This window comes from Gopherus evgoodei, chromosome 1 (genome assembly GCF_007399415.2).
Source record: "Gopherus evgoodei ecotype Sinaloan lineage chromosome 1, rGopEvg1_v1.p, whole genome shotgun sequence".
Taxonomy (NCBI): Eukaryota; Metazoa; Chordata; order Testudines; family Testudinidae; genus Gopherus; species Gopherus evgoodei.
In genome coordinates, this window is record NC_044322.1 from 201,322,948 (window position 1) to 201,535,930 (window position 212,983).

The 212,983-nt window shown below is 40.5% G+C and overlaps 8 protein-coding genes and 1 long non-coding RNA gene across 23 annotated transcripts; 4 read left to right on the forward strand and 5 right to left on the reverse strand.

Annotated features, from left to right (window-relative positions):
* Nucleotides 1-12,141: 12,141 nt before the first annotated feature.
* Nucleotides 12,142-30,966, reverse strand: CEP97 (centrosomal protein 97). 2 transcript variants are annotated; one of them, XM_030582444.1, is made up of 11 exons: nucleotides 30,776-30,966; nucleotides 27,523-27,665; nucleotides 24,804-24,962; nucleotides 24,246-24,347; nucleotides 23,169-23,282; nucleotides 21,923-22,089; nucleotides 20,994-21,158; nucleotides 20,547-20,680; nucleotides 19,197-19,986; nucleotides 17,594-17,669; nucleotides 12,142-16,699 (listed from the first exon to the last, which is right to left on the reverse strand). In XM_030582444.1, the coding sequence occupies exons 1-11, from the start codon at nucleotides 30,825-30,827 to the stop codon at nucleotides 15,974-15,976; spliced, it is 2,628 nt and encodes an 875-aa protein (XP_030438304.1). In that variant the 5' UTR covers nucleotides 30,828-30,966; the 3' UTR covers nucleotides 12,142-15,973. The 2 variants fall into 2 exon arrangements, with proteins under 2 accessions (XP_030438304.1, XP_030438295.1); XM_030582435.1 differs by having other exon boundaries at nucleotides 30,749-30,966.
* A 107-nt stretch (nucleotides 30,967-31,073) lies between these two features.
* On the forward strand, nucleotides 31,074-36,360 carry RPL24 (ribosomal protein L24). The gene is made up of 6 exons (XM_030582493.1): nucleotides 31,074-31,160; nucleotides 31,279-31,354; nucleotides 32,666-32,776; nucleotides 34,781-34,917; nucleotides 35,555-35,618; nucleotides 36,230-36,360. The coding sequence occupies exons 1-6, from the start codon at nucleotides 31,156-31,158 to the stop codon at nucleotides 36,308-36,310; spliced, it is 474 nt and encodes a 157-aa protein (XP_030438353.1). The 5' UTR covers nucleotides 31,074-31,155; the 3' UTR covers nucleotides 36,311-36,360.
* An 8,625-nt stretch (nucleotides 36,361-44,985) lies between these two features.
* On the reverse strand, nucleotides 44,986-53,964 carry LOC115660796. Its single transcript, XR_004002941.1, has 4 exons — nucleotides 53,883-53,964; nucleotides 51,419-51,586; nucleotides 46,777-47,051; nucleotides 44,986-46,179 (listed from the first exon to the last, which is right to left on the reverse strand). It is a non-coding gene; the product is annotated as an uncharacterized LOC115660796 (long non-coding RNA).
* Nucleotides 53,365-97,203, forward strand: ZBTB11 (zinc finger and BTB domain containing 11). Its single transcript, XM_030582427.1, has 11 exons — nucleotides 53,365-54,171; nucleotides 60,843-61,078; nucleotides 65,609-65,840; nucleotides 67,014-67,846; nucleotides 72,890-73,069; nucleotides 73,474-73,710; nucleotides 74,735-74,879; nucleotides 81,330-81,447; nucleotides 86,462-86,620; nucleotides 90,604-90,779; nucleotides 93,387-97,203. Exons 1-11 carry the CDS (start codon nucleotides 53,862-53,864, stop codon nucleotides 93,902-93,904), a joined length of 3,144 nt encoding a protein of 1,047 aa, XP_030438287.1. The 5' UTR covers nucleotides 53,365-53,861; the 3' UTR covers nucleotides 93,905-97,203.
* Nucleotides 97,204-103,633: 6,430 nt separating this feature from the next.
* PCNP (PEST proteolytic signal containing nuclear protein) lies at nucleotides 103,634-120,908 on the reverse strand. Of its 4 annotated transcripts, none has more exons than XM_030582472.1 (6): nucleotides 120,595-120,649; nucleotides 114,105-114,164; nucleotides 111,234-111,454; nucleotides 108,950-109,024; nucleotides 106,383-106,438; nucleotides 103,634-105,117 (listed from the first exon to the last, which is right to left on the reverse strand). In XM_030582472.1, exons 1-6 carry the CDS (start codon nucleotides 120,647-120,649, stop codon nucleotides 104,991-104,993), a joined length of 594 nt encoding a protein of 197 aa, XP_030438332.1. In that variant the 3' UTR covers nucleotides 103,634-104,990. The 4 variants fall into 4 exon arrangements, with proteins under 4 accessions (XP_030438332.1, XP_030438341.1, XP_030438313.1 ...); XM_030582453.1 differs by having other exon boundaries at nucleotides 103,905-105,117; nucleotides 111,234-111,402; nucleotides 120,595-120,908; XM_030582481.1 differs by lacking the exon at nucleotides 114,105-114,164 and having other exon boundaries at nucleotides 120,595-120,676.
* Nucleotides 120,909-122,773: 1,865 nt separating this feature from the next.
* On the reverse strand, nucleotides 122,774-127,100 carry TRMT10C (tRNA methyltransferase 10C, mitochondrial RNase P subunit). Of its 3 annotated transcripts, none has more exons than XM_030582528.1 (2): nucleotides 127,008-127,100; nucleotides 122,774-124,907 (listed from the first exon to the last, which is right to left on the reverse strand). In XM_030582528.1, the coding sequence occupies exon 2, from the start codon at nucleotides 124,874-124,876 to the stop codon at nucleotides 123,599-123,601; it is 1,278 nt and encodes a 425-aa protein (XP_030438388.1). In that variant the 5' UTR covers nucleotides 124,877-124,907; nucleotides 127,008-127,100; the 3' UTR covers nucleotides 122,774-123,598. The 3 variants fall into 3 exon arrangements, with proteins under 3 accessions (XP_030438388.1, XP_030438407.1, XP_030438398.1); XM_030582547.1 differs by having other exon boundaries at nucleotides 122,774-124,912; nucleotides 127,014-127,046; XM_030582538.1 differs by lacking the exon at nucleotides 127,008-127,100 and adding an exon at nucleotides 126,718-126,986.
* Nucleotides 127,101-127,214: 114 nt separating this feature from the next.
* Nucleotides 127,215-132,861, forward strand: TXNL4B (thioredoxin like 4B). 8 transcript variants are annotated; one of them, XR_004002958.1, is made up of 5 exons: nucleotides 127,215-127,317; nucleotides 129,566-129,728; nucleotides 131,249-131,400; nucleotides 131,909-132,173; nucleotides 132,771-132,861. XR_004002958.1 is itself a non-coding variant. In XM_030582590.1 (4 exons), exons 2-4 carry the CDS (start codon nucleotides 129,597-129,599, stop codon nucleotides 132,072-132,074), a joined length of 450 nt encoding a protein of 149 aa, XP_030438450.1. In that variant the 5' UTR covers nucleotides 127,215-127,317; nucleotides 129,566-129,596; the 3' UTR covers nucleotides 132,075-132,190. The 8 variants fall into 8 exon arrangements, 7 of the variants coding, with proteins under 7 accessions (XP_030438450.1, XP_030438459.1, XP_030438481.1 ...); XM_030582590.1 differs by lacking the exon at nucleotides 132,771-132,861 and having other exon boundaries at nucleotides 131,909-132,190; XM_030582599.1 differs by lacking the exon at nucleotides 132,771-132,861 and having other exon boundaries at nucleotides 127,272-127,365; nucleotides 131,909-132,190.
* Nucleotides 132,862-132,899: 38 nt separating this feature from the next.
* Nucleotides 132,900-138,316, reverse strand: LOC115660818 (putative protein FAM172B). 2 transcript variants are annotated; one of them, XM_030582560.1, is made up of 4 exons: nucleotides 138,256-138,316; nucleotides 137,730-137,828; nucleotides 137,034-137,102; nucleotides 132,900-134,823 (listed from the first exon to the last, which is right to left on the reverse strand). In XM_030582560.1, the coding sequence occupies exons 2-4, from the start codon at nucleotides 137,733-137,735 to the stop codon at nucleotides 133,762-133,764; spliced, it is 1,137 nt and encodes a 378-aa protein (XP_030438420.1). In that variant the 5' UTR covers nucleotides 137,736-137,828; nucleotides 138,256-138,316; the 3' UTR covers nucleotides 132,900-133,761. The 2 variants fall into 2 exon arrangements, with proteins under 2 accessions (XP_030438420.1, XP_030438428.1); XM_030582568.1 differs by lacking the exon at nucleotides 138,256-138,316 and having other exon boundaries at nucleotides 137,034-137,099; nucleotides 137,730-137,818.
* Nucleotides 138,317-139,255: 939 nt separating this feature from the next.
* Nucleotides 139,256-176,913, forward strand: SENP7 (SUMO specific peptidase 7). Its single transcript, XM_030582577.1, has 8 exons — nucleotides 139,256-139,496; nucleotides 144,553-144,605; nucleotides 145,475-145,582; nucleotides 150,698-150,795; nucleotides 163,428-163,625; nucleotides 165,163-165,360; nucleotides 175,620-175,738; nucleotides 176,796-176,913. The coding sequence occupies exons 1-8, from the start codon at nucleotides 139,277-139,279 to the stop codon at nucleotides 176,819-176,821; spliced, it is 1,020 nt and encodes a 339-aa protein (XP_030438437.1). The 5' UTR covers nucleotides 139,256-139,276; the 3' UTR covers nucleotides 176,822-176,913.
* The last annotated feature ends 36,070 nt before the right edge of the window (nucleotides 176,914-212,983 follow it).

The following is a 212,983-nucleotide window of genomic DNA, read 5'->3' on the forward strand; positions in this document are numbered from 1 at the left end:
AATCAAGTATTAACACGCAAGGGTCTTTGTCTGAATGTGTATAAAAGGTTTGTGAAATTTGTGTAAGACAGAGTCTTTTGTACCAAGGTACAGGCTCTCCTTTTTCTGCAGAATAAAGCATTTTTCCTTATCCATGTCAGGCTGTTAATTGGCTCTCAGCTAGGCAGACCCGATATTTCGGTAACAATTTGGTAAATGGGAATTCCTACATTCTAGAATAGAAAATAAATAACACAGATACATAACAGGAGAGGAATGAAATAGCTAAAACCACCCTCTTAAGGCAAAAACAACAGAGAGTCCAGTGGCACCTTAAAGACTAACAGATTTATTTGGGCATAAGCTTTCGTGGGTAAAAAAAACTCACTTCTTCAGGTTTTTTACCCACGAAAGCTTATGCTCAAATAAATCTGTTAGTCTTTAAGGTGCCACCAGCCACCTTGTTGTTTCTGTGGATACAGAGTAACACGGCTACACCCTGATACTTGACCTCTTAAGGCAAGTATATTTTAACTTTTCTATCTTCCTAGTAGTCACATTCAATTACCCCCCACCCCATTTAATAACCAAGCAGGAGCTGAAGTCTCTGGGTCAGATTCTCAAAAGAGCTCAAAGCCACGGTTTCAGGTTCTCAGCATTCACAATTCAGGCCAGATTCTCCAAAACTGTTCAGCACTCAGTAGCTGGCATTCTGACACTTCAAAACTTGGCCATAAGAATCAATGTGAGCAATTATTTTAAAAGCAGCCATTTATGTAGGTGCCTAAATGGGAGCTAAACTCTTCTGAAAATCTGACTGCAACTGACAGTGAACACTTTTTGAAAATGTCACCTTGTGAGAGACTTATAAAAGAGAACCCTAGTGTGAGAACATTTAAGAGCCACCACCCTATTGTGCAGTCCTCAGTATCCATTTCCTGTTGAAGTGACATTGTTAACAAGCACTTCTTTCTCCTCCCCAAAAAATAATTTTTATTATCAATTTCCACACATCCAGTTTTTTTCCCCTGTAATAAGCATGTTCAGCTTACAATATGAAACCACACCAGAATAAACTGAGGGAAGCATTAACATTTGTTTTGTTGATAGTGCAGCACAACTTTGGAACACATTCTGACTGAAATGGAATACCCTTAATAAAGTTAAACCATACAAAAAAAAGAAAGAGAGAGAGAGAGAGACAATAGAGAATAGAGATTTTGAAAGAAGAGTTGGCAAGATGTAGCGATACCAGGAGGCTGATGGCTACACTCGAAACTTCAAAGCACTGCTGCGGGAGCGCTGCCGCGGCAGCGCTTTGAAGTGTGAGTGTAGTCACAGCGCCAGCACTGGGAGAGAGCTCTCCCCGCGCTGCACGTACTCCACATCCTCAGGGTATGGCTATGCTTACAGTTGTACAGCGCTGGGAGTTACAGCTGTCTTAGTACAGCTGTGTAGGGAAAGCGCTGCAGTGTGGCCACATTTGCAGCATTTGCAGTGCTGTTGGCAGTGGTGCATTGTGGGCAGCTATCCCAGTGTTCAAGTGGCTGCAACGTGCTTTTCAAAAGAGGAGGGTGAGGGGGAACGTGGGGGAGAGAGAGAGACTGGATTTTGGGATCTGTCAGCTCCCTGCCTTGCAAGTTCTAAGGACTAGAACATACACATCACCAACCTGCAATCAATTTAAAAATTTCGAGCCCTTCCCCCACCCCTCGCTTATTCACTAAATACAAATTATGCACTCCTAAATAGCCTTCAGCCCAGGGCCGTAGCAACAAAGAACGTGGCCCCCTCCGAACATATGGCCGGGGCCCCTTATAATGCAGAAACTGGAATGCGGTATTTATTTTATACAATATACAGGGTTTATTATGTATACATAAATAAAATTATTCAATTCCATTATGAGTTCGTTGGCATCAATGTCTCCCATTTTTCTTTCAAAATTTTTGCTGTTATTCTCCAGTTCATTTTCTCTGTGACACTGCTTCAGGCTATTAGCGTTGTACAGAAATCCAAACAACTTATACCGCTCCACTAGTTGGTCAAATCGCGATGAAACAGAAGATATGGCCTGATCAGTGAGAACAAGAAAGAACTGCGTTTTGAACTTTTCTTCGGCAGAAAGATGACTCGAATCATCAGCACATTCGTAATCAAACATTCTCTTCTTACGTCGCACCCTGGTTTCTGGAAACACCTGCTCAATACCCATATGCTCTGCTATTTCATGTGCATTTGTGACCACAGAGTTATATCCTGTATTTCAACAGTCTTCCAAAAACTTCATTGTAGCACCGACTTCTGCCTGCAGTACGTCAATTGACACATCTGGTGACTGAATTAATTTGCTGGTTTTATTGACGTGAAATTGTATATTGTACCACGTGTACACAGTCAGAACAAAAGGCCACGTAGTAACATGGTCTAAAAGCATACCAGCTTCTGTTGCTGTATTGCCATCTTTCTTTTCGAGCGCATATTCTCGCAAAGATGACAAAGCATTGCACAATTTTTCAAGGTGATAACGCAATGGCTTCACGGCATCAATTCTCCACTCCCAACGAGTGTCCGATAACCCTTTAACAGATATTGGCATATGTTCTTGAAATATATCCCAACGTGAAGGTGAAGAAGAAAAGATAACGTATATTCTGTTAATCAGACCGAAAAAGTCAAAGGCATATTTCGATGACTTTGCCGCGTCTGAGATCACAAGATTCCAAGTGTGAACTCCACATGGTACATACAAGGCACGGTCATTTATTTCTAGCATGCGGGCTTGAACTCCTTTATTATTTCCTCTCATATTTGCGCCATTATCATAAGCTTGGCCTCTCATGTCAGCAATGTCTATTCCTAAGTTGTTTGCCTTTTCAAGAAACGCTTCCAATAAGCCCTCGCCAGTTGTATCATGAACATTAAGAAAACCAACAAACGCTTCACGAATATTGACCCTATCTTCACTGTTGCATTCAACAAAGCGTAACACCACAGACATCTGTTCTTCATGTGACACGTCGGGAGTACAGTCCAAAATAACTGAATAATATTTTGCTTTTTTAAGCTGTGCTATGTTGGCCTCTTGAATGTTACTGGCAACAAGTTGAATCAGCTCATTTTGGATCTGTGGACTGAGGTACTGAACATGTGTCTCTGCCTTCTTAATCCTCTGTAAAAGTTCGTTGAGGACAGTATCATACTTTGCAAGCAATTCAAACAGTTCCAAAAAGTTGCCATTCGAAGGATCGCCAAGCTTTTCATTACTTCCTCGAAATGCCAAGTTTCTTTCGGACAAGAAAATAACGACATCAACCATGCGTTTGACAACATTTCTCCAGAAATCTCTTTCTTTCAGAAAAGCCTGCAATTCGAGTTGGTCAATAGATGTACGGTTTACTATGCCTGACCGAAGTCAAACCATTTCACCATACAGTCTTGATGACCTTTGCCTGTTTCATGCTGCTGAAGTCTTTTTGACAGTGCTTTCCAAGCAGATGTTCCACGACGTAGAACAGTGTCAAATAATTTACAACAAAAACAAAAAATGACATCTTTCTGAACTGAGTACATTAACCATGAACGTCTTATTTTCTCGCCATTTGCCAGGGTTCGATAGAAATGAGTACTTGTGAACCTCCGTCTTTCCTCGTTAAATGGAAATTCGTAACTTTCATTCTGCTGCGGTGGGCAACGTGCAACAATGTCACACACTTGCCTGTTCAATATTATAGATGGCCAATCTCCTGGATCATTAGTCAGTGGTTCAGATTCAGATACTTCTTTCCCGGCAGCAGCTGGAATATCTGTCACAGTTTGTTTGGTAGAACAACTGGCTTCACCTTCGACCTCACTTGAAGCACTTCTGGATACTTCTGGATACGATTCATCGCTGCTAGCGCTGTCCGTTTCATGTGCCTGTACTTGTACGTTGGATTGCAGTGCAAAATACGTTGACAACTTTGGAATTTTCTCAAGTTCCTTCTCGGCATCTTTTGCTGCCTTTCGTTTACTAGCTCCGCTCTTATACATTCTCTTAGACATCACAAAGCAGCACGCTTCTGCGTTGGAAACGATAAAAAACTAAACAGCTAAATTAATAACATTTATCCGCCGACCGCCATTATGAACGCAAATACACATTCTTTGAATGGGTCCAACTAAAATTCGAAACTGACCGACAGACAACTGATGTAGCCAATAGCATTATGATGTATCATAATGACTTCACGGTTTTGTCAGTAAAACCGACATGGATTGTGCAATAGCTTCAATAAATGTCACTTACCTAGTTATACCTTACATTTTTTTTGCCACTTTTAGGGGCCCCCTTCCTTGCGGGGCCCCCTTCCGGTCAGAGGGTACGGAGGGTGCTCGCTACACCTCTGCTTCAGACCACATAAGCAGCTGCTCAACACCGCTCGATCGAGCAAACAGGAGCTGTGTTTGTTTTTTAGATAAGCAGCTCGGGGGAGCTCGGAGTTCAACCATTCTTCCGGTTTGTTGTGAGCAGGCATTCTGGGATACCTCCTAATACCCTGGAGGCCAATAACAGTGCTTTTGGTGGCCACACTTGATGAGCAGCGCTGCATCACCAGTGCTGCAATCATTACACCCCAAGCAGACCAGGTGTACAGTCAGTGCTGCAGCCAGGGAGTTGCAGCGCTGGATGTGCCTTGCAGGTGTGGACAGTTACTAAGTTGCAGCGCTGTAAACCCACCACCAGCACTGCAACTCTCCAGCATAGCCAAGCCCTCATGGGGTTTAGCTTGCAGCGCTGTTTATGCTGGCGTTTTACAGCGCTGTATCTTGCAGCACTCAGGAGGGTATTTTTTTCACACCCCTGAGCAAGAAAGTTGCAGCAAAGATGCAGAAAAGAAAGCTCTCACACCAACAAAGAGGAAATGTGGAATGGGGTGTAGAACAGGATACACATGTTAATTTAATCTGAAAAGAGGTCTATATTTGTTCTCTATTTTAAGATCTAATTATTATTATATAGCAATGGAGTTGTACATAGAACTTTACACAAAATTAGAGATCTTTATTGTTATGGTTAAATCTTGTTAGATTCTCTTTAGGTTTGGTGTTAGAGATTTAGCTAAGAGAGTCTAGGGAAAGATTTGACACGGATTTCACAGCAGATGAGGTGAGGAAGGATAAATCAGGGATAGGGGCTAATGTGATAAGTCATTGATGATTCAACATGGAGAGACACGAAGGATCAATATTAAGCATCTTTCAAGCCCTGCAGCTTTAGTAAGTTGTTTTACCCATTCAGCCTTTGAATACTAGACTGCCACTGTCAGAAGACTAGATACTGAGCTAGATGGACCTCTCGTTTGACCCAGTATGGCCATTCTTATGACTTATTAAAGTCTATTATAACACTAAAGCATGATGCTTGCTATCACTATTACATCTCACTACCCAATGATCATTCCTATAGCATTTATCAATTTATTCTAAACTGTCTACAATATTGGATTTATAGGAATGTATTTTTATGTGTGTTTTTCCCCAAAAAATGTAATATAAAGAGGCTGTCTTGGTACCTAGTGAGGACGTAAGGTTGGAGAGCACAAACCTGCAACTATTATTCATGCAACTAGTCACTAGATTGTGAACATGTTAGGACAAGGCCTGTATTTTATGTGTTTGTACAGATATGCTCAACAGAGCCTTGATCATAATTAGGGCTTTTTGATGCTACCTCATTACAAATAAATGAGTAATTGGGACAACTCATGTATGTAAGGATGTTAACCTCCCCACCTCACACACATGTACACGCTCTCCTATCTTTCCTTGCATAGATCCTGGCTTTGTGCAGGGCACCCATGGAAGTACTGACTCCCTCTCCCTGAATGCTTTTTCATGAACAGAGGCTGATCCATGTAAAGGATCATGATAGCAGGCTGGACTTACCGCTGGTGTCCATTCCAGAGTGCAGTTCTGATTTTTTTTTAAGTACAGGTTTTCCTGCCCCTGCCAGCTTGCCCCCACACCTGCTGGTATGACCTTGCAATCATGGGGCACAGAATCCTGCATTGTCATTTTCTTTACAAAGTGTTATCCTTCATGCAGCTCGACCTGACACACACCATACTTGTGAGGTCATGCCATGTGAAGGATGCCATGTTGTTTCTATATGAAATGGCAGTAAACCACATTCAGGCCCCACTTCACCAGGTGAACTTCTCCGATAATGTGACAACTAGCCTTTGGGTGCATGACAAATCAGCCCTTGGGCCAGATCACCAATTTGGTTCACCCCCTTCCAGGATAACAAAGTCCCAAGTGATACGAAGAATCCCACATCCTCACAAAAGAAAGGGTCTGCAGCCCACCTCTGGACCCTGATGGGGGGGTTCACCCTTAGCTGGGGCTCTTGATGTCTCTATCCTTTCCTCACTCCTGAGAGGAAGGGTGGAAAAGACAGCCATTGTTCAGGAGCTCTGAGGAGATGTCTATCCTCCTATGCTGTCTGCACCTTTTTGAGTTACAGGCAAGTCGCACCTTAGGAGCATTTAACATGCGCTAATTCAGCTTTGCATGGTCGGCAAAAACAGGGAAAAAAAGAAAAACAACAATATAAAAACTGCATCTGTTGTGGGGGTGATTCCGCCCGCCATTCAACTCAATGAGTGCTTCACTACACGCTGTTTTTGCTTTATGCGCTAACCGTAGAATGGAACCGCCGCGTAAGGTGAGACTTGCCTGTATCTGGCTCCTTCCTCCACCTGGAGCGTGTGTGTGTGTGTGGGGGGGGTCACATGGTCTCACAGCTGCTCCTTAGCCCCTTCATACACCGCATCACAGGACACTTTACAGAATGCAGAGGTGGGAAGTAAGGAATGGAAAGAGAAGGATTTAATCTATTTATTAGAAATAGCACAAAATTTGCTATATTTTATTAACCGAGTCTTCTTGTTCCTTGGCAGATTCATGGTTTTTCCTTACAGCAACAAAACTGCTACCTATCAATGTTACACACTGAGCTCTTGATAATCACAACATTCTGTGTCTCCCAACCACACAAAAGAAGTACTGTCCTTATACTCAAAGTCATTCAGAGCCCTACAGAGTGCAGACTCTATTGCTACTAAATCAATGTAGCAAATCTCTAATGTAGATACACCTTCAGATCAATAACATATGTAAACTAAGGACCATTAGGGATGTGCACTGTTCCAACTACATAGGAGTACTTACATCTGTGTAGTTACACCAATGTGAGCTTCCCTATAGAGCAGTGGTTCTCAAACTCGGGTTCGTGAATCACTGGGGCAGGGGTGGCCAACCTATGGCTCCGGAGCCACATGCAGCTCTTCAGAACCTTGTATAGGCACCAACTCCGAGGATGGAGCTACAGGCACCAACTTTCCAATATGCCAGGGGGTGCTCACTGCTCAACCTCTGGCTCTGCCCCCACTCCACACCTTCCCACCCACTCCCCTGAGCCTGCCGTGCCCTCATTCCTCCCTCAGAGCCTCCTGCATGCCACAAAACAGCTGATCAGGAGGTGTGGGGCGGGAGGGAGAGGCACAAATCAGCGGGGCTGCCGATGCGGGGAGCTGATGGCAGGCTGCTGACATATTACTGTGGCTCTTTGGCAATGTACATTGGTAAATTCTGACTCCTTCTCAGGCTCAGGTTGGCCACCCCTGCCCTGGCGGTTCACAAAATGTTACAGGGAGTTGTCAGCGAAAAATTCCCTAATGGCGGACAGAGCTGTCCATAGGGACCCCAGGCAGCATGGCACCAGCATCCCGGAGCCTTGGGAACTTCCAAGAGCTAAGCAGTTCAAAGCAAGCATATCTATCATACTGAAGATTTACACTTCAAGCCTCATTTTATGAAAGAGAAAGGGAGGTGGATATTTTTTGCTGTTTTTAAAATTAAATAGGCTGCTAGTGTTTGTTTTTAAATTATGAACAAGTTTAAGCTTTGTTGTAATGTGCATTGTTTGCCTGGACTGCTCAAGACCCAAATGCTCGTGTAGGAGGAACTCTGTTGTGATTTGGCTTCTTAAATACCTTCATGGTGTTTCACATCTGATATTCCTTGATGAAACATAGGAGCCAGAGGTGCCAGTATGGGGGAGGGGGCACAAGGGTCATGTGCCAGTGGCGTGCCCCCGCACAGGTCCCTCCCTTTTTTTCTGTGCCCCTCCCCACACTTTTCTGACAGGGCCCACCAGGCCCCAGGGCCTTTGCCCCTGCTACTCTTTTTTCTACTGGCACCTCTGATAGGAGTCTTGTCTTATAACAGGCTTAATCAAAAATGATACAAGCTATAAAAGTGAGATCTCGGAAGAATGTTGGTATTTTCATAATGTAATAAAAATACTGTAATGATAAATAATAATGAATAGTGTGTAATAAGCATGTCATAAAAACAAATTTTATATTGCCAAGATCACTGCTTTTATAATTTATGCTGCGGTAAGGGAGAAAATCCATGCAATATTTTAGTGAAAGGGCTTTGCAGGTTGTTAAAGTTTGGGAACCACTGCTATAGAGGAAGGCCTGCGAGAAGGGAATTTGCAATCTAGCTCAGGTTTCTATTGATTTACCAGATATTTAGAAAGCAGAAAAGAGAGACTTTTAAAAAGAAAAATCTACTGCTCTCAGCAAGTTTGAACAGTTGATTGCTATCCACAACAATTACAGCAGCTACTTTCTGCATGCAGTTAGTCATAGAATTGTCTCTCTGAAATAGCCACACCTATGTTTTCCTGCTGTGGCTGAAGATTAAAATGTCACTTTTATAAACATGAAAGTCAAAATATAGACATGACTGATACTGGAACTGAGCAGCTGCAGTATTAAAGCCACATTACTTATATTAAATATGGCATTCAAACTCACCCCATACACATTCTAAGAATCCAACAGGGGCTCCCAGCCAAGGCTTTAGGAATACCGAAAAAATGAGTATCAGGATTGACAAAAGGGCCAGGTCTTTGGCTGGTGTAAATTAGCAAAGCTGCATTGAAGCCCATTATGATTTAAAGAGTTTTGAACCCAGTGGAACTATGCCTATTTAGACCTGATAAGGATCTGGCCTAATTCCCTTGACTTCTCTCTCGTACCCCAAAATAATTTGGTTAGGACGCTTTCTGCATAATCTTATTTTAAAAATGAAAACTAATTTCCTTACAAATGTTAATGTAAAATTCTCTCACTTTAATCTAAAGATCTGAATGTTTACCACTCAATGCTCTTTATTTTGTGAATCTCAGGCAGAACGGACAATAGAAATTAAACCAATCAGTGTAACTTTTAGTTTCTACTCCCTTTCACCTTCTGGCTCTCATGTGCTAAGAAAAGGGCTGTAATGTCAGGACTGAATCATTTTTCCTACAGGGTCTGCAAACAAAACAAAAACCTCACATTTTTACAAATATTTTGAATGACTTTTTTTTTTTTAATTTAACTGAGGTTTTGTAACAACCTGCAATTCTATATGGCTCTGCACAGTACTGAGCTGCTAGAATATTTTGAAGGAGGGGAGTTGGCTGGTTTGGTAAAATCCAAATGACCTTTAGACATTTTTTTTTTTAAATTGCATGGCAGCCACCTGACAGTCCTATAGTATTAGAGGGAGATTAAGTTACCCTGTAATTCTGTAGCTCTTGATGATTTCCTGGCACGATTCTCATTCCTGGACCTTGTGTTCCCTAGCTCAAGGAAGACTGAAATCCCCATCTCTGAAGGTTCTTGGTCACTAAAGGCTGCAGTACTGCATCAAGAGACACTTCTCTGCTAATGCTCCTGTGCCATCTAGAGTACAGCATTCTTAGAGCTTAGAAATGGTTCCTTAACTGCACTAAGAGAAAACTCCACACTGGAATTATTTTGCAACTGCCAGTCTGGCTCTTAACCTAGTCAGAGTTGATCTTGCTCCTTTTCATTAAATTTATTTCTAGAATGGTGGTAGGATGGACTTCAAAGAAATCTTGGCTATGTTCCACAGGACTTTGGTTGGGCACTAACCACCCCAGTGCCTTTTGCCCCTGTGCAATGGCCGTTTCACACCTTATATTCACTTTGCTTTTTTCAAAGCCTCGTGTCGCTTCAACTCTTTGGTTCTCTGCACTTCTAAGTTAATTCAGCTCAGCAGCTACTTGCTTTAAGCTCTCTGTTCTTTTTTTCCCCAGGATGTCATCCATTGCCTTAGTCCTTTGGGAGGAAAGAAGACTGTACAGGGGCATCAAACAATGTGAGGCAAAAGAAGATCTAAAAACAGAGCAGCAAATGTGTTGTATCCTCTGCCCAAAGTCATGGTTTTGTGCAGAACACCTCCAAGCCCTCTTAATCTGATCATAAGACAACCTGAAAAACAGAGTTTGAATCAGGGGACTGGGAGTCAGGACCTCAAAAATCATGACTCTATCAACAACTTGATACATAACTTTAGGCAAGTCACTTAAAACCCAGTCCTGCTCCAATTTTCATCAGTGGTAAGGTGGTCCCTTAACCTCTTTATCTCTCTGCATCCAAGCATAAAATCCAATACCTACCTTACTGACTATTATGACTTACTGATTTTCATATTTGTAAATCACTTAAAGAGCTTCAGATTAAAGGCACTACAGAAAACTCATAACTGAAAGAAAGTGGCTATCAGACATATTTCTATAAACTTAGCAACAAGCTCAAACATACCCAATAAATGTACAAATAATTTATTTAAAAATCAAAAAACTCAGAGGTACAAACTAAGTATCAGAACCAATACATTCGTAAGTGTAAACAATCATAGAAAATATATGAATTGTACCAATTTAACCACTCAACATTATTCATAGAAAATAGTGAGAAGTATAAAGGCAAATCAAGGCCTAATTGTTGTTTTTTAAGACTCTAGTTTAGAGATAGACTATTACTGTGAAAGATTCAAACTTAACAAAACTGACTTCAGTGGAGTTACACTAAGGGTGAATTTAGCCCACTGTATTTATAATGTAATGAAGCCATAAAATGGTCTCCTATATCATTATTTACACCTATTAGTTCTGTAAGTTAAGATTTGGTATGGCACTTATTCATAGTTAAAGCACCACTCGTAAATACTATTAAATAGTTTATAAGAGTTAAGTGTCTTGGGTTTTACTTTTTGCTGAAGTGATGTGAACATTTAAGATAGCACAAGTCATGGCCACCAAGACAAACCATGGGACCAGAAAAAATATGTTGTGTGAAACACTTCCTAGAAAGTTACAGTAGGAAAATGGTCTATTATTAAAAGAAGGAGACTTTTGAAAGGCTTCACTATACTTTAAGTTTACTTAATTGAGTGGCACAAACTTCAAGAAAAAAAATAGAAAATAGAAATAAGTCTCCTTTCCACTGATCAAAAGCAAAGGAACTAATCAGCTATATACTGCATTTTCATTCAAGGCATCTCCATTTCAAATTAGATATACATTCAACTCAAATAAAATGAACCAAAATAGACTCAGAGGAATACATCTTCCATTTTTTGAGTTTGGCCAGTTCTCCAAACAATCTACCACAAGTGGAAATAAGTCTTGGAGTTCTATAGACATTATGTACAAAAAGGTCATAACAATGTCAATATACTTTTAAAATAATATAATCATGAACAATTTGCAAGCTCAATGGCATTCTACATTATTTATAAAAATGATTTTATTTACACACACACACACACACACACACACACACACACACACACACACACACACACACACACACACACACACACTGGCTGATAAGTACATTTTCTTATTAGGTGTAGCATGAATGTTAGAGGTCTCCTAGAAATAAATCTATAAAAGTTGTTACACTTGCACCATTTAATCTATCAAGGGCTTCCACAGCCATTTGTTCAGTGATACTTGTGTTTTAGAATGATCAAACCAAATCTGTAATTTTAACATTTTACCTGCACTGTGGGAAAAGCATTTCTATAAAGATGAGATTTGCTAGAGCACTCAGTGTAAGCAGAGGCGGCTTCAGGCACCAGCACGCCAAGTGCGTACTTGGGGCGGCAAGCCACAGAGAGCGCTCTGCCCGTCTCTGAGAGAGCGGCAGGCAGGCTGCCTTCGGCGGCATGCCTGTGGAGAGTCTGCTGGTCCCGCGGCTTCGGCGGACCTCCCATATGCTGCCGCCAAATTCACGGGACCAGGGACCTCCCGTAGGCAAGCTGCCGAAGGCAGCCTGCCTGCAATGCTTGGTGCGGCAAAATGCCTAGAGCCCCCCCTGAATGTAAGCCTAACTCTGCTTCCTTTGAAGTGAATGGGAGCAGTATTAGACCACTGCTTCATGCTTTTGAAAAGCTCTCCCTCTTAGAGCACTCATTCATTTTGTTTACCAAACAACATAAAGCGGGGAGGGAGGCAGGGAGGATGTAGAGGACGGATTAGTCACCACCAAAGTATCTAGAGCAACAGATTCTAAATTCCTTATATACTCACAACTCCCATTGACTTCAATGACTATTCTAGATACCTGAGGAATGCACTACAGGAATCATTACATAGGTTTCATACAAGAAAACCGAAATAGTGATCTGTCTGTCTTCTCTGATGGAGAATTTCCCCACCTTTTTCTTTCCAAGGATTAATAAATAAATCCATTGTTCTCTAAATAGATTTTTAATGGTCTGCATTTTAAGATTATCTTTCAATTCCATTTATCCAAATTCTACCCTGTGAACATTCACAGTCTATCACTTATTACATGAAGTGGAAATTAAAATAAACTGCCTTCTTCAATTATAAAAATGTAGAAATAGTGTAAGGAAACCAAAACAACATAGACCACAGCTAAGACTGGAGGTACACATAGCCCAGAACTGACCAAATTACTCTTTAAAATTTTATTCCAAGAAAAAGTAATTATTGAGCCATAAATTAAAGTATGACACCACTACAAAAAATGGCTTATCTGAGAATATGTGAGCTCAGATAAGCCTATTTTAGCATACATTATGTTTTTATTTCCTATTTTTCTACTTTATCTTTCGTTATCTCTTTTCCTTTCCATATTTATGATATTATTTAGCCTTTTATTTCATGCTGCTCAACACAATACTTTTTTGCTTATGTACAACTAATTACTTTTAATCCTGCAAAAGCTATTAATCCAAATCTCTCTCATATATATAAATATGTTTATATATGGTAAATTTAGGCAATTTGTTTTCTATACATGCAAGATATACCGCACAATAACAGAAGAGATATTTTGTGCTTCAAAGCTTTTGAAAAAGTAACAAGATACAGCTGAATATTATAAGTTGGTATATATTTTGCTATATCTTCACAAAACGAAAGATTTTTGGATGTTATATAGAGAGTTGGATGTACAGGTTACAAGTAAAAGTTGATACAGACATCAGGTAAAATAAAAGTCTTCATGCATTTGTGTTTGCAAGTCCCACTACTACAGGGAATACTATGAACTTCTATGGCTTCCATGGAAAATTAGTTTTACGGCGGTATTACCTTTTGGCACTTACACAACATATGTTGACTCTTCTTAGCTTAGTTCCTGGCAGCAAATGAGGCACTTTTATATAAAATAGCAAAATTAAAGTCTTCAATAATTGATACTGTTCTTATCCAAAGAAACTAAGAGAGCTCTAACTATTTTTCAACATATGATCTATTACACTGACATTCTGTCACTAGAGAGAGAACCTGTCACTTCCACCCAATCACCACTTAGGGATTCCTTTCAAGATTTGGCAACTGTTTCGTGTACCGCAGAGAAATCTTCTCACACTTAACGTACGCTCCAAGTCCCTTTAAAGAGAGACATGAGAGTTCCACACCAGCCTGATACAAAATCACCAACCCCCCTAAGGGCCCGATCCTGAAAGATGCAGAGCTCCCCAACAGCCATTGATTTCATTGAAAGTAAAGATCTCACACCTCCTTAGATCAACTAAATGCCAACCCAATTACACTACAGATGTGTTTTAACTAGCATGAGGTGGCAAGATGTATATTTAATATACTTCAACCTCAATTATCTAATTATTCTCATTATTCAAAATAGAGTCAAGTGCCCTAGCTTCTTAATTACAACAAGCATTCCTGGATTACTCAATACTTATATAACATCCCCTATGACTTTTGGAAAAATAAAAAGGTTGTACTATATATAAAGATAAGATTTATTCTTTCAAGGTGAACTTCACGCCTGTGCACAGGGCTGGTAAAAGGTCCATACACTACTTGAGTTCCACTTCAGCTCTATTTTGGGGCCTCAACTGGTTCACTGGCCTTCTGCCAGCTGTCTGCACAGGGGTGAATTCCATCCTCAGGACCAAATAGGGACCGGGAATCAAGGCTTTTAAAAAATAATGATCTCCAGAATTTAACAAGGTGACATGTTTGGAAAAATCACTTTACATTTAAAGAAGCAATAGCTGACCTTGTGAAAACTACCTTTGTTCACTTGATTAGCTGCATTGACCTCAGAGAAATTCACACAAATAATTCAAAAAGCATCGATCTCTCATGTTGCAAAATGCAATACTAGTGATCTGGAGGTTCTGCCTTACAGTGCATTTGAGGATTTTTTTTATTTTACTGATGACCGTTCCCGATTACACGGCACAAAATTTTCTATTGCTACTTTTGAGCCATACTGAAGATTATTTTATTTCCCTGAACGATGTATAACAGGATAAAGTGGGGTTTGCATTACGCATAACTGCCATTTATAATTTATCTGCTGTCACTGCTTCCCCAGAGTTTAAAAGGAAGGTGTAGCAAAACTAAATCAGCACATTCAGACACACATAGGTTTACAATTAATATTTAAAACCAATTAGTATCAAATGTTTAATGCTCCTTTACATGGGGAAAAAAACCCAAAAAACACAGGGGGCAGAAAACAGCTTCAACTCACGGAATTTCCTCCTAATATTTACACCGGAGATACCAGCAGATAACAGGGCCATCCTTGTGAAAGTTCAATACTTCTAATTAGGTCATCAGGCCTCCCATTTTAACCACATCAGTACGGCTCCCTTCAGCACTATGTTTTCATCTTGTTCCTACACACATTGCTGTGGTTCACTTGGCAGAGAGGGACACTGTATATGCTTATGTCACTAGGTCCTTTTGGAGCCCTTGCTCATGAAATACTGCCACTGACTCTAGCATGAGTCTTACCTGAGAAAGGACAGCATGACTGGGCCGTATGGGAGACAAGGGTCAAGACTTGTTTTAAAAATGCCTCCCTAAAGTTTGACTCTCTTAAGTCCATACTTAAGCTTCTAAATAAATGGCCTATTTTCAAAGGTGCAGAGAACTCAGAAGCTTCAATTGTCTTAAAAAAAGAAGACATAAAAGAATCTTGTTTTTCTGCTGATGCAGCTGTCTCTGGCCTACCGCCCCATCACTTGCAACTTGTCCTGTCAGTAACTTAGGATTCTAGTTTTAGAGCACTTACTTTTGAAAATCTTGACAGATACTCAAGTTTGGGTCCACAGAAACTCTATTAAGTGATTTCTGTTGTCCTTTTTCCTGTCAGTTTATACCGATACATGCACAGATAGTCTTCATTCTTCCTCTATTTCTATCTTTCCCCATGCTGTTTCCTTGTTTTTATTTAATTAATTTATTTATTTACAGAACATGAACTCAAACTCTGACTTTTAGGAAAAATAAAAACTTACTGAAACTTATCTACTTTAGCTGAATTGAGCCAACAGGAAAAAATTATAATCCTTTGAATTATATTGTATGAAAACCAGTTAAGATACACGAGTTATTAAGAAATAAAGTGCACAATGTCCACCACAGAGAACTTCGCTCATTTCAGTTTAGCATAGTTAGCATCAACATTCAGTTAGAAGATTTAGCAAGATGCTATTAAAAGTTAAGTCTTTCTGGTAACATGGGTCTAGGAATCCAGAACAGAATATACGAAAAGAATACAAATTCTGTATAAATGGCAAAAAAAAAGTTAAATGTATTCTCTAATTTTCCATGGAGCTAAGCCTATTACACAGCTATGCCAACATGCAGCCCCTGAAATGAAGCATCACATTCTGTTTGCTTCTCTTCCACTACTCCTGAATTCAATTTGTAACTTTCTGGTGTCTGATTAATTTCATTTTGTGCAGCTGAAGGTACGTCTTGAGAGACATTTATAGAAACAGCATCAGACAAAGAATACGGTTTTTCTGCTGATGCAGCTGTCTGTGGCCCACTTCTTTCTGTCCCATCACTGCAACTTGTCCTGTCATCAGCCTCTTCTAGCTGCTGAACTGACATTAAGTATTGTTGGAGAAGACTACTGTCCTGCTCACTATTTGAGCTCGCTTTACTCCATTCCTCATGGTCTGCCTGGATATCCTCTGTATCTGAAATACATTCTGAGACAGGATTGCCACACTGTTTGACTGTTTCTATAGAATTCCCAACCAGAGAGTTCTCACTTCCTTCTGTGAAACTCTTTTCAGAGCTATGAGAGTCATTAACGTGAGTTTGGTCAGTTATGGAGGAGTGAAAGCCAGAGTCTGGGAACTCAGGTAAAGTTTTCTCATGAAGAGCTTCAGTAGCTGAAACCAACCAGCTAGAACTACCAACAGGAGAGGTTTCTTGATTGAGCCCGGATGACGGGACAGATAGTTTGGATGGACACAAAGTACTTGATGCAGAAACACCACACTGCAAAGTGCTAAGGTTTTGGTTCACTGAAAGTTGCCACTGCTGAAGGGATCTAACCTGTAAACCATAGAAAAAAAATTCATGATTAAATAAGGGAAATAAAGGCACTTTGTTTCTTAGGAATGTTTTGTAAATTGGAAGGTCAATCTAATATTCAATGTAAGATACAAGGACTACATAAAAAGTAACTGCACTTCGCCTCAAAGAAGGGAAAGATTCATTTCCCACGGTTAAATAGAGGAGAGGAGGGAAGGGGAGGCGAAAAAAGGGAAAGGAAAAAGAAAAAAGAAACAAAACCAAACCATTGAGGAAAATTATAAGACAGGACAACACATTTTAAAAAGAATATAAATGTTTCATTATCTTGGTACTACAACTACAGAAGTACTCAACTCTTTCAAAGGGGTCCACCTATAAGATGTAGCATCAATCTTTTAGCTTTAGAATTTAGTTAAAGAACAATGTGTAGCCTTCAGAACTAGTATGGTTTCATAATCTTCTCAAGTCATTCAGAGAATACTGTGGCAATAGCCAGTTATTCTTTCACTAAACCCACTGTGGTTTTCAAACTGCTAGTGGCAGACAATATAGCCATTAACAGAACTTTCTGGTAAGTGATCCGCCATGCCAAGTCAGTTTTGCTTCCCATTTGCTCTCACTTGACTCATTTACCTTCTCCTGTATTTTCTCCTTACTTTTATTCCAAACTGATTTTATTTTTAGTTAATGAAACATTTAAGTTTCTAATTTTGCAGACGGTTCTGCATATTTTTTCTAGCGTGCTAATGTCAGACATTATGGCCAATTAGCAGATAACCTTCTAGTAATGCATCTAGAGTGCAAGGTCAGTTTTGCAGGAATGAGCAACACTTTGCATAGTTTAAAAGAATATGTATTTAGTGGCATGCTTTTTAATTAACCTGTAAATAGGAAAATAAGAAAGAGGCTTACCTGGTTCCAAAGGTATCTGAGAGCCTCCTCTTGTACAAGTTTTTGAATCTTTTCTTCTTCTCTTTCTTTTTTTAATCTACACACACACCCAAGATACTTCGTTTTAAATATTGAAATAAAGCAGTTGTTTTTCTGGTTGACAATACTAGTACATTTGTATAAAAGCATAATTTTATATTAGGCTATTCTTGAAAGATACTACAGAGCAAACATTTAAATATTGCGGTTTGACTTATCAGCATCTTTTAGCTGTTGAATAGACTTCAAATACTATTGGAGAAAACTACTAACCTGCTCACTGTTAAAGCTTTTCATACTCCATTCTCCATGGTCTACTGAACATCCTCTGTATCTGAAGGACATAGGGTCCTCATGCTGTTTTAACTGTTTACCTGTTTCTATAGAACTCCCCATCAGAGAGCTCTCATTTCCTTCTGTGGAACTCTTTTCACAGATACATCCATCACTTTGGTCAATCATGGAAAAAAGTGAGACCACTGTGGGTTTTTACATACATTTTTAAACTGCTAGTGACAGACAATACAGCTATTAGCCGACAACTTTCTAGTAAGGGATCCAACAGGCCAGGAAAGGTCAATTTTGCTTCCTGTCAGCTTTAAGATGTGGGTAATTACAAACAAACAACTGTGAAGTGTAGTTCTCTTCTGTAAAGTAATACTATGAAAGTGGCATTATGAGGTTCTATTTTATTGTGACTCATTGGTTATGTATAAAATTTGCTCACTTTAGCCAATGCTTTTCTAGTTCCATTACTCAAACTGAGCTCTAAGAGCCAAGCTGAGATGTTTCCCTTTTCATGCATCAACATCAGTAATAAAGGTTCTGCATGCGCCTGTTCAAACCCAACCATAAGTTAATGGATTACACATATGTAACCAAAGGCATCATCCAAAAGCAATAGGATTTCACAGGTATCACTGAGGGCTTAATTTGACTCACAGAACCTTTATTACTTGTGATGAGATGGAATGATCCTAGAGCCTCACTCAGATCCCAGGTTGAGTTTACAGGGCTGACTGAAAATAATCTTGTAAACTGAGCAACTTTGAGATGAAATCATAGACTCCTATGATGCCTTGTTACAGTCACTTTTCAGAGAAGACCATCATATTAAAAATGAAAAAAACAAATACCCTCAACACTGATTTACTGTGATCTCAGCAAGGATCCTGGAAAACCACCTTTCACATTCAGAACCATTCATGCTCTCGGTGAACTCTAAGAGAATATTTTATATTGCTTATATATTAGACTATATTGCCCTGAGAGTGTGAGGATGAAGAAGAGAGAAAATTGCCCTTTAACTAAACACGTGCAGATAGAGCTATGGTGAAGAGAGGGGAGTTGCATACATGCTGATAAGGGAGACAGAAGAGAAAGCTGACTCCTGCTGTGATCATAGTAGCTCTGTGTTAGCATACCAAGAGCTACTGTGCATAGAGTTACAGTCATACAACTAGTTCCATAAGCCAAGAGAAGCTTACACTCATTCTAAAATGCATTAGAACAAGTTATTTTTTCTGTTCTGATTACATTAATTCAGTTTTGCGAATAAGAACATAAAATAAGACTTTTGACTTACTTTCTTATTTCATCAGTTAAGAAAACAATATGCTCTTGCATTCTGCTTAGCCGAATTTCATAACGCACTTCCTTGGCTCTGGGATGGTAGTTTCTTGCGTGGAATCCCCTCCAGCAGGCCTGAAGCTTGGTGGCCGCTTTGTTCATTCTTTGAAGTTCAGCATCTTGATCAGCAGCAGCTGATGCATCAGTAGAATTTCTCTCTATAGTTTGGTCAATATAAAGATGTTTAATTAATGGTTCATCATCCATTAGTGGTGGCTTGAGGTGGCTGCATAGAACTTGGTCAACAGAAGATGCTAAACAGTCATTAATACTAGCAGCTGAGTTAGCAGTGACTGTTGTTGGACTAGGGGAAGGCAATATTCCATCCTCATTATCTTCCTCTTGAGTTTCCACAGTTTCTGCTGCTTTGATGGAACACTCCTTTGTAACCCAAGAAGTCTTTTCCTCCTTGTTATCATCCTCATCTTTATTGACCTCTTTCACAAATACAATCACTGTATTATCATCATCATCATCATCTTCTAGGTTCAAATTGATTCCATGTAGCCTTAATTCTGTGGTGGGAGATACTGGAGACAGTCCTGAAGCAACTGGCATAAAAGTAGATTCTGAGGACAGAAGGCTAGAGTTCAGTTTGTCCTCATCAGTCTGTATGTCCTCCAGGTACAGCTCCTTGCGACAGCTTCTTTCAGCTTGCACTGAAGCTGGAAAGACATTCTTAACTGCATAGGAATGGTCATCACTGGAGCCTGGCCCAACCCAAGAATTCCTTTGGATAACAGGTTCTAGATGAACAGAAAGCCAAATTTAGACTACACAGTATTTAAATATATAAGTTATTTATTTAAATCGACTGGTATTTATTTATTTAAATCAACCCAAATATTTACTGAGTAGTAATAGGATCTGAAGGGCTAACAATGGCAATCATATGATTATTTAGCATAGATATTGCAGTAGCACCCAGGGAACCCCACTATATACCAGGGTGCTGTATACTATACAAAAACAGTGAGAAATTGTCCCTCCCAAGAAGAAATGTCTAACTAGCCAGAAGAGTCAAAAAGTACTAGGCACATAACAGAATTAATTATTATTAGTTACTTATGATGATGAAAGTGGTATTAGAAAACAAAGTACACCAATACCTGTATTACTTAAGTTAAAAACAATCCAAACAAATACAATAAAAATCTGAAGGATCTGTTCCAGAGTAGGACTACATTGCTAATTTTCCCTTCACAAAGTTATTTGTGTGCAAACAGCTATTTTGTTCAATTCCACAGTGAACAGTAGCTCCCATCACCAACTCAGATTAGATCACAGTGGCAGATTTGGATCTTACCGCTTTCAAGAACTATCTGGGGCCCTTGGGTTGGACTGTTGTGTTCATACGTAGCAGGCACCACTTTGTTGGGAGTAGAGGATGTAGGTTGCGCTTCATTTTGGCTTTGGTACATCAACTGCTTCTGGTGGAGCCTAAACAGAAACAAAATCCAAGTAATTTTAAAAACTCTCTTTTAAAATAAGAATTAAACTAGTGGTGCAGAAGGGAACTGTCACTACCAGCGAAAAAAACAATTGGTTAAAACCATTCTAAAACAAGGGGCTAATTGTACAAATCCATACGCACACAAGAAGTTTCACTGAAGCCACTTTACTTACAACAGTTAGGGCTTCCAGGACCTGGTCCTAAATTGTCAAAATTAATTAGGTTATCCTTAAAACCCCTCAGCTGAATAGAATAGCACTTACTAAGTGCCATCGAAAGATCAAGCTAAAATGTTCTCACCTCTGCTTACTCAGTATTTTTTCCAGTTTGGCATCCTCTTCAGTCTGGAGACCAAATGTAGAGATAAGAGGACAAACAGTGGCTAGATACTGGACTAACTGTACATGCTGGCCAGGTCGATATGATCGTCCTTTACCTTGACTGTAAAGCCATTCTGCTTTCAAACTATGGGGAGAAAATGCACAGACATTGTCTTGGCATAAAATCATAGTTGTATACAAGTCATTTTCTTATTGCTAAGCTCTCTTTGTAACTTTTCTTTTACTGTGTGCCTTTGTTATATAAATGCAAAGCATGGTCCCCTGCACTAAGGCCAGAGAAACTGGGATCTTCAGAGGAACTGATGGATGAAGAATCCCTCACAAAAAGAGGCTGTGAAACAGAAGATCTATTCTGCAACTGAGATTCTAGCCCGTAGGCTGGCAATGGTCTTCACTCATCCATTCTCTATTCAATTTTTTTTAATGAATTTGCTTCACCTGCGTTCATACTCCTTTTTGTATTCTATAAACATACAAATGAATGAGTTTATTAGCAGAAACATTCACTGAAACAAACTTTATAAGCATATATTGCAGAATCTGCACAGAAAGTACACAGTGAATTTTAAATTGTGAGTATTCACACAGTAAACCTTATAGGAGTTATGCTCATCCGGTTAGGGAGCAGCAATATACTGAGTAGAAACATACCATGTCCAGAACAACCTGTATTTTGTGCACTATCTATTCACAATGAAATGAATCATGACAAGCAGAGACTCAGTATTTTTTCCTCTACACTGAAACATATAGTAGCAAACAGAGACAGAATGGGTAAGTGCAGTTGATCTGGAGATACATTTCCACTCACACAAAAATAAAATACTACTTCACTTTATTCAAACATATTAACCAATTTAAAAAGAGCAATTAAAAAAATTATTTTACCTCTCTTTCTGAGAAATCACATATCCATCCAGAACTTTAAGATTCAGACACCAGCTGACAATATATGGCCGATAGTCAAATCCAGGAATAGAAGGTGTGGCCATCACACAAGGGTTGTTCATAATTGACAACTGCTCCAACTCAGGAAAGGAAGCCAAGAAAGAAATCTGTAACAAAGAATGTCTTTGTTACAGAAGAGAACTACTCTATGTTTAGAAAATGTAATGTATTTCCATTGGTTAGCTATCTTGGGCGGAGTACCAGCATTATAGATGTGATAACTTTTGCTTGCAACACATACACTACTTCAAAAAAGAAAGAAGTATTAACAATACCGTAAACACCGCTGCCATCTAACCATCTACTTTCCTGTAACTCAGCAACCCCCATGGCCTTTGGAAAGAATCACCTCCTTTCAGTGCCTGGGTATGTATGGCGTGATTAGATATTTGTGTTATTCTGTATCAGCACAGGACAGAAGAGTGTCTTACCATTGTCAGGCTAATCAGTAGAAAAGATGGACTGTGACCATGGGATTCTAAGGAAAAGGATGGAGGAATGTACATCTGACCAAATTAATGGGTTCCTCCAACACGAAGGCTGCGCTGACAATTTGACAGGAGCAACTACTTATTTTAAAATTAAAAAATAAATAAATAAACAAACAACAACTATAGCCAGAATATTTGCCATCTGTTTCATGGTAAAAGAACAGAACAGAGATGGGCCCAAACCAAAACTACGAATACAAACTTAAGGAAAGTTTGGGTCCAGAGTGAGCACTTCAAACCTATCCTTTGAGAACAGAAATTGTTTGTTGGATTTCTCTCTGTCAAAGCCAGCAATTGATCAGATTTGTTCTCACTCTGCAGATACAGGAAGAAAAGCCAGAAGTATTTTATCAATTTGTAGGCAACATCTGGCCCTTGGACTCGATTTTGGGTATCTTTGAGCAATTAAACAAGGAAGGGGAAAAATGACAGCTGAAAGTTAAAACTTCCATCCCAACACATTTCTTTTTGGTTTTAAGGAAAACATCCAAACCAGAGGATCAGCTGGTTTGTGTAGTTGTTCACTGCATGACTCTTTACTACAGAAACAAATTAGTACAAATAAACCCCAGCAGACTAGCATATCTTGAGAAAGCAAAGCCGGTTTTACTTACATTTCTGATACTTTGCTCTCAAAAGAGCTATCTTTTTTACTGTAAGTAAAATTTTGAGGATAAATATTTCACATTTCTTACCTCATTTAAGTCTCTGATTTCATTTTCTGCCAAAGAGAGAATAATCAGACTCTGAGGAAGGCAAACAGGTGCCATACGAAGTGAGGCTATAATATTTCCATGCAGCAGCAGAGTCTATGAAACAAAAATATTGTAATGAAATGCATGCTTTTTTGGTCAAAACATGAATTTTGTGAACAGTGATAGCTGCAGAACACACACACAGTGAAATGACAATGTAAAGATTTGCCAGTGTTTGCAAACAGATTATTGGTTGTTATAGTCAGGGAAAATAGTAATACCTTGAAATAACCTCATATTTAAAAGCAAAATTTTCCTTTATAAAATGTATGGTTTTAAGGTTTCTAACTACCGATATTTTTAAAAGTAAATTTGGAAACATATCTTTTTCCTATGCAGATAGTTCAGTGCAAAAGAGGTAGCAGAAATTGCTTTGTCCTGATCCAGTACTTAGGAGGAGGAGGAGTTTATTCTGAGGGCAGGTCTCTACTATAGTGGGGAATCGACGCTCTGAGATCGATCCACTGATAGTCAATTTAGTGAGTCTAGTAAAGACCTGCCAAATTTACTGCAGATCACTCTCCAGTCGACCCCTGTACGCTACCCCCGACAAGAAGAGTAAGGTAAGTTGATGGGAGATTTTCTCCTGTCGACACCTCACGGTGTAGACCCCACAGTAACTCGACCTGAGGTACATTGACTCCAGCTACGTTATTTATGTAGCTGGAGTTGCATAGCATAGGTCGACTTACTGTGGTAGTGTAGACATAGCTTGAGAAGAAAACTGGGAGCCAGGAACTTAAGTTCTCATCACTACACTCATACCAATTCACTGTGTGGCCTGGGGCAAAATTACAGATTGATCACAAGTGAATCACAAATTCTCTGCCTCCATCTCCTCATCTTTAAAATGGGATAATAATTTTGTACATACCTCCGTAGTACAGCGATTATAGTGATTAATTAAAATGCTTTTAAAAGGGAATGGATAATGAAAAATGCTATCTGCTTAGAGTTACTATCATAACTGGTTTTTGCAAGAATATTCCAAAGACAGAAAGGTTAGGAAGCATTTACCTTTAGAGACAAAAGCTTGGAGAGATCTCCTATTTGAGGTATATTGTTGTCTGACAAATCAAGATGTTGAAGAGATGAGCAGCTATTGATCTGATCTATGGTCTACAACAAGAGAAATCATCATATAAGTTACTCTAAGACTTTCTTTTTCTGTTAAATAAAAGTTGATATCAACATTCTGCAATATTTTCTGAAGCTAATGAGACTGGACAAACTGTACCATTTCAAAACTATATTATTAATATAACTATATTAAAAACAAGATTATTAAGTTTAGTATATGACCTGCATTTCAAAAAATTACCCAAATCCCTTTATATTTTGGGATTCAGTTATTTATGTCAGTTTTCCTAGGAGATCCCTTACATAAATACTGACTTTCTCCACTTCAGAGACTGGAAAGACACAAATGATCCATTTTTGCTCCCATTAAATTCCCATTCACTTTAATGGGAACAGAATCAGAGTATGTAGTGATGTTTTTTCAGTATTTCCCAATTTACCCACTACATTCTGAACTACAGATTTCAGAAAACTTACAAAGAATAAATATTTCACCTTAAGGTTATTTCCTGCCAGGTTTAGCCATTCCAAGTGCACCAGATCCTTCAGCCCCTCCACATAACCAATACTGTTGTGAGGCAAGTTTAGTACCCGGAGCTGAGTCAGTTTTGCCACACCCATCATCCTTACAAGTCGATTGTTGGCTACTGAAAGCTGTAGGTTGAACATAAGAAATGTTTTATTTTTACTATCAAAATGTATGAACAACACAGCCTATCAGAGACCTTGCACTGATTTAACAGCTAAATATCCAACCCAACAAAAATCTAGATTTTCCATTTTCACACAAAGAATAACGTGGACAAGACCAACTGCAGATCCATACAAACTCTTTCTTCATCAAACTCTTAAAATCTCATATAACAAACTGGGATAAATTCTCATGGGCTATTACCTGCTGAAACCAAAGGAACTGAAACTTGGAATGAATTTAGAAACTGGTAATCAGTATTTTAAATCAGCTTTGCAAAGTCACCATGAAAATGTACTATTTCAGGATCAAAATCTACTTGCTCATCCTCACCATAGTGGAGGATAAAAAAAAATTTTACATAATTGTCAAAAAATAGTTTTTATCCCCAGAAAAAGAGTAAATGTAATTACGTTTTAAATATGGACCCCTTACAATAGCTACTTTCTACTCTAAGAATTTGTCAGCAAGGGTTAAGACCTAGGCAAATGTTAATCCTACAATCAAGAACTCACAGAAAACGTGAATCCATATTGGAGATGCACTTACTGCCCTTTAACCATGGTGAAGCTACCACGTACTGATACCAATATATGTTTTAATATGAAGCGTCATGAGAAGCTGACCCCATCATCTGCACATATTTTTGATATGTCAACACCAAGTAGTAAAACTGATAATGTCTTAGTTATAGTTACTCTGATACAATAGGACCTGTAGTTCAGCTGTGAAAAGGATTAACTACTCTGTTTTTCATCTATAATTTTAGCCTGAATTCAAATTTGCTTGTGTGAACTCACAGTGCATTTGTAGCTCCAAGCAGGTATAATAAATCTAAATACTAGTCCATCCCAAATGTAATGTATGGGCTTTAGGAATGATAAATTCCTACATAAATGGTCAAAGCACAAATTAAAATAATGTTGTCCTAAGCCAATATTGTGAGCACTGGGCTTGAAAGACTCCTTTCATATATTAGTTTAGATTCTCCTCTGGAAGATAATAATGGGACTCAAAAAGACTGTTATTCATGTCTGGCTGGAGATACTTCCAATGATAGTTAATGATGGACTTGGACTTGTTAGAGATATCCTGTGGAGACCAATGCGCTGATCCTACAAATACGTCTGCATGTGTTTAACTTTACTACCATGAATAGCCCTATTCATTTCAATAGACTCCTGGGACTAAAGTTAAGCATGGACATTAGTATTTGCACAATCAGGGCCTAAGTGACTCACAGAATCATAGAATATGGAACGGACCTCAGGAGGTCATCTAGTCCAACCCTCTGCTCAAAGCAGGACCAATCCCCAGACAGATTTTTGCTCCATATCCCTAAGTAGCCTCCTCAAGGATTGAACTCACAACCCTAGGTTTAGCAGGCCAATGCTCAAACTACTGAGCTATCCCTCCCTCAAGGCATTAGTATCAGAATGTAAAACCATTTAATTTTACAGTTAGCACTTTTGCTTCTTGTATTTTATCCTGTTTTACCTCTATTTTTTTCCTTCACCTCTCCTTGTGTTAATAATTTTTTATATCCTATTCCAGGGGTTATTTGCCAGTCAATTCATTTTAGCAGTTGTATATTTTGTAACTTGGAAGTTTACATATATTAGCACAGGACTCACTTATGACTGCGGTCTTACATTTTATGTTGCAAAGGCCTGGCTATTAGATGGATTGCCCTAAAAGTGATATTGGAATTTGTGATTGTTTATTTTCATGCCTTTATAACTACTGGTACGTATTTTTCTTTTTAAGCACCAATAAAACGTTTTTTGACAAAACAGAACAACGTAGATGAACAATAGGTCAAACTGAGAAGGGTCCTGTTTAAGAGCGTGCAAATGAAAGGAGGACAGCATGGTCTGGTGACAGGGCATAGCACTAACAGTCATGAGATAGGCATCTACATCTAGCTGTACCACTGTGTGTGACCTTTTGAGTCACTTAACCTCCTACCACCTCAGTTATACCCAATGTAAAATAAGGATAACGATGTACTCTCTTTGTAAACAGCTCTCAAATCTGAGGAAGAAAAGTGCTATATACATACTTATTTATTACACATGGAAAATCTATGTTAAAAGAACGTTATTATGGTTGAGGCAAGCACTCAAAAGTAAGGAAATACCAGAATTAAGATTACTTTTGACTTCATTAGGAACTGAGTTCACTCAATATCCGAGTACCAGGCACCAGCACACACACACACACACACACACACACACACACTTTTAAAGACAATTAAGTAAATTTTCTCTGAATTGTATAGGTAACCAGGGAAACAATTTGTGCTACTATCACCTGCAGACCTGCATGAGACTGCACTGAAAAAAAGTCTCTAATTTTTAGTTATCACTTCTTCCATTCAGAAATATAGGAAGTAGCGTAGTCAGTTTACCATGAAAAAGGAACATTTAGAACTCATGTAATTAATTGTTGTGATAGAAATATTTCAACAAGCAGAGTGTGGTTAAGTTATTTCATGACCAACTTGAATCATATAATACTGACCTGCATTAAGTTCCTGCATTTCTCCAGGTGTTCCAGTTTAATTATTTGGTTTTTATCCAGAATTAGAGTATGAATGTCAGCATCACAGGGTAATGTTGGATCCAACTTTTGCAACCCCTGGCCTGACCAATTAACTACCGAACCTTGGAGAAAGGGGGAAAAAAGAAGTATGAGCATGTGCACTGCCAATTGACAAGGAATATAAAGAGAGACATTCATGATGAGAGAGAAATAACTGAATTCTATCATTTGCATCTCTGAGGCTATGCAAATGAGTATTTCAGACTGAATAAATGAGGATAACCCAGTGATTAGGACACTACCTTGAGAGTTGGGAGTCCATATTCCACCACAGACTTTCCTGTGTGACTTTTGGCAAGTCACTTAGGTTCTATGCATCCCAGTTACCCTTCTAAAGCAGCAATAATTCTCTACCTCACAGGTATGAGAGGTAGGTAAAACATTCAAGATTGTGATAATAAAGTAATGGGTGCCATATAAGTAGCTCAGACTGACAGGTAGACATAACGGCTCTACAAACAATATTATAATGCTTCAGCCTTGAAAAATGGGTATTCTAAGGGAATGCAGCCCAATTTCAGTCCTTACCGGCTGATGTACTTGCTTACCTGATCCAGCCAGGGGATTGGATCTATGTAAAAGAGTGGAAAATCGAGCCTCTCCAACCCCGGTAGGCTGGCCCTTTTCAAGTCCTTCTTACCTCCCACACTGCAATTTGAGTAAGGGAATGGGATACCTGGATCCACCACACCCGAATCAAGCTAGCCCCTAGGCTGGGGCCAGAAGCAGATGACATCGGACTTCAAGGGAGCACTGCCAGCACTTCCCACCGCGACCCGGAAGAGCCAGAAGCAGACGATACCTGGAAAACTGAACCTCTCAAGGGACTAAAGCTTTTGTTCCGACGAACAAAATCCTGAGACTTTGTGACTATGGGTTCTCAGATGGTGCTGCGGTGGCTATTATTTCTGAGCCTGCCCCTTGTACAAGCTAACCCGCGCCCAGCGGCTAAACCTCTTCAGTGACTGGACACGTTGGGACACTTGTCTGACTGTTGGTTGTGTCACCAAACTCGTTCTGAGAAAGGAATAGGACTGTGGGCTGTACCTTTAAACCTTTCTGAAACTCTCTCCCTACAAGTGGTGTGGAAAGCCGAGTGGTGGTGGAAAGGAGAATACCAGTTTGATAAGTATGGGAAAACGTCTGAGGTTTGGCATCATAGTTGGGAGGCCCAAGGGGTCCCTCTCTTTGATATCCTTGGGTTTGGGTATAAGCTGGCCCTATGTTTTGAGGCTGTTGATGGGATCGGGAAGGAACTGGGTTACATTCCCTTAGAAGCCTGCGATCAAACCCTTAGGTTTGGTGTTAGAACCTTTTACCCCTTAAAAATTGGTGTAGACACCCAGAGACCTCCCTACCAGTTTCAAATAGCCTATATTCCGAAATTGACAGGCGAACATTATCAAGGGGAGTGGTTTCCTTCATTCTTTCCCTTGGGTCCCATAAATGATACCCATGCATATTATATGGACGTCTCCTCTGGCATTTTATCACCTCACTCATCCCTTGTAAAAATTTCTGAATGCCAGGGTGCACTAGTAAGCTTTACATCACACTTGTTTGCTGTTACATACTGTGGGGGTATCTTAAACAACACCCATGCCATGGGACATTTGAATGCATCTCATTGGTGGTGCCGGGGCTGGGTATTTGGCAACTCCAAACATCAAGATGTTACGGTAGATTGACGCCACCGAGTAGCAAGAAGCTCCCTCACCCTTTATTTACAGAGCCCTGGTCTGTATTTTATTCATGGCCATAATGCTTATAAAGCTCTCTTGCCGGGTTGGCATGGCCAGTGTGGTGTGGCCAGAGTACTACCAGATGTTCAAGTAAACACTACACTGGACTCATGCCAAATTCTCAACCTGGGGACTTATTCTCACAAGCTCTTCACACCCTTGAAAGGGGCTCAGGTTAAACATACCGAAACCCCCCTAGTTATCAGGCAAATGGGATTTCATTCCTTTATTTGTGGACTTATTCCTGGACTGAGGGTAGCAGAGCTGGAAAGGGCAGTGGTAAACATTTCTGCAGAATTTGAAAAAGCAGCTAATGCCTCTTTGGATGCTTTCCAAAAGTTAGAGCGAGAAATCGATGACATAGCAGAAGTAACACTGCAAAATAGGCGCGTGCTAGATGCCATGAATGCTGACGTGGGAGGGCCTGTGCTCGCACTGGGGAAAGATGCTGTTTTTATATTAATAGCTCTGGTTTAATTGAGGAGGATTTGCAGGCCATCAAGGATGCAGCTGTTGTTTTCCACACTGTATCTCTTGATCATACCCTTAATATTGAGGACCTCCTCTCAGACCTTGGGTCATGGTTTACTGGCCTTTTCCGAAAAATTGTCAAATCGATTATTTTCTTTCTATGTGTTGTTTGGATAATCTTGCAATGTGCAAAACGTTTGTGTAGTGCTGTTACTAAGGGCTCTACTGTCCCTAGGAGAACACAATATCTCTCCCTCCAGCTTGATCGCAAATTGCATATCGGGCCTGACAATTTGGATTATCAGGCCCGAAGGGCGGGACTGTGACAGTCAGCAGCAACCCCCGAACAGCTAATAACCTTATAATAGCTGGCAATCATTAAGGGAAATTGGACACCTCACGGACACAGTAGCCTGAACTTTAGAACTGTCTTTCCTTATCGGTCTTGAGGCAGTTGAAGCTGGTCCTAAGCCAATTTTTGCTGAGCAGATTGCAGAAGTGCAGGGTTTGCTAACCACCAGTCAAATGCTAACACGACCGAAGCCTGTGTGTGAGTGTGTATAAAAGATTCTTGGTTTTTCTATGGACTAGAGTCTTTGAACCAAGGTACAGAACTCTCCTTTCTTCTGCAGAATAAAGCAACTTTTCCTTGTCTCTGTCTGGCTGTCACTGGCTCTCAGCTAGGCGACCCGACATTCCGATAACAAGCTGATCCTTCTGCACCCCTTTCAGGAGCAGAGTTGAGTTGAGAGCGCAAAGCCCTCTGGGATTTTTAGTCCACTCCCTGATTTAACAGCCAAGTTGTGCTGAGGGAAAAAACTACATATCCCATGATGCACAACGTGACCAACCTACTAAACGCAGGGAGAAAAAGACACGAAATGAACCCCTGAGCCCCACTACCACGATTGCCTAGGATCCCGGTAACCCACCCGGCCAGTCCCCAGTGCCCCCGATACCTTCTCTGGCTCCCAGAGCCAACGTAGCCGCCTCATTCCTTGCTGCCGCCATACTTCCCGCTTGCTAACGACACCAGGCAACCGGGCGCCGCGCGCGCTGATTGGCTCCTTTAAGCCGCGGGAAAAAAATAATTTCTGGGTATTTTAGCTACGAACCCCCTGGACCAGAGGCCCCGCATCGCCCCCAACGGCCATTTTTAAACGATTTTTTTTTTTGGGGGGGGGGAAGTCCCTCTCGGACGGAAACCGGGTCGCTTCCTCCCGTGATGCACTGCGCGGCACGCGTTTCCCAGCGTGCTCTGCGCCGGGTATAGAAGGCAGTTTCCCGTGATCCTCTCGTTCCCTCACCCTCTGGACTCGTCGGAGCTGCCGGCGCCATCATGAAGTAAGTGCCGCCGACCGGCGGGGGCATCCGGCCCCATCCTCCAGGCCGAGCCCCCCGCGGGGCCGGGCTCCCGCGCGGCGCTAACCCGCTCTGCTTTCTCTCCCCCCTCCCCGCGCAGGGTCGAGCTGTGCAGCTTCAGCGGCTACAAGATCTACCCGGGTCACGGCCGCCGCTACGCCCGCACGGACGGCAAGGTGAGGGGCCGGGCTCGGAGCGGGGCCCCCGGGCTTGGGGGCGGGGTCGTGGCACCGGCAGAGCCGGGCTGTCAGGGCTCGAACCCCGCCTGGTTGTTGAATGGAAGCGACGGGTGGCCCCGGCTCCCCTGTCGGGTGAGGCTGCGCGCTGGGGCCTTGCACCCCGGCCGCCCTGGCGAGGGGTCTGGCGGGCTGCGGGAGCCTGAGGTTCCGAGGGCAAAGGGGAGTTCACGCGTGGTTGGGAAAGCGGTGGCTTTAAGCATCAGGTCTGAAATCATTAGGCCCTGTAGACAGTTTTGAATCTCAGGTACGTTAATTCACCCCTTTGTGCAGCCAAAGCCAATACGCTGAGTGGAATGGAGTTCGCTGTGTCTCGGTCACTAAGATTAAAGTTCAGACAGATGCTCCTTCTTTGGAGACAGCTCTTTTGTTCCCTTGTAACCAGTAAGATTTGACTCACCTGGAGTACTGCAGTACTGTAGTGAACCTCATAGCAGACATTGGCCTAAACAGTAGATATTTTTTATCTTGGCATTCTCTCTCCCAGGTGGGGATGGCTTTTTTAAAAGCATAGCTTGTACTACACAACTAGTACCATATTGGCTTGTCTACTGTTGAAAGCATAGCTTGACATGTGACCATTATGAGAGGAGGGATTTTAGTGAAATTTTAATGTTAGGCACTCATTGTGTGGTCAGGGATCAGTATTCAAGTATTAATCATTAGTTTTATCAAAGAACTGCCTGCTTCCAGTTCCTGTGTACTGGAAAATTGTTTGTACTTAGTGGAGTAGTTGGGCATTTACACAGTATAACTACTGACTAAGTCTTGACATTTGTGTTTAATGTTCGCTTTCATTGGTTACCCAGATGGTTAGATGGAAAGCAGGGTTATAAGTTGGAGTTTGAGTTTCTTTACTTTCAAATATCGTATAGCATTTTCTTGTTGTTTTTGCCATGAGAAGACTAGCATGCAGATTATCAAACACAAATCTAGAAATTAGTCTTAATTTTCACTAGGATGCTACGGTCCATAGAAGAATATCTTTCTGTACTGTACCAGACCATTTTTCTTATTAACAATGTTTATTTTAGTTTATTTTAATCTCAAAAGATGCTTTAAATATGATGTAGTGGTACATGTATTTGAATTTTTCTTTAGAAGAGGCTGTACTTTAAATAAATTTAAAAAAAAAAGTTGAAGGCTTAATGCATCTGAGGTGGAAAGGATACTTAACAGAAGATATAATTGTAGTTGTTGGTATTTTACTAGCAACAAAGTTGCCTTAAAAATACATGTTCTACTTCCCAGGTTTTCCAGTTCTTGAATGCAAAATGCGAATCTGCATTTCTTTCCAAGAGAAACCCCCGTCAGATCAACTGGACTGTTCTGTACAGGCGCAAACACAAGAAAGGGCAGTCTGTAAGTATACTTCATGTGTTGTGACTAGCATTGCTTTAAACTTTAAAGTGAAGAATGGTTTCTTGTCAATCTAGCTGCCACTGGCAAGCAGGTAAGTGAAGGTTTCTCTGGACATCGTAGGGAGCCTAAACCATTGAGTTCTGTAGAATGTAAACCTTCCTGTTTGTAAAGACGCTTTTCAAGCCCTCATGACTGTGAAGACATTCTGTCTCACACACAAACACTATCTCCATGTAGTTCCAATGCTTAAACTCATGGCTTTGCTAATGACAAGCACATTGAAATGAAGACTGGTTAATCTGACACCATGGCTGCAGTCTTGGGGAAATAGTATTAGGTTGGTTCACATTTGAAAGGTGGCTATTTGTTGAGCACAAACTACTAATGTATGTTTCACTAGTACCTTGAGGCCTCAGTCAGGGCCATGCTGGGCTAGGGAATGACTAACAGTTCATGACTTAAAAATTGATCTGTAAACAGTGGGGTGCTGGTTAACATAATCAACATACCACCTATGGATTGTTTTGGTTTTCTAAAAGTGGAGTTTTATAAATGCACTGCTTGTGGTACGCTAAACGAGTTTTAAAATGTTACCTTTGCAAACAGCTGGTGTCAAAAATGCTCCCATCTGTCTGTAAATTTTACTGTGAAGTTGAAATCTTTGAAGATACAAATGTATATTAGTCAGGGCTACAGTGTGGCATTTTTTCTGTTTGTATTTCCAGTGGCCTTATTTATGTTCCAGATACATGAGCTTTTAAAGATCTTAATCATATAATGGAAAGTGTTTCTGTAAAATCCTTGTAAGTCAGGAGGGTGTCTAGCATTTGGTTTGATTTGGCTCAGAGAACTATGGCTGGAGTATATCTACAACAGTGGTTCTCGAACTTTTGTACTGGTGACCCCTTTCACTTAGCAAGCCTATGAGTGTGACCACCCCCCCCTTATAAATTAAAACCACTTTTTTTATATATATTTTAACACTCTTTTATAAATGCTGGAGGTGAAGTGGGGTTTAGGGTGGAGGCTGGCAGCTCACCCCCCCCCCCCCCCAAGTAATAACCTTGTGATCCCCTGAGGGGTCATGACCCCCAGTTTGAGAATCCCTGGTTATCAACCTCTTTCTTTCTGAGGCTCCTCTCCCTTCCCCCACCCCCCAGCTTTAAAAAAAAAAAAAAGTCCATGGTCTATCTGCCCCAACTATTTTTCTGCATATAAAGGCCAGGGCCAGCAAGCAGGGCAATTGCCTGAGGCCCCAGTTAACCTGTAACAAGACACACTTTTTATTTCAGTTTTTTTCACTGAATGTCAGGCAAGGAGGAAGAACAAAACTGTTATTTTATGGTTTTGTACAGCTGCTCTTCACTGTGATACCTGAGCATCTGCCACTTAAAATAGGCTGGCAGCATTGAAGTCCCTTGTGGAGTCCGAGCAGCCTCTCTGATTCTTCTTCCTTTTGCGGTTATAGAAAGTTGTTCTGAAATATAGGATTTTGGAAAGAAGTCTGGAGGAGCAGTGTAGCCGATACTCTGGTTACGCAGGGAAAGCTTGTCAAAGAGGAAGGTTTTGTAGTGCTTCTTAAAGATTCATCTTATGTTTGGAAGTTCATTCCATGACCATTAGAATGAATAAGCTGGATATGGCTAATTGGCATTCTGTTTCTAGTCAGCTATAAGGAATTTCTGATTAAAAAGCTTAAATTCTAGCTAGCTATTTTCTATACATTGTAATGGTCTGTGAATTCAGTGACTGTTATACTGTTGGATTCATTTGTCTGCACATAAAGTGGAGATAGTTGTTACCATTAGTCATTATTTGCCAAGACAGAGTAATTTCCTGTTTTAAGTATCTGAGGTACCACAATAATTCTGTATACTACTGTTTGGTAGCTGGCGATTTAAATTTGGACTTCACAGCAACCACTTTGCTAATTTCCCCTTTGGGTTTTTTGTTTTTGTTTAATTTTTTGTAGCACTAATCTGTTTTAAACCTCTCCCATTTTAGGAAGAAATACAAAAGAAGCGCACGCGCCGTGCAGTCAAGTTCCAGAGGGCTATCACTGGTGCATCTTTGGCTGAAATAATGGCCAAGAGAAATCAGAAGCCTGAAGTGCGAAAGGCCCAGCGGGAACAAGCCATTAGGTGAGAATCTCTAGTCAGTTTTAGCAATCTCCTTAGTATTTCCAAAATTATGGATTATGATTTCCTTTACAAATCCCTAAGCTGTGGAAGAGCTCTGTGCTTTGCATGCTGCAGTCTGTTGAAAACAAACGTAGAGAGATTATCTACTAACTGATTGGGACTATAAAATACTAAATCACACAAAATTTGTTAATATTGCTGAGCTTTTAAAAATTTACCATTATCCCAATACTTGGGTATGATGTCAGGGTATCTTAATGAGACTTGCCATTTTACTAATGTTTAATTAGAATTTGTGTGGAAATATAGAGAGACGAGGTGGGTGAGGAAATAATTTCTGAAATACTGAGGAAATACAATTCAGGACATGGGAACTGTAGTTTGTCATGATACTCAAGCGTCTTGTTCTATAACTAATCTAAGGACCTTGGTGAACCTTTTGGGACGATTCATGTGGCTGAAGACAGAAGAGCCAACATATCTTAATTTCAAGTTTTTAAGTCTCCTGGGGACTTTTAAATTATTTTACCTATTTTAATAGAATTTGCTTCACTTTTAAAAGGGAGTGATCCTGGTTGAGTGGGAGAAATAAGTAGCTGTTAATTTGTTCATTATAGTTCTTGCTATAAATTAACAGGGCTGCCAAAGAAGCCAAGAAGGCTAAGCAGGCAACCAAGAAGTCTACACCCTCTACAACAAAGGTAACATTCATTCGGCAATGAATAGGTGCTGTCTAATTGCATCCTGAAATACGGTCATATATGGTAGTTTCCTATATATTGGGATTTCCTTTGGCAGAATTCTGAGCTTCAGCATTCTGTGATATCGAAAACCACATTGCCTTGGCTTTGTGTTAAAGCTCAACACAGATTATTCAGGGTAAACAATATCTGAAAGAATAATCTTATGCTTAAAATACCGCTATGTTATCAGGATTGCATCAGTTGTGAACTGCCTGTGAGAGAAGACTTTGGTTAGATAATTATTTCAATAGCTCCAAAAGTGACTGTGTATTAATGTATGCCTATATTGGGAAGGAATTGCATCTACTTTGTTCTCCACGTAATTAGCAGCATGAATACTTGAGCTTAAATTGTGACAATGCCATGCTGAAGTGAGTAATGGTAATGCAGCATATATATAGTGTTGACAATGCAGTGCCAGTCAGTTCTTTGGTGTCTTATCTCTATTAGACTTAACATAAATATCCTAATTAAATGATTTGGCAGAGCTTTTCAAAGCCAAAAATGGAAAAATTTGTTTGGAGAACTAAATTTCATCCCCCTCAATCATGTTTAATGTCTCTTTACAGGCTCCCACAAAGGCTGCACCTAAACAAAAGATTATGAAGCCAGTGAAAGTTTCTGCTCCTCGTGTTGGTGGAAAGCGCTAACTTGTCAAACAGTAGTTGGTTGCATTAAATAAACATCTGACTGACTTTCATAACTTGTGCAGTGTTTTATTAGGTTTAAATATATGGGCTCATTTAAAGAGTGATAAAGTCTGCTTCGGCTGACTAGGTAATGAAAATATGCCCACTCCCTGTACAAAAATGTACTTTAGCTATGGAAGGCAACAGGATCAAATGTAACCACAATTACATACAGTAGTAACTGGTTCAGTTCAGTGTGTAACTGTTAAACGTACAGGATTCCAATAAGGCACTTTTAGGATGTGTCTACACAGCAACTTGCCAACCCCAGCTGACCCGTGCCAGCTGACTCAGGCTGCAGAGCTGTTTCATTGCTATGTAGACATCTGGGCTCAAGCTGGAGCCCATGCAATAGGACCCTGCAAGGCAATGAAACAGCCCCGCAGCTGGAGCCTCCTGAGCCTGAGAGAGCTGGCATGGCCAGCCCAGGGTCTGTCTTTGCTGTGTGGACATAATCTTAGAAATTATACTTTGCTTTCTGTATTGGTGGTGATTGCAGTTGCTGGAGGGATCTGCCCTACAGTACAAGCAGGGGCCTCTAGATTTTGAAATAGGATGCTATGTCCGCACTGTGCAGTGGTATGAGTAAAGCTGATTTCTTTCAGGAGACTGTCTGCTGGAGGGTCAAAATAGCACCACACTAAGTATAAATCCCACTCAAATGGTGTGAGGTGAGTGGCATAAGAGAGACCTTTGAGAACCACTGCCCTAGATCCTTCTTAAACTTTTGTACTGGTGACCCCTTTCAGATAGAAAGCCTCTGAATGTGAGCCCTTAAATTTAAAAACACTTTTTATATATTTAACACCATTATAAATACTGGAGGCAAAGCAGGGTTTGGGGTGGAGGCTGAAAGCTTGTGACCCCCTGAGAAACCCTGGTCTAGGGTTTAAAATAGGGATGTCAAGTGATTTAAAAAAATTGTGATTAATTGCACTGTTAATAATAGAATACCATTTATTTAAAAATGTTTGGATGTTTTCTACATTTTCAAATATATTGATTTCAGTTATAATACAAAGTATACAGTGCTCACTTTATTTTTTATTACAAATATTTGCACTGTAAAAAAAAAGTGCGATATCTTTATAATGAAAGTTGAACTTAAAAAAATGTAGAATTATGTACAAAAAATAACTGCACTCAAAAACAAAACAATGTAAAACTTTAGAACTTACAAATCCACTCAGTCCTACTTCAGCCAATCGCTCAGACAAACAAGTTTGGTTACAAGTTGCAGGAGATAATGCTGTCCATGTCTTGTTTACAATGTCACCTGAAATTGAGAACAGGCATTCGCATGTCACTTTCGTAGCCGGCATTGGAAGATATTTATGTGCCAGATGTGCTAAAGATTCATATATCCCTTTATGCTTCACCCACCATTCCAGAATACATTCATCCACGCTGTTGACTGGTTCTGCTCTACAACAATCCAAAGCAGTGCGGACTGATGCATGTTCATTTTCATCATGTGATTCAGATGCCACCAGCAGAAGGTTGATCTTTCTTTCTTTTTTGGTGGTTCGGGTTCTGCATCGGAGTGTTGCACTTTTAAGACATCTGAAAGCATTCTCCATGCCTTGTCCCTCTCAGATTTTGGAAGGCACTCCAGATTCTTAAACTTTGGGTCAAGGGCTGTAGCTATGCTTAGAAATCTCACATTGGTACCTTTGTGTTTCACAGCAGATTTGACAAAAGTGTTCTTAAAACGAACATGTGCTGGGTCCTCATCCGAGATTGCTGTAACAAATATATGAAGAATGCGGGTAAAACAGAACAGGAGACACAATTCTTCCCCAAGGAATTCAGTCACAAATTTAATTAACACTTTTTTTTATTGAGCATGTCCTCTGGAATGGTGCCCAAAACATGAAGGGGCATACAAATGTTTAGTGTATATATGGCACGTAAATACCTTGCAACGCTCGCTAACCATGCTAGGTACAAAAGTGCCATGTGAACGCCTGTTCTCACTTCCAGGTGACATTGTAAATAAGTCAGCAGTATCTCCCATAAATGCAAACAAACTTGTTTGTCTTAGCGATTGAGTAGACTTGTAGGCTCTAAAGATTTTTATATTTTGTTTTTGAGTACAGTTATGTAACAAAAAAAGACATTTTAAGTTACACTTTCACGATAAAGAGATTGCACTAAGTACTTATGAGGTGAATTGAAAAATACTAATTTTATTTTTACAGTGCAAATATTTGTAAGCAAAAATAATATAAAGTGAGCATTGTACACTTTGTATTCTGTTGTATTATAAATCAATATTTTTTAAAATGTAGAAAAACATCCAAACATATTTAATAAATTTCAGTTGTATTCTATTGTTTAACAGTGCGATTCTGCTTCATTTTCTTAATATCAGGGTTTTTTTGAGTTAATCACATGAGTTAACTGTGATTAATTAACAGCCTTAGTTTAAAACTGAAGACCTTCAGTCTCTATTTCTACCAATTACAAGATGTTTCCTGCATGTATACAGAAAGGAAGATCAAAACACATGCCAACTAAATTTTAAGTATTCAATCCCAATAGCAACTTCAATTGCTAACTGTTTCCAAACCAAAAGCTATATTAAGCTGTTTTAAGGCTATGAATTCTCATTAGAATGTTGTTGTATTAAAAATACAAAAGCCAGAAGTTATTTGTACTTAAAATAGAGAGTATGGAAATGCAGGTTTAAGGTCATAATTTGTATTTAAAAATAAACAGGGAAACATCACCACAATAGCTGATGGGTAACACAAAGATGGTATTTAGTTCACTGTCTGCCCTGTTTCCCATCATTTCAAACTCTGCACAGAGCACTTCTAATTACAGCACTGAATGGATTGAACTAATAAGAGCTTTGGGTACAACAGCTTGTCGGGCATAGATTACTTCAAGTCTCACTGTGTAATTTCAATGACTACCTCACCTTTATTTCAACATAATGATTACATTAGTTGCTGAACTCTTGTGGATGATCAACATCTTTCTTTTTTTCCCCTTTCTCCAAAGTACACTGTCTCCATCCTGCCATTGTTGCATGTAACTGAATCAGCATCTCTCCAAATCTGTGTAGTCATGGAATGATTTCCTTACCAATGGTAAAGCAGATATGCATTGTTGCCTAGAATCAATGGCTTGACACCCTTAATGTCATTTACTGAGAATAGTTATGAGAAATCCAGCATTCTTAATGTGGTACTGTGAACTTTTCTAGATTCTATGTATAAGTCTATGTGCCACAATGATCCAGCGAGGCTTGCACCATGACAGCTTCAGTAGCTAATTATTACTTCCCGTCAATGTACGACCAGGCTTGTTTTGAAGGGAGGGAGGAAAAAGCTGGAACCCATGTGTCAATTCAATAACTCTAGCAGCAGCGGAGTTCCCATTTTTTAAATCCCTCGGTTACATACCTCTTCATTTAGTATGTACTGCCGTGCGCTCTTTTCATAGCAACGCTGTCCATCATGAACTTTCCAAATTGCTCCCTGACTTTTACAGTGAGTAGATATCTCCAGAACACCAGCTGAGTGGCAAAAGTCAGCACGAATATATGGGACCTGATTATGCAGCCTCCTGTTAAGCCTAGGCGGCAAGATGTCATCCCAGTAGTCTCTGGCTTGACTGGGGTAAGGCCAAAAATAGTACTCCAATTAGTAACAGCCCACCTCAAGTTCTATGGGTTCTGCTGCTTTGGGGTGCATGGCCTTGCATCAAAAATTCAGTGAATTATTGGTTTGGCTCTCAGCATATTGCCACTTAAGTGCAGTCATGTCAAGAAAACACTAGCAGACCCCTTCCTTTCTGACTAGAGTGAGAGTTGAGTGTTTATCTTAGCCTCCATTTTCAGGCAAGGATCCTTCACCAAAGTTTCACCATTTTCCATAGTTCTTTTGGGCTTTCAGAAACCACTCTATCAAGGAAACTTTGAGATAGGTACCCAAATAACACTGCAATTTTACGTAGTCAATGCAAGTGTGAACAGGGGACAAAACTGCAACTGAAACAACATAATTAGGGTGGACATGCTGCATTATTAGAATTAGAATTTTACACCAGTGCTATTCTACTACTCAGAAATAACTCAGGTGTGCAGCAATTCGAATTTAATATATACACACATCATTCAAAAGCTTATTTTATGTACATTTAGATGAGGTATGGGAAACTGCCAAGTGGGCAAGATGGTAAGCCAGGTGAAACAATGGTACCCAAAATAAGGATCATTTTTTTATACTGCAGCAAACACTTTTTACTGTTTAAGTTTATTTCAACACCTTAATGTGGTGTGTTTTGGTCAAAGCTACCAAAAGACAACGTATTAAAAGATTTTTACTGGTTTTGCAAAGGCAAGTATACTAACATTAAATCTTTTCAAATCGCATATTCTTAATTGTCAAAGTATCTCACACATTACAACAGTCTTCTATATTTTCAACTGCATTTTGCTGACCAGATTAATCTCTCACTGAAAGCTGTACACCAGTAGCAGTAGATTGCATGCCCATAGTTTGTACTGGATAGCGGATAGATATAAATGCACATGAATTCCTAATGTATGCTTCTCCATTTGTAAGCTTTTGTATTTATAATGTAGCATATAGTCTGCCTGGTAGAAGGTTTTATTTTGTAATTGCCTGTATACATGTAGTACTAGCCTTTGAAATATTTAGAGAAACTAGTTTTTTAACAGTGATACTTATGCAATGTTAGAAATGACAGTACATGGCTTCATATTATAAATATGCAAAAGCTATGAGAGAAAAGTGCCTAACAAGTAGTAGTGAAGACAAATGGGCCCCGAGCCTAGGGAGAGGTCTGTTTTGGTGGCTCCTGTGATGGGAGATGACAGGACAAGTTAGGTTCAACAAGATTTTCAGCTCCTACAGTGCTTCCAGGGTAAGCATGAGGGCTTGTGGGATTTGTCACAAGGTTTTGTGCCATATCGTCTCTTGGGATTTGGCATGAGACTTGGAGCCACGATAGGTGCACTGTGCCACTTCCTGTTTTCTCGTTTCCAGAAGTCAACCCTCCCTCCTTCCTTTATCTAGGTTGCTGCAAGCTATGCTAGTTGCCACTTTGAGGCTGGGAAGGAATTTTTTCCCGTACCACCAGATTGGCGGTGGCTAGTTAGGTTTTTTTTATTTTTTTTCCTTCCTTGCAGCAAAACCTAGGGGTCGGCTTTTGGTCAACTGGACAGCTGGGATTCTCCCTGTACAAGAGGGCACAGCTGGACCTATGAGAGAATCATTTAGTTGTTGGAACTTTTGGCAGGTACCTAGTACAAGAACTCTGATTTAGGCTCCAGATCCAAAAAGGTAACATAATGAGCATCCCAAGGGCACTCTCCTTAAGAGATGGGGGCATCGTGACTAACCCACTATTGGCAAATGTGAGCCAGAACGCTACCACAAGGGCACTACCTCACCAATGCACTTGATGGCAGTGCTGGCTGGGGGTTGAGGTCCCCTCTCATCTCAACTCCTGAAAGGGGAAGCGATGCTAGCAGGCAAATGGAGGCGGCCTGGGACCCTCCTAGTTTGATGATTGGCTCCCCCTGCAGTGAGAGCCCCCAAGAATTGACACAGGAACAATGGGGTGCAAGTTAATGCGCGGGGCTGTCCCCTGTCAGGAACTTTGGATGTAATTTGACTAATAGTAGTTATAGCCTGGCCTGTACCACATGTCTTTGCCACCTTCCACACAATGCGCATAGCAAAGTTCATAAATAAGTCCTTGTCTTTCCACTGAAGAGGGATGAAGAGCACATTACAGTTCTTACTAAACATGTCTTTAACAATATCACAAACACATTTGACCCTGAATCAGGCCCAGGGTACTTATCAATATATCTACTGGACTGCATGCAACGTCAGATGTACAAGAATCTCTACTGAAAATAGCAGATATTGGTGAAGAACAAATGGAGAGATTTGTGAAAGGTGTATGCAATCCTGATGAGACAGCCAGCTTTTTCAGCCCACTCAAGAAATCTGATATTAAAACATTTTGTGACATGACCAAGAAGACCAAGTTTAAGTCTGGCAAGGGCGGTCACAGCAGTTACCAGTCCAGAAACTATTTTCTGTAGAGCCCTGTCCTTAGCAAGATGCTGAGATTATGTTTAAATAGAACCTGTGCCTATGCCCCCTTCTGTGCTGACAGAACAATGAGAACAGACAAAGCTGAATTGGGCATCAGCTGGAAACTCAAGCTGAAAGATCCCATGCAACAAAGAAACTACAATTCATACAAATGATGGCTGGAGACAAATTCCACACATTTGATGAACTGGCTGCTGAGAACTTGAGACAGATCCTAAAAGGATTTGACAAAGCTAATTCTGTAACTACAATCTTTGACAGATATGAAAACAGTAACTATGAAAATTACAGAAAGATTGCACCAGATAGGATCTAAGGTTGGATTAAAAAAATTCCAGATGATTGGTGGATGCCCTGTGCCTCCAAAGGAAAAAGTTTCCAAATGTGACATCCAATGAGCAGTCACTTGTAAAACTTCTCTTTGAATATATGGTTTAAAATACTACACAAGCACTCCATGATGGAGGCTTTTCCCAGTGCTTAATTTGTAATGAAAGAGGTGCCAGGGCTCAAACTTTTTTTTTTACTTTCATAACTGAAGCAGCAAGTCCAGAGGTGCTAGGGCTACAAACCGCCAAGCACAGAGGTTCCAGGACTCAACCCCGGCACAGATTAAGCACTGACTTTTCCAAATGTGCAGCAGTAAAGTCCATCACCAGCAGATGTGTGGAAGAAGCCCAAAACTTGTATAGTATTGAGAAGCGGACACAAAGATGCTTCTGGATGCTGTATGGGTCAATATGGCTTTTGGGTCTATTGGGTGTCAAAAGACACATAATGTCACCTAATACAAATGTTTTGGTCCTTGCTGTTCACTCTTTTCCAGAAGTGGAACACATAGATAACATGTGGATTGAAACAGGCACCATTACTAGCATAACTGACAAGCTTTGCTTCACACCTGTGTGTGAAATTTGTGGTGTACTCACTCCTGACTTCTGCAGCGTGCTTCCTGCTATATACATGATGTGACTCTGTGTTTAATTTCAAAGCAAAGGGAGCTTACCACTTCAGAGATCTTGTCAAATTGAGGGAGAGTGAGGAGCAAGCCACAATAGCTGCAGCAAGGAAGTTGGTAGCAGTGTTGTATGACCACAGCAAGAAAGAAAAGGTGACCCACTGCATATGCCTCAATCAGGCCCTCAAAAAGGGCAAGTCACTAGCCAAATTTCCTCCATGTGAGGATAGTTTCGAACAGCATCTTGGCAAACAGAGATTTGGATGTTTTCACACATAGGCAAACCAGATATTGGATCATAATTCCAACATGGATAGGAAAATGTGGATGATGAACTACTTCCTGTATTCTTCAAGGGCCCAATGGCATCTAAGCTTCTATAAGACCTTATATGTGCCTGTACTGGTAGGGATCACTGCACAATCAACTGTGGCTGTAGTTTATAGTCAGAATAATCTTCCCTAAACAGAAATGGAGCAATATACAGACTTTCCTTCCTACTGCAGTAATTTGTTTATTAGATAGACGTGCAACTCAAGAGTATATTTGTGAAGTTTATGCTGGGATGCCAGAATTTTCCTAGGAGAGGTCCTGCCATCATCACAAGGAAGGATATAGAGAACAGATGTTCCTTGAATGATTAATAATTACATGACGATATGAAAATGATTTACATTATCTGTGATACTTTGTCTAAGGATCCAAAGATAGGCAAAGTCAGAGTTCCTCTCCCTAAGAATAGAAACTAAAATGAATAAATGAGAATAGTGTTAATCAACTGGGAAAGAATCTCTCATAATCTGCATACGAATTAAACCTCTTTCTCCCTCTGTCTAGCTAAAAAAAAAATTTCAAGTTACCAAGCAAAGGTAATATCCTGCTGCCTACACAGATCTTGAACATAAGAACAGCCATACTGGGTCAGACCCAAGGCCCATCTAGCCCAGTATCCTGTCTTCTGATAGTGGCCAATGCCAGGTGCCCCAGAGGGAATGAACAGAACAGGTAATCAAGCGATCCATCCCGTCGCTCATTCTCAGCTTCTGGCAAACAGAGGCTAGGGACACCATCCCTGCCCATCCTGGCTAATAGCCAATGACGGACCTATCCTCCCTGAATTTATCTAGTTATTTTTTGAACCCTGTTATAGTCTTGGCCTTCATAACATCCTCTGGCAAGGAGTTCCACAGGTTGACTGTGCATTGTGCGAAGAAATACTTCCTTTTGTTTTAAACCTGCTGCCTATTAATTTCATTTGGTGACCCCTAGTCCTTCTGTTATGAGAAGTAAACACTTCTTTATTTACTTTCTCCATACCAGTCATGATTTTATAGACCTCAATCATATCCCCCCTTAGTTGTCCCTTTTCCAAGCTGAAAAGTCCCAGTCTTATTAATCTCTCTTCATATAGAAGCCATTCTATACCCCTAATAATTTTGTTGCCCTTTTCTGAACCTTTTCCAATTCCAATATATCTTTTTTTGAGATGGGGCGACCACATCTGCATGCAGAATTCAAAAGGTGGGCATACCATGGATTTATATAGAGGCTATATAATATTTTCTGTCTTATTATCTATCCCTTTCTTAATGATTCCTTTCTTGACTGCCGCTGCACATTGAGTGGATGATTTGTTATTTGATGGACATGATATTTTATGGGAAGCATTGTAGAGAACAGAGGATAGGCATGATACACTCATGGTAGCCCGTGTTGCAGAGGAGACGTACGGCAGCATTTTGTACTAGCTGGAGTTTCCTAAGTGCAGAAGATTTCATGTACAGGTACATCACATTGCTCTAGTACAGCAAAGAGATGATGAAAACATGAATAACTGAGTCCAGGTCTTGCATTACCTGCAACTGTTTCAATGTGAGAGCTCAGCATCATTGAGGAATCCAAGAGTTCCCCTAGACTATGGACTGAATTGACCAATTGTGGGTGTGAACCTTGAATCAAAGAAGACTGCATCATGGCTGCAAATGCCTCAAAATACTTTCCTCTGCCCACCAGCAACACCTCTGTTTTGTTCAGTTTCAGCCAGTTGTTCTTCATCCATGAGCTGATCTCATCCAAAGACTGATCATCCTCATCGTAGTGATGTGGTGAAGGATAGGTAGAACTGTGTGTCATCTGCATATTGCTGGCACTTGAGTATTTGTTGTATGACCGGTTAATCTAGTGTTTACATATAGATGTTGAAAAGAATGAGAGAGAGAATTGATCCTTATGGACTGTGGTACTGGAATTAGGGATGTTGGGGGTGCTGCTGCACCCCCTGACTTGAAGTAGAAAACTATTCCAGCACCCCTGCTTGTGGAACCCCACAAGTGAGGGATCTAGTGGTAGAGGTGCAATTTCCCATCATTACTATTTTTGTACACCCTCCAGGAAGGACTCAAATAACTGTGGCACATTACCCTTGATTCCTGTCACCGCTCTTAGGCAAGACAATAGTATCTCATTGTCAACAGTGTCAAAGATTACAGACTGGTCCAAGAGGATGAGAATGGTTGTCTTTCCTCTACCCATAGATGGGCAATCATCCGTCAGTGCCACTAAAGCAGTTTCAGTTCTGTATCCTGGCCTAAATCCAGATTGTGCCAGCTCTAGAATGTTGGCTTTAGTTAGATGATCTTGTAGTCAACCTTTGACTAGCTTCTCTATGAGCTTGCTCAGGAATGATGGGTTTGACACTGGGAGATAGTTGGCTAGGACTGAAGTGCCCAGAGTGGGTTTCTTCAATGTAGATTGGACTACTGCATATTCTGTGGCAGAAACACATTCAGTAAGATTCAGGCTTTAATTTCAGTACTGAAATTATAATGGTACTTTAAGACCCATAAAACTCCTTGGCTCCAGTGTGAATGCTGGAACCTGAGAAATATGGATATGTAAATTGGTCCTAAAATGATTTTCCCAACATTTGGCTCATGAATTGTGATCAGTGCAATTAGACTGGATAACAGCAGAACAAGAATGAATGTTAGCCAATCAGATTCCACTTCAAAACCTGTATTTTAAACAGAGGAGATCTGCTGTCCAGAGCATACTGTCACACTCAGGACAGAGTCAGAAGCACACTTTTCATTTGGAGGATGGGTTAGCTTGAAACTGAACAAGTTTAATGAGGAAATAGATTTTAAGATATTATACTTGGACCTATTATGTTACCTGCAGCAATTTTAAGTTAAAAAGTCCATGCTTCCAATGTTGTCATTGTACAGAGGTCCACAGTTCACATATTTCTATTGATACTGATCAGAACAATACTAATAGTTAAAGTGATTTTCTACATGTTTTAACACAAATATTACTTGACATTAAAGGATCCTTAAAGAGTTAGCATATATTTCTTTACATACACATGAAAATTGTTATCGAAATGCTGGGTCCGCCTAGCTGAGAGCCAATGAAAACCCAGACAGGGATAAGGAAAGGTTGCTTTATTCTGCAGAAGAAAGGAGAGTTCTGTACCTTGGTACAAAAAATTCTACTCCATACAAAGACCAAGAATCTTTTATGCATACTCACACAGAGGCTTTAGTCATGTTAGCATTTGATTGGTGGTTAGCAAACCCTGCACTTCTGCAATCTGCTTGCAAAAAACAGCTTAGGACCAGCTCCAACTGCCTCAAGACTGATAAGGAAAGACAGTTCAAAAGTTCAGGCTACTGTGTCCGTGAGATATCCAATTTCTCCTAATGGTTGCCAACTATTATAAGGCTACTAACTGGTAGGGGGTCGCTGCTAATTGCCACAGTCCCCCCTTCGGGCCTGATAATCCAAATTGTCAGGCCCGATACGCAATTTGCGATCAAGCTGGAGGGAGAAATATTGTGTTTTCCTACAGACAGCAGAGCTTTAAGTAACAGCACTACACAAACATTTTGCACATTGCAACATTACTCAAACAACACAGAAAAAAAAGAAAGAAAATAATCTATTTGACAGTTGTATAGATTCATAGACTCTAGGACTGGAAGGGACCTCGAGAGGTCATCGAGTCCAGTCCCCTGCCCTCATGGCAGGGCCAAATACTGTCTAGACCATCCCTGATAGACATATATCTAACCTACTCTTAAATATCTCCAGAGATGGAGATTCCACAACCTCCCTAGGCAATTAATTCAGTATGGAAAAGGCTAGTAAACTACAACTCAAGGTCTGGGAGGAGGTCCTCAAAATTAAGGGTATGATCAAGAAATACAGTGTGGAAAACAACAGCTGCATTTTGTTTATACATAGGTTATTTTGATATTGTGGTTTTTTTTTTACTTTTGAGAGACGCCAGTCTATCTACACATTATTTACACAAGGTTAAAACAACTTTTTACAAAGTTTTTTTTTGCTCGCCTCACACAATCCTTGCTTCTACAAATTTTGCGTTATTAGGGTTATAGCTAGCTTAACTTTTGCTAACAGAGACTGTCATGCATTAAGATCCCCCTACAAATCCGTTAGTTTTTTTTTTATTTTTATACTTTTTTTTTTGTATTTTTAGTACAACAGATATTTTAAAATTTTTATTTGTATTAAGTTATGGATTTTTTATTTTATATCAGATGTTTTAATTTTAGGGGTTATTATTGGATATAATGACAAAGTATGATTAGCATGGATATGAAAAGTATTATTTTTAACACATTTTTTACAACAACAACATAATTTTAAGCTAATTAATAGCAATATAAATAATATTTTTATACTAATATGATGGAGTTGTACAGTTTTGGTTATAAAGTATAATATATTATATTTAGTACATAAAGTAGATATTTTATAAGTTGTATGAAAGGCATTTTTTTTAGTTTGATATATATTTTGAAGTATGTGAATTTGTTGTTATATTTTAGAGATTTTTTGAACTTTTGGTAACAATGAAAGCAAATTTTGAAACTATTTAGATACTAAACTAGTTTAGTTAAAGAGTATTTGGAACTTAAGGTTACTTGCAAAATTTTATTTGCAGGCCAGTAAGTAATACGATTACCTGCAGTGGTAACGAGATTAAAATGTATATTTTGTATTGTGGTGATTTTTACACACATATAGTTATTATTAGTTTGAAAAAGTAGGTGTTTTGTTAGGATAGTTTTTTGTTTTTTTAGTAAATGTTGTTATGAACAGTGACAACTTTTTTTGGCTTCAGTTTATGGATACATTGAAGCTGTAGGGGTTTTAACAGCTAAAATGTCTATTGACTCCCTATTCCTATTTAAAATGTCAGGTGTTATTCTAGGGGCACTGACTATAAATTAGTTAGGTATACTAGGTGTTTTAATTTTTTAGATGTTACGGTGAATTTAGTTTTATATTTTTTTTATGGACTTGTTACTATTCGGTATGTGGGAGCTCACACCCCCCTAACCGGTTTAAATGCTTGGAAGGAGCACTGTGAATGTCTACACTTCCACCCAGAAAGTGTTTAAGTATGTTTTTATGACTACAAATTAGATGGTACTCTTGATGTGTCTGTAAGGGCAGTGGGCCAAGTCTGGTACTCAAGATCACTCCGAATGGCTATCAGCTGGTCATTCAGGAAATCCTGAATTTTTAAACATATTAGATCTTACTGCAGTGCTTTCCCAGCCTCAGTGATATTTAATACTATTTTTGTTAGTAACTTTTGGGTCATTGGTATATAGCGTTATTTGTATTTGGATGTATTACACGGGTAATAGTGTAATGGAGGAGATGGCAGAGGCAGTGGCAACAAGGTGCCTTTGGTATTTGTTATTTAAAATGTAATTAGGGAGGGCTATACATGCTGGAAGATTTATCCAAAACACAGGGCGCAGCCTGTAGAATAAACCCCAAAATTCAATTAATATCACATTCCCAAGCATGGGTCCCACAAATTTCTTCCTGCCAGTGTATAATTCTTTGTTTCTTTACCAGAGTTAGTTCTTAATGTTTTTTCTAGTCAGGAATTCCTGGACTTTGGCAATTTCAGTAGAGTGAGTGTTCCTTCTTCTTTCCTGAAACAGTCGTGGTTCAGCATCCTACAGGGGAGAGGTTACCAGCACATCACCCTGTAATGGTTTTGCTTCTTCTAGAAAAATTCAAAGCACAGTAGGTCTGTTAGTGGACAAGGGAGAGGTTACTAGCACTTTTCCTTGTCCTTTTTCCCTGCTGTCCAGAAGGCACAGCATAGCTAGAAGGAGAAATAGGCTAATTATTAGTAGGAGAATTTTCTTGAGGTGGAGGGGTCTTTTTGCAGTGAGAATCATGGGTCCAAGCAGTCAGTCTTTGGCACTTCACAGTGGTGTTGGTAGTCAGCAGGACTTAAGGGCCTTTCCAGCATGGAGCCAAAGCAGTCTTTCATTGGTGGACCTTTACATAGATCTAGTCTCCTGGGTTCAAAGAGTGGCAGGGCTGCTAGGGTCTTTGGGTAGCGCTTTTTTATTTGTGAGAAAAGAAACCTAACACATTTCATTAGTGCCTGGCAGTGTTTTGCAGATCTCATAGCTGTTTGGGCACATTCAAGCCCTCCCTTTTCTTGACTGTCAGCCAAGTCTTAGCTGTGAGCAGTGTCCTTGAATGGGGGCAGTGTCTTATTTTTAGACTGAGCATACTAGCTATTTTTTTTAGTTAATTTATTTTGGGTGGTTTTTTTGGCTTTTTTTAACTTACAAAGGAAACTTTTACTTTTTACTTATATACTTTTTTCCAACAACGAACACACAAACATTGCTATTATACAGTATATTATTTTTATTATTTAATGTATGCCACATATACCCTTCTACTAAAATAACCTTATTACAGAGCTTTGGAGCAACAAGCCAGGACAAGCACACCCAATTTGAGGAGTTCACTCAATACAACCTCTAGTCCAATAGTTTCCCACCATCCCTAGCCCTTTGGCTAGAAATCTGAGGTAGCCAGAAGGATCCCATGTACAATATGGGGAGTGGGTTAACTTTTCATGTCCTTGCTTCCAAAGACTGTTGGTATGCAAATTTTAATAACAATTTTTATTTAAAAGGTTTGGCCAATGAAGTTTCTTTTTCTTACTTAAGGAAATGTATTAAACTTTAGTATATCACATTTTCTTGATTTATCCAAACACTTTGTATTCCAAGTTGAATAAAAAAGGTATCTGCATTTTAATTTAACCTTTTTGTTTGAGTTTAAACTAGACTATTCTATGAAAATATTAAACACAACAATTTTGGTCACGAGACAAACACCACAAGACAGGACATAGAACACAAAACATAATTCCTATTGTGCCAGTAAAAGCATGATACGTTGAATGCTGTTCAGCTGGCATCAGTTTTCTCTGATTATCTGAAAGACAAAAAAACCAGAGATCTACCCCTTCTGGGCAGTCAATCATCACTTAAAATATACAAATACCCTTGTTGATTTCAGGCAAAACAGAGGAATTACCCCATATTTTCTTGTATTTGTTTCATAGGCAGCCCAGGTTTCAGTGGCTTCTACCTTATCAGTTAGATCATTTGCATTAATACAGATGCTTTCTGGCTTGCTTCTGGATCCAAAGCTATTCACAGCTTAAAGATTCTTACCTTAAAAAGGGACATAATTAACTTTACCAGAATTTATTTACAAACATTTTAAAGACACCAAGAACTTTCCTCTTTAGCATTCCTTTCTGAACACCAGGTAAAGGCCATTTATTTAACATGTAATCCAAAGGGCTATCCTTAGAGGGTTTCTGCTGAGACCCACCCATCCCCTTTTCTGGCACTAAACAGAGAATGAAACAGAAAGGAGGGAATAATGGTCTAATCCAAAAAATCCAAGCCAGCAATCTCTGCTTACACTGACTACTACAGGGGATGGAACAGAAGAATCTTAATACAACCTCAGGGCTTCCTCACACGCTATGGCTTCCACTCTGAGGAATTACGAACAAGAAGCTCAGTTCCACCCACACACCTAACACCCAAAGGTTTTAAGACAGAAATACAGTAACCAAGTAACCAGAATATAACCAGAACCCAGGAAATGCTTCCTTATCCTATTAAGGCTCACCTTATCAGAGCATGAACCCCAGGGGCCACGGTGAAGTGAGGAAGAGGGGCTACACACCTCAGTGGCGCCGCTCCTAGTTCGCCGCAGCCATCCGGAGTCCGATGTCCAAGCTAGGAGGGTCCCATCTGGGTCGCCAGAAACTGTTACCGAAATGTCGGGTCCGCCTAGCTGAGAGCCAATGATAGCCAGACAGGAATAAGGAAAGGTTGCTTTATTCTGCAGAAGAAAGGAGAGTTCTGTACCTTGGTACAAAAAACTCTACTCCATACAAAAACCAAGAATCTTTTATACACACTCACACACAGGCTTTGGTCGTGTTAGCATTTGATTGGTGGTTAGCAAACCCTGCACTTCTGCAATCTGCTCAGCAAAAACCAGCTTAGGGCCAGTTCCAACTGCCTCAGGACTGATAAGGAAAGACAGTTCAAAAGTTCAGGCTACTGTGTCCGTGACATATCCAATTTCTCCTAATGGTTGCCAGCTCTTATAAGGCTACTAACTGTTAGGGGGTCACTGCTAATTGTCACAAAATGATGGATATTTCAGAAATGCAGATAATAGTTTGATTGTAGCCTCCACTCAGCAAATAATTTCTCTTTCAAATCAATTTTTGGACATGCAGAAAGGATTTATATTTGAATTAGTATCCCACCTGAATGAGTTTCTTACAAAGATCTTGATTCTTTAGTTTGCATCCAGACTGCAGAAAAGATCAATTAATGCAGATCCAATTGAAAGATCAGGACCGTATATAGTGGCTATATATTCTGCTTTCATAGATACAAATGATTTTAAGAAACTGGGCATTTTCCTTGTCTCCCTTGTTTTAATTTGCAGACTTTATTTTAGAATAGATAACCTCAGATAACATGAAAATAGTTGGTCTGCTAGTTACCAAGGCTACTGGTTCTCCTGCTGAAATCAACAAAAACCCACAATTATGGAGTCCACTGGACTTCCCACTACCAGTAATATAATTTGTAATATAATTTGATCATATAAATCCCTTCATCCTGGTCAAGGATTGTAACTAATCCTTAATTCCGCTGGGATTATATTAACCGAGTGATCCTACATTTTACAATTGCTCCTTTGTGGGATAGTTATAGGTCCTGAAATCACTTTCAGAACTAAAAAAAAAAAAAAAAAGGTTGTGGTGTGATGGTGAGCAATGGGACACAATGATGTGTTGGGATGGTATACACGTTCGGCATCATGCAATATTGCCAACTGCTATTACTTTAATATTTGGTGCTTTTAAGCTCCTGCTTCTCGAATCAAGAGATTGCATGAAAATTGTAGCTCTCTTTAAAAGTTTCTAACCCTTGCAGTTGCAAAGGCTCAGCAGCCACAAGACAAATATAAAGAACACAATATGTACGTCTAAAGTCTCATGATTTCAAAGTCCGTTTTTCTGGGGCCCCTGACTCATGCTCTTGATTGCTTGGGGCTGGCTGGCAACACTTATTTAAGATTAGTGCTGGCTGAACACAATGCGAGGTCAGCCGCTCTGACGATAATCAAGCAAACTGCACGCCTGTGTGGGAAGGAATTGTGCACAGCGATCAGCGACGCGGATCCACGCCCCTTACAGCCGGAAAATCAGTGATGGACTCCGCGAGCCTATAAAAGGGAGTTTAGTGTTTTGGCGGAACTAGCTTTGCCCTATTTCAAGATGGCGGCTCCCTTAATTTAAACCTCAGGCAAAGGGGAACTTTTGCCCTAGTTCAAGATGGCGACGGACCGACCTCAATTCGGTGTTTAGCTGTGTTCCAAAACAGTAGCAACCGAAACTCATCCGCTGATTCCTTGCCCTGTTCTAAAATGGCGACGTCCCCACCTCAGTCCTTTATGCTGTCGACCGATTCCAAGATGGCGTCCCGCAACCCCCGCCCCAGCTACCTCCCTGAGCCCCTCCCCCGCGCTCGGGCTTCTGACCTCACTTCCGCTTGTGCAGCAGCCATTTTGTCTTTCCGTTGCGGCTGCCCGAGCTTCTCCCTCCCTCCTACCGCCGCTGGCTGGGAAACTCCAGTTCCCCCCCGGGCCCAGCTCCCTCCGGACCCGCTGCCCAGGGGGGCCGCTACCTTCCGCCTCCCTCCTCCTGCCCAACCGCTGGCCAGGTTGCCTCGTACCCGCGGATCGGCATCTCTCGCCCCCTCCCCCCAGCGGCGCATGCTCTGCCGGGCCCCCGGCCGCGCGGACACCCGGTAGTCCCCCCTCAGTGGCTGGCCACGGGTCCCCCAGCTCCTCGGGCGACGCCCCAGGGACCTCCTCCCCGCTGAGCGCCCGAGACGCCCCACAGCTCCCTAGGGGCTGGGTGCTGAGGGGCAGCCGGGTGCGCGCTGCCCCTACCAGGGGCAGCGACTGAGACGCCCGGCGGAGGCAAGGGGGGGACTGGCTCGGCAGGGGCCGCGGAGCCGGTCCCGCCCAGCCCGGCGGCGCCATGTCCAGCGAGGAGAGCTACCTGGCCATCCTGCGCTACCTGACCAACGAGCGGGAGCCCTACGCGCCCGGCACTGAGGGTAACGCCAAGCGCAAGATCCGCAAGGCGGCCGCCTGCTACGTGGTGCGCGACGGGACCCTCTACTACCAGCGGCGGCAGCGGGACCAGCAGCGCTTCGCCGAGCTCGAGGTGGTGCTGCAGGCGGAGCGCCGCGCCCGCCTCATCCGCGCCGCCCACCTCGGCCCGGACGGCGCCCACCGCACCCGCCTGCAGACCTGGCAGGGGCTCTCGCAGCGCTACTGGTGGCGAGGTGAGGCGGGGCCCTGGCCGGGGGAGCGGCGGGGCTCAGCCCCAGCAGCAGGTGGGGAGCGGGGCCGCGTGGTGGGAGGCGCCCGGACTGGGCCGAGCTCTCGCAACGGCGCGCTGAGCCCGCTCGGGATAACGGGCAGGGGAGACGAGCACCTGCGGACTGGCCTGAGCGGCTGTCTCGCTGCCGCCGCACGTGGAGCCCGCCCAGCGACATGCAGCTGCCTGCGGGAGCCAGCCAGTGTGTCTGGGCGGGGCTCCGGTCGGGAGCTCGCCAATCCCTGGAGGGTGTGCGGACCCCAGTGGTGCTCCCCAGCCCAAGTAGCTCAGCGCCCTGGTGAGCTGTGTGTCACAGAGCCCGGGGCATCTGTCAGGCAGCGGGCCCGGGAACTGGCTACACCTTTACCAGCGTGTTAAGTACATTAGAAGCAGGATTCTTGTCAGACAGTCTGTGGGGCCAATGGATCATGAGGTATTAAAGGGATACTCAAGAAAGACAAGGCCATAGCTGAGAAGCAACACACATTTTTGCATTGGATTTCACTGCAGTGGTTGAGAGGGAGATTTCCATGCCTGAGTCATTCTTTTTAGGTGACTGATCTGAGGAATTGACCTAGATTGAGATGTCCATAAAGAAGGCTTTGGACCAAATTGGTAAATAGTAATAGGTCCTGAACCCAATAGTCTTCCACAAAGAGTTCTGAAGGAACTCACATAAGAAATTTCAGAACAATTAACTGTGGTATATAAGCTGTTACTTAAATCAGCCTCTGCACCAGATGACCTGAGAGTAGGTAATGTAACACCAATTTATTTTGAATGTCTTAGAGGTCATCCTGGCAATTACAGGCCAGTAAGCTTAACTTCAGTACAGGGCTAATTGGTTAAAACTATAATGAAGAATAGATTATCAGACATATAGATGTATATGATATGTTGGGAAAGAGTCAAAAAAGCTTCTGTGAAGGGAAATGATAACTCACCAATCTCTTAGAATTCTTTGAGGGGGGTCAGCAAATGTGAACAAGGGGGAATCCACTGGATATAGTGTACCTGGACTTTCTGAAGGCTTTTGATAAAGTCCCTCATCAAAGGCTCCTAAGCAAAGCAGACAGTGATGGGTAAGAGGGAAGGAAGAAAGGAAACAAAGGATAGGAATAAGTTATTAATTTTCACAGTGGAGAGAAGTAATGAGCAGGGTCGTGCAAGGAGCTGCACTGGGGCCTGTAGTGCTCAACATATTCATAAATCTGGAAAAAAGGGTAAATCGTGCTGGTGGCAAAGTTGATAGACCAAGGGGTTGGCAACCTTTCAGCAGTTGTGTGCTAAGTCTTCATGTATACACTCTAATTTAAGGCTTCGCGTGCTGGTAATACATTTTAATGGTTTTTAGGTCTCTCTAAGTCGATAATATATAACAAAACTACTGTTTATATGTAAAGTAAACAAGGTTTTCAAAATGTTTCAGAAGCTTTATTTAAAATTAAATTAAAATGTAGATCTTATTAGTTTAGTGTGATCCTTGCCGAGTTTTCCAGTGTCTGGTGGCACATATTTAGATACTTTAAGCTGCACACAGGCTTCTGAGTTATAAGTTGATAACTGGCTGGCAGGAGGTCAGTGGCTGGAACCCCAGAGTGGCAGATGAGGTGAGTGGAGCTGGTGGCTGGTAGGGCTGAGCAGGGCCGGAAGCCTGGACCCTGTCTGGCAGGGGGCCTTTGCTGGAAGCAAGGTGAGTAGGGCTGCGGTGGGGACCCCAGCTGATAAGGGGCCAGCAGCTGGAACCCGAGAGCGGCAGCAGGCTGAGCGGGTCAGCCCGCCCAGTTCTGGGGTTTCAGGCTTGGGCTGAGCCTCTCCACCAGCCCCCCTCTGGGGTTTCAGCCGCCGGCTCCTGCCAGCTGATGTCTCAGTCCACTGCCAGCCTGGGGTTCCTTCACCCAGGTCAGCAGCGGACGCTGAGTGGGACCGGCGGCGGGACCCCAGCTGGCAAGGGGCCAGCAGCAGGAACCCCAAAGTGGCAGCAGGCTGAGCAGCTCAGCTTGCCGCCATTCTGGGGTTTCCACCACTAGCTCCTGCTAGCTGGGGTCTGAGCCTGCTGCCAGCCTGGGTTTCCTTTCCCCAGGCCAGCAGCGGGTGTTGAGTGAGACCCCAGCTGGCAAGGGGCCAGCAGCAGGAACCCCAGAGCGGCAGTGGGCTGCTCTGGGGTTTTGACTGCCGGCTGCTGTCAGGTGGGCTCACAGCCTGTTGCCAGCCTAGGGGAAGGAACCCCAGGCCAGCAGCGGGCACTGAGTGGGACCCGTGGTTGGAGCCCGGCTGGCAGGAGCTGGCGGTGGAAATCCCAGAGCGGTGGCAGGCTAAGTGGCTCAGCCCACCCTATGTGCCGTCAAAAATTGGCTTGCGTGCCACCTTTGGCACGCATGCCGTAGGTTGCCGACCTCTGTTGTAGACAATACCAAATTATTCAAGATAGTTAAGTCCAAAGCTGACAGTGAAGAGTTACAAAGGGATCTCATAAAACCAGGTGACTAGGCAACAGAACAGCAAATGAAATTCAATATGGATAAATGCAGAATAATGCACATTAGAAAACATAATCCCAACTGTACATACAAAATGTTCGAGTCTACATTAGCTGTTACCACTCGAGAAACAGATCTTGGAGTAGGAGCGCCAGAGCGTGACCGAGCCATGTTGTGCAGCCCCAATCTTGCTCCCCAATGGGAACTGACTTGCCATCTTAAAATAGCTTGTGAGCCATAGTTTGCCTACCCTTGGGTTAGAGAGGAGCATAGTCATCCACCCCTAATATGTATTTCTTTCTCATCTGGATCACCCAAGGTCTCACAATGTCCATGGACACCCTCTTACAGATTTCTTCATTTATAGGTAGCAGCATGGGGGTGGTTTCTAATCCTTCCCTCAAGACTAAATTTGCACGTTTTTTTAACCTTTCCTCATAGGTCAGGTTTTCTAAATCTTCTCTCATATTTGTTGCTCTTCTCTGGACTTTCTCCAGTTTGTCCACATCTTTCCTGAGGTGTGACACCCAGAACCAGACACAGTATTCCAAATTGAGACCTCACCAATGCTGAGGAGATCAACACAGTTCCTTGCCCTATCTTACATACAGCAGTTCTCTAAATACACCTAAGAATATTAGCCTTTTTGCAACTGCAGCACATTGACTTGTATTCAATTTGTGATCCACTGTAATACCCCAATTCTTTTTAGCAGTACCACCACCTAGCTATTTATTCCCCATTCTGTATTTATGCATTTGATTTTTCCTTCTTAAGTAAACTACTTTGCACTTGTCTTATTGAATTTCCTCTTGTTGAATTCAGACTAATTCTCCAGTTTGTCAAGGTTGTTTTGAATTCTAATCCTGTCCTCCAAAGTGGTTGTAACCTCTCTGAATTTGGTATCATCCACAGATTTTATAGGCATACTCTCCACTCCATTATCCACATCATTAAAGAAAACATCGAATAGTACCAGATCCAGAACTGACCACCGTGGAACCCCGCTATATATGCCTATCCAGTTTGACAGTGAACCATTGATAAATACTGTTTGAGTACAGTCTTTCAATTAGACAGCATTTCCCTAGTTTGCTTATGAGAGTTTCATATGTGTTTAAAACATTAGTAAAATTAAGATAAGTCATGTCTACTGCTTCCCTCCCCTTCTCTTGCCTCTCACCCCCTTTCATTAGGCCAGAAAGGAAAGACCTAGAAAGAAATTAGTTTGGTTGGCATGATTTGTTCTTCCTTATAACTCTATTTATTGTCTAGATACTTACAAAGTGGTTGTATAAGAACTTGTTCCAGTATCTTTCCAGGTACGAAAAGATAGGCTGACTCATCTATAATTCCTCAGGTCCTCTTTTATCCCCCTTTTAAAGACGGATATTATATTTGTGTAGTGGTTCCTGCTCTCGGCCCCATCACAGATACAGTCAGAGACCAACTGATGTGCAGCACCTGTGTCCTTTTATTGTTTGTGTCCATTCCTACCACCTATCATTTACAGAAACCAACACTCTGGGAGACTACTAACTCCAGCAGGGATCCAGAACCCACACTCCTCTATTTTCTGTCTCCCCCTGCTTCCTGTTTCTTAGCCAGCTTTATAGGGCAGGCTTACTATGCAGGCTTGCAGGTGGATCCACTCTGGTAATTAGGGCATGGCCCCTCAGCCAGCCCAACTAATACCCTTCTTTCTCTGGAATAGAGCTAACAGGGGCCTGGCTTGTTTCTCCTAGCCTGTACCCTGTTACAGTTTGCCTTTGGGACCTCACCTGTCTTCCATGAGTTCTTGAAGATAATTGCTGACTGTTCCAAGATTGCTTCAACTACTTCCTTAAGTACTCTGGGATTAATTTCATCTAGCCCTTCTGGCTTAAATATATCCAACTTCTCTAAATAGTTTTTAACCTGTTCTTTCCCAATGTTGGCTTACACCCCTTGTTATTAATATTAATTGTGTTGACTATCTGGTCACTGTTAACCCTTGGTCCATCTATTTTTGTGTGTTTGTACAGTACCTAGCACAATGGGGTTTTGGTCCATGACTAGGTCTCCTAGGTAGTACTACCATAGAAATAATAATGTTTAGTCACTCCTTGTATCTGTTTATTATGTGACAGCTTTGAATGAAGCATTCTTACAGTCAATTTTCAGCGGCTATTTCTGGCTCTGGAGGGGCAGGGCTGGGATGTGCCTGAAATGTGTGTTTCCTGGTTCACAGGCTTAAGTGTACATATATTTGACATTCTAGAAGGGTATGAGGGATTGCTCATCAACCCTAACTCTGAGTTACCTAAGTTTTGGGCCTGTGATAAACAATTGGGTTTAGTATCATGATCTTCTGAAGGTCAGCAGGCACAGGTTCTCTTTTTGCACTAGCAGGATAAATTAATTTGAATTGAAGACTGTGTGAGTATGTTTACACTACGAGTGCCACAGTGGTGCAACTGTATAGTAGGTCCATCCCCTCTAAAGGCAGTGGCTAGATCGACAAGAGAGTCCATCTGTCAACCTAGCTGCATCTGGGGGGGCTAAGTCAACCTAACTGTGTCGCACAGGGCACAACATTTTTCAGAGCCTTGAGTGATGTAGCTAGGTCAGCTTAAGTAATCAGAGTGCCTTGGGGGAGCTGCCCTAAAATATTTAAATTTAAGTACATACTGTTAATTCAGGTGCCTAATCTCACCTGCAGGTGTTGAAGTATTGGGAATATCTTTACACCCAGACCCCCCAAACTCACATGGAGCCCCATTAATTTCAACAAGTTTCCATGTGGACATGGGTCCACATCCATAGAGGCAGTTGCAGGATCAGTGTCATAGTTTGTAAAGCTAGGTTCCTTTGGAATTAAATGCTACATGAATGTAAGATTGGAAGAAGCAATCATGCACAAGTCCTTCTGGAATGATGTTTGACCTAATAAGTCTAACAATCTTCAGTACTTCCACCAAGAATGAGCTGTTGTTAATCAGTTGATTCAATGGTAAGAACATCCACTCATTCGAGCCCTTAAAAGCAATGAAAAATGGCCACTTACATAGTTATCCTCTTTTAACATACCTTGAACCTCACACTTCACATTCATCATTTCACTGACCATCTCCACTTCTAAATAAATCCTGTATACCTTCAGCATTTCGACAGGTATACAATTCAGGCTATGTTCTTTATCCTCACACTGTAATAAAACCTGAACTTTGACATCAGCAACATAGATGTCTGTGAGGCATTTGCATACTTGTGAACTGTCTAATGTGGTGTTTTATCATTGGGCTGTATAATGAACAGTGAGTTGCAGACAGGTGAAAGTATAATCCAGGAATCTTTGAATGCTAGTGTACTGTTCTAACCAGTGGACATTCTTTAAATTAATCTGACGTAAAAGCTACAAAAGCTAGGAGTCTGAAGAAGTATCTAAGACTGTTCTTGTTCCAGTGAAAACTGTGTGAGGTAGGGAGTAAACGTCTTTACATATGGTTTGTGATATTTTATTACAGCTAGCTGAAATTTTGCAATTTCAGTTTTGATGTAAATTTGCAACAAAAAAAACCTGACAACATTTTCATGAATTCTCATCCCCACCTCTTTCAATTTTTGGGCCAGCTCTATATATTTTCCCTTACATAAAGTTGAATTTAATGACTTGTAGATTAAAAAAAAACAATTATTTTTGTATTCTTGGTTTATTTCTGGCTTTACAAACTGAGTTGAGCTAGCCTAGTAGTGTGACAACAGAATAGAGGATTGGTGGAGATAATGGTTTAGGAATGACTTGGTGATTGATTCATCTTCCTGGTTTAATGGAATTTGGCTATGTGAAAAGAGGTAATGAGGTATGTTTATAAGCTATGAATCTATTGAGTAACTAGTAATGCAGGCAATCCTGGAGAGTGTTGTACATCTCAGTCTCTTGATAACAGCTGGGATACAATAATGGTAGTGATGTATATTTAGTTAAATAGGGAAAACCTAGGCAAGTGGGAGAATGAAAGTGTAGAAAAACAATTGGCCCTATTTCTCCCAATAAATACACAATACTATGGATGTAATATATCAGTAAAATGACAGATTGCCCTTTCTCTTGTGTGTTATGTAAAATAGATGACTAACATAAGCTAATGATACTTGCATTAATACTTTTCCTTAGGTATTCTTAAGCAAGTTAAAGATTACATTAAAGAATGTAGCAAGTGCCAGGAAAAGCTGGATCGTTCTAGATCCCTGTCAGATCCTTCTGAAATGCTGGAGGAGCTAGGACTGGACACAAGATCTCATGAAGACAGTAATGAAACAGATGATGAATTAAGTAACACTGCATCCGTCCCAGCTGCATCACCAAAACCTGTGAAAAAGAAACCAATAGCAAAACATGAGCTTGTATTTGTAAGTAGCATTTTATCTACTTGTAAAATTATAAGATGTTAATTTAACAGTCTTAGGGTATGTCTACACTACGGGATTATTCCAATTTTACAGAAATCAATTTTTGGAAACAGATTATATAAAGTCGAGCACATGTAGTCACACTAAGCACATTAATTCGGCAGTGTGCGTCCATGTACTGAGGCTGGCATCGACTTCCAGAGTGTTTCACTGTGGGTAGCTATCCCATAGTTCCTGCAGTCTCCCCCGCCCATTGGAATTCTGGGTTGAGATCCCAATGTCTGATGGGGCCAAAAATTTGTCACGGGTGGTTATGGGTAAATGTCGTCAGTCAATCTTCACTCCGTGAAAGCAACGGCAGACAATCATTTTGCACCCTTTTCCCTGGATTGCCTGAGCAGACACCATAGCATGGGAACCATGGAGTCCATTCAGCCTTTTTTCACTGTCACCGTATGTCTACTGGATGCTGCTGAAGATGCGGTACTGCAGTGCTACACAGCAGCATCCCCTCACATTTGCAAGTTGGCAAAGATGGTTACCAGCCGTACTGTACCATCTACTGCTTTGCAAGTTGACAAAGATGGTTACCAGTCATACTGTACTGTCTGCTGCTGTCATGGGTGCTCCTGGCCGGCCTCGGTGAGATTGGTTGGGGGCGCCTGGACAAAAATGGGAATGACTCCCCAGGTCATTCTCTTCTTTAAGTTTTGTCTAATGTCAATCCTGCCTAGAATTTCAGGCAAGCCTACTAAAGAACCAAAGAGGCAAACGGCCACTCCTGATCAGAGCCGCAGACATCCCGCAGAAATGATGAGCTGCATGCCCCTGCAACAACCCTACCCGTTGCTTCCCTTCTCCCCCACACCTCCTGGGCTACCGTGGCAGTTATCCCCCCATTTGTGTGATGAAGTAATAAAGAATGCATGAATAAGAAACAGTGCTGACTTTGTTGCCTGTGCAAGCTGAGATCAAAGGGGGGAGGGGAGGGTGGTTGGCTTATGGCGAAGTAGAGTGAACCACCATTCTACACTTGCTCAGCCTATAGCTGAAAATGAGAATCTGTGATAAGCACTAGGATGGAAGCACAGGCAGGGCTGAATCTCCATTTGTGTGTGGGCCTTTGGTTGACACTGGTAAAATACAAAATGTCCCAGGATATGTATGTTGGGGGACAGTTCTAAACGGCAGCTTAATTTTTTTTATTTGCAGCAAAATGTAGAGGTCTAAGTATCTGATTGTGAGTCCTGGTAGCAGGGAGTAGGCTGGGGTAGGAGAGCAGCCTGAGGCAGAAGCCTCCAGCTGCCATGATATTCCAGGCAGGACTGAATCTCCGTTAGACAAAACTTAAAGAAGAAAAGGACCTGGAGTCATTCCCATTTTTGCCTAGCTGCCCTGGCCGACCTCACCAAGGCCAGCCAGGAGCACTCACAGGACGATGATGATGGATATGAGTCCTACTGTGCCGTCTGCAAGGGAAGGGAAGGGGATGCTGCTGTGTAGCGTTGCAGCACTGCGTCTGCTAGCAGCATCCAGTAGACATACAGTGACATGGAAAAAAGGCAAGAAACGATTTTTTTCGCTTTGCTTTCACGATGGGGGGGGGGGGGCATGACATATATCCTGAACCACTCACTACAATGTTTTTGACCCTTCAGGCTTCGGGAGCTCAGCCCAGAATTCAAATGGTTTTCAGAGAGGGCGGGAACTGAGGGATAGCTACAGTCGTCAGTCTCCCCTCCCTCCCTGAGCATCCATTTGATTCTTTGGCTTTCTGGTACACTTGTCTCCGCTCCTTAAGTTTCACGCAGCACTGTGTTTAGTCCCTGTTGTGGCCTCTGTCCATCATGGCCTTGGAGATTTTTTCAAATAATTTGGTATTTTGTCTTTTGGAACAGAGTTCTGATAGAACAGATTCATCTCCCCATACACAGATCAGCTTCACTATCTCCCGTCCATGCTGGAGCTCTTTTTTGATTCTGGGACTGCATGGTCACCTGTGCTGATTGGCGCTCCACGCTGGGCAAACAGGAAATGAAATTCAAACGTTCGTGGGGCTTTTCCTGTCTACCTGGCCAGTGCATCTGAGTTCAGATTGCTGTCCAAAGCGGTCACAATGGTGCACTGTGGGATAGCGCCCCGAGGCCAATACCGTCGAATTGCAGTCACACTAACCCTAATCTGAAATGGCAATACCGATTTCAGCGCTATTCCCTTCGTCAGGGAGGAGTACAGATATCAGTATTAAGAGCCCTTTATATCAATATAAAGGGCTTCGTTGTGTGGATGGGTGCAGGGTTAATTTGATTTAATGTTGCTAAATTCAAGATAAACTCATAGTGTAGACCAAGCCTTGGTCAAATTATTATTTATCATAGCCCTTACTAGTGCAATATGATCTGATACTAAATTTCACTGAATGTTCAAGTAGAATAGAGCATATTGCAATGTTTAGAACTGGATCTAAATGAGTGTCCAAATATCTATCTTTCTGTCACTCTTACTCTCCATTTTTGTTTCACAAATGATTGTGTTTGTAGGAATTAAAAAAAACAAGTCCACAGGTTTTTGATTTCTATGTATTTTTCTTTTTCTCTCGTTTTGTCTGGTTTTGCATTGTGCGAGTATAATTTTAAATAAATGTCTAAAAGAGACTGTTAGAAAATTGAAACAATTCATTAAACGTCTTACTTTTTCAGGCAAGCTGATCTTTTTTCGGGGTGGACTCGATTTTTATCTTGGGTTTTCTATATAAAAGTGCATTCTTAATACAGTAACTCCTCACTTAACGTAATTATGTTCCTGAAAAATAAAACTTTAAGTGAAACGGTGTTAAATCTAGTTTTCCCATAAGATTTAATGTAAATGCAGGGGGTTAGGTTCCAATGAAATTTTTTGGGGGCAGTTATATACTGTACAGTTATATACTGTACTGTAGTTGGGACGTACCCCTGGCTTACCACACACAGGCACAGCACACTACAGGCAAGGATGCTAGGAAGCACGTTGCTTAGCAGCAGCTTCCCCCTCAGAAAAACAGGCCCCGACTTTGCTGGGGGATGCTCCAGGCCCGCCTCTTCCCATCCCCATTCCACTCCAGGCCCACCTCCTCCCACCCTTACTCCACCTCCTCTCCAGAGCACACCGCATCCCTGCTCTTCCCCCTCCCTCCGAGAAAGTCCTGAGCGCTGCCAAACAGCTGTTGGCAAGGTGGAGAGGGCGAGGAGGTGGAGAAAAGGAACTTGTGCAGTGCTCCCTTGTAAAGTCACTACTCTTCCAAGCACTGGACAGAGCACGCAGTCAGACAACGTTATGAGGGAGCATTACACAACTTCAAACAGGCATGTTTCCTACTGGAGCAGCGACGTAACTTTGAAACAACATTCAATGGGAGGACGTTAAGTGAGGAGTTACTGTACATATTCTTCGCAACTCAGAGATAGATGTAGATTTCATTTTTAGAAAGTACACACTATACATTTTTAAACAATGTTTTATTCTGAAAACTTTTCAGATTAGTTTTACAGCTGTATCAACCAAACAATCATTCGTTTTCTATTTCATTTACCAAAGGTAATTGAATCAGATATTTATGAAGTCATTGGGAGGTGAACTATCTCCAGTTCAACAGGTTAATCATTAATATTTGGAGGATTTTCTTGCCATGCTGTATTAAGAGGAGAACATCATGAGAAAGACATTTAAATTGTTTTATTTAACTAAAACAGTGTTAAGTATTCTGGATTTTTTTTCTTCAGCAGCAAACATACGCTTGTTTTATTAAAATATTGTATGTCCCTTGCTTCTCACACTTATATCCAGACTTCTTCTCCTTGTCCAGATCTATTTCACTCCCAACAATCTTCTCTTCTATTAACTGAAGTTTTTGAAACTTTGCACTTTTAGAGAGAGGTAAGGCATTGTCTCTGTGTACACAAATTTGTAGAGGGACAGTAGAGCTGAGGGCTGTTATTTCTCACCTCTATATACTGAATATTTATTTAAAAATATTTTTGCTGTTAACAAGCATGTTATCTCTGGAGAGACAAATCCAGAGTTTGAGAACTGCAAAACTAAGCATCTCTGATGGTATCTTCTGGACTGATCACTGAGTCCCATTGGGTAGGTAAGATAGAAAGCTTAACCTAAATAATCTGTACAGAAGCCAGTGGAACCCCATAAGATTAGGCCCCTAACCCATGAACTATTGGAACTCATTTACAAAACTTTTCTTAAATGTTACATGACTATATTGTCTCATACTATAGAATTAGAATTTATAATCCCTATTCCATGATACCTTTTAGCTATAATGTATCATAATTAAAACTATCTTTAGATAAGTTTTTTCCTCAAAAAACATTTTATCAAAAAATCTGATTTAAATTAAAAAATCTGATTTTATTTTAAAAAAAAAGCATTGATTTTATCCACGCTGTCTTTTTTCCAGAAAAGAACTGTCTAGTTCTCAGTAAGAATGCTTAAAAAGATAAATGTAAGCAGCTCTTTGTAATGGATTGTTTATGGCAGGTTGATAGTAAAGGCCTTGTGAAGCAGTCTTCTTCGAAACATTCTCTGTCAGTTTTAAACCAACTGAACCAGCAGAGGCTTTCCAATCAGTTCTGTGATGTTACTCTGTTGATTGAAGGAGAAGAGTACAAAGCGCACAAATCTGTCTTGGCAGCCAACAGTGAGTACTTCCGGGAGCTTTTCATCGAAAAGGGAGCTGTCTCCAGTCATGAAGCAGTAGTGGATCTTTCAGGTAAATAGGCTCCCATTTCAAAAGTTTTTAAGCAGAAAATGTTAAGTAAGGCTTAGTGAATGGGGTGTAGTAGCTTCTGAATATGTAAGGAGACTGAGCATTTGAGCTCACTTCTTGATTTAGAAATGTTGTGTGGTTTTTGGACTTTATGCTAGACAAAACCATTGTGATCATATAGTCTGACTTTATGCATAACACAGGCCATAGAATATCAGCCAGTAATTCTTGTGTAGCCTTTGAATAACTATTTTTAATCTGCTTAGTTGTGTTCGTGCTTCGTATTGGTTTATTGACTTTAAAAGCAGGCAAATGCCTGAAAATATAAAGGAATGTTCATTATCTTCTGGAAGAGTTCTTTTGCCCGAGCAAACTCCTTTGGTCAAGTGGCATGTTATAGGCAGCAGAAAACTTGACCCTTCAAGTCTCTTGAAGTCAGGAGAATATTAATAAAGCTTCAAAAACAGTGTTTCCGTGGCAAAAGTTATTGTACATAGCACATGGGTGAATGCTTGGTATGTTGGTCTACTAGTACTGGCCTTTCTTCTTGTTTCCTCTTCAATTCCTATCCTTCTGTAGTTTAGATGGATGAACAAATTGACTTTTAGCATGATAGTCCAGAAGCTGCCCAAAGGTAAGTTTCAGTGGTTCTCATAATTGTGAGTGGAAAAATATACATTTTAAATTAAGCTATTCAGTATAAGTCTCTTGAAACCCTGTCACTTTTTCTTCTCTTTTCTCTCCTCTTTCTCCCATCCTCTGCTATATTGATTTTAATCTTACTCCTCCTACACTTTTTCTTAATGCAAGAGAAGCAAAAGATACCAATTAATTTAGGGCCAGGATTTCTGTTTCAGAAAGCATAGCAGTACCAGGCTTTATTTAGAAGCAGTTTAATAAAAAACTTAGTTGAGAAACTGCCTCAAGTTGTATTTAATATTGTGATCCTAGTGTGTTTGAATCTGCAGACTTCCATACTGGAAGAACACGTCTGCTCACGAGTGAGATTCTAATTGAAGCCATATGGAGTTGCTGCATCAGCTAGCTGATAGACATTATTCTAAAGCAGAGACCCATCCAAATTGGGACATAGGGGGGCATTATGGATTAGTTTGGAACAATTTGGTGATCGCTATTTATTTTCTGTAATCTCACTTCTTGTATTACTCCATACAGGTTTTTGCAAGACAAGTTTCCTCCCTTTACTGGAATTTGCTTATACCTCAGTGTTAACTTTTGACTTCTGTAGCATGGCAGAAGTTGCCATGCTAGCCCGGCATCTTTTCATGTCAGAGGTCTTGGAAATCTGTGAAAACGTGCACAAACAGATGGAAGACAAACAAATCACAGTGTACCAAAAGGGAGATATTCACACTGTAGAGTCTACACAGAGTTTACCGGAGCAGAATGCAGTTGAAATGCAGCCTGTGGATAGTGTTGAACAGCCTTTATCTACGGAAGTGGTAAACAGTGAAGTAGTAGCAACTATGAATGGAGCATCTCCCAGTACTGGACAAGAGGAGGCAATAGCACTGCAGTCTGACTCTCAGACTTCAGAGCCTACAGGGGATATAACTGATAGTCTGTCAGAGCCTACAGTACAGTCTGTTTATAGTGAAACAACTGGAAATGAAATAAAAATAGAACTGGTACAGAGCATTGCAAATAACATTGTTTCTGTCATGCGATCTGAGCCTCCAGTGGCAGAGGACATGGAAACATGCTCTCCAACAGAAGTTGAGACCGCTCAAAATGAGAGCAGCACAGCAAATGCAGAAATCACTTCTGAAGAATCTTTAGAAGCACTTACTCAAAAATGTGGCAGGCCATGTAATGCAGAGGGCACTCCAGTATCACAACCTGAGAGCATCATTTGCAGCCAAGATGATACTTATAAAAGCAAACTTCGTCAGCGTTCAGTTAGTGAGGGTGGATATATCAGATTGCACAGGGGAATTGAGAAAAAGCTACAGAATAGGAAGACAAACCCCAAATCAGCAATACAGCAGGTATGAGAAATATCTTTGCTTAGTACCGTAATCTAGTTTTCAGTGGAAGAAAATCTCCTTTGTTTTCAAAATAATGTAAAAAGACCACTTTCATTTCACTTCTAAGCAACACCTTGGACAGATAAATATTAATGTTAATACAACATTAGTACAGATAAAAATAATTGCTAATACATGTGACAAATATTTGTGTGAAAACAACCAATATCCAAATTTCTTGCAGTCTAGTGATCTTAGTGTTCCTCAAATGCGGCCACCATTACTTTTTTTTTTTTGCCGCCACAGCCTTCTGGGCAGTGATTGAGGGGGAGGAGGGCAAAGCATTCACCCCTTCCCTGGGGCCACCAGCAAGGATTGGGCCCTGCCCCCCTCTGGAGCCACGAACACCAGAGGAGCAGGCAGCCAGTGTGAGTTTCCCCCCTTTCCAAGAATAGTGGAGCTTGGGCTTTTGGCTTTAGCCCTGGGGCATTGGGTGGCAGGCTCTGGCCATGGGGCTTCAGATTCCAGTCACAGGGCTTTGGGCTCCATCTCCAAGCCATGGGGCTTCAGGCTCTGGCCCTGACTCACCCTCCACCCCCTATCGCCTATGGTCCCCTGTTGTATCCCAACGCACCTCTCCAGTCAGAGCTTAATTTGTCCCCAGGCTTGCCAGGGCTGAGTAAGTCTGCTGTGAAAAGCGATATTAACAAACCTACAAATACCAGTTTTCACAGGAGCAGACTTACTAGCTAGCAAGACTAAAAACAAAAGAAACAACAACAAAAAGGAGAGAAATGTTCAAAGCACCTTTTGTTTCTATTCTGTTTATGTCCAGTAAAGAACAGAGACAATTGTACATTATTATTTTTTTTAATTGAGTCTGAAAAAAACCCTACATAAATAAATTACAATGATTTGGACATGGATATATGTATATTTATTTGTTTTTCCTAAAGTTAATTACGCGTTTTAGGAAAAATTGTCAGAGCGGCCCCCAGCAGGAGTGGGTGGCTGCACTCTAAGGCCACCAAAAATTTTCTTGTGAGAATCCCCATCTTAGATTTACTGTTGCTCCAGCAAATAGATATTTTATATGCTCAAAATATTCAGCTCAGTTTGAGTAATTTTTGATGTCTTTTTATGTCATAATTGAATGTGTGAGTGCTCCCCTAAAAGTTTCAAAACTGAGATTATTTTTAGATGGGGTGTGTATGTGTGGGGAAACCCAGCTATTTAAATATATCTGACCATTTTACCAACAAGTCTCCAAATTTTTGGAGGCTTGAAAATAAAGTATATTTCACGGGAGGGGAAGTATAAGACTGTTAGTCAGCTCACTGTATATAGTTCCTTTAACGTGGTCCTAAGTCAGCGCATTGCCAACCTCGCTATTAAGCTTGCAGATTGAGACAGTTCTACTTATAGATTACATAAGAAATTGAGTGAAGAACATCTAAGGTTGCAAAATTGAGCACTCATATTAGGAAATGACAAAGTTAAGGTTGTTGGGGCAACCTTAATTCAGCCCCTTTGTGTGTGTGTATTTTGATAATTACATAGTCACATGCATTTTTTTTTCCGAAAGGACACTTGAAGAGCACAGGATGGACGGCTTTCACTGAATTCAATATTTCTTTTAACAAAATTTGCATCCCAAGATCTTATTTACCACACACTATCTAAATGCTGTATTGGAGACAGAATTAATAATTTCCCTTGGGGCTCCTTTATAGAAGCTTTCACTCTAGTATCTAAGTGTTTCACAAACACTAATGAATTTATCTTCACATCTCTGTGAAGTGGTGGTATTATTCCCATATAACAGTTGAGGAACTAAGGCACAGAGGTTAAAGCCTACATAATCAAAAGTGTCCCCTAATTTTGAATGCCTTGAAACATTTGGGGACTGATTTTTTTGGTCCAGACTTTTCAGTTTTCAAGCATAGTTCCCACTTCTTTCAGTTGTAATTGTGAGTGCTAAGCTCTTTTGCAAATCTGGTCCCATTTGTGTCAAGTTAAGCAACCAGAAAATGAGACCGTGAACACCTGACTCATTTGGTTTAAGTGACTTACCTAGCATCACATAGAAACTGTGGTAGAAGCAGGGATAGATTCCAGTTCTCCTGGGCAACATTCAGTTGCCTTAATCATAAGACCATCCTCTCTTCCTTCATTCCCATGCCACGTTCACTGTTCAACACTTCCAACTTCTGCAACAAATGGGGAGTCATACAGACAACAGTTTCGTTCATTACACAGCTCTGATTCTTTCTGACTAGTCTGTCCTGTGACTGAATGAGACAAGTCTTGTGAAGAAAACAGTATGTGATCATGTTATTAATTAAATACTATCAAAAATGCATATGCACAAGGGGGCCAAATTAAGATTGTCTGTACAAGCTTAATTCTTGTGTTTCCTAATTTGAGTGTTTTAATTTGCAGCTTTTTAAGTATACTTTTAATATAGACTTTTTTGTACGTGAGTGCCTAAGTGTTTAAGAAGAGCAGACTGAAAAAAAAATTCCATCAGACGGAACCATAGTCCACCCCCACATGAGTCAGCAGTAGGATTGAAACCTTGAGATTCACAACTCAGTCCTCTGCCACTTGAGCTAGTAGAATAACTGTGGTGGTAGCAGTTAGAGGTTGTTAAACAACTAAAGTGTTCTTAAAATGAACATGTGCTGGGTGATCATCCAAGACTGCTGTAACGTGAAATATATGTCAGAATGGGGGCAAAATAGAATAGGAGACACAATTCAGGAGTTCAGGATCCAAATTTAATTAATGCATTATATTTTTAACGAGCGTCATCAGCATGGAAGTGTCCTCTGGAATGGTGGCCAAAGCATGAAGGGATACACAAATGTTTAGTGTACCCGGCACGTAAATACCTTGCAACGCCGGCTACAAGAGTGCAATGTGAACACCTGTTCTCACTTTCAGGTGACATTGAAAATAAGAAATGGGCAGCATTATCTCCTGTAAATATAAATAAACTTGTTTGTCTTAGTGATTGGCTGAACAGGAAGTAGGACTGAGTGGACTTGTAGGCTCTAAAATTTTTCATTGTTTTTGAGTTATGTAACAAGAAAAAATCTACATTTGTAAGTTCCACTTTCATGATAAAGAGATCTCATACAGGTACTGTAGTGCAGTGAATTGAAAAATACTATTGCATTTTTACAGTGCAAATATTTGTAATAAAAATAATATAAAGTGAGCACTGTACACTTTTTACACTTTTTATTCTGTGTTGTAATTGAAATCAATGTATTTGAAAATGTAGAAAAACTCCAAAATATTTAATAAATTTTAATTGCTATTCTGTTGTCTAACAATGGGATTAAAACTGCGATTAATTGCAATTAATTTTTTTTGTTAATCACATGAGTTAACGGTGATTAATTGACAGTATTAGTTTTTCCACCCACCTTGCTCCAATTTGCTCTATCCTCACTACTCAAAATACATTTGTCATGGACTACAGACTATCTTTGTACACCTGACCTACTGACCTGTGAACCATCGCACAGCAGGCATAGACTCAACTTCTTCCATTCCACATGTCTCTTGCTGTCTGAAGATTATCAGCATATTGCCTTGCCATATTTTTAATTCATTCTGACCCTCTGACAGTCCATCCATCCACCTTGGTCCAGCAGTTTATGCATTTGATTTTTTTAAAGTGCCTGTTCTATTATACTAGGCATTCTTAATAAGTATTAAATATATATTTCATGTAACTATTTATTTGTGAATCAAGCAATCTATCCTCATCCAAAAACTAACCAGGTGAAAAATTTGTTGAGGTTCTACCTTTGCCGCACTACTGTTCTTCTCAAAAGCCAGAGGCAATACATAGACTTGAATCACACTTTTTCTCAAGACACAGCCTGTGCAGGGGTTTCATTCCTGAGACTTGTCTACAGAATGTAATAGCCCCTGTTTAGCAATTGGTTGCTAGTATTTAGTGTAGCTGCACTGGGCTGACTCCTAAAGTAGAGACATGGACATGACGGGGTTTGCACCATTGAGATAACTGAGCTAATCTGTTTCAGGCTGAAATTGAACTGGGAGGATAGATGCTCTCAGCCATGGAATGTGCCCCATATTTAGGTAGGGATGTGGATTTGCACAAACAGCAAAGAGTTCAGGAAAAGAAACCAGAGCACAGTTTGTCCTGAAAGAGTCTATCAGCTAGTTTATTTGTTATACTTACCTAGACTTGATACTATATGACTACTGGGAGGGTGAGAGTAAGAATAATTTCAGGAGCTGTCCTGTATATCTTACTATCTCTCAAACTGAGAGTTTTTCTTTAAGTGAATGATAAAAGTATACTAGCCCATCTGGTTTAACTGGCTGTACACTTCTAGCCCATTAGAACGCTGCCCATTATAACGCCACCCGATATAGCATGAATTTGGATATAACATGGTAAAGCGGTACTCTGAGGGGGCGGGGTTGTGCACTCCGGCGGATCAAATTTAGCTTCAATATAACATGGTTTCACCTGTAATGCGGTAAGATTTTTTGGCTCCCGAGGACAGAGTTCTATCGAGGTAGAGGTGTATTTTTAGAAAAGGAAACAAAAAACTCTGAGAAGGGAACTTGAGTGAAGAACATAATTTAGATGACTCAATCTGAAACAGAGGAGATGGTGGTCACTTGAAGAAGTGGAGGAAGTGTGTTCACTGTCACTTAGTTTTCCTAAAACCAAAGGTCTGCGATTTGTAATAATCACTGCTTCAAAACAGGCATATGCTCTTAAAACTCAGAAATTGATCTTTCAATCTAGATGTTACTAAGGTGGCATCCAGTTTATGGTAAAACATTGTTCTGAACATATGATCTGGAGTATCGTAGGTTCAGTTTTATTAAACGGTTACTAGACACTTAGTGCAATTTGTTAACACTAAAGTAATTACTGACAGTGTAATAATATCTAGCTCTTATATAGTAATATTAAAAGTAATATAGTAATGAAGGTTGATGCTTAAAAGCAAGTATAAGACAGAACATAGTACTTTTTATTAGAAACGATCATTGTATTCAAATTAGGTTGCCATGAAGTTAGTGCAAAGGGGGAAGAAGATGAAGCAGCCCAAAAGAGATACCACAGAGAACAATGAGGTGGAAGCTCAGATCAAATGCACTGAATGTGGGATGGTTTTTCAGAGGCGTTATTCGCTTATAATGCATACACTGAAACATGAAAGAACTAAAGATTACAAATGCCCGGTAAGTCTGTCTTTTTACATTTTTCAAAAATTCCTCTGACTTGATAATTGCTCTTAAGGTTGCACATACATTTATTTTTGTCTTATGGATTTAGAAAAGTCTGGAAGTGAATGTTATTGGGAACTGATCCAATGCAAAGCTGTTTCTGCCAGTAGTTGCCTCTGCCACTATTTTAATATTTATAACTAATAAATTAAGAACCTTATCTGAAAGTTGAGATGTAATGCATATTTATAGTTTTAATAGCTGGATTTATAGAGTAGCTAATCATATTACATTGATGTCATGTTTATTTACAAATTTGAAGCTTTTATGCAACGGTTTCTTAAACAAGATCATTCAACTGTTTTGAAATAAGTTAAGAAAATAATGCACATTATAGCTCTATGTATTTTCTTTCCTAGCTATGTAAAAAAGAGTTCCAGTATGGTGCCTCTCTACGTGCTCACCTTGTTCGACATACCCGAAAAAATGAAGTAAGCGCTGCAGCTGCTAGTATAGAAGAGACGGGAGCATCAACAATGAAAGGCAGAACTAAGCGGGAGTTTATATGTGATATATGTGGAAGAACTCTACCCAAGCTCTATGCTCTCAGAATACATATGCTCAAACATACAGGTGTAAAGCCACATGCATGCAAGGTAAAGAAAATACATCCTTTCCTGATGTCTTAGACATTTGTAATGACTTCTTGATTCACTAGTAACTACCCTGTACCTTACAACCTAGGTTAATCTTAATCACTTCACAGTGCTTTTGTGAAAAATAACTAATGTAAGAACTTTGATTTAAATATAATTTGGGATTCAAGGGGAATTAAAGGGAATGTTATTTCCCAAATTGGAATTTGGCTGAAACACTAGAGTTAATGCCCCTTCTCCCAAGATGTCTTGGGGTTTTTCATTACAGATGGTCAGGATGTCTGTTTTTGTGATGTATACAAAGATATCTCCAGCAGCACAATGCCCTGCAACCCCAGGCTCAGAAGTTGGTTCTGTGTTGGTTCAAATGGAGGAGTGCCCATCCAGTGATTTGCTAGCACTAGTCTTTGGTTTTTCCTTTTTTCTCCCTTTGATATGCTAACCCAGCCTGACTGCTTAGATGGAACAGGATGCCATGTTACAAACATGTCATATGGTGTGATGGTGGTTTGAATGACAACTACAACTCTGCCCCGATATAACACAAAGTCGGATATAACGCAGTAAAGCAGCGCTCCGGGGTGGGGGGCGGGGCTGCACACTCAGGAGGATCAAAGCAAGTTCGATATAACGTGGTAAGATTTTTTGGCTCATGAGGACAGCGTTATATCGAGGTAGAGATGTACCTCAATGTTCCATGCTTATCTGGGAAAGTGGCCTTTGTCCAAATATGGTTTGGCCTATGGTGATCTCTGCAACAAGAAATAAGACCAAATAACCAGAATGTTAAGGACAGAAATTTTTTTTGCAGTTTGTACAGTGTATTCCTGCCGACATGAAGCCACAGACATAATCAGCTAGGTTTCCCAAGTAGCATACTTTTTTTTACATTACATTTAAAGAGAAGGTAACATTTATGCTTTGAAAAATCTGTGATGAGATGCAGTACTGTCTTTATCTCAATGCCTTGTAAATTTTAAGATTTATATAATCTTGTATACTTTATCCAATTTTTTGTTCATAGGTCTGTGGAAAGGCATTTACTTACAAGCATGGATTAAAAATGCACTTGGCTCTCCATGAGACACAGAAACAGTTCAAATGTGACTTGTGTGAAAAGTCTTTTGTCACAAAACGGAGTCTTCAGGAACACATGAGCATTCACACAGGTAAACAGTGGGCAAGTGTGGGAGTAGTGAGAACCATGGTATGTTTATAAATACTTCGGGGAATATAAAAATTAATCCATTAATTCTGTTGACCCCTGTATATAGGGTCAGAAGAACATAAGAATGGCCATAATGGGTCAGACCAAGGGTCCATCCAGCTGGCATCCTGGCTGCTGACAGTGGCCAATGCCAGGTGCCCCAGAGGGAGTGAACTTAAAAGGTGATCAAGTGATCTCTCTCCTGCCATCCATCTCCACCCTCTGACAAACAGAGGCTAGGGACACTATTCCTTACCTATCCTGGCTAGTAGCCATTAATGGACTTAATCTCCATGAATTTATCTAGTTCTCTTTTAAACTGTGTTATAATCCTAGCCTTCACAACCTCCTCAGGCACGGAGTTCCACAGGTTGACTGTGTGCTGTGTCATAAACAGATAGCTAAGGGTTAATGTTCTTTTACCTGTAAAGGGTTAACACAGAGAACCAAACACCTGACCAGAGGACCAATCAGGAAACAAGACTTTTTCAAATCTGGGTGGAGGGAAGTTTTGGGTGTGAGTTCTTTGTTCTTTGTCTTGGGTCTGATCCTCTCGGCTCTGAGAGTGATCTTTCTATCTCCTGGCTTTCTAATCTTCTGTTTCCAAGTTGTAAGTTCAAGGATAGTAAGACAATAGGTTTATATTGTTTTCTTTTATATTTACATGTGTGTAGTTGCTGGAATATGTTAAATTGTATTCTTTTTGGATAAGGCTGTTTATTCATTTTTTTCCTTTAAGCAATTGACCCTGTATATTGTCACCTTAATACAGAGACTATTTTTAATGTCTTTTCCTTTCTTTTTATATAAAGCTTTCTTTTTAAGACCTGTTGGAGTTTTTCTTTAGTGGGGACTCCAGGGAATTGAGTCTGCAGCTCACCAGGGAATTGGTGGGAGGAAGACGTCAGGGGGAAAATCTCTTTGTGTTAGATTTACTAAGCCTGACTTTGCATACCCTCTGGGTGAGGGGGAAGAGAGATTCGGTACTTGTGTTTCCAGGACTGGAAGCAGGGAATCTCCCAGGGTCGTCAAGGGAGGGGAGCCTGGGAGGAAGTAACAAGGAAACAAGGGGAGAGGGTTATTTCCCTTTGTTGTGAGACTCAAGGCATCTGAGTCTGGGGGTCCCCCAGGGAAGGTTTTGGTGAGACCACAGTGAGCTAGGCACTGTATAATTCCTAGCTGGTGGCAGTGATACCAGGTCCAAGCTGGTAACTAAGCTTGGAGGTTTTCATGCTAACCACCATATTTTGGACGCTAAGGTCCAGATCTGGGAAGAAATGTTATGACATGGTGTGCAGCTAGATAGAATCCAGAAGCCAGTAGGAATATTATATTTTTCTTTTCTCTGCTAGGGGCTTGAGAGGGTTTGGTTTTAAAAGGATCCAGAGAGAATTTTTTTTTTCTGTTCTCTCCTGGCAGTAGCTTGCATATTAAGCAAGGAACCATTAAGGATTGACAAAGGGTCTTTTGTTATACAATAGCACTCCGATTGAGAGTCAAGTACCCAGCACAATACACATGCAAATAAAGTGGTTTTTCTGGTTTACTTTACATTTAAAAGATTAGGTAGAGGAAGAAAGGGAAAAAGGCACTGTTGCTAGGCGGACCCCAGGAGACAACAGAGAGCCTGCAGTTCAGACAATAAACACCGGAGGGCACCCCAACACAAGAAAACAAGAGCCATGACTTCCAAGGCAAAAATGGAGGCGGGGCAACAAATCAAAGAAGCAGACCACAGGCGACAAATGGAAAAAAAGAGAAAAAGAGGTAGAGCTGAAAGAAAGAGAAGAACAGATCAAACAGGCAGCCTATAAAAGAGAACAAGACGCCAAAAATGCAGCCCACCACAGAAAACTACAAGAAGAAGAGGTGGCCCACAAAATAAAACAAGCAGAAGAAGAGGCAGCCTACTGCCGAGAAATGGAAAAACAACAAAAAGAAAGTGAAGAGAGGGAAAAACAGAGAAAACATGAACTGGAGTTAGCGCAGGCTGGGCAGCATGCTCCAGCCAATCTTAACAACCCTTCGCCAATTATGGTTCCACATCCCAAGAAATTTCCCACCTACAAGGCAGGTGATGACACTGAGGCCTTCTTAGAAAATTTTGAAAGAGCCTGTCTTGGGTACAGCATCTCTGAAGACCAGTACATGGTAGAATTGAGGCCACAGCTCAGTGGACCTTTAGCAGAGGTGGTGTCTGAAATGCCAAAGGACAGAATGAACGATTATAAACTGTTTCAAAACAAGGCCAGATTAAGAATGGGGATAACCCCGGATCATGCTCGTCGGCGTTTCAGAACCCAAAAGTGGAAACCAGATGTGTCATTTCCCAGACACACCTACTACGTTGAGAAAAATTATGAGGCCTGGATATCAGGAAACAATGTTAAATCCATAGACGAACTGCACCTTCTCATACAAATGGAGCAGTACTTGGATGGTGTTCCGAATGACATAACACGGTAAATACAAGATGGAAAACCCAAAAATCTCACCGAGGTGGGGGAGATTGGAGCCAGATGGATGGAAATGGCAGAAAGCATGAAAGCTACTGTCAAGGGGAACGAGGGCACACCGACAATAAACCCTACAACCGAGGGCAGCCAAAGACCCCACCTACAACCCAAGGAAAGCCACAGACACCCTATTCTTCCACCTCACCAGTCTCCAGTAACTCACCTCAACCCAGTGACCAGTCAGCTGGAAGATGCTTTAAGTATAATGAACTGGGACATATAAAGGCCAACTGCCCAAAGAACGCCAGCCGAATGCAGTTCATTACACCACCATCACACCAAAAATCGTGGCTAGTAACCATTAATGGACTTAATCTCCATGAATTTATCTAGTTCTCTTTTAAACCGTATTATAATCCTAGCCTTCACAACCTCCTCAGGCACAGAGTTCCACAGGTTGACTGTGTGCTGTGTGAAGAACAACTTCCTTGTATTTGTTTTAAACTGCTGCCCATTAATTTCATTTGGTGGACCCTAGTCTTATAGGAACAAGTAAATAACTTTTCCTTATTCACTTTCTCTACCCCATGCATGATTTTATATACTGCTATCATATCCCCCCTTAGTCTCCTCTTTTCCAAGCTGAAAAGTCCTAGCCTCTTTAATCTCTCCTCATATGGGACCGGTTCCAAACCCCTAATCATTTTCGTTGCCCTTCTCTGAATTTTTCTAATGCCAGTATATCTTTTTTGAGATGAGACAACATCTGTACTCAATATTCAAGATGTGGGCATACCATGGATTTATATAAAGGCAATAAGATATTCTCCATCTTATTCTCTGCCCTTTTTTAATGATTCCTAACATCCTGTTTGCTTTTTTGACCGCCGCTGCACATTGCATGTACGTCTTCAGAGAACTATACACGACGACTCCAAGATCTCTTTCCTGATCTGTTGTAGCTAAATTATCCCCCATCATATTGTATGTATAGTTGGGATTGTTTTTTCCAGTGTGAATTACTTTACATTTATCCACATTAAATTTCATTTGCCCAGTCACTTAGTTTTGTGAGATCTTTTTGAAGTTCTTCACATTCTGCTTTGGTCTTAACTATCTTGAGCAGTTTAGTATTGTCTGCAAGCTTTGCCACTTCACTATTTATCCCTTTCTCCAAATCATTTATGAATAAGTTGAATAGGATTGGTCCTAGGACTGACCCTTGGGGAACACCACTAGTTACCCCTCTCCATTCTGAAAATTTACCATTTATTCCTACTCTTTGTTCCCTGTCTTTTAACCAGTTCTCAGTCCATGAAAGGATCTTCCCTCTTATCCCATGACAGCTTAATTTATGTAAGAGCCTTTGGTGAGGGACCTTGTCAAAGGCTTTCCAGAAATCTAAGTACACTGGGTCCACTGGATCCCCCTTGTCCACATGTTTGTTGGACCCTTCAAAGAACTCTAATAGATTAGCAAGACATGATTTCCTTTTACAGAAACCATGTTGACTTTTGCCCAACAATTTATATTCTTCTATATGTCTGACAATTTTATTCTTTACTATTGTTTCAACTAATTTGCCCAGTACTGACGTTAGTCTTACCAGTCTGTAATTGCCGGGATCACCTCTAGAGCCCTTTTTAAATATTGGCATTACTTTAGCTGTCTTCCAGTCATTGGGTACAGAAGCTGATTTAAAGGACAGGTTACAAACCATAGTTAATAGTTCTGCAATTTCACATTTGAGTTCTTTCAGAACTCCTTGGGTGAATGCCATCTGGTCCCAGTAACTTGTTAATGTTGAGTTTATCAATTAATTCCATAACCTCTTCTAATTACACTTCAATCTGTGACAATGCCTCAGATTTGTCACCTACAAAGAGCGGCTCAGGTTTGGGAATCTCCCTAACGTCCTCAGCTGTGAAGACTGAAGCAAAGAATCGATTTAGTTTCTCTGCAATTACTTTGTTGTCTTTAAGAGCTCCTTTTGTGTATCAATCATCCAGGGGCCTCACTGGTTGTTTAGCAGGCTTCCTGCTTCTGAGTTTTGAGTTTTTGACTAGCTCTTCTTCAAACTCCTTTTTGGCTTTTCTTATTATATTTTTACACTTAATTTGGCAGTGTTTATGCTCCTTTCTATTGACCTCACTAGGATTTGACTTCCACTTTTTAAAAGATGACTTTTTATCTCTCACTGCTTCTTTTACATGATTGTTGAGCCACGGTGGCTCTTTTTAGTTCCTTTTACTGTGTTTTTTAATTTGGGGTATACATTGAAGTTGGGCCTCTATTGTGGTGTCTTTGAAAAGTGTCCATGCAACTTGCAGGGATTTCACTCAAAGGAATTTGTAAAATGTTTTTTTCTTCATTGGACACCCATTCAAGAAAGACGTTTACATCCATTTTGAATTTCTGTTTGGACTCTAAGACAGAATAATAAATATACAGATTTATTATTTTATTTTTGATGCCCTCTTTACAAATATAGAATAAAACAGGTCTTTGCCTTGAACTATGCATCTAAATATAGGGAGACATGGTCAGTCCACTTTTTGTATTTATACCTGTAGCTTTTGCATATCAGAAATGAGGAAGTTTCTGGAAAGCCTGAGGAAGAGGATGGAATAGGCTTTACACTTACTATTTATCCTTTTGAGGGAGAAAACTAAGTTGAATCTCCTGCCTCTTGGATTTCAAGCATCCTCTTTGATTTAATATTTTCCTAGATGTGTTGTAACTGTAAAAATGCTAAGATAACTAGCATTTACTATTTGTAGCTCCACTAATTAGGTTGGTATTTGTGTAGAAAGATGTTCTGTTTTTCTTAAATGCATTCATTTGATGTGATTCAGTGGCTTAATTGAAATGTAAATTACTTTCTAGCACTTCACTCTAATCATTGTGATTTACACTAGTTTCCCCAATGTTCCGACAGTGTTTGTCTGCATGTGACTTTATACTTATGATCTAGGAGTTGCATGGCTTTTCAGAAAAGCCATCTTCATTCCACTGGAGTTCTGAGGCTTTTGCCCCAATGTAAATGTTCTCTCCAACCTCACTTCACAGGGAGCCACGATGTTGCAATAGCCATCCCCTTAACTGAGGAATAGAGGACTTGTGTAAGAACTTGTGAAATTAATGCGTTCTCAGATATAAGGAACTGATAGGAAAGCTTGAGGGTGAAAAGAGAATGAGATATGACAGTCTAATAGTTTAATGTGAACTTTAGGTATTTTAAAGTAGCTTAATATATTGAAGTCCTGTGTGTTTTTATTTCCTGGAGTGTGATGTATCAAGAATTGGGTACAAAAGATTGTTTTTCTTTACAATGCAGTTTTAAGTTCCAGAAAATAGAAGAGTTTCTACATAGCCTCTTACAAATATCCTTCTGGTAGTCTAGTATTCAAGAACAGCCTTATAGGATCTGGGAATTTCCTGTTAAGGTAGCCTCCCATAGATCCAAGGTCTGATTTCTCTTCCCATGCCCCCTATTCATGTCTGATGAACTATTACTAAAGTTGATGCAGATGCTGTGCTCTGACTGTTTGCAATCTATTTCTTCCGCAGTAAATTGTTGTGGTTTTTTTTGTTTTTTAAGATTGCTCAGGGTTAAGATAAGAACAAATTATAGTTAAAGGGTATGAGATTTTTGTCTGAACTTTTTAAAGTAACTTATGATACAGTAGTTTAAAGTTTGCTACTCAGCTTCTTCTTCAAATATATACAGCAATATTATCCAAGATTATACCAGCATGTACAGAATATTCTTGAAAATCCCAACTGGATTCCAAGTGTATATAATTAAACTTCCCTCTTCCTGTAGTAATAAAGCTCTGAGTACTTCAGATGAATTCTGTAAAAATTATATACTATCTTTAACGCACTACAGGGAGTTGGGGCTCAGATGGGAGACTTGGCCTTGTAAAGTATTTTTGTTGTTGTTCTGTTTATAGGAGAATCCAAGTATCTTTGCTCCATTTGTGGGAAGTCTTTTCATAGAGCCTCAGGACTTAGTAAGCACATAAAGAAACATCAGCCAAAGCCTGAAATTCGTGGATATCAGTGTACTCAGTGAGTATAAATTGACCTTTAAGTCCCTAGGATTATTAAAGACAGTTTCATTTGTCTCATGCTATAGTTGATCACATGAAATTATTTAGAATAAAGTATGTTAAGCACTGGCGTGGAAAATGCACTTGTGAAGTTCATATAAGGACAAATGCAAAGTATTCCTCTTAGGAAGGAATAATCAGTTTGCACACATGCAAAATGGGAAATGACTGTCTAGGAAGGAGTACTGCAGAAAGGTGTCTGAGGTCATAGTAGATCACAAGCTAAATATGAGTGAACAGTGTAACACTGTTGCAAAAAAAGCAAACATCCTTCTGGGATGTAGTAACAGGAGTGTTGTAAGTAAGGCATGAGAAGTAATTCTTCCGCTTTACTCTGCATTGATGATGCCTCTACTGGAGTATTGTGCCCATGGCCGGGAGCGGGGGACAGGGAGCACGCAGTTGGGGCCCAAGCTGGGGGCAGGGCTGGGGCAGAGCGGGGCTGGATGGTGCTCCCTCTCTGCTCTGTGCTGGGGCTGGCCTGGGCCTTGTTGCAATCCCCTAGTGGAGTGCCACCCACAGTTTGGGAACCCTGACCTAAAAGTTAAAAGGGAGAGAGAGAAAAAATGTTCTCTTTGTCCTCTGAGGATAGGACAAGAAGCAATGAGCTAAAATTGCAGAAAGGGCAGTTTAGATTGGACATTAGGAAAAATTTCCTAACTCTCATACTGGTTAAGCACTGGAATAAATTGTCTAGGGGTATTGTGGAATCTACAGTACTGGAAATTTTTAAGAACAGGTTAGACAAATGATTGCCAGGGGTGGTCTAGATAATGCCTAGTCCTGCCACAAGGTTTTTTCCAGTCCTATGATTCTATATATTGGAGGTGAAAGGCTTGATTAATATTACCTTGATCATGCTTGTCCTCACCCCAGATTTGATTTAGATAAGGTTGTTTGGGGTTTTTGTTTTTCCCCTCCCTCCCCCATGAGTGTGTTACTCTTTTCTCTAACAATTTTAAAACTGTATTGGGTAGAGCTGGGAGAGTGGTAAGCTCTTCAGCAGTGAAGGGTCTTCTGCCTGCTCCTGGTCTTATTTACTATGTAACTTATCTCAGTTAAATTGGCACATGACTTTACATAATGTACAATAATAGGCAATAGCCTCATATGGTACAGAGCACATTGTGCTTAGCATATAGTCAATTAACAATTATAATGATTAAATGGAAAAACATTTCATTAACTCAAATTTAAGGCTGCCTGGTGATAGCTTTTGCCCTTCCTAAACATTGAGTTCAGCAAAACAGAAATTTCCAAGAGAGTTAAGGTAGACACCCATGTAACCTTAACTCTTCCTCCTTGAACTTGCAATAGCTACTGGGTATGATTTGTATGCATTCCAACTTCATTCTCTGTGTTACGTGTAGGTGTATTGAATGGTGGAGGAATAAGCTGGAATGGTTTGCAAGATCTGTGATTGTGCTATGAGGAGATCTTGGGATTAGATTGAGGAGCATTCTAGAGCTGTGACTGTGATCTGAGTAGATATGGGTCTGAGTCCCCTCAACGTGCCCTCACCATGTGTGTTGTCAAAGGAAGGAGGTGCATGTGTATCTTAAGGTTCCAATGTGCATAATTTCAATACAGAATTGTGTAGACTATGTCAATAGTAGAGCACTGAAGTCTTCTTGCCATGGGTATTGTCAGTAGTGAGGTGGGATCTGAGAGTAGTCTGTAGATTTAATGATGTGTAGGGAAAAGTGTATGTTTAGATATTTTGTGTACAAGTTTGAAGGAGTTATAAAGGGATATGAAGTGGTTATTAAATTTTATAAGCATGGTATTCTCTCGGGGGGGGCGAGGGGGGTGAGCTCAGTGTTTGAGCGTACAGCAGGTGCAGGTAATGCCTGTCCATTACAGTGAAAAGGCATGGTGGGAGTGTGTGTGTTATGAGTGTTTACCTTAACTCTGAATTTCCTGGGTTTCCGATGTTTCAGTTTTACTGAGCTCAATATTCTGGCAGGACACGAGCTATCACTGAGCAACCATAACTCTGGGTTAACAGTTTTTTGCCATTTAATTTTCTAGGTATTTAGACGAAGACAAATGTTAGTTAGTAGAAGTTAGTGATCATTTAGACTGTTCTAGTTCTCACTAGATTTGATATGCTACTGTGGCTCGATAATAGTCAAAAGACTTAGCTTGTATATAGTGCTTTTCATCAGTTCAAATAACTTTTACATGAGTAGCTCCATTTTACAGATAGGAAACTGAGTCTCAGAGGGGTGAAATTATTTACCCAAGATCACCCAGGAGGCAAGTGGCAGAGCTAGGAATAGTCCTAGTGGTCTTTCCATTAAGTCTCAAGGTTGCTGTGAGATTTGTCAGTGCTTCTCCTCTCTTTGTACACTTTGTTATAGTGGAGTGGGGATAGTTGTCACTTTGAAATGTTTGCAGTGAAGAAGAGCTTGTATAACCCCAAAAGCTTGTGTGTCTCACAAACAGAAGTATGTCTAATGAAAGATATTTCCTCACACACCTTGTGTCTCTAGCTGCTAGCAAGGCTCATGAGAGAAATCTCATCCATGGTCTGTGACCCAGATCCTTGACAGTTTTATTACATGGTAGCAACAGTAACTTTAAGCATGTGAAAGAAAACTGGGGAGGAGGGGTGTCCTTGTCCACCCTGTTTCCATCCCATTAAGCTATTAGTTGGCACTGTAGAAGCCATAAACATGTAAGAAGTTGTTCTTTATTATATCCTGCCCTATGCTGCTGTGTATACATATCACAGGCATCAGTTTATTAGAGGACCATATGCGACCTTGGTTATGTATTCCGAGCTGCACACTGAACTGGGCTCTTCACTACCACTATTCACTCCCAGCTGATGTTTAAATTTGTTACCTTCATTCCCTTCATGCCAGATCTCTGCAGAGGTCCCAGCACATACACAGAAGGGGATAATTCAGAGCTGACAGCCCTTGCAGCCACAACTTCCTTTGCTACCCTTGCATAGCTGAAAGTTGCATTGACCTAACTTGGAAATAGTCAAATGCAATCAGTTGAAAAATATCGTTCCCTTAATACATTTAGGTTCACAGGTATATTTAAATTCCCGGTGCGTTAGAACAAACTATTGAAAATCTCCCCCAAACAAGAAGATTTTGTTTTGAGGAGATTCTTTCACATTTATTTTCAAAAGCACAAATGACAGTTGGCACCTAATTGCAGTTTATGCCTTTTGAAAATCTTCCCTTTATTATATACACATGCCAAATTATTTACTACCTACATTGTAGACCTGGTTTTAATGAAAATTAATATATATTTGTTACACTTTTTGAAAAGTATATATTTATAAGCATATAAGTTTTTCCTAATGGTAGACAAGAACTCACTTTAACTCCATGGCATTTTATTGTTGTTTTTTTTTAATAGCTTGTAACATTGACCAAAATTGATTTTTTTTCTTTGGGTTTCCAAAGGGGAACTTTAAATTGGCTAATTAAATATACTGGAGGGGAGAAAAATATGTATTTTTGGAGGGAAAATAATTGAAACCAGTTTACATTCTCTCATCCATGACTATACTGCACTATCTAGATTAGGTGATTGAGAAACATGTACATATCCTAAGTCCTTCAGAATTGGTACAACGCTTCATCTTCCACAATGAAGACCTCTACTAAGTGTGTACGAGGGGATGGTATAATCCATGTTTGTCATAAAAGAATTGATCTTGACCAACTAAAGCTGACAGTCATCAGCATTTTGTTACAAACTTCTGTTCTTCGCTGGCTCTGTAGCTCAGCTCAGTAGGTCAGATAGCTCTCCATCCAGCCTCTCTTCTGAGCTTTTGTCTTAGTCAGGCAAACCTTTACACATCTGGGGATCCTCTCATACACCCTAGGAGGTTTGCCAGATGAAGAGGGCACCTTCTCCCTAAAAGGTCGTCTTCTCTGACAACTTTGCCCAAGAGCTTCTCTCTTTTCTATATATTCCCTGTTGTTAAGTGACTTGGATAATGGAGCATTAAGTCTGAGAGAGGAGGCGGCTTTCGGGCAAAGATGCCTGAGAAGCAGAGTTTATTGGTCCACTATAGAAGAAGCACCTTCTTGATCATGCATATTCCTGTGGCTTGCTAAAGAGGAGCTGGTGAACTGTGGCCTCCCATGGAGCTGTTGTTGGGGTGGCAAGGATGTGGGGAGGCATTAGGGAAATTTGGGTTGAGGGATTGGCGAGGGGAGTATCTTTGAGAAGCAGAAATAGCAGTTCTTGCTTGAGCAATCTGAACAGTAAAGCAATTTAATGTCTGCTTTCCGAGTTAATCCTCCATGGTTCCAGAAGAAGAGATACCAGATTCTTCATAAGCGTAGCTTTCTAGCTTATAGAACAACACTTTGTGTACTGTAACTTATGATGTCTTAACTCTCCATAACTCTCTCTTTTTGGGTACTGGATAGGAATTACACAAACTTTTTTTCCCTATAACAGAGCAATTAAAGGAAATCAGCTTTCCATAACTGATAAAGGGAAAATCTGCCTGAAGCCCATCATATAAATTTCAGATCTTTAAATTAGCTGCTATTCTTTTTAATTTCCCTTAGTGTAGAAGAGGATTACATAGTTAATATAATTGTTGATACTGTAAACCATGTGTACTTCATGCAGTCTTCCAGTCTTTTAAAATTACCAATATATACACCTCTACCTCGATATAACGCTGTCCTCAGGAGCCAAAAAATCTTACTGCATTATATTGAACTTGCTTTGATTCACCAGAGAGTGCGGCCTGGCCCCCGCCCCCTCCCCGAGCACTGCTTTACTGCTTTATATCCGAATTCGTGTTATATCGAAGTAGAGGTGTACTGGGCTTTAGGCAACATGTAAATGATAAAGTACAGTGTTTTTGTGCCATTGAAATCGTGGTCTAGGAGCCTCATTTTTGAACAATGCTCCCTCCATAGTTATCTTCATCTCATTATGATCCTGTCTTATGTGGGAGTCGGAAACCTTTATTGTTACAGATGTGAAAAAAGTTTCTATGAAGCTCGGGATCTCCGGCAGCACATGAACAAGCATCTTGGTGTGAAGCCATTCCAGTGTGAGTTCTGTGGGAAGTGTTACAGTTGGAAGAAAGATTGGTATTCCCATGTGAAGTCCCATTCTGTCACAGATCCGTACAGGTGAGTGAGGGTCGGTTCACAACTGATGTAAGCTGAGCACACTAAGGTGTTGCAGACCAGTGAGGATCTGTTTCTGAATGACATTGCCAAGAGCTATCCATAGTTACAGGGATGTAGCTTTCAGCAGCAGATATAAAAGAATAACTACATATGATCTCAGTTGGAGAAGAGGATCTTAAATGTTTATGGATCAGTGTCCTAGCAGATAAAGCACAAAATAGGATGCTAGTTGGTGTCTACTACAGTCCACCAGATCACACTAGAGAAAAGGATAACTGGCTCCTTAATATATAGGGGAGGAAAAAGCTGTGTGATCTTTGGGGACTTCAGTCTGAGTGACATGCTAGAGCTCCTAGGCTGCCAGTAGTAAAATGTCTTTGGAGTTTTTAAAACTGGTAAAGGACAATTTCCCAATTCAGCAAATATTGCTTCCAACATGGGGGGGAATTCTGTATTAGACCTCATCTTGATAGATAAAGGTATTGATCACGCAACTGAAAATTAATGGTTGCTGCGTGATACAGGTGATCATGACTTGATTACATTTGTTGTGTGCAAACAGAATAAAGTGCAAGCCAGTAATATACACAAACGTACACTTGGTGCTTTAAAAGAGCTAATTTAATAAAGCTGAAAACAATTATGAGTCAAATTAGCCAGGAGAGAGGGTTTTTGCCCCGAAAACAACAATCCTGGAATTCACAGAGAGAGGTTAGTTGGCTTAAATAAACCAGAGTGGCTTAGAAGGGAAGTGAAAGCAGCTCACGCTGTCTCACTCTCTCTCGTGTAAGAAAGCTAGCTTTCTCTCTCAGTTGTGGAATTTTCTTTTTGAGCAGAATTCCTTTCCCCAGCTGATTTGACTTATTGTTTATCAGCTTTGTGAAAATGTACTTTAAAGCACTGTGTGTGTGTTACTGGCTTGAACTTTATTCTGTTTGCATACAACAAATGTAGTCAAGTCATGATCTTTTGTGTCACTAAGCAACCATTAAATTTCAGATGTGTGATCAATATATATAGGTGGGGGATGGGGAGGCTTGGAAAGATTAAATGTAATGACACACATCTGGTTTCACTTCCCCCAAGACATTTAGTGATTTAAAAAAATTAATCCTTCCAACCTTAAATATAAATTAGAAGTGATCAACTTCCCCTTTTTTCTGTTGGTTTTGTGTGTTGTCTCTCTCGTTGAATGATTAAATTTTCATCAGTATATGTTGGTAAATGTTAATGTCGCTATACACACAAACTGACAAAAATATTTCTGTTGATGGTAATAAAAATGTACAGATAGGCAAAATAATAAAAATGCTGCTTGAAATCTTACTAGAGTCAAAATTCAGTGATTTAGACTTTTGAATTAGACTTGTGACAGACTAGTGAATTAATAGTATAAACAGGTGTGGTTTGGATTTTAAGGATATTTACATTGTCAACATGACAGGTCAAAATATACAGTTTGTGTTTTAATCGTTTGTAAAGCTTTAATTATCTGACCCACACTCCAATAAGTTCCCACAACTGTGAACATTTAAATAGATAAAAATCTAAAATAATGCTTAAAAATAAACATCAGTATCTGTTGAAATTCTGGGGAAAAAGTCAACTTCTGCAAAACCTATTTATGTTAATTGCTATAAATTGTAGAAAATTGATAAGAGAAGCAAAAAGTCACAAGGAAAACTCAATAGCCAGCAAAATTAAGGAAAATAAGGAGTTTTTTAAATATATGAGGAACAAAAGGAATCCTAATAATGGTATTGGTCCATTGCTAGATAAAATAGTACAATTTTCAATAATAATGCAGAAAAGGCAGTGTTCAATAAATATCTTCTGTGTTTAGGAAAAGGTCAGATGATTTCATAATCAAAAATTACAGAAGAGTGGTATAACGTCAATCAAAATGGATTTATGGAAAATAGATCCTGTCTAACTTCATCTTTTTCTGATGGGATTAGATTCTAAGGCCAGAAGAGACCATTGTGATAATCTAGTCTGACCTGCATAACACAGGCCATAGAACTACCCTGGAATAATTCATGTCCTTGAAAAAATCCACTTTTGATTTAGAAATCCACCACAACCTTTGGCAAATTGTTCCAATTGTTGATTACCCTCACTGTTAAAAATGTATGCCTTATTTCCGTGAGAAATTGTCTAGCTTCAGCTTCCAACCACTGGACCTTGTTATACCTTGAAGAGCTTATCAAATATTTACTCCCATGTCAAGAACTTGTAGACTGTGTTCAAGTCACCCCTTAATCTTCACTTTGTTAAGCTAAATAGATCAAGCTCCTTGAGTCTGTGGCCTACTACATTTAAATAGTAGATCGATGAAGTTGTGTTTCTCAGGGCTGTCAAAAAAAAAAAATAAATTTGCTCCTTGAGCACAGTAGTTAGGTTGACCTAACCCCCACTGTCAACCTAGCTACCACATCTTGGTATTAACTAAATTGATGGAAACACCCCTTTTGTCAGTATGGAAGTTTCTGCAGTACAGCGGCATAGCTGCAGCTGTTCTGCTGTAGCGCTTGTAGTATAAATGTAGCCTATCACTATAAGGCATGCTGTCTAATCCTTTAATCGTTCTCGTGGCTCTTCCAATCCCTTTCCAATTTATCAACATCCTTCTTGAATTGTGGACAACACAACTGGAGACAGTATTCCAGCAGCGGTCATACCAGTAACAAATACAGAGGTAAAATAACCTCTTTATTCCTACAAATTTTGATTTATGAAGATACTAATATTGATGTAATATACTTAAACATCTGTAAGGAATTTGGCATAGTGCTGCACAATATTTTGATTAAGAAACTAGAACTATACAAAATTAACATGGCACACATTAAATGTGCTAACTGATATGTCTCAAAATGTAATTGTAAATGGGAAATGATCATCGAGGAGATGTTTGCAAACAACACAGATTCAGAGAGCAGTAAGTAATGAAGAGGATGGATCACTGACACAGATGTATCTGGAACTACATCCAGTTCCCGTCAGTATCTTCAGGGAAAACTGAAGGCTGATAAAGTTCCCTGTGGAATGCTTTCAGGAAGCAAAATGGGGATACATCAGAATTACGGGGCATCACTAGCATACTCTTCAGGATCCTGAGCTCCATCTGTTCATCAGTAAACTTTGTTTAGGTTTTTATAAAAGATGCACCACATGGTTAGCATTTTAGACCATGTCCGTTAGGCCTTGCCTGTGGGTGGCAAATTAATAATTGTACATGGAGGAGTTATGGTTATGTTCATTGGTTGAATACTTGCATTTCTTAAAACATATTTTCCCCTAATGTGCAAATAGCACAAACTAGGTCACTAAGGCCAGAAGCAAACTTATTAGTACAGAGAATATATGCCATACTATGTCAAAACATTGTCTTTGCATTAATATTGTACAAATAAAAGTGTTTGGCATAGCCAGTACTTCCAAATTCAGATATCATCAAGAAAATAGCATTGAGAGGATTCTGTAGACTATTCCCTAAAGTGTATGAGGGAAGATGGGTAATACAACAAACTTGGTTACTTGGGGTACTTTACCTCTGCCCTCACACCTCCATCATTCTCCACATAAGCCTGCATAGGATGCATCCTTGAAGATAACAATATGAGCTACAGGTATTAATGCATGTGAAACTTTAGGGGGATTAGTATATCTTGGGCAAAGTTAGAAATTTTTGATTATTAATCTGTGTGATTTTGCTAATGTGGAATGGTGAGTGGAAGCTTGTGTCAAGGATTAAGAAAACGTGGGTGTAGTCTCACGGCACAATAATATTTTAAAATCTGAAACCATTTCTCTTACACTGGAGCATCAAAATCTAACATTTTTAATTATAAAACTGGCATTCCTTTAAACTTTCCCTATTTGAGTTGAAAGGCATTTTAAAAGCTTAACCTAAAGTAGGCATGGGATAATGGTTTCAAGCATGTTTTCTGTATCTAACAGGTATTCATTTCACATTTTAGATGTAATGTGTGTGGCAAAGAATTTTACGAGAAAGCTTTGTATAGAAGACATGTAAAGAAAGCCACTCATGGGAAGAAAGGGAGAGCAAAGCAAAATCTGGAACGTGTGTGTGAGCACTGTGGAAGAAAATTCACCCAACTGCGAGAATACAGACGACACATGAATAATCATGAGGGTACACAGAAAATAAGTGATTGTGTCTTTTCTGTAAAAATACTAATATTTTAACAATAATATGTTTAGGGTGTCCATGAGTGGGGAGCCACAGGGAAGTTGTTATGGATCATTAAGTCAACAGAAAGTAGGTTTACACTCATCCTGTTGTTTAACATGTTTCTAGAGACTTCCAAAAGTAGACATTAGAATCCTTCTAAAACCTTATAGCACTGGTCATGCAAATAGACACAAAAGGTGTATTTTCAGTACTCTGTGAAGGATTTTAATAAAAACACATTTTTCAGGAGTTTCTGAGAGACTTGGTTAAAGTTTTTTGTGTGGGGCAAGGAATTAATATTGTGTAAAAAATTATAAAAATATTCAACTTCTAAATAAGTGTGCCTCTCAAAAAAAAAAAAAAAAAGCAAGAGTGTAAGTGTCTGAAACCAACCACTCTCAAATTCTTAAAAATAGTGTTTCCTTTTTTTAGACTGAAATTTGTCAGTTCATTAGTTTACAGTGGAAACTAAAACCTTTAAGCATTTTGGGGACAATATGAACAGAACGGTTGTAATTAAAAAGTTTCCAACATATGCATAAGCATTTCATAAGGAAACTCAGCAAATGACTTGGAATAATGGAATAGTCTGACTATGTACTTCTTCACACAGTTTGCTATATTGTGGCAAAAATCACTTTTTCTAAACATCTTACCCATAAAGGACTGTTAATAATAAGTCTAAAATCTCATTCAGTGCTGGGGTAGAAATTTAAGTGTTTACATTTAAAAAAAGAAGCACTTATAATGTTCCATAATAATTTTCTGCCGTAAATCTGTAGCAGCGGTAATATAGGAAGTCAGTGCTGAGATTGTTTGTTTCTTTTGTACGTCAGTGGAAATAGTAGGTTTATATATATATATATATATATATATATATATATATATATATATGTGTGTGTATATATATATATATATATATATATATATATGTGTGTGTGTGTGTATATATATAAATAAATTTTTTATATATACACACACAAATTTTTTATATATACACACACAATATTATTATATATAATTTATAATTGTGTATATATAATATAATATTATACATAATAATTTTGATACACGCTGTCTGGAGGAAGAAATAATTTGTGGCCAATATCAAACTAGGGATTTCAGGCTCAGTGGAAGATGGACACACAACTTTGCGGAAATTAACAAAAATCAGTGGAGTAGGATTTGGTTTAGCAAGGTGCCAGGCAGTACCTTTGGGGGAGAGATGGTACCAAACAGAAGGGCAGAACAGGAGACATGGGTGTAACAGTGAGATTCTGTGCCTCAGGCACTCCTAAGGCCATACACACAATATGGAGATACGCTCCATATAAGTGCCTATGTAAAGTTTCAGGGCTTTTTCTGTGCCTGCACAGATCCCCATTAACTGTCTGTTGCATCTCTATGAATGGAGATTGTAGCCTTTCCTTACCTTTGATACCTCTCTACTAGTTAACCCAACCTGTTACTTCTACCTCACAGATTTAAATGAAAATGTATAGTTAGACAAAATATGGTTTTAAGAAACAGAAGCACCATAAACACAGAGAGAAGCTTTAAAACCTAATCTCCTGGTGGCATTTCAGAATGATATATAATGGAATAGAATGAAATAAAAAGAAACTTTAACTATATCATAAAACATTTTCTGAAATCAAATAACTTGTTTAGGAGATGGTTTGTTGGAGATGTTCAAAAGCAGACTAGAAGTAAGATCCTTTTAAGGGAAAATTCTGTCCAGCAATGGAATAGTTTAGATGGGCCACAAGATTTTTGTCAGCCTCTCCTCTTCTGACGTTCTGTAACTTACAGGCAAAGCACAATTTAGTAATGATTGTGTTGTAACTCTTGACCTCTATATATGAGGTTCAGCTATATTTCTAGGATGAGATTTCCTAACCCACTCAGCATTGGCCTTCAAAGAACAAGGCCATGCTGAGTACTTGTGAAAATAGCCCCTGTAATATATTATTCATTTGTATTACAACAGGACCCAAAGGCCCCAGTGCAATACAAATGTATAGTAGGAGGCTCTTCCCTCCAAAAGCTCAATCTGGATTAACATATCTGATATAGTTGTGTATCCTTCCCTCTAGTAGACTCTTGCTCTGGGAGAGGGGTTTTGCAGCGCTCTTCAAATATTATATAATGCACTCAAAATTTGTAAATAAGATTTTCTCTCTGATATGTGACTAGCAATTGTACCTCATGGTTATCTATGAGAACAGTGGTTTTCAACCCTTTTTTTCATTGGCGGATGCCTGAAAAATTTCAGATGGAGATACAGACCCCTTTGGAAATCTTAGACATAGTCTAAGGGGTCCGTATCGCCATCTGAAACTTTTCAGGCATCCACCAATGAAAAAAGGGATTGAAGACCACTGTTCTGTGGTAACAACAACCTTTCGCTGACTCCTTAGACATAGTCTGTGGACTGCCAGAGGTCTGCGGACCGCAGGTTGAAAACCACTGTATTACAACGTTGTCTTTTGTGCCTGGAATTTGTTGTTCTCATTTACACAGATTTACATAAACTAATAATCTTCCTTCTCTTGTTTTGGTGATCAGGTGTTAAGCCTTTTGAATGTCTGACTTGTGGAGTAGCCTGGGCTGATGCACGTTCCTTGAAGCGTCATGTGAGGACACATACTGGAGAACGACCATATGTCTGTCCAGTATGCAATGAAGCTTACATAGATGCCCGGACACTACGGAAGCATATGACCAAGTTCCACAGGGATTATGTACCTTGCAAAATTATGTTGGAAAAGGACACCCTTCAGTTTCATAACCAGGGGACGCAAGTGGAACATGCCATCAGTATTTTAACAGCAGACATGCAAGAACAAGAAACCGAGATTAGCATTGGCAGTGAGGAGATTGAGACTGTGGTAGTGGCAGGAGAAACAATTGAAGCTGTTGCAGCTACTGAGGAATGTACATCAGTATCCACTCTTTCTGACCAAAGCATCATGCAAGTGGTGAATTACGTATTGGCACAACAGCAGGGACAGAAAATAGCTGAAGTTACACAAGCCATTGAAACTGTAAAAGTAGAAGTGGCCCACATTTCAGAAACAGAGTGAACACCATCCCTAACAGAGAGCAAGAAGAGTGCAGTATTGTCATGTAACAAGCTAAATATTAACTGTATTTGAGGCTTACAGTAATACTGACTTTCAGATACTTAATTTCCTATATTGAGTTTCTTGGGTGCAGAATGATATTGCACAATGCACTGATTTAAAAAAAAAAGGTAAAAATGTGGATACTTCATTACTGAGCAAGAGTTTGGAAGACCGATTTCTGCATCAGTCATAATCAGTTATTACAGAAAGGTCTAAAAATAAAATATTTCCTGTGTAATGGCAGTAAGTATCATGTTGTAAATTTTTTTATGAACTTTTACAAAGAAGCTGTGCTAGACTTGTACAGCTGTTTCAGTAGAATTTTGCCTTTGTTTTAATATGTATTTCATCAGGGTCAGTGAATGAAGTTTAAGTGATGGGTTCTGTCCTCTTTTCTTTCACTCCCCAAATCAGGGGATGTTGGACTGCTGTGGAGTGTGTGTTGCCTTGTGAGGGGCTGGAAACCTGTGATATGGGGTCTTTTGCCTTTAGGTAGATGTGCTAATTGTGTATAAATCTGCAAAGCGTGCTTCAGAAATTTTGCAAAATTAGCTTAAACTCCTCAGGACTGTGTGGCAGGTCAGTACACTTAAGGATTCTGCAAACCATTGTAAAATGACTTGCATAACCATATAACTGTAACCAAATTTACTCAGTGAGGCCCATTGGAATCTGGGGAAAAAAACTCTGTCACTGGCGAGCAGTTACTTCCATAAGTACAATGGGATCAGTAGGGCTACTCAAATAAGTAACTGCTCTTCAGTGTGAATAAGGGGTTTAGTCTGGCCCGATATGTGCAACCCTGTTTAATTTATTTTGCTAATTGTTCAGTTGTGTAAACAAAGCTTTACACTGCTTCGTTGTACTTACCCAAGGTAGGAGAACTAATGATGGATGTAGAACTCTTCTAATTTTATATTAAATTTATGTGGAAATTTCCACATGAAAAAAGTTAAGTGTAATTGGGTGCAGTTCTTTGGGAGTGGGACACTGTAGAAATCATCTGGTTTTCCAAGTACTGTATCATGGAAAATTGTTATTGAGAAGCGGGGATGGTGGCAGTTGTTAATTCCAAAATGGGACAGACAGTAGCATTGGGATTGAATAATATGAATGTCATAATATGTTAAAAACTAAATTTGTGACATATGCTGGAAATCTCCAAAGGCATATTACACCACAGCTACATGAAGACACATGTAAGGCAAGCTGTTAACCCTGTTGCATCTCCTCATCTTTGTGGAAGAACTTACAGTCTCTGCAGGATAATGTGTTAAAATAAAATGAAGTGGAAATATTTGTTCTAATATTAAAGAAATCATATGCAATGAAGTTGCTAGTATCTTTCTCAGTGAATATATAATTCCCCTGGCTTTTGCTGGAAGCAGAAGCCCTGTCTCTGTCTCTCCCAGCCCTGCCAATCTCTCATACTTGATAAAATCATTGTATCATGGCCATACTGTTATGTATATATTGAGACCTGCCAATCCACTTTCATGTGTATTAAAGCAACATGTATGTTTGGCATATTTGAAATTCATTCTTTCAGTAAGATACAGCTCCAGATTGAAGGCAACAGACGTATGGCAATGAATGAGAGAGACAGCGTCATCCAATCCTATACGCGCAACAGGCGAAAAATGAACGACTTAAGCACGTATGTACATGAGGATAGTTAAGACCACCTTTGAATTAGTATCCTTGTATTAGTTTCAGCCTGTGTGGTGGTATAATCTACTCTCATTCTGTAATATGCATACTGAGAGTGTTTAGTTCAGGGACTAAACAGAAGTGTAGATGTAGTTTAGAGTTCATGTTCTGAAATGATATAGCATAAAAGCTTGTACTGCAAAAGTATTCAACGGGGTAAGACCACTGGTCCCTGCTAGATAAACTTAACAAATTTGGTAATTACAATTTTTTTCTGCAGCCTGTGAAACTGGCTTGCCTTACACATTAACAAAATATGGGGCAAAATCCCTGACAAGGTGTCTAACTCATCTGAATTAACCTCTCTATAATCTTCCATCACTTAGCTGAAATATCTCAATTTAATAGGCTGTAAAACAGACCACTTCTGTGTATTTTGCATGCATGTAGATAAACTGTTGAAAATCTTACTTTTTAAAAAGCAATAACTAATGTAATTACATTGAGTTACTGCCTTGGGTCTGAACTGAGCTGTAGGTTACTGTATTCCAAAGATCAAAATGTCTTCTGTGAGAACTAAACATGATGGTGATTTCATATTATTCACCTACACCTTGTAACCTCTTATAATTGTGCTAGTCTCGAAATATTGCGATGGAGTAAAATTGCACAAAACATACACTTGAAAAAATAGTGCTAGTTGTATTTTCCTGAACACTTGTATACCCAAAAACATTATGGACAAGCACCCAGGAAAGATCAGTCCATCATAATATAAACTAAAAACAGAGGTAAGTGTAACAGTTCTTATAGCCATTATAATGTGAAAAGATTTTAATAGATTGTTAGGTAAATTTCCAGATTTTCTGAGTACTAGTAATTTATGCATAAGTATATATTGATAAAGTTGTGAGGAAACATGTTCAGGATAACTATTTGTAAATATTGTTTAGAACTTCAGTTGTATATTCAGTGTACTACCTTACAACACAATACTTGTTAGCATCTTAATTAATCCTTGGACACTTTTATTTGTCCATTTCTCTGGAGACAAAGGAGTCTGTTGAATTTAAAAGAAAAAAAGTATAATGCCTTCTGTAGGAATGAAAATATTTGTTTTAATTGGCTTTATGACCTGCCACTCAATAAAATTACAGAAAAGTTGTTACATAAAAAATCAAGCCAGGAATATGAAAGTTAAAGGCTATGGGACCTCTTCCTTAATACGTACAGTTGTGCCTTAATTTTTTTCAGAATGGCATACAGTAAGTAGGGGAGTATCATTTTTAGCCTTGCTGTTCCTGGATTTGTGAGGTTGCCTTTTATTTTTTTTTAATATACCTCTTAAATTACTAGCTTGAGAGGTTACTACTCTAGCACAATTTTTGTGAAATCAGGCCATAAACATGAGCATTTGATTGTGGAAGCTAGATTTTTTGTTTATAAAAACTCATGAGAAACTCAGTCTATTTCTGAAGTATTCCTACTAAATTCCTGGACACTGAATTAAAACGTCTTTGGTTTGTACATTCTGCTGTTTTGGTTGGTGTTAGATGTATAAAGTTCTGGTTATTTCTGTCATTAAATAAACTGATCTTTGCCATTAATTATTTTTAAGCAACTTTCTTTTCAGAAAAGCTCACTCCAGAATTATACTTTTTGTGATCTGTGGCCACAGAATTCATGTTTAATTGCAAACTACTGAAGGGACTCAGTTACCGGACTGCAGTGAACAATTCACGTTTTACAATTCTGGATGGCCAGATTAACTCCTTCCTAGAGAGTTAGATGTGAAGAACATAAATCATAGCAATTTCTCATGCGTCTGCATTAGTCTCATGAGACCTTGAGGTCACTGGCTTTTTACTATGATATGGTGGTCCCTTTCAAATGAAGGGTGAGGGCAGGAAGGGGACTGCTTTATGCTCAAGACCTTTGCATATTTTACTTAATTCCAGGCTTTCTGCTATATAATTTATGAGGCAGGACCACAGCCTGCTCTCTCTCCCACCCAGTTGATTTCCCGGTTTATGTATGTTGATATGCATTCAGTGTGTGGGTAACTTTTGTTTTGACCAGTAACTGAAATTGTAGAAGTTATCTGGCTAAAAGCTGGAAGTTTCCACAGTTGGTAACTTGTCCCCCAGAAAGATGCAATAATGGCAGTGATTTTTGCTATCCAGCAAGCACTCAAGGGCTTTGGTTCTGAGGCAGAGAGGAACAATCTGTTAGGCAGCAGCTGCCATTACTTCTGATTTGGAATGTGCTGGGGGGGAAGTGTGTGAATGGAGGTTTGAATCTTTTGTTCCATGTCCTGTTAATCCTTGGCCCCAATTAGCTGCACACTCCTTCTCATTCTGATATGCCAGTATGTCCAACAATAGTGAACAGTCATATCATTTTGTTAAAATGATCAGTGAGGAACTAGTTAAGATTGACACTTCAGTTATCACCTACAGAGCAAACACCCGGTTGAGATCCTACTTCCCTGTTGCACTGTTTGTTTTCCTGCAGGCTCAGGCAGACATTGCTGCATCAGTTTATGAGCAATTCATATTTTGGTTTTCTTTGCACTCACAGTTGTTATAGACTTGCATTCTTTTACTGTTTCTCTATTATTAATAAAGGTTTATATTGCAGTAGCATTTAGAGATCAAGGTGTAGTTTGTTCATTGAGTAGCAGAAAAGTGAGTTACAGCTTACAATCAATATAACTTGCTAGTTTTAGAATTACCTTAACATGAGGATGCCAGTAGCCTTTTCATACAACTGTTTGCACAACAGCAGTTGAAAGAACACCTACAGTGGGATTTGATGACACATGGATATTAAATGCATTCATGTTTAGACTTGTACTGCACAAAGCAAGGTACAGACTCTTTGCACATGAAACAGCCCTTTTGTTCCCCTATTTAGCTGATCCCCTCCTAAGCAAACCCACCCAAAATAAATTTAAAAATTGTGGAACTAACATGATGTTTATCACCATTATATTGTTCACTCTGCTTGTGTATTTTATGCCTTTTCTCCTCCTGGGTCTGTCTTGTCTAGTTAGACAATATTGTCACATTGTGAGAAGAATCACTGGAATGACTTACCAAGGATCATGGTGAATTCTCCATCACTGACCATTTTTAAATAAAATCGGATGTTTTTTTAAAAGATGCACTCTAGGACTTATTTATGGGGATATCTACAGCCTGAGTTATACAGAAGGTCAGATTAGATGACCACAGTGGTCCCTTGGACTATATGAAATTATGAATTGTTTTCTTGTACTGATGTCTCCTGTCTTAAACTGTAAGCTTTGTGAGGCAGGGACTGTCTTTCTGGGATGTGTGTTCAGCACCTAGCACAGTGGGGTCCAGGTCAATGACTGGGGCTCCTAGGTGCTACAGTAATACAAATAATCCAGCCTTATCTTCCTTATGATATTGTTATCCAGGGATAGGATAGGAGGAAATACATAGAGAAGTATTTGAGATCAGGAAAAGGGTGAAGGATCCTGGGCAGGTGCCTACTTTGGGGCAGAACAGAGTAGGCATGTGGTGGTCTCAAGCCAATCATGGGGTAACCCCATCTGCAGAATTTAGGTATGAGAATGGAGTTCTTAACTCATGGTTGGCTAACTACTGTCTGCTGAAGAAATCAGCTCGATGAGGGATTCTCAACCTGGGTGTCTTTCTAGGAAGCCAAGACGATGCAGGCCAAATTTGAGTAAAAGGGGCATTGCAAGTTGGCACTATTGTAGAAGGGTGGATCCAATTTTTTTTTTAAAGCAACTTAAGTGAGGCATAATTCAAAAAAGGTTGAGAACCTCTGTGCTAGATAATTTTGTTCCTAGTAGGTGAAGGGCCATGGGAGTTGCACCAAGATGACGACACCATTTTAACAGTTTGATTCCTTCCTGACCAGGGGGGGAAAGACACGCTTTCCCTCTTGATAGAATATAGTGCAGCGCTGTTCTTCGTGAGGACCTGGACTGTGGTTCCTTCCACAAGTCCAAAGGAATGAAATAAGCACTGTGGATAAGGTACTGGAAGTGTCCTTGGGGGATTCCCCTCTCAGAAGCCATTCATCCAATTGCAGGTAAATACACATTCCTTACCATCTCAGGTAGGCAGCCGCTACTGCCAGGCACTTTGTGAATACTCTCGGCAGGACTGTAGACAAGCTGAAAGGGTACTCTGTATGGGTAGTGGTTGTAGCTCACTATAAACACGTCCTGAAGATTGAGAGCTGCAAATCAATGCTAAACTTTTAAAGAATTGAGAGAGGCTAGTGTTGCTCATCAATTTGAATTGGTCCATAAACTTTAGTCATCTCAAGTCCAGTAGACTTATTTCCTCTCTCTTTGGGATATAAGGAATTAGTAAGCATAGGAACCCCTCCCTCAGAAGTCCTGAGGTGGTAAAACTGTGGTTCTTAATAGACATAAGAAATCCACTTCTTCCCTCAGTTGTTTCATGAGATGGATCTGTGAAAAGGGACAGCAAAGTGGGGTAGGGAGCAAGAACTGGACTTGTATAGAGCAGGCTCTGGTTATAAATCTCCATTGCCTATTGTTCTGAGGTAATCATAGCCCGTGTCTGAAAAAAATGGGATTGGGAGAAGGATGGTGGGATTGGCACCCAACTATTGACTTGAATATCAAACTTCGTGATGGTAGAGAGGGATGGGGCTCTCTTGCAGAAGCAGCAAGATGTCTTAGATGAGTAATCAACAGCTGTCTTCTGCTGATAGGAGGAAGTTCTGTCAGAAATAGCCCTGGTATCTAAATGGCTTTCTCCTCCGGGGAAGTGTATCAATACCCATTGCCCCCACTGTTGCCTATTCTCCTTAGGTTATATAATAGTTCATCTGTGCACGAGCGCCATAGGTCTGGCCCTTGGAAGGGTGATCTTCAGTGGATGTTCAATTGAACAGATGTAACAAAGCTGCCCTCGTGGTGATGGATGTGGCTATTGAATAGACAGCTGTATCAGAGGTTTCCAAGGACTGCTCAGAGGGAAGTTCTAGCTGCTAACTCATCCTGCCAAAATGATGGCTTTCAAGCCAACCCTCACTTCCTCTGGAAGCTTGTCAATGAATAGGGATATTCTATCCAAGCACAGTCTCATTTAGTAAATACAGCTTGATAGTTGGCTATGTGCCACTATAGCCACCTAGAAATAGGCCTTTCTGCCTAAGAGGTCAAGGATCTTTGTCTTTTGAGTAGCTTTAGGGGGTCCTGTTCATTTGGAAATCCTTTTTGAGGGAGTTATCTGTTGTTAGTGTTGGAGACCAAGGCTGGGAGACTAGAATGCAGAATGTTCAATTCTATGTGCATTCTCTTCTACAACCAATAATCTAATGTCCATAATGTCTACCTTTCCTTGTAATTCCTGAAAGGAGTCTACTAGCAGGAAGTGGTTGTGGAGAGGATGAAGAATAAATCCTTAGTAGTTAACTAGAAAGAGGTTAAGAAGAATTTCCTGTGGCCTATGACATCCTTTCATTCAGGGAAGAGGCTCCGTGGTAGAAGTTGCTCTTAGAGCAGTTGGTAGGTGCCCATCTCAGTGCAGTACTGTGATTCAGGGCCAAACTCAGTCTGAAGGTTGAGGACAGCTGCCTGAAGGGGTAATAGACCTGTTCTCAGTACTAATGACAGGAACCTTAATCAGAGTCTTATTTACAGTTACTAAAAGAGCAGGATCTCTTGCAAGAGACACCCTGCTGCATGAAATGAACATCTTTCTGAATCTGACATACCCCTCATGGATTGCTCTAGGAGGTAGAGCTTTAGCCAAGTGCCTCTGCAGTATCAGACAAAGCAGTGGGATGCACCCCTATCTTTGGGGTGACTGTTTCTATTATTTCAGCTAGTGGTTCCATGGAAGAGCTCAATTGTTCACATTTAGCCTGAGTGAAGATCAGTTGTTACACCCAGCATGCTCTACTAACTAACCAATTACCCTCTAATACATTTTCACACCAGAAGACTGCTTATCTGCTACATTTAAACAAACAGATTTCTTACCTAATGTGAAACAAAGGGTTTAACTGCCTCCTCCTTGACCCTTTTCTAGAGTGAGGTTGCTTCAGACAAAGCTGCCACGGAGATTATACAAAGACTCAAGCTACTAGGAGGATAAAGTCTATACTAACAAATCTGTATGTGCCAAGTTAGTGTAAATGTCAGTTTTCTTTAGGATATGAAAATAAAAGATTTTACTAAAGTGAGAAGCTATTAGGCAAAACAGATGGAATTCAACTGGGCCTGTGTTGTATCCAATAGTACCAAATTGTGAAGGGTTGTCAAAGTAAACTATCTCCATTAAAATCTACAAGCTGATGGCAGCTTTTTCTTGCTTTAAATTTTGTTAATCTCGCAAAGTCTGACCCTCCAAGCTCCATCCCCTTTCTCTAACAATTTTTGAACACCATCTGATCAATTCTAAAATTTCAATAAATGATCTAGGCATCAGTGACTGTAACCCTATTGATTTTGGAGGACAACTGCACCCTCAAAAGCTGGACATGGGGGACATATGTAGCTGCTGTCTTCTGTTGATGACACCTATTAACACCTTGCCCTATTACATGTTGATACCTTACAGCAAAGAAGAAAAAACTGCTTTCTCTGCTGGGAGTTGAGAAGAGAGGTTGCTTCCATCCATCCTTCCACATCAAAGCCTGCTCCAGGAAGGGGGAAGATAGGGCACTATCCATCCCACTTTTCACAGTAGGGCTCAGGTGGAGAAAGGTAGTTGATGGGGGTGGGGGAGGAGAGAATAAGCCTGATTAGGACAACAGAGAAAGCTGCTGTAGGGGAAAGGAGCATGGCAGGAATGATAGGGCATGGGGAAAGAGAAACCTTTACCATGAAGGGGAGGATGAGGGGATGTTTCTATAGGTGGTGGTGGGAGAAGAGAGGGATGCAAGAAAATCCTGGTGTGCACAATAAGCTCTACCTACAGAAGCTATTAAGTATACTCCACCTTCAACTTCTTTTGACTGCTACTCAGTGCCAACATATACTGTGGCCCAAAGACTGAACCTAAACTCTCTAAGTTTGAGTCATGCCTATTATGAAACACCTTCCGGTAGCTGACAAACACAAGCAACAGCCTTTCTGGTTGTGCATAAGCCACAAGCAAGTCCAGGTAGGAATCTGAGCTATGAAGGCCAAGAGATTTGAGGGGAGGGCTGAACAGAAATACAGGAAGCTGGGAATTGTTTGAGGAAGCAGAAGAAGGAAGCCTAGAGACAGGCAGAAGAACTTCCATGATGCTGGGTAAAAGCTTTTGGGTAAAGTAATAGCTGGAAAGAGGCTTGCAACCATGAGCAAAGAAATTGTCTCCTCATGTTCAGGGAAACAGGATTTTATATACATTCTTTGTAAACAAATAGTATTGCACCAGAGTAACAGCACCATCAATTTCTCCTAACCGACAATGCCCAAGACCCCAAATACTGACGAACCACTCAGGTCAAAAGGGGTAACAACATCAAGAAGGTAGCAGTTCTATGCACATTTCCATTGCTTCAGCAGGGGAGTTGTTCTAGACAAGTGTAACCATGCATCAAATCTATTAAAAGCATAAAGTAGGTGGTACAATTTAAGTGTCCCATTGTGTCTCCACTGCAAACAAGAGTTTGTCACTAACTTCAATGAGGGGTAAGAGGCAAAAGTAATTTAGAAGCATCACTTTTTTTTAAGTCCTTACATTCAGCCTTCAATGAGTTTTATAAAACAATTTTTGCTATGAAAAAAGTATACTTTTTATGTTACAATTATAACAAAGCTTTTCAAGAAAATAAAAGACATGTATTCAATTGCATAAGACTTCAAATGAAAAGACTACACAATACAAAAAAATTAGAACTTAACTCAGGAGTCTAATCAGTCAGTGCCTTTCTACCCTATAAAACTGCACTTTCCTCTCCACCAACTATACTCAACTTTAGCATATGGAAAGGAGTTAAAAGGGAAGAGTAGTTAAGGTGGATTCTGTTCATGAATATTCAATAATAGACAAGTTTCACAACCAATTGCAAACATGAAGAATAACTTTACTTGCAGACACTATCAGGTAGTTTAGGCTTCCAAAAAAAGCAGTATTTTTAGATTTTTTTAGAGACACAAATGTTCTCAATTTTTGAAATTAAGTGAAAATAGCTTAATGGAATTTAGACAACCCTTACCATGTTTGAAATCCTAACAGAGCACTGGACTAGTATATGAAATCCTGAAAATGAAGATGACCAATTACTGTCATTGCTCAAACTAGGTGCAAAAAATTAACAGCCTAGTCAAAAGTATTTTTTTTTTTTTGTTAAGAACTGTTAGTCAGAAATATTAGTAGTGCAGGTAACAAAAATATGTTTTAAGCCTGATAGTGTTCTTTGAAGCCACAACATATTTTAGTATCTAGAGGAGTACTTAAAAATGTCAAAATAAAAAGTGCATCTTACTGCTGATAAGCACAAAAACTAAGTTTCTGAATTTTTGGTGTGGCTTTTATTCCTTTTAGGCATAATAAAGGAAGACATTTAAACCAAATATGATGTTTTAATAAATTACATACTTTCATCTTTTTGGTGGTGGCTTTTCTATATTGAAATCTTAATATTTGCTTATTCATTTAATTCACAAGGAAATGCTAACAAGCACTACCTTGTACTACTGACTAAGAGCCACACTGTAGTGAATATTCTTTAGAGACTGTATCTAATATACAGCTAAGACCCTTTCCTTAGGATGATCAAGACCACAGTTAGACTATTACACACTTTGCATAAAGTTTCGAAGGAAGATTAGAGCTAAAGCTACCACAGCACTCAGAGCAACACAATTCTTAGTTTGTGAAGAACAAAAAGTGACCAGAGGGGGAGGAAAAATATTCAGGTTGTTAAATTTATACAGAGTAGAAATCTTATGTTCAAATGAATAGCCTAACAACACTTCTAGCACAAGGCACTGCTCCCTCTCTGTAACAGTGATCTTAGGATCCAAATGTTTCATCTAATATAAAGAGGGAGCTAGAAGCCAAAGTGCAGTAGCATTCAACATTAACCTGATTAAAGAGACAGTAACCTTTTTTTGTCCACCTTGTTGTATGAGTTGCTGTGACCCCCCAAAAAATTAAAAAACTACCACTTCCAATTTCTTTATTTGTAACCTTTTGAAACTAATCACATAGAACTACAAAATTAGCAAATGCCTTGAAATCTGTATACAAAACATAAATTACCTCTAATTTCAAACTCAGTTATTATTGTACCACTCAATCCTTAGAAAAAGTGGCTCCAAAGGTAAATCTCAGACCATTCTTAAAAAAGGAAACTGTTCCTTTAATATCACACCCTGCCCTCCCTCCCACCCCCACACCCAAATCTCAACAGATATCATTTAGTCATCATCCTCAGGGACATTTCCAAGATGAGATTTTATGTTCCGTTCCCACAACTTCTGGTTGTCAGAAAACCCATGCTTTCCTTTGTTGAAAGAATTTGGTCCTGCTGAGGTTGGTGTATCTCTGAAAAATAACAATTAGGTGGGGAGATTAGTTTAATAAAATAGTTGGGAGAACTGGATGTGTGACTGCAGTGTTTCAGCTTCACTTTGCTATTTCACATCCAGCTTGTGTCAGGAGTGGCCAAAAGTTACAACTGTTGGTATGGCTCTTGAGGGGCTAATGTGAAATGAGTTTAGTTCCCTCAGTTTGGCTTCCAGTGAATAGGTGTCTGTCACAAGAAGTTGTCACAAGTGGCAGTTTTGTCACCTGTCCCCAGAACTGATCCCTCCAAAATCAGCCTGAGACACCCAGGCAAAGGAGGGAGGAAGAGTGGAGAGGGACAGGAGGGGTAAAGCTGCACTGCTGCTGCCTGTGAAATACTGGCTCTACAGATAAAAAACAACAGGATCCAGGCCTGTCAATTTTGCATCTTTCAATAATAAGCCTACAGACACTAATTTTTAAAAAAAATAAAAAAAATAAAAGCAGTTTAACATTTTAAAAGAATGAGACCCAAACTCAGCCCTCATCTCTGGGCACAACTTCATTGAAGACACCTATGTTTATATCAGAGCTTAACTTGACCCTCTCACACACACACAAAGTTGTAGCAGCCAGAAAAATAAGTTTACAGTTGTGTCCCGAGAATGTAAAATCCATTATATACTCATATTATTCTCAGTAAGAGTTAAGTCCCTACAGGGAGAGATTATGCTGGTGTCTTAATGACAGCATACTAACACACTTCTTATGGGGCAAAATTCATTTAAAAAAAAAAACAAAACCCTCATTCAACCCAAGCCCTTTATTCCATATGCAGAGATTCAAGTTCTGAACAGACTACTACAGTCTAGGAATATTTATGCTGTGAAGGGTAAAACCAGACAGTTTGAGACTGGGAAAATCTGCAGTTCGGCAGTAAAAAAACAAACAGGAAGAGCAGAAGTAGTTTGCATCTTGTTTTAGTAACAATGACAAACTGCACCCAAATTTCCATCCTGTGTGAGGAAATAGAACCTCTCTCTTCCCACTCTGGCAAAGCTAAGGAAGTATTTAAATAGGAGCATATCTGCAGGCCTGCACTGCCACAGCTGTAACATGAGTGGAATTCCATTTGTAACATCTAATTTCTGCAGAAAGTGACACTAAAGCTACACTAACCTGTTTGCCCTTCCTACATTTCTGGACTACATGCAGGACTTCTGAGCTGCAGAAGGTCCATTATCCCCACCCATTCAACTCCCTCCCACTCCTCCTTTGGAAGAATGAGGTTAAAGCTGATCTACCTTCCAATATTCTTCATGCGCATCTTTGCTTCTGGAGGCATTTCTTCTGGTTCACTCTAAAGAGAAAGAACATGGATGTTAGGGCATAGTTAAACATTTTATTTTTCTCTGTTGAACATTCAGAAGCCATACATGAATGGAGCTAACAATCTCTCAGGAAAGCAATATGTTTTAGAGCACACACTGCCTCTAGTCTATAAAGCCATAAACACGAGTAAAGAAATTGCACATAAGTAGATCCACACTGTAGAGAAAGGTTTCAGAGTAGCATCCGTGTTAGTCAGTATCAGCAGAAACAACGAGGAGTTCTTGTGGCACCTTAGAGACCAACAAATGTATTTGGGCATAAGCTTTTGAAAGCTTATGCCCAAATAAATGTGTTAGTCTCTAAGGTGCCACAAGGACTCCTCCTTGTTTTCAGTAAGATGCCAGCAAACATGCAGTATGACTTATCAGTGGCTACCGTTTTGGTATGAGTTAATCACCTTCAGCCATTTGCCTTCTAGGGCAGACTTGCCCATTATATCATAATATGTTGCAATGACACCCTAGCAGCTGTCTCATGACCTTTTAACATTCTGTAAGCCTAGGGCTCCAACAAGTGGCAATGCCTCACTAACATCAGGAAAATCTTGGAGACGAATGGTACTGATGTCAATCCTAAGGACTTCTTTCATGTGTCTCCCCTCTTCTACCTCCAACCTATCAATTTTCCTTCCCTTTTCCCTTCTCCTTTGTGCTCACAAGGTCTGCAGCAACCACAGCCATTACCACATATCATTCATCCAAGGTTTTTCTATAGCATCACATTAGCAATCGAAGTATTAAACAGGTTGTTTAGCATTTCACACATGGAAGAGAGCTCGATGGGAAACAGACTGGCAACTGAAAAGCACTTTTGCAATGTGTGCAGAAATAAACTACTTAGTTTTTTCATTAATCTCTTTACAAGCCAAGCCAACTTTTGTATCCAGCTCCATGTATAAAAAAAATGGTATTTTGTCACAGAGAAACATGGCAGATGCAACTGAATCAGAAGTGTGGTAGTAGGTTTATTGATGGTAGTCACTCAAGCAAAATACTAAGTATACTAGGGTTTGCCACAAAGGAATACATGGTCATGGTACAGATCAGTGAAGAACTGTACCATCAAGTATTCTAAATTACCCATCTTTTATTAAACTATTTAATGTGTTCCATTAAAAAAAATATTGTGTCACTTACTACACTGTAGATGTAGCCCATACCTGAATGTCTCAGCAGTATTTAGATTCAGTACACAACAGGAAGAAGACAATTACATTAAAACCACAAAAAGGAGTATTTATTTGCCTCTCTCCTCCCTCTCACTTCAAGGAACATTGATAGCACTTGGTGAGTTACAGAAAACAAGTGTTGAGGAGTCAGGACCTCCTGAACAACCAGTCAGCTCTAAAGCAACGACATTGCCCTGTCTGTCTACTTAACTCCATTTTAAAGTCTTAATTTGTGAGACCAATATGCCTGTTCAAATGTGTCCCCTACCCCCTCTTCCTTAATACACTATGGAGATCCACTGATCCTGCTGAGGAATAGAAACTCTCTTTGCATCTCACAATTGAAGTCTTGTGTTTCTGCCAACTCAGCTGAGGCCAAACCTCTCCATGCCCTTTCCCAATTAGCTGAATTGTTTATTACCACATTATTGCACTTCACTGAAGGGAGCATAATTTCTTTCCAGTTACTCTAGCCCCCCATTATCAAACCCATAGACAGAAAGCAGCACGGAGAATTTGAACTGGTTTCTGGCAGGGCAATCTGGAGATCTGGGATCAAGTTGCATAAGTGAAAATGAGATTATTGTTCTCTTTTCTAGTGAAATTATATTAACATGTCTAATTATCACACATATTGACCTCTGTCAGTTAACTGCTCATATATTTTTATGTATATGCACTGCAGTTTGTGTAAAGTGTGGGTGGTTAAGCAGTTGTGGAAACGCCTTCAAAGAATGTGGTTTAATTAGAAAGATTGGTCCTGGAAGTTAACTTATAAAAGTCTGAAGAAAAGACCCCAATTATCAGGAATGGTGCTAACTGGTTTTAGTACGGAGCAGTGCTAAAGTCATGTAAGTGCTGACAAATAATGTAATTAAAAAGATTAATCATTAACTATTTCATTGCTAGTATCTGCTGTCCGGTGTTGGAGCCAGCCAAGCACCCCAGGTCTAGCCCTGTTGTAAGTGTCTGACCAGTGCTTATAACTCCATGTTACTATATGGGTGAGATGACTGCTTAGGCATTTATGGCCCATTTGAAGTGTCCCTATAAACACCATTCAACCTTAAGATTTAATAAAGGAATTTATGGTTGAATTGGTTTTGTGGTAGTATTCTGTATTACTGATGATATAATAATAATAAATAATAAATTCCAACAATTTAGGGAAACACTGGATCAGTTCTAAATTATAGCACATTAGCATTTTTGTGGAGAAGCTTACAGAGTACCTACTCACACTGTCTAACTAACTAGCACTCACTGTTCCCCTCTTTAGTGAGTGCCAGCCATCAAGTGGTATTTACTTACATCATCATCTTCATTGAAAACTGCTGCTACAGAAAGGGTTTTTGGAGCTAGGGTGGGAGCAGGCTCTTTAGGTTTCTGAAATAGATTGAAAACACATCAAATGAAATCAGATAAGTCTGCTTACTTGACTAGGATCCATTTAACCTTTCAAGACTTTTTAAAAATGGAATTCATTAAACATCTTCACTGAAACTGAAGCAATTTTAAGACATGCATAAGTTGATTTCTAACTGGCTAAACTAAAAGTCAAGACAGTTCTCTGAACCAGACAGAAAATAGTTTTCCAGTAAAGGGTCAAGGGAGCATCTGTCCATTTGGGCAAGATGTTTTCTGATGAACTCGTGCGATCCTCCCAAGTTTCAATTCCCTACAAGCATTAGTTTCTTGCAAACATGCACATTACAGGGCCATGTGGCTACTGGTGCAAGATATTGGAAATTAAATCAGAATCTGAGCGGCTTGTGACAACTATGTCTCAAAAACAACACACACAGGATTTGGCCATATCTCCATCTGTTCTTTATTCCTGAGGCCGCACAGTAGTATTAAGTCTGTCAACCGCAAGAGGCTGAGTATGTTGGTCTTTTTGTACTTTAATAGGTCTTAGTATTTTTCTTGATTGAACAGTCAAGTGCTTTTTAATGAATGTTTCCAATTCAGAAGCAGAAGGTAACATCAGACAGTTTCACACAGGGAGTCTTGGTTGGCAAAAATTTACATTTCCCAACAGACACCTCTATTCAAGGCATATCCAGCCATCAAAATCTGAGACATTTTTGTACTCTGTATAATGCAAAAGGAATCAAAATTAATGACTCCAAAGAAAAATAAGATGAGAAAATTTAAACTGCTGGTAATAACTTATTTACGTACAATCGTCCTGCTCTACTGCACAATGCTTCCTCACTTCTGTAGTATTAAGGAGACATTCTGCATACATTAACACTGTGTAGTCATACATACAGTAGTGGGTATTGGGGAGGGACAGGATTAGGTTCAGTGTGTAGATCTATTCATTATCCTACCTGTAAGGAACAATTACTGCTAAGAAGTTTATCTTTCCTAGAGGCATCTGCACAGACCACTAGGATAGGTCAGAGGGCAGGGAAAAAATAATGATCCCAAATTTGGATGCAAACGTAGCTGAATCAGTGAGCTAGAAATCTTATGAGCCAACTGAACTTGCTAGTGGCTCAAAAGGCATCTTAGTCAATTTTTCAAGGACCGAGTTTACCTTATTGTGTATGTTCTAATATGTTTTTTTTATTTTGTTTTTCTGATTTGAAAGCAACATGCCTTTAGAAAAACATCCTATTGACCAATCTTTTTACCTTCTGCTGGTTTGTAAAATGCTGACATTGCACCTACAGAGTTTTTGAGGAATAGAGATTGAACTAAACCTATTTAGAGATTTATAATGCACACTTCACTGTGGTATTTGAGAACTGTGTAAAAATTACATTTATAAACATGCAGATGCTTGCCTGTCCCAGAATAGTGAACAATGAAGCAGATTAGTCAATGGGAAAAGTAAAGATCCATTTGATTGCTAACAAATTGGAAACCTCTTAAATTTAATTTAATACATCCACATAAACAAGCGGGAGAAGGAATTCTCAAATATGCCCTGGACAACAGAGGATTAGGATTCTTGGAAATGTAGCATAGCAATGAGCCCCATTTCCTCCACATCTACAGACACTGATCTCAGCACATATTACATTCTAGTAACTTTAAATCAAGCCACCAAAGAGGCATTTGTATATATTAGACTAACTGGTCTTGTGACAGAGGAAACAAAAATGAAAGATACATTTTCCAATGCAAAAGTAATATTTTAGAAGTTAAAGATGACAAAGAATTACTAGTCCACCCACAGGTGTCGGTGCAAAATATAATGCTTTCCCCCCGCATCTAATTATAAGAGTCCTGAGCATTGAAGCATCCAGCACTCCTTCAGGAAGCTGTTCCAGGCTTAGATCTTCTTGAATATATAAAATACTTCTCTAATGACAATTTAGAGTTAATTTTGTCCCATAACTCTTGCTCTCTCTTGGACAACTCTAAACAATTCTCATTGGTGTTATACCCTTAAAATATACTTACTAGAACAAAAGGATAGGCCCTGCAACAACACTTCCCCACATGTCAACTTGAATATTTTTAGTCAACCTACCCACATTAAGTTTCATTAGCTTTCTCTCCAAGTCAGTCCCTCAAGAATAAAATACTCTCTTGGTCTTCTGTTTCCTTTAAAAATAAACCAAACATTCAAACAACTTACATTTGCTCCAAGTTTGATGGATATCACAGGTGCCTTCTTTGTTGTCTGACTGCCTATGGCAAATCCAAACTTGGACATTTTGGCAGGAGCAGGCTTTGTGGTGAAATCTTCAGCTTCTTCATCAGCTAGCCGTTTCTCTGCACTGCGACTCGAACTTTCCCCTCCATTACTGGAAGAAACAGTCTTAGTTTTCACAGGTTTTTCTGCCTCTTCTTCAGGTCCTGGTGAAGTCGAAACAACTTACCAAGATGAGCTATTTTTACTGAGCAGATTGTTGGGAGCAGCAACCTCATAAAGCATTGTTATGGGGAGGGAACTTACAGTGCCAGCAGTCTCCACCACTGCTGCATATACAGCAGACAGCACGTAAAGACAAACAGTGAAAGAAACTGCAAGCACTTAACTAAAGTGGTACAAAAAGGTCTTTTATACACAAAGGTCTGAAAAAGCATTGACGCATCAGATCACTATTAATATGGGACTGAAAGTTTATCTAGACAGTTGCATTTAATTTTATAAACAGTCTTCTGGGGGCCTAGGTTGCTCAAGTTAACATTTCACATTTGGAGTCCCAGTTTCAAACCCAGTGTACACAAGATTAGATGTATTAGATTTATTTACATAAAAAATGCCCATGTCAGTCTACAGGTTCCCTTGGCAGATCATTAAAACCATACAAGTAGCTGAGACTGGTAGTCTTAACCTAACTGCTAATCACTGCTTGTCTACATCCCTCAATTCAATATAACTGACAGATTCTGTTTTGGAGGAGATCAGCACCAGACCCATTAACTGAAGCAAAGTGCTTTTGAGAAGTTTGCATCACGCCTGGGTTTGCACAAACTCATAGGAAATGCCCTTTTCCTGTGAAAAATGACCCACCTAGCAAAACACTCCCATCACACCTGTGCTCATATACAGAGCTTCCTCAGCTACACCAAGTGAAAAAATAGTACTTGAAAGTTTCACTATGCCCCTGAAACAGTACACCTGGGCACAGCTTGCTCCTCTGCTACTGCAAGAGCAGGAGGAAGAGCAAAAACCAATGGAGAATGGACAGAAAAAGGAGTTCACATCAGTGGTCTGAGGACAATATTTGGGACCCAACTAAGTCCCTTGCTACAAGGGAAAGCAGGGGATAGGAGCACCACACAGGCAGCAAATTCAGACCCTGAGTGAAGGGACTGCCTTGCACTGCTCACTAGCAACCGCCAGCAACCATGTGAAAAAAACAGCAGTTCAAAATTGAGGATGATTACCGAGATTGTAACCTTAGGGGAAAGAGAAACAAAATTCGGAGAAACAGAGGGGCTAGGGAAACAGGGAAATCTGTTCTAGCATACAAAGTCTTTAAATACATATTTAGATCTTAAATATGATGCCTCCATAATACAACACTACTATTTTTCCTAAGTGTTGATGCACGGTGCCCTATCTACCTATCCTCATCCTCCACCTACAGTAACTCCTCACTTAATGTTGCAGTTATGTTCCTGAAAAATGTGACTTTAAGCAAAACAATGTTAAGTGAATCCAATTTCCCCATAAGAATTAATGTAAATGCGGAGGTTAGATTCCAGGGAAATATTTTTCACCAGACAAAAGACACATTTTTTATATATATATATATATATACACACACACACATATATATATATATACACACACACACACACACACACACACACACAGACAGAGTACAAGTTAAACAAACAATTAAATACTAAACAGCAATGATGATTGTGAAGCTTGGTTGAGGTGGTAGAGTCAGATGGTGGAAGAGGGAGGGTTATTTCCCAGGGAATGCCTTACTGCTAAATGATGAACTAGTACTCGGCTGACCCCTCAAGGGTTAACACATCGTTAATGTAGCCTCACGCTCAACAAGGCAGCACAAATGGAGAGAGAGGAGACAACATGGTAGACAGAGACAGAGACACACATCGTGTGAGAGAGAGACAGACATTGCCCCTTTAAGTATGCTGACCCCACTTTAAGTACAGTCAAATCTTGTAATAACGCACCCTGCCACAATGCAAAATCGCATATAACGCGATCATAAGTTGGTTCCCCTTTAAGGCCTAATACCAGTGGTTCCCAATGCCGTGGGGCCTGCCAGGACATTGATGTGCCCCTGCCTAGTGCCCAGCAGGGGAGAGAAGTTGTGGCCCCGCACCTGACGGCAGGCGCAGGGCCACGGCTTCTCTCCCCTGCTGGGCACTAGGGACACTAGGCAGCGCACATCAATGCACCACGTTGGGGACCACTGACAAACTGACAGGCTTGAAACCCTGCTATACCGCGACCCTGCATTTATCGCGATGGATTTTTTGGACCCCAAACACTGCGTTATAGCAGGGTTCCACTGTACACTGCCTTTTTAAGTAGACCAGCAAGTTGAGACAGCAGCTGCTCCCAGCAAGCTCCCTCTGTCCTGAGCCCTGTCATGGCCTCTCTTCCCCCCACCCCCCATAGAGATGGAGAAAGCAAGGGGGCCAGGAGCAGGGGGACACCCTGACATTAGCTCCCTCTTACCCCCCTCCCACCCACACAGCAAGCAGGAGGCTCCTGGGAGTAGCTCCAAGGCACAGAGCATGAGCAGCACATGGCAACTGATGGCTGCCACACAGGGAACTTAGGGGAGTGGGGAGCTGATGGGGGGGGGGGGGCAGCTGGTCCTCCCTGGTTTCAAGCCCCCACCAGCTAGCTCCAACAGGCTACTCTTTCTGCAAGCAGTGGACAAAGCAGGCAGCTGCCAAACAACATTATAAGGGAGTATTGTGCAACTTTAAACAAGCATGTTCTCTCATTAATCAGCAATGTAACAATGAAACAACGTTAACCATATGACTAAGTGAGGAGTTACTGTACCTATAATTTCCTGCCATGTTTTCCAAGTCATACAAACAGCCTGTCCATGATGTTTCTTGACTGGGGAGCAAAATACATTGTTAGCTCACTGTTTCAGTCAGCAAAACAACAATAACTAGATGCAAGCACCTTAGAACAGTTATTTACCCTTGAGAGCATAATAGATAGTGAAACTGACTAGGAGCTCAATGCTAATTTGTTTCACTATCCAGGAGCAATGCTAGTCCGTGTTGCTACCAACTTGAGGAAGGAAGAGAGAAATACAAGTGGGTGGGGGGAGGGTAAGGAAAGAACAACATTACAGACAAGTGAGACAGAATCAAGAAGAAGAAGGAGACATGAAAAAGTTACTTAGGAACAGCAATGTTCCTAGTTCTAATGCTAGTATTACAGAGCAATTTTTCTAAGGCCACGTCCAGACTAGGTATTAAAATCGATTTTAGATACGCAACTTCAGCTACGGGAATAACGTAGCTGAAGTTGAATTTCTAAAATCGAGGTACTCACCGGTCTGGATGGCGCGGCATCGATGTCCGCAGCTCTCCGTGTCGATTCCGGAACTCCGTTCGGGTTGATGGAGTTCCGGAATTGATGTAAGCGCGCTCAGGGATCGATACATCGTGTCCAGACTAGACGCGATATATCGATCCCCGAGCAATCGATTTTAACCCGCCGATGCCGCGGGTTAGTCTGGACGTGGGCTGAGTGTGCCTTAAAGCAGCTCTAAGTGCAAGACTAGTCTTTCACGTAATCAATGAAAGTTTTCATTCCTAACTGTAGAAAATGGTAGTTTAGGATAGGGCATATTTAAACAAAAATGTTTCAGGCAGAGAAACACCACTGTACTTGGAATATGTTGACTTGCCAATGGAACATAAATAACCCTTTCTTAAAAGGCTGAAATATCTCTCTCTAATATTGATCACAGCAACAAGATGATCTTGTCACAAAGTTTACTATACAGCTCCACTATCTAATTAAGCTTAAATTCAGAAGCCAGTTTTAGCAACTACACTCAGTTGTCCAAACTGAACTGGAAGGAAGGGAAGGCCTGGGAATCTCAAAACAAACTCAAAAATGGGTTATTCTGGGGAGAAAAACCCTTGCTCGTTTGTAAGCTAGGGAATCACAAAAGGAAGGAATGAGTGTAACGAGCCAGCAGGATTTTATATTATTGCTTTTAATAAAAAAAAAAGAAGACATTTTCCCAGTCAGCAGCCTGGCCAACTCATTCTCTTTCATTCCTCATTTTGGAATTTTTCTTGCTTTATCTAAAGGAACAGAAACTGAGGCAGTGTGTTTATTGCTAGCAAGCAGGTTGTAAATTTTGACTACAGGAGCAAAATAGAGTGGTGTGTGTGTTGGTGGAAGGGTCTGAGGAATAACTGAAGAGTGATTATGCAGATCGGACACCTTCAATAAGAGTGCTGGGAACTACACAGTTAAGAAAAAAAACATGTAGTTATGCATCAGTGAGTACAACATGCCTGCTCCCACACTGGCTGAGAATTTAATTTCTGGCAATTATGGTTTTGAATTGATAATGCAGTATTTAAGTAGGTGGCCAAAGTCAGATTATAGTTTTATTAATATTTCAAGATTAACCAAAAATTAATTACCTGAATTGGAAGTTTAGCCAAGACTGACAAGCGTTCTCTGAAATTATTCCTGGAACCGTATAGATTGTTCATTGGCAAGGAAATTACAAGTGAACTGGAATCTCAACCATTTCAAGAGACCTTCTCACAGGTGCCCATATGTAATAAGTTTCAGGTAACTATAAATGGGGCAAGTAGACATGGACTTAGAGCTTAGTTCCTGGTCTGAAATGGTGTGCACCTCCCTTTGTTAAGAATGTAGGACTTGATTCTACTGAAAATCTTGCAGAAATCAGAAGATGAGCTTGCATAACCATGCAAAGTAATCAAGTTTTCCAAGAGATGCAGCAGTATGTGCTGAATAAAAGAGGAACAAGATAAAGCCCTCTATATGCAAGTGCTGCACTAAAATTCTATATGCAGTGAGGTTAAATGATAAACAGATCTCAAGATTAGAACCACAGTAACATTACACACGATGCATAACATTAGTATTGAATAGGAAAAGTGTATGAAGATGATTTTCTGGACTCTAAAGCCACTTGTGTGTCCTCCAAATTCTCCTATTCTCTTTTCCACCCTTCTCCTTCTGACAACCACTAGCCTCTGTCACCACCATTCTTTGTACCTCTCACTCCCCTGCCACTCTGAGCTAAGCAAGATTATATTTTTAAAGAAATTAACATTTCTTCCTATAGAAGCCCAGATGTACTGCATTTCTAAAGTCTTCCTTCTGCAAGAATTTCTAAGCACTTCCCTATTAAGCCGTAGAAAGCCAAATTATGTATTTTAAGACTACATTTAAACTTTTCCAGGTCTCCAAACACTATAAGAAGGAAGCGTAGTACAGAGACAAGGAAAGCCCCTAGCAGGAACATGTTTCATCAAATGTATCAGTTATGCCTTTCTAGAATACAATTTTTATAAAGGGAGATGAGCGTACTCATTTAAAGAGGCAAAAAAAGAGACTCTACCCAGACCAGATATTTGCTTTTATAGGACAACTAAATCATTATCTTTAAAACCATTAAATAAATGGCAAATCTGGAATACTGATAACTAAAAGCTGAACTCTAACTATTGCATTCAAGGGGCAGATGAGTCTTTTTGTCCTCTTTTTACTTTCAACATAATTTGATACCGAGTCTTCTCTTTCCCAAAATTGGCTTCCAGGACAACCTGTCGAGGTGGTGTGAATGCAACTTCTATTAGCTACATTTAAGACCAGTAGTGGATTGCCAGCAGCAAGAGCTTTCCTTCAGAAATGCCACTTGCATGATGAGCTACAAAATGTTTAAAGCAGCCCAGTGAAAATTTCCCTTAAGTACTCTGTTTCTGTAGGTAACATAAGAAATCTAGGGCTTGTCTACATCAGAAAGTTGCAGCGCTGGTGAGGGAGTTACAGCGCTGCAACTTTGAAGGTGTACACATCTGCAGGGCACCACCAGCGCTGCAACTCCCTGTTTGCAGCGCTGGCCGTACTCCCGTTTTGTCTCGGGTGTAGAGGATCCAGCGCTGGTGATCCAGCGCTGGTAATCCAATGTAGACAGTTACCAGCGCTTTTCTTGACCTCCGTGGAAGGAGGAAGCCTCTGGTAATCAAGCTGGTTTCCTTTCCCGGTTTGCTCTCTCGGTCCCGGAGCCACCCAGCAAACCGCAGGGAAGGAGACCTGCTTGCTCGGGGTTCCGGGACGAGAGAGCAAACCGGGAAAGGAGACCAGCTTCGCCACGGTTTGCTCTCTCGGTCCCGGAGCCAGCCAGCAAACCGCAGGGAAAGAGACCTGCTTGCTCGGGGTTCCGGGACCGAGAGAGCAAACCGGGAACGCCGCGGTTTGCTCTCGCGTTCCCGGAGCCAGCCAGCAAACCGCAGGGAAGGAGACCTGCTTGCTCAGCCGGCTCCGGGAACGCGAGAGCAAACCGCGGCGTTCCCGGTTTGCTCTCTCGGTCCCGGAACCCCGAGCAAGCAGGTCTCCTTCCCTGCGGTTTGCTGGCTGGCTCCGGGAACGCGAGAGCAAACCGTGGCGTTCCCGGTTTGCTCTCTCGGTCCCGGAACCCCGAGCAAGCAGGTCTCCTTCCCTGCGGTTTGCTGGCTGGCTCCGGGAACGCGAGAGCAAACCGCGGCGTTCCCGGTTTGCTCTCTCGGTCCCGGAACCCCGAGCAAGCAGGTCTCCTTCCCTGCGGTTTGCTGGCTGGCTCCGGGACCGAGAGAGCAAACCGCGGCGTTCCCGGTTTGCTCTCTCGGTCCCGGAACCCCGAGCAAGCAGGTCTCCTTCCCTGCGGTTTGCTGGCTGGCTCCGGGACCGAGAGAGCAAACCGCGGCGTTCCCGGTTTGCTCTCTCGGTCCCGGAACCCCGAGCAAGCAGGTCTCCTTCCCTGCGGTTTGCTGGCTGGCTCCGGGACCGAGAGAGCAAACCGCGGCGAAGCTGGTTTCCTTTCCCGGTTTGCTCTCTCGTCCCGGAACCCCCCTTGAAGCCGCCCAACAGCGCTGCAGTGTGGCCACATCTAACACCACTTGCAGCGCTGGTTGCTGTAAGTGTGGCCACTCTGCAGCGCTGGCCCTATACAGCTGTACTAATACAGCTGTAACAACCAGCGCTGCAAAATTTTAGATGTAGACATGGCCCTAGATAGTAGTCTTCTTCCTGCAAAGCTGTTCTTGAAGTAGGTTTACAAACTGTTCTCAAGTGGAATTTTTTAGCCTTTTTCTAAGCCCCACAGTGCATTTGGGGTTTTGTGCTTTCATATTCTTTTTTCTAATGTAAGCCAGATCATATTCCACCTCTCTTTTCTACCTCCCACAAGCACCACAGCTATTTTCACAACTACCCAGACCTGTGCTCTGTATTTAGGTCATAATTAGATAGAGAAGTGTTACTACAAGGAAGAATTACTCACTTGCATGTCAACAAAGACATAAGTGAGCAGTCTTCACTTTCTTTTCTGTGTAGGGTTGTGCATCTGATAAACAGGACTAGCAACAATGCTAATTTTACAGCTCTCAAGTTTCTGCATTGCTCATCCAATAGATCTCTTGCCTCTGGGCACAGCTGAGAGTTCCAGACCACAGTTTAGGACTATTAAGAGTCACATCAGAACAAGAGCACTTCCCACGTATATTCATTTTGGAAGGCTTTCCAACTCAGGAAAAAATTGAAGTCCAAAGAGCAAGGAATAACTCCAGAGTCTTGGCCAACCTCCCACTTCTAATTAAAATAATGTTCTACTGTCCAAGGTTGTTTGTGGGCCACTGAAGACTGCATGTCTGCAAAACTATTCAATCACTGAATTGCTAACATCTAATTTACTGTTTCCTAACGCACTGAGGTTTAAGGAGCTACACGAAACCAAATGTTTTTGTACAGATAATCTGTAGAGAAGACCAAAATGACAGCACTTGTGCGCCTATATGAAGTCATTCTCACTTGTCAAGTCTGTTTTAATTAGTTTAAAGCCTTCATTTAATTGCCAAAGAGTGGCCCCATCTGAAGTCCAATGAGTTATATTTAAACCAAAAAAGGAGGAAGGAGTCAGCCTCTGGCTTGGCAAAGATACCATTACCACCAGGTGGAAGATGCCCCGGGGGGGAAGAAACATTCAGCTTTCCAAGACAACGGACAATAAATGATATGCTGGTAGATGCTAATACCAGACTCAAGTAACATTACGCTCATTTTCACTATATGTAATAGAAACCTTGTAAATTGCTACCAAAAAAAACCTGTAATGTCTGAAGTAGTGTATAAGGAAAATGATAGTTTACTGAGAACTGTAGGTGCACCATATAACTTATTTTTTTTAAATATGCTGATCCTTAAGAGGTATTGTACATCCTTTGGAGCTACAATATACATTATTTCTCTCAATATACGGTACAGCTGCTCATTGGGCAGTTTGCTAACAAAATATATGTATTTGTTTATGCAAATTAATCTACTGGATACCTTATGTCAAACTAGGAAAAAATTAAAAAATAGAAAAAAATAAAAAAAATAAAAAAAATAAGAATCAGGGAATATGACAAAATAGGTGACATTTCTTGACAACACTAAGCCCAATCTTGCAGTCTTCATCTTGGCAAGATCCCCATTGAACGACAGGAGCTTTACCCAACTAAGCACTGCAGGATCAGGACCACTAACTTTAAAGATCAAGTTTAACTATTAGGTACAATCCAGTAAGAGCAAACCACACAGGGTTAATGACTAGACAGTCATTTTTCCTGATTCGAGTAGCAAAAAAGCCCCAAAAGCCCATGCCATGAGAATTTACCAAATTTACTGAGATCAGGCTCTCCACGAGGCTGGTCTAAACACATCAAAGGAGGACGCCCCCTCCCCAGCAAAGGTGCTAGAACTAGGGGCACAGAGGGGCGGGGCTACAGCAGCCCTGGCCTTGAAGTGGTTCCCATCACATACAGGATTTACAGTTTCGTTCAACAGCTCTCAACATCCCCACTATAAAATATGGCCCAGCTCCCCTCCCCGCCCTCCAGCCCCAAGCCCGAGCGGGTCGGTCCCGCTCAGCGCCAGTGACACCCCCACGCTGCTGCTGCAGCCCAGGGACCGCCACGCCCCGGCCCGGCGCCGCCTCGCTGGGGATGAAACCATCCAGCCAGGGCGGGCCCGTGACTCACCCCAAGCGGCCAATCACCCGCGGGCCGCCGCGCTGAAGCCATCCGGAGCCAGAGGCTGCTCCCCGGCTCCCCCACGGGCTGGGCGCCCAGCAGCGGGGCAGGCGGCCGGGCTCTGCGTAGCCGGGGACCGGGCCCTTTCCCCCGACACACATCGGGCCCTCCGCCCCAGGGGACCCCTGCCGGGCCCCTCCCCCTGCCCGCCCTCGGGTCCCTCAGGCGCGGGGGAGGGGGGTACGGGGTGAGTGGCGCTGCGTGTTCACCTCCGTCTGCCTGCGGCTGCTTCGGCTTGTCCTCTCCCGCTTTGCTGTCCGCCATTTTCCCCCACCGCCTCCCCCGGGTTCTGAGCATGCGCAGTAGCCTTCTTTCGTTCTCCCGCTCCCTCCCTGCCATAGAGGGGAGGCGGCCCTAGAGCCTCTAGAAAGAACTCGCCCCCTGTGGCTGGGAGTGACGAAAGCGGAAACGATCCGCGCGTCACATGTCTCAGGGCAGCAGCGCTTCCGCTTAAACAGCCAGATACTCCCAGACTCGGGGAAAGCTGACTTCCGCTGCATATAAGCATGGCAATAAGCTGCTCTCTGATTGGTCAGGGGGAATGGCTCTGGCCTAACCAATCAGGGCGCCACTTGGGCATGGTTGGAGATTAGCAATGGACATTTAAAGGGCCAGGACAGGAGGTAATCTGCGTAATCAACATACGTTTTACTGCCCCAATGGGCTGGGAGGTGGGGGACAGAGATAGCGCGACACACACGGTGCCTCACTTAATGGCAGGAGAATGTAGAGCAACTACACGTCCCATGGGAGCCTGGCTGCTGCACCATCATCAGCCCTCAATTCGAGGCTGAGCTCTACCACGGATTTACATATGGGTCCTGCGATAACTCAGGAGTCCCTTCCTGGACCCACAGATCCACCTCTATTTGGTACAAACATGAGTCAGGCTGGGCCTGGCCTGAGCAGTCACTGAGTGTCCCAAAGCCTAGTGAAGTCAATGAACAGACTATGGGTTTGAGATCAGGCCCACCATCTGATGCTGAACCTCTGAGCCCTGAGAGAGGAGAGTCCTTTCGCTCAGACAGACAGGAACAGCTCATAGCTTTAAAACCAGAGGTCCCAGGTTCAGTCTCTGCTACTAATGACACAGCCAGGATCACACTGTAACAAGAGATGGCAAACAGGAAGAACTGAATTGTTGTTGGGTGTTGTAGCTACATTGGTCCCAGGATATTACAAAGACAATCTTCATATTGGGACAAGCTTCCATTCCTACTCCACCCAGACCCCATTGCTGGTGGTTGAACCATATATACAGTTTCATGAGCTGGCTGACAACTGAATCTTTTAGCTCAGGCAGAAGGTCCACAATCCAGAGGTCCTAGCTTTGATCCCTGATGATAATGTCCTAGGATCTATTGAAGCATTTCTGCTTGTATATATTCTATTCCTGTTTTCATTTTTAAATATGGAGCTAAACTAAAAGGACTATCACCTTCAACTCTAGTCAGTTTTAAAAACTAGTTTGTGGTTCCACACTTAGCCTAATCACCCCACCAATGTTTATGGTTTTAAAACCATATTTTCCTATTTTTAAAAAATGGTTTCTTTCTTCTGTTAGTGTTTGAAAGATAAGCAAGGGAATAGATAATAGTAAAGGTTGATTGTACACCACATGCTTTCCTACACAAATAAACTCACTGAAAACAAAATGAAGTTATTGTAACTGGAAAAGATTGAATCAAATAATCTTACATTATTTGTAAAAATACACTTTTAGATACAAGTGTATTTAAGCTGAGGTTTGCAGTATTGAAGTTGTGTTGGTCACAGGATATTAAAGAGACAAGGTGGATGAGGTATCTTTCATTGGACCAGCTTCTTGTTGGTGAGAAAGACAAGCTTTCAAGCTTACACATGGCTCTTCTGCAGGTATGTGTGTAAATTTGACAGTATTTAAAGAAGGGTCTCCCCCTGCTCTCTGGCCCAATGACTGTTCTGCTGTGGATAAATACTTAGTCCTTGGGCCACAGAAAGAAAAAGAGAATAACTGTATAGTCCACTGTTAGATTCTTTTGATCAGCAATTTTTTTTTCAGTCACATCTAGCAAGATACCCTGTTTAAAATATGAAGGTAAACTAGTCTACCTTTAATTTTTCACCTTGTTCCTGTGTAAAAAGTCTAGTCAGCCCCCCACTAAAGTCGTGACACTTGTTTAAATTTTTGAAGGCAAGATAGGGAAATTGTCCCATTCTCACTGCTCTGAAGAACAGGGTAACTAGGACTGTGACACGAAAAGGCTTTTTCAAAGGTGGCAGAAAAAAACCTATTCTACAGTTTGAACAGTCATTTCCACCTACGTCAGTAATTTAAACTCAGTCCATAACTGAGAACTGTTGTGTATTTTCAGTACAGTACTGCCACATTTAAAGAGACTCTGCCTCTAGGAGTATTGTAAGTATCACTGTTTATTATTTTCAAAAGCTGTAGAGGATTGGAAAATCCATACAATAAAAGGACAAAAACATATTAAAAAAAAGTCTTACATTGGCCCACATAGCTCACTTCCACAAGGTGAGTAAATTTTAGAACCACAGGTCTCATTGTTTTATGTTTACATTTGCAAGGCATAAAATCAGATACTAAAATACTTTGAATAAATTATGCAGCATCATAATGAGATCTTTCTAAAAAACAAAGAAAACCCTAGGAAAACAAAACCACAACTTATTCACTATGTTATGAGCCAGTGGGCAAATCAGCTACATTCTAAGATCAGTATTCAATACATTATTACAGTTGTAAACAGACAGAAAGGCTAAGGTTTGCAAACATTTACTGAGGCATTTGCATTACATCCTTTACATTACTGATATCCAACTAGCCTCTTACAATTCCTATATTTACCGTATTTCAGTCCATGAACTAATCAAAGTCCATTACAGCATTTGGTGCTGAACAAGTAAGGGTTTAAATGAAGTATATTCACCACAGTTTTATTACATTTAATTACATTCTCTCTTATGGTGCTATTTGTAAATTTGATTATCACAGCTTTTCTTCACATGGATTCTCCACCTCTCACCCTTCCCCATCCTGTTAAGTTTCAGTTTAAATAACTGCAATACAAAGGTTATAAAAAACTCGTATCAGGCAGCAGTTCTAGTTACTCTTTTACCCTTCAGTTTTTCATCAAATTCCCACAGAAGTCAATGGAAATTTAAGCCTATTAGCAGTATAATTTGCCCTTAAGATTCTTCAGCTACCCATCATTTTTTCTGTGTTTGCTTCCTGAAGGAATTCTCTGCAAAGGGCTTTACCTTTTCCTGACTATTGCTAAATTCAGACACCTTTGTTCTTCGCCCTGTATCAGTTTTATGCTTTGAATATAAAGATATATCTACAAAAGCTTCGTATTTTCTTTTTGGAACAAATTTCAGCGCCTCCATCCAATCTCCAGTGTCTTTTAAAGTTAATAAAATACGAAACATTTGGTCCAATGTGAGATTTTTGGCACCACTTTCCCACTTCAAGTACCTCTCGAGTGGAAGACGTTCAGTTGTTAATTTCAAGCGTTTTGCATGTGCAAGAGAGATTCCAGTCTTTATTTGCCTGTCAACCATTGATCCAACTATATAGATTTTATCATGCTCAAACGTCTTCATTACATTGGGAGAGTCAGCAGTTAAGTAGATGAGCTTGTCTTTTGGAAAGACATCTGTGTGAGACTGTTCTGTCACAGTCATAAGTAAATTGTTCCATGCCTCCCCATAGCGCTTAGCAAATTCTTTATGATATAGGCCATCTACTTTAAGATTACAGAAATGTAAATGAAAAGGATCAATAGCTCTTCGATTCCACCCTTCGGTCTCCATTAGCTGATTCACTGTGTTCTCCATTTCTCTACGTGACATGTAATTTTCATAAGCCATGTCAAATACTAGAGGCTGGCCAAAGATCATAGCCTGAGCAGTCCTCCAGTTATATATCTTATCCATAGACTTGGACCAAAACTGCAATAAGAAAGTATTCTTCAGCTCACCAGTATCATTTTCTTTAGCCTTTTCCAGCCTTTCCTTCTTTGCTTCCTTTTGCTTTTCCTGCTTTACTTTACTAGCTTTCTTCACTTTTTCTTTGATAGCTAAGTATTTTAAATACTTCCTTTTGGATGACTTAGTGGAACATTCCATAAGGGTCTTTAACTCTTCTTCACTGATATTTTCTGGAACCGTTCTGCCAGCTAGCCTCCACATCTCCACAAGTTCCCTTGTGGCAGCTAAAATGGAATCCTCCTCACTCTCAGATGTCTCACTGACTTCCTCTTGCATTCCAGATCTCATGACATTTTTCCACCCATCCAAATCTAGCTTCTCAGTAGGGCTGGATGAAATCTGCTTCTTGAGGGCAGGAGACAAAATCAGTGTTCTACATGGAAATGACCTCTGGGGAGCTGTTAAAAACAAATATTTTTTTGTCCCATTCTGCATAGCAAACGGAAAAACAGAATGTTTCACAATGCTTCTCAGAACCATATTTAAAAACTTCATATTTAGGAGACTGTTGTGTCCAAGCAGTTATCTGCAAAAACGGTAACAAAAGAAAGAAAAATAAAATCAGTAGTTACAGAAGTGAGAAAAACCTCAATCTGCTTCTAACCATAACACCTCAGATGAACAGGAAGCACTTGATATCAACATTCTAATTGAATTTTTACTGTCTCAAAAAGAAAATAAAGGTGATGTTGCTACTGGAGGAAACAGCAGTTAGCATGGTTGCTTAAATCATGCTGTGTATATAATTCCAAGTCAAATCAAACAATACTTAAATATGTTTTAACCCTCCCGCTTCAATCACTCTTGTATGTCATTTGTAGATAGGAAGCTTTGTGATGGAAGCATGCTATTGCACACAGATGCCATGAATGCTTTCATAGATGCAGACCACAGAAGTACAACTCATTCTACTCGTGGGGTGACAGTGTGGGTGATTATTTCTTTTTGAGTAGTTTTTCCAGAAAATTTTCACATCACTAATGCTTATCTTTTTGAAATGTAATGGTAAAGCGGGGACGCGCCCTCAGCAAACTTCTGCAGGCTTATGATCTTAATTTTTGCTGTCATTGAAGCTAATGTGACTACTCACAATATGTAAAGTTATGCATGTGAATAAATCTAAGCCTAAAGCCCCAATCCTGTAAACAGAAAAGCACATACATAGCTTTACTCATATGAGTAGTCCCATTAATTTCAACAGGAGTCATCACGCTAGTAAAGTTAAGCAAACAAGCTTAAGTGTTTGCAGAACTGGGCCTAAAAGAGAAATAACTAAGCGGTTTTTTCTTATCTTTTCTCCCCAGGGCCAACCCTAAGTAGAGCCAATGAACAAATTAATATTTTCAAACTGAACTCTGTAAACAAATTAAAAGCAAACATAAGTTATACATTAAAAAAATTATGCTATAATCTTTATTTACTATGCTGCCTAGAACTAAAAGTGTCCTCATTTTAAAAAGTTAAACCTAGTTTCTTTAATTAAAAAAAGAAAGTATAAACAGGCAACAAATAAAACAAAATATACTGTAAATATGCCATTGTTTTGGGATGCTATGACTGCAGCAAAATTTAACTGACTAATGTAATGAAAAAGACAGACTATAAAGCTGATGGACAACTCACAATAAAACTGTTAATATGAATTATCAATATTGTACTTTTTGTTTCAATTTACAGAACAGTGAAATAAAAAGGTTTCATTCTGTGGAACAGGACAAAAACAAACCACTGAGACTTTAACAAATTATATACTTCAAATATGACATTAAGGTACTAAAATAAAAAATTCACGAGAGAATGCACATAAAGAAAAAACATATGAGGCCCAGCCTCAGGTAATCTGATGTGGCACAGCTCCAATGAAGTAAATGGATCTGTGCTTATTTATATCAAGTAAGGATTTGAACCAAGTTTTCCAATAAAGCCATGTTATCTCTAGGTTTGTCCAGTACTGAGTGTATTTGCTACTGATTCATTTTTGCTGAAAGCTCTAAATATCTCTTTAGAAGAACCTGGGTATGGAACACAGAAAAATATGTTATTTTGTATTTTAAAAACACAAGAAACACACCCCTCTTTTAAACACAGTTTTACTGGTAGGTCTCTCAGAAGCTAAACTATCTTAGTTGAACAAATAATTCTGCTATGTTTTCCATAACACAGGTACAGAAACTCAAGTTGTAAGGTCTGTGATGAGGTGATCATTTGAGTTAAAGAACATGCTTGTCCCTTCTACTGAAAACCGCAGAAGTAGATGATTTTAAAACGATTTTAAAATTAACCCACAATGCTTAGCCATTACACATACATTTTACATTTCAAAGCACTTTTCATACATTATCGTTCAGTCTCCAGTGAACATTATTATCCCTACTGCACAGACGGGTGAAGGACGTGCACGCACACGGGGCCCAGTGATCCAGCCAGGGGATTCCCCCGCGTGACACCGGGACCAGTATCAGGAGCAGCTGCTTTACAGGCCGCCTCGCAGCAGACGAGAGGTCGGGTCGTTATCTACCCTCCCCCCACTGCCATGGCCCTGGGCTGCCACCCCGGCAGCGCCAGGGGGCCCCAATGGAGCGGCGCCTCCCGCTGCAGGACCCTGTGCCCGCCCCTGGACACGCACCTGCAGGGCACCGCTCCCCACGTGCCTCTCGCTCCGACCTATCCAGTCCCACCTCCAGAATCCTCCGACTCGCCGCACTTCCGCTTCCAGCCGGAGGGTTCTCAGTAACGGACCCACCTCCCCTTAACTCGGAAGGAGAAAAAGCTCCGGCAGCCGCGCCGCTGGGCTTCCCTGCTTTTCGGCCTCTCTAATTGGCTTCGGTTTCTGGCCAATCAGAGGCTAGGATCTGCGCGTGCGCATTGAATGGTTCTGTCCGACAGATGGGCGTGGCGGTTCGATCCGGGGGTTCGATGCCTCCGTTTCCCCCCAGGTGCGAGGTGTCCTCAGTCCTGGTCCGCAGGGTTCTGCAGCTGCAAGTCTAGGTTCTGACCTTCTCCGAGAGAGCTACGACGCTGCCTGCATCCGGGGGCAGCTGGAGATCGGGGCAGGTTCCAGGGCTCACAGTGGGACGAAACGGGGGAGCCCAGTGGTAGCGGGGGATGGGCAGGAGTTAGCAATGGCACGTGGCGGCCAGAAGAAGTCTGTGTGACTGAGCGAGGCTGCAGATGCAGGGGCCTCATGTCCCAAGGTGGGGGAAGGGTGTTCGTATCAGATCCTCTTTCTATGGCTCCGAGGAGCCCCTAGGCTCAGTTCTGTCCTCAAAAGGCTTCATGCTATACAGGACAATGGACATAGCACCTTGCTCTGCGGCGTCTGCAGCAGGGATGTCAGTCCATCCGTTGCTCGGTACCAGAACAACATTGACAACTTGGAAGGAGTTCAGAGCAGGGTAACAGAAATTATCTGGAAAACCTGTCGTGAGGAGGAGGTTAAAGAAGCTTAATATTAGAGCTTGGCTAGATAAAGACTAGGGAGGAGGTTGAAGAAGATGCAATAACAGTAAAGAAATATTGACCGATGTAAACATTTGTGATGTAGAGGAATTACATAGTGTGGTATATGGGGATATAATAACGTGATAAAGAAATAAGTTCCTGGGAGAGTGAGCTGTACTGTGGTGTAGAACAGTCTCCCAAAGGAAGTGATTGCAACTCCATAAATTATTTTAGACTAGACAAAGTGCTAGAAAATGTGCTGAAGGAGGCAGTCCTTCTTTGGCAGGGAGCTGTACTGAGTGATCTAATAGGTGTCTCTCAGATCTCAAACATTTTATTTGGTGTCTGGTACAGCTGAGGTATCAATCTGGTGAAAGTTGACAGCCTCCCATAAAGGGGAAATAAGTTCCTGGGAGAGTGAGCTGCTCCGTGGTGTGGAACAGTCTCCCAAAGGAAGTGATTGCAACTCCCTTGCATAAGTTATTTTAGACTAGACAAAGTGCTAGAAAATGTGCTGAAGGAGGCAGTCCTTTGGCAGGGAGCTGTACTGAGTGATCTAATAGATGTCTCTCAGATCTCAAACATTTTATTTGGTGTCTGGTACAGCTGAGGTCTCAATCTGGTGAAAGTTGATAGCCTCCCATAAAGATTGGGGACTACTTTTTTTAGACTGTGCATGTAAAGTGCACATAGGGTGACCAGATAGCGAGGGTGAAACATTGGGACATTTTTTTGGGGATAGGGGTGGTAATAGTTGCCCATATAAAACATAGCCCCCAATATCGGGACATCTGATCACCCTAAGTGGATATGCTGTGGCATAGAAGATTTGGTTTTCTGAGTGCATCATATCTTATATTTACTGTCAACAATGTATGTTCTTCAGTGGGTCTTCTGTTATACCAGGAATTGGCAACCTTTGGCCCGCGGATGGGATGGGTTTTTTTACCTGCCATGTCCACAGGTTTGGCCGATTGTATCTCCCACTGGCCGCGGTTCGCCATCCCAGGCCAATGGGGGCGGAGGGAAGTGGCGCAGGCCAAAGGATGTGCTGGCTGCCGCTTCCCGCCGCCCCCATTGGCCTGGGACGGCAAACTGCAGCCAATGGGAGACGCGATCGGCCAAACCTGCGGACGTGGCAGGTAAAAAAACTGCCTGGCCCGCCAGGGTGCTTACCCTGGCGGGCCGCATGCCAAAGGTTGCCAATCCTGTGTTATATCCTTCCAGACATTTTTGATATAACTGAACTAACTAGATAGAACTGCAGTAAATTGATAGCTCCTCCCTTGTCTTTAGGGACCTACTTTTTCTCCAGCTGCTCACAACACTATCCTTTTTTTCCTCTCACGTCTTTATATCCCATATATTACCTTCTTCGGTAATAGCCCCATATTTAAATAATTCACACAGCCTTTTTTAAATGTTGTTTTTAAAATTGATAATCTTTAAGTCTATGTACAACTCTCTCTGAAGCCTATGATATAATAGACAGGTACGTAAGTAAGCTGTTCTTTCTTTTGCAGAATGCTGGACTGTTTAATGATACAGTATTTAATTTTTAGTATTTGGAGCAGTATGTTTTTCTCTTGCCCCTTTAAAAAAAGAAATTCTAATAGATTAGACTGCCTGGAGCAAACACTTAAAGATGGGCTCATTATCTAATCAGCTACTTATTTTGTGTGTGATATGGAGGCATGTTTACTAATTTTGACAGTGTCTCTCTCTTTTAATAATTGGATACAGTGTTTGATGTCTGGAGCCATTTTCAATCAAGATGAGCTTCCTGCTGTCCAAGCTGACCAGTAAAAAGGAAGTGGATCAGGCAATAAAAAGTGTAGCAGAGAAAGTTTTGGTTCTTCGATTTGGGAAAGATGATGATCCTGTTTGTCTGCAATTGGATGATATTGTAAGAGCAAATTTAAAAAATCTTTTATTGATGCTATGCCAAGCATTACATACACATTTAGTGCAACAGAATGAAATGACGTGCGATACTATCACATGATATAGAAGGAGTCAGGTTTCTATTAAGTTATTTCTGCACTGGTAATTAAATGTAGAGTGAAGTAATTAGAGAATACATGCATCTGAGGAAGTGGGTATTCACCCACGAAAGCTCATGCTCCAAAACGTCTGTTAGTCTATAAGGTGCCACAGGATTCTTTGCTGCTTTCACTCCCTTCGTAAGAGTGTGGTAAAAATTAATCATTGTTAGGGCTCCGTGTCTGTCACAGAGGTCACAGATTCCATGACTTCTGCAGGGGCCAGTGTGGTTGACTCCAGGGCCACCCAAGCAGCTGGCTCCAGAGCCAGCTACTGCAGTCCACGACTCTGGGCAGCAGTCCCTGGCTGGCAAGCCAGAGCAGCAGCAGTCCACGGCCCTGGGCAGTGGTCCCCAGCCAGCTGGCCGGAGTGTCCATGACCCCAGGCAAGAGTCCTCAGACAGCCGGCTGGAGCAGCTGCAGTAGGCGGCCCCTGGCAGCTGGAGCTGCTGGCCCCAGGCACCCTACCCAGCAGCACCCCACCACACACACACACCCAGTGTGCCCCTCCCCCATTTAAACACAGGTATTTTTGGTATAAATCATGGACAGGTCACACATAGGATGTTAAATTTTGTTTATTGGGTGTGACCTCTCCATAACTTTTACTAAAAATACCTATGACTGAATCATAGCCTTAATCATTGTTTGCAAAGCACTTTGAAACTGAAAAGTATATATAAACTTTATAGGATTTGCATATAGTACAATTAGGGATGCAGGGCACCTCACAGAGAGAATAAAGTCATGGAGCTATAGCCTAGCCCCACTGAAGTCAGTGGGAGTTTTGCCATTGACTTCAGTGGAGCCAGGATTTCTTCCCGATTCTTTCACCTGAGCGGTTAAACTACACAGTAATAAAAGCAGCTGTACCCTTTCTACAAAAGCTTCCACCATTGCTGCCAAGGAATTACAGGACTGATTTTTTCCCCCAGTGTGAATGCACACAAAGAGAAGTTAAATACTTGCCCTTGGCCATACAACAAGTGGTAGAAGTGGTCTTAGAAATCAGGCATTTCTGTTTCCAGGTCTCATGCTACGATCACTAGTCCATGCTGCTTATGTTTGAAACAAGATGGACTAATATTTATATTTAAAATTTAGTAATGTTAAAATATCCATGGTGTCTTCTCATAAGACAAGCATTTCTCCATCTGATAATGAATTGCCATGAGAGAGGTCTTTGCTTCCTTATGCTTGCACAACTTGATATTAATTAATTATAAAATAACTTTGTTAAAGATGAAGATCAGTCTTTCACTACTTCTTACTCTCCCTTATTTAAAAAACAAGGTTAGCAATTACAGCTGTGCTTTTAAACTTGGCATGTTTTGCCTACTCATGTTAGAATCTGTTTTTATCATGTCTTTCTCAATTTCTAAAGCTTGCAAAGACATCTCATGACTTAAGTAAAATGGCAGCCATTTACTTGGTGGATGTGAACAAGGTGCCAGTGTACACCCAGTATTTTGACATCAGTTATATTCCATCTACTGTCTTTTTCTTCAATGGACAGCACATGAAAGTGGATTATGGGTATGTCAGTTTGCATGAGATTCTCTTCTGTTTACCATAATGAGCATAGTCTCTGCCTGTTTTATCTTATTAGCTGGCTTGAGAAAGCTGTACTTTCCTTTGTCAGTAGTTGCATGAACATTGAAAGAGAGAAGGCCAAGTAATGAATGGGCAGAGATCCTGAACTACGCCTTCCATTTTGAAATACCCTCTTGTTTAGTAGTGTAAAAAACCTCTTTGATACATTTCACAGATGATGTGCAGTATAATCTCACACTTCACTCTGTTTGCCATGTTAAATTCTTGGTCACACCACCACATTTTTCTAGGTTTTTGAGGTCTGATCACAATAATTCCTATATTGCTTTGTCTCTTTACTTCATGTATACCATACCAGCATGGTTCAAGCCATAAGAATAACTAAATCAAAATCCTCCTTTCTGTTGTATAAGTTTTCATATCTTCAAAAAGTTTGTTTCATACACTTTAATGGACATTTACATTTCTACTGTCTTTATCTGCTACATAGGTCTCCAGATCACACTAAATTTGTGGGAAGCTTTAAAACAAAGCAAGACTTCATAGATTTGATTGAAGTGATTTACCGTGGAGCAATGCGTGGAAAGCTCATTGTACGAAGTCCTATTGATCCAAAAAATATTCCCAAATATGACCTTCTCTATCAAGGAATTTAAAATATTGATTTGAGATGAGCAAAACTTGTGAATTCATCTTGAAGATCATATTGGTCACCCTTTGAAGACAGACATTCTGTCACTTTCTTATAAATAAAGGTACATGTTTACTTGTATGAGTCACATAAATTATTCTCTGAGATGCACACTATCTAATGGTTATGAAATGGTGTTTTGAGAGTGAAAGTATCTCTAATGTGACAACAGTGAGTGAACAAATCACATTAAAGCATGAGCGTGTACAGCTTTGTGATCACTTAATACTATTCTCAATAGGAACAGTATGCAAACAATTGATTTTTTTTCATTTTTGTTTTAAAATAACCCTTCCATTTTGCATATTTCACCAATTACTGCCTTCCTATGTAAGTAAATAATTCTGTCCCTTATTGCTAGCAGCGGAGTGGGAATTCCTAGAAGCAGCAGCAGAGCGTGGTTAAGTCTACCATTGAGCAAAAGGATAGAGGGAAACTATTACTCATCTTTCGGGCACAACCATACCCTCAAAAGATCCTGGCCAAAATGGAAACTGAGGCCACAACTAAACATTAACGTTCTGACATCTTTTAACGCTCAATCTTGCAAGGACTTGAGCATCCTTAACTCCCACTGATACAAATAGGAGCCAAGAATAGCCATTCTGTTTCCATTTACTGTACAAATAACGGGGGTTATTTTACTTTCCAACATGCCAAGATTCAATGAGTTTGTACAATCTGACTATGGAGGTGTGAAGAGCTCTTTCTCTACTCCCAACCCCAGTTTGAAATGAGACTGCCGAGGAAAGGGGAGAATCGGTAATGTAATTTTTCATATATGGTCATGTTTTTAATTACAGGTTGCTTTTTTTATGCCAAGTTTTTATTTTTTTTTAATTCGTCCAGGTAACTACACTGCAGTATTTCCACAGCAATCATTCAGTCTGAAAAGGAGTTAAATGAGGCCAAATTAATTACTAAAGTAATCTCACTGGTTTCATTGGAGTGACACTGATAATAAATTTGGTCCACTATATATTATGTTTAGACTATCTCATTTCTCTGACTGGAGGAAGGTGGTAATGTATGGTTCAGTGAAGAATCTTTAGATGACAGACTAATGTCTAAAGGGAAGCGGTAGAAGCCCCTATGCTTGAGACATCCAAAACAAGACTGGAAAAAATATTGGGGAATATATAAGGAACTACTGGGCACTGCCAGGTGAGTGGATAGGCTAATGTTAGATTTGTGGAGTCTTTAGCATTAATCTCATATGCCAGATTGCCCTTTACAGTGAAATTTATAGTTTTTTTGCTGACAAAATCTACTTAGCTTAGATACGCACAAACTTCACAACATAAGCTTCCAGAATCAACACAGGTAAACTCTGGCTCACCTTAACACCGTTACTATATACCATTTTAAAGTGCAGGAATAACAGCAGAGCTCAAGTTTAAAGCTCCCATGAATTATTTTTTTGAAATTGCAAGAATTAGCTTCCAAAAAGAAAAGACCAAACTTTTCTAATGTTTGGTGATAACTTTATTTGTTCTCCCAATTAGTTTTTCAACAACAATCAAAATCAGAAACGCGATACCACCCTTATGGAATATAAATCACTCTGCAGTGCAAGGAAACCAACATGGCAGCTTCAGTTTCAAGCTTCCATGGAATGGTTTTAAAGAGGGAGAAGAGTCCTGAAAAATACTTCAGCATGTATTGCCTCTCTTCTTATTTTTACTGCTCCTTGTTACAATAGGAGAACGAGATAAAGTTACTGTGTTCTTAGCTTTCAGTGTGCTCTTCAGGTACTTGAAAATGGCCTGTAAGGTGGAAGATGGTGCTAAACTGTATTTTTCGGTCCCAGCAGAGACTGTAGGACAGTCCACTTTCACAAGGGAACCTGTGGGTCTATCTAGAGGTTTACTGTTTGTTACCCATTCACGGCAATGTTTCTGTATCCATTCTTGCACTTGTGGATTATTTTTCACCTGGTGTAACGTGTGGTGCATGGAGTCAATAAGTGCCACAGAATACACTTTATTCATCACTTCCCATGTTCTCTGAATGAGCAGGTTGATGAAAACCAAGCCTCCATAGCCATGGGCAATGAAGGCCACGTTCTTGGCTGCGCTCTTTGAAATAAAATTATCCCAAATATAAATGGTGTGCTCTTCGGAGCTGCTGCTGCACCTCTTTGGGATCCACCAGGAGGAATTTACAGTGGAAGATTCTTCCTTGGTAGATAAACTTAACCACTCATCTTCCATCTTCAGATCAATGAAATTGTCATTGGGATTTAAAACAATCACTCCTCCATAGCATTGAAGGGCTGTTTTAATGAATGGTATTTGAGTTCCATGGTCCAGGCCCTCATGGATTATGGTCTTCAGCCCCCATTGACCAGCCCGAAAGACTCCACGGTCTTGTAGGAGCACGATTAGGCTTGAGGAATTAGTTAATGCTTTCTCACTGATGAAAAAGAAACTCCTGGGTTCATCTTCTGTAGCATCTGTTGGGATGTGGACTTTCTGAAGCTTGCAGACTCTTTCCAGGAGCTCATAAACATACTGTGTAATAAGGTGTCCCAAAACTTGATAGCGTTTATGGTTACTCTCATGTGCATTTTTGTAATAATTAAAGACAAAGGGCTCATTGGTATCTAGATGCTTCAGTTCACCATTTTTGTTGAAGTCGTATTTCAGTTGTTCTGGACACTCTGAACTCTCTACTAGTTTCCTGAAGCTTAACTCCTGCTCCATTTGCAACACCTACAAATAAAACAGATGATGTCATTACAACTGTAGACTTGGTTTATTTTTTTAAACATAACTTCTCAGGCCACTGATTCTGAAATTGTGGCATATGGACTACACATGGAACACAGAACATTTGCTAGTCTTCACCAAGCTGGCTACTCCCTGCCTTCTAATTGCTAAGTTACATTAAAAGAGGCTAAAAACACACTAACTACTTTCCTAACTATTTTGCCACAAACAATTGCTATAGTTGCCAAAAGGAGGTTATAGGATCAAGAATGGGAGATAAAGTAATACACACAATCATGAATGGGAGGGGAGAAGGTCCACAAGAAAATCTGTCTTTTAAGATTGATTTGATTAATCTTTTAAAATAAAAAATGGAGACCCCCTGTTTTAGGCAGTGTACTTTTTTGATTGCCTTCTATTGTAACTGATCAAAATTGCAGCAGCAAGAGTTTGGTATACGTTTAGGCTTTGTGTACAACTTAACATTTTTATCCATTTTTCTATCCGTCTCCTCCACCCAACCCTTTAGTGTAGGTGAGAGAGTACAAGCTAGCCCTCCATGCAGCTGCAATACTGCTTTGACAGGAGTTCTGTGCCAGCAGCAGGGAGAGCTGCTGGCACAGAACTCCCATGATCATAGACAATTTCTTTTAGTGTTGTCTGTTTCTGTACAGTAATTTTAAATTTGATAAATGGTTTGACTTAAACCAGGGTACTTGAATAAAACTGTGCCTGTTGTATTGATTTAAGTGAAAGTGAGAGGTTTTTAAGAACAGGTTAGACAAGATGCTCTAGGTCAGTGGTACTCAGACAGGCTCGCCAGCTGCAAGTGGCTTTTTAATGTATCTCCTCCTGCTCTTTGCAGCATGATATCAAAACAATGTGTGATTTAATTATTAACCAATCTAAGTTATTAACCAATCAGGATGTTTTTACTGTGTTATTTATCAATTGTAGTTGATAAAAATAATAATACTTGGTCAAGTCATTTTTCTATGAGTGTGTGTGTGTATGTATATATATAGTAAATAGAACTATGAATTCACACTACTATGGCTCTTTTGGATAATGTTGACCTCTAATTTGGCTTCTGAACCTATTGATGTCTGAGTATCACTGGTCTAGGTATACTTGGTCCTGTGTCAGCATGGAGGGATGGACTAGATGACCTCTTGAGGTCTCTTCCAGTGCTACACTTCTATGATGCTATAAATCACGAATTTTATGATTTCAATCAGCAAACAGAATACCTAGATTTAAATAATTGATCTTAATTTTGTTTAGCATTTGTATTTTTTAATTATTTTCCTAAAGAAAGGTTGATTCCCATTGATTGGTGAACATTAAAACATATTGATTTGCATATAAATATAGCCTTTACACTAAATTTGGTACTCCTTATTGCTAGTCAAATAGATTTATTATATCGGTACACATTTATTTAAGCAATTATATAGCTTAGCATACATTTATTAAGAGTCTTAACTTCTACATTTTTATTATATTTTAAAATGGTAAATTACATTTGTTATTTACTAGATTATAATTATTTTTTTAATTGTGATTTCTGTCAAACTGCAGTTGGAGGAAAATTGGAATTCAATTACAACTGCACAAAAATAGCATTTTAATTTTTTTGCATTAAATAAAACTATCTTAAATATGCTGAATACATAAGGGGGAGAAAAATAAGTTTATCAAAACATGTTTTGCATTTAAAACTAACTAGTTTATTAAACAAACAAGTATTAGCTTCAGATGGTCACCTAGGATTCTCCCAATCTTTGGAAAGGTCGGTGAAGAGAAGAGGATTAATATGTATTTCAGGAAGGGAAGTACACAAGGACCACAGGATGTTGGATGTAGCACTGAAGTGAGGACAATTCCTGTGGGGGAGAGAACATTTAATATAGGAGGAGCTGCATATATGGATGTCTGTTCCTCAAAGCGACATAGTGGGAGGTGGTTGAAGGCAAATGTCAGGGTAAGAAACTACACAGAGTAAGGTGATGACAGTCTGGGAAAAGGAAGAAGCTATTCACTAGCAGACTGCCACCCAACCAAAATATCCCCAAGATCATAGGCTAGTAGTACACAGCATCTTACCTCACTTATTCTAGATACATTATTATTATTTAAATTTCCACAAAAAAGAGAGCATTTATATGATACCAGATTAAATCCTGTAAATGTAACTAGGAACATATACTTACATCCACCTTTACTTTAGGGTACTGGGAAGGGCTTATGGTGATTTCATTCAGCTCTGTCTTGGGATTCTGCTGTTATGGATGAAACAGTAACATATTAATGTAAATGTACATAAATGTAGTAAATGAGTCTTTTTCCTTGTGGCTACACGTCTCCACAAGCCCCCTACCCACAAAAATAAGTACAACTATAAAGTTGTGAAGCAATTTACAATCATTTATACCTAAGACTTTTTGATCAAAAGCAAATTATAAATTATAACCCTATTAGTTGGGAAGAGGGATTTTTTTGCAGCAGTATCATCTCCAGATTTAAAAAGCAGTGACTTCAGATGGCTATTAGTGCAGTCTCACTGTATTAGTTCCTGAGTGCTAGAATTAAACTTTAAAATGGTGAAGCACTCCAGTCTGTGCTGCATCGTTCTGTGGACATAAATAAATAGGAGTGCAGGATTCAGAGCTGTTAATCTGGTACCTTTTACAAATACTAAATTCATGTCAAATATATATATACAAATGAAAAATTAACTCTCCTCCGATGTACTAAGTCTCAACTGTAAGGCTTACTGGGCTGAGATTTTATCATCTTGTGTTTGTACAGCACCTAGCATGTTTGGAGCACTTCTACTACTACAAAAAAAGACCAAAACAAACAACAAAAAAATACTGTCTTTTATGAGGTTTAAAATCCAAGTTTACCTCCATCCCAGCAAGACCCACTTATCTCACCACTTCTTCTTGTAAATTTAGTTATCAGAGAAGCAAAACCTTGAATCTGAGGTTGGAGAAGTCTTCACGCTTTTAAAGAAAAGAAACCTATGTTATTTCAAGCTCTCAACTTCCCTAATTTGTTATGTACCTCCTTTGGGGGTTGTAAAAGGTGTCAGAAGCTGTTGTGTCAGGTCATACAGCTGGGGTTTGAAAATGCAAGTTATGATCTAAAATGTCATTCTCAGACTTTGACCATGCTCCTTGACAGTGTCAAGATTAAAGCCTTTTTTACAATACCGAGTTGAGTTGCCAACACTGGTTTTCAACAAGTATTTCCCCAGACCTGATACAAAAATGGTTTAAGTGCTACTAAAGAGAGGAAAAAACTATTTTCAATACCACATCAAAGGGTGCTTGTGACTTCACTTTCTGAAACAGTGCTGAAAACATTTCTATCTCATCTGTACTAACACTTACAAAGTTCACAGTAGAAGCAATTGCTGAAAGCTATTACCGGAAATGCAATTTATTAGGTTCCAGTCCTGCACACTGATCCGTAAGGGGGAACACCTGTGTCTCCAAGCAGCCCCAGTGGCTTTAATAGAGCTCCACACAGAAGCAGGTATCTGCACTTACCAATCCTACTGGAGGACCAGATAAATAAGACTTTATGAATTCAAGTACAATTAAGATCTGATTCTCATTACAGCCTCTCTTGATCTTGACCAGGATCAGGGATTCAGTCTCAAGGGGGCAAGATGTGAGAATTTTTGATAGCAGTTGTACATTTAGGTGTGTGTTTTCTTGATCAATTCCCCATGTTGTTTCAATTCCCTATATTGGAGGACTTGTTCTTAATACCACGTGCTTCCTCAGCCCACATTTCAGTAAAATTAAACAACAATTATTTGCTTTTATAGGGAAACTTGTATGAAAGTGGCAGGCCCAACATTTAGCCTGAGGACAGAGAGCAAATTTAAGGGTATGTGGGGTGTTTTTTGAAATCCAGTCAAAACAAAATTTTCATTTCTTCAGTGCGTTGGTAATATTGAGGATTAAGATGAAAAGATTAGATTCTGAGGGAAATAGGGTAGTTAATTGAAGGACACGGGAACAGAGCATGAGCCCATTGCTGTGACACTGAAAGAAAGACCAGTGAGACAGGAGTAAAGCCGAGCTTGCGGGGAAACGACGATGGGGTACAGGAGCAGTGTCAGGAGGGAATATTCAGTGGAGCTACTGGGCGATGTGAGAGGGAAAAGGACATGATCTGGTGGAGCCACCAGGTGTTGAGAAAGGGCAATATTTGGTGGGGCTGTAGGGTGATGGGGAGAGGTAGAATCTGGTGGAGCTATGGTCTGGGGTGACCTCCTCGTGGGAGCTGGGAGGAGACGGTATCGGGTGGGACTGTGGAGAGGGGCCGGGGAACAAGAGGTTGGTGTTTGGTGGGCGGAGGGGTTGGGGGCTGTAGGGCAGTGAGAGCGGAATCCGAGGGGGGGGGTAGTTGGGGGCAGTGTTTGGGGGTTTGTGGGGCGATGTTGCAGGGTCCCAAACCCAGGGCAGCGGGTCTCTGTGGGGACCCTGCACGCACCGACCCGAGAGGGGGCAGCAGCGATGGCTACTGCGTCGGGGTGGTGACAGGCCCGGGCCCTGGCCCGGAAATAGCCGGAAAAGCTGCGCAGGCGCCGGAGGAAGGGACCCGGGGGGAGCTGTGGCGGCGGCGAGCGGAGCTGGGAGGCGGCGCGGCCCGGCCGGGTGAGCTGGGTGGACCCCTAACTACGGGGCGGGGGCAGCGCTGGGCCAGGCCACGGGCTCTGCGGGCGCAGCACAGGCCTGGTCATTAGCCCCCTGCTCCCTCCAGCTCAGCCTCCCCCAGCGCCCTGGGGACCCTGGCCCAATCCAGGGCGATTCCTCCCCCCCCCCCCCCGGCTTTGGGGCAGAGACGCGGTCCCTGGAGGGGGGCGGCAGGGCCGAGGGGTACGAGCCCTGTGAGCCCCTCCCTGTCCTCCGCAACCGCCCCGGTTTGTCTTGCCCGTGGGGGGCGGGGTCCCGGGGGCTGGGCTGGAGGCCCACGGGCTGTTCTGTGCCGCTGGGGGCGAGGGGTTAGGCGTTTACTTCTTAGCAGCAAAGCGAAAGCCTTGTCTGCAGGCCTCAGCTGTGATGCATCAGCTACCCTAGTGCAGTAGAGCCAGGGACACAACCCAGCCGGTGTGGTCGCAGTGACACGCTATAAACGTGCTGGGGGGGGGGGGGGTGAGCTGGCCTGGTGTAAGGTGCTTTAACACCGGGATAACCGCGTCTGCCCGGGTGAGGGGGGTGCTAATAAATGTATGCTAGTTAAACACCAGGTTACACCTCTAAGGGACATAGTTATACTGGTATAAGAGCCTCTCATGAGTCCCAGAGCAAGGGCTCAATGTGTGGTGAAAGCTGGCAACTCTGTTAAGCCTTTCTGTGATACTGAGCTACCGTTCCCCCTGTATGAGTGCCTCGCAAATGTGTGTATTAATCTTGTGACATCACTGTAAGAGAAGGAAGTTTTATTGTTCCAACTTCACAGATGGGATTGGGGAGCCAGTGGGGGGTGGCAGGGAAAGGAAGGTCAGACAGATCTGACAAGGAACCAGGGTATGGGGGAAGAACTTGGAGAGGCTGTAGGGTGACCAGGTGTCCTGATTTTTGGGTCTTTTTCTTATATAGGCTCCTATTACACACCCCACCCTGATTTTTCACATTTGCTGTCTGGTCAATGTAAGTGGCTGGGCAAAGAGACTGGGTCAGGGGTAGCAATGAAACTGGACCAAGAGCCTGAGGAGGGAGACTAGGACTGGGAGATAATGGGGTGGGAGAAAATGGGGGGTAAACAAAGGCCAGGTAGGAAGGAGAGAGACCTATCAGATAGGGAAGGGAACTGGGTTGGGAGGACAAAGAGACTTTCACTGGGACTACAAACTTTGAGGACTGGAGAATGAAATTGCCTAGGATTGTTTCTGACTAGAAATCCCTTCTTTTGAAGATTTTATGGTTCCTTTCTTAGCACTGGGCTCAGAGTGTAAATAGGCATCATTTGTGAATCATACAATATTTAATTTATATATCACAGGTCAGATAAACCTCATTTGCCTGAAATAAACTTGTTTGTTACCTGGTGACAAGTCACAATTCTCAAGAACATAATTTTCAGTATATATACATAACTCCTTACCTATTATCCATACACACATTTTGCAAGGATTGTGACGACCAGTGTGATACAGGCTGTTAGTCGAGACCTTATGTGACGCACATTGACAAACTAGTATGAAGATACCTGATCTTTGTGAACCCCTATGCCCTCAGACAGTTGGCACCAGGAGGTCCCTGGGTCACAATGATTTAATGGTTAAGACAGTTCAGTGCTGCCTTGGGAAACTGAATTCTATCCCTGGCTCTGCCTAAGAGTCCTTATGTGATGCTGGGAAAGTCACTGAAACCAAGCATTTCACAAATAGACTCCTGAGGGCATTCTGCACCAAAAAATTAAAAATACTGTGCACAATATTTTAAAATTGTGCAAAATACCACACATTTTATTTGTCAAATAAATATGGAGGCTCCAGCGTGGCACAGGGGAGCATAGGCCACTGGCTGTATAGAAGTGGGAGATCATAGGAGGACATGGACTCAGCGGTGAGGCTGCACACAACCCTGACATAGCGCAAGGATTGGGTCTGCCCCAGAAACACCCCAGTGCACTTCCCTGCCAGGTGCACCAGGTGTGGGCAGGCAGGCTCAGGAAGGCAGGATTCAAGTGTGGAGAGGCTTAGTGTAGGGGGATCCAGGTGTGGGTTGCTAGGGTTCTGTGCGGGACAGTCTGGGTGTGGGTGGCTCAGTGGCGGATCTGGGTGCAGGAGGGATCTGGATACAATGGTAATGGGACCCAAAAGGGAGTCCAGATGAAGGTGGTTACGACTCAGCGGTGGGGTATCTGGGTGTTGTGGGGATACCAAAGAGGAAGGGGCAAAGAAATCTGCAGGGGACATAAACTCTGTGCATGTGCATTGGTGCAGAATTCCCTCCAGAGTACTTTATCACTGTATGTGTGTTTCATCTTTTTCTGGGTGCCCGACTTGAGACTGGGGTCTGATTTGCAGGAGTGCTGAGCAGTCACAGCTGCAACTGAAGTCAATGGGAACTGTATTTTGAACATACAAAGTGTTATATTGCAAAGTACTCTGAAAAATTGTGTCTCTAAGGCTAGGTATGTACTAAAAAGTTAGGCTGACCCAGCTACATTTCTCAGGGGTGTGAAAAATTCGTGCAGCTGAGCAACTTAGCCAAGTCAACTTAGCCGTTGGTGTAGACAGCACTAGGTTGATAGAAGAATTCTTCTGCCAACCTTGCTTACTGCCTCTTGGGGAGTTGGATTAACTACAATGACGGGACAACCCCTCCTGTCACTCTAGTGAGAGTATACGCTGAAGCACTATAGCTGTCTTCTAGTGAAGACATAGCCTGATTCAGCACCTATAATTAATGGATATTTTTTACCTTAATCTCTCAGTGCCTCTGTTCCCCATCTGTGGAATGGGAATAATACAGCTCCATCAAACAGGAGTATTGTGAAAATAAGGTTTGTGAAGCACTCAGATGCTGTAGTTGTGACTTCTATGGAAAAGCCCATGAGAAAATTAATAATTCTATCTTCAAAGCAAGGTCTGAATAGTGAGCAGTAAATAAGGCATGGGGCTGGCCACATTGAATAGTGAGGAGAAAACAAAATATTGAGTAGAGGGCCATCAATTTTGTGCACTGAGTCAGGTATCCTGTGGAAATCATGTAATTAAAGACTGTATCATAAAGAATATGCATAAAAGGACATTTCTTAACTTTTGAATGCTTAACTTTGCAACTTTAATAATGTTCTTTTAACATCATTTTTGTATATGTAATATCAGTGTAGATTAGGTTAGATTCCTTACTAACAAGCTGAATTAGCAGAAGCCACTCTTAAACTGAAATGAGAATGTGGTTTATCTAAGTTTAAAAGCACCTAAATTGGTGCAAGTTTGTGTGTAGACAGTCTTGCAGTGAGTCTGGGTGAGAATTGGAGTTTCAGTGCAGTGCCTCAACTACATAGCTGTGCTCCTCTATTAATTCCCATTTCAGCAAGGTACATAAGCCTGTGCCTAACTTTAAGCCTGTGTAGGCCCAATGGGAGTATTGACATTCTTAAAGTTCAGTATGTATCTAAGTATCTTGCTGTTCTGGGGCTTTAGGCATGAGTTTTCCCAACATGTTCATGGTCTAATTCTTCAATTTGTGGAGCAGCTCAATAAATTAAGTAACAATACTTTTATTAGTGAAGAACTCAATACCCTTTAAAAACATAAAAGTCTGTTTCACATATTGCCTCTATAGTACTTCACATCCCCCCAAGGGTTTTAGATGCATTAATCTTTGTAGTCCCTCCAATTTTGTATCTGAAGCAACTAAGGTACACAGATTAAGTGACTTTTTCTAAGACCAAACAGTAGATATCAGAGCGAGCAGTAAAGTTGTGGAGCTACTATTCTTATTTTTAGTCTACTAGGCCACATTGTCCTCACAAGGAAAACATGAGCAACAATAACAACAATCAATTAGAAAATTCTTAGGTTGTAATACCCTTCTAAAAGATGGAAAGATGGAATATGAAAGGTCTCAATAGACTTATAGTACAATTAATTTATTAAGTAGAACTGGGTCTTAAATAAACACTTCTCATAGACAGGAATTCTATAGTTCTAGTGAGCAGAGTAGTTTCCCCATCAATTAGAACTGCCATTTGCCAGACATACTCACATAAAAAAAAAAACAATTAGATCAGGAGAATTTTTTGGTGGGGAGGCTTCATGCTGGATATAAGTCATTAAGGTGTCATATAGGAGATGTGTAGAATTTGTATAAAAGAATAATTTCCCACTGAGTTCAGTGAGGTCTCAAGCTATATTCTTCCCTGTGAGGAAGAGTTTTGTAGAAGTTCTTTCTGCCAGAAATTCTTGAGTTACAATCTTAGTTCTGTCACTCAACTCCCTCATAGTCTGGGGTAGGTTGCTTTCTGTGCCTCATTTTCACAGTCTGTAAAATGGGGTTAATCAGGACTCAAAGGCTTATGAAATCTCCTCCTCTGGCTACAAGGTATAAAACAGAAGATGCCTTGCTGTCTGGGCCCAAATGCTGGTGAGGACTCCAGTTCCCAACGAGCTGCTAGAATTCCTGCTTGGACACAGTCCTTGAACCCTGCCTGAGTGGTGCTCTGTCTCTCGTATCTGCCTTGGTTAGTAGGTGTCTAGAAAGGAGAAAGAGCTTTCTCTCTGTTAGTCCTCCCAGAGCTTCTTTCAGCATATAGGTGTCTGCAATGATTAAGTGCAGTGCCTGTTTCTTCTGTTGCTCAAAGCAATTGCATGCAACAGCAGAATGATACACCTGACTTTGATCAGTTTCAGAGCTACAGAATAGCAGCCATCAAAATAAGTCTTTGAACTTGAGAAGGCTCTAAGCTGCAGCAGTGGTGAGCACTTAGGAAAACTACACTGAATAAATTTACGTTAGCAATTCTGAAGACTAGAAACTTGTATTTAATGAAATCTCAGGTTCTGGAGAAGTTAATATAATTGACTTTCCCCCACCTAGTGGGCAGGGAAAGCTTTAAACTCATTAGAGGCAAGTAGGTTATTTTAAGTCCTAGGAATGCTTACCTCTGGGTGTTGAAAGAATTAATTGGTTAACGTTTATAAACTCTGAACAAGTAAAGTACAAATTACTAAGTTGATTTTGTATCCATTTACAGTAGCGACAGTTATGGAAGGAAATGGAAAAACTTCTGCATCAAGTCATCTGAAAGTAAGTTTTGTATTGTTTATAAGAAAATTCTGCAGTCCTGACATTATGTACTTGCAAAAATTCCAGAAATTGCAAATATACTGTATAAACTTGTTCATAAGCCAAATATTTTTGGTAAAAAAGTGATGCATCAAAAGAGTGAGGGTCGGCTTATAAACTGGTCTACACCAGAATTTGATGATTTTAAACTCCATGGAATCATTGAATTGAATATCTAATACATTGTCGTTTTGTTTACCTGGAGCGTCTGCAGGCATGGAGCCCCTCAGCTCCCTGTGGCAGTGGTTCCCAGCCAATGGTCCTTTATGATATGTAGATGTTGGTTGTCAACTCAGAAGTATTGTTTTGGGGTTTTATTGTTCTTGAGAGGGGATTTTAAAAACTACTTCTTTTGAGAAAATGGAGGTTGATTTCTTTGAAAGTTGTATTCTTTCTCTTTTCTCTTTATCTTTCCATGAAACTGACATGCTAAGATTAGAATTGGATGTAAGTGAATCAGAAAAGAAGAGAAAGTTACAAGCGGAGGGTGGATCTATTTTTATCCTGAAGGCATATGCATGGAGTAATTAATGAATTTAACTCAGGATTTTTTGTTTGTTTGTTTGTTTGTTGTCTACACTTCCCCCCGCCCAGTCTATTAAGTTTTAAAATTAATTTTCTAGTGTGATAGGAAAGACAAACCAGGAATAGGGAACCATAAATACTACCTTCAAATTCAAGTTACAGTCGATATTTCTCTTTTTCCATGTTCTTAACTGGGCCTGAGGAGTGAGAAGAGTGAAAATACATGAATTCACAGTGCTAGGGGAGAGCTGAATCATTTAATTTTAACTGATAATTAATGTAAAGCTAACATTCTCTACTTCCAGTTTCGCATACCAAAGAAGAAACCAAACACAAAGTCAGAGGATGTCCATGTTCAGTCCCCTTTGTCAAGGCTCACAGACTCCCACCAATGGGACTGCCCTTTACAAGAGGTAAGTAGAAGCTACTTAAAATCTGTTTTATTTGAAACTTTTCAAAATGAAACGTGTTAGGAACACATTGTACTTTTCTTGTTTGTTCTGAAATTGAGCACTGTTTTCCATCTATCAAAACAAGGTCTCAACTACAGGAGCGTGGGTGGGGTGGGGCTGTCATTAACGAGATAGAGGCTCAGATTGCAGTATGAGGACCTGATTGCAATATTGCCAGCCCCACATGTTCAAAAATCATGAGCCTGGCTTGAAACACACCCCTCCCCCCCGCCATGAGATTATCTTAAAAATAATTTTTAAAAAATATATACATTTGGGGTTCATTTTGTCTTCTGGTTTCTGAGTTTTCAGGTTAAACCAGAGGTTCCCAAACTTTCACAACCTGTGAACCCCTTTCATTAAAAATGTCAAGTCTCGTGAACCCCCTCCTACAAATGAATATTTCCAGGGATTTTCTCCATTACCTGAGCATAAATTATAAAAGCATCGATCTTGGAAATATAAAATTTGTTTTTATGACATGCTTATTACACACTATTTATTATTAATTATTATGTATCATTACAGTATTTTTATTACATTATGAAAACGGTAACACGTTTCTAAGATCTCATTTTTGTAGCTTGTATCTCTTTGAATAAACCTGTTGTAGGACAAGGCTCCTATGTTTCATCCAGGAGTATCAGATGTGAAACAGCATGAAGGTATTTAAGAAGTCAAAGAGTTCCTCGTACACAAGCATTCGGGTCTCAAGCAGTCTAGGCAAACATTGCACGTTACAACAAAGCTTAAACTTGTTCTTCATAATAATTTAAAAAACAATACTAGCTGCCTATTAAATTTAAAAAACAGCAAAAAGTATCCACCTCTCATTTCATTTCTTCTAAGGAGTCTTGAAGTTTAAATCTCTTCAGTGTAATAGATATGATTGCTTTGATCTGCTTAGCTCTTGGAAGTCCAGGAGCTCTGGGCTGCTGGCCCAGTGCTGCCCGGAGTCCCTAGGGACAACTCTGTCTGCCATTAGGGAATTTTTTCCTGAGAACCCCCTGTGACATTTTGCAAACCTCCAGGAGTTCACGAACCCCAGTTTGGGAACCACTGAGTTAAACTGATGTCATGTTGTGAAGCTTTTCTCTGCAACCATGTGGATTAGAAACTTCCTTTAAAAAAAAAAAAAAAAAGAAGAAAACTGAGATTCTGGACTCCCAGAGATGGGACTTAAAGAAAAACATGAAATAGTGTGAGCCTTAAGATAAAATTGTGAGAGTTGGCAACATTGTAATTTTGATATTAAGACTCATGCATGCCTAGACAGTCTTCTTTTGCTGAAAAGATTCCTTATTAAAGACTGTCTTAATCTTCTCCGTGAATTGAAGAAACAAATAATTACCAAGTAATTTACTTTCAAAATTCATTAAATGAGATATAAAGATGCTTGATGTCAGGAGTGTATTATGGTGCTATTAAGTAGTATTTTAACTCACCACTGAAACGTCATTTCTGATCATGCCCACAGTATGCTAGCTGCTGTGCAAACAGAAATGATGGCATAGGCTCTGCCCCGAAGAGCTTAGGCTGAAGCTTTCAAAAGAACATAAAGGACTTTTGAGCACAAGTCCCATTGAAAGTCACTGCTCCTGAATCCATTAGGTGCTTGTAAAAAACTGCCCTTTACACTCTTAAAGACAATACAGATGGAGGGGAAGGCACAGGGGAACATACAGTTTAGGTAATCAGGTGGTGACTGTCTATTTCCTAACAAAATATTCTTAATCTGGGGGCGGGGGAGGGTTTGGCTTGGTGCAAAATACAGATTCTCTTCAAGTGACCTACAATCTTGTTGAATCAGCTGCTTAGCTTTTTATAAGCTTCGTGTCAGAAGAGTATGTTCAGGAAGGATCTGTCTATGAAGAGGTTTAGTATTCCCCACTTGCTGAATGTACTAAACCTAACCTTCTAATTGCTAACATGTTTATCTATGTAGCTGTTAAAAATAAATCTTGAAGATCCTCTTGTCCCTCTTTGATCTGTGTTCCTGTGTGTAACTGGGATCAGAGTGCTCGGAAGCAGCAGGCTTCTCACTAGTAAACTGCCTTGTTACTCTGTGGTACACTCTTATCAGTGCCCTTGGCTCCTTGATCTCTGTACTTACTATGTAATTTTGAGTGCTACTGAGTCTGAGGTTGCAGTATATACACCTCTACCCCAATAGAACGCTGTCCTCGGGAGCCAAAAAGTCTTACTGCATTATAGATAAAACCGCGTTATATTGAATTTGCTTTGATCTGCCAGAGTGCACAGCCCCCCTGCTCTGAGCGCTGCTTTACCACATTGTATCAGAATTCGTGTTATATTGGTACCGCTGTCGGGGTACAGGTGTATACACTTATGGACTAATTTTTAAACATCATTGCTCTATCAGCTTGTTGTTCTTGTATGTATTTATGACTTCTGGATCCCCATTATCTTCAGCTCTGTTGCTGTAGGCATAACCTCTGCATTTACTTGCTCCTGGGTTTTGACATTCTTGTTACGCTGTGCATAACACCATTCAGTACTTTTTCCCTGGGGCGTTTCAACACTGCTCAGAAGCTAGGAATAAGACATGTGATTCTCTCCGGCTACCTCCCTCTCTCACGGCTGCACTTCCCAATACCCTCACAGTTATTGTGGAAAGTAATTGTAGCAAGACTTGCTCTGTCATTGCAATTTGGGTGTTGGAATATCTCCTTCTTGATGTCCATCTAGCTCCACCTTTAAGAAACACCTCAACTTCTAATCTGGACAGCTCTTAGCTTTCTGCAGCTTCCCTATGTTCCTTTCAGCTTATACATCTGAGAGCTTCATTCTGGGCCTTGCAGTCACTTGGGTGTTTGCTCCCTTTAATAATAACACTGTTTAACCTTAAGGGAGTGCAATGCACAAGATTACTTTAAAATGTTTTACAAAGCTGTGTAAATATCAACCCATTCTACAGATAGAAATGGAGGTGCATTTGTAAAATGGGTTGTCCAAGGTCACACAGCAGGTCACAGTGCAGGAGCTGGGAATAGAACTCATGTCTCTTGACCTTTGGTCTAGTGCTCCAGCCACTGGATCACGCTAAAGCACACTAATTCACAGCCTCTGGGAGGCTGCATGACTATCATATTTTGCATTATTAGTCATCAACTGAGTTGAACCTTAAGTTATGTTAAGACTTAAGTCAGAAGCATGTCAGCTGTGGTAGCCAACATCACTTCTCTTCCTGCTAGGGAAATTGGCAGATCAGTTCCCTACACTTTAACAAAATTAATTGCTTGGCCCGAGTGTCCTTTAAAATAATTAAAGTTTGGCTTCCTGCTATTACAGCATCCGTTTCCACCAGCCTCATTTCTTACCTGCTATTTATTTACTGACGGCTCTGTGTTTTAAGTCCTTTATTTGTGTTTGGCCCCTTCTGATCTCTCAGGATTTTTTGCTTATTTCTTCTCATATTTTTTAAATTCAGCTATCATGATTAAACAGATTTATGTTTCATCTGCATGTAGGAGCCAATGTCCATCTTGGAGATGTACTTCATAGTGTTGCCTGCTAGTTTTCTTCCTTATTAGATATCAGTGAGAGAGATCATCGTTGAAGCTTTCAGTGGAATTCCATTAGACAGATCTGTACCACACTGGGAACAAATAATGTCCCATTGTTCCCTGATGGTGGTAGAGACAGAGTTACCTGCTGTAGTTGGCAGAGCCAGCCTTACTGTTTTTGGGTGGGCCTGCAGAACAGTTTTTTTCCACCAGCCTTTCACAGTTTTGGGGGCAATCCACCATGGTCCACACCACTATGCATAAGGCAAGCCCTCAGGATTTTGGAGTGGGGATGGATACTTTCTTTGGGGCATAACCCAAACTTAGTTGATTTGTGTGTGTGTGTGTGTGTGTGTGTGTGTGTGTGTAATCTTCAGATTTCCATTTGTCTCCCCATCGAAGCCTTTTACTGCAGAAGTGACTGAGGCCCAGTTTGCTTGTGTGCTTTCAACGGTGCTGATCCAATGGCATCAATTTATATGTTCTGGTCAGTCTCTCTCTCTCTCTCTCTCTCTGAAAGCTGATATATGCTCCTTTATATCTACAGCTCTCCCGAAAATAGAGGGGGGACAGGAAGGACATAAAGACAGTCTCTGGCTTTCGAGAACTCATTTGGTTTCTATAGTTTCTGTAGTTACTAATTACTGGTCAAAAGGAACTGATGGTTTAGGACATTAGTAACAATTGTGTCTCACCATTGTGTTGTGAAACAGGGTTCTGCCGTGCCACCCATCATGGAGGCAGTCTAACAGCTATAGTTTTTAACATTACAGAGCATTCAGATCTTAAAGTGAAGATTTGGTTGATTCACTTAGATCAGTGATACTCAGACCTCAGTGGTTCAGGAGCTAATTTAGCGATCAGCATTATCCAAAAGAGCCACAGTAGTATGAATGACAGGGAAATTTTTAGTTTTTATATATATTATTCTCAGAGCAAATAAGTTAATAACTTGGTGAAAGCTGATAACTTAATTGGTTAATTGCATATTAAAAAGCATCCTGATTGGTTAATAACTTAGACTGGTTAATAATTAAATCACACAGTGTTTTAATATCCTGTGCTGCAAAGAGCAGCAGGAGGCACATTAAAGAGCCACTTGCGACTTGAGGGCCACAGTCTGAGTATCACTGTCATATGTCAAATTAAGTCACTTGTTAAGGGAATTAAGCTAGGCAGATGTCTTACTGGCTCATGATTGATATTGAACAAACCCACTGCAAAAGCACATGTGCTCTTTTCTTAAGTAAAAGTTAATAATCTGGTTGTCCTGCACAAACAGTCAAATTTCTTAGGGAAAGGGCAGATTGACACCTGGTTGGTGCTATTCATACAAATGCTGGAAATCATAGTGGTTTCAATACTTTATATTCTTTGAATTGAATGTCTGGTTTTCTTTGCTGGGCTTTTATACTACGTAAGCAGTTATGTTCTTTCAAGCTCTGTCCTTCTCATCACTCTTCCACCTATCCTTACCTCTTCCCCATACATTAACCATCATTTCATCTTTAAAACTTCTTCATTATTAGTCCTTTTTTTAAAATTGCAGTGGAAATTAAGGGCAAGAAATCAAGAGACTTATCCACAGTGGAAAAGACAAAGGGACTTCGACAGACCCAGCTTCATTGGCGAAAGACCAACAATTGGGTAAGATGTCTCACATCAAAACTAGCTCATTTTACATTATAATGTTTTACCTATTCTGAGTGTTAACAAACCTTTCTTGAACACAGCTATCCTTATTTTCTATGCAATTATTAGGAGAATACAAATGCTGCTTTCATAACTGTTTAGAAAGCCCAAATGGAGATTAATGGCTAGGGATGTGTTTATGTAGTAATCGTATGGTATTATAAATTCATAAATAGATTACAAGTAGGACTGACGATTAATTATAGTTAACTCACAAAATTAAAAATGAATCACAATTTAAAAAAATCATAATTAATCACACTATTAAACAATAGAATACCAACTGAAATTTATTAAATATTTTTGATCTTTTTCTAAATTTTCAAATATATTGATTTCAATTACAACATAATACAAAGTGTACAGTGTTCACTTTATATTATTTTTATTACAAATATTTGCACTGTAAAAATGATAAAAGAAATAGTATTTTTCAATTCATCTCATACAAGTACTGTAGTGCAATCTCTCTATTGTGAAAGTGCAACTTATAAATGTAGATTTTTTTTGTTACATAACTGCACTAAAAAACAAAACAGTATAAAACTTTAGAGCCTACAAGTCCACTCAGTCCTACTTCTTGTTCAGTCAATCGCTAAGACAAACAAGTTTGTTTGCATTTATGGGACATACTGCTGCTTGCTTCTTATTTATAATGTCACCTGAAAGTGAGAACAGTCATTCAAATGGCACTGCTGTAGCTGGCGTTGCAAGATACTTATGTACCAGATATGCTAAACATTCATATGCTCCTTCATGCTTTGGCCACTATTCCAGGGGACATGCTTTCATGTTGATGATACTCGTTTTAAAAAAAAAAATGTGTTAATTAAATTTGTGACTGAACTCCTTGGGGGAGAATTGTATGTCTCCTGTTCTGTTTTACCTGTGTTCTGCCATACATTTCATGTTATAGCAGTCTCGGATGATGAACCAGCACATGTTCGTTTTCAGAACACTTTCACAGCAGTTTTGACAAATCACTAAGAAAGTACTAATGTGAGATTTCTAAAGATAGCTGCAATACTCGACCTAAGATTTAAGAATCTGAAGTGCCATCCAAAATCTAAGAGGGCTGAGGTGTGGAGCATGCTTTCAGAAATCTTGAAAGAGCAACGCTTGGATGCAGAAACTATAGAACCTGAACAACCAAAAAAAAAAATCAGCCTTCTGCTGGTGGCATCTGACTCAGATGATGAAAATGAAAATGTGTCGGTCCACTTTGCTTAGGATCATTATCGAGCAGAACCTGTCATCAGCATGGACGCATGTCCTGTGGAATGGTGGTTGAAACATGAAGGGTCGTATGAATCTTTAGCACATCTGGCATGTAAATATCTTGCGATGCTGGCTACAACAGTGTCATGCGAATGCTTGTTCTCACTTTCAGGCGACATTGTAAACAAGAAGTGGGCAGCATTATCTCCTGCAAATTGTAACCAAACTTGTTTGTCTGAGTGATTGGCTGAAGTAGGACTGAGTGGACTTGTAGGCTCTAAAGTTTTATATTGTTTTGTTTTTGAATGCTGTTTTTTTGTTCATAATTCTACATTTGTAAGTTTAACTTTCATGATAAAGAGATTGCACTACTGTACTTGTATTAAGTGAATTGAAAAATACTATTTCTTTTTTACAGTGCAAATACTGTATTTGTAATAAACACATATAAAGTAAGCACTATACACGTATTCTGTGTTGTAATTAAATCAATTTATTTGAAAAAGTAGAAGACATCCAAAAATATTTAAATAAATGGTATTCTATTACTGTTTAACAGCGCAATTAATTGCAATTAATTTTTTTAATTACTTAACAGTCCTAATTACAAGCTTTACTTTGTTGTAAGATTTCTCACAAAGTTGGATGGCAACATCAAACTAGGAGTACAAATCTAACAGGTAATTGAGGCCTTGTCTACACTATGGGGGTAAGGCGACCTAAGTTACACTCCATTTACGTGAATAACATAGCTGGAGTCAATGTAGCTTAGGCTGACTTGTTCTGGTGTCACCACCACGCTGCGTCAGGGGGAGACTCCCCCATTGACTTGCCTTACTCTTCTTGTTCCAGTGGAGTACTGGAGTGAACTGAAGAGTGCTCTGCAGTTGATTTAGCTGGTCTTCACTGGACCTGCTAAATCGATCCCCACTGTATCGATCGCAGCAGCATAAATCCCCATTAAGTGTAGCCTAAGTCAGGACATTCTTTGACCTGTGTTATACAGGAGGTTAGATTAGATGATCACAGTGGTTCTTTGTGGCTTTATTATCTGTGAATCTGTGTGTCATAAACGGATAGTTAAGAGGTAATAGAACAGAAGTACTTCATGTCTCTCTTGCCTGTAAAGGGTTAACAGGATCAGTGAGCCAGGCTGTCACCTGACCAGAGGACCAGTCAGGGGACAGGATACTTTCAAATCTTGAGGGAGGGAAGTTTTTGTGTGTGCTGTTAGAATTTGGTGGTGGTTCTCTCTGGGTTCTGAGAGTGACCAGACGTGCAACCAGGTTTCTCTCCAATCTCCCTGATACAGGTTCTTATAGATTCAGAATAGTAAGTCCTAGGTGATAAGGCGAGTTAGGCTTATGTTTGTTTTCTTTATTTGCAAATGTGTATTTGGCTGGGAGTAGTTCAAATGTGTATTTGGCTGGAAGGAGTTCAAATTTGTATTTTGCTGAAAGGATTTTAATTTGTACTTGTATACTTAGGCTGGGAGGGTATTCCCAGTGTCTATAGCTGAAAGACCCTGTAACATATTCCATCTTAAATTTACAAAGATAATTTTTACTGTTTTTTCTCTTTCTTTAATTAAAAGCTTTTCTTGTTTAAGAACCTGATTTGTTTTCTTTTTTCTGGGGAGCCCCCAGGGGACTGGGTCTGGATCCACCAGGGAATTGGTGAGGAGAAAGGAGGGAAGAGGGAGAGAGAGGTTAATTTCTCTCTGTGTTAGGATTACTTTCTCAGGGAGAGTCTGGGAGGGGGAGAGAGAAGGAGGGGGGAAGGTGAATTTTCCTCTCTGTTATAAGATTTAAGGAATTTGAATCACAGTGATCTTCCAGGGTAACCCAGGGAGGGGAAGCCTGGGAGAGGCAACGGTGAGGGAAAGAGTTTACTTTCCTTGTGTTAAGATCCAGAGGGTCTGGGTCTTGCGGGTCCCTGGGCAAGGTTTTGGGGGGACCAGAGTGTGCCAGGCACTGGAATTCCTGGTTGGTGGCAGCGCTACAGGTTCTAAGCTGGTAATTGAGCTTAGAGGAATTCATGCTGGTACCCCATCTTTTGGACGCTAAGGTTCAGAGTGGGGAATTATACCATGACACTGTGCCAATTAAATTCTTTGAGATCCTTAGATGAAGGCTGTTACTCTTTAAGTACAGATTCTTATTTCAGCACCTGCTGCTCTTGTGGCTTTTTTTCCCCCCAAATTGGTTTCCAGGTCACCTTTAAAATATATACATCACTATGGGATTTCTGACAGATCATAAATAAGTTGTTTTTGTCAGCTGTCAAAGGAAAACAAAGCCAACCAACATGATTAGCAGTAAGTACTGAGAAGTTAGATACAAGCATGTTCTCAGACCTCTTAAGTGAGTGAATGTGTGAAGTGGTGTGATTTACGGAATCTTTATACTGATAACCTTTTCTGTCACTGGTATGTTTTGGTTTGCCTCAGAGGTTAGTAGTGAATTGCATAGAAAACATCTGCTCTGTAGCAACTGGATAGCTATGTATGTTAAAGAACATGTCTGAGAAATCACATGCAGAAGGAATAAGAGTATTTAACAAAGCTGAATGTTAAGAATTCTTAGATTCAGTGTTAGTGACAGAAATTAAGTATTTTCATTTCATGGTGCAATTAAATCTACATAATTTAAACAATTAGATAATTCCAGTTATTTCTAGTTTGCGGATTACAGAATTAGGATAATCCTCTATCTCATGGTTGGTATTTAGAATAAACTCATATATGAAGTGGTTTCTTGGAAGGAAAAGGTTCTAGAAGTGCAAACTTTTGAAGAAGAAGCTATAGTTTAAGGAAATGCTTAATGTCAAAGTATGTCAGGTGATTCTGCATCTTTTACTCAATGTGTAAGTGACCCAAAGATTTCTTTGGTGATCAGTTAGCCCTGCATTTATGTACAGTAACTACTTGCTTAATGTTGTAGTTATGTTCCTGAAAAATGCTACTTTAAGTGAAACGATGTTAAGCGAATCCAATTTCCCCAGAAGAATTAATGTAAATGGGCGGAGGCGGAGGGTAGGTTCCAGGGAAATTTTTTTCCTCTGACAAAAGACCTCTCTCTCTCTCTCTCTCTCTCTCTCTAAGTTTTAAACAATCAATTTAATACTGTACACAGCAATGATGATTGTGAAGCTTGGTTGAGATGGTGAAGTTAGAGGGTAGAAGAGGGTGGGATATTTCCCAGGGAATGCCTTACTGCTAAATGATGAACTAGCACTCAGCTGAGCCCTCAAGGGTTAACACGTTGTTAATGTAGCCTCTCACTCTACAAGGCAGTACGAATGGAGGGAGGGGAGACAGCATGGCAGAGAGAGAGACAGACACACACCTTTTGTGAGAGACAGGTGTTGCCCCTTTCAGTATGCTGACCCCACTCTAAGTACATTGCCTTTTTAAGATCAGCAAGTTGAGACAGCAGCTGCTGCCAGCAAGCTCCTTCCTTCCTGAGCCCTATCTCCCCCCACCTCTTCCCTGCTCTGTGGAGATGGGTGGCAGGAGTAGGGGAAGGGGGACACACTGACATTAGAACCCCTCCTCCCTACCCCCCCAACCCAGCAAACAGGAGGCTTCCAGGAGCATCTCCAAGGCAGGAGCAGCACAGGGCAGTGCAGGAAGGGACAGATGAACTGCTGGGCAATTGATAGCCTGCTGGGCGGCTGCCGCACAGGGAACTTAGGGGAGATGACTGGGTTGCTGCTGGACCACCCTTCCACCTGGTTCCAAGCTCCTACTAGCTAGCTTCAGCAGTCTGCTCTTCCTGCAAGCAGTGGACAAAGCAGGCGGCTGCCAAACAACATTATAAGGGAGCATTGCGCAACTTTAAACAAGCATGTTCTCTAATGGATCAGCAGTGAAACAACGTTATCCGGGCCGACTTTAAGTGAGGAGTTACTGTATTGAATGCGGCAAACTGTTGTAGGTAAGAGGTATGCTTCACAGAAATTCTAACTTAACTTTCCTACCTCTCCAAAGGCATAAATGTCTGCACTGGCTTTGATGCTCCAGAATGCATCCTTCTTTAACATTTAGATACAAGGGAGCAACTGGCAGGCAATGAAGCTTTTCTGTTCCACCACATCCAACTTAAAAACTGGAGTTATTGCAACCCTTATGTTGTGATTTGATATTCCAGTGAGGATTACTTTCTTCTCTCTGTCATGCCAGATAACATTATTGGAGTATTGTAGTAGACCTTGAACTGGCCATTGTGACTTTGGGAAACTTAAAGAAAATAGAGACCTTTGGAATCCATTACACAAATTACTTTCACTTGATATTTGAGGTAGAGGTGCATAGTCATAGGGTTAAATACTTTTCCAAAAATTCATTGCAGACACATAAATAAGAGAGTGATTAGTAATATAGTGAGGCATCAAATGTTCAGCAGTTAATTTATGCTTTTCAAGAATTTTTTTTAAGCAGGATTTGTACAGAAAATTGAGATGTTGAGAACAAAATTAATCAAGGGATACAGTAAGAAATTATTTAATTGCATATTCACGAGTGCTAGGAGGCTGGATAATAAATTAGAGGAGTTGCATATTTAAGAGTATAATCTTGACCTAGTTGGTGATGTATAAACCTGTTGGGAAGATTCTTATAATTGAAATGTTAAAATAAATGGAATTTAGGAAGGATGAAGTGGGCAAAAGGGGAAGTGGACTAGCACTCCATGTCAAAAATGGCGTTATCTATTTCCTGAGTGATACATCAGACTTCCGGCATGCTGGCAATACTAACATGTTCTGGGACTTTTTAAAAATTATAGAAGACAATTTCCTAACTCAACAAGTTGCTCCAACCCAGGGGAATTCTGTATTAGACCTCATTGTGACAGACAGACATTGATCGCAGAACTAGTGATTGCTTAGTGATGCAAGTGATTTATGACTTAATTACATTTGTTGTGTGCAAACAGAATGAAGTCCGAGGTAGTAATATATATTTGGTTCTTTAAAGGGCCAGTTTCATAAAGTTGATAACAATTATGGGCCAAATCAGCTGGAGAAAGAATTTCAGTAGAAAGGTGTAAATGTCAATTGGGAACTGTTTAAGAATATTTTACTAAATACCCAAAATGCCATAACTGAGAAAGAAGGCAATAAGAAACAAAAAAAACCACCAAAAAATACCTATCTTAAAGGAAAAGTTTGGGACAGGTTCCCACCCTGGTTGGGGCTGTGGTGGGGGTAAAGAGCTCCTGTGGACTCACTTAGCCCTGACCTGGTGCACCTGGCCTGTTGCACATGGGGAGAAATGGCCCCTTAAAAGGGAGGACCAAGCTCAACTGAGCGTGGCACTCAGAAGGACGTGGAGCTAAAGTAGCCCCACAGAACAGAGGCTGCTTACCTAGAAAGCTGCTGAAAATCCTCTGCTGCTTGGATCCTCTGGAGAGGTAAAGAGACAGACTTAACTTTTGTTTTTGTTTTCATTAGAGCCCAGGAAGCTCAGTCTGGGCTTCTCAGATACCCAAGAAGATAGGAATCCAGCCTCCTACATATAGACTATTTGCTTTTTTCCTTGTGAGGAACAGCAGGGTGAGCCCAGACTGTTGTGTAGTTTGCAGGATTATTTTGTTAGCCTTTTCCTTTTTTTTGGAGTGCAGTTAAACCCAGATGGTGGGGTGCTGTCTCGCTAAGATTTACAGCTAGGAGACTGCATCCTTCATCCCAAACTGGTGCTACAGTGACATCTACAGCCAGAGAGGGATGTCTGGGATGAGAAAGAGACCCACCCTCACTCCATGGGGAAGTCCTTGAGGTACAACCCATGACAGGAAGTGAAAGCAGATTTTACATAAAACAAATGGAAAAAAGGGGAAGTTGATAGCAGTGAATATGAACTAGTAGCTAGAAATGTAGAAATTTGATAAAGGAAGCAATGAAACACAAGGAGAAAGCTATGGCTAGCAGAGTTAAGGACAGTAAGCCGTTTTTAAAGTATATTAGGAACAAAAGGTATAGGTCCATTGTTAAATGGAAATGGCAGAATTGTCAGTAATTATGCAGAAAAGGCAGAAGTGTTCAATACATATTTCTGTATTGTATTTTAGAAGAAAGCCAGAAAATGTAGTCCTGTCTTATGATGATAATGAAATGCTTTCCATTCCAGTAGTAGCTCAGGAGGCTGTTAAAGAGTAGCTACTAAAGTTAGACATTTTTAAATCAGCAGATCCATTTTTTTTAAAAGCTGACCAAGGAGGTTTCAGGGTTCTTAATGTTGATTTTTCAATAAGTCTTGGATCACTGGGGAAATTCCAGAAGACTAGAAGAAAGCTAATACTGTGCCAATGTTTAAAAAGGATAAGCGAGATGACCTGGGTAATTATAAGCTTGTCAGCCTGACATTGATCCAAGACAACATAATGGAATGCTGATATGGGATTTGATTAACAAAGAATTCAGGAAGGTAATTATAAATACCAGTTACCATGGGTTTATGGGAAATTGATCCTGTCAAACTAACTTGATACCTTTTTTTGGTGAGTTTACAAGATTGGCTCATGTAATATAATTAGACTTATATATGGCATTTGACTTGGTATTACATGGCATTTTGATTGAGAACTAGAACAATAAAAATCAACATGGCACACATTAAATGGATTAAAAACTGGATAATTGTTAGGTCTCAAAATGTAATTTTACATGTGGACTCAACATTAAGCAGGTGTGTATCTTGTAGGGTTTTGCTGTTATTCAGGAGAGACTCTGGTAAAGAGATATGAGCAGCAGGATGGAAAAAAGATTCCTAGCTTTTCTTCCCAGCAAACATGTGTGATCTTCATTAATTCACTTAACCTCCCTATGCCTTAGTTTATTCATCTATAAAATGGGGAAAATACTAATTTAATAAGAGTGCTGTGGTTTAATACTTAGAATGCACCACAACCACTAAGTAATCTTCACAGTACCCCAGTGAAGCAAGTACATTGTATTCCTCCTATTTTACTTATGGGTAAAATAAGACTGAATATGGTCAAGCAACTTCCCCAAGGCCACAGAGGGAGTTCTTGATTCCTAATCCCATTTTCAAACCACTTACCCTTCTTTCGTTATTAATTGTCATAAACCACTTTCAGATCCTGTGATGAAATAGCACAATTGATTATTACTATCTGTGCTGTAAAGTTCACTTTACTATTTGTGTACCAGATCAATTAACTTAATTTTCCCTTAAAGCATATATGAGGCTTTTAAAAATAGTTTTTTACAGAAGGGATACCTGCCTCTGAAAGAGTAGTATCAGGACCTGAAACGAGACTTCACTGGCATCCATTTAGCACTTGCTCTGGAGTACATAGGATGGGCGCTTTTATTGTTCAAGCTTTTGATTCTTGTCTGCTTAGTTCTTTTGGAAATTTTTTTGTAGAAATACCTGAGTTTCTTGAAAAAGTTGTGTAATGTTTTCCTGTTAGCCTGGCATTGTAAGCATTTCATTGAAATATTTGTCAGGATTGGGTGAAGTAGTGACTGCTTTATCACAAAGACTTAACTCCTGTAATTGGTTACTGACAAGCTTACCTGGGAAATGATTCCTTGCTCCTGGTCTGCAAGATTAGTGTGGATGCTTGTTTGCTGCTAAAGTTTACGAATGCAGTGTCGGTTATCTGCATCCTCATCTGGTATATAGGGTACATATCTTGGAGCAGGGGGAGGAAATACATAGGCTCTCTTTATATCAGCAGGATGGTGTCCTGAACCTGTGTTTGCCAGAAGCTGGGAATGGACAACAGAGGAGGGATCACTTGATGATTACCTGTTTTGTTCATTCCCTCTGAAGCAGCTGGCATTGGCCGCTGTCAAGAGACAGGATACTGGGCTAGACGGACCTTTGGTCTGACTCCGTATGGGTTCTTATGTTCACACCTTCTTTCAGCCTCATAGTATCTGCCTGCCACATATCTCTCACTTGCACAAAGCTGTTTCTCTTTTTATAAAAGCAATTCCTCCCATAGTATGTATAATTCTTTAGTCTTCATCTTTCACACTTTATATATACAGTCTCCATAGGAAGCAATTTCTGCCATGCAAGTCTCTTAAGATCAGGATGTGTATTTCACTATCCTCTCAAGATCAACGTCTTTGTACAATCAAACTTAACTGTTATCTGTTTAAAAAAAATGTATTGTTCCATCTATTCATGACAAATCATATAGCAAATATATCACTAAAGCAGCTTAAGCGAAGTTACTGTTTTGCATTCCTTGCTGCAGAACCAATTCAGTGCAAAAGAGACTTCAGTCTCATCTAGCAGAGCAAATGCAGCACATAAGAACAGCTATACTGGGTCAGACCAATGGTCCATCTAGCCAAGTATCCTGACCTCCGACAGTGGCTGATGCCAGGTGCTTCAGAGGGAATGAACAGGACAGGCAATCATCAAGGGATCCATCCCTGTCATCCATTCCCAGCTTCTGGCAAACAGAGACTAGGTACATTCAGAGCATGGCATTGCATCCCTGACCATTCTGGCTAATAGCGTTTGATGGACCTATCCTCCATGAACTTATCTTGTTCTTTTTTGATCCCTATTATAGTGTTGGCCTTAACGACATCCCCTGACAAAGAGTTCCACAGGTTGACTGCGTTGTGTGAAGAAGTACTTCCTTCCTTCCAAGATTTTATAGACCTCGATTATATTTCCCTCTGTCACCTCTTTCCAAGTTGAAAAGTCCCAGTCTTTTTAATCTCTCCTCGTACAGAAGCTGTTCCATACCTCTAATCATTTTTATTGCCCTACTCTGTACCTTTTCCAGTTCCAATCTATCTTTTTTGAGATGAGATGATTGGATCGGCATACAGTATTCCAGATGTGAGCATACCATGGATTTATATAGAGGCATTATGATATTTTCTCTTATTTATCCCTTTCCTAATGGCTCCTATCATTAACTTTTTTTTGACTACTGCTGCATATTGAGTGGATGTTTTCAGAGAACTATCCACAGTGATTCCAAGATCCATTTCTTGAGTCATAACAGCTAATTTAGACCCCCATCATTTTGTTTGTATAGTTGGGATTATGTTTTCCAATGTGCATTACTTTGCATTTATCAATATTGATTTTCATTTGTCATTTTGTTTCCCAGTCACCCAGTTTTGTGAGATCCCTTTGTAACGCTTCACAATCTTCTTTGTACTTAACTATCTTGAATAGTTTTGTATCATCTGCAAATTTTGCCACCTCACTGTTTACCCATTTTTTGAGATCATTTATTCCTATGTTGAACAATATTGGTCCAAGTACAGACCTGGGGGACACCACTATTTACTTCTCTCCATTGTGGAAACTGGCCATTTATTCCTATAATTTAAACAGATATTGGTCCGTGACCTTCCCTCTTACCTCATGACTGCTTACTTTACTTTAAGAGCCTTTGGTTAGGGATGTTGTCCAAGGCTTTCTGAAAGTCCAAGTAGACTTACATCCATTGGATCACCCATGTCCATATGTTTGTTGACCCCCTCAAAGACTGTAGTAGATTAGTGAGGCATGATTTCCCTTTGCAAAAGCCATGTTGACTCTTCCCCAACATATCATGTTCATCTCTGTATCTGGTAATTCTGTTCTTTTCTATAGTTTCAACCAATTTGCCTGGTTCTGAAGTTAGGCTTTCTGGCCTGTAATTGCACGATTGCCTCTGGAGCCTTTTTAAAAAAAATGGTGTTACATTAGCTATCCGCCAGTTATCTGGCATAGAGGTTAATTTAAGTGATAGGTTACATATCTCAGTTAGTACTTTAGCAATTTCATATTTGAGTTCCTTCAGAACTCTTGGGTGAATACCATCTGGACCTGGAGACTTCTTACTGTTTAATTTATCAATTTGTTCCAAAACCACTGGCACCTCAGTCTGGGACAATTGCTCATATTTGTCACCTAAAAAGAATGTCTCAGGTGGGGGAATCTCTCGCACATCCTCTGCAGTGAAGACTAATACACAGAATTCATTTAGTTTCTCCGCAATGGCCTTTTCTTCCTTGAGTGCTCCTTTAGCACCTTGATCGTCCAGTGGCCCCACTGATTGTTTAGCAGGCTTCCTGCTTCTGATGTACTTCAAAAAATTTTTGCTGTTACTTTTTAAATCTTTGGCTAGTTCCTCTTCAAAATTTTTTTTGGCCTGTCTAATTATACTTTTACACCAGAGTTTATGCTCCTTTCTGTTTTCCTCAATAGGATTTAACTTCCAGTTTTTAAAGGACGCTTTTTTTTTTTTTTGCCTCTAATGGCTTCTTTTAATTTTAGTCATGGTGGCACTTTTTTGGTCCTCTTACTACAGTATGTTTTTTTGATTTGGGGGAGTATACATTTAATTTGAGCTTCTATTATGGTATCTTAAAAAAGTTCCCATGCAGCTTTCAGGCATTTCACCTTTGGGTCTTTACCTTTTGATTTCTGTTTAACTAGCTTCCTCATTTTTGTGTAGTTCCCTTTTCTGAAATTAAATGCTATTGAGGTGAGCTGCTGTGGTGCATTCCTCCCCTGCGCCCCCCCGGGTTGTTTAAAATTAATTATATTATGGTTGCTATATTATATTATGGTTGCCAAGTGGTTCAGCTATATTCACCCATATTCAGATCCTGTGCTCCATTTAGGACTAAATCAGGAATTGCCTCTCCTCCTGCGAGTTCTAGGACTAACTGCTCCCAAGAAACAGTCATTTAGGGTGTCAAAAAACTTTGTCATGTAGCACAACTCATGTAAGCAACTTTAATAGTAACTTCAACTGACCTTGTAATTTATAATTACATACAATTTCTCAAATGTAGATGACCAGAAACTTTTAATGTTGGGACATAAAAATCAAGGTGATAATCTGACAAAATATTTGGCTATAGTAACAGCATAATTTTCTTGCAAAACCTCATTCTGAATTGGTGCATGAACCACTAAATGCTGTATTGTCCTTTAAGTGTTGTCAGAATATGACCCCCTGTTTTCGCCCTTTGGTACAATCTGTCTTGAAGATGCTCATATCTACAGTTGCAGTGCAGTTTGAGGCTCTGGTAGCAACAGTTCTGTCAACTTTAATAGAGGTGATACCGCATGTGTGGAGATTTTGCTGCACTAAAAATTTACCCCCATACATGCAGGTGTGTTTGGGCTAGTCACTGATGCCAGAATGCAAAATCCTGGAAGGGATACTGTGACCCAAGATAATCAGTCTTGACTCTCCATCTGTACAAAGAGCAATTTTGCAAGTCATCAGCTGAGCAGATACACCCCTAGCCAAGATGAAAAGTGTTATTGCAGGGACTACAGAGTCCTTAAAGAAACTTTGTTGAATTCATGTATCTTCTCTAGACTTCAGCACTATATTTATTATGTCTTATTGTCTGTATGGCAGGCAACCCAAAGTTATGTTGACGAATGTCCTGAGGACAGAAATAGGAAGAAAATACACACAGAGCCAGCTTATAACTGATGCTAATTTATCTGATGTTGACAAGTTGCAGTCAGATCGACCGCCCTCATCATCCGTTGCCAGCCTAGAGATATTGCAAATATTAAATCCTCCTCTCCAAAGCCTTTTTATATCCAAAAGGTATGTTGTTCAATACTGATTAAGTCTTAACGTCCTGGATCTTTGCTTCATTTGGCTGAAAATCATAATCATTTGCTTGCAATTGTTTTTTATGGGAAACTAGTCCTTTTTACATTGTAGATGTTACCTGTTGTCTTGATCACTAGCCTTACTCTTGTGACTGTCACTTTAGATCATATAATTTGAGTGTGCCTGTACCAACCACAGTCTTTTGGGATTTCTGATGAATTGGTGGCTAGAGTTTGATTAATTCTGGTCCAGCTTATTGGACTCTCTGAGATGGGTGTTTTTCATCACTTCGGTGAAAAGAAAACACATTCACATCTAACTGTCCCCCTAGAAGAAGAAATCTACAATTCTTTCCTCTTCTGATGGTTCTTCTGGATCTGATTTTGACTCTCTTCCAAGTCATATTTCTCATCACAGACCACCTGTGTGCCAGCTCTGGAAAATTAACATCTGCTCTGCAAACACCAAGACTCCCTGGAGAAGGACTTTGTACCTCTTAGCAGAACAGGAAGTGGAAAGAAAGACATCAGACACCACAACATGCTATGCTGAAAAGTGACCCAGGTGGATCAATTCATAGAGAGAGAAGGCAGAGGGAGCTGTTTACAGGGCATAGCTAAGAGACAGTGTCATTCAGACCAAATTCAGAAAAGGCTGTGGCTGTACGTCATTATAATCATCTGAAAGAAATCACAATGGGAACTGCGGAGCATAAACCAGAGCTTGAGGGAAGAGAGCTATTAGCAACACGAAACAGCAAATTGACTGTGATCACACATGTTAAATACTTTGATAGTCTTGTACATTTGAACCACTGATAAAATGCATTTTGTCATCTCTTGATGTTTTTGATTGACCTAATTTTGGTGCTCATTTCTTCTGACCTATGCAGATGTTCTTCTCAGCCTCACAATCTCCTGATATATGGCAGAGTGACACCTGGGATTTGTGACAAATGGCCAGAATTAATTACAGAGTCCGTTACATGCTTTACATTTATACCGTTTGCCAGCTGATGGCTAGAGGTGTGAGTGAATCGGACTGATTGACAATAAGATTTGTTTTATTGGTGGCTTCCTGTTCCTAGGAGAATTTTTAAGATCACTCTGCAATTCTTTCAGTGTTGAGATTTTGCATGGAAGTTATTCTAAGATAAATTTTATGTAAACAGAGAATGATAAATTCTCAGTTGAGATGTCAAAGGCAGTCTAAATGCAACAATATGCTAACATACTGTCGCTGAGCTAAAGTTAGGTCGGTTTTCCCGCTTGTCTCCTCTTGATTACCCAACTTCCTACCCATGGTCTGTTGTCATTGTTCTCTGTGTTAGCTGCCTGACATAGATTGTAAGCTTCTTGGTGGAGAGATCTTGTCTTATGTCTTTAAAGGACCTTGAACAAAATGGTACTTTTGTTAGTAGTAATGATATTTGGTGTTACTAAGCCACTAAGTTACATGAATTCAACCAAATGTTTCTTTATCTAGATTTCAGTGCAGCGTTTATCATTTATTGTTATATGTATGGCAGGCAACCTAAAGTTATTTTGAAGAATGTCCTGAGGATGAAAATTGGAAGAAAATACATAAAGAGACAGCTTATAACAGATGCTAATTTATCTGATGCTGACAAGTTGCTATCAGGTCAACCACCCTCATCATCTGTTGCCAACTTGCAGACATGTCACATATTAAGTCCTCCTCACCAAAGCCCTTTTATATCTAAAAGGTATGTTCTTCATTATTGATTTTGCTAGCCTTATTCTCTCTGAAACAACATAACTTGTCATGAAAAAGATAACTTCTGTGAAACTGTTTTTATGAGAATCTGACTTGAAGCAATAGTTGAATTTCCTGAGTGCAAACTAACATACAGTATTTTCAACAACCCATCATTTTAACATTACATTATTCTCATTCTTGCTACATCTGACATTACTTGGTCACCTTTTGTTAATAATAGAACTTAAAACATTGATCTTTTCCAAATTTATGTTTATACATGATTACTAGGTTTTAATATGACTATATTGGTTTGAAATGATGTCCAAAACTAATCATTATGTCACTTGCCTGTTGCTGTGATATTTGGTGTCTTGGTTCTAGGTTTTCTTTGACATATGTTCAAAGCACTTGTATATGCTAGTCCTGTTCTTCCTAAATCCACAACTGGTCTCAACCCCATCATCAGTGTGCAGCAAGGACTGCCTCTCTCATTGCTTTAGCTTTCTATTTCTCCTATTTCCATGTTTATATAGACTTCAGTACAACAGAAATGCTTTATGTAAGGAATTAGCTGTAGAAATGAAGCTGACTAGGATTACATAATGTAAGTTTCATTCTGCATTTGCAAAGTGAACTATTCCGTCTCTCCTCCTTCTGTGCTCGTCTCTCTGCTTAAAAGAAAAACAGCATCAAGAACAAAGGAAAATAAAAAAGAGAGGGGAAATAATGAAATAAAGGTTATGACTACACAGCAGCTGGGAGGTGCGATTCCCAGCTCAGCTAGACATAGATGCAGTAGCTCATAAAAGTTAGCATCTGAAAATAGCAGTGTGGTCATGGCTGCTCAGGCTAGCCACCAGCATACATTCTTACATGACCCCCTGAGTATGTACTTGTGTGGCTAGCTCAAAATGCCACTGCAGTTACCCTCCTCCCCATCCTTAAAATCCTGATGTGAACACGAGCATTTTGCAAGTTAGCATGCAGTACAAACATTTGATCTGAGCTTGCAGCATATATGTAATGGTATTAGGCAGATGCATCCTATTATTCCTTTATCAAGGTGCTTCTTTTTTTTCAGTCTTCACTGTCTCTTTATAGCCAGGATCATTTCAAGAAACAGTGTGAAGTGCTGACTCGGACGAGGCTTGACAAGCTAGTATTTGACTCTGAAACTACTTTGCTGCTACTTATCCCAGGATGAGACTTAAGGAAAATCTGAGTGTGTTGGATATTAACCACATAGTTTGAAGGTGACATACTTGGCCATATAAATCAGCTCATGCATGTTTTACAACAGCACCTTTAGCATGGAAATGGTGGGATTTGTATTCTCTGTGCCTAGACGTAATTTTGGAATGACAGTTGCCTGTGTTCATAGAGAGAAGACTATTTGTGAAATTGTGTCGATAATTCATTGTATTTAGAATTGAGAGAAGACAGGTAAGTTATACATCTGAAACAGTATATTAGAAAAGGCAGTACAGACATTTCAGTTTTGAAACAGCTGATTGCTTCTTTGCACTATGTAACCAGTTCTGAGAAGTTTTACAGTTCACAGTGTAGGCAGGGCAACTGCACCTGTATTTCCTACCACTCCCGTGGTCCAGCAAGGGCACCCACTCTCCAGCTTCCCAGACATCAAATCTCTTGGACAAAGACATGTCTCTCTCTCTTCCTCCCCCCCCCCCCCCCAGGCTGCACAGATCCCTGCCTACACTGTGAATTCCCTAGCAAATCAGACTGACTAAGCAGGGCTGCTTTGCCTTCTTTTGAAAGATTATAAACAGTGTAGTTGCCCATATGTATAAGTTACCATACAGCTTTTCCGAAACATACATGTTTATTCTTAATGCGAACGCATTAGAGAGAAAACATATTAAAATAATAAAAGAACCTATACGCATGCTAATAAGAATACCAGAGATCACCCCAATTTTAACAAGAGCTCTGGCAGGTATACAGTTTTTCAGACCTCACCAAGGGGATTTTCTGTGTTCGCAAGTTCATAATAGCTGTTAGATCAAAACAAGCACACCCATGGAAAGAGTTAGTCCCTCCTTTATAGAGCCAGGGTCTTTGATCTGGAAATAGGTAATTTGTAGACAATGTGTTTCTCCTTCAAAAGTCTAGGTAGGTACTTTCATAACTAACGGCATTACACTGGCATACACCTCTCCATAAAGATTTCCTGGGAAACTCGCTTAATTTAAAAAGTCATTTTGTTTCAAGTAACTCTCTGAAGCTCTCATAACACTTCCCAGAATTTACTTAACCATGTCTCTTCCCTAGATACATTACATACACTCCCACAATAATGCATCAAATTTGCATTTTTAATAGAATGAATTCTTAAGGTATTTAAACTTAATTCAGTAAGGTTTGCCTAGGATATTGCAGGAATTTGCCATATCTGTCACAATAAGCATGAGGAAGTGCATGCTTTGTGAAGACAATGCAGAGCGACAGGTGAAGTGTGTTAAACTGAGATGAAAGAACTTTAGGCTCCCTCTACTGAAGTTTTTAGATGGGAATGGAATGGATTGTTAAAAAATTAATTTATTCAAGCCAATCGTGAACATGTTTTTTCAATATTTTCGCCAGTTACAGTCACTGAAACTAAGTGTTTCAGAAATTGGTTCTCTCGGCTTACTTTGTAGCAGTGTTTCTTTGTTGCTTGAGGGATTAATTTCTCATGTTTATTTTGTAATAATCTTCTCTGACCCCAGGCGTTAAGTAAAAATGTTGGACCTGTTTGATAAGGCATGTTAATAGGAGAAACCAATTTTCAGGAATCAAATGTTACTTTTAATGGTGTTGAGTAAGTGCTGATAAGACTGCTTACAAACCTGAGAAGTCTGTCTAAAATGTGTGATGTAAAAGTAGCAATGCTGAAACATCTTCCTCATGAAGTTACTGTTTTAGACAAGCTCTGTTTGATTCTAGTTCCAACTCTACCTGGTAGTTTTGTACAGGATACCTTTGGGACCTGATTTTCATTTACACAAAGGCTCCTTTACACAGCTCTGGCAGAGTAACAAGGCCTTTATAGTGGGTTCAAATACATGTACATCCTCATTTGACATAACCAGAGCAGTGAATAAGGGCCTCAGTATAAATGAGAATCATGCCTTTGGTATAGCAAAAGTATCCAGTTTTGTACTGTGGATATAAAGAACCAATAAATATATATTTTTATTTATAATATTTATATAATAATACACGTTGGAGGCCTTAGCTGGGCTTCTCCATTCTTGTGCCTCCACGGGGCAGTCAGTTATTATGCTTGCCATTTAATTCACATGTAAATAACTGATTTGTGGGTATAATCAGGTATATATTTGTCCTAGTGACTTAAAATTGTGAGTGTAGAAATTGATACCATCTTCTGAAAATCTGCCCTCCAATGTCTGTAGTAGGGAAGCATAATTTTTTAGTGGCAAGAGAAATTTTAATCCACTGCACGTAGAAAGGCCAGAGATGTCCACTGCAAGTGGTGATAGAGTCAGATCCTGCACCTCATGAGAAGTTAATGGGATTTCTTATGTGAGTAGGTGATGCAGTATCAGGCCCCATTTGATGACAAATACATCAGTACTTTTCAAATGGTTGGTATTAGAGAATTGCTTGTAGCACTCAGGGAAAAAAAGCAGAAACTGAAGTACTTGTATTAAATCACTTCTTGCCTTCTGAATACACAGCTTTCCCCACTGATACTGTATAAACAACTGATTTTGTCTCTATACCTGTCCAGGGTGAATGCTTTAAGGTGCATGGCAATGGAGAATTAAGCCTAGTGTATATAGTAGCCTTGTAATCTAGCGGTTCTGGTATCAGTTTAAGTGATGCTTTTCACTCCAGTTCCGACATGTAATTTAAACTGCAACTTCTTGTCAGTTGTATATACAAGGTACTACATAGGTAACTGAATGTGTGTGTGTATATTATAGGGGGAGTTGGGAGCAACCCTTATGTTAGTTTCATAATATCTATTATAAAATATTCTTGCAACCCATTTTTGAGACACAGCTACAGCAGTTCCCTGTGCACTGGGAACCCTATGAGTGGACAGTCTCTCTGTGAAGGGGGATGAAAGAGTTAGGCTGGCTTCCGACAACAACGCTTATATCTAGGCCCACCACATGGCTCCAGTGACCCATCCCCATGTGGAGAGGCATCACATGGTGATGAGCAAACCCAGAGTGGCTTATTATTTAATCAGAATGCATCAGTGTGTGTGTGTAAAGTCTTATTCAGAGTTCTGTTTCCTATTTTAGATGTGTTGTGACCATGTGTGAATTTAACAGGAAAAATTTTGGTATACATTTGAATACAGAATGCCCCCCCCACGATTCTTTCCTGCATTTCTGTTTGCATTCATGATACTATATTTTTAATTTGATTTTTCTGACTTGGCCTATCTGCCTGCCGAATGGATGGTCTCTCTGTCTCTTAAGGTTGTCACCTTGAATCTTTCATATCAGTAAGATGCTTTTACAGTAAGATGCATCTCAGAATTTGTATGAGGTACCTTTTTATCAGACTTCTGTCAATGTTGTAAGTAGCATTACTTCAGATGTTAACACACACACCTCACCATTCTAAAAACAGATTTGAAACTCTTATGAAGAATGGGAAATCTATTCATCAGATATTTAAAATAACAAAATAAGATGTTTATAAATGTGCAGGTACCTTAACAAGAAAATACAGATAAGAATTAAAGGAAAATAACTCAAACCTCCTGTTTTACTATACATGAATTAATAACTCATCTACAATAGTGTTACATAGACATACCCAGCACTCCACAAAAACATATTTCTTCTAATCATAGTCTGATCACAGCTGTCTGTCTTGTCTTATTCCCATTTCAGCCAGCTAAAAAAACCTGGTTGGAATTTTAAAAGTAGTAAATTTAGATTAGAAGATGAAAACATTAGTAAATAGCTCTAGATGTTGAGCCCTTTTGATTGCTTCAGAGTATGTCTACACTGCAGTCAGAGTTGTGACTGAAGCTTCTGAATACATACCCAAGCTAGCTTTAATTTAGTCAATGAGAGCACAAATAGCACTGAAGTATCACATGCTTCAGCATGGGCTGTACAAGCCTACCCAGGATTCTGAGTACTTACTGGAGCAGCTAGCCTGCACTGAAGTCAGCGACTGGTATTAGTACTCAAGCTAGCTAGATCAAAGCTAGGTTGGGTATGTCTATACGTGTGTAAATCACATCTCTGAGTGCAGTGTAGACATTCCCTTGGAGACCTGATGGGTGCTGCAGAGGCACCCAGCATTCATCAAATCACAGAGTTCCTTTTGTGAGCCACTTGCAATATTCCCAGATCATCTGATAGGTCGGAGCTGAACAATTAACTGTTCTCTCATTTTAGCATTTGTTATACAAAAGAATTTTGGAAGAGGGACAGAAGGGGTGGGAAATTTGCAAGCATATTATGAAGTCTCTGGAGCTCCCATAAAAGATAGATAATTGCTAATTTGTTTGTTTTCCGTGTATTAATCCCCATCCAACTGTGAAAATCTCATTTTTAAGTACATTCCACACGTGGAAAATTATTACTAACTACTAGCTAATCAGATTTTACAATTAGTAAATAGGAAAAAGAAGTGAGAAACTCAGCCCCATAAGTACCCATCAATTTGCCTTGAAAATAACTGTGTTTTGTTTGTAATTCTAACACTATATTAGGAATCTCATTTATTTTTAAAAATATTCCTTGAGACAGCTTTGCAGTGTGTTCAAAAACAAACCCATGAATCCTCCCCTTTGAATTACCTTACACCTTGAGACCATCTCCAGAGATGACCCATCACCATGTGGGCACCAGGGCACCATGGTGATCCTGGGCAGATCATAGCTGTATAGAAACCTGGGGAAAGTAAGTTGTGTGTGTTGGGTACCAGCCCTCCTGACTATTTGAAGGATTCCACACATTTTCACAGCCGTTTGATTATTCATATATCCGTGCAGGTCACCTTTTAAAGTAATATTCACTACCAATACTATACTATGGTGAAAATAAGATGAACTGAGTTTATCTGTATTTATGTAAAGGGGAAATGTTTGTGTTTGCATATATATTTCCTGAAACATTCCTGAAGAAATGTTTGATTGATGGTATGTGTCAAATGTCTGGGGAAGATTGATTAGTCGTACTAAACTAAATGCCAGAAACTCCTGATGATTTTTGCAGGATCTCTTAAAATGGGAAACTGTGTGATTGATTGACAGACAGGCAGACTACATACCCACACAGGTTAAAATAACATTATTTAAGATGAGAAAGTCAAGCACTCAAAAGTTAGGAAATGCCAGAATTAAAGTTGCCTGTGCAACCTTAATTTGGCCCTTTTATGTGTATGCATTATGATAGTATATCATCATATAATTGAAGACTATTTTTTTCCACAGGCCCCCTGCTTCATTCAGTGTACAGTACTTATTCAATGATCAGCTATTCAATATTTTGTTTTATCCTGATAGTTCAGTGTGTAGCCCTCACATGCCTTACTTACTGCATGCTATTCCAATTCTGCTCTGAAGACAGGATTATTTTCTCCATGAGATTTTTTATGGCAGTCATTGATATAGTATGAAAGTGTTTCACAACACAGCAGTGAGATGAGGGAGTGGTATCCCCATTTTACAGATATGGAGAAGAGAGACAGAGCGATTAAGGTCAAAAGTATCTACTAACTCTGTTTTCCCAGTTTGAGACAACTAGGATCAGATGTTTTTAGAGTACTTGGCATTATAGAGTAATTTATATGTTCAAAGCACAGCTCCCATTGACTTCAGTTGCAGCTGTGAGTGCTCAGCAATTCTGCAAATCAAACCCCAAGATCTCTGGTCAGGCACCCAGAAAATGAGGAATGTGCAACTTATGACCACTTGTAAAAGCTTTGGTTTAAGTGACTTGACTAGAATCACATAGGAACTCAGTGGCAAAGCCAAGGATAGAATCCAATTCCCTAGGGCAACATTCAGCTGCCTTAACCATGAGACCCTCCTCTCTTTTCTGGCAGTGCACTGCATCATTCATTCCACACCTTCCAGCATCTACAGAAAATGAAGCAATGATCCTCCAGACAACAGTGTTCCTCACTACACAGCCCTGATTCATTGCCAGAGCAGGTCCATCCTGTGTACTAAAGGAGGCAGAGGTCCTATGGAAAAAACATTGTGATCATGTAATGAAAGGATAGTATAATGCATGTGCACAAGGGAGTGAATTAAGATTGCACAGGGAGCCTTAACTCTGGTATTAACCTGGGTGTGAATAAGCCACCTGCCTGAGCAACACACGCTACGCCTACCTAAGTGCCTGTCTGGACAATGCTTCTCTCACCGACATAGCTACCGCCTCTCAGGGAGATGGTTTTATTATGCTGATGGGAGAGCTCTCTCCTGTCAGCATAAAGCGTCATCAGACATGCTACAGTGGTGCAGTTGCATCGGTTCAGCTGTGCCACTGTAGCACTTCTAGTGTAGATTGGCCCTACACTAGAGTGTTTGACATTGTAACATCAATATCCTTTTAACGTAGCACCTGGGCATAATTTCATAGGCTTTTTAAAAATCCAGCTGAAAAGATAGAAGTTCTATTGCAGCATCATATTGATACCTGTATGGTTCATCAGCAGGGGTAGAACCTTTAAATCCACCATGCAGAGTTCTGCCACTTGAGCTGATGGAGTAACTGATAGCAGTAGTAAGTTGTTATCCTCTTTGTGGCACAACACTAGAGGGGATGAGATATACAGTTTGCCTGTGGGTACCTCAGATATTTGCTAACAGCTGAGGACGGGAAGTTCAGGAATCTTGGGTTCCATTCTAGAGCCAGTGTTCTTCAGAGGGCACAGATTCTTCTACCCATTCCACACAAGTGACCACTTTTGCCCCCTCTCCTCCAACCTGTCCCTGTTCCAGTCCTGTCTGTTCCTCACCCTGGCTTCTTGACCCAGACCCATTTTCCTCACTTTGCCAGATCCAGTCTCCTTGCCCAGGAAATGTGTCTTGCTTCTCTGGATTCCCCATCCCAGTTCTCTCCACTTCATGGTTCCTCATTCCATGTTTCTTTTCCCCTTCCTCTAGTCATGACCCCGCAACCCCGATGTTTCCTGTTCCCGTTGGCTTCTAGGCCTAGTCACCTTCTCTGGGCTCTCATCCAGTTGTGTCTCCTCTGACTTCATGTCCCAGCCTCTTGAGCAAATCCCAATTCTCCCCTACCCCTCAGCTCCTCGTGCAAGATGTTGCCCTACACCTACTGTGTCCACATCTATCAATATTCAAATTGGAGCTTCCTCCTCAATGCTGCCTTCCAGGAGGAAGGTCATTGAGAGCAGGGAGGGTACGTCTACATTGCTCACTTCTTACGGCAGCATGTAGAGTACATACACTGTTTGCCCCCTGGCCCAGGTATAAATAGAAGTGTTGACAATGGAGCACTGCTTAGGTGATTAAAGTAAAGACATGCCTGAATCCGGTGGGTATATACCCTACACAGCTCTCTGTGCACCCAAACAATGCCTCCTCCAATTACAATGCTGTTTTTACCAGTGTAATGTCCTACTGCCAGAGCCTTTCCCCAGTGTAGGGAAAGGCTCTGGCAGAGGGGAGGCAGTGAGGAAAGGCTCCAGCAGCTCCTTGCTATTTGAGCCACTTCTTGCCACAGAAAAAAACTCCAGTGGCTAGGAGGCAGCAGGAAATGCCAGCTCTCTTTCCCGTTGCCTCCCCTTGCCAGAGCTTTTCACTGGTACTTGTAGCTACACACTGCAATGAATGCAGCCTGGCATGTAGCTACACATCCCCTACATGCTGCCACCAGTGGTGTGCAGTGTAGACGTAGCCAGAGAAATAGTTTCCTTGTTCTCAGTTCAGGTACCTGGACCCTGACCTGGCACAGCCTGCAGCAATCCAGAGCTGCAGTTGCAGAGACAGTCCTGCTCAGCCCTGGACTGGTGCAGAGGGAATTTGAGGAATTTAGCTGCTAGAATCTAAGAAGTGTCTACTGAGCATGTGCAAACTATAATTTTTCGTGGTCTTCTAACTTGGCCAGATGTGGGTGGATTTTTACAAGGACAGCAAAAGGCACTTACTTGACTCAAAGGCAACTCTTGTGCCAAATTTCAAGCCACTGCTCTAAATCAAGGGAGTGCTTTTTAAAGAATAGGTCTCCAGAATTTTTTTAACATAGGCGAATGAACATATTTTCCCCTCACTTCATTCTCTGAAATGGCTGAACTATTTTTTCTGAAATTTTCCCAAAAAATTCAAGTTGAAGCAGACAACTGACATGGAAAATATAAAATAGATTAATATGGCTTATTGTCCAAAGTGACCATCCTTTTTGCTGGTGTCGGAAATGCATTTAAGCACCCACATCTGACAGGTCCCAATCTTGCTAGGTGGTGTCTCCTGTTTCTGGGGAAAAGTACTAAGCTTTGTCAGCTCCCATTAACTTCAATAGGAGTTGAGGACTGTCAGCAGCCCACAACATCAGACCCTCAAAACTGAAGTGTGACATCAATTTATTGGTACATTTTGTAAAGAAAAAAAGAGTTGTAGAGGGGAGAAAATGCCTTGGTTCTGCTATTGTTGCTTTCATTTTTAAAATAAAACCAACAGCTTGAGAAATAGGCACAGACTAAGACTCATAGTTTTCCTTTTATCAGTTTTCAATAATCTTCCTTATCTTCCTTCAGCCCCTCTGTGCTAAGCACATCCTTTTCAAGGACCTTTTAGCTGGAACACTCTGTTTAAAACCTTTTCTCTTGGGAACAACTCATACTTTGGAATCTTGTGCCCATTTAAAGTCTCAAATAATTTGAAATGTGCTATATTGTCCCTATACCTGATGTTAATGACAAAGGGAAGGAGATATTTAATTAACTATGGCTTTTCTCTTTGCAGTCAGTGCTTCTGATCATTGTCTCAACAGTGCTTCACAGGCAGCACTGGCAGAACAATATTTAAATAACCTTTACCAGTGAATCAGATTCTCATGTTGTGCACCTTCTTAGAAGCATCCTTTTCACTAGTGATCAACACTGCTAATGTCAATATGTCTAGTAGTGTATTTCCATGGAGGAAACTGAATGTCTGCATTGTATTTTGCTGTGCTTCACAGCACTTACTAGTGAAGCAGGATTCTGTAGTCTGATCGTTCTCTGATATCCATAAAGAGGGTTAGTCAGTACTCTTGCAGAATTAAGGAGAATTCATAGTTGCTGTTTTTACAGGAATGAATGGCGCCAGAAGAAGACAGATGACAGTCTTCTGAAATTGTCTGAACCTTCTAAAGAAGCAGAAAGCAATAATGCTCTGTTTACTGTAAGAAGATATGCCCAGCAGAAGAAAGGTTGGTGATGAAGATCAGTTCTGTTTTGCATTTAAATATTTGGATATTACGGTTGAATAACTGGATATTTGCCTTAGATTTACAAGCAGAGTGTAAGAAAAAGAAGGTAATACAAAGGTTTTGCTTTGTGAACAGTATGTACAATTTGTCGAAAGTGTGTGGGATAAAATATCCATATGCTATCAAATATCCAAAGCTAAATTTTAAATAATGTTAAGGCAATAATTTAAACCTACAAAGAGAAGGAAATTGAGAGAGAAGCCTCAGGCTGTACCTTCAGTTATTATAATTAGAGCTATCAAACGATAAAAAAAATAATTGCAATTAATCGTGAGATTTTAAAAAGTCATGATTAATTGCAGTTTTAATTGCACAATTGTTAATAGAATACCAATTTAAGTTTATTATAAATATTTTGGATGTGTTTCTACATTTTCAGATATATTGATTTCAATTACAACAGAGAATATAAAGTGTACAGTGCTGACTTAATATTTTTATTACAAATATTTGCACTGTAAAAAATAAGAGGTTATATTTTTCAGTTCACCTCATACAAGTAGTGAAGTGCAATCTCTTTATTGTGAAAGTGCAATTTACAAATATAGAATTTTTTGTTGTATACCTGCACTCAGAAACAAAAGAATGTAAAACTTTAGACCAGGGGTGGCCAGCCTGTGGCTCTGGATCCACATGCGGCTCTTCAGAAGTTAATATGCAGCTCCTTGTATCGGCACCGACTCTGGGGCTGGAGCTACATGTGCCAACTTTCCAGTGTGCCGGTGGGTGCTCACTGCTCAACCCCTGGCTCTGCCACAGGCCCTTCCCCCACTCCACCCCTTCCCACCCTCTCCCCTGAGCCTGCTATGCCTCACTCTTCTCCCTCTGAGCCTCCTGCATGCTACGAAACAGCTGATCAGGATGTGCGGGGAGGGGTGGGAGAGGCGCTGATTGGCGGGGCTTCCGGTAGGCAGGAGGTGCTGGGAGCGGGGGGGAGCTGATGAGGGGCTGCTCATGTATTACTGTGACTCTTAGGTAAATTCTGGCTCCTTCTCAGACTCAGGTTGGCCACCCCTGCTTTAGACCCACCCTGCAGGTCGAAGCATGAAGGCGCATATGAATGTTTAGCGTATCTGGCATGTAAATACCTTGAAATGCTTGTTACAACCGTGCCATGTGAATGCCTGTTCTCACTTTCAGGTAACACTGTAAATAAGAAGCGGGCCGCATTATCTCTTGTAAATATATATAAACTGGTTTGTCTTAGTGATTGGCTGAACGAGAAGTAGAACTAAGTGGACTTGTATAAGGTGAATTGAAAAAGAATATTTCTTTTGTTTCTTTTTTACAGTGCAAATATTTGTATTAAAAAATAATATAAAGTAAGCACTGTACACTTCATATTGTGTAACTTTGTAACTGAAATCAATGTTTGAAAACGTAGAAAAACATGAAAAATATTTATAATGTAAATTGGTATTCTATTATTGTTTAACAATATGATTAAAATTGCAATTAATCGCAACTATTTTTTAATTTAGTTAATTAGTTTTGTGTTAATTGCATGCATTAACTGCGATTAATTGACAACCCTAACAATAATATCGCATCTTTATACAAAGCCTTTTGTCTGAAAGGATATTAAAATGTTATATGAACTTAACTGTTGTACAAATGCTACACAGTGATTTTGTTCACTACTGCAAGACAGGCAAGTGGGTGATGTAATGTACAAGTGTAGCACCGACGAACCCCAGTTGTTGTCAGGTGGGATGGAACTTTGGACCTCTGAAGCTAAAGGCATGAGCCTGTACTGCATGAGCTAAAAGCCACATGGACCTTAGCTAGGGCTGTAGCAAACTCATTAATCTATAAGTGGTCTGGGTGCCACTAGAGGGGACAGAGCACCGCACCCAGGAGGTATGTGGGTTACACAAGTTTTTTAACATTTCTCAGCAATATTTACAAGAGGGGCAGAATACTGTGTCCATCTGAAACTGCAGGAGAGACTTAGGGAGGCAGAACGTTAATTACCAAGGCTAGAAGTGGCTTGAGTACTGAGGATAACATTCCTACTCTGAGGCGAGCTATGAGTTCAGTGACATCCTTTTCTTGCTCCTGTAGATTGGAGATTTGTTCAGATTGGTTTTGAATTTAAAATAATTTTTCATTGTGTATCGCCATTTCCCCTGGCGGGAAATTATCTAGTAAACACATGCAAGAAAGAGAGAGAGAAATTTTGTGTGGATGCAAATATGGTAATCGATGCACTTTAAAAATTTTTGTCACTGTGACCACAGTTTGAAAACAGTGAAGATGTTTAAGGATGACTACCATCAATTTTAATAGCAATGTTACCGTATTGTGCCCTATTAAGTCATTTTTCTTTTTTGTTATTTTTATTAAAATCTTTGGTATAGAAAACAAGGAAAGCGATCAACAAGATAAAGAAAGCAAAACCTTGAACTATACCTCTTTTGGTTTGAGTGAAGCAAGTTGTCTGAATTCTGAGAAGAGGAAAAGAAGATTTAGTGGCCATTTTCCTGATCCATGTAATTCAAGTTCCCCTGGAAAAGTACCATCGTCATATGTAAGTAACAATTTTGTTGTGTTACAGTATTTTCTCACTTTAATAGCAGTAACTAAATCCAAAGATTATAGCAGCAGCTAGTAAATTGTCTTTAAAAGACATTATGTACCACCTGTTGGCTAAGTAGTGATGTATCGAATCTTGATAGCTCTCCTTTCATTCCCTTATAATAACACACTAAGACCTTGACCCTGCAACATTTACATGAGTAACTCTACATATGTGAGTGATTTTTAGATTCCAGGACCGGAAGGGACAATTGTGATCATCTAGTCTGATCTTCTATATAACACAAACCATAGAACTTCCCCAAAATAATTCCTAGAGTGTATCTTTTAAAAAAAAGTCCACATTTGATTTAAACAATGCCAATGATGGAGAATCCACCATGACCCATGTTAAATGGGTTCAGTGGTTAATTTCTCGCTGTTAAAAATGTATGCCTTGGTTCCAGTCTAAACTTGTTTAACATCAACATTCAGCAATTGGATTGTGTTATACCTTTAGCTGCTAGTTTGATGATCCCATTATCAAATATTTGTTCCCCGTATAGATATTTATAAACTGTGATCTAGCCCCCTTTAACCTTCTTGTTGTTTAGCTAAAAAGATTGAGATCCTTCTGTCACTTTAAGGCATGTTTTCCAGTCTTTTCATCATTCTGGTTGCTCTTCTCTGAATTCTCTCCAATTTATCAATATCCATCTTGAATTATGAACACCAGAATACTGGATACAGTATTCCAGCAAAGGTCGCACCAGTGCCAGATACAGAGGTAAAATAATGTTTGTGCTCCTACTTGAGATACCCCTATTTATGCATACAAGGATTTCATTCGTCCTTTTTGCCACATCATCAGACTGCAGGGAGCTCATGTTCAGTTGATTATCCACCACACCCAAATCTTACTCACTACTTTCCAAGATAGTCACTCATCCTATATGTATGGCCTACATTCTTTGTTTCCACCATGTATAAATTGACACTTAGACTTATTAAAATGCATATTGTTTGCTTGCACCCAGCTTACCAAGCAATTCAGATCACTCTGTCAGTGAACTGTCCTGTTCATTATTTACCACTCCCCCAATTTTTGTGTTGTCTGCAATCTTTATCAGTGATGACTTTTTGTTTTCTTTCACCTCACTGATGATAATATTGTAGGGTAGGGCCAAGAACTAATCCCTATGGCACCACATTAGGCATACATGTGCTGAATGATGATTTCTTGTTTATAGTCTCATTTTGAGACCTATCATTTAGCCAGTTTTTTGTCCATCTAATGTATGCCTGTAATGGGGTTCACTCACTGTAAGAGCGCCTCCTTGTGACCAGGTATGGTATAGCAGTTTTCTTCCCATTAGGCAGCCCCTGCTGATGGTCACTCCATTGGTGGAAAAAGCAACAAAGAGTTCTGTGGCACCTTATGACCAGGGGCAGGCAACCTATGGCACGGGTGCCAAAGGCAGCATGTGAGCTGATTTTCAGTGGTACTCACAGTGCCCAGGTTCTGGCCACCGGTCCGGGTAGCTCTGCATTTTAATTTAATTTTAAATGAAGCTTCTTAAACAATTAAAAACCTTATTTACTTTACATACATGTAAATTATGTATGTAATTTACATGTTATATATTATAGACTTATAGAAAGAGACCTTCTAAAATATTAAAATGTATTACTGGCATGCAAAACCTTAAATTAGAGTGAATAAATGACGACTCGGCACACCACTCCTGAAAGGTTGCCAACCTCTGTTATAGACTAACAGAAGTATTGGCGCATAAGCTTTCGTGAGTGAATACCCACTTTGTCAGACGCATGTGGTGGGAATTTCCAGAGGCAGGTATAAATATGCAGGCAAGAATCAGTCTAGAGATAACGAGGTTAGTTCTATCAGGGAGGATGAGGCTCTCTTCTAGCACTGGTGATGATGTGGTTGATCTGGTTATGTCCTGTGATGGTGTTGCTGGTGTAAAGATATGGGCAAAGTTGGCAAGACCAGCCCAAGAAAGAAACCAACAGAACTCCACTGGCCATCACCTACAGTCCTCATCTAAAACCTCTCCAACACATCATCAGTGATCTACAACCCATCCTGGACAATGATCCCTTGCTTTCACAGGCCTTGGAAGGCAGACCAGTCCTCGCCCATGGGCAACCTGCCAACCTTAAGCATATTCTCACCTGCAACCACACACTGCACCATAGTAACTCTAACTCAGGAACTAATCCATGCAACAAACCTCGATGCCAACTCTGCCCACATATTTACATCAGCGACACCATCACAGAACCTAACCAGATCAGCCACAACATAACTGGTTCATTCACCTGCACGTCCACCAATGTAATATACACCATCATATGCCAGCAATGCCCCTCTGCTATGTACATCAGCCAAACTGGACAATCCCTACATAAAAGGATAAATGGACACAAGTCAGATATTAGGAATGGCAATATACAAAAACCTATAGGAGAACACTTCAACCTCCCTGGACACACAATAGCAGATTTAAAGGTAGCCATCCGGCAGCAAAAAACTTCAGGACCAGACTCCAAAGAGAAACTGCTGAACTTCAGTTCATCTGCAAATTTGACACCATCAGCTCAGGATTAAACAAAGACTGTGAAAGGCTAGCCAACTACAAAATCAGTTTCTCCTCCCTTGGTGTTCACACCTCAACTGCTGGAAGAGGGCCTCATCCTCCCTGACTGAACTAACCTTGTTATCTCTAGACTGATTCTTGCCTGCATATTTATACCTACCTCTGGAAATTTCCATCACATGCGTTTGACGAAGTGGGTATTCACCCACGAAAGCTCATGCTCCAACACATCTATTAGTCTATAAGGTGCCACAGGACTCTTCGTCGCTTTTTACAGATCCAGACTAACACAGCTACCCCGCTGACACTTGAGTCTATTGGTGTAGTCATTCCTCTTCCCGTAATTCACAGTGCTCTCTCTTCATGACCCACCCCTCCAACTAGTCACTATATAATGCCTCTTTCCAGGGTATTAAAGTTTCACCAGACCAGCTGTCTGGATGGTACCTCCAACAGTCCTCTGCCACTTTGCTGTTGCTGGTAGAGGAACCCAGGCCCTCTGTTTACACTGTGTTCCAGCCCTGGAATCCTGTGAACAGCAGCCAAGGTCTATACAGTCCCCGTCCTTGCTGTTGTTTTCACTGGGCTTCTTCCTACCGGGGCTTCTCAGGCTGTCTTTCCCCACAGCTTCTCTGGGATTGACTCTGCTTCCAGGGCTAGGATCCCAGGACTTAAAGCCCTGCGTGGATACAAAATTTATATCCGTGGATATAAATAGGTATCCGTGGAGCTGCAGGGCTCTACTGGGAACCACAGTGGCGAAAGCAACAGCATATCAGGTCGCTGCTCCCAAGAGCCAGCCACCCCACCGGCAGCTAATCCAGCATGGGTGTATCACCCCGAACCCCACCCACTGGGGCGGGCACCAGGCTCATCAACAGCTAGTGTGTGCAAGCGGCTCATAGACTTCCGGACAGGAGTCCCTTCAACACAACGTTCTGCGTCTCCTGTCTGGAGGCGTGCGAGCTGCTTGCGCACACTAGCAGCACCAAGGACAGCTGCTAGTGAGCCTGGTTCTCCTCACCCTGTGGGCAGGGCTGGGGGCAGAACAGCCATGCCAGAGGAGCTGCCAGCGTGGGGCGCTATTTCCTGGGAGAGGCGGCCTGACATGCTGCTGCTTTCACCATGCAATTCCTGCAGCTCCATGGATACTGGTTTATATCCTCGGATATCTGCATCTGTGGATATATATTTTGTATCCCCACAGGGCTCTATTTATTCTCCACCCTGGGTTTCCTCCTTCTTAGTTCTCTGCTCCTAGAGAATGACTACAGTCTCTCTCCCGGCAGCCCTCCTGCTACTACTAACTTCCTGTCTTTATAATCCTTTCCCAGCTTCTCCCCCAGCTGGGCTTCAACAGTAATTACTCTGTATATATCTCTGGGCCTCCCAAGAGATGCAGCTGTGTAGGTTAATTAGCCCTTTTGGGGCCACCTTAACCCCTTCAGGGCTGGTGTGGGGTGAGCATCCCATCATAGTGCCATGTTGATTTTATATCGTTCTAGTTTTTTAATCAGTGTCATGTTACCAAGTCAAATGCCTTACAGAAGTCTAGTATATTATAATCAGTATTACTGTCTTTATCAGTCAAACTTGTAATCTCATCAAAAAAGCTATCCAGTTAATTTGACAGGATCTGTTTTCCATAACCCCATGGTGATTGGTATTAATTATATTACCTTGAATTCTTTATTAATCGAGTCCTGTATCAGCCACTCCATAATCTTGCCTGAAATCAATGTCAGAGTGGCAGGCCTGTAATTACCTGAGTCATCTCATTTACTGTTTTTAAACATTGACACAACCTTAGTTTTTTTCCAGTCCACTAGCACTGGCCCCATGTTCAAGACTAATTGGAAATCAACATTAATGGTCCGGTGAGCTCTGCAGCGAGCTCTTTTAACTCTTAGATGCAAGTTATCCAGACTGCTGATTTAAAAAATGTCTAACTTTTAGTAGCTGATATTTAACTAGATATTAGTGGAATGGAAAGAGTGTTCTGATATGATTACATCATATGTTTTTCCCCAAATACAGAGCAGAAATATTTATTGAACACTTTTACCCTTTCTGCATTATTATTAGTTCCCCCATTTTTGTCTCATAATGGGCCAGTACTCTTAGGATTTTTTCTGTTTCTGATGTACTTTAAATATCACCTCCTTATTGTCCAGTTTGAACTTGTGTGACTACTCAGGTCTGTAGAGTTACTTGTGTAAGTGTTTCCAGCGTTGGTGCTTAAGTAGCAGAATGTATTGATGTACTAATTTTCCTCTTTCACTATTTTTTTCATTTCCAAAATTACCTTTTTTTACTTATTTCAGTTTTAATCCTTTTTGTTGTAATCTAAAATGCTAATCCATGGCTTAAAGTGTGCTTTGGAACCATTAATTAGTATTACACTGCAAATGAATGATTCAAAGGAGAAGATTTATTTCAAAGCACTAAGCTAATTATAGCATAAATTCAGTAGCATAGCTTCCTTCACTGTTAGAAGAGAATAAACTATAACCTTCACATATTTTAAAATTATCAACTGCAAGTCGGTTGTTGGAGTCCTGGAGATGATAAATAGTTTATTCTAATCTGTTGTTAAACAAGGGGAAAAAAAGGGGTAAAGGGAACTCAAGTTTGAGAAACTGAACTTGCAAAAAGTAAGAGCAGAGTCCAATACATGTCACCTGTGTTCAGGCACCTGAATGCTCCAGTGGTAGGTGCTCTGTAAACACTTAATCCAAAGCCCCTTGCAGTCAATGAATAGACTCCCATTGAATTCAGTGGGCTTTGGATCAGGCCCTGAACTCCCAATTGGCTGAATCTGAGACCTATTCAGTACCCCCAACTCTGTTTTTGATGGGAGTTAGAAGTGCTCATTGCTTATCTGTGGCAGCCCCTGGGGCAGCTGCCAAAAGATTAGACACTGGTTTCTTGTTCAGTTTGAAAATAATCATGGTCAGAAAGGTTGTTCTCTGCTTACTATATGTCAGGTAAATGTTGTGCATTGTCATAAGATGGGGGGAAGAAGAATTAACCCCAGTCTGAGTCCTAAACTTAGCTCCATCTGAAATGCTAAGCAACGTCTCTCTTACCTTGCTAGCTGTGTAAGTCAGTTGTCACAGAGCTCAGTCATCTCAGCAAAGTCAGGCAATAAGTGTATATTTTGCACCCCAGAAAAGCATAAATCTTGGATTTTTGTTTTCTAGAAAGAACGAAGGATAATTTCAACCCAGGGCCACAGATCTGACCTGATTCAGGAAAATATTTCCCTGGTTGTAGAGGCAGCATGTAAAGAAACATCCATCCAAGACCATTTGGAACCAGCTCTCAGCTGTGCAAAGGAACACTGCTCAGAGGCTCTTCCCAGGAGTTCATTGCAGAAGCAGTATTCTGCCACCAGTGAGGATGTGAGGATTTCCCCACTAGTTGGCACTGCTGGTAAACCAAAGATGAACATGTCAGAGTATCTGAGCAAGTTGCGCAACAGAATCTGCAAGGACAATCAGTCATTTGTTTCAGCTGAACCAAGTATGTAATGTATATGTGTAGGCAATAGTTATATTTATTGATTTTTTTAGAAACGTAGAAGAGGCAGGCATGACTTGCCAATGTAAATACTGGAGTAGAATGTATGGATCAGAGATCACACTATCACTAAAGCATTGCACAAATCTCAGAACAGTGCATGATGTGTACTATAGGAATGGATGGTCTTGTAGTTAAGGAACAGCAATGAGGAGACGGAATTTCTGAGTTCTGTTCCTTGTTCTGCAATTGACTCATTGTGTGACATTGGGCAAGTTACTCTGCTTGTTTCTCATCTTTAAAACTAGAGAAATATTTACCTACCTTAAGGAGATGTGTTGTGGCTTAATTCATTAATGCCTGAAAATTGCTTTGAGATCCTTTGGTAAAAGGTTCTATATAAATATAAAATAATATCAAGTAAGACTGGAAGGGACCTCGACAGGTCACCTACTCTAGCCCCCTGCACAGAGGCAAGACCAAATATATCTAGACCATCCCTGAGAGGTGTTTGTCTAACCTGTTAATAAAAACCTCCAATGATGAGTATTTCTCAGTGCCCTTGGAAGCTTCTTCCAACATTTAACTGTCCTTATAGTTTCAAAGATTTTCCTAACATCTTTACCGTAATATCTTAGCTTCTTAATATTTTTATTTTACCTAAATCTCACTTAATGCAGATTATGCAGATTTGCTTCTTGTCCTACCTTCAGAGGACTTGGAGAGCAATTGATCACCTTCCTTTTTATTACAGCCATTAACATAGTTGAAGATTATCATCAGGTCCCCCATCAGTCTTCTTTTCACAAGATTAAGCATGCTCAGTTTTTAAACCTTTTCTCATAGGTCAGGTTTTCTAAAGCTCTTATTTTTTGTAACTCTCCTCTGGACTTTATCTAGTTTATCCACATCTTTCCTGAAGTGTGGTGCCCAGCATTGGACACAGTACTTCAGCTATGTCCTAACGAGTTCTGTGTAGAGCTAGACAGTTACTTCCTGTGTCTTAGCTTTGACATTTCTGTTAATACACTCAGAATTATATTAGCCTTTTTCTCAACTACATCACATTGTTGGCTCATACTAAGTTTGTGATCCCCTGTACCCAGATCCTTTTCAACAGTACTAATGCCTCGCCAGTTATTCCTCATTTGATTTTTCCTTCCTAACTGTAGTATTTTGCACTTGTCTTTATTTATTTTCATCTTGTTAATTTCACACCAATTCTCCAATTTGTCAAGTTAATTTTGAATACTAATCCTTTCCTCCAAAGAGCTTGCAATGCCTAACAGGTTGGTGGTATTCACAGATATTATAAGGACACTCTCCACTCCATTAGCCAAATCATTAATGAAAATATCGAATAGTGCCAGATGCAGAACAGAACCATGGGAGGGTCCACTAAATAAATTCTCCTAGTTTGACAGCGAACCACTGATAACTACTCTTTAAGTATGGTTTTTCAGCCAGTTATGCACCCACCTTATAGTATTTTCATCTGGACCACATTTTGCTAGTTTGTTTCTGAGAATGTCATGTGGGACAGTTTCGGAAACCTTACTGAAATCAAGATAAATCACATCTACAGCTTTGACCCATCTACTAGGCCAGTAATCTTGTTGAAAGTGTGTGTGTGTGTGTGTGTGTGTGTGTGTGTGTGTGTGTGTGTGTGTGTGTGTGTGTGTGTGTGTGTGTGTGTGTGTGTGTGTGTGTGTGTGAGAGAGAGAGAGAGAGAGAGAAATCATATTGGAGTGAGTGAAGGATACAATGTCAACCTTAATTTTGAATCTCCTTGATTTTGTGATCATTTAAATCAGAACCATAGTCTTGCGTTAAACCTAAGCTTATTTTATTCAGTGTCTTTTTTAGTGTTTTACTCTCCTGCCTCCCTAGTATCCCTGCAGCTGTACATTAACATCTTTTAGGTGAAGACTTGGGTGGAACTCTTAGGAGCCTGTAAATGCCACTCTTAAATTAGCCAGTAGGGGTTGTGCAGAGCAACGGAGGTCAGTCTGCATTATAGGAGTTTCTTCACAGTCTTCTCTGCCCCTTCCAAGCCAATGAGAGCGACAGATACATACACATATATTCGTGTGTGCATGAATGTATGTAACTTGATTACTTACATGGTAGTGCATGTTCTTCCCCAGGTCTACCAGGTCAGCATAACATCCTGTCTAATGGAGTTTAATTAAACCCCAATGTCAATTGCAGACAGGCTTTATTTTCTTACCAAAAATCTGTGATTGATTCTTAAATCTGAGTCTTATAAAAATGCATTTTCCTCTTTAGTTGTTCTTTCCAGCGACGATGAAGGATCTTCTGAACCAAAAGATCCAGAAAAGCTGGATCTGCAGCCTGTGTATGATGACACAACCGATAATAAAGAAGCAGAACAAGAGCCTGAGTTACCTTTGGCAGAAGAGCTATTGCAAGATGTAACTGAAGATGAAGAGAAGCTTTGTGTAAGCTCGAAAGCTTGTCTCTCTCACCAACACAAGATGGTCCAATAAACAATATTACCACACCCACCTTGTCTCTCTAATATCCAGGGACCGACACAGCTACAATAACGTAGGCTAAAACTGCTCATTTCCTTTTTGCCTAAAAATGGGATTTGAATCTAAATCTCATGGTAAAAGCAAGTTCAGTAACTCACTGACCAATTTTATACCACTGGGTTTTGTGTTGCTGTACTCAGTCTAACTCTGGAGCATCCCTGCATTTAGTCTTATTGAGTTAGAAGAGACATTGCTGTCTTTTCCTATAGATGAAGTATTGCAACATGCAATTAATGTTGGTTTTAAGTTGGGTTGTGTGGGTTTGATGTGGGAAAAGGGATATTTGCTGCTGCTCTACTGTATTGGTCTTATTTTGGGTTAGATCAGTTTGCAAAGAGATGAAGTTGAAAGAGCACTGTTACATTTTGATGAAGTGGCACAAACTAGGAACAGTGAGTTGCCTCTCACCCCCTGAGAGGATAAACTCCAGAAATGATTCCTTAGTAATAATAACGTATATATCTTGTAATATGGAAAACCTGTATGAAAAATAACTCATATAAACTCTCACAACTGCAGGGGGGAATATATCTTGAGGTTAGGGCTAAAAACTCATTTCAAACACTGTATTAAGATATTTCTAATTTTATAGGTTTCAACTGAACCACTTGAAGATAACTCTTCCACCGACTTACCTTCCTGTAACACATCCAGTAAACAGATGAAGCCAGCATTAGATATTAAGATTACTACGCTGTATATAGGAAACATAAAAGGAATGTCAACAGGTTGTGTTACGGTAAGTTGACTTCTAATTACTGTGATGAGTCTTTGGCTTTAAAAATAAAATAAAAACTTCTGCCAAGTCCCACTTACTATAAATGGACTTAAAATGATGAAAAGTCCCGAAAGAAGACAGATCACTCTGAAATTAGACCTACCCCCTTCCTACCAGTTGTATAAGCCTCCTATCTGTTGTACTGATGAGTTCCATTCAGTAGCTGGAAGGCTGTTGATGTATTCCTTATAACAAAGTAACCCTTAATGTTTGTATTCCAGATGGACAGTGTGCTCCAAATCTTCTCACTTAAAGAGATGCACTCTATATTGTAGTTTTAAAACAAAGAGCATTAAAACAGCACCACAATCTTAAGATGGACAGAGGGGGCAACATACATATTGTGCTATAAAAAATATAAACTAAGAAACAGATTAAACCATAGCTCAGATTTGTTACGAGGTGCTGGGATTTCCACAACTCCCAGACCAGACTCAGTGTACATACTGCAATTAAAAAAAATCCAAGTTTTTGTTCAGACACATTTTTCAATTCTGGTTTATAGATTTGTACTTCAGGATGTTCCTTAGTAATAATTTCAGCTGTTCCCATTGCTAGCGTGCCCTGTGAAACAGATTCTATACAGTAATAAAATGTATTGTAAAAGTCTAATGAAATAAAGACTTGCCAAAATCATTCAAATTATAATTTGTGACATCCGTAGAATCCGTATCAACAGCCAGAATTGAAAATTTTTATCCTAACAGTTTAACAGTTTAACTCTGTCAGTAGATTTAAGACGTCTTGCCCTAAGCTGCATTTAAGATGCAGAACTATACCACCATGTGATTGCTAATACAAAAGTTCTTACATTATTTGTATAAAACAACTTCGTTTAGTTTCATTAGGCTCTTGTATTCATATTTAGGCACCTATTTAAAAGTGACCAGGTTTTTAGGGGAGCTGGGCCTCTTGCTAGCTACCATTGACTCCATGGAGATTTGAGATGCTGATGCATCTCTGAAAATCAGATCGGAGTTATTTAGATGCCTTATTATGGATTTAGGAGCCTAACATTAGGCACCCTGGTCAAAAAAATTTTGCCAAAGTTTTCAAATCAAATATTTTTTCTTTCAGTTTATTCAGCTGAGCAGAAAGAGGAATGTACAGAAAATAAATCTTTGATGTTTAATTGTTTTGAGCAATAATGTTGAAAAATAAACTAATTTTTACTGTTTTAATTTTTCCTTTAAGTTTACTACAAGATCTATTACAATCCCATTTCAAGGTAAGATACTGTATTGCATCATGGCTGCCTCTTAACAAAACTGTGTGCAAAACACAAACATTTTCTATGAAAACATTTTGTATAACTTACTGTTCTGCAAGCGCTTTCCCACCTTAATCGTTTTCAATATGGCATTTAGACCAAAGCGAGGGAGTTCTTATGATACAGTAATTAATAGCTTAGTAGCTTTCAACTGTTTTAGTAGCATCTGTGATATTTATAATGAGCCCATCACTGTTCTATCTTGGGCCTTGATCTTGCCAAGACTTAAGCAGCATGTGCTTAATTTTAAAGCAAGTACTGTAGTTTCATTGAAGTAAAAGGGACCAGACACATACTTGAAGTTAAGCACATACATACATTTGTTATGTTCTTATGAGTTAAGGAATTTCCTTTATCCAGTAAAGATAAGGAAGTATAAACCAGTATTTTAGTGATGCATCCGACGAAGTGGGTATTCACCCACGAAAGCTCATGCTCCAATATGTTTTAGTCTGTAAGGTGCCACAGAACTCTTTGCCACTTTTACAGTATTTTAATATTAAGTCAACTGTTCAGAGTATTATAACATAATGAGCGTATAACCACGACTCATAGGAAAGTGTTACTCTGCAATTTTTAATTGATGACGGATGAATTGACTGAAAGAAGGGGAGTTGGGTTTCTGACACAATTGAATTTAAATATAATAGCTAGAGAATTAATATAACTACAGCTATTCATAGGGAAAATGAGTTAGAACTTTTATAAATCCAGTTTGTGCAGTTGTGCTTTCGTATTACAACTTTTGCACTCTAAACAGAAAGTTACAGTCTTAGAAAAGTAGATGTCTTCACATACTACTCACTCTACAGAAGTTTGCTACAATGGCATTTGACTTTTATTTTGTGTCTTAATATGCAATATATTTGTGTGTGCATCTCGGTGGTAAGATCTGCTTATTTTAAACTGTTTCCTACAGTGGCTCCTAATAAGAACATAGAGTTGTCAGTGGATACCATACACCTAAGAAAGTTTGGCCTGTGGGGGAATAATGAAGATTGTCACTCTTCAAGGAGTAGCACTTTCATTTTCCTTTGGCTGTCTGCAGACTACGTAGAAAACATTGAAACCCAATTAGAAAAGTCTGTTTTAAGCAAGCCATGTGAGTATATGATAGAGCTGTTCACTGGCCCCTTTAAGACATTATGAAAAAAAATTTTCTTGCTATATATAAGCATGCAATCTGGAGGCTATTTCAGATTTTAAATGTTTGAGCAATAGGAGACCATTAATTATTTAAAGGTAAAAAGTGGTCAGTTTTGCTTTCTCAAAATTCATCTGTTTAGTTGGCTTTCCTTAAAAGGGGAAGTAAAATTAACCTAATATAATTCAAAATTTCAACAAATTAATGGCATAATCTAAAACTCAGTGAAATTGATGGGAAGTCGTGAAAAGTACAGAAATGAATGTGCCCCTTTGAACTGTGCAACATTGTATTCTGCATATGGATGGTGTGATAGTGTGCTTAGAAGGCCAGGCAGCCAACTGGTTAGCAACCTGACTTTTGGCCCCTTTCTTCTCTGACCAGGTGGTAGAGGTGTCTGGTGTTCTCACCTTAGACTGGTAAACTTCTGGCCTCTGCTTACATCTGAGTCTCAGCCTGTAAGGGAGTGTGGTAGGGGGTCCTGGGCCGTGTGTGAAGCAGCATCAGCAGGGTCCTCCTGGCAGAGTCCAAGCCTGCTGCCTTAAGCTACTTCCTACTTATGTCCCTTCAGTTTAGGGTATGGCTCCTCTAGTTCAAACAATTAGTGGCTCAGCTGAAGTAGCACCCCCTTGTGGACCTTTTGTGGCATCAAGTCCCTCTGAGTGGGGGCAGATGTAAGGCTGGAGTGTCCTAGCCCCACAATGTCTTTTACAGTTAAATCATAACCTTTCACTCACTGCCAGATGGTGCTCAGTCTCCTCAACAGTCTCTCTTGGTCTCAGGAACACAGTGCTTCTCCCCCAGCAGCTGTCAAGGCTGTCAGGCTTGTATTGAAGCTACTCCCTGTCTTTCTTTGCTGGTCAATCCTGAACTGAGCCAGGTTCTCTTTCTCCTTCCCCCCTAGACCTGTCATTGGTGGCTGTAGGTATGTGGGGGCTAGCTGGACCTATACACTCTCCTTAACTCCTTTTCTGCTGGTGGGAGGTTTCTCTGCTCTATCACAGATGGCTTTTGAAATCAGGCTGACTATAATAAGTATCTCTTTAAGAGCAGGTATGGTGTTCTCCAGGGATTCTGTCTCCTGGTGGTGAATGTGCAAGAAGAGTATCTTGGAAGACAGCAGGAGATATATTGATTCTTCCAAAATGTGATGTAACACTGTGGTGCAGTATTGTTGGATAAAATAGAAAAATTCCACAAGAGGTCAAATGTAGATAGATTATTTAACTTGTTTATACGGTCTTTGAGGCAGGGATTGTCCTTGTTTTATAAAGCACTGAGCACATCTCTAATGCCATGTAAGAAATAATGTGAGGATATAATTCTCCTTCATACATTCAGAGACCTTATAAATTAGGCAGGAATGAGAGAATAATTTATCTGATGTACCAGCCCTGACTTGGAGATGATAAACCACATTACTGTTGTTAAAAGAGAGAAAATAGGAAACAGGATGAAAGTCAGCAATTGAACTGACGTGGGGACTATCTCATGACTGGTCTGAGCCCACAATATTTTGACTCATAAATGAGCAACCACATGACCATTATTAAAACTATAGTGTCCGTAGTCCTTGAGATTCAGTAGTACTTCTAACCCATAAACGTGCTTTCTTCTATTTAAAGAGAGAATTTAGGGTAAGCATTAGCTTTTACACATGGACTGGGAGTTTTGTAAAGTGAGACATTGAGTGAGGCCTTGTCTGTGCTAAGGAATTAGGTTGGTTTAACTATGTTGCTTGGAGGTGTGAAAAATCCATACTCCTGAGTGATGCATTTTTTAAACTGACCTAACCATTGCCATAGACAGTAGTAGAATTCTCCCCTCTTAGAGAGGTGGATTACCTATGCTGATGGGAGGAGTTCACTGAAGTGCTACAGCAGTGTCCATTTGATTCTTTGGCTTTCTGTTATGCTTGTCACACAGCACTGTGCTGAGTCCCTGCTGTGGCCTCTGTCTGTCCATAACCTGGAAATTTTTTCAAATGCTTTGTCATTTCGTCTTCTGTAACGGAGCTCTGATAGAACAGATTTGTCTCCCCATATAGCGATCAGATCCAGTATCTCCCATACGGTCCATGCTGGAGCTCTTTTTGGATTTGGGAGTGCATCGCCACCCGTGCTGATCAGAGCTCCACGCTAGGCAAACAGGAAATGCAATTCAAAAGTTCGCAGGGCTTTTCCTGTCTACCTGGCCAGTGCATCCGTGTTCAGGTTGCTTTCCAGAGTGGCCACAATGGTGCACTGTGGGATAGTGCCCAGAGGCCAATACCGTCGAATTGCGGTCACACTGACCCTAATCCAACATGGCAATATTGATTTCAGCGCTACTCCCCTCGTTGGGGAGGAGTACAGAAATCGGTTTAAAGAGTCTTGGTGAGAGAGACAAGCTTTTGAGCTACACAGAGCTCTTCTAGAAAACAGTGTCACAGCTCATAGAAGGCAGAACTGATTGTTTAGCATAAGTCATTAACACATATATCAAGGGGCCATTCAAGGTGAAATGGCCCAATAACATCCCTCCAGTCATGAAGGGGGTGAGGGAGAAAGGGAGGAGGGGGGATGGGGAAGCACCATGGAGGGTAGAGATTATTAGTGGGATAAATTGTTGTAATAAGCCATAAATCCGGTGTCTCCCTTCAGTTCATGATTTTTAGTGTCCAGTAAAGTTATGAATTTAAGCTCCCAAACTCTTCTTTTGAAGGTGGTGTGTAGATTTCTTTTGTCTATGAGAACTGAGATATCAGATATAGAGTGATCACTTTATGATGTGTTCACCTATAGGTGATACGGTGTTCTTGTCTCTCATCGTTTTCCTGTGTGAGTTCATTTGAGAGCATAGTGATTGTCTGATTTCACCCACATAAGTGTTGTTGGGGCTTTTAGTGTACTGAATGAGGTGTACACCACATGTTGTGGTAGGCATGTGTAGGACCCAGGGATCTTGAAGGATGTGTTATGGGGGGTGTTGATCATCTTAACAGTGGAAATATGTCTGCAGGTTTTGCATTTGTTCTGGCAAGGTCTGGTGCTGCTTTGAGTTGGTGTGTCCTGTCTGTGCGTAGCTTGCTTCTGATGATGAGAGTAGCGGTGGTTGTTTGAAGGCTAGAAGAGGGGACTCAGGAAAGACTTCTTCCAGGATGTAGTCCCTATCAAGTACGGGTTGTAATTGAGTTAGGCATTCATGATGCCTAGATCTAGTAAGGCTAAATCGCTTAGGGAATTCACATGCATTGAAATTAATGGTAATTGTAAGTCTAATCCAGTAGGCAGTTGTGACTATCAGCCCAAATTATTTTGAGGCATTATTATTTAATAGGAAACCTTAAGGAGGCACTATTACATTTTTTATGCTTGGCTGTTTTGTGCCTGTTAAATTTAATTAAAAACCTTTGAAAAGTAAATAATAACTTGTTTCAACAAATCAGTGCTGTGATCTGACAATTATAGTCCATGCAACTATTGCTGAAGTTCTGCCATGTCTCGTCAGTCTCAGTTAATGCTCTGCCTTTTTTCTTCTTACAGCCAAATCTAGCGAATTTGTTTTCCTTGAACTCTTCCAGCCGCTCACAGAAGGAGAACAGACTAAGCTGAATGAGATGATTGCAGAAGTGAGCAAGAAAAACAGGTCACCAGATCTCTCTGACTTCTTGTCTTGGAAGCAGGCATTACCTTTGCTTAAGGACTTGTCGCCTGAGGAAAGCTCCTTTATGAATTGTTGCCAGGCTTCATTTCAGCAGCAGACTCAGAAAGACAGCGCTCCAGTTCTTGTGAACCCCCTACCTCAGGTTAATAAAATGACTCTCAAATGATTCATTGGAGTCAAGTTGCTTACTGCCAGTAGAGAAATCAAGCCATTTTCAGTTACCCACAGAAAATAAAAGTATCTGTATCCATAGTTAAGAATTGATAACGTTTGTTAGTTTATCCTTCATAATGAGGCAATAGTTGCATTCTGCATTAAGTGCTAGATTGTCCCCTGTTAGGATGCATAGGAGGAGGGTTCAAGGGGCCCTCTGCCATGGTACAAAACACGTGCAAGAGCCAGCCAGACCATGCTTCTTGCATTCAGAGAAGCACAAGGATCCCATTCCCACCTTCTGCTTCTAGGTGTGCAAGCCATTGTATGGCACTGGGTTTATTGCGCAGTCAGACCCTGATACACCTCTCTTAGAAGGGAAAAATTGGAAGCTGAAAGTTCTGATATTTGGGGGATTGGTCAGTTCTATAATCAGACATATTTGTTCTATTCAGTAACAATATTGGTATAGGAAAGGTGGGTTGGTCTGAGTACAAAACTAGAAGTCAAGAGTTCATCTGTTTTGCTCCCTGCTTTTGTGAAGGCTCTGTAGCCTTTGCCACGTCACTGAAGGCTTGATGTGCCCAATAATTGCAGCTCCCATTGAAACCAACGGGGTACTCAACACCTCTGACATTCTAGCCTTATCCTTTCTGCTTTTATTTCCTTTTCAAAAAGGTAGGGATAATACTTCCAAACCATTTTGAAGAGAAAAGTGCTATATAGGTGTCACCTATTCTTGTTGTCTATGTATGTGCTTTGGCTCATTTACCAGGTGCATTTACCACTGAACTGCTTATGTTGCATGTAAGTGTTAAATTCTGTTTTTGCTAGCCAACAGGTAGGTTTTGGCAGGAGAAGAAAGGGACAAAATACGAAGATTTAATGAATAATGAATTAATTGAATAATAAATGAAGATTTATTATAGATAGCAAAATGTACTTAGGTTTGTTTTACGTCCAGCCTTTGCTATGTATTCACTTGTGTATAAAGATGATTTTTTTTGTTTAGGTTTTTTCCTTTTCTCTCCACCAGCAGGAACCAAAAGCAAATGTCACCAAGCCAAGTTATGCTTTGTTGCAGAAGCAAAATGGTGGTTGTTATTCCATTGCTCTGTCCTCTAAGTCAGATGATGAGTGGAAAGAAATAAAAGAAACTGGACCAGTTCAGAAGTATGTATGCTTTATTTAAATTATCAGTTAAATAAAAGCCCATGATTGCAAATTACATAAGTAAATAGCCGGAATAAATTAATGATTTACTTGATGTTTGTAAATCACTTGGAGATTTTTGGGTGAAAGGTGCTCTGTTACATGTGAAGTATTTCTACTGTAAGTTAACCAGATCTGCACTTTACTTCAGTCTCTCAGCTGTCATCACCAATGGGAGAGAAGTGGGTCTATGCTCCATGCATTAAAGTTAAGATCATTTCACTAAAAGTTAATATGTGAAGTAAGGGCTAATAAATCCTGTCCCAGTAAAACCCTCATTGATTTCAATGGGACCAGGATTTGGCTCTAAATAATATTCTGTTTCACTGTAAACCACTGTTCCTTCTGTCACGTTTGAGCTATTTAGCTCCCTGAGTGTCTTAAGCCACTTTATTTATCACAAGATCTTTTTTGTCAGTCAATACAGCAATTATAAAACAGTATGCAGCAATATATTGGAAGATAACTAGAACCAAGCTCCTACTGTATCTATGTCTGCTCTCAATATTAAATGGCAGATTTTTGTTAATTGCATTTAAGGCCTTATGTTTTACACACTGTTGGAATTATTAATATTGATGCAGTTTATTACCATGACACTAATTCAACCATAAATATTTGTATTAAATCCAAAGGCCAAATGGTATTTATATAATTGCTTTAAACATGCCTAAAAAATCCTAAATAATAAGCAATTTACTACATCCAAATAGTAACAAAACATTCACAGGCATTTAATTAAGATACTTCAATTTGGGCTAACCGTGGGGTGCTTTAACCCATATTGGTTAGCTCAAACTTTGTCAGGCAGATATTAGCAATGAACCTTGAAGAGTTTACGCTTATGCCCTTAACAAACAAGTGATGTCATTGCAAATTATTGGACCTTAGCTAAGGCCAAATGAAGTAGTTTCTTACATAACCGATTAATTTATTGCATGTAGAACCCAGTTAACAGTATTTATTTTGATTTCTTTAGTCCAAACCTTAAATAACATTAAATACTTAAATACTGGTATTTCAAAGGGATACTATAAGTCTTAACACAACAGCTCTTCTTTTTCATTATTTTATCCTTTTTCTTCACAGGCTTTCAGCCTGTAACTCATGCTAATATCCCAACTCAGTTTAAAACCATAGTTCACCTACTTCTAACATGGGCCAGTGTTCCTACACACACTCCATTTTAGCTGAAAGTTTAACACTGTTTTGTTTTTGTATGAGAGATTAAAAGTGGAAATGCTGAGTACACAGTTCAAATCAGGTAGCATGAGTATTGGCCTGGAACTGAATTTTTACATTGTAAATGTTAACTGCAGAGCTAAACCTTCAGCTGGTGTAAATGATATCAGTGGTGATTTAAATTACCTGAGAATCTGTCTTCTTGCATCTTTCCCCACTTAATACAGTCAATTATCAAATCTTTTTAACAAATATTTATTTTAAAATAACATCCTTAGGCTATCAGTGTACCATGTCCTTAGGTGGAAGAAATGTAGATCCTCCTCTTATTATTATTATTATTATTATTATTATTTATTTTTTATTTGAGAGAGTAATGGCGAAATGTTTCAAGTTCAGAACTGTGCTAAGTTACTGAGCATACACTATACCTCTGGGTTAATGGCGAGTTTAGAAAGCCACTGTTTTAACGGCTTTTATAGAAAGCTGCTGAAATCTGAGAAACGTGTATCTGCCTGCCATATGCTTTTACATGGGACACATAAGGGACAAGATTTTATAGATGGCTTTAGCTGCATACAAAACCAGAATACTGATACTTGTTTTCCCCTGATTTTTGGAAACTATCATTTTCAGTCATTTCTGTGTATTATTGACTCAGGTTTTGCAGTGTCATGTGAAATATTACTGTAGTAGTGCAAATACTCAATTTTACACATGTATGATAGTGTTAGGAACAGACTACCAATATAATTCCAAGTGTCAAATTAGAGTCACTGTGAAAGTACATAGATTGAGCAAAAGTGCTCTCATTATTTAGAACACTTCCATGGATGTGGTCATTCTAATGACACATTCCCTATTCCTATTATTTCATCATTCCCTTTTAAAACATGTATTAGTTCAAGCTCTTTGTAATTTTCTGCCAAATGCTGCATGCTTTGTATTGATCACAAAAGATCTTGGATGCATATATTGGAATCCAAAGCAGTGGTTAATGTGTCAGGCTCAAACAGTGAAGAAAAGGTGGAGATTTGTCAGATCTTCATTAAGTGTGAACTCATAGTAGCTGTGTGAAGAGATGGGAGTGAGGATAACTAGACCAGTAGAAGCATTTATATCTTAGGAGCATGTCAATACATCTGCTTGAACTAGCATAAAACAGTCCATAAAGATTTTTGCTTAGATAATGTACATCTATGATTCACCCTCATATTATTTCACCACCTTCTGAGCCATAATTTCATGGGCATTAGGAATTTTTTGTAAGTGACTTGTTAAACCACAGCTCATCTTGTTATAACATCACTTTTGCTTTCTAGTTTGATTGTTTATCCTCCCCCTCCCACAAAAGGAGGACTGGGTGTCACAAGAGAGGATCTAGAGTGTCTAGAGTATGGAGAATTCCTCAATGATGTCATCATTGACTTCTATCTTAAGTAAGTAATAAAAGGGAGGAATAAGAATCATTTTGATGTTAATCTGTTTTTGAATGAAACCTAAAATGGCGATCTCTAAACAGTCTGTGATGATTACAATAGAACAAAGACTTGGCTTAGTTCCAATTTTGGCTGTTATTTTTAGCCCAGCTATATTCCCCTGCAGTTAAAGTTGGCTGGATTTCATTCTTCACTTCTCCCCAAAGATACTGTTGTATATTCTAGACAGAGCAGAATAGCTGCAGTGTTTCCACTCCAGAAATGAATGTACACCTGTACCTCGATATAGCACTGTCCTTGGGAGCCAAAAAATCTTACTGCATTGTAGGTGAAACCGTGTTATATTGAACTTGCTTTGATCCACCGGAGTGCACAGCCCTGTGCCGCCGTGCCCCCCCCCCCCCCCCGAGCACTGCTTTACTGCGTTCTATCCAAATTCATGTTATATAGGGTGGCGTTATATCGAGGTAGCGATGTACTTTAATGGTAACTGAAGTAGGGTTGCCAGATGCCTGATTTGCTGCCAGAAAGTCTGGGTTGAAAAGGGGACGTGGCACCTCTGATCAGCACTGCTGACCAGGCTATTAAAAGTCCAGTCAGTGGCAGAGCAGGGCTAAGGCAGGCTCTCTGCCTGCCTTGGCTCCTCATGACTCTTGGAAGCAGTGGCATGTCCCCGTTCCGGCTCCTAGGCATAGGAGCAGCCAGGGGTCTCCACATGCTGCCCCTGCCCCAAGCATCAGCTACGCAGCTCCCATTGGCAAGGAATCATGCCCCCCGCCCCAGCCCTGATCCTCTCTCACCCTCCAAACCCCTCGGTCCCAGCCCAGAGCACCCTCCTGCACTCCATAGCCTGCACCCCTGCTGGAGGTTCCAGCTTCCAGGAATTGCTAGTGGGAGTGTGGGCTTTTATGCATCCTGCCACCTTCAGGAGTTGCCTGAAATAGAGCAATGCTTTACAAAGCCCACATTGCCTTCTGCCATTTTTTCTGGAGTATCCTGAAGTGCTGACTCAAACCTGAGCAGAATCCTGGTCATCTGCAGAGCATGTTCAAGACTTACCTTTGTTTGTTTTGCGAAAGTCTTGCTGCAGTAACTGTGTAAGCGAGAGCATAGCAATCAATAATTTCTAACCTTGGGGGGAGAGGGGGGAAAGCAAAGTGTAGCATCCACATGAATATTTTGATACATAGGGCTTTGCTGAAGAATAGTATTCTGTGATAAACTAAAATTAAATTCTGCAGCAGGTTACCTGGATTCTGCAGCAGCTTAATTTTAATTTAAAAAAACTGAAGGGTTTTACTTAATGAATTAACTATGAAGTTGAATAATAAAGTTGTAATGAATGGGACAATACACACCTTTAACCTGTTGTTTCATACTGTTTGCAGGCTTGTTAGACAGTTGGTTCATGTTTTCAAGCTTATTTTAGTAGAAACTTAATTATTTAAATATGAAAGCATTGAATCTGGAGCACAAATCTCAGGGAGAGGGTAGGTTCAGTGTAGCTGTGCTCTTAATAATTGTGTTTGACACTTAGATACTAATGTGATAACCATCCATACACAATTAAAATAGGTTAGATAGAAAATTTTGACATGGCTAGCAGCTATGAAAATAACTGATTACAAAATGTAAATATCTTAATATTTTTATGAACATTATGTTGTTGAGGGGGCACGTCATTTCCACATAAAGTAAAAAGCTGCATTTGTTGTTTTTTTGGTAGATATCTCTTGTTGGAGAAAGCACCAAAACAGCTTGCTGAGCGGTCACATATTTTTAGCAGCTTCTTCTATAAGTGCCTGACCAGGACAGGAAAGAACTCCGAAGAAGATCCCAAACTGTCGTAGGTTCACTTGCAGATGCCATAATGTCACTGTTTACAAGTAAAGGATTTGTTACGTTAACAGACCAGTACTGAAAGTCATGGTTTTAATTAGAAGGGGGAAGAAACACATTAGTATTATACAATGTTCTCCTGTTATGAATGTTTTCCATGGATCACTCATAATCTTCAGTAAAGTGTCCTTTGGCATGTAGTATTCTGAGTGTTCTCAGATCTTCTAGGTATGCTGCAAGTCACAGTTTAGGTTTGCAGTCATAGGATAGTAATGGTGGATTTTATTAAAGTTTGTCTGTGATGGACATTTGATTATAAATACGAACAGTGCTTTCGCTTTCCTCTAGATTATTTTTTCTGAGTCTGGAATTTAATATGCCTTCACTTAGTTTGATTACCTTCTGTTGAAGATTCATACAATTTGGCAGGACGGACCTCAGTTTTTTCTTTTTTTCTTTTTTTTTTAAGCATAGCACATTAGCTACTCCCTTTATTTAGTAAGTTCACATGGTAATCACATGGTTTTTTTGTGAGAGAAGATTTCATATTGTGTAAGGGCAGTTCTCTGATATGGAGTCAGATTCTTTCCTGAGAAGTCAAGTTCTCTGAAATTTGCTGTACCTGGCTGAGGAAATTGCCATCTTTGTTTATTGAGGATGAAATTTCTCTCTCCTAACATACCCATGCACAAAATAGCCAAGTTGCTGTGTAACTTACTTCCTCTCCAAATCCTAGGGTGACTGGAAGGCTACAGTGTAGACCCTTCACAGGTACTATTCCTGCCTATGGATTTTAGTAGGACCCCTTCCCACTACATGCTTCCTGTGCTCATTTTGAGCTGCACATTAGTGGATCCTATAGCCCCTCCCTTAACCTGCCCCCAAACCTTCTCTTTACGTTGGTCTGTGCAGAGTCAGCACAGCAACACGCAGGCGGTGCAGAGTTGTTCCATCCTCTTCCTCAGCACTTTGTCCATACCTTTGCACAGACACTGCTACAGTTCAGGTTGTAATACAGATGACTTCTGGAACGGAGTGTATTTCACTCAGTTGACTAATATGTAGCACTTCACAAATCATTCAGTAGTTTTCACATCATCCTGTGCTAAATGAGAAAACCTGAAATTTTTTTTTGACAGTCTCCCTTAAAAATGAAATTCTATTTTTTTCCTGTAAATTGGAGAGGAAGTATAGTCTAATAGTTCAAGCACAGAACCAGGAAAGATCAGTGTTCTATTCCTGGCTCTTCCACAATGTGTGAACTTGGGCAAGGAACTTACATTCTGTTGCTTAGATTTTCGCCTCTATAAAATGGAGTTAGTCAATAACACTGGTCTTCAAAAGGGGTGTTGTAAAGTTTAGTTCATGAATGTTTGTTTGTAAATCATTAAAGATCCTTGGTTAGAAATTGTTACAGAAGCCCGTAATATCACCATCTTCCATGGGCAATTGCTTGGTGCAGGAGTTAGTGGATGAGGTTCTATTGCCTGTGTTATGTGGGAGGTCAGATTAGAAGATCATAAAGGTCCTTTCTGGCCTTAAAATCTATGGATAACCTAGCTCAAATAAGTTTAACTGAAAAGACTCAGAAAATTACTCAGTTTACAGCTCAGTCCACCTGTTCTGTAAGTGACTTCTCATAGATTCTTGATGAGGTGTTTTCCCAGCCTCTGCATGTCCCCTCTCTAATTGCTCTTGAGATTTTTTTTTAAAAATGGACTTGTTTAAGGTGGGAAGCAGTAGAGTTTATTGGAGAGCTAATTTCCAGCCTGCCACTTTTGTGGGCACATTAATAATGTTCAGTGCATTTAAATACATTCCCTTTAAAGATGTTTAAATTGGCAGTGCCCTTCTTTTTGGACACAGAAAAAGTAATTATTCCAAAATATTTGCTTTGATTTGGTCTTAAGTTAACACAGCTGTATTGCCAACCCTAAGCATTCAGAAATCATGAGTCTGGCCCCCAAAATCATGACACTTAAAAAAGATATTAAGAGTTCATTTTATTTACATTGTGGGGTTTGACCTTGAGCATACAGTGAGGGTGGGAGATCACATGTTCAAAATTTTCTCTGCAACAGGGAAGTCTGGGAATATTTTTTCAATGTCAGCTGAGAGTCTCACATAATTGCATGACTCCAGTACCTGTGGATTTATGAGGAACACCATGTTTTGCAAAACTTGTGATAAGTTAATGAATATTGGCAACACTGAAGTCCTTCAGGAGAAAAACCCAAAGAAACAAACCAACGGTAATTTTTTTTTTTTTGTATTCACAGAGTGGCACAAAGAAGACATAAAAGAGTAAGAACGTGGACTCGACATATAAACATCTTTAATAAAGATTATATCTTTGTGCCTGTTAATGAGGAGTAAGTATGACACACACACTTTTGAAACAGTTTTTTGTGGGGCCATTTTCTGAATCTTAAAATTTCTAAGATTTGAAATTTATTCTTGAAGGGAGCAGTGAAATATCCATGATCCAATATTTTATGGTCCACTAGCAATAGAAATAAGTGCCACTAGAAAGTTAGGGATTCCTGATCCTAGATAGATTTAAAGCACTAAACACCATACAGTCTATCTAGATCAGGGGTGGGCAAACTTTTTGGCCTGAGGGCCAATGGGGAATAGAAATTGTATGGTGGGCCATGAATGCTCACGAAGTTGGGATGAGGGAGGGGGTGAAGGCTCAGGGGTGGGGCTGGGGATGAGAGGTTAAAGGTGCAGGAGGGTCCTCCGGTTGGGATCAAGGAGTTTGGAGAGCGAGAGGGGGATCAGGGCTGGGGCACAGTGTTCGGGTGTGGGGAGAGGCTCAGGAGTACAGGCTTCAAGCAGTGCTTACCTCAGGCGGCTCACAGAAGCAGTGGCATGTCCCTTCTCTGGTTGCTACGTGGAGGTGTGGCCAGGCAGCTCTTCACGCTGCCCCATCCACAGGCACCGCCCGTACAGCTCCCATTGGAATGCCGGAGGTGGCCACTGGAGTGCGTAGGAGCTGGAGGATGCCATGCCACGGCTTCCGGGATGGCCCCTGACCCTGTGCCCCAGCTAGAGCACTGGAGCGGGGCTGAGCCTCATGGTGGGACCCAGGACCCTGGCTGGAGAGCCAGAGCGGCCCCTGACCCAGCACCCCATCTGGAGCGCCAGAGCGGGGCTGAGCTGCATGGTGCAGTGCCTGACCCAGTGCCTTGGCTGGAGCACCGGAGCAGGGCAAGCCCCAGATCCCGTTCCCCAGCGGGAGCTCGCAGGCCACCTTAAAACGGCTTCGGCCTATGGGCCATAGTTTGCCCACTCCGATCTAGATTAAGAGCCTGCATTTCCAGTGGTGTAACAGATTAGTCTCTAACTCCAGCAATTTAGGAGATTGAATAAAATATCAGAATTGAAGTGGGGTAGTAATCTAAATAGTAATCTAAATAGTTTTAGGGTGTGCTCTCACTATGTACCAGGGTTAGAAATGCTTTGATTTGTCAGAACAAACACTCCCAGGACTGTTAAGCTTTTCCACATGCAGATACTGGCTCAGTCAGCAAGAAAATAATTACATAGATTCTGGGTTTAAAAGTAAAATAAAGAGCAATCCTATTTGTTTTGCAGAAAATATAATTAGTTAAAATAAAGTTCTCCAAATTTTGCATTTCATGTGCATCTGGTCTGAAGACAGATATTTCCTTGCCTCCAGTAACTTTGCTTTGTGGGTCTTTATTGCAGAAAAGGTTTTATTCTTAGGCAGGTTTTTTTTTAGTTGACATTATATACCCTATGAACTTGGGTCCTTTCCTGTAAGCAGTCCCCTGTAGAACATTACATAGTACTGCAGTACCGGAACCAATATATGGGCCTGATTCTACACTGCCCCATACCATGGAGGTCCCATTGAACTTGATAAGTGACGTCAGTGAAAATTGTGTATACAAAAGAGCAGCTGCAGAGTGAGATCATCTAAATGTGTTCAGGTTGGTAGAATATATTTTGGACTATATCCATGTTTTCATACCTGGCACTGATAATTTGATTAGGGGATCCTAAGGTTTTTGTTTTGGTGGTTTGTTTTGTTTTGTTTGCAGAGAATGTGTGTTGAGAACCAGATAGGAGAAATACTTGAGAACCAGGAAAGTGAGAATTATCTTTGCAACAGTGTCCTGCTGCAGAGGTAAAATTGAGTAGGAGGATATGTGAATCATTGTGCTCTTCTAAATGAGCATCACAAAAGTCAGAACTCATAGACGCTACAGTGGAGCAACAATGCATTAGTTCCATTAGCTCACTAGTACCAAAGGCTTTCCACAGTTTTTAAAGGACTCTCGAATACTCAATTGCTGACCTCTTTTTTTTTTTTTCCTCCCCTCTCATCCCTATGGCAGGTCTCACTGGTACATTGCAGTAATTTGCTTTCCTTGGTTAGAAGAAGCGGTATATGAGGACTGTCCAGATCAGGGGTCACTGTGGTCCCAGACTCGGGAATCCCCACTTCAGTCCGAAAAGAAGAGAGAAACAGTTAGAACCAACACAGTGCTGGTCTTCAGTGATAACTGGAAGAATAAAGAAGAACTGGATGTAAAGAGCAATCTGCACTTAGAAGGTAGTGGGGTTTTTTAAGAGAAAATGATGAAAAACAGTTAGCTTCAGTAATACCTGAATGCTTTAATGAGGCACTTATCAAAGAAAACTTAATCCTTTGCAAGACTGATGTAGTGGATTTTTTAGGTTACCATATATAGTAAGATTTCCTGATATATTAGGGGCTGTTTGTGTTCTTGATGCCTGTGTACAACTTTCTTAGACACGAATGGAAGTGGCACGTGCAGATTCAGCGCATGATATAGTACTAAGTGAGGTTTCCATACTAGGATCCTGGTCGAATTCCCATCAAAGTCAATAAAAATTCTCTCGTTGATTTCAATGCAAGTTGGATCAGAACCCTAGTGAAGTCCTTCAGCAATATTCAGACATGCTTGTACCAAAGGGAACTAAAGCTAGCTTATGCTCATGCCGTCTTCTTTACAATGCAGATAGAGCCATTGATCAAGAGATACAAATATTTCAGCCAACAAATAGAGAATAATTCTTGTTTTCAATTTACTGTCTCACACTAGGTAAAGATCATCATGCTTCATCTCCAAACTTGGAGTCAAATCATTATGAAGTAAGTACTTTTTTGTATTGACAAGGAAGAAACTGTGAAGTCTTTAGTGGCAATCTGACACTGTCAGATTAAAACTATGCTAATATCTCTTTAGGTAAACAATAACAAGTAGCGGTGTATATTGACTGTATTAGACAAGGACATGCTTGGGTTTTATTTTTGCTTGGAATAACTAGACTACTTGAATGTCACTGCTTTAAAATAAAACTACATTTTTGTAAAATTGACTTGACCCCTACGATCCTACTTGATATTTGCCATCAGGTTCTTCATTAGCAAAGTAGGTTGACTTCCAAGAGAAGTGAATTACATATGAGGAGGGTAATAATTTCCATTAATGTTTGTAACAGCTCAACCTTGTAAAATTTTACTCACAGAGCAAGTTTTTTTTTTTGAACATTGAATAAAATATTATGATTTGTTTCATTATCAATGTCTAGCGAAGAGCAAAGGAGTGTGTGTTCTATCTGGGCTGGTAAATTTGCACGACTGTTTTGCAAGGTTTACAATCTGTATCTGAACCAGTTATGTTTTTAGGCTGGGTTATTGCTTTCATAGTATCTGAGACATGTTTGCCTATAGGTTCTTGATTCTGCATCTTCTGAGCCCAATCTTGAGCTGCTGGGCTCTGCTTGTTCTTTTAAAGATTGACAGAGGGGTAATGGAAGATGAGCTTCTTTATGAATCAGAAGTGTCTTTAGGATGGTTGGGTTCTACAAAACTATCACCTCTGGGATTGGCAGGGAGAGCAAAATGAGGGGGGAAAAATGCAGGCAGGCAGATGTTTGTTGATTTTAAGAAAGGGTATGGGCTAGATTATGGCTCAGTCTAATGCAGCTGCAGAAAGGATTGAAAGAATGTAAACTCCTCCCATTCTCCCCCCGCCCCCATGTGACTGCATAACTCTTGGTCAGAACTAGAGTCTGGGCACAAGATGGAAAGCAGAGGCTGAGCGCCTGGTACTCCCTCTTTGAAAGTAAGTGGATGAGAAGGGAAGGGAGTAGGAGTCATGTCTGTGTACCTCCCCCAGGCACCAGCCAATAGAACTGGTTGGATGCAAGGGACAGTAATATAATGTATGGCTAGTAATGGTCTGATGCAGTATAGTCTCCCAGACCTGAAACAGGAACTCTGGAGAAATGACCCAGAGAGGCACATCTGAGACACGGTTCTTTCCACAGTTTCTTCTGGGCCATTCACTCCCTCTTTGAGAGTACACTCTCCATCTAGCCCTTAGTGCTTCTTCGAGTGATGGTCCCTCTGTGTATTCCACATATGGGTGTACATGTGCACCATGCACCTGAGTCCAGAAAATTTTAGTAAGCAGTGTCTGTGGGTCTGCACACATCCAGTGGAATTCCTCGTACTCTGAACCAAGGGTGTAAAGGCCAGTGAGGACTGATGCCTCTCCAGTTCCTTCTTACTGCTGCATGACTTGAGTCAGAATCGCACGTCTGCTTCGACATTCCTCTTCTGTAAACCTGTGAATACAATTTGTAAATTGTTTAATGGCCCAATACTTCAGTGTTTTTACAGTTAGTTTAGTTACTTCCCACCCCAGTGAGCTTCTTCCGACAAAGAGGGACTATGCCAAGAGTTTCTGGGTTCAAGAACTGTCTTTCCTATCCATAGCCACAAGCTCTGCCTCATATCACCATCAAGTGCAGCATCTGCCTCTCTGCTCCTCCCTGAACTCGGGAGGAATGAATTTGCCATCTGCGGAGGTACTTACCTGTAGCTGAAGGTTCTTTGAGATACGTGGTCCCTATTTGTATTCCACTGCTTCCCTTCATTCCTGCTGCTACAGACCATCTCTAGATTCATGGTAAGAAAAGGAGCTGGAGAGGCATCCATCCACACTGTTCTTTATGCCCTCGGCTCAGAACATGAGGATTTCCACTACATAGGTGCAGACCAAAGGATGCTGCTTACTAAAAATGTCCAGAGTCAGGCGCATGGTGCGCATGCGTACCCATGTGTAGAATACAGATAGGGACCACACATCTCGAAGAACCTCCAGTTACAGATAAGTAACCTTCAGTTCTTGTTGGTGGCAGTTAGAGCAGAAAATATTTTTTGAAAGGAAGTAGTTGCCTTGAAAATCTCACTAATTTGAAAAAGATTTCCCTGTTATAGTACCTAAAATTAGTAGAAAAGAAGTTAGTGAAAAAAAAACAGCAAAGAATCCTGTGGCACCTTATAGACTAACAGATGTTTTGGAGTATGAGCTTTCGTGGGTGAATACCCACTTCGTCAGATGCATGTAGTGGAAATTTCCAGGGGCAGGTATATATATGCAGGCAAGCTAGAGATAATGAGGTTAGTTCAATCAGGGAGGATGAGGCCCTGTTCTAGCAGTTGAGGTGTGAAAACCAAGGGAGGGGAAACTGGTTTTGTAGTTGGCAAGCCATTCACAGTCTTTGTTTAATCCTGAGCTGATGGTGTCAAATTTGCAGATGAACTGAAGCTCAGCAGTTTCTCTTTGAAGTCTGGTCCTGAAGTTTTTTGCTGCAGGATGGCCACCTTAAGGTCTGTTATAGTGTGGCCAGGGAGGTTGAAGTGTTCTCCTACAGGTTTTTGTATAGGGGCATTGCTGGCATATAATGGCATATATTACATTAGTGGACGTGCAGGTGAATGAACCGGTGATGGTATGGCTGATCTGGTTAGGTCCTGTGATGGTGTCGCTGGTGTAGATTTGTGGGCTGAGTTGGCATCGAGGTTTGTTGCATGGATTGGTTCCTGAGCTAGAGTTCCTATGGTGCGGTGTGCAGTTACTGGTGAGAATATGTTTCAGGTTGGCAGGTTGCCTGTGGGCAAGGACTGGCCTGCCACCCAAGGCCTGTGAAAGTGTGGGATCGTTGTCCAGGATGGGTTGTAGTCTGTCCTATCCCGGGGACTCTCTGTCTGCCCTGCCACCCCCACCAACATGATACAGTTCTGCGGCGATCTGGAAGCCTACTTTCGCCGTCTCCGACTCAAAGAATACTTTCAGGACAACACTGAACAGCGCACTGATACACAGGTACCCTCCCACCAACAGCACAAGAAGAAGAACTCCACATGGACTCCTCCTGAGGGTCGAAATGACAGTCTGGACCTATACATTGAATGCTTCCGCCGACGTGCACAGGCAGAAATTGTGGAAAAACAACATCACTTGCCTCATAACCTAAGTCGTGCAGAACGCAATGCCATCCACAGCCTCAGAAACCACCCTGGCATCATCATCAAAGAGACTGATAAAGGAGGTGCTGTTGTCATCATGAACAAGTCTGACTACCAAAAGGAGGCTGCCAGACAACTCTCCAACACGAAATTCTACAGGCCACTTCCCTCAGATCCCACTGAGGAATACACTAAGAAACTGCAACATCTACTCAGGACACTCCCTACACTAGCAAATCAACATACCCTTACAGCCCCGACCAGGGTTATTCTATCTACTACCCAAGATCTACAAACCCGGAAATCCTGGACGCCCCATCATCTCGGGCATTGGCAGTCTCACCGAAGGACTGTCTGGATATGTGGACTCTACTCAGATCCTATGCCATCAGCACTCCCAACTATCTCCGTGACACCACTGATTTCCTGAGCAAACTACAATGCATTGGTGACCTTCCAGAAAATACCATCCTAGCCACCATGGACATAGAGGCTCTCTACACTAATATCCCACACACAGATGGTATACAAGCTGTCAGGAACAGTATCCCTGATGATGCCACAGCACAACTGGCTGCTGAGCTCTGTGCCTTTATCCTCACACACAACTATTTCAAATTTGATGACAATATATATCTCCAGGTCAGTGGCACTGCTATGGGCACCCGCATGGCCCCACAATATGCCAATATTTTTATGGCCGACCTGGAAAACGCTTCCTCAGCTCTCATCCACTCACGCCCCTTCTCTGCCTACGCTACATTGATGACATCTTCATCATCTGGACCCATGGGAAGGAGACTCTGGAAAAATTCCACCACGATTTCAACAGCTTCCACCCCACCATCAACCTCAGCCTGGACCAATCTACACGGGAGGTCCACTTCCTGGACACCATGGTGCAAATAAGTGATGGTCACATTAACACCACCCTATACCGAAAACCTACCGACCGCTATGCCTACCTTCATGCCTCCAGCTTCCATCCCGGGCACATCACACGATCCATTGTCTACAGCCAAGCACTGAGGTACAATCGCATCTGCTCTAACCCCTCAGACAGAGACCAGCACCTACAGAATCTCCATCAAGCATTCTCAAAACTACAATACCCCCACGAAGAAATAAGGAAACAGATCAACAGAGCCAGACGTGTACCCAGAAGGCACCTACTGCAAGACAAACCCAAGAAAGAAACCAACAGGACTCCACTGGCCATCACATACAGTCCCCAGCTAAAACCCCTCCAACGTATCATCAGGGATCTACAACCCATCCTGGACAACGATCTCACACTTTCACAGGCCTTGGGTGGCAGGCCAGTCCTCGCCCACAGGCAACCTGCCAGCCTGAAACATATTCTCACCAGTAACTGCACACCGCACCATAGGAACTCTAGCTCAGGAACCAATCCATGCAACAAACCTCAATGCCAACTCTCCCCACATATCTACACCAGCGACACCATCACAGGACCTAACCAGAACAGCCATACCATCACCGGTTCATTCACCTGTACGTCCACCAATGTAATATATGCCATTATATGCCAGCAATGCCCCTCTGCTATGTACATCAGCCAGACTGGACAGTTGCTATGGAAAAGGATAAACGGACACACATCAGATATTAGGAATGACAATATACAAAAACCTGTAGGAGAACACTTCAACCTCCCTGGCCACACTATAGCAGACCTTAAGGTGGCCATCCTGCAGCAAAAAAACTTCAGGACCAGACTTCAAAGAGAAAATGCTGAGCTTCAGTTCATCTGCAAATTTGACACCATCTGCTCAGGATTAAACAAAGACTGTGAATGGTTTGCCAATTACAGAACCAGTTTCTCCTCCCTTGGTTTTCACATCTCAACTGCTAGAACAGGGCCTCATCCTCCCTGATTGAACTACTTCATTATCTCTAGCTTGCCTGCATATATATACTTGCCCCTGGAAATTTCCACTACATGCATCTGACGAAACGGGTATTCACCCACGAAAACTCATGCTCCAAAACGTCTGTTAGTCTATAAGGTGCCACAGGATTCTTTGCTGCTTTTACAGATCCAGACTAACATGGCTACCCCTCTGATAAGTGAAAAAAAAGTTTGTCTAAAGTTTCTTTTTTTTCAGTGTTTACTTTGTACATTTGACAGCACTTTGTGGGGTTTTATTGATTTCCCAGTACACTACTTAGCTAGTCAATTTCTCTCTTTATGAAATGATCGCTGTAAACATCAACAGGGGAGCAGCAAAAACATTGTTTTTTTTTAAAACAAGAAATATTATTTGAGTCCTCTGTTAGAAATTTATCATTTCAAAGTTCATGTTGAAGTCACTTTTTTGTTTCTCTCTCAGCGAAATGCATTAATATTTGATTGCTTTGAATATATCATAGGTATTTCAGTTTCTTGATCACTTTGTTACATATTAATTTATCCCATCAAGTGTCACCTAATAAAAATATAAAGTCATTTTATGCTTTTTCTGGATACAGCTTGCAACATGTATTTTATGTTTTTCAGAGCTCTTTAAGTGATTGCAAATTAAAGAAAGTTTGTAAAAGGTAAGTTTATGCTTTCATCATAATGTAACAACACTTAAGTTTCCATATTCAGCAATTTGGCAGCAACACTGAGCACTTGATTCAGGTTTACGCTTAATTAGAGTTACCTTTAAAGGTGCTTTGTTCAGGTTTCCCCATTGATTCCTTGACCTTTCTACTCATATTACCACTGAAATTAAGTCACAAAATAAAAACCTCTTTCTGGCACTCAACTGATATGCCTAATGAAAGATTAAGCTGATTTTTGTTTTTGCTGTCAACAGGCCTTGTATACTCATCTTGGATTCTTTGAAAGCAGGTTCTCTGCAGAACACAGTTCAAATCTTGAGAGAGTAAGTAACAGTTTTATTCTTGTGTTAGACAGGGACATTATCAAAGCAGATTTTAGACTCAAAATGTGTGACTTACATTCTTTCAAAAAAATGAGCAAAACCTAAGAAAAGTTTCCGTGATTTATTTAAAAACAAAACAACAGGCTGCTATGCAAATGTCTGTTGTTCAGTTGTAAATATCTCTTTGCAGGATTGACACAATTACAGGCCTGCTTCAATATCCTAACTAAATTAGTGCAAAAAGGGAAAAAAGTGAGAGGTATGCTAGACTTTAAAAAAAATAAAAAAAAAAAAAATCTTCATTTCAGTTATCCAAGGTGTTGTGATAATGCAGGTCAGGATTGTGTTCTTTGTAAATGGCCAGTTTTTAAAGAGTAGCCTTCAGTTTTGTGAGTGTACGGTTACAACATTTCAATAGCATTCAGGTACTGCATTTTTGCACACAGATTAAATATGAAACCTGGTTGAAGGTGGCTAAAAAAAATTGGTATTACTGATTTAGTCAGATTAAAATATTAGTAGCGCTTTTATAAGGCAAGAATAAGAACAGCCTTAAAATGTTGTATGCAAACTTAGTGCCCGTATATAAAAGTACTTAAGGGAAATATAAACTTATATAATTTTAAAATGATCATATTCTCAAGTTGTTGTCTTGAGTTGGAGTAGTAACTTGAGCTCAGTGAGAACAAAATCACTATTGTAATTATCTGTATGGAAGAAAACTTGATGAAGAATCCTTGGTGTCGCCCTTTCAACACCAAGCATTGCAACGTCATTCTTTGGGGAGTGTTGTACAGAGCAAATGACTTCAATGTAGCATACAAAAAAATCGTTTTTGAATCAGTGCCCTATTGACAATGTTAAGCACTTGGGACCAACTGGAATGTGGTTCTTGTTTTTTATTGTGTTTAATGAAAAGAGGAAAATGCAGAAGACCTAATAAAAATGGTCAGTGATGGAGACTCCATCATGACCCCTGGTAAATTGTTCGGGTGGTTAAAAACCATAATTAACTGTTGCAACAATTTACGAAGTGTTGTGGTGGATTCTCCATCACTTACCCTTTATAAATCAAGATTGGAGGTTTTATAAGATCTGCTTTAGGCATTATTTTGGGGTAGTTTTACGGCCTGCCGTACACAGGTGGTCAGACTAGATGATCACAATGGTCCTTCTGGCCTTGGAAGGTACAAATCTGAGAATAGCATACAGAGAACATCTGCCATATGTAAATCTGTCCCTGGTCACACAGTGTATTCAGAGCAGTCCAGGGTCTGTGAATTTTGCAGCACTATCTTCTCGATCTTCTCCCTGTCGTGGGACATACAGAGGGCTGTGCAGGGAGTTCTGTGTAGGTCCAGGGATCTGTATGTGTGGAGGGAGAAGGTGATTAGCAAATATCCTCCTACAATCCTGTCAGACTCCTGTTCAGGAATATATCTGGCGGTGTAGCTCCCTTTGTGCATGGAATTTTCCTGTTCAAGGAAGTCCAAGGGTTGCTTGCTGCTGACAGGACAAATCTTCTAAGTATGATTCTACTGGAGCATAGAGACAGTAAGCCAGAGGAGGGCTGCAGGGGACCAGGAAGTAGGTTTAGTGCTGTGGTTCTCAAACTTTTGTACTGGTGACCCGTTGCACACAGCAAGCCTCTGAGTGCAACCCCCCCTTATAAATTAAAAACACTTGTTTATTTATTTAACACCATTATAAATGCTGGAGGCAAAGCAGGGTTTGGGTTGGAGGCTGACAGCTCATGACCCTCCATGAGGGGTCCCGACCCCCAGTTTGAGAACCCCTGGTTTAGTGGAAGAGATGTGCAATGGAGTCTGGCATCTGTGAGGTTTGGGAGCTGCATCCTTGGATTCTTCCAGTCAAGGGAGGCAAAGCTCATCACATTCACGCCCAATTTTAGAATTTGGAGGAATTTCCAATAGGGGAACCTGGTGAAGTTCTCTTTCTACAGATTTCTCCTTCCCCCTCACTTTTTCTAATGAGTTTTCCCATAGGAGAGGGTGGTCGTGCCCATGGTAAATTAACCCTAAACTGAATGAAAATATGAGCCCATAGATCTTTGTGTTAACTAGGGAATGGGCT

Coding starts and splice junctions, on each gene's coding strand:
- CEP97 (XM_030582435.1), bottom strand. CDS start 30,827: ATGGCGGCAGCAAGGAATGAGGCGGCTACGTTGGCTCTGGGAGCCAGA. Junction 22,090..23,168: donor AAATCAGAGACTTAAATGAG/GTAAGAAATGTG, acceptor TCTTTGTTACAG/ATTTCTTTCTTGGCTTCCTT. Junction 16,700..17,593: donor TCAGATACCTTTGGAACCAG/GTAAGCCTCTTT, acceptor TATGGTTTACAG/GTTAGATCCCTTCAGCAGTG.
- RPL24 (XM_030582493.1), top strand. Junction 31,355..32,665: donor ACGCCCGCACGGACGGCAAG/GTGAGGGGCCGG, acceptor TCTACTTCCCAG/GTTTTCCAGTTCTTGAATGC. Junction 34,918..35,554: donor CAGCGGGAACAAGCCATTAG/GTGAGAATCTCT, acceptor ATAAATTAACAG/GGCTGCCAAAGAAGCCAAGA.
- ZBTB11 (XM_030582427.1), top strand. CDS start 53,862: ATGTCCAGCGAGGAGAGCTACCTGGCCATCCTGCGCTACCTGACCAAC. Junction 65,841..67,013: donor AGCAGTAGTGGATCTTTCAG/GTAAATAGGCTC, acceptor TACTCCATACAG/GTTTTTGCAAGACAAGTTTC. Junction 73,070..73,473: donor CTAAAGATTACAAATGCCCG/GTAAGTCTGTCT, acceptor TTTCTTTCCTAG/CTATGTAAAAAAGAGTTCCA.
- PCNP (XM_030582453.1), bottom strand. CDS start 120,893: ATGCTTATATGCAGCGGAAGTCAGCTTTCCCCGAGTCTGGGAGTATCT. Junction 114,165..120,594: donor GCAGCCGCAGGCAGACGGAG/GTGAACACGCAG, acceptor TTTGCTCCCCAG/TCAAGAAACATCATGGACAG. Junction 111,403..114,104: donor AACATGGCAGGAAATTATAG/GTACAGTAACTC, acceptor TGTTTCTTCCAG/TAATGGAGGGGAAAGTTCGA.
- TRMT10C (XM_030582528.1), bottom strand. CDS start 124,876: ATGAAGTTTTTAAATATGGTTCTGAGAAGCATTGTGAAACATTCTGTT.
- TXNL4B (XM_030582590.1), top strand. CDS start 129,597: ATGAGCTTCCTGCTGTCCAAGCTGACCAGTAAAAAGGAAGTGGATCAG. Junction 129,729..131,248: donor GTCTGCAATTGGATGATATT/GTAAGAGCAAAT, acceptor CAATTTCTAAAG/CTTGCAAAGACATCTCATGA. Junction 131,401..131,908: donor CACATGAAAGTGGATTATGG/GTATGTCAGTTT, acceptor TCTGCTACATAG/GTCTCCAGATCACACTAAAT.
- LOC115660818 (XM_030582560.1), bottom strand. Junction 134,824..137,033: donor ACCCTAAAGTAAAGGTGGAT/GTAAGTATATGT, acceptor TTTTATTTGTAG/GTGTTGCAAATGGAGCAGGA.
- SENP7 (XM_030582577.1), top strand. CDS start 139,277: ATGTTGCAGGGTCCCAAACCCAGGGCAGCGGGTCTCTGTGGGGACCCT. Junction 139,497..144,552: donor AGGCGGCGCGGCCCGGCCGG/GTGAGCTGGGTG, acceptor ATCCATTTACAG/TAGCGACAGTTATGGAAGGA. Junction 165,361..175,619: donor AGCCCTTTTATATCTAAAAG/GTATGTTCTTCA, acceptor CTGTTTTTACAG/GAATGAATGGCGCCAGAAGA.